Source organism: Panthera onca, chromosome A1, assembly GCF_046562875.1.
Source record: "Panthera onca isolate mPanOnc1 chromosome A1, mPanOnc1 haplotype 2, whole genome shotgun sequence".
Taxonomy (NCBI): domain Eukaryota; kingdom Metazoa; phylum Chordata; class Mammalia; order Carnivora; family Felidae; genus Panthera; species Panthera onca.
In genome coordinates, this window is record NC_138339.1 from 121,966,949 (window position 1) to 122,255,306 (window position 288,358).

The 288,358-nt window shown below is 42.4% G+C and overlaps 12 protein-coding genes, 1 long non-coding RNA gene and 2 pseudogenes across 40 annotated transcripts; 3 read left to right on the plus strand and 12 right to left on the minus strand.

The window, feature by feature from the left end:
- Window positions 1-1,592: 1,592 nt before the first annotated feature.
- LOC132675880 (protocadherin gamma-C4) lies at window positions 1,593-177,810 on the minus strand. Of its 25 annotated transcripts, none has more exons than XM_078450230.2 (5): window positions 177,675-177,810; window positions 173,885-173,970; window positions 17,598-17,656; window positions 9,166-9,254; window positions 1,593-3,639 (listed from the first exon to the last, which is right to left on the minus strand). In XM_078450230.2, exons 1-5 carry the CDS (start codon window positions 177,685-177,687, stop codon window positions 3,413-3,415), a joined length of 474 nt encoding a protein of 157 aa, XP_078306356.1. In that variant the 5' UTR covers window positions 177,688-177,810; the 3' UTR covers window positions 1,593-3,412. The 25 variants fall into 25 exon arrangements, with proteins under 25 accessions (XP_078306356.1, XP_078306343.1, XP_078306346.1 ...); XM_078450217.2 differs by lacking the exon at window positions 177,675-177,810 and adding an exon at window positions 164,549-171,029; XM_078450220.2 differs by lacking the exons at window positions 173,885-173,970; window positions 177,675-177,810 and adding an exon at window positions 157,164-159,660.
- LOC144615850 (protocadherin gamma-A12 pseudogene) lies at window positions 64,990-67,540 on the minus strand (annotated as a pseudogene).
- On the minus strand, window positions 91,575-95,624 carry LOC132677372 (protocadherin gamma-A9 pseudogene; annotated as a pseudogene).
- LOC144616955 (uncharacterized) lies at window positions 148,707-166,856 on the plus strand. Of its 3 annotated transcripts, XR_013556907.1 has the most exons (6): window positions 152,695-152,779; window positions 153,804-154,115; window positions 154,321-154,428; window positions 157,234-157,508; window positions 164,619-164,893; window positions 166,618-166,856. It is a non-coding gene; the product is annotated as an uncharacterized LOC144616955 (long non-coding RNA). The 3 variants fall into 3 exon arrangements; XR_014135299.1 differs by lacking the exons at window positions 152,695-152,779; window positions 153,804-154,115 and adding an exon at window positions 148,707-148,803; XR_013556906.1 differs by lacking the exon at window positions 153,804-154,115 and having other exon boundaries at window positions 152,696-152,779.
- A 200-nt stretch (window positions 177,811-178,010) lies between the features above and the next one.
- Window positions 178,011-180,345, plus strand: TAF7 (TATA-box binding protein associated factor 7). Its single transcript, XM_060635917.3, has one exon. It carries the CDS (start codon window positions 178,761-178,763, stop codon window positions 179,808-179,810), a length of 1,050 nt encoding a protein of 349 aa, XP_060491900.1. The 5' UTR covers window positions 178,011-178,760; the 3' UTR covers window positions 179,811-180,345.
- An 8,145-nt stretch (window positions 180,346-188,490) lies between these two features.
- On the plus strand, window positions 188,491-190,017 carry LOC132680187 (mitochondrial ornithine transporter 1-like). The gene has a single exon (XM_060633986.1). The coding sequence runs from the start codon at window positions 188,654-188,656 to the stop codon at window positions 189,557-189,559; it is 906 nt and encodes a 301-aa protein (XP_060489969.1). The 5' UTR covers window positions 188,491-188,653; the 3' UTR covers window positions 189,560-190,017.
- An 11,905-nt stretch (window positions 190,018-201,922) lies between these two features.
- LOC132675096 (protocadherin beta-15-like) lies at window positions 201,923-227,695 on the minus strand. The gene is given in 3 exon segments (XM_078450281.2): window positions 201,923-202,495; window positions 225,227-225,361; window positions 225,363-227,695. Coding segments are annotated over 2 exon segments (2,388 nt in total). The 5' UTR covers window positions 227,618-227,695; the 3' UTR covers window positions 201,923-202,495; window positions 225,227-225,228.
- Window positions 216,558-223,799, minus strand: LOC132677536 (protocadherin beta-15). Its single transcript, XM_060629343.2, has one exon. It carries the CDS (start codon window positions 222,252-222,254, stop codon window positions 219,855-219,857), a length of 2,400 nt encoding a protein of 799 aa, XP_060485326.2. The 5' UTR covers window positions 222,255-223,799; the 3' UTR covers window positions 216,558-219,854.
- A 3,306-nt stretch (window positions 227,696-231,001) lies between the features above and the next one.
- Window positions 231,002-234,172, minus strand: LOC132676465 (protocadherin beta-18-like). Its single transcript, XM_060628539.2, has one exon. The coding sequence runs from the start codon at window positions 233,944-233,946 to the stop codon at window positions 231,559-231,561; it is 2,388 nt and encodes a 795-aa protein (XP_060484522.2). The 5' UTR covers window positions 233,947-234,172; the 3' UTR covers window positions 231,002-231,558.
- Window positions 234,173-241,375: 7,203 nt separating this feature from the next.
- Window positions 241,376-245,273, minus strand: LOC132676535 (protocadherin beta-14). Its single transcript, XM_060628594.2, has one exon. It carries the CDS (start codon window positions 244,337-244,339, stop codon window positions 241,943-241,945), a length of 2,397 nt encoding a protein of 798 aa, XP_060484577.2. The 5' UTR covers window positions 244,340-245,273; the 3' UTR covers window positions 241,376-241,942.
- Window positions 245,274-251,643: 6,370 nt separating this feature from the next.
- Window positions 251,644-254,763, minus strand: LOC132676842 (protocadherin beta-11). Its single transcript, XM_078450295.2, has one exon. It carries the CDS (start codon window positions 254,378-254,380, stop codon window positions 251,987-251,989), a length of 2,394 nt encoding a protein of 797 aa, XP_078306421.2. The 5' UTR covers window positions 254,381-254,763; the 3' UTR covers window positions 251,644-251,986.
- A 76-nt stretch (window positions 254,764-254,839) lies between these two features.
- Window positions 254,840-263,541, minus strand: LOC132674282 (protocadherin beta-10-like). Of its 2 annotated transcripts, XM_078450289.1 has the most exons (2): window positions 260,840-263,541; window positions 254,840-254,979 (listed from the first exon to the last, which is right to left on the minus strand). In XM_078450289.1, exons 1-2 carry the CDS (start codon window positions 263,252-263,254, stop codon window positions 254,956-254,958), a joined length of 2,439 nt encoding a protein of 812 aa, XP_078306415.1. In that variant the 5' UTR covers window positions 263,255-263,541; the 3' UTR covers window positions 254,840-254,955. The 2 variants fall into 2 exon arrangements, with proteins under 2 accessions (XP_078306415.1, XP_060482934.2); XM_060626951.2 differs by lacking the exon at window positions 254,840-254,979 and having other exon boundaries at window positions 260,051-263,541.
- A 1,883-nt stretch (window positions 263,542-265,424) lies between these two features.
- PCDHB16 (protocadherin beta 16) lies at window positions 265,425-268,103 on the minus strand. The gene has a single exon (XM_078450308.1). The coding sequence runs from the start codon at window positions 267,851-267,853 to the stop codon at window positions 265,466-265,468; it is 2,388 nt and encodes a 795-aa protein (XP_078306434.1). The 5' UTR covers window positions 267,854-268,103; the 3' UTR covers window positions 265,425-265,465.
- A 4,959-nt stretch (window positions 268,104-273,062) lies between these two features.
- LOC132677557 (protocadherin beta-8-like) lies at window positions 273,063-275,922 on the minus strand. Its single transcript, XM_078450296.1, has one exon. The coding sequence runs from the start codon at window positions 275,583-275,585 to the stop codon at window positions 273,189-273,191; it is 2,397 nt and encodes a 798-aa protein (XP_078306422.1). The 5' UTR covers window positions 275,586-275,922; the 3' UTR covers window positions 273,063-273,188.
- Window positions 275,923-276,317: 395 nt separating this feature from the next.
- Window positions 276,318-281,146, minus strand: PCDHB7 (protocadherin beta 7). Its single transcript, XM_060627843.2, has one exon. The coding sequence runs from the start codon at window positions 280,999-281,001 to the stop codon at window positions 278,614-278,616; it is 2,388 nt and encodes a 795-aa protein (XP_060483826.2). The 5' UTR covers window positions 281,002-281,146; the 3' UTR covers window positions 276,318-278,613.
- Between the last annotated feature and the right edge of the window lie 7,212 nt (window positions 281,147-288,358).

A 288,358-nucleotide genomic window follows, 5' to 3' on the forward strand; every position in this document is an offset into this window, starting at 1 on the left:
CAGAGGTCATGCTCCAGGTGACTTGCAGCTCAGAGCCATACTTGAGCACGCTGTAACCTACACAAAGGAACCTTACAAGCTATGAACAGACCCAGAATAGACAATGAGGGGCTTGAAGAGGACCACAAACCCATTCTGGCAGGCTCTAGAACTAGAAATAAAAGCCTTTTAAATAGCCCTGGAGCCTGGGCCAGCTGCCTCCCGGGTATGGCTGGGGATGTGGGTGTAGGTTGCCTGCCTCCTCCCTCCCTCCCCCCCCCCCCCCCCCCCAGAAGCCACGCGTTTCTGTTTCAGAGCTTTACAGGCGCACATACCAATTAGGGGACCAACCACAGCTGCTCACACACACTGCCAATCTACTGCCGTGCCTGGAATAGAACCCAGGCAGCCAGCACCCCGCCCTCTGCAACCCAGCTCTCAGAAACAAAACCCCAATTCCATCTCAGAAACCGTCCACACCACCCTTCCTCCCACACAAGAAGGTCGCCTCCAGATGCTTAGTTGGAAGGCTTGGTTTCCGTGACAACCGACTTCAGGAGCTGGCAAAACACATGACCCGGCTCTGGGAGGATGCGCATAGGAAGCCCACAGACTGCCTCCTTCCACCCTGCAGTTAGGCATGCCTTCCCGGATCCGCCAGATAACCCCACTGGGTCTGTGTTTGTCCTTCCTCTGCACCCTGTCTTCTCTCCTCTGTACTTCCTGCAGAGGACAACCTCCAATTCCCACTGTGTTCCAAGGAGGCGGACTGAGGAAGAGGGGAGGGGAGGAGGGGTGAGAAGTGAATGGAAAAGCAAGGAGAGAGGGAGAAGAGGAACAAGGGAAGATAGTCTGGGTCTACCGACAATCTATCCTGTATACCCACTCTTCAATCCCCTTGACACAGGGCACCCCACACCATCCCCAGCAACAAAGTGATGAACCTTCTACTTTCCTTGGCTTTGCCACAGAGAGTGGGAAGGTGACTTCCAGATGGGTGAACCAAGGCCCAGGCTATATGTAGCCTGCCCTCTTGCACGGTGTTCCCAAAGCCACTAGGCAGCCAGGGTGGAGGGGAGTGGTCAAAGGAGAATCCACCCTCCTAGGAAGGAGCCCACAAAGGCACTGTGGGGTGTTAATTTTAGCAGGGAAGAGGGGGAAACTAAGGAAATGTCCACCACCCGATTTCCAGCTCTGTAGCCGTTGCCAACACAGTCCTCCCCCGCTCTGGAGTCTCCTCTTCTGCCGGGAGACTGGTGCTTAGAACCTTAAGGGAGAGAGAGCCACAAGCATACAATTGCACGCTCAACTGCACAGCGCCACGCAGCACTCAGAGATCCCCCTCCTCAACAGACCCATAAAACGATTACACACAACGGTATACCGATCCACAAGCGCAATTACAGTCGATTGTATACTGTTACATATGCACAACAGTATTGCAAGCACACACAGCCACATTTGACTGTCACACACACACTCAAGGGCAGCGACACAAAACCAAGATGCAAATACAATAGCCTCGCGATCCCGCCTTTCTTCCAGCATACACCTCTTAGCACTTCATCCACAAATGCTAGGAGCCTCCATCTCTTACACAGAACCGTTCAACCTTTCAGAAGAAACCTTTTAATTTTTTTTTTCAAAGAAAAAAAGCCATATAAATATTAGAGTATAAAACTTGCGTGAGACACAGGAAGGGGAGTGGGTGGGGAGCTACATGACTATGCGAAGAGAAGCACTTATAGGAGTCAGTACAGGGGACGGGGTCGCCGCAGCTCATGGACACAGCACAAAACACAGCACGGGCCGCTGCAGGTGGATTCAACGACAGATGGCTGCGCGGAGCCCTCCGCCCACCCGCCATCACGGAAAAGCACACCGCACTACACTATTGGCTATTCTACACCAGCCGAAAGAGGGAGGGGGCTCTACACTACTGTAAGGGTTGGGGTGGGGTTCTTGCGCAGCCCCACTGGAGGTACGGGCCTGGGGGAGGGGGTGGGCAGAAGGGGATGGGCAGAGAAAGGTCTATGCACAAGGAGGCACTGGGGGACTTTAACCAGGCTCTGGCCACTAGAGAGCAGACGGGGGGGGGGGGGGGGGGGGGGGGGGAGGGGGGGGGGCTGGGCATTGGCCTTCACGGAGAAGAAATGGCACCTGGCAAGATGAAGGAAGAGAGGCTGGAGGAGTGCAGGGGCCCTGTGGAGAAGCCCGGATCCTAGGCTAAGACTTTCTGTCCACCTGGTCCCTGCTGTAGCTCCACGCCTCCCCAACCCAGGGACCAAGAACCACCTAGCTGGCCCTGCCTCACTGCTAGGGCCACACTGATTCTTCTACCTGTGGCACCTCTGGAGTACCCAGCACCCACAGAGGGCCCTCTGACCTCTCCAGGGGACCTGGTCCCAAACGTCCTCAGACCTTCCTTTGACTATAATGCCAGTTTAAATCCATTGGTGCTAATAGCTCAGCCCAAAGCTCACTGCCTGAGGTGAGTGAGCAAGCCTTGAATGTGGTAAACAAGAGTCCAGCCTGGTACTTGGTTTATGGCTGGAATTGGGGATCTGGCCAGTACCCTGGGGACACAGAGCCTTCTGCAAGATCCTGATAACTGGCAAGTCAAGCTTTGTCCATCCCCTATATCCACACCCTTCCCTTCTTTATCTTACCACCCCATACTGTCTTGGAACATGCAATGAAGTCTCTTGTTTGGAGAGGGGGAAGTCACGGCATGCAGCGGGAACATCAAACAATGAAAAACAGAACAAAAGACTGGTCCCAAGGGCGCTGGGAAGAGGCACGGTAGCAAAGTGCCCTCCCTAAATCCAGCAAGCGTCAGTACCATGGCAATGGTGACCATGTCTGCCAAAACTTGAGCTTGGTCTTGGGCTCTGGAAGGAGATGAAGGGACGGGCACCAAACCATGCTTTGGGGGCAGTCTGAGAACTGGAGAGGCCAAGAGGTTATGACGCCCTTCCAACTCTTCAGAACTACGAGCCTTTTTAGGTCACCAGGTACCTCAACACCCCAACCACCTTATTCAAGAAAGAGGAGCTGCTGAGGGGGTGGGGTGACAGGAGCGAGGCAGGGAATTGTGGATGGGCCTGATTGAATTTGGAAGATGGCAAAGTTCAGCTGTAACTAAAGGGGGTGTGATAAATGGTGTCTACACTAACCCCACTACCCCCATGGGCACAGCAATTAACTGGATGGGGGTTCCCAGCAGAACTCCCTTTTGCATATTCAATCCCTTGGGGGCAGAGAGGGGGGTGTTGACTGGGCACTTGTTTCTGTTTCTCAAAGGGAGCATGGCCTGGACCCCTACCAGTATCTGGGGGTGAGCCCTGAAAATATGAGGCCTGGGTACAGATACGGAGAGGCTGGGCTGGTTGGGGAGGGAAGCTGCCCCGTGGCTCTTGGCCTGGCCTCCACGTTACTTCTTCTCTTTTTTGCCTGACTTCTTCTTGTTGCCATTGCCACCGGTGGGGGCCTTGCCATCTCGCTTGGCAGCTGCGTTGGTCAGTGTGGCGTTACTGCCGGGGATGTAGACGTTCTGGCGGTAGTCCGGCACGTGCTGCAGGGTAAACTGGGGCCCGTAGCGGGCACTCAGGCCCATGGTGCCAGCGCCCCCTCCCAGGGTGGAGCCCCCATCAGCAGCTTCTGCAAGAGAGAGAGGAAGGTGAAGAGCTAAACTCTGGGTCCCTCTTTTATAGCACAACCAGTTAATGGGCAGAGCGCCCAGCCCTGACCACAATGAGCCCTGGGAATATCATCTCTATCAAAGGGGGATAAACACCTTTTGATAAATACCCTCTAATACCCTCTAACAAAGAGGCAGAGGTAAGTGGCTCTGGAGTGAGACCAGCTGGGTTTGATTCCTAGCTCTTTTACCTACTAACCAATTGGGGGCAATCCCTATGTCTCCTGATCTATGAAAAGGTAAAAATAACAACTACCTCTTCTGGTTTGGGTGAAGACTAACCAAGATTATGTAGGGCCTGAAACATGCTGTTATTTTTCAGGGCATAAATAAAAGCTCTCCAGTCCTTGCCCTAACCCTTCTCACGGGAGCCTCTCTGGTCTCCACACTAGACTGTGGTCTCCTGGGGGGCTCCAACTAGGGCCTGTGTGTCCTCCTATCCTTCACCAGCCGGTGCCCACAGAGTGGGGGCACTCAGCAGTTCTGTTGTTAGCAGGGGGTCAGGGGGCTTTGCAGGTATTCATTTCATAACAGCGACAGGAGTTGACTAGTGTCAACTATTCTGTGCCAAGTACTCTGCTAGATACTGCACGTGCATGATGGCTTTCACCTCAATGAGACAACCCAGTGAGGTATGGTATTTATCCTTACTTTATATATGAGGAAAGCAAGGCTCAGAGAAGGTAAAAGACTAACTCAAAGCCACACCAGCCATCACAGGTTAAAGCAGGGGTGGCTAAGTGTATCTCAACATATACTGTAGAGAGAGTCACCACTACCACCATCAAGTTGGATCTTATCACTCTGAGGATAAAGGAGGAGGACAGAAGACAAAATGAGCCATGTTCTAGGAGGCTAAAAAGATGATTCCGGGACCAGATATCTATTATTTCTCTTTTGGATTTCAAATTTTTATTTAAATTCTTGTTAGTTAACATATATGGTTAACATTAGTTTCAGGTGTAGAATTTAGGGATTCATCACTGACCTGTAACACCCAGTGGTCATCACAAGTATCCTCCTTAATACCCATCACCCACTTGGCCCATTCTCTGCGACCAGGTATCTTAGGTACAAGGTTGACAGAGGTTCACAGTATCAGAGCTATGGAACATCAGACAACACCCCAAGCCCAACTTCCTACTGTATACAAGAAAAAACGGGGTCTAGAGAAGTATTCTGGCTCTAGCTTAGCATCACCCTGAGAGCTTGTTAGAAATGGAGACTTGGAATCTGCATTTTAACAAGATTTCCAAGTGATTTTTAGGCACACTGAAGGTAGAAAAGCACAGGATCACTTATCCCATTGGGTTTTTGTGAGGCTCAAATGAGACAGTGCTTCATGAGTCCACAGGCACTTGGTAAGGGCTCACTCAGTGTTGGGTGCAGCGCTCACATCATCACCACCATACTGTGTGTGTTGTTACTTCTACTCTACATGCTCCCTGGGTGCAGCAAGGAAAACCAGGAATTTCCCGGACTCAGCCTGAGTTCACAAGGGCTCCTGCTGGAGTCCTCTGGCAGTGGGAGGGTTAAAGCCCCTGGAATTCCCAGCCAAGCCCCAGCCCAGCTGACAAGAGTTCTCCTCCCAGCCTCCCTTTACTCTACGCTAGACCCTGGGAGTGGGTAGAGAGGGTGACTAAAGCCGGAGAGGCTGACTAATCCTGGGACACTAACCAGGGATTGAGAAATAGACAGGAACTATTTTAAAAACCAGCCCAAGAGGGGGAAGGGCACAGGAGAAGGGAACAGAGAGAAAAGCCTTGGGTCTTTCTGCCTCCTCACTCCAATGCTCGGGTTTCTACAATCTCCATTTCAAGTCCCAAATCCCGGGATTTGAGGGCTTTGGGGTGTGTGTGAAAGGCTGGGTGGGAGGGAGCAGCTGCCCACTTCCTTCTCTCTTTCCCCAGACTGCTCCCCTCCCCCAGCCCTTTCATTCCATTGACTTTTTCAACGTTTTCCCTAATTAACTCCAGGATGGAGCCAAGCTTACCCTCCCCTTCAGCATACCCTCTTCCAGCCTGGGAATGAAGGGGTGGGGGAAGGGGCCTAGATTCTGCTTCAAAGAGCTAGGATTCCAGAGTGATTTAGGGGCTAAACGGGAGACTTCAGAGGCGCCAGAGAGGGAGAGAGAGGGGGACACACACATACATACACATATACACATAACACACACACACACGCATGCACACGCATGTGCGTGCACGCAGAAATGGGGAGAACCAGGGAGAAGGGAGGTAGAAACAGAAGGGCACAAAGGGCTTGACTTGGTAACTGGAGGCAAAGCCCACCCACATCCCACTGGCATCCCAGATCTCTAAGGAGCACCCCAAGGAGGTGGAAATGACAAAGCCAGTTCTTGCCACCTCCCACCAGAAGCACAGGCCTGATGCTGGCCCAGGCTCTGTGGGGGACTTTGAGGTTGGGCTGGACCAGGAGAGAGAAGATGTGCAAATCCAGGGCATAACAGAAAAAGGCTGACACTAGAGTTCCTTCTGTTTAGCGCTGTCACTAAGAAAGCTGGGTGACCCTGGCAGAGGCCCTGCACAACTCAGGCCTCCATTTCCCCATCTGTAGGTCTGAGGGTGGAGATGGTGGATTGCAGCCTCTGACCTTCTGTAGAATCAATTCTTCATCGGTGCCTCCTTCTACCTCCCCCCAGCACACAGTGAGCAGGGACCAAGATCTTTTCCATTCTATAGAGAAACATTCTTTAAAAAGCAGCCAGAAAGGGGTGACTGGCTGGCTCAGTCAATAGAGCATGAAACTCTTGAACTCAGGGTTATGAGTCCGAGACCCACGTTGGGTGTAGAGATTACTTAAAAATAAAATCTGGAGCACCTGATGGTGGCTCAGCTGAACTCTTAATTTCACCTTAGGTCAAGATCTCACGGTTTGTGGAATAAAGCCCCATGTGGGGCTCTGTGCTGACAGTGTGGAGCCTGCTGGAGATTCTCTCTCTCTCCCTCTTTCTCTCTCTCTCTGCCTCTCCCCTACTCATGCTCTCTCTCAAAATAAATAAATATTTAATAAACAAAAATAATAAAAATTAAAAATTAAATCTTAGGAAAAAAAAAAAGGCATTAAGAAAGAACCTAGGCAAACTCTGGCCTAAAGGGTAAAGGTCACTGGCCTCCTCTCCAGCTCCTGGCCTCACAGCCTCCCTTCCCACCCCAGCTCAGGGCTGAGACAGCACCTCCAGACAGGGAGGCCTGGTCAAGCTAATCCAGAGTCAGTTGAACCGCAAATCAGAACCTCCTTGAGAGCACACTTCCCCCCAAGTGTTTATTTAAAGTGCCTCCCAAGTGTACTTACTTTCCTTCTTACTTACTTCCCCTCAGCAGCCCCTTAGCCAGGCTGGGCTGGACTCCAGGAACCTCTCTGGCTTCAGGGCAGAGAAGCGGGTGTGAAAGTGGGAGTAGAGCCTGACCCTGCCACTTCAACCCTCTGGATCATTCCCCAAGGCCCTAGCCTACACTCAGGTCAGATGCTGTGTGGACCAGAGGGGTGGAGCCCTGACAAGGGAGGGGACCCTGGGGGGTTTTAGGCCATAAATACTGATTCCATTTCTGTTTCTTAAATCTGGATTTAGGCCAAAAGCCTCCTTCCTTCATGTAATGCTAAAACCCACAACAGTTAAATATACCTGTCTGCCTACTTCCCTCAAGAACCTGACTTGGTATCTCCTAGAGCCACCCACCTGCCTCTTTCATACTCAGTATCTGGCCCCTCCAGAAGTACAATCCCCTGCCCACCCCAGACCTGGGCCAGTTCTGTCCCGGAAGGCTTGCTGCCCTGGTCACTTTCCCCTTCCTCTCCCCCTTCACGTGAACTACCACAGGCCTGGCTTCACTTAACCTCACAGACATCTGGGAGAGGCATGCCAAATTTAACAAATAAAATGCAGAATACTCCCAATTAAATCTGAACTTCAGATAAACAATGAGCAGGTTTTTTTCTTTTTTAATATAGTATGTCCCAATACTCATGTTTGGGACCTACTTATGCTAAAATATTATTTGTTGTTCACGTGAAGTTAAAATTAACCAAGCTTCCTGTGTTTTATCTGGCACCTCTAGTCTGGGAGAATAAAGCAAGACAGTAAGAGGAGTTTAGCCTCTACACCTATTCAGCTAAAAGGGAAACGTAGGCTGCATCTAAAGGCAGACATGGTCACTGCAAAAGCAAACGCGTGAACTTGAGAGTCAGACTGGGTTAGAATCCCCAATCTGCATCTCAAAATGGGGACCTTGGAGCAAGGGATTTCTCAGTTTTCTCATCTGTCAGATGTAAGTAATCACAGACCTGCTTTGCAGAGCTGGTTAAGAGGATGAATTGATGTGAGGCCTAGCATGCACCCAGGACAGAACATAGGTATGATTTGAAAGTTATTGTTCTGATTTTACCGGGTTCTGTCCCAGCCCTCCACACGTGCTACAGGCCAGACAGAGGATTTCACTGCACTAAGTAAGCCCAGGGTCTAACGCCCTGACAGCCTTCATAGGAAGCCCAAGATGTGCTGCTCCTAAAACTAGTCCTTATGAACAGGCATTATTCTCAATCTGCCTTTTATGGGTCAAACAAGATAAGAGGTAATCAATTTTGGCCACTACCTATTGTGCCTTACTCTGTCATCCCCATGCTAAGGCCTTGCATTGGGCCCTCATAACACCAGCAAGATCTGTTCTAGTTCTCATGTGATAGTCACTGAAAGTGAAGCCCAGAGGGGCTTCCTTGAGGACTCATGGCTAAGTGTGGGTGCTGAGATTTGAGTCCAGGTTGGTCTGCCTCCAAAGCTTGTGCTCTTAAGTACTAACATCATTCTGTTTTTCTGTTTGCCCTACTCAGGACCCTTCTGACTGTTCAGGGACAAAAACCATTGGCTGAATCTCTGTTGCATGTGAAGTTCTGTTAGCCTTCTAGGAAAATCAAAATCCTGCTCTGGAGGTGGGGCAACAACAAAGGGAAGGGGTCTCACATATCCAAATGTGTTCTCTGTGCTGGGAGTATCCACGCCCACAACCATGGAGGGAAGGGCCTGTACGTCACAGGTCCAGTACTTTGTGCTTTGTGTTATCATCTCATTTAATCCTCACAACAACGCTTTGGGGCCACTGTCTCCATTTTCTTGGCTTAAGAAGCTGATACTTGTCAAGATTAAGCAAAATGATCAAATTCACAAAGATAATAAATGACAGAAGTAGGATCCGACCCATGCGGTCCCCTTCTGGAGCTGGACTCTTAACGTCACTCCCTCTATTCCCTCAATAAATCTTTCCTTTCTCACTCTTTTCTAGGCATCCCAGGAAGTCTGAACCTGTTTCTCAACCTGGGTTTTTGTCCAGGAATTATGAGTCCTCTCAGGGACTCCGAGAAAGATCCAGAGAAACCATGCAGGTTGATAGCCAGCCTTAAGGCAGATGGCTGTGGGATTCCCCCCAGAACCCCAGGTCCCCCATCCCCACACACACAGTGGCACAACTTACCACTGGCAGAGGCCAAGATCATGGCTTGAAGCATCTCTGTGTCAAACTGGTTGTTGGGCCAAGTGCCGGTTTCATCGCCATTTTGGGAGCTGAGGAGAGAGTGGGATGGTGAATACAGTCTCCCAGGCCAGCCTAGTTCACGCCTCTCCCGTCCTCTCCTAGAGCTCCCAGATCTAGTAACCTATATCTCCATCCCATGCCCAAAGATGGCCTGTAGGATTATAACATGTAATGTTTGCAAATACTTTGAAAAAAAATCCCTTTGCCTAGCATACTTGCTTGCCTTGCACCATCTATAGAAATCAAACCTTTTCTGAGGCACTTCCCTAATTCCTCAAGCTCCCTCTCACAGCAAATCTGGTGTTCCCTAGACTGCCAGTTCCCAACTTCTACCTTGCTAAGATGAATAAAATTTGTCAGAGGTATTCCTAAGCAACTCCCCCCAGCGCAGCCCAGGTGCCTCCCCCAGGCAGCTCAGGTCGCATGGCTCCTGCTGCTATACCTGTCTACACCGTCTGTAGAAGATGGTGTCTGCGCCCCTCCTGCTGAAGTACCTAATTAAAACCTTTGGACACTCTAAGCATTGAGAAAAACACGAAGTGATTGATGATTGTTAAAAACACTAACTTATAAATGACCTGAAGAAATTCCAGCTCAACTCAGATTTTTCCCACAGTGAGTATTTCCATGTTTTTTGGAATTCTGAAATATCATATTATTTCTGTTTTTGAGGGAAGGAAGAGCCACCCTGACACACACACCATTAGGTGACCCTTGGCACCACCTGGAACACCAAAGTTCATCAATAAGTATTTCTTGCTTGAATGAATGGGGGGGAAAACACACGAAGAGAGTGAGGTTACCATAGGGAAGGATCTGGCACCAGGGTAAGGGCTGCAGGGCAGGCCTTGGAAGCATGAGAGGGACACAGAGCAAGAGCATGATCGTGTTGGTGTATTCTGTCATGGTGGGTGAGCACAGCCAAGAAATGCTTTACAATTTTTCCAAGTTCTGTCCCTGCTTACGGTTTCCCCTGATCTGGGATTCTCCATCCTCAGGTAGGTGGACTTAGTCTAAGGCTTGGCCAGAGTGCAGCTGCTCTATGTGTCCTCTATACCCTCACATCAGACAGGGTTGAAGGGAAAGTAGGAGCCTCATTTCTCTCTCAGAGTGACAACAGTTGGAATTCTGTGTCCATTTATTCAACCAACATTTACTGACCAATTACTGTGTGCCAGACAATGGGCAAGATACTGGGGTTATAGTTGTGAACGTGACTGACATAGTCTCTGTGATGCTCATGGTCTATATACTGAGAGGCTGACATTAAATAATCACACAATTATTTAATGGTAACTGTGACAAGTGCCATGGGGGCAAAGAGCAGGGTGTATAAGGGAGTCTTGATTTAGTAAGGGCTAGGGAGCTCAATCAGTCCAAGCTTCCCTGAGGAAAAGGGAAATTAGAAGACAGGGAATTCACATCTGAATAAATTTCCAGGTAATCTGTAAGACAATTCCATATAAACAAAGGTAGGAGGAATGACAGAAAATCACCACCTTGTAACCACCAATCACTGGTGAATATTAAAATATTAAAACTGAAAGGTTGCTGCACAGTCTCAAATATCACACACAGAGTACTTATTAATCACAAATATTTTAAAATATATTTGTAATGGAGAGATCTGAAGATACCACTTTAACTAAGTGAACAAAGTGAGTATCCCTGATAGCTGAACAAAATGACATGTAATGATTCCTGACGTAATGCTGTGGGAGGTGTACAATGTCACCCAGTCAGTATTCCTACCAAAATCGTTGTTAACCTGATTTCACTGTGAGAAAATGATAAGCAAATCCAGATCATGGGACATTTTATTTATTTATTTGTAAGTGTTTATTTTTGAGACAGAGGGAGAGAGGGACAGATAGATAGAGGAGGACAGAGGATTCAAAGTGGGTTTGGTGCTGACACCATGAGTTCATGACCTAAGTTGAAGTCAGATGCTCAACCAACTGAGCTACCCAGGAGCCCCAGATTGTGGGACATTTTAAAAGACAACTGGCTTGGACTCTAAAAAATGTCCATGTCATTAAAACAGACAGACAAAAAAAGTAAGGAGACTGTTCTACATTAAAGGAGACGAAAGCAATAGGGCAAGCAAAGGTAATTCATGCTCCTTGATTGAATCCCAAATTGAAAAAAAAAAAAAAAAAAAAAAAAAAAAAAAAAAAAAAAACATCAGGGGTGCCTGACTGGCTCAGTTGGTAGACCATGCAACTCTTGATATTAGGATCATGAGTTCAAGCCCCACATTGGGTATAGAGCTTGCTTTAAAAAAAAAAAAATACCAAACAAATTAAAAGGACATTTGGAGAACATTTATGAAAATCTGCCAGTGGACTACATGTTATTACACTACTGTTAAATTTCCCAAACGTGATCATTCTTGTATGGTTTGTATGAGAATGTTACTGTTATTAGGAGGTGTATACTAAAGTTTTTCAAATACTACAACGTCTGCAACTCTCAAATATTCAGAAAAAAAAGTGTAGTATGTGTGTGGAAAGAGAGAGAGAGAGAGAAAAAAAATGCAAAATACAAACAACTGATTAATCTAGGTAAAAACAGTATGTCTGAGTTCATCACACTATTTCGACAAGTGAACTTTTTGACAAGCTTGAAACATCTCAAAGTAAAATGTTGAGAAGTAAAATGAAGTATCTAGGAGAAAGTATTGTGTTGTGGGAGAGAGCTTTCCAGGCAGAGTGAGGAACGTGCCCCAAGCCTCTGAGGCTGGGAAATGCTTGGCCAGTTCAGTGGACTAAGGGCAGCCAGTGTGACTATCCCAAGGGGAGATGGTGTCAGGGGCTGAGGTTGTAAAATGGACACTAAAAACTTTGGTCTCATCCTAAGAGCTCTGAGAAGTCACTGAGGTGTTTAAAGGGAGGGGGGTGTCATGATGGGATTTAAGAATTTAAAGACTGCTTTTGCTCCTGGGAGAGGACTAAGGGTGAAGGGTCCCTCTAGGAGGACAGGAGCCCAGTGCTGCGGCCTCAGCCACCTCTGTCTCCGTGGGAATCCAGGGGTCTTTACTTGCAGTCCTGCTGTCACTGGACGTGCTGGAAGGCAGAGGCCTCAGGCAGATGGGCTCATGCCTAGAGGAGAAGCCTAACTGGGATAGAGTGGGGAGAACAGTTGTCATGGAGGGGAAGCAGAGAGAAGGGCTCCAGGGGAGACAAGAGGGTCAGATACCTGGTTAGGGGGATGCCCAGTGGAGACTGGGGAGTGGTGCTGAGGGAACAGAGGTGAGTGGAGGGGTAGGCCTGGAACCATAATGGGCTGGGCTATAAGGAGGATTCTTGGGCAATGGTTGAAGGCTGGAGGCTAAATGGATGGGCAGGTTGCCAGATCTTTGACTTCTTTCTGAACAATTTGCTGAGAGCTTCCTATTCTCTGGAAGAGAATATATTTATGTTCTTCCTATATATATATATATATATATATGTGTGTGTGTGTGTGTGTGTGTGTGTGTGTGTGTGTGTGTGTATGTGTGTGTGTGTATATATAGCCAAATTAAGCCTCAGAACCACCTGCAGGTCAGTGTTATTATGATTATCCCTATTTTTCAGTAGATGAATCCAGGGCTCAGAGAGGTTAAGAGACTCCCAAATTCTCACAGCCAATAACTGGCAGAGCTATGGCCTGAAAGAGGCCTAATGTGAATCTGAAGCCTATGTTCTTATACATGACACCACACTGGACTTCAGCAGAGAGGCAGCAATGGGGATAGGAGACTCTTCCAGGATTTAGGAGATGTTGAACAATAAAAGTAGAGGGGACTGACTATCTCTAATTCACCATTTTCCAAGCATCCACTATGTGTCAGTGACTATGGTAAACCCTGAGATATAAAAGCTGATAGAGTTTTGCCGTAAGGAGTTTGTATTCTGGTGCACTGGATGGGTGTGTGAGGGAACATCCCAGAAGATGGGCTATGGAAAAATGCTCCCTGCAGCATGATCAAAAAAAAAAAGAAAAGTCTGGGAAAGTCACCTCTAACAACAGCCTGGATTTAACTATGTTAAAATATAAACACGTCTGAATTTTTTTAAGGTAGTAAAAGCCTGTCAGCCTTTTAAAATATACATTATATGTCCATATAAGGGGCTGTTACGCAACAATTAACTTTGAATTTGTTTTTTGTTTTTTTTTTACTGACATGGGAAAATTGTGGTATACTGCAAAGAGAACAGATACAGGTGGATCTTCTGTTCCAGCTCTCTCTCTGCCCTGCCCCAACTCACACTCATGCTCTCTCAAAATAAACAAACATTAAGAAAATAATATAATAAGGGGCGCCTGGGTGGCGCAGTCGGTTAAGCATCCGACTTCAGCCAGGTCACGATCTCGCGGTCCGTGAGTTCGAGCCCCGCGTCAGGCTCTGGGCTGATGGCTCAGAGCCTGGAGCCTGTTTCCGATTCTGTGTCTCCCTCTCTCTCTGCCCCTCCCCCGTTCATGCTCTGTCTCTCTCTGTCCCAAAAATAAATAAACGTTGAAAAAAAAAAATTTAAAAAAAAAGAAAATAATATAATAAAATACACATGTGAAAATATTAAAGAGCTTAAGAGATTTGAAACACTCAAATACAAAATGTGGGTCTTAATTTGGATAAGCATGCAAATGAATTACCAGAGAGAGACATATAACGGGAAGTGTCAATACAGACTAGATATTTGATGATACTAGTTTATTAATATTATATTACTTAGTATTAATATATTATTAGTTTATTGATATTATTGTTAATGCTTCTGTATGTAAAAGAATTGTCTGTTTAAGACCGTGAAGAGTCAGATGACATTATATGATGGCTGAGATTTGTTTCACAGTAATTCACGGGGGTAACAGGGTGGAGACTGAAGTGAAACAACGTAGGGCATTAGGTGAAGCTGAACAGTGGGATCATAGAGGTTCATTATACCGTTCTACTTTTGTACAAATTTGAAAATTTCATATTCAAAAAATTTTAATGGGGGTTTCTCTGGGTTGTGAAATTCGAGTCCTTTTTCTTTTAAAAATTTTTCTCTATTTCCCATGCTTCTACAATGAACATGTATTATTTTATAAGCAAAAAAAAAAACCAAAACTCAAAACTAAGTTGCTATTTGTCTGCTGAATGGCTGCCTCAACTGAGGGAGAGCAGGGATAGTGTTTCTCAGAGGAGGGGGATGGAAGGGTAGTGTGGAGCCATCAAAGGAGAACAGAGTGGAGACCAGGACAAGCTAAATGGAGACTCTCACTGTGCAGAGACTGGGAACAGCTGCAGGGTGGAGCCTGTGTTACTGTGTGAGAAGGGACAAGTGGCTTGCTGGGTTCGGAGCTTGAGATAACAGCTGTTGAGATAAGAAGCCAAAAAGATGACTTGAGATGGGACAGTGGCTGGGAGGAGGAGCACCTGGCAGGCAGGGACTTCAGAACATGTCTTTCCCCCTTTTGTCTGGGCAATGTGACCCAGTGCTGACTTGAACTTGAACTAGGTTCATCTCAACACTAACCCTGCTGTGCATGGTGTGCCAGTAGCCAAGATGGTGCAGTGGAGGGGAGTGGAGCAGAGAAGCAGTGGAGGGCTGGAGCCAGAGTTAGACTGGATAAATCTCCTTTCTTCATCCTTCCACTCAGATTTACTCATCATAACAACAGCAAAGACAAAGTACCCTGTCAGTCTGTTGATCTTGAGAGGCCTAACCACAAGGCCTGTGTGGAGGCTCTTCCCTCTCTGCTTGAGCTGGTTAATTTGAAACCCTTCAGATTTCAGCACAATCTCCTTTCCTCCTAGAGGTCCCCTTGCTCCCTTACCAGGGCAAATCCCTACTGTAGGCCCTCACCACCAGGTAGTGCACTTTATAGCACTTACAATAGCTGTGATCTTACATTTACTTTGGTATTTAGTTAATATTTGCTTTACTCAACACATGGTAAGCTCCTTATGGGCAGGGAGCAGGCCTATTTTGTCATCTCCTACCTCTAAAACACCACCTGGCCTACAGTAGGTGCTTACTAACTATGGAATAAATGAAGGAGAAAAGGTATAGTTGTTGGATTGGGCCCTTAATGTTTATTTCACCTGGGCCATTTTGGAACTACATCAGAAATGTCTGTCCATCCCCCTCAACTTAACTAAGGAAGGGAACCTTCCCTTACATCTCCCCAAGAGCTCCTATATTTCAGGCCACCAAGTCTTTCATTTGATGACAAAGGACTTGAGGCAGGGGTACGGTGCTCAACCCAGAGGGGACAACAGAAGCAATCTGTGGGACTTCTAGGTTCAGCACTGAATTCTGCTTCAGGGCCAGTATACAGTCTGCAGCAGAGGTGGGTAAAGGGGACACAATTTGCCCAGTACCTCTCATCACCTCAGCTCAAATGTCACTTCTTCTTGGAGGCTTTCTCTACCCTTCCCCCCACGATTACACTCATATGACCCTCTTTTTCTGAGAACTTGCTATGATTTCTAACTAGACATTTTTTATTGCAATTTGTTGTCTCACCTGCTAGCCTGGAAGTCTATGAGCTCAAAGATCATGTCTGCTTGTTCATTCTTACAGGACAGTGTTTAGAACATGGCCTGGTTCATAGTAGATGCCCAATAAGTAGGTGATGCGTGAATGAATACATGAATAAACATATGAATGACCTAATGGATAAGCTATACAGAAAGGCTGGCAAGGCCACTGGAGAAAAAGGAGACAGATGGGGTCAAGGGAGGGGCAAAGACAGTCCAAACCAACGGTTTTTCTGCCTTCTGAAGGCCTTCTAGGAAGCATCTTGAGTTCCTCATACATGTGCAGGACTGCACATGCCAAGGAGGTGGAGTCTCTACCTCCCTGGCATGTGCTGAGGTCTCCTGGATTCTTGTGGCAGTGAACGCTCACCAACTCTAACATTTGGGAAAATGTGGGCAGCAAGTGCCTGACCATCAAGGAGGCAGAGGAAGGTGACCTAAGCTCTGCCCTCTCTCTCTCCTGGGTTCCTTGGACTCCTCTAGGCTCCTGACTTCTAACAGGGAGAACTGGCCCAAAGCCCACCCCACTTCCCTCAGACCAACTAAAGATCTTTCTGCTTTTTCCTTCCCCACCACCCGCAGGAGGTTCCTGTCTCAGCAGGAATTCATACTCAACTGAAATGAACAGCTGGGACAGCCTGGATAGAGGAGTATGTGGTGGTGAGCACTGATCAAAGACTCTGTATGTGAGGGACAGGGACAGGGAGAGAGTTGTGGGCGGGAGGTGAGGGGATGTGTGTGCTGGCTTGCCCACAAGTACAAAAAAATGAGAGACAGAGACAAAGAGTAGGAGACAGGATAAAAGGGAAACAGAGAGAAACAAAGAGTAACAGGAAGAGATTCAGCAATGCAGACACAGACTACACACTTAGAAATACAGAAACAGACACACACAAAGACAAGGAAAAAGACATAGGCTGAGAACAAAGAGGAAAGCAGAAATAGCAAGAGGTTGAGAAACCAAGAGACTAGAGACAGAGGAACATAAGGACACTAGGAAAGAGGAAAAGAAAAGAGTTCAAGGAAAGAGAGTGGGAGGCAGAAACAGACAGAAAAGAAACAGAGACTGAGACTAAGGAAGAGTCATATTTATTCATTAATTCCACATTTATTGAGCACCCAAGATGGCAGGTGCAGTGCAAGGCACAGATCAGGGCAAGTAGACACAAACGGCAGGGACCAAGATGCAGCAATAAAGACAGAAACTAAGAGACAGAAAGAGAGTGAGAGGCAAAGACCACAAACTGAGATAAGAGACTGAGGGAAGGCCAAAGCAGTAAGAAAGAGTGGCAGAGAAAAGGCCTGCAGGTAGGGAGGGCAGGACCAGTTTCAGGACCTAGGCAGCCTGGAGTGGGGCGGGAGGAGGGAGACCTGTCCCAGGAGCTCCCTCCTCAGCTCAGCCTCCAGCAGTGCAGTCTCCACTTCCAACAGCTGACCCACCTCCCCCACCTCTCCTGGGCTCTTCCCCGTGGACTCTGAAGGAGGTTCTGACTGCCAACTGTGCCTCCCCCATCTCCTGTCCCCTGGTTCTCTGCCTGAACCCCAGCCCAATCTGGAACAGGGGGACTTAGGAATTAGATGGGTTCCACCCAGAGACCACCTCAGGACCAGGAGATAGGAAAAGATTCACCTGGTGAGAAGGGAGGGGCTGAGGTGTGAAATGAGCTTTCAAAATAGTCAGAGTAGAAGCCTTTTCCTTCTGGGCTCTGTGTACCAGCCCCCAATACACCAAAGCCTCCCTGAAATCCGGAACTGAGGGAAGAAGCCATTTGTAGCAAATGCTGAGCCCTCCCCCACCTCCTCCCACGTCATCACTGAGAAAATGCCGCAGAGAAGAGGGTGGGCTGGAGAAGCAGTCACCTACCCGCTGGTGCCAGGTCTCTGGGCCTGAGAGAATCGCCAGTCCGTGTTGGGCGGGGCTTGCTGTGGAGAAAACAGAGGGAAAGGGGCTGAGTACTCACAAAAAGAATGTCACCACAGTCTGGGGATGGGCAAGGAAGGAAAGAGGGGAATGGACACAGAGAAAGAGGAGGGAGGGAAAGACTAATCTCCAAAGACAAACCGAACCCCAGGTCTCAGAGGTCTGAGGCAGAGAGAAAATAACACCCATCTGTACATAGTGAGCAAACCCAGATTCCTCTGCTGAAGAAATAGCCCATTCCTCCCTGCCCACAGACTCAGAAATTCGGAGCTGAGATTCAAGGGCTGAAAGTGTCTCCTGTGGAACCAGAGGGAGGGGTGCAGAAAAGGCCCTCAAAGGTGGCAGAGGAGATTTTAGATGAGAATTTCACCAGCCTCTAGAAAGAATTTATTTAGCTCCTCAGCTGGGAACAAAAGCATCCTTGCAGCAAGATGGCTGCTGCTCCGGGTAACCCTTTTTGCGCCAGGTTGTGCTGTAATATATTCAGAGGGACACCTCCTCCAGGCCTTTGGCTCTCAAGAATCCCTTCCCACAGCTAAACACATTATTAACTTGGGAGTCATGCCAGACTGATCCTTTGCAGGGCATCCAAGCCCCAAGACACCCCTCACCCCCAGAACTCTGCCAGACAATGGCTGTGACTAAGGAGGAGAGAACAAGGCTGCTCTGTCTGGGACAGAGAAAACTGCTGGGATGGAGCCCAGCAGAGACCTAGCTCCCACAGCCTCCAAAGCCTCTAAGGAGAGCCAGCTAAGTCTCCAGGGCTCCTAAGGGGCTGATCTGTAGCCATGTCCCACCTGGGTGAAGGTGTGGGACTTTGGCCGGCCACTTCACTCCTGAGTCCCTTCCACCCTTTCGAGAGGGTGTATTATCCCATCACACATGGAGCACTCCTAGAGCCATCTCCTTACCCCTTCTGGGCTGTGCTGATAAGAGACTCTCACTCTCACTTCCAGAAGCAGAGGAGAAGTGTGAGCATCTCTGATTACACGGGGGAGAAGACAGACCCAAGTCTGTCAAGTATCTCACTCTAAGGCCCACAGGTGTCAGTGATATGAGCAGAACCCAGAAAGTTAGCATCCCAGGTACAACACAAGTCACCAGCACCAGTCCAGATCACCAGCCTGGGGAAAGGCAATGGGATGCCTACTCATCAGCCACTGTATTCTTAGACACAGGACAATCTATGTATGATCCATGCAAGAACCATGAATCATGCAAGAACCATGACAGACTGGAGGAGAGTCGCTGGGCAAAACTCACAACTTACACAAAGATGGCGGGTCCAAAGTGTGTTCAGTGAGGGCTACTCAGGAACAAGGAGCCCCAGAAGACTTTTCTCTAACATATAAAGCCCTAAAAGGGAAAGAATCCCATCTATGCCCCATCCAAGCAGATGCAAACTGCCCTCCCATCTTCCAGCTTTGTGAAAACACAAATTCTGGAATTAGACCCAAGTTAGATCTTTCTCTACCACTTACCCAGTGAACCTGCATGTCACTTGACCTCTGTGAAATTCAGTTACAAGGTGGGGAAGCTAGTATCTACCCAACAAAATTCTTGGGAAGAACAAGTGAAGAACATGGTACTCCAAGGAGGTAGTGCAGGAAGGCTCTTTCAATCAGCTATCACATGGGGGTATTGTTTCAAACTCTAATTCTGATTCATCAAGTGCAGGATGGGGCATGAGTATATTTTGAATAAAAGCTCCTGAGTTTGTGGAAACTTGTGCCTTTTTACTATCATAGTTTCCCCCCACTGATGAGGGCACCCCAGCATCTGGCAGAGGCTGTGGCTTTCCCTCAGCTGAAGGAAAGATTGACAGAGTCTCACATACTTTGGTCACCCCCAAAGCCCTGACCCTAGATCACAGGAACCACATCAAGGTCACGACGGAGCCAAAAGTCTATCTCTGAGTGTCCAGGGTCCAGGTGCTTCATGTCCCCACTTCCTGTGATAGGACAGGCAGTGACTGTCACTGAGGTCCCAGGCTGCCTATCCTACCCTTGGCCCACAGGGTAGCTCAGCCAGACCCAGAGGTTTCTGGGCTGGAGGCACACCGCTGCCCTCTGCTTGGAGCCCCAATACTATGGGGTGGCCCACACCAGAGTTAAAAACTCTTGCCCAGAGGTGACCTGATCTAGTCCCAGGTAGAAGCAGGAAAAAGTTCCTGGGTCCTTGCAGGCCCTGGGAAACTGTGCCATGGGATCCTCACCAGGGTGTGATCAGTCAGCAGTGAGCACCACTGAGGCCAGCAGCCAGGTGGTTGGGAAGCTATGAGGAGCCCAGGAACAGCCAGTGCATGTGAACTTGGCAGCAAGCGCTGGCAGTAAAAGGTGGTGTGTGCGTGTGTGTGTGTGTGTGTCTGTGAGCATGCAGATGAGATGAGACGAGTCTGTTGCTGCGTGCGGCCAGTGGGTGTGTTCTGCAAGGAGGACACGCATGAAGCCTGGATGTACAATGATCCTGTCTACAGGTGCATTTGTTTGACAGAGGAATAAGGAAGGTTTACATTAACAGTGAAGTCACAGATAAGGGACTGGAAGAGGAAACTTAAAGACTGGCACAGCAAGCTGGCTGGCTTGGGAGTCAAGGAGGCTGGATGCAGGCATAGATCCATGACTGCCTCCACCAAGGACCACCCTCTGCTCCCCAACCCTAGCCATAAAGACTGCTGGGCCCCAGCCTTTTCTGAGTGAGGGCAGCAGGGACTGGTCTTACTTCCCCTCACCTATAATCACCACCACCTCCTGGTACTCAGAGTCCTATCCCCACATTGGCATTCCACACAATCAGTCCAAATGGTCCCAACAATCAGGTGGAGTGCAGGCAACACTGAGCTCCATCCTCCACTCCCACACCCCCACCCCCTCCCGAGAGGAATGGACATAAATTCAAAGTCCCTTTTGTGGATGGGCTGCTTCTCCATTGCAGCCCACAAAGGGTGTCCTGGTCAGTGTTGAGCCCCTCACCTGGCTCCTCTCCCGCAGTGTATTAGAGCGGGACCGGAAGGCATCAGGCTCCAGCACCAGCGCTGAGGGCTGCTGGACACTGAGGGGCCTTAGAAAAGTGAAGTCACTGCCATCCGAGGCTGGTGAAAAGCACGTCCTGTAGCAGTGGCTCTGTGAGTCTGTGGGCCGCAGTGTCACCTCCATGTACTTGAGTGTGCCGTCTGAGCTCACCTGCAGGTTGGGACTGGACTGCTTATAGAAGTCCCGAGAGGGCGAGTCCTGGTGCCTGCAGCACTGGCCCCCACCCCCATCCTCATCTGTGTGCCCCCGAAGGCATTTAGCTGACAGAAAGGTGAAGGTGACTAAGGATAAGAGACTGATGGCTGCAAGAGCCACAATGAGGTAAAGGGTAAGGTCTGAACGCTCAGGAGGGAGTGTGAGGAAATCGTTGGATTTGGGCATTTCCTCAGGGTCCTCATCCTCCAGAACCAGCAACACTGTGGCTGTAGAGGAGAGAGAAGGGTCACCATTGTCCCTCACCAGGACCACAACCTGCTGGGTGTTAGAGTCATCCTCCCGTAAGGCCCGGGCTGTGCGCACCTCCCCAGTATGTGCAGACACCAGGAACAGTCCTGGAGCTGTAGACTGTGGCAACAGTGAATAGGAGAGCCATGCATTGTGGCCAGCATCAGCATCCACAGCTGTCACTTTGGTGACCAAGGAGCCAGGAGGAGCAGAGCGAGGAAGACGTTGGGGGACTGAGAGTTCCCAGCCGGGTCTTGGGTGCAGCACCGCTGGTGCATTATCATTCTGATCCAGGACAAACACATGCAGAGATGTGTTCGAGTGCAATGGGGGAGAGCCAGAGTCTCGCACACCCACCACGATGTGCATCATTTGCAACAATTCGTAGTCAAAGGTGCGCTGGGCAAAGACCCGCCCATCCTCAGGGTTGACATATACAAAGGAGGAAGCTGGGGCTCCCTGAATCTGATTCCCTACAATGGAGTAGGTGAGATGGGCATTATCCCCAGTGTCTGGGTCTGAGGCAGCCACAGTGCAAAGAAGGGAACCTGGAGGCCGGTTTTCAGGGATGTAAGCAGTATAGAGCTGTTGAGAAAAGTAGGGTGCATTATCATTAACATCTGAAATGTTGAGCCGGATGGTGAGATGTGCATGCAGGGGAGGTGAGCCTGCATCACTAGCAAGTAGCTCAATGACATAGTGGGATGTGGTCTCCCGGTCCAAAGGCTGGCTGGTTAGCAGTGAGTAGTGGTTCTCAGAAGGCTTAATCTGAAATGGCAGGTCCAGGGAGATATCAAGGCTCACTTCACCATTTCTCCCCGAGTCTCGGTCCCGCACATTAAACAAGCCCACTACTGTGCCCACTGGTGTGCTCTCCAGGATAGGGTTGACCAGAGAGGCTAGCAGTACCTCTGGGGCGTTGTCATTGGCATCTTCTACATCCACTTGAATCATGCAGTGGCCTTCCATAGCTGGCTGTCCCTGGTCACGGGCTCTTGCGTGAATTTCATAGAAACTTGACTCCTCAAAGTCTATGGGACCCAACACGTGGATTGCTCCACTGCTAGGGTCTAGGCCAAAGATGTTACGCACCACTTCTGATGTATGGTCTCCAAAAGAATAGTCTAGTTGGCCATTGGTGCCCTCGTCCGGATCAGTGGCGTTGAGGCGGAGCAGCAGTGTACCCATGGGTGCATTTTCTGGGAGCCCCACACGTAGAACTGAGGAATGGAAAGTTGGAGCATTATCATTAATGTCCAGTACAATGACAGAGATAAGGGTCGTCCCTGAGCGGGCTGGGATACCCCCATCCACAGCAGTGAGCACCAGCTGATGTCTTGCCTGGGCTTCACGGTCCAGCTGTTGCTCCAGCACCAGCTCTGGGAATAGCTTCCCATCTTTTAGGGTCTTCACATTCAGAAAGAAATGGCTGCTCGGGCTTAGAGTGTAGAAGCTCACAGTATTGGTGCCCACGTCCGGATCCTGGGCACTATCCAGTGGGAATCGGGCCCCAAGCGCAGCTGATTCTGAGATGCGTATCTCTCGCTCAGAGGTGGCAAAGCCAGGAGAGTTGTCATTGAGATCCAGGATCTCTACCTCTACGCGGATTAGTTCCAGGGGGTGTTCAGTCACCACCTGTATTGGCAGCAGGCAGCTTGCACTGGCTCCACATAGGCTCTCTCGGTCAATCTTTTGATTCACTGCCAGAGCACCACTCATCAAGCTCAGGGAAAAAAAGTGTCCATTCTCCTCAGACCCCAACCGCAGTCGGCGGCTCAACAGATCTGTCACCTTTAAGCCTAGATCCTGAGCAACATTCCCCACCAGCGTCCCCGGCTCAGACTCCTCCACCACTGAGTAACGAAGCTGCCCGGACACCCAGCCCCAGCAGCACAACGACAACATGCACAGCACTTGCCATTTCCCAGCGAGCTGTGGGGGTGTCTTGGGCCCCATGACCCAGAGGTCCCTTCCTGGACACTGACTCTGTGCTGTCCTGTCTCCAAGGCAGACCCAGGTCTTGGAATGTAGCAGCTGAAATCTCTTATGTCTCCTTCCAGCCTCTTAAAAACTGCTCCGAGGTATGTCTGCCTGCAGCAGTTCTTCTTAGTCACCAAATGGCGGGGGTGGGTGGGGGGGAGGGGAACTGAATCTGAGTGGAGCTGGGGAACAGGAGGAGGAGAGGTGGGCAGGAAGAGCAGATCCCCCACCTCTGCTCTGAGTCTGATTGGCCAAAAAGTCTGTCTGCTCTCAACCAATTATGAAGTCCCCTCAGTCCTGGAAACCTCAGGAACAGGCAAATCTGTGTCAATGAAGCCTCCTACCTCCCCACTCATTTCATGCTGCAGGTTGATTCAGCCCCCTTGGCAGCAAAGTTTGACAGCTCAGATGGTTCTCAACAGGGAAGACAAAGTGGTACAAAACTTCTCAGTGTTCTGTCCCAGCAACTTCCCTCAGGACTTTAGAAGTTTCCACTACTTTGTTAAACCAACAAAATTTTGTCCTTCCAGGGGAGGCAAAGCCCATGTGAACCCCCCCCCCCCCACGCCATTCTGCCAAACATGGCTGAGGTGAGAGAAACCATTTGTTAGGATCCTGTAAAGCCTTGCTCTGACTCTCCATCAATGCTTTGAGGAATCTCAATGTCAGCTGATGGTTACAGGATTCAGCTTTTGTGAGATCCCCGACTTGAGCTATGGAATGAGCATAACAGCTTTTAGTAGGGGGAACATTCCTGGAACTGATCCAGGTCACCCAGGAGAGTGAGTAGAAACCAGGCGTGGTCTCTAGAATTTATGGTTGCACCAATTCAAAAGTCTACTTAAAGACTTCCAGAGTGGCTGCCTCTGAGTTCCTCAGCTGTAAACCAGTTTTCTGACATGAAGTGATTTTACTCACATGTTGCTTTCCCCCCCAAAGAAGTAATGCTCCCCTGCCCCCAATTCTTTTGCATCTAGCTCAAATCTCAGTGGGAACCTGAATGGGATTCCTGAAGACTTGGACTAAAAGATCTCTGCTTGCATCCTGATGCCTCCCTACTTCCCCTTCAGCTCTCCCCTCTTTGTGCTCTCTGCTGTTTCAAGCAGCGAGTTCTCTCTATAGTGGGTTAGGAGGTACTTAATATTGTGGGGCAAATACAGCAGTCACCCTAGATTCATTGGGAAATGGTAACCTAGAGTTAAGGTAGTCCAGAACCTGCCCCCCTCATTCAGGAAGAGAAAGCAACCTCTTGGGTTTAGGTGACTGCCTGATACATCCTACCCCTGTACAGGATAGCCTTCTATGCTCCCACATTCTGGCACCACGCTTCCACAATACCCTGGCTCTTGATCATTACCTTCATTTCTTACCTTCAGGTACATAATCCACCTCAAGTACTAATCTGTGACAACTTCCTGGTTATTCACAAAATACTTCTAAAGCACACCATCTACCACATAATTACCACTCACTATGGGCTCTTGCAGAGAGACCAACAGTCCCAGGGACATGACCCAGCCATGTGCTTGGATCAGAATAACTCTCAAGCACTGGCTGAGCCTGCAAAGGTCTCACCTCTAGCCCATACAGAAGATCAGAGGGTGGGCAGCTTGGGCGAACAGGCTCCCCTGCCATAGGTGCACTGGGTGACTTCACCATCATGAAGCTATCGCTCCGAGTGGGTGCAGAAGCCAAGGGTGTACAGCCATGAGAGTGGCTGCCCACATCAACAAACTTGATAGGATCATCTGACCCTAGCTGGATTCGCAGGATCCCATTGGAAGGAGGAAGCCCCTCCCTCCTTCGAGATCGGGTGAGACAGGCACAGGTGCCAGCAGGAAAGCAGGTCACTCCACAGGCAGCCCCACGCAAACACTTAGACAGTAGTGCAACGAATGAGCCAAAGGAGACAAAGCAAATTGCCACTAGTGATACAGCCAAATAGAGGGTCAGGCGGGATTCTCCTTCCCTTGGAGCTGAAGATTCTCGAAGATCAGGGACAACTGGATGAGTATCTTCCTCCAAGGACACCAGCAGAGTAACAGAGGTAGAGAGTGGTGGACTACCACTATCCTTTACTACAATGACCAGCTTCTGTGGTGGGAGATCAGCTGGGATGGGAACTGCCGTCCGAACCTCCCCAGCATAGCGAGAGACAGCAAACAGGCTGGGGTCTGGGGCCTCCAGGAGCTGATAGGAAACCCAAGCATTGTAACCTGAATCCAAGTCCACAGCAGTCACCTTTGTGACTAGATGGCCAGCACCAACTGATGGAGGCAGAGCTTGCGGACATAAAGAACCAGGCCGGGCCCTAGGACGCAGCACAGCTGGGGCATTGTCATTGAGGTCCAGCACAAACAGACGAACTGTCACAGTGCTACTAAGAGGTGGGTTGCCCCGATCCCGGGCCTGCACCTCAAATTGCAATGTCTGTGTTTGTTCATAGTCAAAGGATCGAGTAGCATGAACAGCTCCTGTTTGGGGGTTCAGAGAGATGAAAGAAGAAGCTGACACATCTCGATTTCTGGGCTCCAGGAGAGAGTAGGAGATGAGTGCATTCAAGCCAGAGTCTGGATCAGAGGCTGCAAGGGAACAAAGCAGGTCCCCTGGGCGATTGTTCTCAGGAACAAACACCTCATGTGACCTCTGGAAGAAAGAGGGTGGGTTATCATTCACATCTGAAATATTGAGGAAAATACTCCTCTGGGTACTCAGGGGAGGATTCCCAGCATCGGAAGCAGTGACCATGATGTCATAGCTGGATTTGGCCTCTCGGTCCAAGGGCCCAGAAGTCACCAAGGAGAACTGGTTCCTGAAGGCAGACTTGAGGGCAAATGGCAAGTGGTCAGGAATACGGAGGCTCACGTCTCCATTTGACCCTGAGTCAGGGTCCTGTACACTGATGAGTGCCACTACAGTGCCAGGTTCTGCGCTTTCTGGAAGAGTCCCAAGCTCTGAGGTCACTGTGATGTGGGGGGCATTGTCATTTACATCTAGGAGATCCACCCGAAGGCTGCAATGTTGCTCCATGGCTGGAGAACCCCCATCACGAGCCCGAATATCAAATTCATAGTAATTCTCACTCTCAAAGTCTAGGGGCCCCTGAAGGGTAAGCTTTCCAGTAGTAGGGTGAAGGCTAAAGAGGTTTCTCACACGATCAGGGGTGTGACCACTGAAAGAAAAGGTGACGTTACCACTGGGACCCAGGTCTGGGTCAGAGGCATTGAGCTGGATGAGTAGCATGCCGGCAGGAGCACTCTCCAACACACTAATCCTGTAGCTGGATTGCTGGAAGGCTGGGGCGTTGTCATTCACGTCCAGCACTGATACCCGGAGCTCTGCAGTGCCAGATCTCGGGGGGTTCCCTCCATCCACAGCAGTCAGCACCAGGCGGTAGTCTGATTGCTTCTCTCGATCCAAAGGCTTCTCCAGGAGCAGCTCTGGGACCAGGCTGCCGTCGCTGCGCTTCTTGACATCCAGTGCAAAGTGTTCATTGGAGCTTAGTCTATAGCTGCTGATAGAATTGCTCCCCACATCTGCATCCTGAGCCTTTTCCAAGGGGAAACGCTGTCCTGGAGGAGCTGCCTCCCCAATTTCCAAGTCTAGCTGCTGCCGAGGAAATCGGGGGGCGTGATCATTCACATCCACAATCTCTACCTCCGCTCGGTACATTTCCAAAGGCCCTTCAGTTACAAACTCCAGGGGCACGATGCAGCTGGCACTGAGTCCACACAGTGCCTCTCGATCAATTGGATTCTTGATGAGCAGGGCTCCACTGTCCAAATCCACACGGAAGTGTCTTTGGTTCACCTCTCCAGCAACCTGCAGCCTACGAGCTGACAGAGTCTCTGTATCCAGCAAGAAATCTTGGGCGACATTCCCTACAAAAGTCCCTTCTTGTGACTCCTCTGGGACCGGGTAGCGGATCTGCCCACAAACGTAACCCAGGTGGCAAATGAGGAACAAAAGGGTGGCCCCCCAGCAGATTTCTACCCAGCTTCCCACCTTGCGGAGCATTGCTGCTTCCCGTTAGTCCTCTACCTGGTCCTGGGAAGCAGAAGAAGCCGACCCGCCCCAAACGACAACAGCAGCTGGAGACACCTATCTCTCTTCGTGGCGCCAGCTCTGGTGCGGCTGGGCCGGCACCGCAAGGGTTACAGGCCGTTTTTGCTGGTGGCGGGGTAGATTTGTCTGCCTTCCACCACCCGATTGGCAGACAGCAGCTCCTAGGTTCAGCCAATAGGCTGAGCAGAGAACATCCCAATAGCAGCAGGGTTAATGCGTCGCAGCATTGGAGGACAAAAAAAAAAAAAAAAAAAAAAAAAAAAACCAAAAAACAAAACAAAAGAAAAAACCTATCTTTTTGCCTTCCTCCCACTCAACAGCATTTCCTTCTATAGGTTTATTACCTCTAATGAGAGGCAAACAACATGTATGTATGTTCTTTTTTTTCCCCCAAACACACCAACTTTCCCCGCCCCTTTTCGGCGGGGAAAACAGACAGCCAAAGCCCTAGCAACCTGCAGCCCATAGAGGAGTAGCCATTTGAGACTGGTCACTTTGTTCAAGCCAGCGTTGTCATCCACCAATATTTGAAATGGGTAGTTTATGCCTCAGTCTGATTGTATTGGAGCAACAGCAAATTAGAAGCAGTGCCATATATTCAAAACTCTGCCCTTCTGCAGATTATTCAGAAACATATCCATCTCTTTGCAGACAAGACTTACACATTAATGTAACCAATTAAATTTATGCAGTGCACGTTTCTTTTGGAACAGGAGGTGTAGCAGACACAAAATCTCTTATTCAGGCACTAGCTAGTGATACACTGAATTACCATTCATTGATTTCCAGGACAGTATAGAAGGAGATGAAGCAAGGTGGAGGGAGTCAGGAGAGGGAGATGTTCCAAATCAGTAAAGAATCAGTGTGTATGGGAGGCGCTAAGGACTAGATCTCATTGCTTGGCAGAATGCTAACGTTCACAGATTTAATAGCTTCCTTGAATGACTGAGATCAGCCACTAATAGCACTGTGCCCACAAATCCCCTTTATTTGACACCATGGTATGCTTGATTTGTTGTTAATTACCAACAGAGACAGTTTCAAAAGAGCAAGCTTTTTACTTGGCCCCTGGGGGCCTCCTGGAGCTGGAGACTTTATCTCACTCTTCTTCAACCCTGATCTAGACCCTCCCAGGAGCCAGGCTACCACCTTAAACATACACACACAAACACACAGTTGAGAAACACAGATCATCTCACACTGTAGTTACCTGCAAACTATAATCTGAGTGACAAACACACCAGAGCACAAAGAGAAAAAGTCCAGCCTGATCTCAACATAAGATTTCTTAACTCATCCGCAGCCTCACCTAGGTTCCCACTGGGTGTGAAAACCGGGAGCAAAACCCAGGGTTCTAATCCCTCTCCAGATTTTTCCAAACCCTTAAGCCTCAAGAATATCCTTTTGACTATCCTCTTGAGGCCAACAACCTACATTCCGGTCTCAAAGAGAGGGATCTGAATATGTGTGTGTTTTAACCAAAAAACAGCAAACTCTCCTCTCATAGGAATGGTGGAAGTATAAATCAGTCTGACCTACCAGGTATTTTGGGCAGGATTCACTATCACAGTGAATGATACCACCATCAACCCAGTACCTCCATCAGAACAGGGGAGGGACAGGCAGAGCCATCCTTGACTCATTTCTCTCCCTGACTCCCTCAATCATGTCAATTAAAAAGTCCTGATGATTATACTATAGTCAACACCTTCCACCTATACTGCCACTGTGGTGGTTCAAGCATTTATCAATCTTCTCCTCAGATATTTTAACAGGCTTCTAACTGTTCTCTTTGTCTCCAGTAGCAATATCCCCAATCTATTTTACTTATGGGTGCCAGGATAATCTCTCTTGAGGACATCATACATAGGGGTTTAAAGTTCTGCAGTGACTATCATGAATACAGAATGAAGCCTAAAAGTAACTCAAGATCTAACTCCTGCCTACTTGCTTCACTTTATCTCTTGCCAAGACTGTTAAACAAACATACTTTAAGGTTCAGCAATAATTAAGTATCATTATCCATATGCATGAAATTTCCTGCAAAGGCCCTTCCTGCCTCCCTTTTCCCTTTACTATTTAATAAACTACTACTTACTGAGAAACTTAACAGAAGACCATGGGGGAGAGGAAGGGGAAAAAAAAAGAGGTTAGAGAGGGAGGGAGCCAAAACATAAGAGTCTCTTAAAAACTGAAAACAAACTGAGGGTTGATGAGGGATGGGAGGGAGGGGAGGGTGGGTGATGGACATTGAGGAGGGCACCTGTTGGGATGAGCACCGGGTGTTGTATGGAAACCAATTTGACAAATTTCGTATTTAAAAAAAAAAAAAGAGATTTACCTTTAAAAAAATTTAAAAAAATAAACTACTACTTAACTTTTACTTCTCAGCTCAATAATCACCACCTCTATAAAATCTTCCTGATTTCCTCAGGCTGGCTTATGGGTTTCTTTCCCTTTGCTCTGGTTGCTTCTTGTATTATGCAGATCTTCACCGTCATTTTTTTTTTTGCATGTGTTTCCCATGGTACTACTCTATATGCCATAATGACAGGAAATGTGTCTTTTCGTCTTTTACAGTGTCTGCATATAGGGATACTCACTAAGTGGTGAATTACTGATATTATCATTTATTAGTCCAAGAAATACTTACTGAATACTTATACTTCACAAGAATATTTTATATTCAGCATGCTTTATATGCACTGCTTTTAACTTACACAACAATTTTGAAAGATGTCATCTGTATTTTATAGGTGAGGAAACTGGGGTTCAGAGAGGTTAAGAGATGTGCGTGAAGCTAAACAACTAATACATGCAGTACTAGAACTCCCCCCACTCCCACACCTGGTTTGTCTGAGAAAAAAGACTCTCTTTCTATAATATCTTTTTTTTAAAGCCATTTGTTTTAAATTTCTTTTATTTATTTTTTTTGAGAGAGAGAGGGAGTAGGGGGGAGGCAGAGAGAGAGGAAAAGAGAGTGCCCCAAACAGGCTCAACACTGACAGTCCGGAGCCCAACTCAGGGCTCTGATCCCACAACCCTGGGATCATGACCTGACCCTAAACCAGGAGTCTGATACTTAACTGATTTTGCCAACCAGGCACCCCTCTATAACATCTTAAATGATTTTTCTACTAGTTTTTAATCTGTATGATCATAAACTAGCCCTTTCCTGATACCTTTCATATTTAAGAACTAGACCTCTTATAGGTCTCCATATTTGCAAGTTCACACCAAAAGAGGCACACGGTCAATTACTAGCACTGGAATATCATAAAGCCTTAATCCCATATCCCTGACTTGATCTTTTTATGCCAGGTTTGTGATTCTCCCATTCTACAGTTTAAAAACAGCTTTAATGAGATACAGTTCACATACTATACAATTCATCCATTTAAAATGCATAATTCAGGGTGCCTGGGTGGCTCAGTAGGTTAAGCATTGGACTTCGGCCAGATCATGATCTCACGGTTCTGTGCTGACAGCCTGGAGCCTGGAGCCTGGAGCCTGGAGCCTGGAGCCTGCCTTGGATTCTGTATCTCCCTCTCTTTCTGCCTGCCCCTCCCTCCCTCTCTCCCAAAAATAATAAACATTAAAAAATAAAATGCACAATTTAATGCTTTTAGTATACGTGAATATGCTAAAAGGATACAACCATCACCACAATCTAATTATAGAATCTTTTTGTCACTCCCCAGAGAGGTTCCATACCCACTGTCCAGCTTTTTTTTTTTTTTTTAACGCTTCTTTTTGAGAGAGAGACACAGACCGTGGCGGGGCCGGGGGGGGGGGGGGGGGTGGCGCAGAGAGAGAGGGAGACAGAGAATCCAAAGCAGGCTCCTGGCTCTGAACTGTCAGAACAGAGTCCGACACGAGGCTCAAACCCACGAACTGCAAGATCATGACCTGAGTGGAAGTCAGATGCTTAACTGACTAAGCCACCCAGGTGCCCCATGTGCTAGTGGTTTAGGAAGATTGTCTCTTTAGATGACTGAAGGATCCTCTTATGTCTTCCCTATGTTGCTCTTCTAGAGCTATTCTACATAATACATATGTATTTTATTTATTTGAGTATACTTGACACACAATGTTAATTTCAGGTGTACAACAAAGTAATTCAATGAGTTTATAGAGCTATTTTATGTAATATCTTAAGGTTGAGAAATGACAGGATTTTCTAAGTTCAGCCTGGCCCAATAAGCCTGGTTCTTTGAATGCCAGAATAACACTTTGCTTCATAAATATGTTAACTGACAGACTGGTACATTCTAGGGCAGAAGTTTTCAAACTTGTCTGCACATTAGAATCACTTGGGGACCTTCAAAAAATACTGAGCCCTGTGTCCCAAGAGATTGTGCTTTAATTGGTCTGGGATGTGGCCTGGGCTTCAGAATTTTTAAGGGGTCCCCAGGTAATTCTAGTGTGCAACCAAGTTTGAGAACACTGTTCTAAGGAAAATACCAGTTGATTCCCAGTCTGACTTCCAGTCTGACAGCTGCTTCTCTCTGGCTTTCATCTTTTCTTAGTCTTCCCATTTATGCCTCTACTTTGTCATTTCTGGCCGTCTCCAGATTTTATTTCAAGGTGTGCTTAAGATTTTGGATGGGTAAAGAATAAAAATAATAATAGTAATAGATAAGATTTTTTTTAACACTTATACCAGGTTCTGAGATTACCTTAGCCAAGAACTCATAGCTGATAAGTGGTGAAGCCCTATTTGTCTAACTGCCAAATCCAAGGGTTAATAACAATAATACACTTATTAGTAATAAAATAAGTGACTCTCCCACAACCGGAAGTGTGTATAGGTTTCACTAAAGACACAGGCTTTACAGTTACCTGCACACCAGCCTGAATAAATGAAAGCTTTACCTTTCTCAAGATACAAATTTACCTACATTTTATACTGTGTATATACTTAAAAAAATAATGCTGGAAGGATGGGGAATAATGCTAGGGTACAAAAGAACTTTCAATTTGTACTATATGTTCTTTTGGACTGTCTAGATTTACTTTCAAAATAAATGATTACTTTTACTTTTATAATTAATGGTGATTATGTCTTTAGATTTGGGGATTATTGTTAGCTTTAATTTTTTTAGTACTTTTCTCTATTTCCCAAGTTTTTTATATTACACATGCATTACCATTATAACATAAAAATATTTTGTAGGTAATGTACACGTTATTTCCAGCAGTGTACTTGAAATAAAAGTTAAAGGATGCCTAGAATTTTATTTATTTTTTAAATGTTTATTTATTTTTGAGAGAGAGACAGAGTGTGAATGGGGGAGGGGCAAAGAGAGAGGGACACAGAATCCAAAGCAGGCTCCAGGCTCTGAGCTGTCAGCACAGAGCCTGATGTGGGGCTTTAATCCACAAACCTCAAGATCATAACCTGAGCCAAAGCTGGAGCTTAACCGAATGAGCCACCCAGGCACCCTGAATTTTATTTAATTGAAAATCACCTGAGAATGAGGTACAGGATCTGCATGCATAGGCAAAGGAAAATTATCAGCGGACCATTAGTTTTAATGCAGATGTTGCAATCAAAACAAAGACAGACAAATGAGGTGGTTGTTGTATTCCTAGCATCTGCCACTTGTTAGAGGTATCTAGCAGCTCAGCTTGCTGTCATTGCAAATGACACCAAACTAAGCTCTGAGGGCTGAGATCTTGGGTTATAATTTAATGGCCTCTTAGCAAGATTGGTTAGTTGTGACGCCAAGTGAGTGCTGAAGGTGTGAATTGGGGCCACACAGGAGTTAGTTAATTCTACACCATGTGGGACCACAAACCACACTCTAGCCACGCCATCCCCTTCACAAACGCATGATGTTTGATCTACACAGGGCAAGGTGAAAAAGTAGATGCATCATTAGGAAAACATCTTCATCACTAAAACAACAGCTCCATCCCTTTCTGAACATGGTCCAGGCATCAAAAAGCATTAATATCATTCTGGGATGCTAACCCTTACCTGTCCTGGAGGGGAGCTCTCTGCACCCAACACTTGCCTATAGAACACTGGATCACAGCTCCGCAGTGTGTTCTGGCGGCTGGCCAGTGGGCTGGCAGCACCAGGTTTCTTCAACAGTGGGTCGCTGCGGCGTGAATCGGTGGTGAGGTACACCTGATGGTAAAGGTGCGGTGGCATCAGACCTCCCCGCACAGCGTCTGCATGCAGAGAGGACCCTGGTGTTCGGTACAGGGAGCTCACAGGTGCTCTGTACAGATCCCTCGACTGTTTCCACTTGTAAACTTTGAATATGATCACTCCCAATACTGTGACTGCAAACCCCACAGAAACCAGGATTAGAGAGAGGAGTAGATAAAAGGTGAGATTTTTATTCTGCTCCCGAGGGGCAGAGCCAGAGGGGAATTCAGCCCGGGCTTCAGGAGATTCCTCGGTTACTGACACAGTCAGGGTTGCCGTGGTGGACAGTGATGGCTCCCCATTGTCTTTGATCAAGACCATAAGAGTCTGCCTGGGCACATCTGTGTCCTGAACTGGGCGGGAAGTGCTGACTTGACCCGTGTGAAGCCCCACAGCAAAAAGGCTCTGGTTGGAAGCTCCCAAGAGGCTGTAGGAGAGCCAGGCATTGTGCCCAGCATCCGGGTCCCAGCCTACCACCCGAGTGACCACATAGCCAGCAGCGGTACCTCTGGGCAGCATCTCCATTGAGCTCCGGCCAGGCCGGGGGTATAAGACCTGGGGGGCATTGTCATTGCGATCAGTGACAAATATGTTCACACTAATGTTGGTGGTCAGGACTGGAGTGCCCCCATCGCTGACATGAACTGTTATTTCAAATTCTCGCCGATCTTCATAGTCCAGGGGCACTACAGATGACACGATGCCAGTGTCACGATTTATCGTGAAATAGTGGCCCACTAGCCCAGTTTCAGCTTCTTGTTCCAAGAGAAAGAAGGAAAGGCGAGCATTCTGCGGGGCATCAGGGTCCCAGACACTTAGATTTAGTATTGGAACCCCGGGGATGTTATTTTCCTCAACATAAACATCATAGGAGAACTGGGAAGACTGTGGAGGGTTGTCATTGATGTCAGACACTCGTACCTGCACGATTGTAAGGGCTGAGAGGGAAGGAGTTCCAGCATCTCGAGCAGTGATGCTGAGGTTGTATTCTGGGACAGTCTCACGATCCAGGGCTGCGCTGGTTTTCAAAGTAAAGTAATTCTTGAGGGAAGAAGTAAGGCTAAAGGGGAGACCTGGTGGCACCTCGCAAGACACCAATCCATTCTCCCCAGCATCCAGATCAATCACACTGAGCAAAGCAATGACAGTTCCAAGAGGGGCATCCTCGGGAACTGGGCTGTACACAGAGGTGACTGTAATCTCTGGGGCATTGTCATTCACGTCCACAACCTCTACCAAAACTTTGCAATGTGCTCCTTCGGGATTGGCACCTTTGTCTTTGGCCTGTATGTAAATCTCGTGGAGTTTTGTGTCTTCAAAGTCGAGGCGACCTCTGATTGTCAGCACCCCACTTACAAGGTCTAAGGAGAATAGGTCTCGCACACCGGCGCGGTTGTGGCTGCCAAAAGAGTAAATGATTTCACCATTGGGGCCTTCATCCAGATCAGTTGCATGAACTCGCACCACGACAGTACCCGGCGGCGCATCCTCCAGGACTCGCGCACGGTACAAAGACTGATTGAAGGCGGGTGCATTGTCATTCGCGTCCAGCACGGTGATGCGAATGGGAAGGGTAGCGGAGCGAGCCGGGGTTCCTCCATCCAAAGCCGTCAGCACCACCTGGAGACTTGGCTCTCGCTCCCAATCAAGGGCGCGCTCCAGCACCAACTCCGCGTACTTGGTGCCGTCCTCTCGCGTCTGAACGCGAAGCGCAAAGTACTCATTTAGGCTCAGCTCATAGGTTTGTAAAGAGTTGCTTCCTACATCGGGATCATGCGCGCTCTCCAGCGGAAAGCGCGTGCCTGGCGCCACGGCCTCGCTAATCTCCAATTTCATTTCCCGGGTAGGGAATGTGGGATTGTTGTCATTGATATCCTGGATCACCACTTCCGCCCTTAACAGCTCTAGTGGGGTCTCCACCACCAGCTCCAGAGTTACAGTGCAGGAGGGCACTGTCCCACAAAGCTCCTCCCGATCCAGGCGGTCGTTCACAAACATCTCTCCAGTCTCCCGATTCACCTCAAAGAATCTTCGGCTAGCTCCAGACAACACCCGTAGCCTGCGTGCTGACAGGCTGCTGAGATCCAAACCAAGGTCCGTGACCACGTTGCCCACCACAAAACCTTTCTCTCTTTCCTCCAGAATCTCATAGCGAACGACGGCAGAAGCCTTGTGCAAGGCACCAAGCAGAAACAAAACTCCCACTACTCTCCCGATGCTTACCAGTCCGCTCCTCCAGGCCTCTGGGACCATCTCACTCAAAGGCAGTTCCTCTTAGCGGAGTCCAGATCTTTCCGGCTTTTTCGCTGAGAAACTTTCAGCGGGTTAGCGCTTGAGCGCTAGGCACGGAGTCGGACATGGCTTTCTCGATGCCGTTGATTTGCTCACCGGCTGTTCAGTCTCTGCCTCATCCCGGGGCACCGAGAGGGGACGGGCCAGGGCCAGATCTCCAGCGTCTTCATTGGCCGACAGCGGCACGCAGAGTCCCAGCCAATAACTGCACGAAGAATGCGCTAGCGCCGGGCTCTCTGAGCGGGACAAACGCTACCGCCAGGAACTTCACTTTCCTTTTGCTTCTTTCCTGAGTTTAGGGCCAAAGCGCCTTGGCAGTTATCTGTACATCGGCAACCTACCCTGGCCTGAAAAGCCAACTGCAGAGCCATGAAGATGGCTGTTTTGTAGGTTTTCAAACCAAACCAAGGCCTATTACACATTTTTTTAAACCGCTGTCTGTAATCGCAAGAAGAGAGGGTCAAACAAACCCAGAATGACACAACACCGTCTGGAAAAACACAAATATGGTTTGTTAGAGGGCCGCGTAGAGCCTATCCAGTTGGACTCTATATGTAAAGGAGCATTTATCATTTCTGTGGAAATGTTAATAATTTCAGCGTTCTCTCTTACCAAATGAGACTGTACAATTCTCTGTTTCTCAGTAAAGAAAATCAATAGGAACCACTATCTGGTTTAACAGTTTTATGTAATTCAAAATTTAGATTTTTTTTAAAACTGGATGTTGTTTAGTTCTCATTTCTTAAGAACCAGGGAGCAATGTGACAACTCCCTACCCCATCTTTCCTAACAAACATAATGTCAATCATAAAGCATAATTTCAAATGCTTCCTTTTACATGGTCAATCCACTTCCCAAGATCTTGTATTAATATGCCACAAAGAGAAGTTGCATTGCTAAAGAAGGATAATACCCATTCCCCCCTCAAAAAGAAAAAAATCTAGGCCTGTTTATCACCTGGGACCTTTATAAAATGACTAAGATATAGCAGCAACGCTCCATAAACTCTTTAGAGAAATACACAGCCTTTAACCCAAAAAATAAAGAGCCTTGAAGAGTTTTCTACATTTAGGATTAAAACTCATGAAACAAACCAAATAGCACTTATTAGGATAATGAATAAGAGAGTCAGGTATGAAATAAGTCAGAGCTAACACATCCTTGGGCAAGAAACTACCCTAAAAGTGTTTCTGAGTTCCCATCCTATTAAATGAATATGGCAGGTAAAATGTCTGGCATAGAGTAAGCCCAAATTACTGATCCAAATTACCCCATTAAATACGAGATGCCAAGTTTTAGAGCCTCATACTGTTTCTGTATACTTGTCTTGGACATCACTTTGAGTGCATATAGACCTTTCTGAAGTGTAACTGAACCCTGAAAGGGATAGGCAGACATATTAGATAGGTAGATAAGAAGTATACAGTATAGAGGGTATTTACTGAAGAGATAAAAACCATATTTGACCTGATTCTCCATGTCCTCAAAACTTTCTCTCTTAAAACCCTTAGTTTTAGGGGCGCCTGGGTGGCTTGGTCGGGTAAGCATCCAATAAGCATCCGACTTCAGCTCAGGTCATGGTCTCACGGTCCGTGAGTTCGAGCCCCACGTCGGGCTCTGTGCTGACAGCTCAGAGCCTGGAGCCTGTTTCGGATTCTGTGTCTCCCTCTCTCTGACCCTCCCCTGTTCATGCTCTCTCTCTTTCTCAAAAATAAATAAACATTAAAAAAAATTAAAAAAAAAAAACCCTTAGTTTTAAATAGTTTGACAACAGACCAGACCACTAATAAGGTTGACAGGCATTCAAAGACAGAATATATTCCATAGAATATATTTAGAAGACAGAATATGGCCTAGTCACTTGCTACTCAAGTATAAGCCAAGAACCAATGGCATAGGCATCACCTAGGAGCTTGTTAGAAATGCGGAAACGCAGAAATTCTCTAGCTTGACTAAATTATAATTTAACAAAATACCTGTGTGATTTGAATGTGCCTTAGGGTTTGAGAAACACTGATTTGCAGTTTCTTCAGAGATAGACTGATTTACCAATCATTTTTCTCATTCACAATCACTTAATTACAACATGGCTTTTGAAAACTGGTTTTTAAAAGTTGAAATGGTTTTCCCATTTATAATAAGGCCCATAGTTAATTCTTAAGATTTCTTCAGAAGCCAGCAGAATCCTCTTGGATCCATGCTCCACAGTGGCCAAAAGATCTTCTTACAATTTTAATTAGATGATACAATTATCCAGCTGAAAACTCCTCAGTAGCATCTCACTACTCTTGAAATAAAATTCCAAATCCTTTGCACAGTATCCAAATTCTCATGCCTTCTCCTTCTCTAAATACTCCATTATATAATATAGTCATCAGCCAAGCTTTTTTGTGCCCCAAGGCTTTTAGAAAGACTATTCCTCTCTTAGGAAAGCTGCTTACCCTTCCCTCCCTTTGCTTCGCTAGTTTCTACGACTCTTTCAGGACTCACTTTAAATGTTATTTCACGATAGAGGTCTTCCATTAGACCCCAGTTAAAACCAGGATTCTTTGTTATGTGCTCTAAGAGCACCTTATATTTCCTTTGTTGAGTCTAGCACAATTTAATATTTTAGAATTATGTTTTGTTTAAGTATAATGTCTGCTTCTTCCACTACAGAAGAAGCTGTAGGAGGTCAGAGACTATGCCTGTTTTGATGATCATTTATATCCCTGGCACCTAGCACAGTAGGCACTTAAATGCTTCCCCCTCCGCCCCCCCCCCGCTTTATTAAAGTATAATTGATGAATATAATTGCATAAGTTTAAGGTGTAAACATGATAATTTACTATGTTGTGAAATAATTAGCACAATATAGTTAACATATCCATTACCCCAGTTTGTTACCATTGTACATGTGTGTGTCCACATATGTGGTGAGAATGATTAAGATATCCTCTGTCAGCAAATTTCAAGAATATACTACAGTACTGTTAACTAGAGTCACCTTTCTGTATACTAGAGTCCTAGAACATATTCATCTTTAAGTGAAAGTTTGTACCTTTTGACCAAATCTCTCTACATTTAATGCTTATTAATATAGCAATCTTCGGGGCACCTGGGTGGCTCAGTCGGTTAAGCGTCCGACTCCAGCTCAGGTCATGATCTCATGTTCCGTGAGTTCAAGCCCCGTGTTGGGCTCTGTGCTGACAGCTCAGAGCCTGGAGCCTGCTTCAGATTCTGTGTCTCCCTCTCCCTCTGACCCTCCCCCATTCATGCTCTGTCTCTCTCTGTCTCAAAAATAAACATTAAAAAATATATATAGCAATCTTCATGCCAATGGCCTACTAATCATGAAATACACCAAGGATTATATATGGTCAATTATATGCATCCACTTTCCCTAGAAGTAAGCATTTTTGGAAGATACAGTCACTCTTTCAAGCTACCAATGGGTCTAATGAAACTATTTGGTAACCTAATGACTTGAATAACTTGCTAAAGAGCCAAATAAGGTGTGGTAATACAACTCACGCAAGAAAAAAAAAAAAAAAACACACAGGATGCCTTGCTGTGCCACCTATATTAAGGGGGAAATGAAAGCACCAGTGTTAAAGGGTCAACACAATTTTCCAGTCTCTTTCCTCTTTCCTTTCTGTCCTATAATTTCAAGAGAGCCTCTGATCAGTGAGATACAACAAAAATAATTTTAAAATAGAAAGTGATTATGTTATAGTTGTCAAGAGTGAAGCCTTAGTTAGTGTCAAAAAGACTTGAGTTCCAATACTGGATATTACACTTAGTAACTATATAACCATGAAGCTCTTATTTTTCACTTCTCTTTCAGTTTGTTTATCTGTAAAATGGGAATAATAACAGCACTCCTTGACATTACCACAGGCATCTCAATCTGTTAATATTTTAACAGCTTTATATTTACCATAGCGTTCATCTAGACATCTAGATCATCTAGACAATGATTTTCAGTAATTTATAGTTATGCAACCAACATCACAATCCAGTTTTAGTATATTCCCATCACCCCCAAAGGCCCTAATCCTGTCTGCTATCAATTCTTGCTCCTACTCCCAGCCTCAGGCAACCACTGACTCAAAAATTCCCAAGTCAGGGCACCTGGGTGTGTAGAGCATGCAATTCTTGATCTCGGAGGTGTGAGCTTCAGCCCATGTTGGGTGCAGAGATTACTTGAAAATAAGATCTTTAAAAAAAAAATTCCCAAGTCATTCTTAACATCTTTTTCTACATTCCCACATTAATTACCAGTACATGCCAATGTTTACTACCTCCAAAATGTATTCTGAATCTATTAAATTACTTTCCCTTTCTACTGCCACTACCTGAGTCAAATACCTTAAATATCATTATGATTGGCTACTTAATTTTTAAGGCCAATGAAAAATGAAAATGGGAGCTTCCTTATTTAAAACTTAAGAATGGCAAGATGGTAAGAGTAGAGAATTAGCCCAAATGCAGGGCCCTCCTAAAAAGGGGACCCATGTGATCGCACAGATTACACACTCATGAAACTGCCCTTGCCTGGCACAGAGGAAGGTCTCCATAAATATGTCCTAATATCATTTTTAAATACTGGGTAACTACCTAATATTATTCATTCTCAGAGGATCAGTAATATCAGAAAATCTTGCTCATGAAACTGCTAAAAAATGTATTACCCCCTTAAAATTCTAAATATCTAGTAATCTTTCAATTTAATGTAATTTGACTATTTGAAGAACATTCTGAGGTCAAAGGTCAAAAGTCAAATTAAGGGAGCATGTGAAGAGAACTGGTATAAAAACAGATAACCGATAGGTTAATCAAACATGTATCATAATTTAGACAGGTGGGTGATTCAAGGATTTGGTGAATAAGCTGAAGAGTTTAGCCTTAATATTTATCTCAAGTTTATGTGAAAAAATATTCTGCATACTTTGATTTGAAAAAGATCTATAAATCTTAAGTTTTATAAAACCTCCATTCTATCTCCCCTCAGACAAGAAGAAATTATCTTGCCAAAGTATTTTAAAACTACAATGATAATCAGTGATTTTTGAGATCAAAAGTTTAAGAAAAAAAGATTTACCTCTTTTCCCATTTGAGTGCTATTCTCTTCTAGTCTTGATTGCATTAGTACTCTTATTGTTTAATAGATCATAAACTCAAATGTGCCAGGAAACTACCCGCAAAAATTATCAATAGCCCACTTGAAAATCTTCCAAGACGCCTAAATTCTCCTTAGAGAGAATCTGTTCAATTTTTCCCCAGCACACTATTACATTTTTACCTAAATTATTATCAGTTCTCACCAAATGGGTAGCCTTGTGTGATTGAGCTGTTTTTTTTTCTAAATGAAGTAATTTGCTTCAAAATATATTAACTTTGAGTGCGAAAGAAGTGTGGCTTTCTGATCTTTAAGCCTTCTATCAATACAGAAGTTTAGTATACAATAAAGATACTATCTCAAAATACTGAGACAAAGATGAAGGTTTTTTTAAAAACACTTATTTTTGAAAGAGAGAGAGAATGTGAGCAGGGAAGGGACAGAGTAGGAGACACAGAATCCAAAGCAGGTTCCAGTCTCCGAGCTGTCAGCACAGAGCCCAATGCTAGGCTCAAACTCACGAACGGTGAGATCATGACACGAGCTGAAGTCAGATGCCCAATGGATTAAGCCACCCAGGCGCCCCAAAGATGAAGGTGTTTAATAAACAGTACTGAGACAACTGGACAGCCGTTTGAAAAAAAAATAAAAATTAGATCCATTACTCAGCACACACAAGAATAAAACCCATACAGATCAGGAATCTAAATGTAAAAACCAAAAAATCATACGAGTATTAGAAGAAAATGGATGAATTTTCTATAACCTCAGTGTGGGGCAAGGGTTTCTAACTATGACTCAAAACCTAAATGCAATATAAGAAAAGACTAATTACTTTCATTACATAAAAATAAAAAGGAAAAAAGACTGCAATGCAAAAAATACCCTAGACAAACTGAAAGGCAAATTACATACTGGGAAAAAATATTTGTAACTTATATCTTGGGCAAAAGATTAATATCTCTAAATATATAAATAACTTTAAAATTTTAGGACAAGACACTAAAAAATCATACAGAAAAATGAACATAAGACACGAACAATTTTTAAAAGAGATAAACAGGCTCTTAAACATGTAAAAAGGGGCATGTGGGTGGCTCAGTGGGTTGGGCATCCGACTCTTGGTTTCAAGTCAGGTCATGATCTCACAGTTCATGAGTTTGAGCCCTGCGTCAGGCTCTGTGCTGACAGTGTGAAGTCTGCTTGGGATTCTCTGTCTCCCTCTCTCTCTGCCCCTCCCTCTCAAAACCCACTCCCCCTCTCCCTCTCTCAAAAATAAATAAAACTTTTGTAAAAATGTGAAAAGATCCTTAAATTCAATCAGAATGAAAGAAACTCTAATCAAAACTACTCTGAGATTTTTTAAATGATCAGATTGGCAAAAATTAAAAATCTTGATGACATATTCTGTTGTGGAGGTTGTGGGAAAATAAGCATTCTCATCTACTGGTAGGAAAGCAAAAGAGTACAACCTATATGGAGGAAAACAGTTATATCTAACAAACCTACATATGCATTTACCCTATGGCCCAGTAATCACACTTTTAGGAATTTACCCTGAATATACACTTCAAAAATTCTTAAAATACATATGCACCAGATTATTCATTACAGCATTATTTTTAAATAATTTGTAAATGCAAAAAGATTAGAAACTACCTAAATTGCATACTAGAGATTGGTTGAACATACTATGATATGTACACATATAATGGAGTTTTAGAAAACTATAAAAAATGACCTCTATACATTCATATAGAATGATTTACAGGATATACCATGTTAGTACAAAAACCAAAGTGAAAATTTTTGTTTCTGATCATGTGAAACTAGCCATATCATTATAAACAACTTAAACACTGATGAAAATATGTGGAAAAATGCTTTCAGACATTGGCTTAAAAGGAGTGGAAGACTAAGAGAAAGGAAACAAATAAGTTGAGTCCTAGGATCTCTCATGTTTTTCCTGGAGGCAATTTTCAGACCATGGGGCAAAAAAGGGGAAATCCAAGAATAATATAGTTATCTTGCTGAGTTGAGGAATAAAAATTAGCATTTAGGAAGACTGAGGAAGCTAAAAACTGTGGAACAGAGAACGGAGCTATGTAAAGAACTCCAGAAGTCCAGATAAGGATCCGGTGAGTCTTTGGATGAACTATAATCTGAGCGTGTACAGAATGACAATTATCCTGAAGCTGAGCAAAGAACAAGAGACCTATTAGCTGAAATTTTTCTGGAGCTCACATAGGGATGGGAAATATTTGGATTCCATTCATCCAGAATATAAAAATCTTGACAACCCTCCAAAAAAGATCGCGACTTAGTAGTAGGGCTAATTAGCCCAATGCAAAGGTTTCTATAAATCTTTTCTAACAAAATTTTAAAACAAGCCTTGGAAAGATCAACCAGATCTGCAAATAACTTAACTGCCTTCCAAAAAACAAATTTCAATACTTTTTTCAAGTAGCATTTTATTTTTTTAAGTTTGTTTCTTTATTTATTTTGAGAGAGAAGAGAGTGCGCATAAGTGCACAAGCAGGGGAGGGATAGAGAAAGAGGAAGAGAGAGTATCCCAAGCAGGCTCCATGCTGTCATCGTGGATTCCAACTCAGGGCTTGACCGCATGAACCATAAGATCATGATTTGAGCTAAAACCAAGAGTTGGATGCTTAACCAACTGAGTCACCCAGGCACACCACATTTCAATACTTTTTAAAGAAAAACAACAAAACACAAACACTCAACAATGTAACATTTACAAAGTCTGCCATCCAATAAAAACATTACTAGGTATGCAAACAATCAGCAAATTGTGACTTAAAACCAGGAAGAAAATCATCACTAGAAATGACAAAAGTAATTAAATTAGCAGACAATGAATTTAAAAAGCTACTGTAAATGGTCTCAAGGATTTAAAGGAAAACATGAAGCTACTGAGAAAAATGGAGAGAAATGAAAAAATGAAATGAAATTTCTGGAAGTGAAAAATACTGTATATGAAAACTTTACTAGATTGGATTAACAGCAGCCTAGACATAAAGAAGATCAATGAACTTGGAAACATGGCAAAACAAACTGAAAATACTGAAAAAATAGAAACACAGCTTCAGCAACCTGTGGGAAAATGTCAATTGGTCTAACACAAGTAAAATTGAAGTTTCATAATTGTGTATGTGTGTGTAATAATATTTGAATACAGCCCAAAACTTTCTAAATTTAAAGAAAACTATACATTGACAGACTCAAGAAGCTCAATGAGTCCCAAGAAGGATAAAACACCAAGAAAAATACACTAAGGTCATCATTATCAAATTTCTGAAAATCATAAATAAAAAGAAAAATTTAGAAGCAGCCAGTGGGGGAAAAAAACAGTAAAAACAAAGCAACAAAAATGACTGTAGACTTCTTATTAGAAACTAAAACAAAGAAAACTGTCAGTCTAGAATTCTATATCCAGCAAAAGTATCTTTCAAAAATGAAGGTGAAAGAAAGATCTTTTTCAGATAAACAACAAACAAGAAAATATGTAACCAGAAGATTTATTCTGAAAGTTACAAGAAACATTAAAAAAAGTTCTTCAGTCGGAAGGAAACTGACACCTGATGGAAATTTGGACTACGTAAAAAAAATAAGTGACACAAAGATAAAAATGTACATTACATATGAAAAACTTTTCTTCTCACTTTCTCGTTTCTTTAAAAAATAATTGATTATAGGGGCTCCTGGGTGGCTCAGTCAGTTAAACGTCCAACTCTTGATTTTGGCTCAGGTCATGACCTCACAGTTCATGAGTTCAAGCCCCACACTGGGCTCTGTGTTGACACTGCAAAGTCTGCTTGGGATTCTCTCTCTCTGCCTCTCTCTCTGCCCTTTCCACATGTTTTCTCTCTCTCAAAATAAATAAATAAACTTTAAAAAATTGATTATTTAGAAGGCAGGGGTAACCCAAACTTGTAGGAAAGGCTCGGGGAATCTAGGACACCTAGCAGCCAAAATGAAGGTAAAGATGCTGAGCCTGAACCCGGAAAACTATGTCCACAAAACCAAGCCAGACTTACGAAGAATTCCAAGAAACTGTGATCCTACCTTATGTCCTTTTGAGATCCCGTGAGAAAATGTATGGAATTAAACTGGAATTAAACTGAAAATCAGTAACAGAAAGCAGGAAAATCTCCAAACACTTGGAAATAAAACAACACAGTTCTAAGTAATCCATGGGTCAACAAGTCATGAAGGAAATTTAACAATATACTGAACTGAACAAAAATGAAAATACGCTTATCAAAATTTGTGGGATACAACTAAAGCAGTTCTGACAGGGAAATGTATAGCACTAAAGATAAAAGTTTTCAAAACAATAAACTATGTTCCTACCTCAAGAAACTAGAAAAAAGGAGCAAAATAAAAAATTTTTGCAAAATTTTTGCTTTGCAAAAGCAAGCAGAAGCAAAGAAATTTTAATAAATACAAGGCCATATATCAATGAAATTGAACTCCTAGATATACACCTAGGAGAAATTAAAAGATATATTCATACAAATACTTGCAGCAAATGTTCATCGTTTTTCATAATAGTCAAAAACTGGAAGAAAATCAAATGTCTATCAATGGACACCTATATAAACAAAATATGGTGTAGCCATACAACAAAATACTATTCAACAGTAAAAGCAATTAAGGGCTGATACATGCTACATGGATGAATGTCAGCAACACTGTGCCAAGTGAAAGAAGCCAACATAAAAACTACATATTGTCTATATTTATGTGAAATTTCTACAAAAGAAAAAAACTATAGAGACTGAAAACTGGCCAATGGTTGCCTGGGGCTGCGGATGGAAACTGACTGTAAACAGACACCAAGGAAATCTTTGGGATGAAGAAAATGTTTTAAAACTGGATAGTGGGGATGGTTGCACAACTGAATAAATTTATTAAAACTTGTCTAACTCTACCTGAAAATGGGTTAAGTTCATTATACATAAATTATACCTCAATTTAATTATTTAAAAAGATATATATAAATCAGTAAAACTAAAAAGAAAAATAGAAAAAAATCAGTGTCACTAAAAGCTAGTGCTTTGAAAACTAATAAAATTAGTAAATCAATAAACTGACAAACTCTAACAATATGGACAATCCTATATCTACAGTGAAACAGAGTATCACTACAGACCCCACAGACATTAAAAGGAATATAAGGGAATATTATGAACAACTGTATGCATGTAAAAGGAATATAAGGCAATATTATGAACTGTATGCATGTAAATGCAACAACTTATTTTTCATTTATCTATTTATTTATTTATGAAAGAGGCAGAGAGAGGCAGAGAGAGACAGAATATCCCTGGCAGGATTCATGCTCATGCAGCCTGACATAGGGCTCGATCCCACAACCCTGGGATCACAATCTGAACCAAAATCAAGAGTCAGATGCTTAACTGACTGAGCCACTCAGACACTCCTAAACTCAACAATTTAAATAAAATGGACCAATTGCTACAAACAAAATGCTAAAAACAAAAGTCACTAGAATACTCACCCAATATGAAATGGATAATCTAAATAGTCCTATAGCTAGCAGACAAATTGAATACACAGTTTAAAAATTCCCCAAAAGAAATCTCCAGGTCCAGATGGTTTCACTGGAGAATTCTTTCAAATTTTTAAAGAAAAGCTAACACCAATTCTACACAATCTATTTCAGAAAATAGAAGAGGAGAAGACCCTTTCTAATTCATTTTATGAAGCCAATTTTGCTGCTGTCAAAGCTAGACAAAGGCAGCACACAAAAAAACTACAAATCAATATCCCACATAAATATAAATACAAAATCCTGAAGAAAATATTACTAAATGGAATTCAGCAACATGTAAAAAGAAGTATATACCATAACCAAGTGGAGCTTATTCCAGGGATGCAAGACTATTCACTATTTGAAAAATAATTAATATTATTCACCCTATCAACAAGCTAAAGAAGAAAAATTATGCAATCATATACAATGGTACAGAAAAAGGATGAAAAAAATTCAACATCTATTCATTATTTTTTTAAAAACTCAGAAAACTAGGAACAGAGATCTTCCTCAGCTTAATAGAAAGAATCCACACAAACCTACAGTAAACATGATACTTAAGAGTGAAAGATTAAATTCCCCCCCTTATATCAAGAACAAAGCAAAGATGCCTACTCTCACTATTATTAATTTTTTTTTTACATTTATTTATTTCTGAGAGACAGAGCACAAGCAGAGGAGGGGCAGAGAGAGGAGACACAGAATCTGAAGCAGGCTCCAGGCTCTGAGCAAGCATTCAGCACAGAGCCCAATGCAGGGCTCAAACCCACAAACTGTGAGATCATGACCTGAGCCGAAGTCTGACACTTAACCAACTGAGCCACCCAGGCGCCCCTCACTATTCTTAGTCAATATAATACTAGAAGTTCCATCCAGTTGCAGTAAGGCAAGAAAATACAAAGAAAAGACATACAGATTAAAAGGAAGAAATAATAATATCCCTATTGCAGATGACACATTGTATACAAAGAAAATCCCAAAGAATCTATTATTAAAAAACTCCCAGAACTACTAAGTGACTTCAGTAAGGTCATAGGATACAAGGTCAACATATCAAAATCTACTTCTAAATACTATGATTGAACGTGTAGAAACTGAAATTAAAAATTCAATACATGGGAATGCAAGCTGGTGCAGCCACTCTGGAAAACAGTATGGAGGTTCCTCAAAAAACTAAAAATAGAACTACCCTACAACCCAGCAATTGCACTATTAGGCATTTATCCATGGGATACAGCTGTTCTGTTTCAAAGGGACACATACACCCCCATGTTTATAACAGCACTATCAACAATAGCCGAAGTATGGAAAGAGCCCAAATGTCCATCGATAGATGAATGGATAAAGAAAACGTGGTACATATATATACAAAGGACTATTGCTCGGCAATCAAAGAGAATGAAATCTTGCCATTTGCAACTACATGAATGGAACTGGAGGGTATTATGCTAAGTGAAATTAGTCAGAGAAAGACATAAATCATATGACTTCATTCATATGAGGACTTTAAGAGACAAAACAGATGAACCTAAGGGAAGGGAAACAAAAATAATATAAAAACAGGGAGGGGGACAAAACAGAAGAGACTCATAAATATGGAGAACTGAGGGTTACTGGAGGGGTTGTGGGAGTGGGGATGGGCTAAATGGGCAAGGGGCACTAAGGAACCTGAAATCATTGTTGCACTATATGCTAACTAATTTGGATGTAAATTTTTAAAAAATAAAAAATAAAATTAAAAAAAACTCAATACAATTTCCAATTATTCAAAAAACGAAATTCTTAGGTATAACTAACAAAATATGCATAGAACTTACAGAATGAAACTTTAAAAATGCTGATGAAAGAAATAAAAGAATATTTAACCTAATGGGGAGACCAACCTAATATTCATGGTTCAGAAGACTCAACATACTAAAGATATCAACTCCTCCCTACCTCCACTTTGATCTCTAGGTTTAACACAATTCCTCAAAATATGAACTAGATGTTTTTTGTACTACTGACGAGTTTATTCTAAAATAAACATATAGTGGCGCCTGGGTGGCTCAGTCAGTTAAGCGTCTGACTCTTGATTTTGGCTCAGGTCATGATCTCACAGTTCGTGAGTTCAAGGCCCATGCTGGGCTCTGCACTGATGGTGCAGAGCCTGCTTGAGATTCTCTTCCTCTCTCTCTCTCTCTCTCTCTTCCCCTCCCCTGATCGCACTCTCTCGCTCTTTCTCTCAAAATAAACATTAAAAAAATTACAAAAATAATAAAATGAACATATACAGGGGTGCCGGGGTGGCTCAATCAGTTAAGTGTCTGACTCTTAATATTGGTTCAGTCATGATCCCAGGGTTGTAAAATCAAGCCCCATGTCAGGCTCTACACTGAGCATGGAGCCTGCCTGAGATTCTCTATCTCTCTTTCTCTCTCTCTTTCTCTACCCCACTACCCTCTAAAAATTAAAAAAAAAAAAAAAAAAAAAAAAACACTTTTAGTTAAAAAAAAAATACATAATGAGATAGTAAAGCATACCCACTAGAATGGCTAAAATTAAAAGGTTTAACAGGAAGCATTGGTGAGAACATGGAGTAAGTAGAGCTGTCATACAATGCCGATGAGAATGTAAAGTACGACCTCTTTGAAAAATAGTTTTGTAGCTTCTTATAAAGCTAAATATAGATTTCCCATGTTGTATCATCCAGCAATTGTACTTTTAGGCATTTACCTGAGAAACTAAAAATATGCCCACAAAAATTTTTACATAAATGTTCACATCATCTTAATTAAGAATAACATCAGGGGTGCCTGGCTGGCTCAATCAGTTAACCATCGGACTTCGGCTCCTGTCATGGTCTTACGGTATGCGCGTTTGAGCTTCGCACTGGGCTCTATGCTGATGGCTCAGAGCCTGGAGCTTACTTCATATTCTTTGTCTCTCTCTGTCTTGCCCCTCCTATGCTCATGCTCTATCTCTCTCTCAAAGATAAATTAACATAATTTTTTTTTTTAAAGAATAACACCAAACTGGGAACTCAAATGTCCATTAACAGGTGACTGTATAAACAAATTGTGATGTATCTATACAATGCATTATCAATCAGCAATTAAAAAAACAAGCTAATGAACACACAACAGTGTGAAGGAATTTCAAAAACATGTAGAAAAAAAAGCAGACACAAAAAAGTACATGTTGTAGGATTCTGTTTAGAAGAAATTCTGGAAGAGACAAAACTAATTTATGGTGACAGGAAGCAGATCAGTGGTTGCCTAGATCCAGTGATGTGGGTAAACAATTGTGAAGGGGCATGAGAAAGCTTTTGGAGGTTATAGAAGTATTGTATAATTTGACTGTATAAATGGTTACACAGGTGTAAACATCTGTTAAAATTCAATGAGCTGTATAATTTTTAAAGGTACATTTTATATATAAATTACACCACAGTAAATACAAATTACGCCACAGTAAAACTGATTAAAAATTGTTTTAGGGGCACCTGGGTAGCTCAGTTGGTTAAGCGTCTGACTCTCGGCATCAGCTCAGGTTATATGATCTCACTGGTTTGTGGGTTTAAACCCAGCATTGGTCTCCATGTTGACAGTGTAGGACCTGCTGGGGATTCTCTCTCTCTGCCCCTCCCCTGCTCATGTGCTGTCTCAAAATAAAATAAACTTAAAAAATTGTTTTAAGACAAAATGTGAAAAAGTATATATAGGCATTCCTTACTTTGCAGTTGTGCAGGACTGTAAAAAATAACCACTCAAACTGACACTGCAAAGTAATCTTAACAATCAATAGAGGAAATTAGAATTGTTCCGTGACCTTTAAAAAAGTTTTTGAAAACATTAAAAACTCCTACAGGGAAGTAAAAAAAGAGTGAAACTAATATTTATTTAATACATTATAATCTGAGACATTAAGAACAGCTGAGAATTACAGGGTTGGCTTTTTCTCATCCTATAATTTATAATACAGAGTAAACATCTTTTCTATGCCTTGGAAAATTGTCAAGCTTTTTCGTAAGTTTGGATCAACTTTCAGTATTTTATGTATCCTTGGAGCTTTCAAGGTCATGAAATATCTCCAAGAGTTCCTCTAATGTGAAGTTTTTTTTTTGCTGGTGTCATTTTTTTCTGGACATTTTCATCCTTTTTGTCACAACCACTTTCCTGACTTATGCCAGTAAGTTCACATTCACAAAGCTCCTTAGGCTATATGTCTAGAGACTCTTGAAGGTAGGAGTGTCGACATTTCCAGTGTCAGCTATTTATTCTATAATTCCATTTTCTAAGATTTTATTTTTTTTAAGTTTATTTATTTTGAGAGAGAGAGAGAGAAAGAGAGGGAGAGCACATGCAAATGGGGAAGGGGTAGAGAGAGAGGAGAGAGAGAATCACAAGTAAATTCCATGCTGTCAGCAAGGGGCCCAATGTGGGGCTCTATCCCATAAACCATGAGATCTTGACCCATGCAGAAATCAAACGTTGGATGCTCAACAGACTGAGCCACCCAGGTGCTCCTTAAAGATCTTAAGTAATCTGTACACCCAACATAGGGCTTGAACTTACAACCCCAAAATCAAGAGTCACATGTTTTAATGACCAAGCCAGCCAGAAGCCCCTATAATTCCATTTTTATTCAATTTGAATTTCACTGACTGCATTATCACTTTCGTTTATTTGCTGCACTTTAATTTAGGTGGTCAACTCCCTCTACACATTTTTGTAAAATGTCATGTGGGTTTATCTCTGGGAGACAAGAAGGCAACATAACTACATGCTTTGCTGTCTGTGCATAAACTAAATAACAGTAACCAATCTCTGACAGACTGAAAGCTGCTAGGTGATTGGTTACATATCATGGTGCATATCTGTCATATGCAAAGCAGTCTGTGGACTAAAGGGCTAACAGTGACATTATTGCTTTAAGCAATTACTCAGAGAAAATGCCATGGTAACTGAAATTTGAACTGTTTATATAAGACTGGTATTATTTAAACCATATGTATGTATGTGTATAAACACACACACATATGAGAATGATAAAGAGAATGAAAAAAAAGAATAAAGGAAATGTAGCAAAATATAAATTAACAATAGCTAAGTCTGGATAAAGGGTATATAGTTCTTTGTGCAATTCTTGAAACCCTTTTGTAAATTTGAAATTATTTCAAAATAGTTAAAAAGAAAACTTGCTGTGAAGGCATCTATCAAAATTACAAACCTATTTACTCTTTGACCCAGCAATTCCACTTCTGGGAATTCATCCCACATATATACTGCACATGCACAAAATAATGTCAGTACAAGACTATTCACTGCAGTTATTTGTAATATTCAGAGACTGAAAACATCCCAAGAATGAATTTATCTATCAGGAGACTGATAAATAGCACAGTGGAATACCAAGCATCTGTTTAAAAGAAAAACTTTCCTTATGTATTAATATGGAAAGACTTTTAAAGGATACATTGTAGAGTAACGAAATCAAGAACAGTGTGTTATCTGTTTTGTAAGAAAAGTGGGGAAAATATATATCCAGATTTGCCCCTATCTGTATAAAGAAATGCTTAAAAGAGACCTAAGAAACTAATAAAATGTATGTGGGCAGGAGGAAACAGGGGCAGAAGAGTAGGACAGGAATGGGAATAAGACAATATATACCTAATATGCAACCATTTCATTTTTGAACGATGTAACTGTGTTTCTCATCACAAAATAAGATAAAATTACTAAGATTGAGGTAGATGGCAGAACTATAAGGACTCAAATGAAAAGCTGCCCCTGAAATATTATTAGTTGGGAAAAAGCAAGATGCAGAACAGTATACTTACTATAAAAAGATCCCTGTTGTGCAAAAAAGCACACACATTTACATATACCAAAAAAATGCTTGGAAGTATACATAATCAGATATTAACACTACTGGCCTCTTAGAGGTGAGTCTGGAGATAATTGTGGGTGGGCAGAATCTGATGTTTTATTTTTTTATCTCTCTAATTTTTTAAAAAAATTTAATTAAAAAAAATTTTTTAATGTTTATTTATTTTTGAGAGAGGGGGAGACAGCAGGCAGGGAAGAGGCAGAGAGAGAGTGAGACAGAGATTCCCAAGCAGGCTCTGTGCTGTCAGTGCAGAGTCTGATGCGGGGCTCGAACTCACGAAGAGTTCTCACGTGAGATCATGACCTGAGCTGAAACCAACAGTCAGACACTTAAGTGACTGAGTCTCCCAGGTGCCCCAAGATTTTATTTTTTAAATAATCTCTATACTCAATGTAGGGATCAAACTTAAACACTGAGGTCAAGAGTCGCATCCTCTACCATCTGAGCCAGCCAGGTACCCCTTTTATATCTTTTTAAATTGGAGTATTGTTTATATACAGTGAAAAACCAAGGATCTTGAGTTCAATGAGTTTGGGCAAATGTATACAACCATATAATTTACCACTCTATCAAAATAGGGAAAAAAAATTTAAATTTTTAAAAATGTTTATTTTTGATAGGGAGACCAAGTGCGAACGGGGGAGGGGCAGAGAGAGAGGGAGACACAGAATCTGAAGCAGGCTCCAGGCTCTAAGCTGTCAGCACAGAGCCAGACACGGGGCTCAAACTCACAAACTGTGAGATCATGACCTGAGCTGAAGGTGGATGCTTAACCAACTGAGCCACCCAGGAGCCCTGAAAAAATATTTTAAATTTATTTATTTATTTTGAGAGTGAGAGCATAAGGGGGGGAGGCAGAGGAGGGAGAGGGAGGGAGACAGTTAGAGAGAGGGAGGAAGGGAATCCCAAGCAGGCTCCACACTGTCAGCAGAGCCCCAACGCAGGGCTTGAACTCACGAACTGTGAGATCATGCCCTGAGCTAAAATCAAGAGTCAGAAGCTTAACCCAATGAGCCACCTAGGTGCCCCAAAGTATGAAAAATATTTATCCCTTTATGGGGAGAAGTTCTACCATCATTAACACTGCCAGTTGCAACTTAAAATGCTTAACTACCATTAATTTATTCAGGAAATATTCATTTAGAGCTTAATAATGTCAAGGACTGTTCCAGGCCTTAAAAATATACCATGAAGGGGTGCCTGGCTGGCTCAGTCAGTTGAGAGTCGACTTCGGCCCAGGTCATGATCTCCTGGCTCGGCTGGTGGGTTCAAATGCCTCTTTGCTGACATCTCAGAGCTTGGAGCCGGCTTCAGAGTCTGTGTCTCCCTCTCTCTCTGCCCTTTCCTGCTCATGCTGTGCCTCTCTTTCTCAAAACTAAATAAACATTAAAAAATTTTTAATATATACCATGGAAAAGAAATAACCCCTTGTTATGAAGGAGCTCGTATTCTTGTTAGGGAGAAAAAGTGAACACATTGAGGAAGAAGCAAATACATGCCAGATGAAAGTCACAAAACAAAAATTAGTATCTTTTTAACATGGTTACTAAGAATTCTAAAGGATGTTTAAGTTTGTGTGGGTGTATCTTCCAAGTGTACTTGTAATATTAAAATTCAACAATTTTATTATTGTTGCTACACATCTCTTATCCCAAATATTCCTTATTTGAAATTTTACTGTTTGTAACCCAATAATATATGGTGAAAAAATACTAGCCTTAAACACATGCATGAAAAATATACAATCAAGTGAAAGAAAATTAAGCAACAACAATTTAAAACATCCTGGTAAATTATAATCCAAACAATTCTAGAGGCAGAAAAGAATTGGGCAGAGCTAATGTGAAAAGTAGAGTGAGCATGAATTAAACAAAGAGGTTCTCTGGGTGCTGGATGTCTTTAACAGTGAAAAAGAGATCAGGAAGGAAAATAAAGAACAGGGGTAGCACTGTAATGAACCCAAAAACATACCAGCGTAGAGCTACCAGGAAGCTTATCAAGCTCAGCCTGGTGAGGATCTATCCATGTGAATGGACTATCACAATGGAAGGAACCAAAATAAAATAATGGTTACTATATGTCCAACCACCTTCTTAATATCTGGACGTGGATGTTTCACAGAATCTTAAACAACATGTTTACAACTCAAATCCTAATTTCTCTGTGATCTACCCTTCTCTAGTCTTCCACAACTCACTAAATGGTACCTTTGTCCATCCAGTTCCTTAATTCACAAATATGGCAATGATTCTTAATCCCCCCTTTCTTTCAATCACTGTTTTTCTTCAATTAACAATATTTAACTGTAAATTTACCAGCCAGGCAATGATCTTTCCAGACACTAAAGAATATAAAAGAGAAAACAGTCCCTACCTTATGGAGCTTACATTCCACCATTCCACTATTCTCTTCTTGAATCTATTTCCTAAGTATATCTCCAATCCATCCATTTATTTCTATAGCCACTGCCTTCCCTTTAATCCAATCCAGCACCATTTTTTATCAGAAACACTGCCATGGTCTCCCATCTATTTTCCCTACTTCCATTTACAACCCTCATAAATCAGTCTGCCACACAACAGCCAGAGAAATATTTTAAAAATTCAAATCATATCTTGTCACCTGTTTAAAACTTTTCAAAAGCTCCTATGTACAAAAGTACTTAGAATAAAATCCAGAGTCTTTAATATGGCTTACAGGACTCTGCCTGTACCTCATTTTTAGCTTCCTTAGCCTTTTTCACTTGCTCATCTTTTTGGAAGGACCTTTACACACACTATTTCCTCTGCCACACAATTTCTTCTTTCATCTCCTCGTCACCTAGCTAACTTCTACTCATCTTTCACATCTCACACTAAATTTATCACTTCCTGAAAGAAGCCCTCCCTGACCCTCAGGCTAGGGTAGCGCCCCCCCCCCCCCCATTATAACCTCTCTTAGCATCCTTGTTTTTCTCCTTGGTAGCATTTATCAGACTTATAAAAGACCGTATCTTAGAAAGAGACCCATTAAGTCAGGAGTCATAGCTGCCTTATTCACTGGTGCATCTTTGGCACCTAGGACAATGGCTTGCATATACCAGGCAGTTAATAAATATTTGTCGTATAAATGAATTAATGATCCAACCACCGCTAGACTTGGGGCAGACACTAGTGTTTACTCTCTTTTGGGATAGGCTCTTCCAATCTATATATTTCAGAGAATGGATGCCTGAATTTATGTAGATGTGGTTTAGACTTAAACTATATACTTTTACATTATATTCTCACACAGTATTAGAATAGAGTACCTTGCACTTCTTGTGTTTCAAAACCAGGTGCAGTATACAAAAATAAACAGCAACAATCAGAAAATGAAATTAAAATATACTTTACAGTAACATCCCAAACTATAAAATATGTAGGAATAATTTAATGAAAGATTACATAAGACCTCTACACTAAAAACTATAAAACACTGCTAAAAGAAGTTAAAGAAGATCTAGATACATGGAAATATAGTACCACTCTCATAGGTTAGAAGTCTCATTATTGTTAAGATGACCCCTCTCCCAAAAGATTTATAGATTTAGTGCACTCCCATTCAAAACCCTTGCAGGCTTTTTCCCTCTATACTGAGAAGATGACTTTTATTTGGAAAGAGAAAAAGATTATGAATAGTCAGAACAATGCTGGAAAAAAAACAAGGAAAAAAAAATGGGAGGATTCACCAACCTGACTTCAAGACTCACTATGAAGCGACAATAATCAAGACAGTGTGGTTGTGGCAAAAAGATCGACAAACAGATCCATGGCACATGATGGGAAGTATAGAAACAGACCAACTTATATCAAATGATTTTCAACAAGGGTGCCAAAGTAATTCAATAGGAAATGGAACATCCTTTCAACAAAAGAACAAAAGAAAAAAGAAAAAAGTCAAGAACCTTGACTCCTACCTCAATGAATTCCTACCACATATCACATGCAAAAATCAATGTAAAATAAGATAGGGGGATCCTGAGTGTCTCAGTCAGACTTAGGCTCAGGTCATGATCTCCTGGTTCGAGAGTTGGAGCCCTACATCAGGCTCTTTGCTGTCAGGACACAGCCCACCTCAGATCCTCTATTTACCTCTCTGTGCCCCATCCCCCTCAAAAATAAACATTAAAAATAAACTAAAATAAAATAAGGTAAAGGAAAGAGTCAACATGTATTAAATAAGTGCCCTTTGCTCACCAGGAATGCCTCTGGTGCCTCCCCTAACACACTGCTAGAGAAAACACTACACAAGATAAAGTGATATGCCAGTGGCACATATTTGTTGAGATTCTTGCCTTTTCTTGGTTTCCAAGCTTTAGCAAACTCTTCAGGTGAGCAACAGAAACCAGGTTGAATATGCCAAATTATGTGATTATATGAATTCCTTTTAGAGATCACCAGGGAGGTAATAAAGTTAACATAGTTTGGACAAACAATAGAATCCACACCAGTAAGGAATCCTACCATGACTAACCAGACACACTTTTATGTATCTTCTTACTAATATTCTATTTCTCTTGACTTGCCAGTAATTCACTCTTTCAACTTTCTTATTACCCAATTTATCTAAATACACTTTCCAAGGTTAAGATTTCTTTTTCCTTTTTTTGTTACATTTTAGACTGCAATCTTCCAAACCACTGACAGTGATATATAAAAGGGAATTTTAATTGTAAATGTTATTCCATAATTTTTCAAGTGTTTGTAAAATGTAAGTTGAGTGAAATGTTATGCTAACATTATTTGGATCCACCTGATTACAACGAACAACCCCTATCCAGCATTCTGTGCTACCTCAAATTCACTTTAAGTATCCATACCAGCCACAAGGGGGTAGGGAGATATTTGCTGTTGGATCCCAGCAAAGGATCTGAGGTGCAGACTTGGGCAATGAAGGTGCCAGGAGGGCTGTTTTGGGCCACATGGACCACTAGGTGGCCTGGTGGAAAACTGGCCTGCTGTTGATGTCACCAATGTGTAGGGGGTGGTCTTTCGGCTGGAAGAGAGAGGTAAGAGGTAACATTGTACCCTAGGGTCAGCTCCTAGTCCAGGGCCCCATCTGTTGCAAGCATGTAGTAATTACTGATAAAAGACAGAACTAGTGATAGATTCAATTCTGAATCTATACCAGAAATGTGACCTCCCTATTTTCTCCCAAATCTGGATCATGTGGGTTTTTTTGTTTTAAAGTTTTTTTTTAATTTATTTAAGTACTCTCCACAGCCCATGTCAGACTTGAACTCATGAGTCACATGCTCTTCTGACTAAGCCAGCCAGGTACCCCTGGATCCTGTGTTTTATACAAAGTGATTACTGTCAAAGGTAGGGAATCTTCAGAAATCATTGTGGAAATAAAAGTAAGTATCAGCTCTGGGACTGTCATTATCACCAAAAATTTTGATCTCAACTACACCAGGCAACCAGTCCTCCCCATCGCTGTTCCTTGCTTCCAAAACCATGGAACATTTTTAAATCTCATCACAGCCCAATGAACTTAAAGTTTTCATGTCAACACAACTGTGATCAAGATGAAACTGGATACAGTTACTCTGGGCTGCCAAGATATATACCTGATCTCCACTTTACTGCTCTCATATGGATCAGCAGCCCTCATCCTCACCAATGGAAGTGGCTCAGGCAGCATGTTTTCTCAAAGGATGACCCCGTATACATTCTGGCTGAAAATGAGTAGGGAGATACAGTTGCATCAACCACCAGGGTGGAGATCTAAGCAGTGCTGCTTTGGGGCTGTCTTTGACATCTAAGGCTGTCAGGACTAAGCCATGTGAGTTTTGCTTTTCCTAGTCTATTGGCTTCTCTAACGCAGGTTCAACCTATTTGTTTCCACTGTTGATCTCTTTTACTTCAAAGACAAATACAGTCCTGCTGCTAAGGTGGCAAAATTGCTTCCAACATCAGTGTCTTCTGTAGGTTCTATTACAAATCTTGCCCCAAACTGGGTCAACTCAGACATTTAACTCAGTAACACTCCTGCTGAACTTTGCATCTTGACTATCTAATGTAGAAAACATTTAAAGGATTTTCAACTACCATTTCTAAACATTTGACACAAACCATGGCATATGGGCATATCTGTTTCAGGTCCATCCTGTTACAATTAAGTGTCCGCTTTCTTAACTCAGAGTGAAGTATTCTTTTACCACATTAATCCACCACTTCTGAACAACCAAGTCCTGGACACATAGTCCTATATCCTTGGAAGGGTCCAATGAATAAAGTCTCCCAGCAGAAACCTTACAGATCTCCCTGTTAACCTCTATTTCCACACTGACTCACAGCAACACTCTAAGTCTCTGCCTTAGGACTGCAGCCTGAAGTAATCAGAGTTCAATGATCTGAAGAGTTGAGAAAGATGTTTCTCACTGGAATTTGTAGACTGAAAAGCAGCAGTACAGCCTTATTCATGCAATTAAATATTCCTGGGAATTCATATTCTCACTGACTCCAGCATATGAGCTCAAAGTGGTGACTTGTTTTTTTTTTTAATTTTTTTAATATTTATTTATTCTTGAGACAGAGACAGAGTGTGAACAAGGGAGGGGCAGAGAGAGAGGCAGACACAGAATCCAAAACAGGCTCCAGGCTCTGAGCCGTCAGCACAGAGCCTGACATGGGGCTCAAACCCACAAACTGTGAGATCATGACCTGATCCAAAGTCGGACACTTAACCGACTGAGCCACCCAGGCGCCCCATGACTTGTTTTTATAGCTCTTCATGCTTAAGTTATTTTTTAGGTTGTCTCTTTTTAAAAAAAATTTTTTTTTTGTGGGGCACCTGGGTGGCTCAGTCAGTTAAGAGTCTGATTCTTGATTTCAGCTCAGGTCATGATCTCACAGTTTGTGAGATGGAGCCCCAGGGTCGGGCTCTGCGCTGACAGCACAGAGCCTACTTGGGATTTTCTCTCTCCCCTTCCCCTGTTTGCACTCTCTCTCTTTCTCTGAAATAAATTAATAAACTTAGAAAATTAAATAAGTTTACTTTAATTTTTTTTGTATGGAAGTCTCAGGATGAACAACTGGCTGGATCTTCAGCTGCAAATATGCAGAAAGCATCTAAGAAGTTTCACAATATTGAAAGCTTATGTACAGAGGCAACTATTTAAAAATGCTGACACATCTCCAGTTCCTTAGCTTTGCATAGATAGGTCAGAGAGTTGGCTCTTATTAGGAGTTTGATATAGAGGAAAGGCACATGTAAAATAAGTGGTTTGTGCTATGATTTTTCCCCAAGAGACTACTTTCTAATCAGTGAACTGAAGGCTTTTACTGAATATTTAGAAGGGGTACAAACCATTGTGTGGAATGCTTCAGAGACTTAAAGATGGACTAAGAAATTATACTTGTCCTTCTATGGCTTCTCTAAGAGAAATTGTGGAGATATTGATTTCTTTTACATACAAATTATTGAGTCTATGGTTCATCTGATAACAATTTCTTCACATTTTTTTCTGAACCACAACTCTTCCCATTTGGTATCAAGTAAACTCATACTCTAGCAAAGATATTTTCAGGGCGCCTGGGTGGCTCAGTCAGTTAAGCGTCTGACTCTTGATTTCAGCTCAGGTCATGATCTCACAGTTTGTGGGTCTGAGCCCTGAGCCCAGGCTCTGTACTGACAGCATGGATCATGCTTAGGATTCATTTTTTCTTTCTTTCTTTCTTTCTTTCTTTCTTTCTTTCTTTCTTTCTTTCTTTCTCTCTCTCTCTCTCTCTCTCTCTCTCCCCCCCGCCCCCCACCCCCGCTTATGTTCTCTGTCTCTCTCTTTCTGAAAATACATAAACATTAAAAATTTTTCAATTACATTTCATAAGCTATCTTTTCCTGTCACATTTTAAGAATCCTAAACAGTGTGTTCTTTTATTGATAGCTTTTCATTAGATATGGTTTCCTAAAAATGAACTCTAAGTGTAACTCTAGAGAGTAGTAAACCTGTTTGATCAACATCTCTTTGATCAACAACCCTTCACAGGTGTTTGCTTTAAAATTTTTTGAAGTAGCTTTATTGAGGTATAACTGATATACAAAGAACTACACATATTTCATGTGGAGGTGTTTTTTTTTTAACTTGGTATATGGCACAAGGAAAAAATATAATTTTCATCAGAACTGTTCATGATCACAGCTATACTCTGTCACGTGTAACTAAGAAAACTGTGATAAAGCCCATTTATCATTAGCCTTCTAACTCAGTTTAAAATGATGTATGGGGGGGGGGGGGTGCCTGGGTGGCTCAGTCGGTTAAGCGTCCGACTTCAGCTCAGGTCATGATCTCGTGGTCCGTGAGTTCAAGCCCCGCGTCGGGCTCTGTGCTGACCGCTCAGAGCCTGGAGCCTGTTTCGGATTCTGTGTCTCCCTCTCTCTCTGACCCTCCCCCGTTCATGCTCTGTCTCTCTCTGTCTCAAAAATAAATAAACGTTTAAAAAAAAAAAAAAAAGACTGCAGAGATTAAATCTCCAGAAAAAAAATAAAAAAATAAAATGATCTATGGGTTGCATAGTCTCAACAAGATGTACAGTCTCACCAAGAATCCTAGCCTATTTCTGCTTCAAACAGCATAAAATCTCTTCTAGAATGGATGTGGAGGAAGAATATCTGTTGGCAGATTACATTTCCACTTCAGGTGGTATGAAATAGTGGAGCTGCAACTTTTAAGTTATAGCTGAACACTTTAACTTATTAGATTAAATGAATGCAAACCCACCTTCCTTAACACACAGGAAGAAAACAAAGTCTTTCACATAATTTCATTACTGGAACAAGCACAAAAGAAGCATCCAAACCTACTGCCTAGTTTCTCTAAAAAATATCAACAAATATCCTAATTATCAATCCTAAATTATCAACAAATATTCTAAAGCTAAGACTGACATTTTATATTAAATGTGTTATGTTAGCTTAAACTCTCATGTTGCCAAAACCAAATGACTCTAACTTTCAGGTTTTGATGATACTTTTTCCAGTTAAATCATCCTAACAATCCTAATGAAGTAAAAAGTGCCTTTAAAGGAGAAATTTCATAGGACCCTTGGTTAGGTTTCACTATGGTTCAGAAAGAGAAAAATTAACACTCCTACAACTGTCCCATCCAAAACAATGGTTCCCGATCTTTTATGACCCCAAACAGGGGTTTCTCAATCAAGAATGTGCCTAGGGAGATCCTTTGCCCATTCTGTCATGTGAGGTCACAGCCAAAAGCCTGTGATCTAGAAGGAAGCCCTCACCTGACCATCCTGGCACCCTTATCTCAGAATTCCGGCCTTCAAAACAGTCAGCAATACATTTCTGTTTATAAGCTATTCATCATCTAATCCCCGTTGGTGAAGGGGATCAATTGGTATAAACCAGTTATAAAGTAAGTCATAGGGATGTAATACACAACATTGGGAAGTCAGTAATACTGTAATAACTTTGTGTAGTGACAGACAGTAACTACACCTATGGTGAATGTAACATACAGCATAGAGAATTGTCAATAATATTGTAATAACTCTGTATAGTGACAATAACTAGACATATCAAGGTGATCATTTCATAAAATATAAAAATGCTGAATCACTGTCATACACCTGAAACTAATACAATATTGCATGTCAATTATAATTCAGTTTTTTAAAAAATTTACAAACGAATACACCTAAGCACTTAAGCTTTTTAAATTAGCTTTCATAAAAATTCTAGAATAGTTTTACTTCCATTCACATGTCATCCCATTGTACCACCCATAGAAGCACACAAATCATTACTTTTCACAAAATGTCAAGTAAGCTAATATTGAAAGCTTGACTCCTTTTTATATCAACAATGTAAAAATATGGCCACCATTAATTACCTATTATAAACAAGATGGTTTATATGTTATCACTACTCCTCACCACAATCTTTCAAATTATACATTATCTCTATTTTGCTGAAGCTGCTAGAGATTTAAAAAACTTGTTAAAGGTCACAAATTTAGGAATTACCTCATTGCAAAGCTGCTACTTTTCTATATTATATCTTAGAATACTGATAGCAAGTAATCCCCAGAGCACACACATTTGTCCATTCATTCACTTAACAACTAATTAATGGAGCCTATTTAGCTCAACTGAAAGCATTAGTTAAGATCATTGCTATATGAGATACAGCCTAAAGGTCATGATTGTTCATTGTCCCAACTTGTAATCATTTGTCTCTAAATCAGGTTGAGTGAACAGAAGTCAGCATAACTGGACTATAGCAGTTTAGTTTCCCAAATAATTTCTGTTGTGTGTTATGTCTTTCATTTTGAATTGACCACCATATGAAAACCAGCCTTGTGATAAACATTTTGATAGCTTTTACAAAACAGGACGTTACACTGCCCTCTAATCCTGACGATATCATTTAGAAAGTTCTACTCATTTTCACCTGGAACTTAAAATACAAAATTTACATTTTTAGATCAGCTCAAAAACTTCCTTTAAAAAAAATCAGACAGAACCATACAATTTTTCCTTTTTTTGACTTGGTTGTCACAAAATATAAAGTGACATGTGAATTTCATTACCAGTAACACGTCTCACTTTAGGGCCATTTGATTACCTTTCTTTCTCAAAAGACTTCTAACTTCTTCTGTAAGTCCAGATATTAACTACTGTATCTTTGGAAGGAGACAGACAACAACAACAAAAAATAAGGATGCTAGGATTCCCTACTCCTGTATGGAATTCACTAAAAAATCCAGGCTTTTCACAGATTCCAGCAATGTTTTCCTAAGAATACTATACATTAGTGTTCAATTTAGGTTCAACATTATACTAGAAGCATAAGGTTCTCAAGAAACACTTAGAATCTGAGCACTATCCCAAAATTTTTTCCGTGTGTGAAAGTTACAGGAAACTTATATAAAAGAGATTACTACATATTCACCACATTACCAAAAAAGCACTCAAAACACAATTTGTTAGCTGCGTGTTCCACAAAGTCATCATTAAGATCAGCAGTACGGGTAAACTAAAGAAATACCTCACCTGGAAACACATACAGACACTGCCATCCCAAAATCTCTAATAAGTCTAAAAAATAAACAATCTCTTCAGTTTTTCTTCATGACAACACTTACACTGTTTGCATATTTCTTTTTCATTTTTTTAAGATTTTATTTTTAAGTAATTGCTATACTCAACATGGGGCTCAAACTCACAACCTCAAGATCAAGAGTCACATGATCTACCAACTAAGCCAGCCAGTTGCCCCTGTTTGCATATTTCACTGAGAAAGTTTTAAGCATGTAGGAAATAAACTTGGTGTATTTGTAAGTTCAAGACTTGTATGAAACCATGTAATGACTTAAGACCTGAGAGGGGCGCCTGGGTGGCTCAGTTGGTTAAGCTTTCGACTTCGGCTCAGGTCATGATCTCACGGTCCGTGAATTCGAGCCCCGCATCGGGCTCTGTGCTGACACCTCAGAGCCTGGAGCCTGCTTCGGATTCTGTGTCTCCCTCTCTCTGACCCTCCCCTGTTCATGCTCTGTCTCTCCCTGTCTCAAAAATAAATAAAAACGTTAAAAAAAATTAAAAAAAAAAAGACCTGAGAAAGTACAAATGTATGCATTACTAATGACCAGAATTACTTCACGTTAAAAGAAATTAAATGCACTTCATTAATTCATTAGCAATTTCATATGTAGTTAGAAGCCCCTCTACCCATAAAAGTTTATTAAAATTTTCATTTATGCTTTTTATAAATTACAGTGAATTTCTCTACAAGAATGTGTGTGTAAGTAGGCTCTTCGCCAGCAGAGAGCCCAACATAGGGCCTGAACTCAGGACCCTGAGATCAAGACCTGAGCTGATTATCAAGAAACCAACACTTAACCCACTGAGCCACCCAGGTGCTCCAAGAATTTGTGTTTTTAACGGATAAACTAACATCAGCTGTTCAACATAAAAATGTTATGTAGGGGCACCTGGGTGGCTCAGTCAGTTGGCCCCGGACTTTTGCTCAGGTCATAATCTAGCAGTTTCTGAGTTCCAGGCCCCATCTGGCTTGCTGCTGTCAGCACAGAGCCCACTTCAGATCCTCTGTCCCCCCGTTCTCTGCCCCTCCCCTGTTTGCATGCTCTCAAAAATTAACATTTTAAAAAATGTTGCACGGCCAATGGTAAATAAAAAGACCAATTAAAAGCAGGCATATCTTGTTAATTAGAAAAATTACACAGGATACTAACAAAGTACTAGAGTGGTTATAATATTATAATATACAAACACTATCACAAATAAGGCGTGAGAGAAGTCGTGATGGGAGCCCTGAGAGAAGACCTCCAGGTTGGTCATTGGTGTCTGCCACGCGTATACAAATTTTTTAGTGTGTGCTTTATCAATGCTGAATATATACTGAATAAACATTCATTAATGAATAGTTATCTTTAGAAAATGCCAACTACCTAACAGCAGAAGACGGTCGTTTCTCCCACTGCACTCCCGGCTCAGGCGCGTGTCTGCATCATCAGGCTGTGGGGAGATCACGTGATTCCCGCGAGAGTCCGCGGGGAGGGAAACCTCGTGGAATATGTCTGCGGGAAAGCGCGCACCCTGTCCACGCCCACAAAGCGCGAGGCGGACACGCCCACCAGCCCGCCTCTTAAAGCCTGGAGCAGACTCGAGGCGTGCCAGCGCCTCAGACTGAGCGCCAGCCGCACGATAACAATGACGTGGAAGACGCAGGAGGTTGCGGCTACAGCCACCACCAAGTACAGCGTGTGGTCTGAAGAGTCAGGGTCAGCTGGAGGCTGGACATTGCCCAGATCAGCCAGAAGTCTAGGATGCTGTCGGCGAAGGCCACGGTGAGCTTGATGGTGGCCGAGAGAGGGGGCTGGCGGTGATCCTGCACCACCACCACCAGGCTCTGCTTGAGCGAATCGCTGTCCAGCACGGCCGGTACAGTGAGCACCTCGCCCGTGTGCAGCCCCACCGCGAAGAGCCCTGGCTCGCTAGCCTTGAGCAGACTGTAGAACAGCCAGGCGTTCTGACCAGAGTGGTTGTCCACCGCCACCACCTTGGTCACCAAGGTGCCGGGCTCTGTGGATCATGGTGCCAGCTCCACGCCTGTGGAAACGTCAGTGGAGAGGGTGGGGTACAGGACTTCTGTCACGTTGTCATTCTGGTCCACCACGAACAGGCTCAGAGACACATTGATGCTGAGTGGAGGATCGCCGCTGTCACGCGCCATCACTTGTAGCTGCATGTCTTGGAACTGTTCATAGGCGAAGGAACGCAGTGCATACAGAACGCCAGTGTTGGAGTTGATGGAAATGTAGGATAGCGGTGGTCCAGGGAGGGTGTTGTTGGCTAGGAAGTAAGTGACCTGGGCGTTCTCTCCATAGTCGGGGTGGTAGGCCTTTTTTTTTTTTTTTTTTTTTTTTTTTTTTACCTTGTCATGTATTTCTTTTTTTTCCAATATATGAAATTTATTGTCAAATTGGTTTCCATACAACACCCAGTGTTCATCCCAAAAGGTGCCCTCCTCAATACCCATCACCCACCCTCTCCTCCCTCCCTTCCCCCATCAACCCTCAGTTTGTTCTCAGTTTTTAAGAGTCTCTTATGCTTTGGCTCTCTCCCACTCTAACCTCGTTTTTTTTTTTTTTCCCCTTCCCCTCCCCCATGGGCTTCTGTTAAGTTTCTCAGGATCCACATAAGAGTGAAACCATATGGTATCTGTTTTTCTCTGTATGGCTTATTTCACTTAGCATAACACTCTCCAGTTCCATCCACGTGGCTACAAAGGGCCATATTTCCTTCTTTCTCATTGCTACGTAGTACTCCATTGTGTATATAAACCACAATTTCTTTATCCATTTATCAGTTGATGGACATTTAGGCTCTTCCCATAATTTGGCTATTGTTGAGAGTGCTGCTATAAACATTGGGGTACAAGTGCCCCTATGCATCAGTACTCCTGTATCCCTTGGGTAAATTCCTAGCAGTGCTACTGCTGGGTCATAGGGTAGGTCTGTTTTTAATTTTTTGAGGAACCTTATGGAGGCTCTTCTAGGGTTGTTCTCTGCAATATAGGTAGAGTAGAAAGCGTCGGAGAAGGCGGGTGGGTTGTCTTTGGTGTCTGCTACTTTCAGTGAGACGTGAGTTTCTGTGGACAGGGGAGGACTTCCTCTGTCACTGGGGATCACCGTGATGTATCTAGGAACCTGTTCTCAGTCTAGGAGTATGTCTGTCACTAATGTATAGTAATTTCCACAAGACTTTTATAATTTAAATGGCACATACTCTCGGATGAAACAGGTCACTTGTCCACTTTCCCCAGAGTCTTGATCATTTACATTTAAAAGGACAATTAATGTCCCTCTGGGAGAGTTTTCCAGAATGGAGCTGGAGAGAGAGAGAGGTGACCACTATTTCAGGGGTGTTATCATTTACATCCAATATTGTGATCAGGACTTTGGCTCCTGCAGAATATCCTGTTTTATCCATTGCTTGCCTTTCCATCTCATAGAATCTCGATTCCTCATGGTTCAGGTCCTCTATTGTTGAAATTGTCCCTAAATTAGCATCTAGTTTGAAAACCGGGGCCGCATTGTAGTCTACATAACAGAAGGAATGTCACTTCCGCATTGGCTCCTTGGTCAGAGTCCGCGGCCCTTACCAGAAGCAGCTTAGTGCCCACCACTATATTCTCTGGAACGCTCACGCGGTACTCGGACTGAGCAAATATTGGTGCGTTGCCATTCACATCAGCTGCCATCACACGAATTCGCTCAGTGCCTTTGCTCACTGGGTCACCCCCCCCATTGGAGGCTGTGAGAACCAGGTGATGAACAGCCTTCTGCTCCCGGTCCAAGGTGCACTCCAAAACCAGTTCTGGATACTTGTTACTATCCACTCCGTTTTGCACGTCCAGGCAGAAGTGAGTATTACTACTACTGAGTCCGTAGCTCTGAAGAGAGTTCTTACCGATATCCGGATCCCAAGCGTGGGGAAGCGGCAACTGCAACCCAGTGGGCTGCATTTTCACTCATTTTTATTTCTAATTCATCTTCCCGGAAATAGGGGGCATTATCCTTAATGTCTCTCACTTCTATCACTACCTCGTATATTTTTTACTTGATCTTCCAACAGAATCTCCAGATTTAATTGACACTTGAAGACCCCTGTCTATCCTGTCTGCAGAGATAAGGCTGCCGCTTCAGGGGTTTAGAGCGAAAAGCTAAGTCCTACCTCTGGAGACTATACGGACTCCGTGCTCCTCTAGCTCCCAGGGCTCCAACCCCAGGTCCTTGACGATGTTGCCCACCCTAGAGCCTTTCTCCAGCTCCTCAGGAACTGAATAGTGAATTTGGGTTCATCTGGTTTCCCACAGAATCCCCAGGAGAACTCCCAGCAAGACAACCCCTTTGCAGTCGCCTAGGAATCATTGTCACTTTCCTCCAAGATTATTTTCACTTCTTCCCGTGACTACTGAAGTAAGGTCCGGCTTTTCCAGTCTTCAGAATCCAACAGTTTCTTCACAATCCTGAGATGGTTAGCTTCTATCTGTGTTTTGTGCTTCAGGCCCCTCCTGGGCAAGCAGGAGGCAAGCAGGAACTCTGTTGTTCTTTTCCTGATTAGTGAACAGCGGTGCTCAGAGCCCTAACCAATTACTGTACGATCTTGAGGATTTTTGGTTTTTGTACCTTAAATAGCTCCACCTACTGTTCTTCAAATAGGCATGGAAACTACAGTGTTCCTTTTAATAGAAACTTCAGTGAACTTATTTTTATTTCCGAGCTTATTTTTATTTCTCCAAAATTTTTCATACAGAGTCACTTTCTTGAGATTATTTTCTGTAGCTGTAGGTGTATTCTGTCTTTTTCAATGAGCTTTTAAATGAATCTGAAGTTTCTATACAAAGTAATTTTAACCTTATAATTTTAGTGCACCTAATTTGATATCACCACCCCAAAAAGACACCTATTATGTGACATCTCCCTAGGAAATTACTGTTTTCAGATATCCTTTAATAGAATAAACTTTCTCACTTGCTGTGATAGGTGGCTTTTTTTTTTTTTTTACAGATTCTCAAAGTTACCTATATAGAACTATTGTTGTTCTATAGGTTGTTAACATCTAATATTTAAAAATCAAAATTTCACAACATGGAAACCTAAAAATAAGAAATGGAATTGTATACATTATCAGAAGCACACTGACAAGAAGTCAACTGAGTAAGACACATTAACATTTTTAGGACAAAATGGAAGCATTTCAACTTGCATTTACGGGAAATGAGGGTAGTACTTCACAACTTACTAATACATTATATTACAAAATAGTGTTTGAGAAAATTAGCAATCCAAAGAATATTACAAACTTACCTTTTTCTGAGTAACCCAATTCCAATTACTGAAAATGTAATACATTCAAAAGCCCACCAAAATAAAAGAAAAATTCTCGCTACTCTGCTTTCATGAATGTAAACATTTAGATTTTGATGAAAAGCATGTTTGGCAGGCATACCACAATGTATCTTTAAAACTGGGAGGAAATCTGCAGGTAGTTCTGAGAAAAGATTGAGAAGAAAATTAGCCTATCCAGAGGGATTTAAAAAATCTCTAGCAAACATACCTGAATATTGTCAAATCATTACTCTGTCCTTTAAAAAAAAAAAAACAAACAACCTTGTGCATTTTCCTCTCACTTTGTAGCTATAAAGAAGAAGCCTTATATATTCAAGATATCAATGTTCTGAGAAAGGTAAACACCCACAGGAAGAAAACATTTATGTTTCAGCTACAAATATTTCTGTGGCAACAACATCATAATACCCACTTCTCACAGTAAAAGAGATTTGTGGTGAGGGGGGAGGTGGAGGAGGTAAAGACTATCTCAGGTGAAATTGTCAACATACTTCAAAATACTTGAAGGCTAATAATGAAGTTACGGGTCCACACAGAAAGGAACAGAAAATATTGAGTGGGCAAACGAAGTGATAGAACACAGGATTTAAGATTTTTTTTGCCAAAATATTGTTTTAAAATTAAAAACCAAACCTATGTATTAAAACTCACATGGGCAGAAGCAGCAGCAGCGTTAGAGCTTAATTTGTTATTCTCCTCAGTGACACTTATTACCAAAGAAGCTTCATTAGAGAGATCTCCTCGGGGACCCATTTCTGACGTCATAGTTAGAAAATTAAGCCGTGTTTTCTGAGAATCGGAGGCAATGTACGTATTGTAGGAATAAGGCAAAGTTCCAGGATTATAGGTGGGAGAAACTCCTGGTCCAATCTTATGACAGAAACCAGGTTGAATGCAGTTCCAGGCAGTTGGGGTGATGGAGCATCGCACGCGCAGGGCCACCGCCAGAATCACCGCAAGGAGGAAGAGCACCGAGATCAAGGCCAAAGCCACCACCAGGTAAAACTGCAGCTCGGCCTGGGGGTCAGAGGGCTCCGGGCGGTCGCTGACGTCCGGCAGTACTTCTCGCAGGCTGTCGGCGAAAACCAGGTGCAGCGTGGCGGTGGCAGAGAGGGGCGGCTGTCCCCCGTCCCGCACGGCGACCAGCAGGCGCTGGCGGGCCGCGTCCCTGTCGCCCAAAGCACGCGCAGTGCGCACCTCGCCCGTGCGCAGCCCCAGGCTGAAGAGTCCGGGCTCGCTGGCCTGCAGCACGTGGTACGACAGCCACGCATTGTGTCCCGAGTCGGCGTCCACCGCCACCACCTTGGTGACCAGGTAGCCGGGCTGCGCGGCGCGCGGCACCGTGTCGAAGAGCGCCGAGCCGTCGGGCCCCAGCGCCGGGTACAGCACCCTAGGCGCGTTGTCGTTGCGGTCGCCCACCAACACGCGCAGGCTCACGTTGGCGCTGAGCGCGGGCGAGCCCTGGTCGCGGGCCTGCACCGTCAGCTCGAAGGCGCGCAGCTGCTCGTGGTCGAAGGCGCGCTGCGCGAACACCACGCCGCTCTGCGCGCTCACGGACACGTAGGACGCCAGCGCCCGCGGCTCCAGGTCGCTGGCCACGATGGAGTAGGAGACGTGGCCGTTGGGTCCCAGGTCGGGGTCGGAGGCGCTGACTTGGGCGATGGAGGCTCCTGGAGGGTTGTTCTCGGCAATGTGGACCATATAGAACGCCTGTTCGAAAATGGGCGCATTGTCGTTGACATCTGCGATGTGCACAGTGATGCTTGAGCTAGAGAAAAGAGGAGGCTTTCCCCTGTCAGTAGCTGTGATGGTGACATTGTACACAGGGGTCTTCTCCCGGTCCAGGGTCCCATCTGTTACAAGTTTGTAGTAATTATTGGCAGAAGATTCAATTCTAAAAGGAACTTTTTCTTTTATGAGGCATGTGACCTCTCCATTTTCTCCCGAATCTTTGTCATGTGTTTTGAACAGAGCAATCACCATCCCCTGTTCTGTGTCCTCAGTTATGGAACTTGACACCGAAGTGAAAATGACCTCTGGGGCATTGTCATTCTCATCTAAAATTTCTATTATAATTTTACATTCAGTGGCCATGCCTCCACCATCCTTGGCTTCTATACTCATGGTATAACTACTACTGTTTTCAAAGTCTATAGGACCTTTGGATTTAATTTCTCCACTTTGATGGTCAAGCATAAACATATTTCCAATATCTCTTACTGTTTTGAAGGAGTAGGTGATCTCTGCATTGATGCCCTCATCCTGGTCGATGGCTGTCACCTTTAGCACAGAGGTGCCTGAGGGCAAGTTCTCTGGAAGGTTAACTTTGTACACATCCTGACTGAACACTGGGGGGTTATCATTGGCATCGGTGACCTCAATCTTGATTTGAACGGTGCCACTTCGGACTGGGTCACCTCCATCCACTGCAGTCAGGACCAGAAGATGGGAGCTCTGGTGTTCCCGGTCCAGCGGCTTCTCCAATATTAATTCTGGGGCATTCTTGCCTTGGGTCTTATCCTTCACCATCAGAGAGAAATACTCATTATAGCTGAGTTGGTAATTCTGGAGAGAGTTAGGTCCTACATCTGCATCTATAGCAGATTCCAAACCAAATCGAGTTCCAAGAATTGCAAGTTCATTGATTTTTAAAACAATGCTATTTTGGGGGAAATAAGGTGGATTGTCATTTATATCTTCTATCCTCACAGATATGTGAAAAACATTTAGAGGATTATCTGCCACAATCTCTAAGGGCAGGACACACAGAGGGTTTGGGGGACAGAGCAACTCCCTATCTATTCTGTCACTCACAAGTATGTTGCCATTCTCTGTGTTCACGGTAAAGTATTGTTTCTCTGCACTAACTCTGAAGTTGCGGGTCAATAAATCCTGTACATGCAGCCCCAGGTCTCCAGCAAGGTTCCCTACCACTGAGCCCCTGGCCATTTCTTCCGGAATAGAGTAGCGGATCTGCTCAGAGAGCCCCCCACAGAACAAAGACAGCAGGAAGGGAAAGAGTACTTGCCGCTGCCGGGTATAGCTCCTCTGCTTCGCCCTAGTTCCCATCCTTTTCTGCGCTGCCACAGCCTCTGATGTTAAGAGAAGATGCTTTACGAATTGTGTTTAAAATAGTTACTGCCAATACGTAGAAAACTCAATGTCCTCAGTTTCAAGGCATCCCAATCTGTATTCCAAAATCATTTGCTGAGCAGAGAGTCTATGTGTGGGCTTCATCTCCTTTCAGACTTGCTTCCGTGACTGCGCAGAAAATCACTTAGGTAGATCGTGGACTCCTGCTCTTGCAGCGCATTGGCCAACAGCGGCGCTCAGAGTCTACTTAGAAAATTGCAGTCCAAAGCCTTGCAAACAATGGGATTTGCTATTCCATCAGATTTGTTGGACTCAGGTATACAGAACAAGGCAATATATGAGTTTTGGATGTGTCTCTTTTCCAGTGTTTACTACCAAATAAGATTCATTAGAGATTTGATTCTATAGAAGAGCCATTAACCGAGTATGAGAAAAGTTTATCTTCTAATCAGAGGCAATGCACATACTGGAAGAACAAAGCCAAGTCTTCTCTCCAGATTTAGAACATAGACCACATGGTAAAACAGCCTCACCAAGGGATATGGGGAAATTTTTGCAGCCATGAACTACCCCCCAGTATTATTTTCAATCTGATGTGCAGATAATTTTCCTCCTAATTTTTCCAGAGGAAACTGGAGGAGAGCTCAAATCTATATAGGACATACTCAGGATGAGGTTGACCAAAGATATATAGTTTTCCTTGCTCCTTATAAAAGAGATTTTTGAAAAGGATTATCAAGTGTTTTACACTTTCACCATAACAATATAAAAGTATACCCTAGTAGGTACCATAGGAATTTAATGACATGCAAAACGTGAGAGTGTTTTATTTTTATCCTTCTATTTAACTGGATCACATATTGTACCTTAATAGAAGTTTATCACTACCTCTGAATCAAAATAACCAACTTCTTAATCTCAAGTTTCAAAGGTAAACTTTCCTTTTGTTCTCCAAGATTTTGGTTGCCAGCTCCTAACTATTCAGACTATATATATATATATATATATATATATATATATATATATATGGAACATATATATATATGGAACAACCTCCCTCTCCCACAAAATAACTCATGTCCTTTTATTCGTCTGCTTTCAATTCAAGTAAAATGCCTCAAGTCTGTTTTCTTTTTTAACTTTATTTATTTTTGAGAGAGAGAGAGCACCCACATGTGAGTGGGGGAGGGTCAGAGAGCGAGAAGGAGAGAGAGAGAATCTCAAGAAGTCTCCTTGCTGTCGTGGGGTTCGATCCTATGGACCATGAGATCGTGACCTGAGCTGAAACCAAGAGTGAGATGCTCCAATTGGGCCACCCAGGGCACTCCAAATCTGTTTTCTCAGTTTGGAATTCCACAGGCATAAATTTTATCCCTACATGCTTGAAACACTCTAAAATTTTTCTTGACATCAAGAATATCAAGGATCTGTTGCAGGATATCCCTTTCCTACAGTTGAAATTCTTTTTGCCAAAATATTAGAAACTCAATTATAGTTAAATATATTAAGGTCGATTCCTAAATGAGAAAAGAAAACTTGAAAGGGAACATGAATATGTTAATAACCTGGGCCAAACATCTATAAGTGGTATGAGAGTGCTGAGCTGAATTGAGTATGGAGATGATTCCTGTGTTCAAGTATCTTCAGTAAGTCTCCTTTCCTCACTTGACTTTCCTATGCAGTGTTTCAGATAACACATATGTCATTAAGTAACTACCAGGGTTTCAATAACAAGTTGGTTCTGAATATAGGGATTGAATACACTTATATATATTACAAAATGAGTTTTCAAAGGAAATAAAAAAGGAATCCATGACTCATAGGCATATAGAAAACAAACAACAACAAAAAGGAAACACCAAATAGGAATACCAGATAAATCAGTCTCATAAAGTCCAAATATTCACAAACTATTTCACATTAGTATATCTGAAAAATGTAAGCAAGTTTAGCCAATTTGAAAATAACTTTTTGAGAAGCACTGGATCAAAATTATTTCTGCAGGTGAATTTACTACATTAAGAAATCTTGAGGGGCGCCTGGGTGGCGCAGTCGGTTAAGCGTCCGACTTCAGCCAGGTCACGATCTCGCGGTCCGTGAGTTCGAGCCCCGCGTCAGGCTCTGGGCTGATGGCTCGGAGCCTGGAGCCTGTTTCCGATTCTGTGTCTCCCTCTCTCTGCCCCTCCCCCGTTCATGCTCTGTCTCTCTCTGTCCCAAAAAGAAATAAAATAAATAAATAAATAAATAAAAAAAAAAACGTTAAAGAAATCTTGAACACACACACACACACACACACACACTAAAGTACAAGTAAAAGAATAAAAGAAAATAATACCAGTTCAACAATTCAACTATTTCTTCAGAACAATCAAATGACTTCACGGTAGAAACAGAAAATATGTGTAGAACTTAAGAAAAAAGGTGTACTCTACATTTCCTCTCCCAAAAGAATCTAGTAGTAAAAAGGCAATCAGTGTATCTGTTTTGGTAATATAAATAAATTACACAAAGTTGAAATAATCAACATAATTGAAACATATTACCACTCATCAAAACTCAAAATAGAATTTTCATGCTCAGAGCCAAACTTACATGTGTAAACACTTACATGTAAATGTTGCATATATGCATATATAGATAAGGAAAAGAGCTACAGAGTGTGTGCCATTGAATCAACATGATCAAATTTGAACATTAGAAATAAAGCAAATAGTGGTAGAATTTAATTATAAATAAATGGAGGCAATGTGAAATTGTAATAGGCAAACAAAAAAATTGTGAATCATTAATTTGAATCCTAACCAGTTCATTGATAGCCACAAACACTGATGATAGAAAAATATTACTAAAATTTAACTTATTATAAAGCAAGCTATGATAGCTGAACTAGACATTTAGGATCAAAAGAAAATATGCCAGAGGGGTGGAAAAACCTTTTCTGAAAAATGATGGTAATTTGTTGAAAGATAAAATAGAGGAACTCATATGTATTGCTCTAAACATGTATGAACTGAATATATCCCCCCACCAGAAATATTTTTTTAAGCCACTTAAAAGACTTGCACAGAGATAGCAACAACTGGGAGGTAGGTAATAAATCTCACCTGATTATTCTTGGAGTCAAATTTGCCTAAACCAGCAGCTGAATCTTCAGCTATCAAGAGTGCCTCGCTTTTCTCACAGCTGTCGTGACTAATAAGCATGTCCGCATAGTTGGGCTGAGGGAAGATCACGTGACTCCTCCGAGAGTCCGCCGTGAGGGAGACCTCTTGGGAATAGGTCTGCAGGAAAGCTTGCACCCCGTCCACGCCCACAAAGTGCGAGGTAGGCATGCCAACCAAACCGCCTCCTGAAGCCTGGAGCAGACGTGTCGCGTGCCAGTGCCTCAGTCTGAGCGCCAGCAGCACAATCACAAACGCAAGGAAGACGCAGGAGACAACTGCCACCGCCACCACTAGGTAGAGTGTGAGGCCAGAATCGTGGGGATTGGCAGAAGACTCGAAGCTGCTTAGGTCAGCCAGGACATCTGGGATACTGTCAGCCACGGCCACGGTGAGCGTGACGGTGGCCGAGAGAGGGGGCTGGCCATGGTCCTGCACCACCACCACCAGGCTCTGCTTGAGCGCATCTCTGTCCAGCAGGGCCCGTGCAGTGCGCACCTCGCCCGTGTGCAGCCCCACCGCGAAGAGCCCTGGCTCGCTGGCCTTGAGCAGGTGGTAGGACAGCCAGGCATTCTGGCCAGAGTCTCTGTCCACCGCCACTACCTTGGTCACCAGGTAGCCAGGCTCAGCTGACCTGGGCGCCAGCTCCACACCAGTGGAACCATCGGTTGGGAGGGTGGGGTGCAGGATCTCTGGCACATTGTCATTCTGGTCCAGCACGAATATGCTCACAGAAACATTGCTGCTGAGTGGCGGGTTCCCACCGTCCAGTGCTGTCACCCACACTTGCAGGTCACGGAACTGTTCATAGTCAAAAGAGCGCAGTGCATATAGGGTGCCGGTGTCTGAGTTGATGGAGACATAGGAGGATAAAGGTGCTCCCTGCAGGGTATCCTCCACTAGGGAATAAGTGACCCGGGAGTTCTCATTGCTGTCCAGGTCAAGTGCCATCACTGAGAAGAAGGAAGCTCCTCTGGGGTTGTTTTCAGGAATGTAGACGGAGTAAGATGAGTCAGCAAAAGTGGGTGGGTTATCATTGTCATCTGCTACATTCAGTGAAATGTGAGTTTCTGTAGACAAGGGTGGATGTCCCTGATCTGTGGCTATCAAGGTTATATTATAGCTGTGGACCTGCTCCCTGTCCAGCACTCTGTTTGTTATCAATTTGTAATAATTTCCATAAGTCTTTTCTAATTTAAAAGGCAGACTGTTAGGAACGAAACATGAGACTTGACCATTTTCTCCAGAGTCTTGATCTTGCACATTTAGAAGAGCAATAACTGTACCTGGAGGAGAATTTTCCAGCACTGAATTAGTAGAAGATGTGATAGTTATTTCTGGAGCATTATCATTCACATCCACAACTGTGATCAATATCTTAGCAGTGGTCGAGAGACCTCCACCATCTTGGCCTTGAATTTCCATCTCATAAAATCTAGATTTCTCAAAATCCAGAGACCCTCGTATTAAAACTTCTCCAGTTTGAGAATCCAACTGGAATATTTCAGAAGCTTTGCTTTCCATATTCCGGAATGAAAACACCACTTCCCCATTGATTCCCTCATCTGGATCAGTTGCATTTACCATGAGAACCCGAGTTCCAGAGCTGAGGTTTTCAGGAATACTCACTTGATATACAGACTGTGTAAACTTTGGTATATGGTCATTTACATCGAGGACCACTACACGAATGGCAACAGCACCCTGTTGGATGGGATCTCCTCCATCGAAAGCTGTGAGGAGGAGATGGTGAGCAGCTTCCTTTTCCCGGTCCAAACTCCCCTCCAGCACTAGTTCAGGATTCTTGGCCCCATCCATCCCGCCTCGCATTTGCAAGGAAAAGTAACTATTAGGATTGAGCTGGTAGCGCTGGAGAGAGTTCATTCCTACATCTGGATCCCTAGCGTTAGGAAGGGGAAATCTCGATCCTGGAGTTGCGTGCTCACTGACTTTTATCTCTATTTCTGCCTCCTGGAAGCTGGGGGCGTTATCATTAACATCCATTATTTCCACCTCCACTCCGTAAATCTTCAGGGTATCTTCCACAAGTATCTCTATATTTAAAAAACAGGAGGACAGTGTCTCACAGAGCTCCTCCCGGTCTAACCTACCTGCAGTGATCAAGCTGCCACTTCGCGGATTCAGAGCGAAAAGCTGCATCCTGCCTCTGGAGATGATGCGGACTCGGCGTTCCGCCAGCTCCCAGGGTTCCAGCCCCAGATCCTTGGAAATATTGCCCACGAAGAAGCCTTTATCTGTCTCTTCGGGCACCGAGTATTGGATGTGCCCTGCCCCAGACTCCTGTAGCGTCCTCAGGAAAGTGTATAGTAGGATCAGCCCGCTGCGGTCCAGAAACAGTAGCCGATTCCCCATGGCAGTAAGCTGAGCTTATATTCCCTGGATTCTTGGGCTGTTTTGTTCTGAATCAGCTTATCTATCTACCAAGTTCCAGGCTGACTGCATCCAGAATATATTAGAGAGAGAACTACTTTAAGTTTCCAGCATCAGGATCTGTGAGTATCCATGTTACTCTGCTTTGTGTTGTAGAGATGGCGGAGGGAGGGAAGGCAGCTTGCAGCTTCCCATTCCCTGATTGGTGAAGAGCGGCGCCTAGAGCCAAATCTTATTATTGCAATGAGTAAGAAAAGCCCAACTTAATGTGTCTGTTCCAGAAGTTATTACACACCTCTTCAAGAATTACACATATTTGTAAAACTGAAAACTGCACAAAACAAAGGGTTGTATAATGTGATGTTGAAGGTTTATCAAGAGCATTTAATAAAAGGAATCATTATTAAAAGGGATTGTTTAATTTAAAAAAATGTTTTCAAATACTATAGGAACTGAACAACTGCAGGTTAGACTTGCTTTCTATTGATTTTTACCAACTGAAGGGAACTGTATTTATGGATGTGGAACTAGCTCGGTTCCAAAAAAATCATCAGAGCGCATGACTAAAATTCTTACCAATATTTCTTTATTGAGTAAAAGATGAAACATTTGAGAAAATTTGGATGACATTAGGCTGTCATTTTAAAAATTACCATGATATAAAAAAATAGAATTGTGTTCCATATCCTTAAATAAGAAATATTCTCTTTCATGAAAAATTTGCTTGAGATTTCTATATATTCTACCTTAAATTGCATAGTAGAATGACTGCAGCACCGTAAACTTTAGTCTAAACAGTGATACCAATAGGTTTGACCTAGATTTATTTTAGGAATTATATCAAGAGATTGAATCTAGAATCATTACTTGTATTTATTTATTTTTAAAAAATTTTTAATGTTTATTCATTTTTGAGAGACAGAGACAGAGCACAAGCAGGTGCAGGGCATAGAGAGAGGGAAACACAGAATCAGAAGCAGGCTCTAGGCTCTGAGCTGTCAGCACAGAGCCCAATGCAGGGCTTTATTCCAACTCATGAACTGTGAGATCATGACCTGAGCGGAAGTCAGATGCTTAACTGACTGAGCCACCCAGGCACCCCTATTAATTTATTTTTAAGTAAGCTCTACACCCAAAGTGGGGTTTGAAATCACAACTCTGAGATCAAGAGTCACATGCTCTACCAACTGAGCCAGCCAGGCACCCCTTAATCTAGAATCTTTAAACAACAATGCTCCATTGGAATACATTGGCATTAGAATATAAAAAGCATTATTTTAAATACTTACCTGTTTTAAAGTCTTCTTATCTGCTTCAACACTAGGAGTTAAAATGCTAGTCATTAGTCCCGAAGGGCTATCTTTGTTGAGAATATCTTGTGTGGTTGGAAAATGATCAACAGATGTGAGAAAATTAAATTCCGGATTAGTTTGATCCCCAGGCACACAAAAATTATAGGCATAGGGTAATGTTCCTTCACTGTAGTTGGCGGTAATCTCGGGTCCAGACTTGGAACACCGAAGAGACCCAAAGCAGCTCTCTGGGGCGTGGCTGGAAGAGCTTCGCAGGCGCAGGGCCACCGCCAGAATCACCGCAAGGAGGAAGAGCACCGAGATCAAGGCCAAAGCCACCACCAGGTAAAACTGCAGCTCGGCCTGGGGGTCAGAGGGCTCCGGGCGGTCGCTGACATCCGGCAGTACTTCTCGCAGGCTGTCGGCGAAAACCAGGTGCAGCGTGGCGGTGGCAGAGAGGGGCGGCTGTCCCCCGTCCCGCACGGCGACCAGCAGGCGCTGGCGGGCCGCGTCCCTGTCGCCCAAAGCACGCGCAGTGCGCACCTCGCCCGTGCGCAGCCCCAGGCTGAAGAGTCCGGGCTCGCTGGCCTGCAGCACGTGGTACGACAGCCACGCATTGTGTCCCGAGTCGGCGTCCACCGCCACCACCTTGGTGACCAGGTAGCCGGGCTGCGCGGCGCGCGGCACCGTGTCGAAGAGCGCCGAGCCGTCGGGCCCCAGCGCCGGGTACAGCACCCTAGGCGCGTTGTCGTTGCGGTCGCCCACCAACACGCGCAGGCTCACGTTGGCGCTGAGCGCGGGCGAGCCCTGGTCGCGGGCCTGCACCGTCAGCTCGAAGGCGCGCAGCTGCTCGTGGTCGAAGGCGCGCTGCGCGAACACCACGCCGCTCTGCGCGCTCACGGACACGTAGGACGCCAGCGCCCGCGGCTCCAGGTCGCTGGCCACGATGGAGTAGGAGACGTGGCCGTTGGGTCCCAGGTCGGGGTCGGAGGCGCTGACTTGGGCGATGGAGGCTCCTGGAGGGTTATTCTCAGCCACGTGGACCACATAGGAGGCCTGGTGGAAAATCGGTGTGTTGTCATTGACATCGGTGATGTGCAAGGTGATGGTAGTGCTGGAGGAGAGGGGCGGAATGCCCCTGTCAGTGGCTGTGATGGTGACGTTGTATTCTGGAGTCTGCTCTCGGTCTAGGGGTCCATCTGTTACCAGCTTGTAGTAATTATTAGATGAAGAATGAATCTTAAATGGAATATCTCTACTTAAGTTACAAATGACTTCTCCGTTTTCCCCAGAATCCTGGTCCTGTGTTTTGAAGAGAACAACAACCATTCCTGGATGGGAATCCTCCAAAATTTGATCAGAGAGAGAAGTAATGATTATTTCAGGGATGTTGTCGTTTTCATCTAGAACTTCTATGATTACTTTACACTGGGTAGAGAGGGATCCTCGGTCCTTAGCTTCTACATCCATGGTATATCTTTCTACTTCTTCGAAATCCAAGGGTTGCTGAGTTATAATGTTTCCTGTGGCAGAATCCAGAGAGAACACATGCTGGGCTTTATTAGCCATACCAAGGAATGAGTAGGTGATCTCCGCGTTGAAGCCTTCGTCTTGGTCAGTGGCACTCACCTGCACCACTGAGGTGCCTGGGGGTACACCTTCACTAAGACTGACCCTATACACATCCTGACTGAACACTGGGGGGTTATCATTGGCATCCACCACCAGGATTCGGATCTGAGCTGTGCTGCTTCGTGGTGGATTTCCATTGTCAAATGCTGTCAGCACCAGATGATGAGAGCTTTGTGTTTCCCGGTCCAGGGTCTTCTTCAGTACTATTTCTGGATATTTGCCACCATCGGGATTTTCTTTCACCACCAAGGAGAAGTACTCATTAGGGCTTAGCTGGTATTTGCTCAGTGAATTCGTACTAATATCAGGATCTTTTGCAGACTCAAGAATTGTTCCCATCCCTGGAGTGACAGATTCACTGATTTCTAAGTTTATTTCATCTTTATGGAACTGAGGGGCATGGTCATTAATATCCTCAACAACCACAATGATATGAAAGATATTTAAAGGATTTTCCACCACGGCTTCCAACTGCAACTCACATCTTCTTCTCTCTTTGCATATCTGCTCCCGGTCTATTCGGTCCTTCACTAGTAAGTCCCCGCTCTCTGCGTCTACGTTGAAAAGCAGCTTCTCCGTGCTGACTCGCAGCTTCCTAGCTGACACGTCCAGGACACTGAGCCCGAGATCCTTGGCGAGGTTCCCCACCACCGAGCCCTTGGCCAGTTCCTCGGGAATCGAGTAGCGGATCGGCTCGCAGAGCGCGGGGTAGAACAAAGGTAGCAGGAAGGGAAACAGTACCTGCCGCCTGCCGGCCGGGCGCCTCTGAACGCAGCTCCCTCCCATTGCGCGCTCTAGTTCTCGCTGGGTCCCAGTCTTTCTAGCTAGAAAAAGTGCCCGCTATCGCACTGGTAGCATTTGGCCCAGAACATACAGAGCCTCCAGTCTTGGGGCTGGGAATCTGTGTGTGCTGGGGAGAGTCTGCGCGGCCAGAAGCCCCTGTGTGTATGGGGTTCCTTCACTCTGTGTTGTTGACTGCGCAGGAACACCCAGGCTGGAGGCTGAAGAATCCCGGGCGACAGCACTTGCCCTGTACTGGCCGACAGCGGCGCCCAGAGGCTTTGTGTGGAACCGCAATCTAGTTTTTCTCTTTCAGGAAATCTTGTTAAAATGTAAGATGATAACAGCTAATATCCTAAATCTTATTTCTCAATGTTTTCATTCTCATCATGAAACGTGTTTCATATGGTAAAAATTATAATATGTTGTATATGTTAAAAATTTACATAGACTTTGAATAAGTAAAGTACTTCTTTCAAAATTCAAAAAAGCACAAAAGAATATAGAATGTAAAGTAGCTCTTCCATCCCATGGCCCATTGCTATTCAGTTCTTGCATCCAGAGGTAATCACTGTTGTTCCTTTTAAAAGTAATTATCCACAAAGGTAAGTACTGAAAATAAGCAAAAATCTTTTTGTCTTCAATCGTAGCTTACATTTAGCTAGAAAGTATTAGTCCATCTCCCATATTTAGAAATTAGAAGGCTGTCATTGCCATAGTCATTACATTCATCTAGGGTGTTCTGTGCTGTTTTCAAATAATAATTAACATGATTTGGTCACAATAATTACCACGCCGAAAGAGTAGTTTTTTAAAAACCCTGTATTTTTCAGAACAGAATTATTTAGATATAGATGCGTAATAATTTTGACTCCCAAAGATAGATTTAAAATTACTTTCAATGATTTAAGTTAATAACTATGACCCTAAAGGATGTGCTCTCTTTCCATAGACCTATTGTTGAACAAATGTTGGATGACAATGAGAAAAATCATAGTCTCATAAATATTTTGAGACACATTAGGATATTCTTGGACTGTATGCTACCATATTAGTTTGGAAGAATACTAGTAATAAGTTAAAAGTAAGATATCAAACCAAATACATCGCCATCTTCACTAAAGTAAATGGCCACATCAGTAACTCTACTTACTAATTGTTTAGAATACTTCTGTGTACTTCTCTGCTTATATTCAGATCTCCCACAGAAATGACATTTCTTTCTTGACCTAGTTTATTTTGATTCTTAACATCAGAATTTTCATAAATCCAGGTGGATCTTCTTTCTTCTATGTTACAAAGCCACTGAAATACCCTTGGAACTCATCTTTTGCTTCTGTTCTTAGGAACATGTACAAATGTTTTTTCTTATTTGGAGAATTTAACAAAAAATGCTGGCAGCATAACCCAAAATTTCCTTACTTTAACCTTCTATACGTTCTTTAGCATCCCTAGTGAGCAAGGAAAATCAAATTAAAATGCTGTCTTCCACATAACAGTATGAAATCAGAATCACAAGCAAAAAGGATGCTACACTGTTACAGGGTGCCTAGGTAGCTCAGTCCGTTAAGCATCTGACTTTTGATTTTGGCTCAGATCATGATCTTTCAGTTCGTGGGCCTGAGCCCCATGTGTTCTGTGTTGGGCTCTGCACTGACAGCTTGGAGCCTGCTTGGGATTCTCTCTACCTTTCTCTCTGCCCCTCCAATGCATGCGCTTTCTCTCAAAATAAATAAACTTTAAAAAAAGGATGCTAATGTATTGTTACCAATTATGATTACACTTGGAAAATTTTAAGCACACATTGTTAACAATTGTTAGTAGAGTATTAATGAAAAACTTAAATCCTTCTAGGAAGTATATTCAACTGTAATTGTCACCGCAAGGTATATTTTGAAAAATAAAACCACAAAGGTGTATTGCTTTTCTTGTTGGGAAAAACAACACTGAGGAGCCTGTTCACTGTTTCCAATGAAGTTAATGGATTTGTCTCTGATATTCACCTATTTTACCAGACCTGCCTTCAAAACAAGAGCTAAGGTTGCCTAAGAGGCTAAGATTTTAGCATGTGGCCAAGAGAAGTGTACATAAATTGACAGACACTTATGGAGGAACTCTCAGGAACTGTCAGTACTGTACTCAACAAAACTATAAAGTAGAATGCTCTGCAAAATCGTAACAGCCTTGTGACCATAGGCCTTCATTGGAATTACGTGAATATTTACCAGAAAATAAAAACATATCAGTCTTAATAACCATCAGATTCTACTCTTCAATGTTTTAGCAAGAAACAAATATCATTGAAATGGAGGGAACAGTGAAAAAAATAAAGACCAAAATTTTCTATCATTATGCCAAACCTAAAAGTAAAACCAATTATAATTCTTAAAAGAAAAAGAGTAAAACCAGAACTCACTGGAACCAAAGGGGTATCTTCTACAGGTAACTTCAAATCATCTAACAAAGACAAAGGATCCTTTTTCTCAAAGCTCTCATGGCTAATGAGCATGTCGGCGTAGTTGGGCTCGGGGAAGATCACGTGACTCTTCCGTGAGTCTGCTGTGAGGGAGACCTCATGGGAATACGTCTGCAGGAAAGCCCGCACCCCTTCCACGCCCACAAAGTGGGAGGTGGGCACACCCACTAGCCCGCCTCCTGAAGCTTGGAGCTGGCGCGATGTGTGCCAGCGCCTCAACCTGAGAGCCAGTAGCATGATGACAAAAGCGAGGAAGATGCAGGAAACTATGGCTACCGCCACTACCAGGTATAGCGTTAGACCTGAAGCTTCGGAGTCACGTGGAACTTCCAGACTGCCCAGGTCAGCCAGGACACCTGGGATGCTGTCAGCAATGGCCACAGTGAGTGTGACGGTGGCTGAGAGAGGGGGCTGGCCATGGTCCTGCACCGCCACGACCAGGATCTGCTTGAGCGCATCTCTGTCCAGCAGGGCCCGTGCTGTGCGCACCTCGCCTGTGTGCAGCCCCACTGCGAAGAGCCCTGGTTCGCTGGCCTTGAGCAGGCGATAGGACAGTCGGGCATTCTGACCTGAGTCTTTGTCCACTGCCACCACCTTAGTGACCAAATAGCCGGACTCTGCAGAACGGGGTGCCAGCTCCATTCCAGTGGAAGTGTCAGTGGGTAGGGTGGGGTACAGGATCTCTGGTGCATTGTCATTCTGGTCCAGCACAAATATGCTCACAGAAACATTGCTGCTGAGAGGTGGGTCCCCACTGTCAGTGGCAATCACCTGAATCTGTAGATCATGAAATTGCTCATAGTCGTAAGTTCGCAACGCATAAAGGACTCCTGTGTCAGAGTTTATGGAGATGTAGGAGGATAGAGGTGCTTCCTGGAAAGTGTCTTCAGCTAGGGAGTAAATAACCTGAGCATTCTCTTTGCTGTCTGGGTCTAGTGCAGTCACAGACAAGATGGAGGCACCTCTGGGGTTGTTCTCCGGGATATAGGTGAAGTAGGAGATGTGGGAAAAAGTGGGTGGGTTGTCATTAATATCTGCCACTTGCACAGTGAAGTGAGTTTCTGTTAATAGGGGTGGATTTCCTCCATCTGTGGCTGTCACTGTGATATTGTAAGAGGATACCTGTTCCCTGTCAAGGGTTCTGTGTGTCACCAGTCTATAATAACCGTCAATGGATTTCTCTAACTTAAATGGTAGATTGCCTGATATGGAACAGGTGACCTGTCCATTCTGCCCAGAGTCTGGATCATGCACATTTAAAAGGGCTATAATAGTTCCCGGAGGTGAGTCTTCCATCAGGGGACTAAACAGAGATGTGATGGTCACCTCTGGATTGTTGTCATTTACATCTTCTACTGTAATCAATACTTTTGCCATTGCAAGATATGCTCCTCCATCTTCTGCTTGTATTTCTAATTCATAGAAATCTGTTTCTTCGTAGTCTAGATTTTCTGATAATTTTATTTCCCCAGTATTTTTGTTTAGTTGGAATTTCAACAATTTGTCAGGAACAAATTTTCGGAATGAATATGTGACTTCTCCATTGGCTCCTTCATCCCTGTCTGTGGCAGTGACTGTAAGCAGCTGTGTGCCCACAGGCAAGTTCTCCAGAACACTCACTCGGTATTCTGGCAAGGTAAAGACCGGTGCATTGTCATTTGTATCAAAGACGATCACACTGATGAGAACTGTACCAGATAGGAGAGGGTCACCCCCGTCGGAGGCAGTGAGGACCAGGTGGTGTAGTGCCTCTTCCTCACGATCCAGGGCATGCTTCAGTACCAGCTCCGGGTATTTGACACCACTGGCATGACTCTGAACTGCTAATGAGAAGTACTTATTGGAGCTGAGCTGGTAGCTCTGGAGGGAGTTCACACCCACGTCTGGATCAACAGCTTCCAGGAGAGGAAAACGCATTCCTGGAGCGACATTTTCATTAATTTTTACCTCTACATTTTCTGCTTGGAATTTTGGGGCATTATCGTTGACATCAGTTATTTCTATTTCTATCCCAAAAAGTTCCACCCTATCTTCCACAAGAATGTTAAAATTCACCAGACACCGTGCGCTCTGACCACAGAGCTCCTCCCGGTCTATCCTGCCTGCAGTGACCAAACTGCCGCTTCTCGGGTTCAGAGCGAAAAGCTGCGTCCTACCTCTGGAGACGATGCGGACTCCAGGCTCAGCCAGCTCCCAGGGCTCCAGCCCCAGGTCCTTGGAGATGTTGCCGACGAAAGAGCCTTTCTCTAACTCCTCAGGAACGGAGTAGCGGATCTGCCGGGCTTCAGCCTCCCATGACAAACCGAGGAAAAGACAGAACAAAACCAGCGCTTTGCGGTTGGAGTGGTTCCTTTTAGCAGCCATTGTTGTCTAGTCAAGGAATTCTCGCCAAGTAATCACTGGCCACGTTGTGTGTTTTAACGATTCCTTTTTCTTTGTCTGGCTGCTGGGAGCCTCTGTAGACTATGCACCTCAAATTCTGGAGTGAGTTTCACTGCAACCCTGGAGCCGGTTTGTAGGAACTGAGGAGCTTTGCGTAGTCGGAGCCCTGAGAATCCGGATTGAGCACTGGCTGCGTTTCTCTGGGAGAACAGCGGCGCTCAGAGTCCTGAGAAGTTACTGCACCCACTATGTGTGCAATGGAAAACACGGTACTCTTTGTTGGATCTTTCATTTTATTTTACAATACTTCTTTGGCTTCTCAACTGATATCTCTTAAGTCAACTACTACTTGTAGATTGGTTATTGGGTAGGATAAATGGAAAGTGCTATAAAATATCAAATGAGAATAACTGGTCAAATATACATATTTGTAACACTTTCTGAGTAGAAACATACTCATTTCTAGATATATTCACTTATAATTTTTATTTTAGCTTTAACTAATTGGCCAGTTAATTAAATTTGTTGATGATTAATATTGTGTAAAAATTTTTCAAAATATTCTTTTCTAAAATAGTTTTATTGAGCCTCCATGAACTGTTTTGAAAACATGTGTTTTTTTTTATTGTAGGCATATATAATTAGAAGTTAATTTGACCTATTTAAATTAAGTAACCACAAACTAAAAGGAGTATAACATGTCTGTCTGGTAATGGGAAGAAAAATATAAGAATTTCAAGCTACAATTTTTAAAAACAAAATAATGATGTAGGGGTTTTTTTTAAATAAGTATTTACTCAAATGATCTGTTTTCATCAGAGCACTGATGCCCATAAAAACAATCTCTTCTGGCACTTTGTATGGAAGCCCAAAGTGAAGTGGTTCAGACATCTTCAATTCTACCTGCCCATCAACCCAGCAGAAGTTCTCTCCCCAAAGGTGAGGAGTTTAGAGGTTCACATTTTTTATACGGAGAACAGGTTGTTCACGACCATTTATGTCACTATGCCTCCAAAGTGTGGAACTTTTCAAAGATTTTATATTTTGTCTTCAAAGACTTTATATCAGACAATTAGAGACAGAGACTGAGTGCAAAAGGCAGTGACAGTTCATTTGCTTTCTTGGAAATTCATTCTTTTTCAATGTAGAGGAAAAAAGATTAGGAAAGAGTACAATTTGAGCTCCAAGAAAAGATAAATAAACATAAGAAGAAAGCCAGAAGAACCAAATGCTGAAGAGAAAAAATCCTCTAGGGTAGTTATTATTAAGTTCTGGGGAGCATAGAAACCTTGGCAATGGAAAACAAGTTTGACTCATCTCCCAAAGAAAATACATATTTCTATAACTTTGCATAGAATTTCAGAAACTTTTCGATTTGTTCACCATCTCCCCTCAAATGCTTAGTTATTTTAATTATTAGAATAAATGAAGATACCTAAATATAGCCAGGATATTATTTACAATAAATGTTTCTTTGAAACAAGCACCTGCTTGAATATTTAATGAGTGGCTTAATATTATTATACTCAAAATATGTAAGTAGAATATGGAAAATTCATCTTAAATCTTAACAAACTTGAGTAATTACTTATTAATTTATTCAGTAAGAAGCCACCGCCTGTTTTGCTAATCTGAACTTGACTAGATATCGCCAATTTAGTGACATTATTGCTGAATTATAGAGCACTTACAAACCAAGTAACTCTTGAAAAATATAATCTGCAAAAAGTAAATACTGAGACAAGGTGATTAGTTATGGATTTTCCAAATATGACTCATATTAAAAAATACAATAGTATGCCTCAAGTAAGAGAAAACAATAGAATGTTTCAGAAGACACAAAAGTGTAACTCACCGGTGTGAGCATCTCAGGATGTGCAGTCAAATCATGCCCACCCTGAAGTGGAATTAAGGCCCCAGACGAATCACCGCAAACTATGTCTTGAGTGGAATGCAAGAGCTCATTACATTTTAGGAAGTTAAACTCTGCCTTTCCAGTTTGGGCAACGCACAAATTGTAGGAATAAGGCAAAGTCCCCTCACTGTAGTTAGGAGGAACCACAGGTCCAGACTTGACACAAAGACCAGGCTGAAAGCAGCCCCAGGCAGCAGGGCTGGGGGAGCGGCGCAGGCGCAGGGCCACCGCCAGAATCACCGCAAGGAGGAAGAGCACCGAGATCAAGGCCAAAGCCACCACCAGGTAAAACTGCAGCTCGGCCTGGGGGTCAGAGGGCTCCGGGCGGTCGCTGACATCCGGCAGTACTTCTTGCAGGCTGTCGGCGAAAACCAGGTGCAGCGTGGCGGTGGCAGAGAGGGGCGGCTGTCCCCCGTCCCGCACGGCGACCAGCAGGCGCTGGCGGGCCGCGTCCCTGTCGCCCAAAGCACGCGCAGTGCGCACCTCGCCCGTGCGCAGCCCCAGGCTGAAGAGTCCGGGCTCGCTGGCCTGCAGCACGTGGTACGACAGCCACGCATTGTGTCCCGAGTCGGCGTCCACCGCCACCACCTTGGTGACCAGGTAGCCGGGCTGCGCGGCGCGCGGCACCGTGTCGAAGAGCGCCGAGCCGTCGGGCCCCAGCGCCGGGTACAGCACCCTAGGCGCGTTGTCGTTGCGGTCGCCCACCAACACGCGCAGGCTCACGTTGGCGCTGAGCGCGGGCGAGCCCTGGTCGCGGGCCTGCACCGTCAGCTCGAAGGCGCGCAGCTGCTCGTGGTCGAAGGCGCGCTGCGCGAACACCACGCCGCTCTGCGCGCTCACGGACACGTAGGACGCCAGCGCCCGCGGCTCCAGGTCGCTGGCCACGATGGAGTAGGAGACGTGGCCGTTGGGTCCCAGGTCGGGGTCGGAGGCGCTGACTTGGGCGATGGAGGCTCCTGGAGGGTTATTCTCAGCCACGTGGACCACATAGGAGGCCTGGTGGAAAATCGGTGTGTTGTCATTGACATCGGTGATGTGCAAGGTGATGGTAGTGCTGGAGGAGAGGGGCGGAATGCCCCTGTCAGTGGCTGTGATGGTGACGTTGTATTCTGGAGTCTGCTCTCGGTCTAGGGGTCCATCTGTCACCAGCTTGTAGTAATTATTAGAAGAGGAGTAAATCTTGAAAGGAATATCCTTTTCTATGTTACATGTGACTTCTCCATTTCCCCCGAAATCCTTGTCCCATGTTTTGAAGAGAACAACAACCATTCCTGGAAGAGAATCCTCCAAAATTTCATCAGAGAGAGAGGTGATGATTATTTCTGGTCTGTTGTCGTTTTCATCTAGGATTTCAATGATTACTTTACATTGGGTAGAGAGTCCACCTCCATCCCTTGCTTCCACTTTCATGGTATATCTTTCTATATCCTCAAAATCCAATGACTGGTTATTCTTAATCATACCTGTTTTCTCATTCAGCAAGAACATGTACCTTGTACTCTGAGCAGTGCTCCTGAAGTAGTAGTTCACTTCTGCATTGACCCCCTCATCCTTGTCAGTGGCTGTCACCTGCAACAGGGAGGATCCAGGGGGCAGATTTTCACTAACACTGATTCTGTATTCATCTTTGCTGAACACCGGAAAGTTATCATTAGCATCCCTGACAGAGATTTCTATTCGAGTGGTGGCACTTCTTGGTGGGTTCCCCCCATCCAAGGCAGTCAATATCAAGTGATGAGAATGCTGCTCTTCCCTGTCTAGGAGTTTTTCCAAAGTTAACTCTGGATATTTACCACCATCAGAATTAACTCTAACCATTAATGAGAAATAAGGGTTAGGATTTATCTGATAATCTTTAACTGAGTTCATGTTTATATCGGGGTCAGTGGCAGGGTCAAGGGATATTCGTGCACCTTCTGATACAGATTCAAAAATTTCTAAAAGTATTTCCTTTTTATCGAATTGAGGGGCATGGTCATTAATATCCTCAACAACCACAATGATATGAAAGATATTTAAAGGATTTTCCACCACGGCTTCCAACTGCAACTCACATCTTCTTCTCTCTTTGCATATCTGCTCCCGGTCTATTCGGTCCTTCACTAGTAAGTCCCCGCTCTCTGCGTCTACGTTGAAAAGCAGCTTCTCCGTGCTGACTCGCAGCTTCCTAGCTGACACGTCCAGGACACTGAGCCCGAGATCCTTGGCGAGGTTCCCCACCACCGAGCCCTTGGCCAGTTCCTCGGGAATCGAGTAGCGGATCGGCTCGCAGAGCGCGGGGTAGAACAAAGGTAGCAGGAAGGGAAACAGTACCTGCCGCCTGCCGGCCGGGCGCCTCTGAACGCAGCTCCCTCCCATTGCGCGCTCTAGTTCTCGCTGGGTCCCAGTCTTTCCGGAAAGTCAAAGAAACTGCAATCCACGGCGTCACTGGAAAAGCATTCCTCCCATGACAAGCTGGCCTGGGAATCCGTAAATGTTGGGCAAAGTCTGCGCCTCCAGGAGACTCAGTTGTATGAGCAGATTTTCTTCTGTGTTGGTGACTGCCCAGGAAATCCCAGGCTGGAGACAGAAATCCCAGGCGACTGCGCTTGCCCTGTACTGGCCGACAGCGGCGCCCAGAGGCCCCGTGTGGAACCGCAGGCATTTTCCTCTTGAATCCAATTGTTCTCTACAATCTCTATAATATATATATTCCTCTTGGAAATTCCTATACATATTTATATATATGCCCTGTACTCTGTGAAGTGCTCCTGAGGTAGTTGTTTACTTCTGCATTGACCCCCTCGTCCTCCTGAGTGGCTGTCAACTGCAACACGGAGGACGGGGGCCAATTACATACAGATAGAAACATACGATATTTATTTCTCTATATATAGAATATGTATATATTGCTTCTTGAAAATGAACTTATATAATAGCCCCTAATTTTAGTATTATATTATTACAGACTATATGCTTAGTGTTTTAAAGAAATTTATTATAGAAAAATTTCAAACTTCTACAAAGTAGCGAGTATTATTATTGAATCTTCATATACTCATCACCCAATGACAATAACGATCAACACAAGGCCATCTTCATTTAATATAATTTGTACACCCTCATTATTTTGAAGCAAATCCAAGATACTTTAACTCTTCTTTTAAGATGAAACATTAAGATTAATAAGGATTTTATATTTAAGCCTATATTGTTATATAAAATGTTACCAATACAAAAGTCTATCTAGTTTAAGAAAACTAGAATTCAGCATTTTCCACACTGCCCATTCACCCAGTGAGCTTTGTGTTCTGTTTTAAAGGCAAGTGATATTAATGGTAGAGAATAGTAGTTACTGACCTACAAGCCTTCATCACTGTTATGTTTTTTCCCAAGTTAACACATACTTAATATTTGTAAATACTAAGTACCAATGGTTAGTCGCGAGGACAGAAACTTCAAGTGACAGTTTTCCTATTTCATAGTTAAAAATATGATCCTGAAGCATGCTTTAATTTTTTCCTACTAAATTAGGAGTAAGGAGTATTTGAAATCAGTATAACATCTGTATGTCATAATGGCTGTCCAGATGTTACCCCTATTAGCCAGCACTTTTCAAATAGAATTTTTGAGTCAACTTCATAGTTTATTTTTAAAGTCTCCTAGAAAGTCATTTATTACTCGGAATGGCACTATGTTTAAAATAAAATGAAATAGGGGCATCTGGGTGGCTCAGTCAGTCATGTTTGATTTCAGCTCAGGTCATGATCTCGCGGTTTAAGAGTTTCAGCCCCACATCAGGCTCTCTGCTCTCTGTGCGGAGCCTGCTTGGGTTCTTCTGTCCCCTCTCTGCCCCTCCCCCACTCATTGCCCCCCTCCTCAAAAAACAAACTTGAAAAAATATTATTCCTTTCCTATAACTAAAAGCTAGTAAAATATTCTTAGAACCTCTTCCAGCAGTTCCTGAGAATATTTTCCTAAGTTGTCTTCCTTATCCAGGTTTATTTCTAGCCTCAAGGTTGGAGAATTGAGCCATAAATAACAGACAGTTGAATAATTTTTATTTCCCTTGTTTTGTCCTCAACAGTGTTCATTCTCAGAAACCCCTCTAAGTGAATTGTGATTCTTCCTCAGAAGTGATCTTTAGATTCAAACAACCTCTACAAACATGTGATCTGGAAAACATAACCTCAAAGGCGGGTTGTCCTATAATAGAAACAGAAAAGCAGAAGCAGAAAAATCTGGGCTCTCAGTTTCTTCAAGAAGAATGCATGTGTTTTCTCATTAATTTACCTTCACATAGTGTCACCTGTATTTATGTTTCAGAGGTATGTAAGAAGTTCAAAGATAAGTAGGAAGTTCACTATGTGGCCACTGAAGATAGCAACAATAATACATTTCAGGAATGGAAAACCACCTCTAAGAGTTAGTAGTGAACTGATAATCAACCAAGGAATCCCACCCCAATAGCCCATATCAATGGCTCAATAATGAGAGAAGCCCCATGAAAAAGATATCCATTGACCCTAGGTTAATTTAGGTTAATTATGAGAAACTCGTATCAGTGATATAACCAGTAAATGCCTCCTATAGATGTTAGAACAAAACAAGGCCCAGTAAAACCTGGATGGTGAGAAATATGTTAAAGAGGATGTATCATACCTTAAGTGGAAACCTTAAAGAGAAAACCAAATCATAAGAGAAAATAAAGGAAAAAGTTGAACTCACTGGAGCCAAAGAAGTATTTTCTTTTAAAAAAAATTTTTTTAAATGTTTATTTCTGAGAAGAGAGAGAGAGCGCACAAGTGGAGGAGGGGCAGAGGGAGAGGGAGACACATCTGAGCAGGCTCCAGGCTCTGAGCTGTCAGCACAGAGCCCGACACAGGGCTCAAACTTGTGAACTGTGGGATCATGACCTGAGCGGAAGTTTGATGCTTAAGTAACTGAGCCACCCAGGCGCCCCCAAAGAGGTATTTTCTATAGGAAACCTGGAATCATCTGAAGCACACAAATGGTCATTTTTCCTAGAGCCCTCCTGGCTGATCAGCATATTGTCATACTTGGGCTGGGGAAAGATCATGTGACTCTCTCAGGAGCCTGCCCTGTGTGAGGCTTCCCGGAATAGGTCTGCAGGAAAGCCCACACCTATCCACGCCCACAAAGAAGTAGGCACAGCCAATCCAAGCCCTGCAGCCTGCAGCAGATTTGAGATGTGCCAATGCCACAACCTGAGCACACAATGACAAAGGTGAGGAAGATGCAGGACACTGCAGCCACTGTCACCACCAAGTATAATGTGAGGTCTGAGATCTCTGGGTAGGTGAGGACCTCCAGACTGTTGAGGTCAGCCAGGCCACCTGGGATGCTGTGGGCCAAGGCTGCAGTGAGGGTGAAAGTGGACGAGAGAGGGGGCTGGCCTTGGTCCTGGACCACCACCACCAGGCTCTGCTTGAGCCAGTCTCTGTGCAGCAGGGCCCATGCAGTGCACACCTTTCCTGTGTGGAGTCCTACCATGAAGAGCCCTGGCTCACTGGCCTTGAACAGGTGGTAGGCCTGGTGTTCTGACCCAAGTCTCTGTCTATAGCCACCTTGGTCACCAGGTAGCCAGGTTCTGTGGAGCAGGGTACCAGTTCCATGATGGTGGAACATGTCAGTGGGGAGAGTAGGGTACAGGATTTCTGGTGCATTGTCCTTCTGGTCCAGCACAAACAAGTTCAGTGACATGTTGCTGGTGAGTAGGGGGTTCCCACTGTCACTTGCCTTCACTTGCATTTGAGATCACAAAACTGCTCATGTTGAAGGGATGCAGTGTGTAGATGAGCCAGTGTGTCGGAACTGGTAGAGACATAGGACGACCCTTGGATAGTGTCCTCAGCCAAGGAGTGAATAACCTGGGTATTCTTGTCACTGTTGGAATCATGGGCTGTCACTGAGAAGATGAAGGTTCTTCTATGGCTGTTCTTAAGGAGATAGACTGTGTAGAAGTTTTCAGGGAAGGAAGGTGTACTGTCATTGACAATGATCACATGCAGGATGATGTAAATTTCTGTCTGTTGTGGTCACTGTGATGTTATATTCAGAAGTTTCTTCTCTGTCAAGAATTCATAGTTTCAACAATCTACAATAATCTATTGACTCTTCTAATTGAAAAGGTAAATAATGGAGTGCCTGGGTGGCTCAGCCGGTTGAGTGTCTGACTCGTGATTTCAGCTTTATGATACCAGGGTCATGGGATCAAGCCTTGTGCTGGTGTCTGTACTGAGCATGGAGCCTGCTTGGGATTCTCTCTCTCCCTCTGCCCCTCCGCCACTCACACTTTTGTGCTCTCTCAGAGGAAGGAGGAGGAGGAGGAGGAGGAAGAGTAAAGAAAAAGAAAAAAAAGAAAAGAAAAGGTAAATTATGAGATGCGTAACAGACAACTTGACCATTCTTCCCGGAGTCTCGGTCATGCACATTCAAAAAGGCAATTACTGTTCCAGGAAGAGTATTTTCTAAGACTGGACTAAACAGAGATGTAATGATCACTTCTGGCCTATTGTCATTTACATCTTCCACTGAAATGAGCACTTTGGTCCTCCCTAAAAGTGCCCCCACATCTTCAGCTTGTATTTCCATTTCATAAAATGCACATTCTTCATAATCTAGACTCCCTGCTGTTGATATTTCACCGGTATTTTCATTAAGATGGAATAGCGGAGATTGCTTTTCACTAATTTTCCAAAATCTATAGGCCACTTCTCCATTGGCTCCCTCATCTGGGTCGCTAGCGCTCACAGTAAGCAGCAGGGTGCCCGGGGCCACGTTCTCTGGGACTTTCACTCGGTAAATCGGTTGAGTAAAAACCGGGGCATTGTCGTTTGTATCCAGCACTGTCACGTGGATGTGCACTGTGCTGGAGCGACGCGGGTCACCGCCATCAGAGGCGATGAGGAGGAGATGGTGAGCAGCCTCTTCCTCTCGGTCCAGGGCCTGCTCCAGCACCAGCTCTGGGTGTAGAGTTCCGTCATCTCCAGTCTGCACTTCCAGAGAGAAGTAGTGATTGGGGCTGAGCTGGTAGCTCTGTAAGGAATTCATGCCCACATCCGGGTCAACAGCCTCTGGGAGTGGGTAATGTGTTCCAGGTGCAGCGATTTCATTAACTTTTACTTCCAGATTTTCGACCTGGAATTTTGGATTATTATCATTGATATCAGTGATTTCTATTTCTATCCCAAAAAGTTTTCCTCTGCCCTCAACCAGGATATTGATATTTACTAGACACTGTGTACTCTGAGCACAGAGTTCCTCCTAGTCTATCCTGCCTGCAGTGACCAAGACAAGCCACTTTGCAGGTTCAGAGCGAAAAACTGAGTCCTACTTCTGGAGACAATGCAGACTCCACGGTCCGCCAGCCCCAGATCCTTGGAGATATTTCCCCAGGATATAGCCTTCTTCTGTCTCTTCAGGTGCCGAGTAGTGGGTCTGGCTGGCCCTGGTCTCCCATAGCCTCCATGGGCACAGCAGAACCAGTCCTTTGCAGTGCGGGCAATTCAGTGGAGTGGCTGTTGTTGCTTCACTATGGATATTGTTTTTCAGAATGCTTTCTGTGCAAACTGACTCCTTAGGTTCTTTAACCTCCTGCAAATTATGATGATCTTTTTCCTAAGGAGAAACCAGAGTGCCCCAAGAAGATGAGTTTTGTGGCAGCTTTTGCTGAGGTTTGTGGGCTCTGTGGGACTCTGTGTAGTTGCAGATCTGAACAGCTGGATGGAGAACTGATTGAACTTTTCTTAAAGTTGGTGAACAGTGGCACTCGGAGTCCTAACCTGTCACTACATGCACTGAGATAAGTAATGCTTGATTATAGATAACCGAGAAAGACAATACTCTTCTAACTATGTAGACTTGTCTCACTGTTTCTTGCATTCTCATTTCAAAAGCAATTACCATTTTGGAATGTTAGTTGCAAATGAAGTGGAATGGAACTTCTATTAAATGTATTGTTAAACTGCCATTTTTTCTTAACAACAAATTAACTTATTCTTGGTAGAATTTTGCTTTCTTTCTAGATATGTAAATTATTCTAACTTCAGTTTTATAATGTTTCAAAAATTTTCTGTATGTCATTATTTTCTACAGTAACCACAATGTGCAATCCTCTTTGGAAATAGACTTCTTCTTCTTAGTTTTATATATACATGGATTATTCACTTTGAAGTTATTTTATAAGATTAATTTATTCAGATAATGAATTTGCTGGAGTAAGTTTTCCTTAAAATTTCATTCACAAAAATAATTTTAGTAAGGCAACAGTAATAGCTTCTCTCACCTACTACTGCTAAATTTTGAAAGGATCGGTTTTTTAAAGTTACATATTTGTGAATGTTAAACTTTTACGCTGGTTTAATTTTTTGTACTCTTCTATGTGAATACATAATGCATACACAGGTTATGGCATTTGGAAAATTCAAATAAACATATATTGAAAACCAAGTTTCCACTTCAATACTTCCATAAAGAAAATATGCAGTTCAAAGTAGTCTTAAACTTCTTATTGTAAAGGTCAATTAAATCTGTAATAATTAGAGAAAAAGAACACAAGATGTAGAACCAATTATTACCACCAAAAAGCAAAAAGTGCCATTATGAGAAATTCTTACAGGGGCACCTGGGTGGCTCAGTCAGCTGAGCATTCAACTCTTGATTTCATTCAAGTCATGATATTACAATTCATGGGATTGAGCCCCAAGTTGGGCTCTGCACTGACATCAGGTAGCCTGCTTGGGATTCTCTCTCTTTCCCTTTCTCTCTGCCCTTCTCCACCTCAATAAATAAATAAACTTAAAAAAAAAAAAGAAATTCTTTCAGGGGCACATGACTGGTTCCATCAGTTGAGCATGTGACTTTTTTTTTTTTTAAGTTTCCTTATTTATTTTGAAAGAGAGCACAAGCAGGGGAGGGGTGGAGAGAGAAGGAGAGAGAATCATAAGCAGGCTCTACACTGTCGCACAGAACCTGACACGGGGCTTGACCCCACGAACCTTGAGATCATGATCTGAGCTGAAATACAGAGTCAGATGCTTAACTGACTGAGCCACCCAGGCGCCCCAAGCATGGGACTCTTGATCTCAGCCTCGTGAGTTCAAGCCCCATGTTGACCTAGAGCTTACATTAAAAAAAAAAAAACTCTTTCAGCAATTTGTAAAGAAATCATTTACTGAAGCAGTTACTAGGGGAGACCAAGAAAAAGACTGATATTTAAGAAATGGCAACTTTGCGCATAAAATTAGTAATTTTTGCCATAAGAGTGGAAAATTTGGGATTCTCTTTCCTCTAATCACTAATGTTTAGAGCTCCAAATAATAAGACAAATCCAGTGACTCACCCCCTCCTCCTGGCCTCAAGTGATAGAGGCAACAGCATTTCCTTTTCTTTTGTCAAGTGTCTTTTTCTTAAATTAACTATAAGCGTAGAGGAGGATTTTGCAATCAAGAAAACTTAGAGGAACACAGATAATGAACTGGACCTTCTAATGAGTTTACTGAGTCTTTCTCTATGCCCTCCACCCACACTATTTTCCTTACAGTTTTAGGGCATTCACAGAGTCATGACTAGGTAGATACAAAGAACCAGACATGAGGAATAAACATAAAAAAGATAAAACTGTACTAGTGAAATCAGCAAAGGAGATAGCTAGTAGTAGTTTCTTTGCTTTAAAAGATGAGGTAAATGAATGCCTATTTTAAATTTAATGTTTACTTACATGTAACAAAATTTCAAATATTTTAGGGGTCCCTGGATGGCTCAGTTGGTTAAGCATCCAACTTCGGCCCAGGCTAGATTCCTGAGTTCGAGCCCCACATCAGGTTCTGTCTGTGCTGACAGCTCAGACCCTAGATACTCCTTCGAATTCTGTCTCCCTCGCTCTCTGCCCCTCCCCCACTCACATTCTGTCTCTCTCTCAAAAATGAATAAACATTAAAAAAAAATTCTAAAGGGGCACCTGGGTGGCTCAGTCCTTGAGCATCTGACTTCATCTCAGGTCATGATCTCACGGTTGATGATTTTGAGCCCTGTGTCAGCTCTGTGCTGACAGCTCAGAGCCTGGAGCCTGCTTTGGATTCTATGCTTCCCTCTCTCTCTGCTCCTCCCCCGCTTGTGCTCTGTCTCTCTGTCTAATGAATAAATATAACCATTAAAAAAATTTAAAAATTTTTTAATTCAAATATTTTAAATAAATGAGGCAATCAGTGGGTAAGTTTCATTACCTTTGAAAAAAGCAATAAGAAATTGATATAATACTTCTGCTGTGAAGTAAGAAGCACACTCTCCCTACTTTGTAAATCTGAACTTGGTGCAATAACTCTATTATATATCATAGAACTACTCCCAAATCACCACTCTCTTTAAAAAATGTTAGTACAGCTCTCTGATGAGCTGTAATACCCTTAAGACAACTCACTAACCTTAGAACCATAATATATTTTCATAGAAGTATGAAAAACTGGATAAATGATGAAAAGGAGTAGACACTTAAACAGAACTCACCGCCATTTGAGTTTCAGGATGGGAAGTCGACTCACTGGAATTACAAAGCGGAAATAAGGCCCCAGATGAATCACTGCAAAGTAGTATATCTTGTCCTGAACTCAACTGCTCATTACATTTTAGAAAATTAAACTCTGTCTTTCCAGTCTGGGCAACGCACAAATTGTAGGAATAAGGCAAAGTCCCCTCACTGTAGTTAGGAGGAACCACAGGTCCAGACTTGACACAAAGACCAGGCTGAAAGCAGCCCCAGGCAGCAGGGCTGGGGGAGCGGCGCAGGCGCAGGGCCACCGCCAGAATCACCGCAAGGAGGAAGAGCACCGAGATCAAGGCCAAAGCCACCACCAGGTAAAACTGCAGCTCGGCCTGGGGGTCAGAGGGCTCCGGGCGGTCGCTGACATCCGGCAGTACTTCTTGCAGGCTGTCGGCGAAAACCAGGTGCAGCGTGGCGGTGGCAGAGAGGGGCGGCTGTCCCCCGTCCCGCACGGCGACCAGCAGGCGCTGGCGGGCCGCGTCCCTGTCGCCCAAAGCACGCGCAGTGCGCACCTCGCCCGTGCGCAGCCCCAGGCTGAAGAGTCCGGGCTCGCTGGCCTGCAGCACGTGGTACGACAGCCACGCATTGTGTCCCGAGTCGGCGTCCACCGCCACCACCTTGGTGACCAGGTAGCCGGGCTGCGCGGCGCGCGGCACCGTGTCGAAGAGCGCCGAGCCGTCGGGCCCCAGCGCCGGGTACAGCACCCTAGGCGCGTTGTCGTTGCGGTCGCCCACCAACACGCGCAGGCTCACGTTGGCGCTGAGCGCGGGCGAGCCCTGGTCGCGGGCCTGCACCGTCAGCTCGAAGGCGCGCAGCTGCTCGTGGTCGAAGGCGCGCTGCGCGAACACCACGCCGCTCTGCGCGCTCACGGACACGTAGGACGCCAGCGCCCGCGGCTCCAGGTCGCTGGCCACGATGGAGTAGGAGACGTGGCCGTTGGGTCCCAGGTCGGGGTCGGAGGCGCTGACTTGGGCGATGGAGGCTCCAGGAGGGTTGTTCTCCATCACGTGAACCATGTAGGAGGCCTGGAGGAAAACCGGAGCGTTGTCGTTGATATCAGTGATGATCAAAGTGACACTTTTGCTAGCTGAGAGGGGCGGCTTTCCCCTGTCGGTGGCTGTGATGGTGACATTGTACTCTGGGGTCTGTTCTCGGTCCAGAGTCCCATCTATTACCAATTTATATGAATTTTTTGATGAAGAGATTATCTGAAAAGGAACTTCATCCTCTAATCGACAATTAACCTCCCCATTCTCCCCGGAATCTTGATCGTATATTTTGATCAAAGCAATTAGCGTTCCTGGCGCTGCGTTTTCCAGAATCATTTCGACTAGAGAATGGAATGTAATTTCTGGGCTGTTGTCATTTTCATCTTGAATATTAATTTCAACTGTACATTGTGCAGCCAGTCCTCCACCATCCCTCGCTTCCACCACTATAGAATATTCCTTGATTTCTTCGAAATCCAGCATTCTTAGAGTTGTAATTTCCCCGCTCTTTGAATTCAGACTGAAGACTTGCCCAGTCCTGTAGAAAGAATAAGTGATTTCCGAGTTGATGCCTTCATCTTGGTCAGTGGCTGATACTTGCAGCACTGTGGTGCCTGGGGGCACGTTTTCTGGAAGGCTTACTCTGTACATGTCCTGGTTGAATACAGGGGGGTTATCATTGGCATCAGTGACCTGGATACGGAGCTCAGTGGTGCCGCTTAGTGGGGGATCTCCGCCATCCATGGCAGTCAGAACTAAACGATGGTAACTCTGTTGTTCCCGGTCTAAACGTTTCTCCAACGCCAATTCTGGGTATTTACTACCATCTTGTTTCTCTTTATTTATCAATGAGAAACTAGGGCTAAGGGAGAGTTTATAAATCCGCAGAGAGTTTAAGCCAATATCGGCATCTTCCGCTGCTTCTAATATAAACCGTGTGCCTGGCACCGTAGACTCACTTATTTGCAGGTCAAAAGAACTTTGCGTGAATTTTGGTGTGTGGTCATTAATATCTTCGATGTCCACACTCACGTGATAAAAGTTCAACGGATTTTCAGCAACAGCCTCAAATTCCAGAGCACAGGCTGGCTTCTTCCCACAAATCTGCTCCCGGTCTAGCCTGCCGCTCACAAGTAGCTCCCCGCTCTTGGCGCTCACAGTGAAGTAAGGTTTTTCCGAACTGATGCGCAGTTGTCGACTCGGTAACTCATGGACGCTGAGTCCCAAATCCTTGGCGAGGTTCCCCACCACCGAGCCCTCGGGCATTTCTTCGGGAATCCGATAGCGGATCTGCTCTGAGAGCGCCGGGCAGAACAAAGACAGCAGGAAGGGAAAGAGCACTGGCCGCCTCTCAGCCCAGCCCCTTTCCCCAGCGCCGCTCCCCATCCCTTTTGCTCCCCTCAGGTTGCTCACCGGCCTGGAGACGCCGGATTACAAATAATCTCTGTGCTGCAGATGTCCGGAGCTCCGAACAGGCTATATTTCCAGCGTGAGGGCCGGGGTTCCCTCTTTTCCAGAGGAGGAAGTTGTGTAAAGGCTCGAGCTAGAGAGCCTGATACAGGGAAAGTGCGCTGCGGCTGCGCGAGAAGATCGCCAGTGCCCAAGCTCTGCACTTTGGCCAACAGCGGCGCCCACAGTCCCCACTGGGAAACTGCAGCCCCTGCTGCTTCAGTTTAACCAGCTGCAATAATCACAATCCAGAGCCTAACTGAACAAGCCACGTTTTAATGTTAATATATTTAATATCTTAAATTATAAAGCCTTCTTTAATATATATTTTCTCTTGTTTCCAAATTATTAGAAATGTGATGAGTTTTTATATTAACCGACATATCTGGTCCACCCATTTCACCCTACTACAAACATACATTGAACTCTTGCCCTGCACTTAGTAGTGCCCTTGTCAGTGATGATATAACAATGCAACAATGAATAAGACACAGGTCTTGACCTTAGAAATTTTATCATATACTGTATTCACAAATTCATTTCTGTTTATTAGGTATGATATGTGAAACAATCTTAATCTTCTTTCATGATTCCTAAATGTTTCCCCCAACATCTCTACATTATAAATGTTATTTAATATCATATGTATTAGAGAATACCAATAGTGTTGAAAACTATTCTGTAAAGCTTTGCAGTTTCATACCAATCCTCAAGCATCTCCTTCTGATAATATCAACACTCTCTTCAAAAAATTTCTTTTTACTCGTTTGACTACCTAAGGAAGCATTCATTTTTAAAAAACCTGTCCCTATGATGTAGCCAAGGGATGATTTACTCTACCTCCTTCTTCACATCTCAAAATTACTTGGCTTATGTCATACCCAACATCATACATAAATTCATTCTTAAAAGTCACTAGGGAAATGTTTTATTCTTCAATAAAAAGTCATAAAGGGATACTTCAGCAGACCACATGACTTTCTGATCTATGTATCTATGTAATACTGAAGCAATGACTTTGGAATTGAGCTTCTGGTAAGTTTATTTGCATAAATTTCCTGGATAAATGTCATTTGTTCCAATTATTTTATTCCATTTATTGAAATTTTTGAACAATCAGTGAATCTTTTGAACAAGAGTAAGGATTTTATTTTCTATCAGGGCAAGTTTCAAAACACTTAAAAATTGCAAAATGTCAATAATACAGTTGTTCCCTCAAATGACTGTGCACCCAAACACTACAGAAAATACGAAGTTAACTCCCACCCACAGGATGTGCAAAATGGGAGGGAACACTACACAATCCTTCAGACATGCCCTTTTTATAACTAACAAATGATTTATTGTGTTTTCCACTCTCATGTGATGACAAATCAATGGTAAGCACTGTTAAAATGCTATAACAAGGAATACAGAAGACATAAAATCTAGATGGAATCATTTTTAGTTGAATTGATGAGCTTGTTTAGAATCTGTTTACATGAAACTACTTTTTTTTTAAACTACATTCTCAAACTCTCTCACCAAGAGAACATTTCACATGGCTGTCCAATCAAAACAGCTCATTGGAACTTAGTGAAAACATGTTCTTCTTTATGCTACAAAATGACATTTTATTTAAAGTATGATTTTGTTGTTTTTATTGGGGGGGGGGGTTGATGGACATTTCAGGCTTTAGATTCTACGTCTTCTTTAGTATGAGCTCTTGGAGACCAATGACACATAAAGGAACCAGTCTCACCTACCACCAAAATCCATCCTTTCAAATGTATTTATGTTTTCAAATATAATAAGTATTAAAATTTTGAAGGGTACTGATGCAAGCACAAGGCTTATAAAAGAGGTTTAAAATGAAGAAATCCTCAAAGACCTAAAAAACTTCAAGACCTTCAAGATCCAAATCCTAAACAGATTTCTAAAATTATGAAATGTATTTTACTTTTACCAAGCTAATACAAGGATTTAAAAGTCTCAGTTATATATCCCCTATTTATACAACAAACTTACTATATGTGGTTGGGTAACTACTTCTTAAGTGAATGAGTGATAAGTGATAATTATAGTAACATACAAAGGATTTTATTTTTTTTTAATTTTAAAGTAATCTCTACATGTAAAGTGGGGCTCCAACTCACTACCCTAAGATCAAGAGTCACGTGCTTTGCCAGTTGAGCCAGCCAGGTGCCCCATATATGGAAGATGTTAAAAGGTTGAGAATCAATGTTTAAACAATCTTGTCCGAGCCTTTGGAGAGCAAATGAAACCAACTATGATGATTAGAGCTCAATTTTATAGTATCACCACTAAAACAAACCAAAAACTTTGTGGTACACTTTTCAAAATATTTTGAACTGTCTCCGCAATGTATGCCCGAAAACATAAATTTATAAAAAATATAATTTCCCTGAGAATTAAAACGTACACAAAACTGAACTCACCTGAATAGAAGCAGCTTCATCTTTACATTCATGAAAATCTACGGATGTTAATAAGGGATCATTTTTCTCACAACTCTCCAGACTGATAAGTGTGTCCACGTAGTTGGGATGGGGGAAAATCTCGTGATTCGCCTGCGGGTCCGCAGTGAGGGAGACCTCGTGGGAATACTTCTCCAGGAAAGCCTGCACCCTGTCCACGCCCACAAAGTGCGAGGCGGGCACGCCCACCAGCCCGCCTCCTGAAGCCTGAAGCAGGCGCTTCGAATGCCAGCGCCTCAGCCTGAGAGCCAGCATGACGATCACAAAAGCAAGGAAGACACAGGAGACTGCGGCCACTGCCACCACCAGGTACAGCGTGAGGTCAGAATCGTCTGAGTTAGCAGAGGTCCTGATGCTACCCAGGTCGGCCAGGACGGCTGGAATGCTGTCGGCCACCACCACCGTGAGCGTGACGGTGGCCGAGAGAGGGGGCTGGCCATGGTCCTGCACTGCCACCACCAGGCTCTGCTTGAGCGCATCTCTGTCCTGCAGGGCCCGTGCTGTGCGCACCTCGCCCGTGTGCAGCCCCACCGTGAAAAGTCCTGGCTCACTGGCCTTGAGCAGGCGGTAGGACAGCCAGGCATTCTGGCCAGAGTCTCTATCCACCGCCACCACCTTGGTCACCAGGTAGCCGGGCTCTGCGGATCGGGGCGCCAGCTCCACACCTGTGGAACCGTCCGTAGGGAGGGTGGGGTACAGGATCTCTGGCACGTTGTCATTCTGGTCCAACACAAATATGCTCACAGACACGTTGCTGCTGAGTGGAGGGTCTCCGCTGTCTCTGGCAGTCACCAGTAGCTGCAAGTCTCGTAAGTGCTCATAGTCGAAGGAGCACAGTGCATATAGGATGCCTGTGTCTGAGTTGATGGAGACATAGGAGGAGACAGGTGACCCCATGATGATGTCCTCAGTCACAGAGTAAGTGACCTGGGCATTGTTGCCACTGTCAGGGTCGTGGGCCATCACAGTGAAGATGGAGGCACCTCTGGGGTTGTTCTCTGGGATATACGCTGAGTAGGAGGCATGAGGGAAAGTGGGTGGATTGTCATTGGTATCTGCCACATACAGGGTGATATGAATTTCAGTAGATAGAGGAGGGGTTCCTAGATCTGAGGCCGTCACTGTGATGTTGTACATAGGGATCTTTTCTCGGTCCAGATAGTTACATGTCACCAATCTATAATAATTATCTATTGATTTTTCTAATTGAAAAGGTAGATTATGAGGTGCGTAACAGACAACTTGACCATTCTTCCCGGAGTCTCGGTCATGCACATTCAAAAAGGCAATTACTGTTCCAGGAAGAGTATTTTCTAAGACTGGACTAAACAGAGATGTAATGATCACTTCTGGCCTATTGTCATTTACATCTTCCACTGAAATGAGCACTTTGGTCCTCCCTAAAAGTGCCCCCACATCTTCAGCTTGTATTTCCATTTCATAAAATGCACATTCTTCATAATCTAGACTCCCTGCTGTTGATATTTCACCGGTATTTTCATTAAGATGGAATAGCGGAGATTGCTTTTCACTAATTTTCCAAAATCTATAGGCCACTTCTCCATTGGCTCCCTCATCTGGGTCGCTAGCGCTCACAGTAAGCAGCAGGGTGCCCGGGGCCACGTTCTCTGGGACTTTCACTCGGTAAATCGGTTGAGTAAAAACCGGGGCATTGTCGTTTGTATCCAGCACTGTCACGTGGATGTGCACTGTGCTGGAGCGACGCGGGTCACCGCCATCAGAGGCGATGAGGAGGAGATGGTGAGCAGCCTCTTCCTCTCGGTCCAGGGCCTGCTCCAGCACCAGCTCTGGGTGTAGAGTTCCGTCATCTCCAGTCTGCACTTCCAGAGAGAAGTAGTGATTGGGGCTGAGCTGGTAGCTCTGTAAGGAATTCATGCCCACATCCGGGTCAACAGCCTCTGGGAGTGGGTAATGTGTTCCAGGTGCAGCGATTTCATTAACTTTTACTTCCAGATTTTCGACCTGGAATTTTGGATTATTATCATTGATATCAGTGATTTCTATTTCTATCCCAAAAAGTTTTCCTCTGCCCTCAACCAGGATATTGATATTTACTAGACACTGTGTGCTCTGAGTGCAGATCTCCTCCCGGTCTATCCTGCCCGCGGTGATCAAGCTACCAGTTCTCCAATCCAGAGCAAAGAGCTGTGTCCTACCTCTAGAGACGATGCGGACTCCGTGCTTCACCAGCTCTTGTGATTCCAGATTCAGGTCCTTTGAGATATTACCCACAAAGGATCCTTTGTCGCTCTCTTCTGGCACCGAATAGTGGATCTGTCCTCTCCCGATTTCCCAGAGCGTGCCCAACAGAGTGTACAGCAGGACCAGCTTGCCGCGTCTCTGGTAATTCTTTGGAGCAGCCATTGTTCTTTCACTACTGAATCCACTCAGAATCTTCACTGGGCATATGCGTCTTGTTTACCTTTTTGCTGCAGCTATGGAGATCATCTTATATAAAGCTGGAGTGTCTCAGATTTAGGAACGGAATTTCGCTGCAGCTTTGCAGTTGGTCTGTGGGAACTGTGAGTCTTTGCAAGATGGGAGCTTTTATTAACAGGATGGCGTTTGGTTAAATTTATCTCCAAGTAGGTGAACAGCGGCGCTTAGAGTCCTAAGCAGTTACTGCACCCACTTAGATAAGTAATAGTGTATGCCAGGTTATTGAGAGAAAAAAAATTATTCTTGCCTTTTATAGTTTATTTTTAATGTGTTTAACTTGTCTCTGAATTCATATTTTAAAAGTAATTGCCAAGAAGCATTGGATGAAGTAGGGTTAAAGTTTTATAAAGTATTATTAAGTGATATCAAAAGATTTATGGGTTAGTCTCACATTACTCACATTTCTGGAATACATTTACTCTTAAAATGTAAACAATTAAAATTTTATTTTGTGCTATTCCCTCAGCTATACTGTAAATCTATTATCAAATGAGTAGGGATTCCAGTTGTCACTGGAAATTCATTCATTTTTAGAATAAAGTAGACCTATTGGAGATGACTGACTCAGAAGGTGTTTTATTTCATGTAAACTAATTAATCATTATAGTAAGCTCTCAGTTGCTTTTTAGATATTCTTTGCAAATGCCATTTTAATTACATATTGATAATGTTTTCAAATTAACATTGTGAAATTTAACAGGATAAATGCTTTTACTTTCAAGTGTCATCATCGAAGACTATATTGTTTTGTTATTTTACATATTTATTTAGTTAGTTATTGCATTATTTATTTTTAAGTAATCTCTACACCCAACATGGAGCTTGAACTCACAACCCTGAGATCAAGAATCGCATGCTGTACCTACCAACCCAGCCAGGCAACCTGTTTAGCTACTTTATTTAAATTATGTATTTTTTCTATTTGAATAGAAAATGTTTAAAAAATATCAACGAATACACAACAAAAAGCCAATCTCCAGCCTATTCTTCCACAAATGAGAGATGATTATATTTTAGTGCAGACTTAATTATTCTTATGAAAGACAAATATTCCAAAGTTAATGTTACCCTAATTAGTATTTTGATTCAGAGAACCACAAAAAGAAACACGTAATTATCACTAAACAGTCAGAAAGTGTCAATACAGAAAAAAAAACTATGTCTCTTTTCTTCAGCAGTTTGTTAAGTGGCTACTAACTGAAGCGGTTGCTAACAGAAATCTACAAATGTATTATTTAATATTACACTTGTATGCACATCAGAGTGGCAATTTTGTCTAAAATTTGAAGAACTGAAGACTATTTTTCTCCTAGAGATAATAGAATGACTAGAAGACCTCTAGCTATATTAGCTTAGGGCTGCAAAAAAGACAGTTCAAAATGATACAGGAGTGTGTGTGTGGAAAACCTGTGCTGCAAGTAAAAGAAAATGCTTTTTATCTTCTGGTGAGCATAATGATCTAACTGCTAAGTAAAATGCTTTTACACACACACAGTTCATTGCACACAATTGCAATGTGTCTATCTACATAACAATCCATGTTAAGATACCTTATTCCAGAAGGTTTTGAAACAAAGGGGAGTAAATACAAGAAACAACACAACAGTTAAATCAGTTAAGAAAAATGTCTAATTTTAGCTTAACTTTTTTTGTTAAAGGTTTATTTAAATACCTGTCCACTTTTACATTTACACAATGTCCAAGTTAAAAAATTAATATATTAGGTAAGAAGAAGAAAACTTAGAAAAAAGTCCCATTAGCTTTTAGGAGATAGGCTATAAAACATCGTCTCTTTCCCTTTGTTGATAAAACCACACTCTCACTGCTTTGTAGATCTGAGCCTGGTAAGACACCCCTAAAAGACACATAACTGCTCCTATTTCAACTTTCCTTGAAGAATAGTATGACAGCTTTTTTACTTTTTAAAGAAACGTTTAGATCTACAAATTGTATCTTTTCCTATGAATATAAAGAATTGGATAGATTGTAAGAAGCAGGTTATGCTTAAAAGAAACTCACCAGATGGGAGGTTGATTCACTGGATTTGCAAAGTGGAAATAAGGCCCCGGATGAATCACCACAAAGTATGTCTTGCTCTGAACTCAATTGCTCATTGCACTTTAGAAAATTAAACTCTGTCTTTCCAGTATGCGCAACGCACAAATTGTAGGAATAAGGCAAAGTCCCTTCACTGTAGTTGGGAGGAATCACAGGTCCTGATTTTTCACAGAGACTGTACTGAAAGCAGCCACAGGTGGTGGGGCTGGAGGAGCGACGAAGGTGCAAGGCTATGGCCAGAGTCACTGCCGTGAGGAAAAGCACTGAGATCAAGGCCAAAGCCACCACCAGGTAAAACTGCAACTCGGCCTGGGGGTCAGAGGGCTCCGGGCGGTCGCTGACATCCGGCAGTACTTCTTGCAGGCTGTCGGCGAAAACCAGGTGCAGCGTGGCGGTGGCAGAGAGGGGCGGCTGTCCCCCGTCCCGCACGGCGACCAGCAGGCGCTGGCGGGCCGCGTCCCTGTCGCCCAAAGCACGCGCAGTGCGCACCTCGCCCGTGCGCAGCCCCAGGCTGAAGAGTCCGGGCTCGCTGGCCTGCAGCACGTGGTACGACAGCCACGCATTGTGTCCCGAGTCGGCGTCCACCGCCACCACCTTGGTGACCAGGTAGCCGGGCTGCGCGGCGCGCGGCACCGTGTCGAAGAGCGCCGAGCCGTCGGGCCCCAGCGCCGGGTACAGCACCCTAGGCGCGTTGTCGTTGCGGTCGCCCACCAACACGCGCAGGCTCACGTTGGCGCTGAGCGCGGGCGAGCCCTGGTCGCGGGCCTGCACCGTCAGCTCGAAGGCGCGCAGCTGCTCGTGGTCGAAGGCGCGCTGCGCGAACACCACGCCGCTCTGCGCGCTCACGGACACGTAGGACGCCAGCGCCCGCGGCTCCAGGTCGCTGGCCACGATGGAGTAGGAGACGTGGCCGTTGGGTCCCAGGTCGGGGTCGGAGGCGCTGACTTGGGCGATAGAGGCTCCAGGAGGATTGTTCTCAACCACGTGGACCACGTAAGAAGGCTGTGGGAAAACTGGGGCGTTGTCATTGACATCGCCAACGTGCAGGGTGACGCTGGAGCTTGAGGAAAGGGGCGGTTTTCCCCTGTCGGTGGCTGTGATAGTAATATTGTACTCAGGAGTCTGCTCACGGTCTAGAACTCCATCTGTCACTAATTTATAGGTGTTTATAGAAGAAGAGAGTATTTTAAACGGAACATCACCTTCTAATTTACAAGTAACTTCTCCGTTGTATCCAGAATCCTTGTCACGGATTTTAATCAAAGCAATGTGTGTTCCCAGCTTGGTGTCCTCCATAATAAGATCCGGTAGAGACTGGATTACCACTTCTGGGAAATTGTCATTTATGTCCTGGACCTCTATCTCGACGGTACATTGGGCAATCATTCCTCCACCATCCCTTGCTTCCAAAACTATGGAATATTCTTTGACTTCCTCAAAATCTAACATATTTAGAATAGTAATTTCCCCCGTATTAGAATTCAGGTCAAACTGGGTGATCTGGCCTGCTTCAGTGAAAGAGAAGGTGATCTGGGCATTGACACCTTCATCCTGATCGGTGGCCATCACTCGAAGCACAGTGGTGCCAGGAAGCACATTTTCCGGAAGGCCCACCCTGTATAGTTCTTGGCTGAACACTGGAGGGTTATCATTAGCATCAGTCACTAGGACCTGTATCTGGGCAGTACTACTTAGGGATGGATTCCCGCCGTCCAACGCAGTCAAGGTCAACTGGTAGGATTTCTGCTCTTCCCGGTCTAAAGGCATCTTTAGTACCAACTCAGGGTATTTACTACCATCTTGTTTCTCTTTATTCACGAGTGAGAAATGATCATTCGGATTGAGCTGGTAATTCCGTAATGAGTTGGTACCAATATCTGCATCATGGGCAGATCCTAAAATAAATCGTGCCCCAGGGTTTGTGGACTCACTTATTTGCAGCTCAAAGGAAGTTTGCGTGAATTTTGGGGTGTGGTCATTAATATCTTCGATGTCCACACTCACGTGATAAAAGTTCAACGGATTTTCAGCAACAGCCTCAAATTCCAGAGCACAGGCTGGCTTCTTCCCACAAATCTGCTCCCGGTCTAGCCTGCCGCTCACAAGTAGCTCCCCGCTCTTGGCGCTCACAGTGAAGTAAGGTTTTTCCGAACTGATGCGCAGTTGTCGACTCGGTAACTCATGGACGCTGAGTCCCAAATCCTTGGCGAGGTTCCCCACCACCGAGCCCTCGGGCATTTCTTCGGGAATCCGATAGCGGATCTGCTCTGAGAGCGCCGGGCAGAACAAAGACAGCAGGAAGGGAAAGAGCACTGGCCGCCTCTCAGCCCAGCCCCTTTCCCCAGCGCCGCTCCCCATCCCTTTTGCTCCCCTCAGGTTGCTCACCGGCCTGGAGACGCCGGATTACAAATAATCTCTGTGCTGCAGATGTCCGGAGCTCCGAACAGGCTATATTTCCAGCGTGAGGGCCGGGGTTCCCTCTTTTCCAGAGGAGGAAGTTGTGTAAAGGCTCGAGCTAGAGAGCCTGATACAGGGAAAGTGCGCTGCGGCTGCGCGAGAAGATCGCCAGTGCCCAAGCTCTGCACTTTGGCCAACAGCGGCGCCCACAGTCCGCACTGGGAAACTGCAGCCCCTGCTGCTTCAGTTTAACCAGCTGCAATAATCACAATCCAGCGCCTAACTGAACAAATTATTTTTATATGTTCATATATTTAATGACGATTAATTTGCACTATTAACTATATAGTTATCCCAAATTTCCAGGGTTTAGGGTAATCAACATGTTGACATGCATCTCAAATCCGCACTGTAATAGAAAGATTACTATAACACATCCTTGGCCTAAATGATCTCAGAATACAGTAATTTTGAATAGTAATATGAGTAAAGTTTTATCCTTCTTTCCTTATTCCTGTTTTTCCTGATTTCATTAGTTTTTGGGTACCTCCATGCTGATTCATTTCAATTTTTCAGAAAGCATCAATAATGCTGAAATTGTCTTTAAAAGGGCACAATTTATATTTACCTCTAAACCCTCTTTTCTTTAAAAATAGTTTCAGCAATTTCTTTATAGTAGTATCATATGACCTACATGTCACCCATTTAAGAAAATGACAGCTGGAAAAACATTAGCCTATTCCTCCTTTGCATTGCACAATTATTTTCCTGGTTATAAAATATAACATCAACGTTGAAAGTTAGCAGGGAAATATATTTTGACTTGCAACACAAGGTCACTAACCGTGGTCTACTGCAGTGAGGTTCTGGCTCCCACTTCTGTGCTTAAATTGAACATCACATGATGAGCTCAGTTGATAAAATAATCCCTAGGATATTCAATTGCAGTAGCATACTGAGTTTAGGTTACTTTCCTTTCTTGAAAAATATTTTTAAGTATCTAATGAATTTGGGGATATTCTTTTTCAAAATACCTGATAATCATATTTCTGCCTCACCAAGTATCAGTTATTGTCTTCTCAAGTTGATTGTACATCTGAACACTGCAAAATATATGAAACATACTTCCACACTATTGCACAGCCCAATTTATGCAAAATACCACCAAACACAATACTATGCTAGAAAAAAGTCCTTTTATTTAACACCCAAAAGGTTACTATACCCAGGAAGAGTTAGCCTATCCCCCTCCTTCCTATTGAAGAATTATTTTCCTGGTTACAAAATGTAATATCAATCTTCAAAGTTACAAAGGGAATAATATTTTGCATAGTTCCTAGTAAACAAGTAGGTCCAAGTAAACAAAATTACTTGTCATCAACCCCTTCTAGTTGCTAATCAACTGATGTACTGAGCTTTAGTAAAATGTTATATAATGAATATAAATGTAGTTAACCCCAGATTGGGTTATTTCTAACTGAATTTTTTTTAGCAGATCCAATAAGTTGAATCAACTTCTGGTCTTGAGTATACAAAATTGTTGTTTCATAAAACAAGCACCCCCAATCTCCCACTAGGAGAGCCCATAAACACACTTCACATGGCTGTACTGCTAACACAATACAACGAAATTTTGTCTTAAAACATATATCTGCTTATTTCACAAGTGTAACTTGAAATGACATTTTATTTGATGTCATATTTTATTGGTTTCAGGCAATAACCTTTAGTGTGGCATTAGATCCCTATCTCTCATTGATATAGGTCTTAGTGAAGCTTGACACACACATTCCATTCTTTAGGCATCAGTCTAACCTTCTACCAGGATATAACTGTAATAGATGATTATGCTTTAAAATGTCAGGAAGCAAAATAACACCTCACACTTGTCAGAATGGCTAAAATCAAAAACACAAGGAATGACAAATGTTGGTGAGGATGTGGAGAAAAAGTAACCCTCCTGGATTGTTGGTGGGAATGCAAACTGGTGCAGCCACTGTGGAAAACAGGTTGGAGGTTCCTCAAAAAGTTAAAAATATAACTAAGATATTATCCAGTAATGGTGCCACTGGATATTTACCCTCAAGATACAAAAATACAGGGGTACCTGTGTGGCTCAGTTGGCTGACCAGCAGACTCTTGATTTTGGCTCAGGTCATGATCTCACGGTTCATGGGATCGAGCCCATGTCGGGCTCTGTGCTCACAACACAAAGCCTGCTTGGGATTCTCTCCCTCTTCTTTCCCCCACCCCCCCCCCCCACACACACTCTCTCAAAATAAATATTTTTTTAAAAGATACAAAACCACTAATCCAAAGGTATGCACATACCCCAATATTTACAGCAGCATTATTTAAACTAGCTAAACTATGGAAATAGTCCAAGTATCCATTGATGAATGGATAAAGAAAGTTTGATATATATACACATATACACATACATACATATCCATACACACACACACACACACACACACACACACACACACACTGGAATATTATTCAGCCACAAAAAGAATGAAATCTTGTCATTTGCGATGACATGGATGGAGCTCAAGAGTATAATGCTAAGTGAAATAAGTCTGTCAGAGAAAGACAAATACCATATGATTTCACTCATATGGGAATTTAAGAAATGAAACAAATAAGCAAGGGGAAAGTGAGAGACAGAGAGAAGCCAAGAAACCGATTCTTAATTATTGAGAATAAACTGGTGGTTATCAGAGGGGAGGTGGGTGAGGGGAATGGGTGAAACAGGTGATAGGTTAAGTAGTGCATTTGTCATGATAACCACTGGGTGATGTACAGAATTGCTGAATCACTATATCGTACACCTGAAACTAATATAACACTGTATATTAACTATACTGGAGTTAAAATTTTTAAATATGTCAGGAAGCAACTGAGATTTTCAAAGTCATAAAGTTGAGGTATATGGAGGCAGAAGATCTTCAAGAACCTTTCCTAGATCTAATCTAAAGAGAATCCTGACAAGGTGTATGAGCTGTATTTTCCTCTTGCTAACCCAGTGCAATGAAAAAGATGTAACAATTTATTCTCATTTATAAAACACATGAATTGAGAACACTGAAGGGAAAATACATGGAAGGTATAAAAATGTGACAGTCCACTTATTCACAGTCTTGTATAGGCTTTCACTAAGGAAATGACACCAAAACCTATGTCAATAAGTGTTCTATGTTAAATAAATCGGTTAACTTGCTTTTGCCTCTTACATTTTTAAAACATTTGTTTCACAATACAGTAAAGAAAATTACACAAAATATAATTCCTCAAGGATGTAAAGATAAATGTATTAGTGAACTCACCTGAATATTTTCTGCTTCGTCCTTACATCCATGAAAATCTATAGATGTTAATGAGGGATCTTTTTTCTCACAGCTCTCCAGACTGAGGAGCATGTCTGCATAGTTGGGCTGGGGGAAGATCACGTGACTCTCCCTGGAGTCAGCGGTGAGGGAGACCTCGTGGGAATACGTCTGCAGGAAAGCCCGCACCCCATCCACGCCCACAAAGCGCGAGGCGGGCACGCCAGCCAATCCAACCCCCGCAGCCTGGAGCAGACGCGATGAGCGCCAGCGCCTCAGTCTGAGAGCCAGCAGCACGATCACAAAAGCGAGGAAGACACAGGAGACTGTGGCCACCGCCACCACCAGGTACAGCGTGAGACCTGAGGCATCAGGGTCAGCTGGGGGCTCGAGACTGCCCAGATCGGCCAGGACGTCTGGAATGCTGTCGGCCACCGCCACCGTGAGCGTGACGGTGGCCGAGAGAGGGGGTTGGCCGTGGTCTTGCACTGCCACCACTAGGCTCTGCTTGAGCGCATCTCTGTCCTGCAGGGCCCGCACTGTGCGCACCTCGCCCGTGTGCAGCCCCACCGCGAAAAGCCCTGGCTCGCTGGCCTTGAGCAGGCGGTAGGACAACCAGGCGTTCTGGCCAGAGTCTCTATCCACCGCCACCACCTTGGTTACCAGGTAGCCGGGCTCTGCCGATCGGGGTGCCAGCTCCACGCCTGTGGAACCGTCGGTGGGGAGGGCGGGGTACAGGATCTCTGGTGTGTTGTCATTCTGGTCAAGAATGAATATACTCAAGGACACGTTGCTGCTAAGCGGTGGGTCTCCGCTGTCCTGCGCAGTCACTCTCAGTTGCAGGTCACGGAATTGCTCATAGTCGAAGGAATGCAAGGCATACAGGACACCGGTGTCAGAGTTGATGGACACATAGGAGGATAGGGGTGCCCCCCGGAGCGTGTCTTCAGACAGGGAGTAAGTGACTTGGGCATTCTCATGGCTGTCTGGGTCATGTGCAGTCACAGAGAAGATGGAGGCACCTCTGGGGTTGTTTTCAGGGATGTAGACAGAATAGGAGGAGTGGGGGAAGGCAGGTGGGTTGTCGTTGGTATCTGCCACATTCACTGAGATGTGAGTTTCCATGGACAAGGGTGGGGTTCCACCATCTGTGGCTTTCAGTGTGATGTTATACACAGGGAGTTTTTCCCGGTCTAGGATTTTCGCTGTCACCAACCTATAATAATTGTCTATTGATCTTTCTAATTTAAAAGGCAGATTTTCTGAAATAGTGCAGGTCACCTCACCATTCTTGCCGGAATCTCGATCTTGAAGGTAGAAAAGAGCAATTACTGTTCCAGGAGGAGTGTCTTCAGGGATTGAGTTGCTTACAGATGTTAGAGTCACTTCTGGGGCATTGTCATTCACGTCTAAAATTGTGATAATTACTTTAGCCCTTGTCATGCTACCAGGACCGTCCTGAGCCTGAACTTCCATTTCATAGTAGCTGGACTCTTCATAATCTAGGCCTTCTGAAGTTGATAATTCTCCTGTATGAGGGTTCAGTTGGAATATCTGTAGAATTTTTTGAGTTATTTTCCGGAAAGAATATGTCACTTCCCCATTGACTCCCTCATCCAGATCGACAGCGTGTACTGTGAGCAATCTTGTGCCCACTGGTACGTTCTCAGGCACAGTTACTTGGTACTGAGGCAAAGAGAAGACTGGCACATGATCATTCACATCCACCACAGTTACCTGGATGCGGGCGGTTTCCGATCGGGGTGGGTCACCGCCGTCAGAGGCTGTAAGGAGTAGGTGGTGAACAGCCTCTTCCTCTCTATCCAGCACCCTTTCCAGCACTAATTCTGGATATTTAGCTCCATCATCTCCAGTCTGCACAACCAGGGAGAAGTGACGATTGGGACTGAGCTGGTAGCTCTGGAGGGAGTTCGTGCCCACATCTGGATCCCTAGCCTCATTTAAGGGAAACCGCACCCCAGGAGCTGTGTTCTCCGTTATTTTTACAGTCATTTCTTCTGTCAAGAATCTAGGAGAATTGTCATTAACATCTATTATTTCCACTTCTATAGGGTAAAGACTCATTTTATCCATCAGGATGTTAAAGTTCACCAGGCACCGTGCACTCTGAGCGCAGAGCTCCTCCCGGTCTATTCTGCCTGCAGTGACCAAGCTGCCGCTTCGCGGATTCAGAGCGAAAAGCTGTGTCCTACCTCTGGAGACGATGCGGATTCCGTGCTCTGCCAGTTCCCGGGGCTCCAGGCCCAGATCCTTAGCGATATTACCCACAAAAGACCCTGTGTCTGTTTCCTCCGGCAAAGAGTAGAAAATATGTCCTGCCCAAGCTTCTCTCCGGGTCCCCAGGAGGATGGAGAGCAGGATGAATCCTCTGTAGTCTCGACCCCTCTTCACAGTCGCCATTGTTGTCCTGCTGATCTTGTTAGACACTGGACTATCTCCTTTTGCGCTTATGGATGCCAGTGTGTCAGCGTGGAATCCTTTGTATTCATAAGAGAAGCCCGGAATTTAGTATAATAGAGACCTGAGTTTGATGCAGCTTGGAAGAGAATTTGTCTCAACCTGATGTTTCTTTGTACTGTAAAATCTCGGTGGCTCTGGCAGATCTTATTGCACCACTTTCCCCGTGGTTGGTGAACAGCGGCGCTCAGAGTCCTTACTAAGTTACTGCACCATATTGAAGCAAGATAACTGATTTTTCAGAAAGTTGTTTTATCCTTCAAAAATCTTCCATTTATATGTCTTCGATCTACATATCTAACTTAAAAATACATTCCAGTTAAATGAAATAATGCAACAATGCTTATGATGGATGCTTATTAATTCCAGATAATTACATTTTTTTTTCTCTTTTGCATTGCAACTTTGAAATGATGTTGGGTGCTACCTCAGACTTCACTGAACATGGAGTAAAAGTAGTGTTTTCAGGTAAAAAAAAGTACAACATATTTTGAAAAGGTGTGTGTATGTATACATAAGAAAGATGTTATGTAGAAATCGTTTTCATCACTATAATAAATTTAAGTTAATTCATTAATATTGAACACATACTATGTTCTAGACACTACCACATAAGACTCAGTCAAAATTTTCTTTAAGATACAGACAGGTCATTTAATAAAGTTTTTGATTGGAAGGAACCTTAGAGATGATTTAGTCCAATACCTTCATTTTAATGATTTTAAAAATAAGAGGAAATTACCTTGTCCTTGATTATATATATAATAGTATACGTTGGAATACAAATATCATCACTTCCAGTGTTTTGAGAAGAAAAAAGAAAACCATTTGCCTTGGCTGATGCTTTATGCTCAAAAAGTGCCATTAGAGATGAGGTGAGAACCCAAGCAGTAACAGTCAGCTATAGACGAAATTTTGTACAGAAGGCAGGAATTTGCAGAGATTCTACTAGCTGTGGAGTGTTAAAGTGGATGTTGAGTGCTTCTCTTCATTATGCAATTCAAATAATCTTCCTACTCTAGATGATTATTCTAGAATAATTGAAAAAAGATAGGCCTCCAGATAGCCTTTGAGCATACAAACAGAACTGTCCTGAGAAGATCATTAGAGGTACCAATTTTTCCACTGATGTTAAGTAAAACTGAATTGTTGATGGCTCAGTTCTTCTCAGCTTATAGAAATAAAGTTCCTTCCACAGAGTTGCAAGAGAAAAGAGAGTTACCTGTTCTGAAATGAAGACCTGGCAAGAAATAACCCTACTTCATGGGGCGCCTGGATGGCTCAGTTGGAAGAGCATGCAATTCTTGATTTTCAGATTGTGAGTTCAGGCCCCATGTTAGGTTTAGAGATTACTTATATAAATAAACTTTTTAAAAAAGAAATAACCTTGCTTTGTAAATTATTTTAAGCCATAGGGGAGTAGATAGCAGCACCAGGGAGAGAAATCAAAAGTAGCACTGAAAATGCTTAACTTAGTTGCTGGAGATTTCCTAACTACGTAATCTATTTCTGCTTTCTGATGGCACTGGTCCAAAATATAGGCAATGCTTTGAATGAAATGCTGTTTTAATCTATCAAAATAATTTACAGCCATGTTTGTTTTCACCAAGTAGAGAGAATAACTTTTTGTTCAAAGGAGCCAATATGAGTATTACAGATTAGTTCCATAAATAGGAGTTAAATACTATTTGTTTAGTAGTAATTTTGAACTTCTTGTTGACGTAAGCAAAGTCGTTAAAGATCATGAGTACTTGCAGACATTTTTAAACAAAACTTTTATGTCTGAATAGTATGGCTGCCAATGTGATCTTTTTTGTACCTAATACTTCAAAAATCACAGTGTCATCTCACATTTCTTTCTTATTCTATTATTTTTAAAAAGTCTCAGTTAACTTATTACTTCTGGATACCTTATTTGGAACTAAATAAGTAAGATCTAGATGAATAAGATTATGAACATACTCTGAACATAAAGCATACGTTAGGGAATAACTGGCTTTATATCTCTAGTAAACAATTTTTCTAAGTTACTCTACAACATAAATTTAAATATTAAAGATCTCTACTAGACCAATGAGTTATGTTAAATATAACATAGGCTTACCATATAAAACTGAAATAAGTTTATAGTTTTAAAGGAAGTATGTTATTATTGATTGAGTTATTAGGAAGAATGGACCTTCATCTGTTTACTTGCATAAGACATTCTATGGAAAAAATTGTATGGAAAGTCTAATTGACTTCCTAGGCATCGAGTTATTCATCGTCTCTCCTTTCTTTATGGAACTTTTTTTCTATTGAGAAAACATTGTTTGGAGTTCTGTTTAGATTTACATTCCCAGGCAAACATGTAGGTATTTTCCATTTCTCTCTGAGATTTTTACTTCTTCCCATTGACAACTGTCACCTCAACAGAAGTTTCATCAGATGGGTGGTTTTCAAAGATGATAAACTAGCCCAATAATTTGGTAGGTTTTCTTCCTGATGCTTCAAAATTCAGTACTTAAAATTTCAGACTGCCTATCTTATTAATATGATCTGTATTGTATGTAGGTCTGAGAACCTCAGTTAGTCAGAATTTAGCAAATTCCATGACTGCTAGGATTTAACACTTGGTCAGTCCACATGAATGAGTATTATTGAGAGTAGAATCTGATAGTTTTTCTCAATAAAATATTTTATTTATTTAAATGAAATGGTCATAGGTAATTCAGGTAAGAGAAGGAAATAATGAAATAAACCATCCTACTATCCCATTAGTGAGTGAACAGATAAGACGAATAAAATAAACCAGCCTACTATCCATAAAACCCAGTTAAGTGAACTTTGCTTACAACAATGCAGGTTTAAGATGTAATTTATTTATTTTTATTTTTTCAAGATGTAGCTTAAATCATCCAGAATTAGTGCTATAAAAAACATTTACACTCTCAGATCATATCAAACAAATCTTAATACTTGTATGAGATAATCTGACTCCCATGACCAATACCCAAGATTCAAGTTGTTTAAAATTATTTACTATTAAATTCCTAATAAAACCATCAAATAATTATATCACAAATGTCCAAGAAAATCATATTTGAAAATGTGTATGTCTGGAATCTCTTAGTCATATACATTTGGAATCTTGAAATAAATAATTCTAAAATAATCTCTGAGATGTAAATACCACAATACTGATTTGGGGAAACATAGAATACATTTAGCATCTAATTTAAAGGCATCAACTCCACATTATATTAAAATTTTTTTTACATTTATTTATTTTTGAGAAACAGAGAGAGATAGAGCACAGTGGGGGAGGGGCAGAGATAGAAGGAGACACAGAATCCGAAGCAGGCTCCAGGCTCCGAGCTGTCAGCACAGAGCCCGATGAGATTCAGGGCTTGAACTCACAAACTGCGAGATCATGACCTAAGCCGAAGTCAGATGCTTAACCGACTGAGCCACCCAGGTGCCCCAATATTATCTTAGAGATGATTGGGGCACCTGGGTGTTTCACTTGGTTAAGCATCCGACTTCAGCTTAGGTCATGATCTCACAGTTGGTGGGCTTAAGGACCACATCGGGTTCTGCGCTGATAACTCAGAGCCTGGAGCCTGCTTCAGATTCTGTGTTTCCCTTGCTCTCTCCCCCTCACCCCTTGTGCACACACACTCTCTCTCTCTGAAAAAGAAATAAACATTAAAAAAAAAGACTGACAATTTCCGGTTACAAAGGAAGGTTCTCATTTATTTTCAACATATCTTTTCAATTATTTATGTTAAATGTGAACCCCCAATTTAGAAGCATAAGTGGCCAATCTATTGCATTATCAGATCATAGAATCCTCCAGCTCAGGATTGGAAAAGACCTTGACTATTATGTATGTCAACAACTCGTCCAATTATATTATCCCCTGTATTCTATTAATTCCAGGGCCAACAGCTTACTTTTGAAAGGAGCTAATAATAGAACCTCTTACCTCCTAGGCAATCCATTTTCCATTAGAACAACTTCAACAACTCAAAACCTTGCTTTTTTCTACTCATCAAACCACAGTTTCATTCACACCTTCGGGCCATGATGAATGAGACTAATTCTTCTAATGACAACTCTCCTTTCCTTAAATATTTGGATAGAGTTTCTATATGACAGAAACCTTATTTTATGTGGGTTAAATATGCTAAATTATTTAAATTCTTATTTGAACACTATCAATCCTTCATTCTCCCATTCAATATTCAGTTCTCTAATTTTTAGAGATACATCCTTGTAAGTGGACACTAATAAGCATAGTTAGAAATTCATTTCGGGGGTGCATGGGTGGCTCATTTGATTAAGCATCTGGCTTCTTCTGGGATCATGATCTTCTGTTTCGTGAGTTCCAGCCCTGCATCAGGCTCTCTGCTGTCAGCACAGAGCCTGCTTCGGATCTTCTGTCTCCCTCTCTCTCTGCCCCTCCACTGCTTGTGCACAATAGTGCACTCTCTCTCCTCTCTCTCTCAAAAATAAACATTAAAAATTATTTTAAAAATTCATTTGCACTCTTAAGTACTATCAAGCACACAGATTGCAGAAGACATTATAGTAGGCATACAGCATCAGATGCTTACATTTGTTAACATGTTAACAATCACAATTATAATACTGGTGATGTCAACAAATACTTGTTCACTATACTACTTTATAGTTGAAAAAAACTTTAATTATTTTGTTATATTTTCTCAGAATTTGTGTGAAGTAAAGAAGACAAGTCTTTTTAATTTAAATTTTACTTTAAAAACTATAGATATTGTGACTGGCCCGAGATGAATAACAAATAGTTCCAGGAATGTTATTCAGGCTAACACCAAAGATCGGGTCTTCTCTGCTACAGAGATCAATTACTTTTATCTTTCATAAAAATAATTTTTGATTCCTAAGTAGTAAAGGGGGAAAATATCTCTCACAAATCTCTATTATTTTAGAAAGCACGTGCTATTAATTAAAATCGGGGGAAACTGAGACCGTGATCTTAACAGAGGCTGCAATTCAGTTTTTTTTTACATTAGAAAAAGAATCTCATGGGGCACCTGACTGGCTCAATTGATTGAGGGTCTCTGGATTTCACTCTGAATTTCAGCTCAGGTCATGATCCCAGGGTGGTGGGAGGGATCCCCACTTCAGGCTCTGCCAACATGGGATATTTCTCTCTCTCTCTCTCTCTCTCTCTCTCTCTCTCTCTCTCTGCCCCTCCCCTGCTCAAACACTTTCTCTCTCAAAATAAATTAAAAACATTTTGAAAAGTAAAAGAATCTCACAAATGTCACAAGGCAGGAACACACACACACACACACACACACACACACACACACACTCTCTCTCTCTCTCTCTCTCTCTCTCTCTAACAAAAGAAATGAACGAAACCCAAGGCAGAAAGAGCTTGCCAGCAGAAAGGTAAAGAAAATCTGCATCATACATTAAGATTTTTTTCATGAAATTAGACGAAACTAAGATTTAATAGAGTTCAACTGATATTTTAAAAATTCTCAAAATTGACGCACTGCAAAGACTAAGAAAACTAAGCACTGATCAAAGAAAATTTTAAACGTTCTTGTTCAAATAAAACCAATAAAAGGAATAACCTCACCTGAACAAGGGAGTCTTCCTCTTTACAAAAACCTGAATCTTCCTGAATCAAAAGAGGCTCGCTTTTCCCACAGCTTTCTCCGCTGATAAGCGTGTCGGCATAGTTGGGCTGGGGGAAGATCACGTGACTCTCCCTGGAGTCCGCCCTGACCGAAACCTCCCGGGAGTAGGTCTGCAGAAAAGCGCGCACTCCGTCCACGCCCACAAAGCGCGAGGCGGGCACGCCAGCCAATCCAACCCCCGTAGCCTGGAGTAGACGGGACGAATGCCAGCGCCTCAGCCTGAGTCCCAGCAGCACGATCACAAAGGCAAGGAAGACGCAGGAGACTGCGGCCACCGCCACCACCAGGTACAGCGTGAGATCCGAATCATCAGGGTCGGCCGAGGGCCTGATGCTGCCCAGGTCAGTCAGGACGTCTGGAATGCTGTCGGCCACCGCCACCGTGAGCGTGACGGTGGCCGAGAGAGGGGGTTGGCCGTGGTCTTGCACTGCCACCACTAGGCTCTGCTTGAGCGCATCTCTGTCCTGCAGGGCCCGCGCTGTGCGCACCTCGCCCGTGTGCAGCCCCACCGCGAAAAGCCCTGGCTCGCTGGCCTTGAGCAGGCGGTAGGACAACCAGGCGTTCTGGCCAGAGTCTCTATCCACCGCCACCACCTTGGTTACCAGGTAGCCGGGCTCTGCCGATCGGGGTGCCAGCTCCACGCCTGTGGAACCGTCGGTGGGGAGGGCGGGGTACAGGATCTCTGGTGTGTTGTCATTCTGGTCAAGAATGAATATACTCAAGGACACGTTGCTGCTAAGCGGTGGGTCTCCGCTGTCCTGCGCAGTCACTCTCAGTTGCAGGTCACGGAATTGCTCATAGTCGAAGGAATGCAAGGCATACAGGACACCGGTGTCAGAGTTGATGGACACATAGGAGGATAGGGGTGCCCCCCGGAGCGTGTCTTCAGACAGGGAGTAAGTGACTTGGGCATTCTCATGGCTGTCCGGGTCATGTGCAGTCACAGAGAAGATGGAGGCACCTCTGGGGTTGTTTTCAGGGATGTAGACAGAATAGGAGGAGTGGGGGAAGGCAGGTGGGTTGTCGTTGGTATCTGCCACATTTAGGTAAATAAGTGTTTCTGTAGACAGAGGTGGAATTCCTTTGTCTGTGACTGTTACAGTGATGTTGTACAAGGATACCTGTTCTCGATCTAGTACTGTATTGGTCACTAATCGATAATAATTGTCTACTGATTTTTCCAGTTCAAATGGCATACTTCTTGAGATGGAGCATGTTACCAGGCCATTCAGTCCAGAGTCTCTATCATATACTTGAAAAAGAGCGATTACTGTTCCTGGAGGCATACTTTCAGCAACTGATCTGCTTCCAGATGTAACTACCACTTCTGGTACATTATCATTTACATCTAAGATAGTTATTAAGACTTTTGCTCTGTCAAGTAGACCTGGCCTATCTCTGGCTTCAACATCCAGTTCATAAAAGCTTGAATCCTCATAGTCTAAATTTGCAGAGATGGAGATTTCTCCAGTGAAAACATTCAAGCAGAAAATCTTGGAGATCTTTTCTGTTACCCTCAGGAAGGAATACATTACTTCCGCGTGGACTCCTTCATCCTGGTCAGTAGCATTTACCGACAACACTGGTGTGCCTACTGGCAGGTTTTCAGGAACACTTACACGATAGACAGGCTGAGTAAATACTGGAGCGTTGTCATTCACATCTAGGACAGTTACCAGAATTCGAGCAGTGCCTGAGCGGACAGGTTCACCGCCATCCACAGCAGTAAGGATGAGGTGGTGAACGGCATCTCCCTCCCGATCCAGGGCATGCTCAAGCACCAGCTCCGGGTATTTGGGCCTATCACCTTCACTCTGCACGTCCACTGAGAAGTGACTATTCTTGCTGAGTTTGAAGCCTTGAAGAGAGTTCATTCCCACATCCAGGTCATAGACTTCCATTAGTGGAAAACGAGAGGATGGGGGTGCATTTTCCAGAATTTTCACTTCTAATTCTTCCCTAAAGAATCGGGGTGTGTTGTCATTAATGTCCAGTATTTCCACTTCTATGGGATAAAGATTCAGTTTATCCTCAATGAGGATGTTAAAACTCACCAGACACTGCGCGGTCTGGGCACAGAGCTCCTCCCGGTCTATTCTGTCTGCGGTGACCAAGTTGCCGCTTCGCAGGTTCAGAGAAAAGAGCTGCATCCTATCTCTGGAGACGATGCGGACTCCACGCTCCCCCAGCTCCTGGAGCTCTAGCCCCAGATCGTCAGCGATGTTTCCTACGAAGGAACCTTTGTCCAGCTCTTCAGGAATGGAATAACGGATCTGCCTGGCCCCGAGCCCCCCCAGAATCCCCAGCAGAATAACGAGTACCACTAATCCGCTCTGGTGCCGGCGCTTTTGCAGAGCTGCCATGACCGGCTCCTTAAGGACTTCCTGGGGATTGTGAGTAGAGGGAGCAGGTTCACAATCACTTTTTTGTGCTTCTCTGAATTAGAAGCCAAGGTCCGTAAACAAGTAGAGGTCAGATGCGAAGCGTTTTAGATTAGAATTTCTGCGCAGCTGGAGAGCTATGGTGTCTGGTCTGCTTTGTGCTGGAGGATATTACTTCAGTTGTCATTACTTTCCTTGCCGGGATTAGTGAACAGCGACGCTTAGAGTCCTAACTTAATACTGCACCGTTTTTGTGAAACCATCATGCAAAGAATCTTATTTCTGCTAAATCTGCTTAGATGTCACTCATATTTCCCTCCCCAAGAAGAATAAAAGTGCATATTTTGAATAGTTTTATATATTCCCGGGAATTTACTACTCATTTTTTGGGGGGCCATGAGCTCTTACGGCCTTGGAGAAAAGAAATAAGATTATGCTTTTCTGTAAATTTGAATTCTATTCCACCATCATTTATATTTGTTCCATTGTCATTTTTTTAATGTTTCACATTTTTATTTAAATTCTAGTTAGTTAAGATATAGTGTAATACTAGTTTCAGGATAGATTTTAGTGATTCACCACTTACATGTAACACCCAGGGCTCATCACAAGTGCCGTCCTTAATATCTAGCACCCATTTAGCCCATCCCCCCCCCACTTCCCCTCCAGCAACCCTCAGTTTCTTCTCTATAGTTAAGAGTCTCTTTTATTTGTCCCATTTTCAATAAGGGCACTAACAACTACACATTTGGAACCAATTCACCTACTGCCAGTTACAAGTATTGCCACGTTTAGATGTCATCTATTTTATTAACACATAGATTAATAAATGCTCTAGCATAAGCAATATTTCTGTATAATTTTAAAATCATGAAAAGGGGGGCAGTTGGCTAGCTCAATCAGAGTAGCCTGTGACTCTTGATATCCAAGTCATGAATTTGAGCCCCATGTTGGGTGTAGGGATTACTTAAATGAATAAAAAAAACTGTAAAAATAAAATAAAAACATAAAAAGGAAGTGAAAATATATTGTCTACAATGAGAAAACTTGTATTAATATATTATATACAAAACATAGTTTAGGACTGACTGCATTGAAACTAAGTAAACCACTTAAGTGCCTACATTTGTGTTTAATTATATAAGGTTTCCCAATGACAGGGTGATGCTAATATATCAAAAATGTTTCATGATATGTAATTTTAGATTTAACAAAAATGTCAAGACATCACAAGGCCACTTTATATGAAAGACTGCAACACAGATAAATGAACAAAAAAATTCTAACACCCCTCACACACAAACGATGCCCAGAAAAATCAATAAAACACAATAAAATCAGGGTATAGTTAGCCTGTATACTTTTTATCTATAACCTAATTATACTTATAGAAATAAAAGATTTTGATGTAACTCACCTGTTGCAAATTGACTGAATTAGAAGTCGTTTTGCGATTATCATTATTGGCACTTTCAAACCAAGAGGCTTCATTACATAGAAGATCTTGTGATGGACCATTTTCAGGCTTTATACTGAGAAATTTAAACTCAGTCTCTGAGGAATGTGAGGCAGCACATAGATTGTAAGAATAAGGCAAAGTCCCTTCGCTAAAGTTGGGAATAACCCCAGATCCAGTCTTGGAGCAGACATCAGTCTTAAAGCAGCTCCAGGAGGAAGGGCGGGAGGAGCGTTGCAGGCTCAGCGCAACCGCTAGAATCACTGCTAGGAGAAACAGCACTGAGATCAAGGCCAAGGCCACCACCAGGTAAAACTGCAGCTCAGCCTGGGGGTCAGAGGGCTCCGGGCGGTCGCTGACTTCCGGCAGCGCCTCTTGTAGGCTGTCTGCGAAAACCAGGAGCAGCGTGACAGTTGCGGAAAGGGGCGGCTGTCCTCCATCCCGCACCGCAACCAGCAGGCGCTGGCGGGCCGCGTCCCTGTCGCCCAAAGCACGCGCAGTGCGCACCTCGCCCGTGCGCAGCCCCAGGCTGAAGAGTCCAGGCTCGCTGGCCTGCAGCACGTGGTACGACAGCCACGCATTGTGTCCCGAGTCGGCGTCCACCGCCACCACCTTGGTGACCAGGTAGCCGGGCTGCGCGGCGCGCGGCACCGTGTCGAAGAGCGCCGAGCCGTCGGGCCCCAGCGCCGGGTACAGCACCCTAGGCGCGTTGTCGTTGCGGTCGCCCACCAACACGCGCAGGCTCACGTTGGCCCTGAGCGCGGGCGAGCCCTGGTCGCGGGCCTGCACCGTCAGCTCGAAGGCGCGCAGCTGCTCGTGGTCGAAGGCGCGCTGCGCGAACACCACGCCGCTCTGCGCGCTCACGGACACGTAGGACGCCAGCGCCCGCGGCTCCAGGTCGCTGGCCACGATGGAGTAGGAGACGTGGCCGTTGGGTCCCAGGTCGGGGTCGGAAGCGCTGACTTGGAAAATAGAAGCTCCGGGCGGGTTGTTTTCTGCCACGTGGACCACGTAAGAGCCCTGGTGGAAAACAGGAGCATTGTCATTGACATCAGCAATGTTCAAGATGACACTTCTGTTGGAGGAGAGGGCTGGCCTTCCCCTGTCGGTGACTGTGATGGTAATATTGTATTCCGGAGTCTGCTCTCGATCTAGGGCTCCATCTGTGACCAACTTGTATGTGTTTTTTGTATCTTGAACTATTTTAAATGGGAACTTTCCTTTTAGTTGGCAGAAAACTTCCCCATTAAATCCAGAATCGAGGTCATAGGTTTTGATCAGGGCAACAACAGTCCCCAACTCAGCATCTTCTAGAATATGTTTAGATTCAGAATCCAGGGTTATCTCTGGTGTATTGTCGTTTTCATCCAAAATATCTATTTGTACTTTACAGTGTGCTGTGTGATGTCCACCATCCTTTGCTTCCACCCCAATTGTGTAGCTCGCTCTCTCTTCAAAGTCCAGTCCTCCGCCAGTGGTGAGTTCCCCTGTTGTACTGTCCAGTTTGAACAGCTGTCTCACTGCCCTACCAATGTTGATGAAAGTGTAGGTGATCACAGCATTGACCCCTTCATCCAAGTCAGTGGCCATCACTCTTAGTACAGAGGAGCCCACAGGCAGGTTCTCTGGAACACTGACCCTGTAAATGTCCTGGGTGAACACTGGTGCATTATCATTTGCATCTGCCACAATCACCATGATCTGGGTAGTGCAGCTTCTGGCTGGGTCACCCCCATCCACAGCCGTGAGGACCAGGTGGTGGCGTGACTGCTCTTCCCTGTCCAGGGGAGTCTTCACTACCAGTTCTGGGTACCTACTGCCATCTGGGTTCTCCTTCTGGATCAAAGAGAAGTGTGGGTTGGGACTGAGATAGTACTGCTGCAGGGAATTGACACCTACATCTGAATCTTGCGCGGGTTCCAGGGCAAAGGAGGCTCCAGTTACGGCCAGTTCACTGATTTCCAATTCAGTGATATTTTGGCTAAAGGTTGGTGGATTGTCATTGACATCCTGAATTACCACACTTACATGAAAGAAGTTCAAAGGCTTTTCGGCCACCAATTCGAATTCTTGAACACATGTCGACTTCTCACCACAAATCTGCTCTCGGTCTATACGGTCACTAACAAGTAAGTCCCCATTCTCGGTACTCACTGTAAACAGTTTCTTCTGTGCACTAACACGCAGGTTTCGAGCAGGCAAATCTCCAACGCCAACCCCCAGATCCTTGGCGAGGTTTCCCACAAGCGAGCCCCTGGCCAGCTCCTCCGGAATAGTATAGAGGATTTGCTCCGAGATCACCGGGCAGAACAAAGACAGCAAAGAGAGAAACAGCATTTGTCTCCGCCCAGCCGGGCCCTTCAATCCCAAGTGATCGTTCATCCCGCTTTCAGCGCCTTTGCCTTTCTGACTCTGAAGAGCTATGGTCGCTAAATCATCCCAAGAATTCTCCGAGCAGGAGCAACTCCTTGATTTGTCTTGGCAGGCGGGTTCTAACAAATATCTTAGCGTCACAGAGCCAGAGGCAGAGTGTCCAATTCTCGCGGTTCCGCGGTGGGCTGGCGATTCCTTTGCGCCAGAAGCTGATACTTCGCTCAGTACTAGCCAACAGCGGCACCCCGCGTCTGGGCTGCAGAACTGCAGTAGTGGTTACTACATCAGCTCCAAGTAAGGAGTGGGTTAGAAGAAAATTCTACTGTGTCCTGATACAGATGCTCATTTTTCTCATTTTACAAGGATTTTAACATTTTAAATATTCACTATATCTTTGGTCTGGCTGTGATTTTATTTGAACCTGAGCTTTATCCATCTAAATCAAGTCATTTTTACTCCTCAAAGAGCAGAGGTAACTTGCTGAAGACATTGGCATCGTAGTGCTTTTCATTTCCATTTTCATAAAATGGCTATAATAACATCTTCCTTGTGTTACTTAGTAAAATTGAAGACCAAAGCAAATAATATGTAGAAAATGACACAAATGAAAGTAGTGGTGGTGCAGCAGAAAGTGTAATATGAAAATTCTTGAAATATCAGCTTGATATGTATTGTTACTACTCCACTCTATTTTCTTTTTTTCTAACTTAAAAATGTTACAAATATCAGAGCTTTTAGTTTTATCTTGTGTTTCACTTCCTTCTATATTATCATTGTCACCTTACCCCCCCAAATAATTGATATGTAAGCAAAGAGACTGATTATTCTTATAAAACAGGAGTATGGTAAGAAGCAAGAAGAAATTCCTTGTTAGTTTCCAAGTGTCTACTTTCAAATGACTAGGATTCAAAAACTATTCCTCTGATTTTATTTTTCCACACTACTTTACCATTGTCTCTAATGGTACTGTTTCTTCTCAAGTAACTTAGCAATGGTGAGTTATTCGAATTTGGGGAGTGAAGTATGAGTCCTTATAATCACATATTCTAAAGAAAGTAATCTATGTCGTCCACTTTTTTTGGTCCCAACGTTACTATAAGATCATCCCAACCCTTTGTTACTGACATTCTTGCCTTTAAATAAGCATGTCAATTTTATGTTTCTGATAGGTCTTACAGGTTTAATTCCATTTCCAAACTAGAAATCTTCATAAAGAAACTTTTTTAACCTACACAATACGTTGTCACTCTAAAACTTAGCGGATGTATAGCAATGCTGAACTCATAGTGGAATAGCATTAGACATCTTAAACTGTTCATTGTATTCAGGATTCTAGACAGAAACTCATGGACATCTCTACTTCATACAAACATAAAAAACAGATTCGAGACTTTGCTCCAAAACATGACTGAACAATATGGTGTGAACACTTAAATTAGTATAGGACAGTTATCTTTTCAGAGCACATGTGAAACTAAAGATTCAAATATTTCAAAGAATATGGAGTATACACAGTATATACACTCAGAGTGTTGGACCAAGCATTTCATTATATAAAGTCTATTGAAGTTTATAGAGGTTTACTCAGGACACATATCCAAAGTCTATAACATCTTCATTAAAATATAATGAAAAGAAAAAATAATATTTATTATAAAATATAATGAAAAAATGAGTTTTCTTGTAAGAGTGAATGGTATCAGTCTCCATCCTCCATCATATGGATTCTTGTTACTCTTTGGATGTATTCGCTGTTCAGTGAATCTGCACATTTTACACTGTTACCAGAATTGTCCAGATAAAAATTAATTAGATGCCCTTCAAATAAATATTTAAAAAATAAAAATTAAGTAGTCATAGGTTCCCACATGTAACAATAAACCATTTGTTTGGTCAGGTAATGTAGCCTACTATCCCATTTGTAATATTTTATTGCCATTTCCCCTATTTATTCATACTTTGCAGCTGACAAAGTACAGTATTTGAAAAATTTAAAGAGAAGCATCTGAAAATCATCTTCATTAAATCAGATATCAAAAATGAAAAGGGTAGTTCTTTTTAAAAAAATTTTTGTTTAATGTTTATTCATTTTTGAGAGAGACTGAGATAGAGTGGATGGGACAGAGACAGTGAGAGGGAAACACAGAATCTGAAGCAGGTTTCAGGCTCTGAGCTGTCAGCACAGAGCCAGATGTGCGGCTTGAACTCATGAACTGGGAGATCATGACCTGAGCTGAAGTTGGAAGCTTAATCAACTGAGCCACCCAGGTGCCCCAAAAGGGTAGTTCTTCTTAAGCAACACACACTCATGAATTTTAATACCCAATGAAATACCCATATTTCATTAAGAAGGATTATTAATTTAAGATGAGCCTGTGAATTTCAAAATTTTAAACAATTTTTATGTTGAATTGATTTTCCAAGTACAAATCTTAGAGTCTGGGGTGCCTGGGTGGCTCAGTCGGTTAAGTGTCTGACTCTTGATTTTGGCTCAGGTCATGATCTCACAGTCATGAGATCAAGCCCAGCATGTCTGGCTCCATGCTGGGCATGAAGCCTGCTTAATATTCTCTCCTCCTCTCCCTCTACCCTTCCCCTGCTCATGCTCTCTCTCTCGCTCGCTCAAAAAATAATAAATAATTTTAAAAACCACAAATCTTAGAGTCTAGTAATAAAGCAGAATTGTACTGACACTTGAATAAATGCAAACATTCAAGTAGATATTGATTCTAAAAAGTGAAGAGGTTAGCTGTAACCACATGATTCCAGGTGTAATGGCATATTAATGGTGTATTTAATGAATGTAGCAAAATATAATTCTTTGGAGATTTTAAACTGCATCAGAAAATAAAGTTCTAAGGCTCTTTCTCACTGATTTTTTCTCTCAACAAATACACATGTCCAGTAATTACATAGATTAACCCAAAGTTTCCAGACTTGAGAACACCACAGACTATAAATTTAATGTTTTTTATTTTTTTCATGTAGTTTACTATATTCCTCCACTGATTTATGAAAATACTGTAAATTATTTCCTTATACAAACAGTATACTAAAACTTCAATGCTGTACACTATTCTTCCAAAACATATTCACCATTGGTGTTTACACTAATGTTCAAAAGAGAACATTACATGTAACAATTTGGACTAATCAAACAACTCTTCTATTAACATAATAACAATTCTGGGGCAGCTGGGTGGCTTAGTTGGTTCAGTATTTGACTCTTGACTTTGTCTCTGGTCATGGTCTCATAGTTTGTGAGTTAGAGCCCTGCATCGGGCTCTGCACTGAAAGCATGGAGCCTGCTTGGGATTCTCTCTATCCCTCTCCTCTGCACCTCCCCTCCTCTCAAAATAAATAAACATTAAAAAAACATAACAGTTGTATAAGAAAGTCTTTGGGTAAAGCGATCATGTTTCATTTATTTTAAGACTATGGATATCAGCTAGATTGTCTAGAAATTTCATGTATTGAAAAAAAAGACATTAAACCCAAAATATAATTTGAAAACAAATGAAGAGAGCATCATCAAATTAAATCAAGTCAATCTCTAAATAAAACATACACTGATTATTTGTATAATTAACCAACTTTGAATATGGCAGACAAATGATTGAGGAAACAAATGAAAAAAATGCTACAAGCAATGATACCGGAAAAAAAAAAAAACCCTCACCTGTACAACTCCTAGCTCTTCGTTTACATTTATCTTCTCAGATATCAGAGGAGGCTCGCTTTTCCCACAGCTCTCCTGACTGATGAGTGTGTCTGCATAGTTGGGCTGGGGGAAGATCATGTGACTATTCCGGGAGTCTGCTGTGAGGGAGACCTCATGGGAATAAGTCTGCAGGAAAGCTCGCACCCCGTCCACACCCACAAAATGCGAGGTGGGCATGCCAGCCAACCTGCTTCCTGATGCCTGGAGCTGACTTGAAGAGTGCCAGCGTCTCAGCCTGAGTGCCAGTAGCACGATGACAAAGGCGAGGAAGACACAGGAGACTATAGCCACTGCCACCACAAGGTACAGTGTGAGACTGGAGTCGTCAGCATAGGATGAGGGCTTGAGGCTGTCCAGGTCAGCCAGGACATCTGGGATACTGTCAGCTACAGCCACAGTGAGTGTGACAGTAACTGAAAGAGGGGGCTGGCCATGATCCTGGACCACCACCACTAAGCTCTGCTTGAGCGCGTCTCTGTCCAGCAGGGCCCGTGCAGTGTGCACCTCACCCGTGTGTAGCCCCACCGTGAAAAGTCCTGGCTCGCTGACCTTGAGCAGATGGTAGGACAGCCAGGCATTCTGGCCAGAGTCTCTGTCCACCGCCACCACCTTGGTCACTAGGTATCCGGGCTCTGCGGATCGGGGAGCCAGCTCCACACCAGTGGAGCCATCAGTGGGAATGCTGGGGTACAGGATTTCAGGGGCATTGTCATTCTGATCCAGCACAAACAGGCTCAGTGACATGTTGCTACTAAGTGGAGGGTCTCCACTGTCACTGGCCATTACCCACAGCTGCAGATCTTTAACTTGTTCATAGTCAAAAGAGCCCAGAGCATACAGGATGCCTGTATTGGAGTTGATGAAGACATAGGTAGACAGAGACATTCCTTGAAACATATCCTCAGCCAGAGAGTAAGTGATCTTGGCGTTGTTGCCACTGTCGGGGTCGTGTGCAGTCACAGATAAAATTGAGATGCCTCTGGGATTGTTTTCCAGGATGTAGGTGGAGTATGAGGTGTGAGGGAAGACAGGAGGGTTGTCATTGATGTCTGCCACATTCAGGGAGATGTGGCTTTCTGTAGACAGGGGTGGGTTTCCACTGTCAATGACAGTTATTGTGATGTTATAATCTGAGATCTCTTCTCTGTCCAGGGCTTTCGTTGTCAATAAGTGATAATAATTATCAACTGACTTTTCCAATTTAAAGGGCAAGTTCCTGGGGATAGAACACACAATCTCACCATTCTCTCCAGAATCACCATCATGTACACTAAACAGTGCAATTACAGTTCCAGGAGGACAGTCTTCAGAGACGGAACTAGCAAGGGATGTGAGGATCACTTCTGGGACATTGTCATTCACATCCTGTACTGTCACCAATACCTTAGCACTGGCAAGAAGAGCACCTCCATCCTGAGCTACCACTTCCATGAGGTAGAATCTGGATTCTTCATAATCCAGTGATTGCAGAGTTGAGATTTCACCCAGGCTGGAATCAAGTTGGAAAGTCTCTGAAATCTTATCTTCTTCATTGCGAAAAGAGTATGTTAATTCCCCGTTTACTCCCTCATCTGGATCCGTGGCGGTTAGTGTAAGCAGCCGAGAGCCTACAGGTATGTTCTCTGGAACAGTCACTCTGTACTCAGATTGAGTGAAGAGAGGTGCATTATCATTTGCGTCGAGAACCACCACGTGTATGTGCATACTACTAGAGAGTATGGGGTCTCCACCATCTAAAGCTGTGAGAAGAAGGTCGTGGACAGCTACTTTCTCGCGGTCCAAGGGCCGTTCCAGTACCAGCTCCGGATATTTTTGTCCATCAGTTCCGCTTTTCTGCTCCAGAGAGAAGTGCATATTGGGGCTGAGCTTATAACTCTGGAGAGAGTTCATACTCACATCCGCGTCTCGAGCGAAAGGAAGCGCTAACCGAGTTCCCGTAGCCGCATTTTCATTAACTTTTACTTTTACTTCCTCATCCCGGAAACGTGGAAAGTTATCATTAATATCTATTATTTCTATTTCTACTCCATAAATTTTCATGTTATTCTCAAGCAAGATGTTAAAACTCACCACACACCGTGCGCTCTGAGCACAGAGCTCCTCCCGGTCTATCCTGCCTGCGGTGACCAAACTGCCGCTTCGCGGGTTCAGAGAAAAGAGCCGCGTCCTACCTCTGGAGACGATGCGGACGCCACGCTCCGCCAGCTCCCGGGGCTCCAGACCCAGGTCCTTGGCGATGCTGCCCACGAAGGAGCCTTTGTCCAGCTCCTCCAGCACCGAGTAGCGGATCGGCCCGGCTCCAGCTCTCCATAACGTCTCCAGGAGCAGGAGGAGCAGGAGCGGCTCTATGCAGCCCCAACCCCTCAGTGTATCCGCCATTTCCTTCTCTCCGACCAGTTTCCTTAGTCCTAATTCCAGCCTGATGTATCCTTATTTCTTTCAAGTCAAAGGAAACACATTACTTGACAGAAACGCGAGGCTTTTCCCCAAATTTCTCTGGTCTGTGTTTGTTTAGGGCGGAAGGAGCAGAGTCAGGTCGCCGTCAGCGGGCAGCTTTTCCACTTTGGTGAACAGCGACGCTCAGAGTCCTAACCAGTTACTACACCAATTCTGTTTTTATTTCATAAATGTTTAATTATATCTTATTTCTAATAATTTTGCTGTATTATTGCTTAATACATTTTGAATTATTATTTTGAAGAATTATTGCTTAACCTATTGACAAGTGACATTACTCATATTTAAGATTTAATTCTGAAATATCAAAGGACTTCCACAAACCTTGAGATCAATATAATTATTACATTTTTATTTCTTTAGAAGTTTTATTTAACGTGCCATTGAGTCTATGTCCTTTATTTACCTCTTACCTAAACTGAGTCCATTAAATTAGGACATTAGAATTCTTAATTTTGTAGGCTTTAAAATTTCATCTTTTTATTAGGATATATTTATGAAAACATACCTACTATGGATAAGAATGTCCAGGAAACAAACCTAGCTCTCATCGCACCATTGCATAAAGGCCTACTGATTCAAGCAAATTGTATTAGATGTTGTAAACAGAAAATAAAGGGTCCATTTTGCTACTTGAGGTCTTTAAGAAAGTTCCCAGACTTTCACAATAAGAGTTTGGCAGCTCCACTATATCAGACTAAGAGTCTGAGTTGGGTTAACTACACATTATTTATATTTCCCTATTATCATGTCTAAATTGGAGTTATGGCATTTTACACTGACAGACTCTTGGGGAAGTCAGTGTAGTGACTGAAGAAAAGGGCTTTCATTCATCACCTAGGCAGAAAAGCATGTCCAGATCCTTAGTGAGCAGGCAGGTGCCCTTTCTATGCTGAGACGGATATTAAATGCTATCACCTTTACATGGTAGCAGGAAAAAAAGCCTCACGATTGAAAACAAAGGGACATTTCAGAGAGTCCACTGAGAAAAGCAATTTTTTCCCTAATGACACCTCCATGGGAAAAGAAACAACACGAAGAGATTTTATATCTATAATTAGAAAATTCAAAAAAGAAAGTTTTAGGTAAACAGTGTGAGTATAATTTGCAAAATTTTTCTCATTGTACAATTTTTCACAAAAGCAATTTGTTATATGCATGAGAGAGAACGATTTCTCCCACTTATTAAATACATTCTTTTTTAAAGTTTATTTATTTATGAGAGAGGTAGAGCATGAGTAGGGAAATGCAGAGAAAGAGAGAATCCCAAGAAGGCTCCACACTGACAGGGCTCAATCTCATGAATCATGAGATCATGACCTGAGCCAAAATCAAGAGTCAGACACTGACTGACTGAGCCACCCAGGCACCCCCATAAACACACTCTTAATAACAGATACTACAGGCCTCAAATGTTGCTTATCCTTTATTTTTTTATTTTTTTTTTATTTTTGGGACAGAGAGAGACAGAGCATGAACGGGGGAGGGGCAGACAGAGAGGGAGACACAGAATCGGAAACAGGCTCCAGGCTCCGAGCCATCAGCCCAGAGCCTGACGTGGGGCTCGAACTCACGGACCGCGAGATCGTGACCTGGCTGAAGTCGGACGCTTAACCGACTGCGCCACCCAGGCGCCCCTGCTTATCCTTTAAAAACAGATCTGAGATCTCAAGACATTAAGCTTGAAAAGATACTTAGAAGGGAGGTCTACAATTCAGTCCTACCCATGCCCTGCTGTTGACAAGCCATGACACTGGGTAAAATTTTCTTTTTGGTTCCCAGTTTTCCCAAACGAGGAACATGGAAAGCTCTCTTTACTCTGAAGTGCTATAATTCTAAGAGGAAGTAAAACTAAAATCTGAGTAATAAAGATCTGTAGGGTAAAAGGAATAGCTTAAGATCCCAGTAGTAATGAAATTTCAGAGGAAAGTAATATAAAGATGAAGCAGAAACTATTTCGTGTAGTAAAGGCTTGTAATTATGGACAAATAAATCTCACACATCAGAGAGAAAACCTATGTTAAAAATTTGTTTAGATAAGATTAAGATAACTAAGGCAGAAAACTGCCTAAATTGAACCCACAAGACAAAATATGAAATAGTGATTTCTACGCCAGTAAGGTGATTTGTTAACAAACATTGAAACCCAAAGTGAAAACTAGCGAAGTAAATTAAAACTCACCTTTAGAATAGTATCTGATGCAAATGGGACCCCAGCGCCTTCATGATTTGTATTTGGTAACCAACCGGCATCTTCACAGAGGAGATCCTGAGAGGGAGTCACTTCCGGGGTGACATTAAGAAAATTAAACTCTGTCTTAGCTAACTGTGAAGCAACGCACAGATTGTAGGAATAAGGCAAAGTCCCCTCACTGTAATCGGGGAGAACCCCAGGTCCAGATTTGGAACGGAGGCCTGACTGAAAGCAGCCCCAGGCAGCAGGGCTGGGGGAGCGGCGCAGGCGCAGAGCCACCGCCAGAATCACCGCAAGGAGGAAGAGCACCGAGACCAAGGCCAAAGCCACCACCAGGTAAAACTGCAGCTCGGCCTGGGGGTCAGAGGGCTCCGGGCGGTCGCTGACATCCGGCAGTACTTCTCGCAGGCTGTCGGCGAAAACCAGGTGCAGCGTGGCGGTGGCAGAGAGGGGCGGCTGTCCCCCGTCCCGCACGGCGACCAGCAGGCGCTGGCGGGCCGCGTCCCTGTCGCCCAAAGCACGCGCAGTGCGCACCTCGCCCGTGCGCAGCCCCAGGCTGAAGAGTCCGGGCTCGCTGGCCTGCAGCACGTGGTACGACAGCCACGCATTGTGTCCCGAGTCGGCGTCCACCGCCACCACCTTGGTGACCAGGTAGCCGGGCTGCGCGGCGCGCGGCACCGTGTCGAAGAGCGCCGAGCCGTCGGGCCCCAGCGCCGGGTACAGCACCCTAGGCGCGTTGTCGTTGCGGTCGCCCACCAACACGCGCAGGCTCACGTTGGCGCTGAGCGCGGGCGAGCCCTGGTCGCGGGCCTGCACCGTCAGCTCGAAGGCGCGCAGCTGCTCGTGGTCGAAGGCGCGCTGCGCGAACACCACGCCGCTCTGCGCGCTCACGGACACGTAGGACGCCAGCGCCCGCGGCTCCAGGTCGCTGGCCACGATGGAGTAGGAGACGCGGCCGTTGGGCCCTAGGTCGGGGTCGGAGGCTCTGACTTGGGCGATGGAGGCTCCTGGAGGGTTGTTCTCGGCAATGTGAACCAAATAGAAAACCTGTTCGAAAACTGGCGCGTTGTCGTTGACATCTGCGATGTGCAGAGTGATGTTTATACTAGAGGAGAGGGGCGGCTTACCTCTGTCGGTGGCCATTATAGTGATGTTATATTCTGGATTCTCCTCCCGGTCCAGGGGCCCGTCTGTCACTAGCTTGTAATAGTTCTTGGAGTAAGATTTCAATATAAACGCGGCCTTTCCCAAGATGCGGCAGTAAACTTCTCCATTTTCTCCAGAGTCTCTATCTCTTGTTTTTATCAAGGCGATCACAGTTCCTGGTGGTGAATCTTCTGGTAGTGGAGTAAATACCGAAGTAATAACCATTTCAGGTGCACAATCATTCTCATCGAGAATTTCAACTTGGATACTGCAATAGGCTGCTAGATCTCCATGATCTTTTGCTTCTACACTGAGAGTGTAACTATTAGCAATTTCAAAATCAAAATTATCCTTTGTTGTGATTTCACCTGTTCTTTTATCTAAGTTAAAAAACTGTTCCACTAGTTCATCCACATGATGAAAGGAGTAGGTGATTTCTGCGTTGACGCCCTCATCCTGATCAGTGGCCGTTACTTGAAGCACGGAGAAGCCCAGAGGTACACCTTCCTGCAGGCTGACCTTGTACACGTCCTGGATGAAAACTGGGGCATTATCGTTGGCATCGGTCACTTGGATTTGGATCTGAGCGGTGCCGCTTTGGGGTGGGTCTCCACCATCCACAGCTGTTAGAACCAATTGATGGAGATTCTGTTCTTCTCTGTCTAGTGAATGTTTCAGAACCAACTCAGGATATTTACGTCCATCTGGAGCCTGTTTCTCTATGAGATCAAAGTGTTCATTGTCATTAAGATGGTATCTTTGCAGTGAATTTGGGCCAGCATCTGAATCCAGGGCCGGGTCTAGTGGAAATGTTTTACCTGGCTTAGTGGATTCTCCAATTTTTAAATCAATATTATTCTGTTTGAATAGCGGGGTATTGTCATTTATATCCTGTACTATTACTGCTACATGGAAAATATTTAGTGGGTTTTCAGCGACAGTATCGAAATCCAGAATACACAGAGGCTTCTTTCCGCATATCTGCTCTCGGTCTATTCTGTCACTCACAAGTAAGTCCCCACTCTCAGGGTTTACAGTGAAATATTCTTTCTCCGCACTAACCCGCAGCTTCCGGGCTGGCAAATCCCGGACACTGAGCCCCAGATCCTTGGCGAGGTTTCCTACCACCGAGTTTTTGGCCAGCTCTTCGGGAATTGAATAGCGGATTTGATCTGGAAGAGCCCCGCGGAACAAAGACAGCAGGAAGGGCAACAATACCTGCCGCCACCGCGCTGGGCTGCTCCTTTCTGCGCTCGGCCTCGGCCTCATCCTGTCTCCCTTCACGGTGGCTCTGCTTTTTGGATGGGAGGAGAATTAAGCCCTCTGTGGATGGCAAAATCCCGGGTAGGGTCGCTTTTCCTGCTTTTGTTTTCTGTATCCGAATCAGTACCGGTGTCCTCTATGTGGCTGGTTTGAGCAGGAAGTTACCCTCTAAGAGACTCCCAAATGCTTTTTCTCTCACTTTTTTGACCTACAGCGACACCCAGAGGTTTTCCCGTGGAAATGCACCAAATGCTTATAAACGTTTTGCGAACCTTTCTTTTTTGAATCTACAGTTGTTTTTAAATAGATATATATTCATGTAGCTCCAAAATTGAAGAGGTACATAACGCATATTCTCTCCCTGTCTTGTTTCAATAACACATTTATCCCGAGAGAAATAAGTATTACGTTTTTGTGTGTATCATTCCAGAGATGTTTTGTGTAGTGCAGCAAATTTTTATAAATGTTCTCCCGCACGTTAATACATAAATGTAAGTATACAATATACCATATTCTGCATCTTTCTTTTTTCATTCATTGTATCTTGAAATCATTTCATATAAGTACATAGCTTTCCAATTTATTTCTTACAGTTATGTAGTAATCCATCATATGGTTGTACAATAATTTACTTAATCAGAAATATTTTCTAAAAGAAACCCAGTGCCCAAACAAAAATATTTTTTTCTGTGTGATATTAGGGTGTTAATTATCTACTGCTCTCCTAGGCATTTAAAATATGTATCACTCTGATTCTGGAATGTATTCCTAATGCCAACCTCCAAAAATGCTTGACAGTTTCAGGCCAATTGGTATTTCCAAATTTTCTTTTAAGCTTCAGTATTTTAAATAATCTCAGACAAATAATCTCTCCTCAGATAAGCTTCAATATTTTACATAATCTCCCCTCAGAATCTTGCTCAATATTATTTCCTCTCTCCTTTCCCCATGCCAGACAATTGTATCACATGACATTCTGTTTATTCTATGTATTGCAACACAGTTTCCCATGAAGGCAAAAGCATTTAGAAACTAAATGCAGGGTGCTTGTGTGGCTCAGTCCAAAAAGCATGTGACTCTTGATCTTGGGGTCATGAGTTTGAGCCCCATGTTGGGTGTAGAGATTACTTAAACTAAAAAGAAAATTGTTTTAGGGGAGCCTGGGTGGCTCGGTCGGTTAGGCGTCCGACTTCAGCTCAGGTCATGATCTCACAGACCGTGAGTTCAAGCCCCGCGTCAGGCTCTGGGCTGATGGCTCAGAGCCTGGAGCCTGCTTCCGATTCCGTGTCTCCCTCTCTGTCTGCCCCTCCCCCGTTCATGCTCTGTCTCTCTCTGTCTCAAAAATAAAAAAACGTAAAAAAAAAAAAAAAAGAAAATTGTTTTAAATAAGTAAATTCTTTTTTAAAAACTAAAATGCCCTTTCTTCAATTGAATTGAGGCATAGTTCACAGTTTACTGCTACAGTTCCCAGCTATGAAAGAGCACTAATTTGTGTTGCCCTACACACTCTTGAATTCTTAATTATCTCATGGAACTAAATAAAGGCACATTTAACAAAAGTGTTGCATATCCCTTGAACACAAAATATTTCCCCCATATCAGATCATCCCAGAGCCATCTCAGAGCTACCTGAGAGCAATTTTCAGGAACAGGGATGAGGCCTACTTACTAAGTAGCATAAATCATATCAGTTCAGAATCTAAGTTACCCAATCTCCACAAGTGACTCTCATGATGAAAAAGGAGAGATTTTGAAAGGTATGTTTTCCTTAGAAATTGAAAAGGGTCTCATTGTGATGCCATAATAGGAAATTTATAAATTATTAAAATTATTCCTTCAACCTACTTAAAGATGAGTGAACTAAAATGTGCAATATTTTTCGTAATCCCAGAAGTGAGCCAAAGGAATCACACATAGTCACTACTGGTGTATCTCACAAACTGCAATAACAAAATATTTGAAATATACCAATCCTAATGAGAGCTATCCTTGTTAAAATTAGATCTAAAAGCTAATATTTTGGGGAAGGGGAAAAAATAGTTACAAACAGAGAGGGAAGGAGGCACACCATAAGAGACTCTTAAATACAGAGAATAAACTGAGGGTTGATGGGGGGGTGAGGGAGAGGGGAAAATGGGTGATGGGCATTGAGAAGGGCACTTGTTGGGATGAGCACTGGGTGTTGTACATAAGCGGTGAATCATGGAAATCTACCCCAAAAACCAAGAGCACTCTGTACACACTGTATGTTAGCTAATTTGATAATAAATTATATTAAATAAATAAATAAAGGTTAATATTTTCTCCAATATTTATAAATTGCCACTGTTTGTTTAATTATAATGGAAAATACCCTTTCAAGGAAAAACAAACTTCAAGCAAAGTGTAAAAAAGAGGACAGTTAAAAATACTCAGTCTTCTATTAAAGAGAGATGGTTAGAGATATATAGTTAAGAAATTGTTGTTGAAACTACATGAAGACTAAAAATGATAAATAATAAACAGCTTTTAGGAGTACTAACTGCTATTGATTATTCTTGAGGAATCATCTGCTCCTCCCCTTTAAAGTAATAGAATACTAAAAAAAAAATGCCTTTACTTCATCAATTACCTACCTTATACAGTTGGAGACACTTATATAGCTCTTTGCCTATGTTTTGGTGTGGCAAGATTGACTCACCTGATGAGAACCAGGGTCTCCTTTTGTTTCAAGTAAATCCTGAGTTATGAGAAGAGGCTCGCTTTTCCCACAGCTCTCCTGGCTGAGGAGCGTGTCGGCATAGTTGGGCTGGGGGAAGATCACATGACTCTCCCTGGAGTCTGCCCTGAGGGAGACCTCCTGGGAATAGGTCTGCAGGAAAGCTCGCACCCCATCCATGCCCACAAAGTGCGAGGCTGGCACTCCAGCCAATCCGACCCCCGCAGCCTGGAGCTGACGCGAAGTGTGCCAGCGCCTCAGCCTGAGCGCCAGCAGAACAATGACAAAGGCAAGGAAGACACAGGAAACTGTGGCCACCGCCACCACCAGGTACAGCGTGAGGCTAGAGTCATCAGCATAGGCTGAGGGCTTGAGGCTGCTCAGGTCAGCCAGGACTTCTGGAATGCTTTCAGCCACCGCCACTGTGAGTGTGACAGTGGCTGAGAGAGGGGGTTGGCCGTGGTCCTGCACCGCCACCACCAGACTCTGCTTGAGCGCATCTCTGTCCAGCAGGGCCCGTGCAGTGCGCACCTCGCCCGTGTGCAGCCCCACCGTGAAGAGCCCTGGCTCGCTGGCCTTGAGTAGACGGTAGGACAGCCAGGCGTTCTGGCCAGAGTCTCTGTCCACTGCCACCACCTTGGTCACCAGGTAGCCAGGCTCTGCTGATCGGGGTGCCAGCTCCACGCCTATGGAACCGTCAGTGGGGAGAGCAGGGTACAGGATTTCAGGGGAATTGTCGTTCTGATCCAGAACAAAAATACTCAAGGACACATTGCTGCTGAGTGGAGGGTCCCCACTGTCGCTGGCTGTCACTAGTAGTTGCAGGTCTCTAACCTGCTCATAGTCAAAGGAGCACAATGCATACAGGACACCAGTATCAGAGTTGATGGAAACATAGAAGGAGAGAGGCATCCCGTGCAGTGTGTCCTCAGCTAAGGAGTAAGTTACTCTGGCATTCTCAATGCTGTCAGGGTCCTGGGCAGACATGGATAAAATGGAAGCTCCTCTAGGGTTGTTTTCAGGAATGTAGGCAGAGTAGGAAGCATGAGGGAAAGTAGGTGGGTTGTCGTTGATGTCTGCCACATGCAATGAGATGTGAGTTTCTGTAGACAGTGGTGGAGTTCCATGATCAGTGGAAGTTACTGTGATGTTATATTCTGAGACTTCTTCCCTATCCAGTGTTCTTTGTGTCGACAGACGATGATAATTTCCATAGGTCTTTTCAAGTGTGAATGGCAGATTATCCAGAATAGAACATGTGACAAGGCCATTCTCTCCTGAATCACTGTCATGCACATTGAAAAGTGCAATTACTGTACCTGGGGAAGAAGTTTCTTGGATAGAGCTGGTGAGAGATGTAACTGTGACTTCTGGAGCATTGTCATTTACATCCAGAACTGTCACCAGAACTTTACTTCTGGCTCGGAGACCAGGTCCATCATGGGCTTCTACATCTATATCATAGAATCCAGAGTCTTCATAATCTAGATCCCCCACTATTGTTATGTCCCCAGTCAAAGAATTCAACTGGAATAGTTGGGACATTTTATCACTCACTTTGCGGAAAGAATATGTTACTTCTCCATTGGCTCCTTCATCTGGATCAGTGGCCTTTACAGTGAGTAGCCAGTAGCCCACTGGCACATTCTCCGGAACATTCACGTGGTACTCTGGCTGAGTAAATACAGGAGCATTGTCGTTGGTATCCATAAGAGTTACATGAATCTTGACAGTGCCAGAGCGAACCAGGTCGCCTCCATCAAAGGCGGTGAGGAGGAGGTGGTGAACCGCCTCTTCTTCTCTATCTAGGGCAAGCTCCAGCACCAGCTCAGGGTACTTAATGCCATCCACTCCACTTTGCACGTCTAGGGAGAAGTGAACATTTGAACTGAGCTGGTAACCCTGCAGGGAGTTGACCCCTACATCTGGATCAAAAGCTTCAGGAAGAGGAAATCTTGTCCCAGGATTTTCATTTTCAGCGACTTTTATTTCCCTTTGCTCTATCCCAAAGTTGGGTGCGTTATCATTAACATCGATTATTTCCACTTCTACTCCAAAAATCTTCACTTTGTCCTCCAGAAGAATCTCCAGGCTTACTACACACTTTGGAGATCTCTCACAGAGCTCTTCCCGGTCTATCTTACCCGCGGTGACCAAGCTGCCACTTCGAGGGTTCAGAGCAAAGAGATGCGTCCTACCTCTGGAGATGATGCGGACTCCCCGCTCTGACAGTTCCCGGGGCTCCAGTCCCAGGTCCTTGGCGATGTTGCCCACATAAGAGCCTTTGTCCAGCTCCTCAGGCACCGAGTATCGTATCTGTTCCGCCTGTATTTCCCACAGAGCCCCCAGGAGAATGCAGATCCTGACCAGCCGGCTGCAGTCTGGCCGATAAGGAGGAGCCGCCATTGCAGCCCCGCTGCGGAATAGCTTGCACTTGGGTGCTCCCTTAGTGGAGGTCAGAGGAGCCCCAGAATCTTCAGGGTCCAAGATTATGTGCTTTCACCGTTGGATGATGGAGTTCTGGGGTCCAGTCTGAAGCTTCCCAAAGCCACAGGGCTAGTGCTTTGTGATGCAGAAATCTTGTGGTTTGGATTAAATTCCTTGGTCTTTTTCCCCTGACTGGTGAACAGCGACACTCAGAGTCCTAACCTGTTACTGCAATCTATTCTTGGTAAAGAAAAGATGTTTATACCATTTCTTTTCCATAATTTATTTCTCCCCAAAAGAATAAAATTCAAGCTCCCGTTATTTTATTTGTAATAAAAATCCAGGCATGACCCAAATGTTACTGTACAATAAGCCCTCTAAAGTAATTTGTTTTTAAAGAAAATATGGTGATTTTTTCTAACAATTTTTTCTCTTCTAAGTTTTTCCATTATTTATTTTCATAGCCCATTTTCAGTACAGTGCATTGTGTGAGTGACACATTTATCCTTTACAGGAACAAGGATTAACTTGAAGAATGAAAGAATAGGTGAAAAAACAGTGTCAGGTCAGGGAAGCTGGAGGTCTGAGCTCTAGTCCCTTCCTATCCAGAAACAAGTTCCCTCACATGAGTTGACCCTTTAAAATATGGGCAACTTTTCAATTCTCTTGTAAAAAACATCTACTGTTCAAGAGCTAGTCTTACCCCTGAGCAAATGGGGTTGGCAAATATGATAATAGGTTTGGGAAGGTAATTGGTTTATTAATTTTGTATAAAGAAAATTTTACACCACAGCTATGTTTGTGACTATCATGTTCACAGTCTGTCCTCAAATTTTAGAACAGCACCTTTCATAGAGTAGATACTCAGGTTTTCATTGTTTAATGAGTGCATCACTAATATAAATGCAAAGCCCTAAAACAATTGGTAAATAACTCTGATATTAAAAATAAATAATAAAGATAAAAAAGACAGAAAAGTTAAACTGAAGTTTTATATGTAAACAGCAGACAATATTCAGTACCACATAAAGACACATCCAGAAAGTATTATTTTACTATTATCTATGTTTACTTTAAGTTTTATTTTAGAAATAACCACTAAAAGGAAAGTTTTCATATATATATGTGTGTGTGTGTGTTATCATTGCATGTTTCAGAGTTTTCTTACACATGAATACTTTGAGTAACTTACTAATCATAGAAAACTTAATATAAAGCAGCAAGTAGCCAGTTCTTTAGATTATTCCTCACATAATAATTACCTTCTAGAAGTTACTTACGAATTCTATCAGACAAGAAAGTCTATTGTTTATTCACAGTATTAAAGTCATCAAAATTTGGAGAGCATACTAAAGGTAATTTTCACAATCCTCAAAGAACTCACAAATTGTTGGGGATTAAGAGGTAAAATGAGGTGTTTCGAAAAACTTTGACTCACTTCTCAGAAACCTATACTAAAAGAATTATGAAAGAGGCTTTATACACAAAAAGGCTCATTACATTCCTCATCATAACAGCAACAAAGTAGAGGGTATAAAAATAAGTTATTACATAATGGTTAAGAAGGTTATTTTTCAATATATTTTTTAAAGTTTATTTTTGAGAGAGACATAGCAAGCAAAGGAAGGGCAGAGAGAGGGAGAGAGAATCCTAAGCAGGCTCCACACTACCACTACAGAGCACAACACAGGGCTCAAATTCACGAACTGTGAGATCATGACCTGAGCCAAAATCATGAGTTGGATGCTTAACTGACTGAGCCACCCAGGTGCCCCAAGATAGTTATTTTTTAAAAGATTTTATTTTTAAGGAATCTCTACACCCAGCATGGGGCTTGAACCCACAAACCCTAGATGGAGAGTCATAGGTTCTACTGACTGAGCAAGACAGGTGCCCCCCAAAATTATTTTTGAATGAGACTACGGAGTGGGAATAAAATTCACTGGAAACTAGTGATCCAAATCACTGTTTGCCACATGTGAGAAGGCAAAGAAGTGCTAAGAAACTTAACTCTTGGAAGGTTCTATTAAAAATACACATTGCAACAAAAAGATGAAAAAACTATAATAGATTTGATGGACTTTAACTTAAGCAGGAAGGACTGTCAGTACATTTATGTAGAATAAAGTTTGAAAAAAACAGTATCACACATCAACTAAGAAAGGACAATACTCTTACTAAAGGTGGTAACATCCCAGAATGAGCTCTCCTTACCAATATTTTTTGATCATACAAAATTGCCAACAGTACAGATTGAGAAATATTAATTATGTAACTGCCAAGATTACTGGGCAATTAAGGAACCAATCTCCGCCCATCCAATAAACCTCTTCTACCACTACCATCACTAGGAAAATGAAAAACAATAAACAAAATAATTATGCACAATTGAGAATAAAAGCATGTTTGCAGAAACTCACGTGAGAGGCAAAAGACGAGTCATAAGCGATTTGGGGGTCTTCACTGCGGGCACATACATCCATACAAGGATCTTCACAAAGAAGATCCTGAGGCGGAGTCATTTCTGGTTTCAGGTTGGAAAAATTAAACTCTGTTTTGGCTGATTGTGAGGCAACGCACAGATCGTAGGAATAAGGCAAAGTCCCCTCACTGTAATTGGGGAGAACCCCAGGTCCAGATTTGGAACGGAGGCCTGACTGAAAGCAGCCCCAGGCAGCAGGGCTGGGGGAGCCGCGCAGGCGCAGGGCCACCGCCAGAATCACCGCAAGGAGGAAGAGCACCGAGACCAAGGCCAAAGCCACCACCAGGTAAAACTGCAGCTCGGCCTGGGGGTCAGAGGGCTCCGGGCGGTCGCTGACATCCGGCAGTACTTCTCGCAGGCTGTCGGCGAAAACCAGGTGCAGCGTGGCGGTGGCAGAGAGGGGCGGCTGTCCCCCGTCCCGCACGGCGACCAGCAGGCGCTGGCGGGCCGCGTCCCTGTCGCCCAAAGCACGCGCAGTGCGCACCTCGCCCGTGCGCAGCCCCAGGCTGAAGAGTCCGGGCTCGCTGGCCTGCAGCACGTGGTACGACAGCCACGCATTGTGTCCCGAGTCGGCGTCCACCGCCACCACCTTGGTGACCAGGTAGCCGGGCTGCGCGGCGCGCGGCACCGTGTCGAAGAGCGCCGAGCCGTCGGGCCCCAGCGCCGGGTACAGCACCCTAGGCGCGTTGTCGTTGCGGTCGCCCACCAACACGCGCAGGCTCACGTTGGCGCTGAGCGCGGGCGAGCCCTGGTCGCGGGCCTGCACCGTCAGCTCGAAGGCGCGCAGCTGCTCGTGGTCGAAGGCGCGCTGCGCGAACACCACGCCGCTCTGCGCGCTCACGGACACGTAGGACGCCAGCGCCCGCGGCTCCAGGTCGCTGGCCACGATGGAGTAGGAGACGCGGCCGTTGGGTCCCAGGTCGGGGTCGGAGGCGCTGACTTGGGCGATGGAGACTCCTGGAGGGTTGTTCTCCATCACGCGGACCACATAGGAGGCCTGGTGGAAAACCGGCGCGTTGTCGTTGACATCGCTGATATGCAGGGTGACGCCTGTACTGGAGGATAGGGATGGCTTGCCCTTGTCAGTGGCTGTGATGGTGACATTGTACTCTGCCATCTGCTCCCTATCTAAGGCATTGTCAATCACCAACTTGTAATAATTCTTGGAGGTGGATTCTAATTTGAAGGGAACTTCTTCCTGAATATAGCACCTCACCAGTCCATTTTCCCCAGAGTCTCGGTCTCTCACTTTAAAGAGAGCTATTATGGTTCCAATGTCTGAGTCCTCGGGAATCTGGTTAGAAAAGGACATCAACGTGACCTCTGGGGCATTGTCATTCTCATCAACAATTTCAATCTGAACATTACAGTGAGCGGTGTGTACCCCTCCATCCTTGGCCTCTACACTCAACATATATCTACTTGTCTCTTCAAAGTCCAATGTACCATTGGTTGTAATGTCACCAGTATTTGGGTTGAGATTGAAGAGAAGGCTGGTACTTGTTGGGGCATTGAGGAAGGCATAGGTAATCTCTGCATTAACGCCCTGGTCCTGGTCGGTGGCCATCACTTGCAACACAGAAGTCCCCCAGGGCACATTTTCTTGGATGTTAACTCTGTATGTGTCCTGGCTGAACAATGGAGCATTATCATTGGCATCGGTGACCTGAATCTGGATCTGGGTGGTTCCACTTAACGGAGGGTCTCCACCATCTATGGCAGTCAGGATTAACTGGTAGGAACTCTGCTGTTCTCTGTCCAGAGGTTTTTCCAGCAGTAATTCTGGGTATTTACTCCCATCAGGACTTCCCTTCGTTGTCAGGGAGAAATGTTCATTGGGGTTGATAGTGTATATCTTCAGGGAGTTACTTTCTACATCTGCATCTTGTGCAGAATCCAGAGGGAATTTTACACCTGGTAAGGCTGACTCGCAGATCTCCAAGTCAATGCCTTTTGCAATGAAACGTGGTGCATTGTCGTTAATATCTTGGATTGTAACAATCACATGGAAAACATTCATGGGATTTTCAGCGACCATTTCAAATTCTAGTGCACACTCGGATTTCCTCCCACAAATTTCCTCTCGATCTATCCTACCGTTCACTAACAAATCCCCACTCTCTGCACTCACACTGAAGAAATTCTCTGCACTAACCCGCAGTTTTCGAGCTGGCAACTCCTGGACACTGAGCTTCAAGTCCTTGGCGACGTTCCCCACTCGCAAGCCTTTAGCCAGCTCCTCCGGAATTGTGTACTGGATGTGCTGGGAGATAGTCCCCCACAACAAAGACAGCAGGAAGAGAAACAGTACCTGAATTTTCATCCATTTGGCTTTTCTGGAGCTTCTTTGCATTTTTTGAACTCTCTGGGAAGCTTCTTTTCAGGATGTCTCTGGGATGTTTAAAAAAAATCAGTGACAGCACCTAGACTTTTGTGATTTGAGAGTAGGACTTGTTTGTCAGGAACTGGTGGGTGCACTGGCGCTGCCTCCGCGTTCTGATGTGCGCAAGACAAAGCAGGAAAACACTGCCCTACTTTCACGCAGAACGGAGAACCCCTTTCTTCCCTTCGGTCAACAGCGGCGCTCGGAGGTTGTCTGGGAGAATTGCATATTGTGGAGCCATTTACTCTCAAAGGGTAAGCTCTTTATGTATGTTGTCTTTTTATTTGGTGTAAAAAAACCAAATACTCATTTTTCTCCTCTAAATTGGATATTTTCTATCTTTATTATTTCATAAGTGTTGCCATAATTTTACATTCTTTTTTGTATTAAAAAATTTCACATGGCATACAACCATTTTTTTTTTTCAGTTTTGGGGGCAAAAATATCTTTAATGATTCCACTGTATTTACAAACACTGGCATGACTAGTATGGATGTAACCAAAAAATTACTGGCTTTTTACCCACATTTGAGCGGATACTATGATCCTTACATTTTTGTAAAATGCATAACCTCCCTTATTTTAACTCTCTCCATAAATACGTTATCAACTCAGTAATATTTTTCAAAGATACAGTCTTTGCAAAAAAAGAGTGAATCAAGACCCTAGACTTATTTTAATATATTGCTCAATTTTTTAAAACATAGGTAATCTTCCCATTAAGTACAGCACAGCACAGCCTAATATTTTAAAGTGACTAATTTAGTACACCTGCTTTTATAGAGCTGAATCTTGTGAAAAATTTATTTTACTTATTTTTATGCAATCAGTGCTTTTTACTATATTAATGTATATATAACCTCCATAATCCCAATACTCAGCTCCAGCTGATTTATACCATTTATACCATTGAATTTATACCAATGAATTTGACTTGATCACTAGTAAATATTGGAGAGGCATTGAGAATCCTTAGACACTTCATTTTGGAACTTAGCCTTTGATCTTTGAACTCATATTGGGTAACTAAAGCAAATACCTTTATTTCAAATGCACTGCCAAATTATATACCAATGTAGTGATTTATTCCACTGCTTTGCACCCACCATACTCATATTACACCCCAGTCAAAACAGATGATTATCTATTTTCCGAAGATGTTATTTTCATTTTTTTCTCTACCTCATGACTTTATATTTTCTGTTCCTTTTGCCATAAATCCTCCACCTTTCTGTTGTAATGAATTCTTGCCCATCCTTTTAAATGTAGTTTTTGGTGGGGGCACCTGGATGGCTCAGTCGGTTGAGCATCTGACTTCGGCTCAGGTCATGATCTCAGACTTCGGCTCAGGTCATGATCTCACGACTCGGCTCGTGAGTTCGAGCCCGCATTGGGCTCTACGCTGACAGCTTAGAGCCTGAAGCCTCCTTCTGATACTGTGTCTGCCTTTCTCTCTGCCCTCCCCCTCTTGGGTTCTGTGTCTCTCTCTCTCAAAAATAAATAACTTCTAAAAAAAATTTTTTTTTTAATTTTTTTTTAATGTTTATTTATTTTTGACAGAGACAGAGAGAGACAGAGCATGAGCAGGGGAGGGGCAGAGAGAGAGGGAGACACAGAATCCGAAGCAGGCTCCAGGCTCTGAGCTGTCAGCACAGAGCCCGATGCGGGGCTCAAACTCACGGACCGCGAGATCATGACCTGAGCTGAAGTCGGACGCTCAACCGACTGAGCCACCCAGGCGCCCCTTCTAAAAAAAAATTTTTAAGTCCTGTATGGTGAAAATGGAATATCTGAGATTTTTCATTATCAATACAAGTAGATAGAAATTGTACTGCCTTTGTACTATCTGTACACTTTCACAATATTTAGATAAATGTTATTTATCTAATATTTAGGCTTTGTTTTATATAGGATTCTTAGAAAATTCTCTTTGAGTATCTAGAGTTCCCGTGGCACTATCCATTTAATAATTTTTCTCTTTATGAGGAAAGTGATACTAGTATTATAAAGATTTTTCCTTAAAGAAGGTATTTTGAAGATTATGGGCCTTTTTTCCTGTACTGTATTGCACGTTTGAGTGAAAATATACCTTTCTCTGCTCTCAGTTATTTTGCTCATGCCCCACGTCTCACACTCTTGAATATATCTCTTTCTAATATATTGAGGGAGATATTGGTTCCTTTATTTGAATTCTAATGAAATATATTTGGTCTCATTTTGTTTGACTCTCTGAGGTGATTTCATGGGTGAATATAATTTCATAAATATCAAAATAGGCCAACAATTTCTGGCTCAAAAGACTTGTAGGACTCCTATTCCATTGTTGGAGTGGCTAGTCCGGAAATCTCCTGCTGAGGCTGAGACATATATCCTTGCATTTTTAAAAAATCCTTCTCAAAGGACAAGACATGCCACTCCAAGACTCATAATGATTTAGGCAATTGACCTTCCCACCTTCAAGCAAAAGGCTGAAATCAGTATGAGTGCACACAATCACCCACACATACTTTCGGTATACATAGTAAGGACTACAGGACAGGTAAAACCATTTGACCAATCTGTACATTTTTTTACCCAACAATTTTTATGTCATTGAGATGAAGAGTTTGGCCTGGCTTGGTAGGAGCTGAGCATCATTTTATTGGAGACTAAAATACCTAGTATTCATATTTTTTACTTGTATCAGTCAGGATAAGCTAAGTAGTTGGAGTGACAAACTTCAAATCACAGGCAGTTAAGATGAAGAAGGTCTATTTATCACAGGTATACACATCAATGTAGGACAACCACAGGGCTCTTTCTTGGTGTAGTTATTCAAGCAGTAAGGTAGAAGGAAGAGTCACAATTTCAAAAAATAACTTAGAGATCTGGAAATTCTTGCAATGCCATCGGGAGCTTTCCCCAGGGAGAAGCACATATTACCTTCATTTACAATATATTGGCCAGAACTAGTTACCTAGACCCATTCGGTCATAACCAAGTCAGGAAGATCCGCTCTACCAACCGCCCAAAAGAAGAGAGGAACTAATTATTTAAACAACAGAACTAATGACTACCATGTTGCTTTATTTTCAAATAAATGTATATTAAATCTTTATAAAATCACACTGGCATAACTGCTCTTTTTAATATTCCAATAAAGAAATAAACCTACCTCGAGTAGGTTGGGGTCTCCTTTCGTTTCCAGTAAATCTTGAGATACCAGGAAAGACTCGCTTTTCCCACAGCTTTCTCCGCTGAGGAGCGTGTCGGCATAGTTGGGCTGGGGGAAGATCACGTGACTCTCCCGGGAGTCCGCCCTGAGGGAGACCTCCTGGGAATAGGTCTGCAGGAAAGTGCGCACCCCATCCACGCCCACAAAGTGCGTGGCGGGCACGCCAGCCAATCCAACCCCCGCAGCCTGGAGCAGACGGGACGAGTGCCAGCGCCTCAGCCTGAGTCCCAGCAGCACGATCACAAAGGCCAGAAAGATGCAGGAGACTGCAGCCACCGCCACCACCAGGTACAGTGTGAGGTCAGAATCGTCTGGGTCGGCGGCGGTCCTGATGCTGCCCAGATCGGCCAGGACATCTGGGATGTTGTCAGCTACGGCCACGGTGAGCGTAACGGTGGCCGAGAGAGGGGGCTGGCCGTGGTCTTGCACCGCCACCACTAGGCTTTGCTTGAGCGCATCTCTGTCCATTAGGGCCCGTGCAGTGCGCACCTCGCCCGTGTGCAGCCCCACCGTGAAGAGCCCTGGCTCGCTGGCCTTGAGTAGACGGTAGGACAGCCAGGCGTTCTGGCCAGAGTCTCTGTCCACCGCCACCACCTTGGTCACCAGGTATCCGGGCTCTGCTGATCTGGGCGCCAGCTCCACGCCTGTGGAACCATCAGTGGGGAGAGCGGGATACAGGATTTCTGGAGCATTGTCGTTCTGGTCCAGCACGAATATGCTCAGTGACACATTGCTGCTGAGGGGTGGGTCCCCACTGTCACTGGCTGTCACCAATAGCTGCAGGTCTCTAACCTGCTCGTAGTCAAAGGAACGGAGAGCATACAGGACACCGGTGTCGGAATTGATGGAGACATAAGTGGATAGAGGCGCCCCCTGGATGGTATCCTCAGTCAGTGCGAAAGTGATGTGGGCGTTCTGGATGCTGTCGGGATCCTGGGCGGTCACACAGAAGATGGAAGCTCCCCTGGGGTTGTTTTCAGGAATGTAGGCCGAATAGGAGGCCTGACTGAAAGCAGGTGGGTTGTCATTGATGTCTGCAACATGCAGAGTGATATGAATGTTCGTGGACAGTGGGGGGCTTCCTCCATCTGTGGCTCTGAGAGTGATGTTATATTCAGACACCTGTTCACGATCCAGAGATCTGGCTGTCACTAAGCGGTAATACTGGTCTATTGATTTTTCTAAATTAAATGGCACATTTCCCAGGACAAAAACTGTGACTTGTCCATTTTGCCCAGAATCTCGGTCATGCACATTGATAAGGGCAATTTCTCTTCCAGCAGTAGCCTCTTCTGGGACTGATTCAGTGAGAGAAGTGATTGTTACTTCTGGGGCATTGTCATTCACATCCAGAACTGTGACTAAAATCTTAGCTCTTGAAAGGAGACCAGGTCCATCTTGTGCTTCAATTTTAATTTCATAGAACATAGCATCCTCATAATCTAGACTTTTTAATATTGATATATCTCCAGTCACTGAATTGAGATAAAAAATCTCAGCGACTTTCCCAGGCATTTTATCTAGAATATAGGACACTTGAGCATTGAATCCTTCATCAGGGTCAGTGGCATTCACTGTGAGCAGTGTGGTACCCACTGGCAAGTTCTCTTGAATACTTAATTGATACTCAGATTGAGTAAATACTGGTGGGTTGTCATTTGCATCCAAAACTATCACTTGGATGTACAAGTTGCCAGAGTGGACAGGATTCCCACCATCAGAAGCAATGAGGACAAGCTGATGAACTTTCTTTTGTTCACGGTCCAGAGCCCTCTCCAACACCAGCTCTGGGTACTTGGTCCCATCAGAGACATGCTTCACAGTCAGAGAAAAGTAGTCATTGGGGCGGAGATGGTAGTTCTGAAGGGAGTTCATGCCCACATCTGGGTCAAATGCAGTCTTAAGTGGAAATCGAGTTCCAGGAGCCACTAGTTCGCCAATTTTTATTTCCAATTTCTCTGCTAGAAAATCAGGAGCATTATCATTAATGTCTTTAATTTCTATTTCTACTTCAAAAATTTTCAATTTGTCTTCTACAAGGACGTTAAATTTTACAAGACACAGCGCGCTCTGAGCGCAGAGCTCCTCCCGGTCTATCCTGCTTGCGGTGACCAAGCTGCCGCTTTGCAGGTTCAGAGCAAAGAGCTGCGTCCTACCTCTAGAGATGATGCGGACTCCACGCTCCGCCAGCTCCCAGGGCTCCAATCCCAGGTTCTTGGAGATGTTGCCCACAAAGGAACCTTTGTCCAGTTCCTCTTGCACAGAGTAGTGGATCTGCCCGGATCCAGTCTTGCATAGTGTCCACAGAAGCACAAACAGCAGGGCCAATCCTCTGCAGTGTCTGAATCTCAGGTATTTAGTCATTTCTTCTTTGGTGAATTATTTTCTGTGAATTCCGTTCCAACTACCCACGATGGACTCAAATTTTATTTGTTTTCAAGGAACTAAGCCTTTTATGGTCCTATTTTATGGGTCACAGAGCTGGTTGACTGACAGGATGAGCTTTGTAGCAGCTCGGATCTTCTGGAGTCTGATTGACTGGTTCTTTGCTTTTTAGGAACAAGGAAATGGTGGACAAGCTCGCCAGCCCCGTTTTCCTCCTTGAGTGGTCAGCAGCGACACTCAGAGGCCTAATGGTTTACTGCACCCTTTCAGATAAACCCAAGTTAGTGATTTTTAAGTTTCCCAACACCCGAAATCTTCTGTATCAGAGATAATGGGATTGGTGTCTATTTCACACAGTTCAATTGTTATATGTTAAAGTATGATATATGTTAAAGTATGTTCCTTAGGAAGCCATGCTCTAACCTTAAGACCACTAATATTGCTTCAAACATGCTGGAGTTACTGTTTTGAAATGTTTAAAGTTTAAAAACCACACAGAAATATCAGCTATATTTATAGGTTATACTCATTAAAGTTTGTCCTTGATAGCTTGACATCTTAGTTTCAATATCTGTAATTGAACCCATTCATTAAACATAATTGGGTGTTAGACAATATGTGAGGATTCAAGGTAAATGATATGAACATAACAACTTCCTCCCCAAAGCTAGGTAGATATAAAATCAAACAAGGAATTCCAGTGCACTGAGATAATTACCATAATGGAAGAAACCAAAGGTAATGGGAGGGCTTCCAAGCTGGCCCTGGAGGTTAACAAAGGCTTTCCCAAGAAACATGAGAAAAGTGGATCAGGGAAAAGGCCTGGATATGAGAGACAACAGTATGGCAATTTCTAGATGTGAGAGAGAAATCACACAACTTCAGAGTACTGGAAGTAGTTCACTTTGTCTAAATCTAGAGTAAAGGTGGTTTTTAAACACCAAAACTGAAACTAGTAGAGATAAACTTTTGTTTTATGTTCCAGAAACCTTTTCTCTGTATTTGTTTTCCTCTCCAAACACAGAAATAGAAATATATTTGTCATTTCAATTATGCAGTGTTATAAACTTATCCATAAGGCATTTATTCTTGTGAAAAGATACTATACACACTAAAAGAAACTTTGTCTTTAATTTTCCTCAGTTTAAACTTTATTACTTAGAAGTAAAGACTGGGGCGCCTGGGTGGCGCAGTCGGTTAAGCGTCCGACTTCAGCCAGGTCACGATCTCGCGGTCTGTGAGTTCGAGCCCCGCGTCAGGCTCTGGGCTGATGGCTCGGAGCCTGGAGCCTGTTTCCGATTCTGTGTCTCCCTCTCTCTCTGCCCCTCCCCTGTTCATGCTCTGTCTCTCTCTGTCCCAAAAATAAATAAAAAACGTTGAAAAAAAAATTTAAAAAAAATAAAAAAAGAAGTAAAGATGTTATGATGTATTATTCCACAGTGAGTTCCAGTTTTAGCTCATAGAGAATTATGTAATAGTAATAAACACAAGAGACTGCATTGACTGAGATCAACTCTCCTCAAATGCCCTAAAATATAATAAAAAATCACAGCACCTTGAAAGATGATAATACCATTAAATACAATACTCAGTATATGATTGCTTCCAAATCACAATTTAAAGTGATCCCAGTTACATAGAATATTAGTGTATTTTTTTGTCCTTCATTATTAAAAACATAACTGAAACACTAAAAGCCAACATAGAAAGAGGAATGAGGAAGGAAGACAGTGGTTGTGAGGGAGACTGAAGTTAGGTGAGGGATTGGAAATATTTTTAACAGTTGTTCTGAGAAGGAATCTTTGAGAAGAGAGATGTATAAGAAGGATCTTTAAGGGCTATTATTTGATATAGCCTCTGAATCCCTTGAGGACATATTATTTTTAAAGATAAAAAGTAAATATGGTTTCCAGATATGAGAAAATAAAAATATCAAAGAGAAATGTGTTTACTATTGCACTACCCATTTATTATAGAGCAAACAAGAATTCAATCACTTCATCAACCAACACAGAGCTACTTTAAATACTTTTTTTTAAACATACATTCATTTTTGAGAGACAGAGGGTGAGTTGGGGAGGGGCAGAGAGAGAGGGAGACACAGAATCTGAAGCAGGTTCCAGGCTTTGAGCTGTCAGCACAGAGCCCATTGCAGGGCTCGAACCTATGAACTGTGAGATCATGGCCTGAGCCAAAGTCAGACACTTAACTGACTGAGCTACCCAGGCGCCCAAACACAGAGCTACTTTAAAAGTCAGTGGTATTTTTAATTACGTGGAGATACCATGACATACTTTCCTAAGACACAATGAACATATATATTTCTAAATTTCCATATTTTAAATAGGGAAGGTCATATGAATCAAATAAAGTGAAGAACCTCACTGTCAAACTGAAGGAAAAATATTACAACTGAGTGAAGGCATTAGACAACTAAAGTGTTTCATTATTCATAGGTTAAAATATAAAACGAAACCCTTGAATTTTAAAGCACTTGAGTAAACATAAAATTCAGACTTCCTTTTTTTTTTTTTTTTAAATAAACTCTACCACCGTATGGAGCTCAAACTCCCCACCCCAAGATCAAGAGTAGCATGCTTCGCTGACTGAGCCAGCCAGCCACCCCTCAATCTTCATATTTTTAATAGAGAAAGAATTATTGATCCAGGTAGACAAGAAGATTTGCCCAGGGAGGAGAAAGAAAGTATGGGAAACCAGATACACCATTTCCTAATGCAATGCTCTTTGATAAACTAAATATAATATTCACCCAATACTAACTCCTGATTTAAATTCATGATACAATGATTCTAGCCTCCTCTTCCCCCGTACAAGGTGTAAACACTTAGAACTACTGAGAAATAATTCACCAGGACTCATGTCCTTAAAAGGTATATAGTCACAAGTAAATATGCAAAACAGAAAACATGTGGTAAACAATGGAGGCAGCGGAGTAAATAAACATATCTATTTATTTTAGCAATACCTCATAAGTATACCGTAAAGGGAGTTTACCTGGGATGTTTCTTCTCCCTTGTCTTCAAGTAAAGACTGAGGTGATGATAGAAAATCCTTTTTCTCACAGCTCTCCTGTCTGAGAAGCATGTCGGCATAGTTGGGCTGGGGGAAGATCACGTGACTCTCCCCGGAGTCCGCGGTGAGGGAGACCTCGTGGGAATAGGTCTGCAGGAAAGCCCGCACCCCGTCCACGCCCACAAAGTGAGAGGCGGGCACGCCCACCAGCCCGCCTCCTGAAGCCTGGAGCAGACGGGATGAGTGCCAGCGCCTCAGCCTGAGTCCCAGCAGCACGATCACAAAGGCGAGGAAGACGCAGGAGACTGCGGCCACCGCCACTACCAGGTACAGTGTGAGGTCAGAATCATTTGGGTCGGCGGGGGTCCTGGTGCTGCCCAGATCGGCCAGGACATCTGGGATGTTGTCAGCTACGGCCACGGTGAGCGTGACGGTGGCCGAGAGAGGGGGCTGGCCATGGTCCTGCACCACCACCACCAGGCTCTGCTTGAGCGCATCTCTGTCCAGCAGGGCCCGTGCAGTGCGCACCTCGCCCGTGTGCAGCCCCACCGTAAAAAGCCCTGGCTCGCTGGCCTTGAGCAGACGGTAGGACAGCCAGGCGTTCTGGCCAGAGTCTCTGTCCACCGCCACCACCTTGGTCACCAGGTATCCGGGCTCTGCGGATCGGGGAGCCAGCTCCACGCCTGTGGAACCATCGGTGGGGAGGGCGGGGTACAGGATTTCTGGTGCGTTGTCATTCTGGTCCAGCACGAATATGCTCAGTGACACGTTGCTGCTGAGGGGTGGGTTCCCATTGTCCCATGCAGTCAACCTCAGGTGCAAATCCTGGAACTGCTCATAGTCAAAGGAGCGCAATGCATACAGGATGCCAGTGTCAGAGTTGATGGAGATGTAAGAGGACAGGGGTGCATCCTGAAGAGTGTCTTCAGTCAAAGAGTAAGTTATATGGGCATTATCGTCACTGTCAGGGTCATGGGCCACCACAGAAATGATGGAAGCACCCCTGGGATTGTTTTCAGGAATGTAGGCAGAGTAGGACATGTGAGGGAAGGTTGGTGGGTTGTCATTAATGTCTGCCACCTGCAGTGTAATGTAAGCATCCGTGGACAGAGATGGTTTCCCTCCATCTTTAGCAGTCACAGTGACGTTGTAAGAGGAAAACTGTTCCCTGTCAAGGGGTCTGGTTGTAACCAGTCGGTGGTAACTGTCCACTGATCTTTCTAACTTGAAAGGAAGGTTCTCTGGGAGTGAACATGTGATAAATGCATTCTGCCCAGAGTCTCTGTCATGTACATTAAAAAGTGCAATTATGGTTCCTGGAGGAGAGCCTTCAGGAATTGAACTGGTAGAAGATGTCATGTAAAATTCTGGGGCATTGTCATTCACATCCAGAACAGTCACAATAACCTTTGTTCTGGTCAGAAGGCCCGGACCATCCTGAGCTTCAATATCAATTTCATGGACTTGGGCATCTTCATAATCTAGACTCTTTATGATTGTTATATCTCCAGATGTCGACTCAAGCTCAAATATCTCTGAGGTTTCTCCAGGATTTTTCTCTTTAAAATATGCGACTTGGGCATTGTATCCCTCATCTGTGTCAGTGGCGGTGACTGTGAGTATCCGGGTACCTATGGGCATACTCTCAGGAACACTTACACGGTACTCAGGCTGTGTAAATATAGGTGCATTGTCGTTCACATCCAGGACAGTCACGTGGATGCGGGAGGTGCCAGATCGGACCGGGCTGCCCCCATCCAAAGCCACAAGGACGAGGTGGTGAACAGCCTTCTCTTCGCGGTCCAGGGCGAGCTCCAGCACCAGCTCAGGGTACTTGTTCCCATCCACTCCGCTTCGCACAACCAGGGAAAAGTGGTCATTTGGGTTCAGTTCGTACTTCTGAAGGGTGTTTTCTCCTACGTCTGCATCGTGCGCACTCTTTAGAGGAATTCGGAATCCTGGGGTAGTGGTTTCACTGATTTTTAGCTCTAGTTCATCTACTCCAAAGCGAGGGGCATTATCGTTAATATCTGTTATTTCCACTTCTACTGAATAAATATTAAATTTGTCTTCCAGGAGTATGTTAAAATTCACCAGGCACTGCGCGCTCTGAGCACAGAGCGCCTCTCGGTCTATCCTGCCTGCGGTAACCAAACTGCCGCTTCGCGGGTTCAGAGCAAAGAGCTGCGTCCTACCTCTGGAGACGATGCGGACTCCACGCTCTGCCAGTGTCAGGGGCTCCAGCCCCAGGTCCTTGGCGATGTCGCCCACGAAGGAGCCTTTGTCAATCTCTTCTGGCACAGAATAGTGCATCTGTCCAGCTCCGGCCTCCCACAAAACCACCAAAAGAAAATACAGCCGATCAAGCCTTCCGCGTTGTAATAACTTTTGCAGAGCCTCCATTTCTTCTGCTGCAATCTTTTCTCCCAGGCAACTTCCAGCATCCAGTTTTATTCCTCTGTATTCCTCAGGGTCTGTGGGGATCAGCATTCACAGGACCCAGGTCACTGTAGAGAGAAATTTGGGCTGCTGCATTTTTTTTTTTTTTTCCGCCCGGAAGCTTGGGGGCCAAATACCCAGTCCTTTTGTTGTGGGAGCCGGAATGTTGGACTGGATGTGTTGCAGCCTTTTACTTCTTAGGTGGTCAACAGCGACGCTCAGAGGCCTAAGTAATTTCTGCACCCTCTTAGGCAAACCCAAGTTATTTCTTGCTTGTTAGCTTTGTGACTTTCAAGTTGCTTTGAAGAATCTTAGAGTTTTACCATACCTTAGAAGTAGCTCTTTCAAGTCAGGAATCTTTTTCTCAGGATTAATAAGAATGTGTAAACAAATGTGACCTTGATAGTAGTTGGTAGGAAAGTATGCCTAGTGAACACTAAAGGCATTAATCAAGGCTGCCACTGCCCTTGCTCCAAATATCTTCAACTTATTTTATATTCAAAGACAATAAGATCAAATTTAGAACATTAGCTAATTTATCTTCTAAGGCTATACATTTTGGATTTCTGTGCTTCATGGCTTAGGATTTAACTTCAACATCTGTATTTTAAAAATTATCAGACACTACTGTATACCTGACACCAATGCCTGACTGATGCTGGAGAAAGAAATGGTGAACGTGATGAACACAGTTCTTGTTCTCAGGGAGCTTACAGGATAGGAGAGGACACAGGAAAGTAAACAGAGTATTTCAATACAATATGCTAACTGAGACAAAGGTGGGGACCACTAGGCAATGAGAAGGTGGGTCAGTACTTTTCCAAGACATTATTGAAGATGACTCCTAAAGGGTAGGGATGGGTCAAGAAGAGGCTGGAGTGGTGTTCTAGAACCTCAGTACCAATGCTTGGAGGTGAGAGCCAGAATGGAACATTAAGGAAATTGAAGGAGGTTTGTTCTTTGTTCTTCTTGTTCAAGATTGTTTTGGTTATTTGAAGTTTCTTGCTACTTTGTATGAATTTTAGAATGGGCTTTTTTCTATTTCCGCAAAACAAGTCATTGGGATTTTGATAGGGATTGCATTGAATCTGTAGATTGCTTGGGTGGTTCTGTAAGTTTTTGATAGGTATTCTTCAAGTTAAGGATATTTTCTTCAATTCCTAGTTTTCTAAGATTTTAATCACATGCTGAATATTCTCAAGAGCATTATTATGTCTCTATTTAAATGAATGTATGGCTTTTTATCTTTAATCTCTTAATATGGAGTTTTGCATTATTAGATTTTCTTATATTGGAATATCCTTGCATTCCTGAAATAAACCCTAAGTCATAAGCTATAAACAAAGCTTTTAAATATATAGTAGGTAGGGTTTGATAATATCTTAATTAAGATTTTGAATCAAGGTTCTTTTTAAAAAATATATTTTTAAAGTAATCTCTATACCCAATGTGGGGTTCAAAATCAAGACATCAAAATCAAGATTCACATGCTCTTCCAACTGAGCCAGTCAGGTGCTTCTAAATCAACATTCTTAAGTGAGATTGCCCACTTCTGTACCACTTCAGTCTGTTTGCCTTTGGGTTTCTTCCGTGTTGAACTTTTACCATTTTTACTTTTTTTTTTTTTTTTTTTTTTTTGAGACAGAGCTGGGGAGAGGGACAGAGGGGAAGGGAGAGAGGGAGGGAGGGAGGGAGGGAGGGAAGAGAGAGAGAGAGAGAGAGAGAGAGAGAGAGAGAGAGAGAGAGAGAGAGAATCCCAAACAGGCTCCACACTCAGGGCAGAGCCCAACACAGGGCTGGATCCTATGACCTTGGGATCATGACCAGAGCTGAAATCAAGAGTTGGATGCTCAACCAACTGAGCCACCCAGGTGCCCCCAATTTTACTTTTACCCATTCCTCTGAGAATGGAAAAAATTGCAAACAATTGATATCAACTCACCTTGTTTTCTAGTAGGGCCTCCACTTTTTCTTAGATTTTTAAAAATATTTTCATCAACATTGTTTTGATGATTTCAAGTCTCATTAAATAATTGTTCAACATCCCTTATTGTAGCTCTGTAAAGATTATCTGTTCTTTGTCTTTGACAATATCTGGTTTTACTCTGTATATTATTTCCCACTCATTCTTCTTGCTTTTTATCAAGTTGTTTTATTTTTTCCCCAGTTTCTCTTGCTTTTCTTTATCCTTTTCCAAGACTTTGTTTTTAATCAGAATTTGGGGTTTTCTTTTAAAATCTTTAAAAAGAATTTTAGCCATGACATCTGCCTACTGTATATTAGTCCCACCATTGGACTTGACAGAATTTTAATTTCTTCCCACCAGTTTCAGTATGACTTTTACTGTCTGCTTCTATTGTTAAAAAAAAAATTAATGTTTGTTTATTTTTTTTGAGAGACAGAACACAAGCAGTGGAGGGGCAGAGAAAGAGGGAAACACAGAATCCTAAGCAGGCTCCAGGCTCTGAGCTGTCTGCACAGAGCCTGACAAAGCAGGGCTCAAACTCATGAGCTGTGAGATCATGACCTGAGCTGAAGTTGTATGCTCAACCGACTGAGTCACCCAGGCGCCCCTCTATTGCTTTTTCATTAGAATTCTTCCTTGTTTGCGTATCAATAATTTATACTCTTACCTTGGTTATTTTTCCTATTATTTTCTTTAAGTTTATGCTGATATAATGTGGGGGTTTTTTTGCCTTGTTTCTTGAGTGGCTTGCTAAATTCACTTATTTTAAATAATTTGTTTTGTTTAACTTTTAGTTATTGTATTTGTCAATAAATTTACCCCTAAATACTCTTTTAGCTGTATTCCACAATTTTAAATAATATTTTACTTTTTGTTCCTTTCTACAGTAGTTCTTATTTCCATTGTGATTTTCTTAAATCCAAGAGTAATATAGGAGTATAGATTTAAATGTCCAAACTTTTTTTGTTTCCTTTTACTATTTTTAAGTGTTTGCTTTGTAATTTTTCCAGTTTTATTGAGGTATAATAAATAAAATTGTAAGATACACATAGAAGCAAAATTTTTCATTAATAGGAGCTGAGAAAATCCAGAATTGAAATAACTTATATTATTAATAGAAAGTATACTCCAAACAGATAATAAAAATAAAAATCAACACTTAGACATACAACAAGAATCAGAGAAAATTTTTTAAAGCCTTCAGAGAGAAAATGGAGAGACCTTAAAAATGACAATTTGTTGAAAGTATCTCATTAGCAACAATAACTCTAGAAGACAATATGTTTCAACATTTTGGTTTGTACATTTATTTTAAGTGGAAGAGTATTTTATTTTACTTTATTTTTGAAAGAGAGCATGAGCAGGGGAGGGGCAGAGAGAGAGGGGGACAGAGGATTCCTGTCAGTTCTGTGCTGACATCAGCAAGCCCCCAAGCCCCGATGCGGGGCTCTAACTGAACAACCATGAGATCATGACCTGAGCTGAAGTGAGACACTCAATTGACTAAGCCACCCAGGTGCCCCAGAAGAGTTTTTTTTTAATTGGTTTTTTTCTTCTACTTTCTCTCCCATTTTCCCTCCCTCCTGGGTTCAGGGATTTGTCTCAAATGGTTTTGAAATTATTCTATCCCAGGTCCCAGGACATAAGTAGGTCTTTTAGTGGTGTGCAGCTGTAATACTATGAATATTACAACTCAAGTCTAAGAAATTTAGTGTTCATTTTCTGAAGCCAGCATCTGGATCTACCTCTCTCCCTTGGTCTGCAGGTTGCAAAAAGTTGTCACCACAGGAATTGGCAGGCAGCCAATTTGAACTAGCTCAGGGGCTGAACTGCTTATTTTAGATTCAAGTAGTATGTGTGGATCAGGTCCCTTGTTTAGCCCAAAGCACATTGTTCCAGTTACAGTGCTGGAACAACCTGTTGATCTTCAATGTCTGCATCTAAGCCAAGCCTAGAATTTCCACAGCTTTAGCCTGGCTCACCACTTTCTTTTCCATCTTTGGTCCATTAATATATTTATCTTTTATTTGTGCCTTACCATGCTTTGGCTTTCTTCTTTTTATATTTGGTATATCTCTTTAATTTACTGGAGCAGAGTAAGTATATCAAAGCATGGACTTACTCATCTATGATACATTTCCTGTGAAGAGTTAACACACACATTAAAATGAAATATATTCTTAGTTTGTGTCAGTTGTTTCCATTATGGGCATAATATACAAGATAGGAGGCTCTGAAACTATTTCTCAAGTTGCACAGTAAATTTTCCATCGTGCACTTTATTACCTCATTTCATAAGTTACTTAAACATCTAGTGTACTCTTCAGCATGCATAAAATATCTAAAAATAACAGACTATGCAAAGGGCTAAGATATTCAACAAAAATTTACAACTTACATAGATTTGTATAATTTAATCCTAACACAGATAAAAATATTACTTTAGACAATCTTTACCTCTTCAAACATCTCCAAATAAAATAGCACTTTGACAGACAACATCTATATTAAATTTAGGGACAAATTAGTATTTGTAACTGAGAAAAATTTGAAAACACTATTAGTCACATAAATATTGATGGATCTTTTATAGTTAAACCCTATCCTTGCCAGGTAAGAGAATGGTAAACTCAGAAAAATAAGATTATTTGGCCAGAGGAAAGCAAGAAAATATTAAAAGTCAGATCTTCCTGTTTCTGATGCAGTGCTCTTTCCACAACCAACATAGCATCTCACACAATACTCATCTCAATCACCTACATTAGAGTTAATTTACAGTTTCCTTTTCAATGAAATAGCAATTATAATTATACCTGGATATAAACACACAATGATAATTTCCCAGAATTTGTAAACAGAAATCTACAAAGCTATGTGGGAAATAGAACTGTTAGTAGTAAAAAGTGAAAGGTAAGTAAACTCTGTAATCATTTTTACCTAGATAAATTTACAAAACGTTTACCTGAGAAAATGCTTCCTTTTTGCCTTCAAGTAAATCCTGAGTTATCAGCAGAGGCTCGCTTTTCCCACAGCTTTCCTGGCTGAGGAGCGTGTCGGCATAGTTGGGCTGGGGGAAGATCACGTGACTCTCCCGGGCGTCCGCCCTGAGGGAGACCTCCTGGGAATAGGTCTGCAGGAAAGCCCCCACCCCGTCCACGCCCACAAAGTGCGAGGCTGGCACGCCAGCCAATCCAACCCCCGCAGCCTGAAGCAAACGGGACGAGTGCCAGCGCCTCAGCCTGAGTCCCAGCAGCACGATCACAAAGGCCAGAAAGATGCAGGAGACTACAGCCACCGCCACCACCAGGTACAGCGTGAGGCCTGAAGAGTCAGGGTCCGCTGAGGGCTCGAGACTGCCCAGGTCTGCCAGGACAGCTGGGATGTTGTCAGCTACGGCCACGGTGAGCGTGACGGTGGCCGAGAGAGGGGGTTGGCCGTGGTCTTGCACAGCCACCACCAGGCTCTGCTTGAGCGCATCTCTGTCCAGCAGGGCCCGTGCAGTGCGCACCTCGCCCGTGTGCAGCCCCACCGTGAAGAGCCCTGGCTCGCTGGCCTTGAGTAGACGGTAGGACAGCCAGGCGTTCTGGCCAGAGTCTCTGTCCACTGCCACCACCTTGGTCACCAGGTATCCGGGCTCTGCGGATCTGGGCGCCAGCTCCACGCCTGTGGAACCGTCGGTGGGGAGCGCTGGGTACAGGATTTCTGGTGTATTGTCGTTCTGGTCCAGCACAAACAGGCTCAGCGACACATTGCTGCTGAGTCGGGGATCCCCATTGTCATACGCCATCACTCTCAGATGAAGGTCCCGGAACTCTTCATAATCGAAGGATCGCAGGGCATATAAAATGCCAGTGTCTGAGTTGATGGAAATGTAGGAGGATAGAGGCGCCCCCTGAATGGTGTCCTCTGCCAAGGAGTAAGTGACTAGTGCATTCTCATTGGTGTCAGCATCCTGAGCTGTCAAGGAGAAGATGGAGGCACCTCTGGGATTGTTTTCCGGAATGAAGACAGAGTAGGAATCCTGGGGAAAACAAGGGGGGTTGTCGTTGATATCTGTCACTTTCAGTGAAATGTGGGTTTCCGTAGATAGAGTTGGAATTCCCTTATCTGTTGCTGTTACTGTGATGTTGTACCTGGAGGTAAGTTCTCTGTCCAGTGTTCTTTCTGTCACTAAATGGTAATAATTATCATCTAACTTTTCTAATTTAAAGGGTAGATTTTCAGGAATGGAACATGTAGTGTCACCATTGTCTCCAGAGTCTTGGTCATGCACACTGATAAGAGCAATGATAGTTCCAGGAGGAAAGTTTTCTGGGACTGCAGTGGTGACAGATGTCATGGTTACCTCTGGGGCATTATCATTTATGTCCAGAACTTTGACTAGCACCTTAGCTCTGGCCATGAGGCCTGCACCATCCTGAGCTTGAATTTCCATTGGATAAATTTTGTATTCTTCAAAATCCAGGGATTCTTTATTTGATATTTCTCCTGTATCAGAATCCAATTGAAATATCTGGGCTATTTTCTGGTCTATATTGTGAAATGAGTATGTTACTTCCCCATTGGCTCCTTCATCTGGGTCAGTAGCTTTTACCGTAAGCAGCCGAGTGCCCGGTGGCACATTTTCCGGGACACTCATGTGGTACTGTGCTTGAGTAAATGCTGGAGGGTTGTCATTTGCATCTACCACCTGAACATGAATGCGGAGGGTTCCTGAACGGACTGGGTTGCCCCCATCAGAGGCGGTGAGGACGAGGTGGTGCACAGCTTCTTCTTCCCTATCCAGGGGACTCTGTAGCACCATCTCTGGGTATCGGGATCCATCAGATCCCTGCTGAACATCCAGGGAGAAATGAGGGTTGGAGCTTAGCTGGTAGTTCTGCAGTGAATTCATACCAACATCAAGGTCTTGCCCAAAAGGCAGAGGGATCCTGGTACCTGGAGTAGTTATTTCATTCATTTTAAATTCTACTTCCTCTAACTGAAATTGGGGAGTGTTGTCATTAATATCAATTATTTCCACTTCAACAGGGTAAAGCTTCATTTTATCCTCTACCAAGATGTTAAAACTCACCAGACACCTCACACTCTGAGCACAGAGCTCCTCCCGGTCTATCCTGCCCGCTGTGACCAAGCTGCCACTTCGATGATTCAGAGCAAAAAGCTGCGTCCTACCTCTGGAGATGATGCGAACTCTGTGCTCCGTGAGCTCCTGAGGTTGTAACCCCAGGTCTTTGGCGATGTTGCCCACAAAGAATGCTTTGTCTGTCTCTTCTGGCACCATGTATTGGATCTTCCCGGCCCAAGCTTCCAACAACAGCCCCAGAAAAAGGCACAGCAGGAACAGTTCACTGCAGCTGGGCTGCTTCCCCCGAATCACCATTGCTCTCTCCTTTCGTAGTTTTCTCCCAGTCTGGTACCAACAGTATTGTTTCTCTGTTCTTCTAAGCCCAAATTAACTGAATTTTCAGGAGATTTCAGAGCGGAAAGTGGTCCAGAAGTAGGGTCAAGGAAGCTTCAGGGAGGTTGTTTTCAATCTGGCGGTGATGGAGGTTCTAAGAAGCTTTTTATTTTTTTTCCCTTTGGGAATGTGTGAGTGTGTGCGCGCGCGCGCATGCTGCCTCTCTCTCTCAGACTGGTGAACAGCGGCGCCCAGAGTCCTCACCAGTTACTACACTCCTAGGTAATACTTAAACATTCCCTTCTCATTAACCTGACCTATCTTTCCTTAAGTCTTAGTTTATTGTCAAGGAAATAGTTAAGCATTTTACAAAATATGTATGAGAATTAGAAAGTAGTATTTTTATTTAATCACATCTAACTGTTGCTAAATTGCAATATACAGTAGAATCCCCCTATTTCCAAGCTATCTGCTTTCTATGTGTTATTCATGTAATATCACAGTGACAAAATCATACCTCCAATATGCTACTACAGCTTGACCATTTGACAGTTTCTCAGGCCACACAGAAGAGCAATTGCCTTTTGACTGGAGGATGAAAAAAACTGGAGGATAAGTAAACTTTTAATTTTTTTCTTTTAATGTTTATTTATTTTTGAGAGAGAGATAGAGCAGGGGAGGAACAGAGAGAGAGAGATGGGGGAACAGAGGATCCAAAGCGGGCTCTGCACTGACAGCAGCTTGCACAACTGCTAGCCCAATGTGGGGCTCAAACTCAGGAACCTTGAGATCACAACCTGAGCCAAAGATGGTCCCTCAGCTGACTAAGCCACCCAGTTGCCCCAAGGCATAAATAAACTTTTAGGATGTAAGCTAGACATTTAAAAATTGGACTGTCCCATTTCATTTCCACTGTGCTTTCAATATCAGAAACCTTAGAATTTCAAAGAACGTGTTTTATCCCTAACCTTATTTTTCCACTTTTCTGAAGTGTTTGTATTATGTAGATTTTAAAAGATCTTTAATTCACTCAAAGGTAATGTATTTTGAATAAAATAACACTGGGCTCTTAGAATTTACTGGAAAATGTCATATGAGTATCTAATTTAAGACTTCAAATTTAAGAGACATAAGAGGTAGTGATATTCTTCTTCAAAACTGAAAAGGACATGGCCACATCTTTATTTTTAGACAGGCCATTAAAATAATATGCATTCTCCTAAAATCACACTTAATATTCCCCCAAGAGAAGCTGGTTTTCTTAAAGAGCAAGATTTTTAAACTAGATTGCCTTCCTTCTTTTACTCATTGCAAAATTAGTAAAAGGTTACTAATTAAAATGTCTGAGGCTCCGAGTGATTTACCCAAAAGTTAGGGAAGAATGTTTTCTGCATTCTAGAGGTTAACATTTCAGGAACAAATTTGGCCAGATACTGGCAGTCCACCCATGAACACGACTGAGAAGGGCCCAGAAAATAAGGAAATAAAGGAAACAAAGGCCACAAGAGCAGTTCTTAGAAAGAGAATATCTATTCCTGTGTAACCAAATCTATAGTTTCTCAGCTTCTCAAAACAAGTATATGGAACCCAAAGGCTTAAAGATTCAGCAAACCTCCTTCAATATTTCAAGGAAAGGACTTTTTAGCAGAAAATATAAGTTTTTAGAATATACACTAATAGAAACAAACTTTTCACCAAAGGGACTGTCTGAGCTAGTGAAAGAAATTAAAATACACACAGAAACTAGAACGTGAACTTGCAGAGCTTCTCCTTATTTAACAACAACAAAAAAACCAATCAGGGTTGATTTATAACAGGATATTACAAAATAAAAGTGTTAAAACTCACAGGTAAACATTTGAATCCAATGTATATTTAAGGTTGCACTGCAGGCACCACAGAGACTATGCAGTTAAAAGATGTATCTTGGGTTTACTTCAAGAAATTAAGACTTTCCAATATCTGAAGCCACACAAAGATTGTAGAATTAGGGCAAATCTCACTTGAAGTAGAAGCATCTCCAAATCTAGGCTTGGACCAGAGACCAGACTGAAAGTAGGGCTGGAGGAGCCCCACAGAAACAGGGTGAAGGCCAGAGTCACTGTGAGGAGAAGAACACAGATATCAAGGACAAGGCCACAGGCAGGTAAAATTGTAGCTCTGCCTGCCTGGCACCTGGTGCCAGGCCATTGCTGAGTTCTGGCAGCAACTTCTGCAAAGACCAGGTGCAGCATGATGACTGTTGGTATTGTATGCAGTGACCAGCAACCCCTGTAGAGCAACATCTCTGTTGCTCACAGTGCCATGGTGCTAATCTCACTCTTGTGCCTCCCTAGGTTGAAGAGTCATATTAGCTGGTCTGAAGCATATGATAGACAGTCAGGCAAAGCTCTCCAGCTGGTCACTTTCGTGACCAGGTAGCCAGCTGCACTGAGCATGGTGCCACATCAAAGAGGGCATGACTTCTGGCTGCAGCTCCTGCCACAGCACTGCCTGTGTATTTTTGCCATCACAAGGAGCCTGCAGTGAACATCATCATGCTCTGCACCTACTGACGCATTGGATGACAGTGCACACAGTGCCAGGTTGCTGGCCAGGAAGAAATAGGTGCACAGGGCCCCACATCTGGGTAAGAAGCATTAAAGTGTGAGATGGAGACTTATAGCAGGTGTTCCCATTCTCCTGGACTGCAGAAAGAGGTCTGCTGGAAAACAAGCATTTTTTGTTGATGGTGGTGATATGCAGGGTGATGCTTATGCTGGAGGAGAGGGACAGCTTGTCCTTGGTGGCTCTGGTGGTGACAGTGTATTTCATGGTCTGCTTCCAGTTTAGAATTCCATCTGTCTGTAGCTTACAAAGAATTGCATAGTAATTCTTAGAAGTAAATTGTTTGACTGTGTGTTTACTACTTTCTGTATCTTTCATCTCTCCATTGTTTTGGCTTGGGCAACCACAGTTCTTGCCTTTAATAGGACTAGACACCCAGCTGAAAGTCACCTGCACAGCACTGTAGTTCTCAACCTCCATTTCAATCAGGATCTTGAAAGGGGCCCTTAAACTGCCTCCAATCTTCTCTTCTACTCCATGATGCATCTGTTGCACTCCAAAAATCAAAGATGGTACTGTCACTTTTAGATGGTAGATATGCTATATGAGACTGTAGTAAGTGTAGGGGATCTCGACCTTACAGTGTCATCCAGGTCAGTAGAGTCCCCCTGAAGAATGCAGAGCATGTGGTGGAGGGCAGGTTCTCCTGTAGGCAGATTCTGCTGTACTTCTTGTGGCTCAGTATGGCAGCACTGGCATTAGCATCCAACTCCCTCATCTTGCCACGAGCTGTTCCTACCCCTCCCTACCACTAACTGGTGGCAGTTCTGCTCCTCTGGTCCATTCCTGCCCTAGTCATCTCTTTTACTTGTGGGGACTGGGGAAATGGCTACTGAAACTAATGTGATAAATCCATAGAGAATTACTTGTAGCATCCAAACATATTGGGGTTTAAGAATGAACTATGCTCATTTTAAGATGTTTTCCACAATTTCCAAAACAAAATGTATTAAAAACCATAAATTATTTATATCCAGGATGAATAAATTTATATGAAAAGCATTCATGGGGTTTCCAGTGAGGGTTTCAGATTCAAGGGCCTAAAGACTTCCTTTAACATTATCTGATAGATCTAGTCTGTCATTCTCCAGTTCTTCCCTGCTCCTTTCTCTGGCAGGAAAGAGGCTTCCCGGCACTCACCCATAGTTCTGGTCACATCTTTGCCCAGATTCCCCACTTTTAAACCACTGGCCTTTTCTTCTAGAATCTCGCAGCACATCTGATGCATACTTCAATAGGCTGAACAAAGACAACAGTAAGGGAAACTGCTTACTGCGCACGGTGTGCCTTTCCTGTGGGGGACTTCTTTCTTATCTCTTCTCGATGCTGCTTCTCAGATCCTAATACATCTTGCCATGGTTGCTCCCGGATTACAAAGGTACAATGGAGAGAAAAGGCAGCGCCTCATTCCGGGTCATTAAACATCCTGATGTTCCTGACGCAGAAATTTAGAAAAGATGGTGGAAGAGAAGGCGTAAGAAGTCCACTCCAGATATATTCCACAAATGTCGGCGGGGATCGCTGGGTCAGAATGCCAATGGATTGCTTTGTTTCACTCTAGCTACGGACTGGCAGACAGCGGCACCCAGAGGCCTGGTACGATATCTACCTCGTGTTATTTCTCAAAGTCAGGAGACTGTACTTGCTTTATTTCCAGGACTTATTTTAGGCAGAGGCTGCGAGTCATTATTTCTTTTTGACAAAGTATAAGAAATTAGCCTTTCTGAAAAATTTAAACCAAATGCTTTAATTTATTAAAATTCAAATCGACTTAAAAGAATTCCTACACAATTTTCCCTCTTGACATTTCCTTTTGAAGATGATATACCACTGAAGCTTCTTTTCCTTAAAAAATTTTTGCTCAAGAAATTAGCCATTATAAAAATAATTTTTCATCACAAAAGTCATTCTCACTGTAAATTCTACAATATAACAAGTTTTTTTATTATACAAAAGTAGAAAATACTGATAAAAATTTTAAATCACCAGTAATTATGTGATTATTATATTTGATGACTGTCCACACTTTGTAAATACATATATACTTTTTTCTTTTTTATTGTGGTAATATACACATAAAATTTAACATCTTAACCATTTTTAAGTACACAGTTCAGTGGTATTAAATACATTCATAATCTTATACAACCATTACTACCATCTATCTCCAGAACACTTTTCAACTTTTAAAACTGAAACCCATACCCATTACCTATTAACTCTTCATTCTCCCCTCTCTCCAGCCCCTGGAAAACATCATCTATTTTCTATGATTTTGGCTACTCTAAATAACTCATATAAGTGGAATCAACTAGTATTTATCTATTTATGACTGGCTTATTTTACACCGAATAATATCCTCAAAGTTCATCTGTGTTGTAGCATATGTAAAAATTTCCTTCCTCTTTTTTTAAAGTTTATTTATTTATTTTGAGAGAGAGAGAAAGAGGGAGGAAGAGAAGGAAGGGTTGAGAGAGAGACAGAAGGATAATCACAAGTGGGCTCTCTGCTGTAAGCAATCTCACGAACCACGAGATCATGACCTGAGCTAAAATCAAGAGTCAGACCCTTAATTGACTGAGCCACCCAAGCACCCCCAAATTTGCTTCCTTTTTAAGGCTGAATAACATTACATTGTATGTACAGACCACATTTTACTTATTCATTCATCTGTTGATGGCAACTTGGGTTGCTCCTAAGTTTTAGCTACTATTAATTATGTTGCTATAAACATGGGTGTACAAATGTCCCTTTTTAAATGTTGTATTTATTTTTGAGAGAGAGAACATGAACAGAGGAGGGGCGGGGGGAGGGGGACAGAGGATCCAAAGCAGGCTCTTGGCTGACAGCAGCAAGCCTGATGTGGGGCTCGAACTCATGAACCATGAGATCATGACCTGAGCCGAGGTCAGATGCTCAACCAACTGAGCCATGCAGGCACCCCTACAAATGTCTCTTTGAGACCCTGCTCTCAATTCTTTTGGGTACATGCCCAGAAGTGGAAGTGCTGGATCATAAGGTAATTCTACTTTTAATTTTTTTAAATGTTTATTTATTTTGAGAGAGAGAGAGTGAATGTATGAGGAGAGGAGGAGCAGAGACAGACAGAGACAGAGAATCTCAAGCAGGCTCCACATTGCTAGTACAGAGCCCAATGAGGGGCTTGAACTCACAAACCGTGAGATCGTGACCTGAGCCAAAATCAAGAGTCAGATGCTTAACTGACTGAGCCATGCAGGTGCCCCTATTTTTAATTTTTTGAGGAAATGCCACACTGTTTTCCACAGTGGCTATACCATTTTAGATTCCTACCAGCAATGCACAAAGGTTTCAAATATTTCACATCCCTACTAACATTTGTTATTTTGTTTTTCTGATCGTAGCCATCCTAATGGGTGTAAGGTGGTATCTCATTGTCTTGATTTGCATTCCCCTAACAATCAGTGATGTTGGGCATCTTTTCATGTGCTTATTGTCCACTTGAATCTTTGTTGGAATTAAATATATATTATTATAACCCCTCAAATAATCAGCTCTTTCATGGATATTACTGGTGGCCTCTATAAACCGGTATTTGTGTTCCCTCAAAATTCATATGTTGAAACCTAATCCCAAGTATAATGGTATTTGGAGGTAGGGCTTTGGAGAGGTGATTAGGTCATGAGGGTGAAGTCCTCACCAGACATCAATCAAATCTGCTGGCACTTTTATCTCAGATTTCTCAGCCCCCAGAACTTATAAATAAATTTCTGTTGTTTACAAGCCACTCAGTTTATGGTATTTTGTTAAAGTAGTACATATGGACTAAGTTGTCTATGCCCTTTGCTCTCTTCTAACATTTCCTTTTTTAGTTTAGAGGCCCACCCTCTGAAACAGGAAGCTAAACCTATTCATAGATACTGATAGATCTAAACCAATAATGGTAAACCTCATTCCCCTTGTCAGTGTTAGTTAGGAATACAGACTTAATAAGCTTACTCAACCATGGTACTATTTTGAGCCATGGAACTATTGTGGGGAAGAGGGCTGGTCTGCATATGGTAGGATATTTAGCAGCATCCCTGGCCTCTACACAATAGATGCCAGTAGACCCCACCCCCACAGTTATGACAATCAAAAATGTTTCCAGACATTACCAAATGTCACCTCCTCCCCATCATACTGAAAATCACAGGCTCAGGGTATTCCCCAGGTGACTATTATTGAGCCAGGGATAGGTAAATGGTCTAAACTGGTCCAATCACATTGAAAGACAAACTTTGGTTGGAGGAAGCCACTCTCTGAACTTACCGTGGACAAGGAAGGAAGCTCCCTGGTTACTGCTGGCAGAATTCTTATGACCAGAGACTTAAGAAGTTTACAAGATAAGGACAAAGCTGAAAGAATAACAGAAAAAATATAAATAATCATTCTCCAAAATTAGGAAGAGAAAAACAATTTGTGCCAGGTCATGATTCTATCATGCCTAGAGGGAGCCATACTTTCAAGAATGGCACTGGCACTGTCCAAAACAGTAACCATCAGCTACATGTGGCCATTGAGCATCTGAAATATGGCCAGTCCAAATTGAGATGTGCCGTCAGTGTAAAATACGTACCAGGTTTTGAAGATTTAGTACAAAGTAAGAATGTAAAATATATCATTAATAACTATTACATTGATTATGATCATTTGAATTAAGTTAAATCAAATTATTGAAATTAATTTCACATATTTCTTTTTGCCACTTTACTCTGGTCACTAGATAATTTAATATCACATAAGTGGCTTTCATCTGTGGCTCACATTATATTTCTATTGGACAGAGCTGCTCTAGAACACCTGGTTTTTAAGATAACAGATTTTCTAATTATTTAAGGGGAAAAAAGTTAGAGAGGAAGGGAGCCAAACCATAAGAGACTCTTAAAAACTGAGAATAAACTGAGGGTTGATGGGGTGTGAGAGGGAGGAGAAAGTGGGTGATGGGTATTGAGGAGGGCACCTGTTGGGATGAGCACTGGGTGTTGTATGGAAACCAATCTGACAATAAATTTCATATTAAAAAAATAATAAATCAGTGTAAATTAGGTTGGCCTTTTTTTTCTATAGAAAACGTCCTACTTGATACAGGAGACTGCTACATTTTAGTTAAACTTTTTTTTTAAGATTTCATTTTTTTAAGTTTTATTTAAGTAATCTCTACATCCAATGTGGTGCTCAAACTCACAACCCTGAGATCAAGAGTTGGATGCTCCTCTGAATGAACCAGCCAGGAGTCCCTTTAGGATTTTATTTTTATTTATTTTAATTTTTTATTTTTTTTTCAACGTTTTTTTTTTTTTTTTTTTTTGGGACAGAGAGAGACAGAGCATGAATGGGGGAGGGGCAGAGAGAGAGGGAGACACAGAATCGGAAACAGGCTCCAGGCTCCGAGCCATCAGCCCAGAGCCTGACGCGGGGCTCGAACTCACGGGCCGCGAGATCGTGACCTGGCTGAAGTCGGACGCTTAACCGACTGCGCCACCCAGGCGCCCCTTAATTTTTTATTTTTTAAAAAATGTTTTATTTATTTTTGAGACAGAGAGACACAGAGAATGAGCAGGGGAGGGGCAGAGAGAGAGTGAGACACAGAATCTGAAGCAGGCTCCAGGCTCCAAGCTGTCAGCACAGAGCCCAATGCGGGGCTTGAACTCACAAACCGCGAGATCTTGACCTGAGCCGAAGTCGGACGCTTAACCGACTGAGCCGCCCAGACGCCCCTAGGATTTTATTTTTAAGTAATTTTCCCACTCAAAGTGGGGCTCAAACTCACAACCCCAAGATCAAGGGTCGCATGCTCTACCGACTTAACCAGCCAGGCATCCCTATAAACTTGTTTTTTACTGTTTATAAAATGATACACCAGTATAGAAGTATACTTTCCTGAGGTGTCTGAAATTTCCTTACGCTGTAATTTGTGATCTCCAAAATATAAGCAGGGCTTATTTTATCACTCATAATTTTTTAACCTCCACAGTATAAGCAACTTAAAAGTTTATTAAAAGTTTACTAAAGGGAATTTTCAGGGGTGCCTGGGTAGCTTAGTCAGTTAAGTGTCTGACTTCAGCTCAGGTCATGATCTAATGGTTCATGAGTTGGAGCCCTGTGTCAGGCTCTGTGCTGAAAGCTCAGAGCCTGGAGCTTGCTTGGGATTCTGTGTCTCCCTCTCTCTCTGACCTCCCCCACTCATGCTTTGTCTCTCTCTGTCTCTCAAAAATAAATAAAAAACATTTAGAAATTTTTAAAGGGAATTTTCAAGCATACAGCATTAGCCTGATTGTGATACTACTTTTATTAAAGGAAGGAGGCATTTAACTGGGGAATTTATTGCTCTTCCCAAATCTTTGGTTTCCTAGTATCACAGATATTCCATGGAACAACCACAGAAGTATAATTCGTTCATCAATTTAGAGTGTTCCTGTATGTCTAATGGACTTGATTTTTTTTTAAACCTATATTTATCAATAGACATTAGGGTAATGTGTGATGAGGTAGAGCCCTTGGTTTTAGGATCAATGTAATTTTCCCCCCAAAAAACAGCATTTATAAAATGTGTTAAACTCAAAAGCAGAAAATATGTTCCAGGACTGAAGGAGGTAGATACCTGAGGGGAAACTTCAGTCAATCCTTTTAATTTTCTTCAACAACATTCCATATAAAGATTTACTAACTAAAATAGATAATAATTTTGGAAAATCAGAATTACATAGAATTTATCTTAAGTTACTTTCTGTGACAAAGGTATTTGAGCATCATAAAACTCAGGCAATTAAAATGCAAAGTAATATTTGGATTATTTACATGTATAGACATGTCCTTACATATTATATGGTTAAATAAAGTACCATGCAGAGGCTAGCAAAATAAACTCATAGCTACAAATGAAGTAAAACCAAGTATAATTAAGGGATAATCACATTGAAAAAAAGTTCACCATCGAAAAAAGGAAACAGATGATCCTGAAATTATAGTTATATCAGTGAACATTCTTCAACACATCATAGAACCAACAGAACTAATGTAGTTATCTGAAAGAACCTAATTTCTACTTCAAATTTAACAAAAAGTCCAAATTGGTGCCAGGCCGTTTTAATTTCCTCTCATGATTAGGTATCAGAGTCTACCTAAACCAAAGAAGACACATTCACACACACTTTTAGCAAAACTCTCCACTCATAATTGGCACTGTCCTTGACTAGAGAGAAATGTATGTAACATGGCTCTATCTCATTTTAAGGTGACATAGAATATATTTTCCCTCACAAATTATTATGGGAATTAGACTATATTTATGCTATTTCTAGATGGGTCAGTTGTTTCATTCAATTAGCAAATTTTTGGGGGTGTCTCCCATGTTTTCGTACTAGGCACTGGGACACGATGACTATGGGAGACTGAAAACTCTGGATTATCACAGAGCTTCCAATCTGGGGTGAAAGAGACAATAAGTGCCTAAACAAATAAAGCGAATTTTGAGAGTGTTAATCACATTTTAAGTGAGTTTTTAAATTTAGATATAGCTGTTCATATTTTAGAGGACAGAGATTAAATTTAATGACCTTGATACTTTACCTGATCCTATTAAAAAATAAATGGAAATGAATAGGAGCAAGTGGAAACTCTTAGATATTTAGGCCTAAATATTACAAAAAAAGCAAATGAATACCTCACTACGCAAAGAAGAGACTAGTAGAAAAGCTTCAAAATAGTGGACGTGGAATGAAAAAAATCCTAATTAAATTTCAATTTTATTCTTCTATAGTTAGACCACTTGTCAGACAACTGTGTCCTAAACGATTATGTGCCCCCATACACTTATTTCTGTTTACGTTTATATCTACATCAAACATATTAGAAAGAGTAATCACCCATGTTCCCTTGGAGTCCTTCAAAACACAGTCCCTAAATCGTGAGTCCCCTTCGGGCATTTTCATAATCAACAAAATATATACTTAGAATTATATAGTGGTCAGCTTCTCCTTCTCACTCCACTGATTTGGGTACTTTACAATCCTCTGTATGGTTAATTATAATTTCTTGTATCTGCTTCAGATTGGTATACCGTGTGGAAGCATCCGAGAGGTTCCAGACAGATGCAAAGACGCTTTCCGCACGGACGCCCTATCTCCGGTAATCACTCAGCAGTCTAGGAGCTATCCGGCCCCACGGCGACCGGTAAAAGTTCTGGCTTAGCGGAGCGGGAAAGGGGGACATAAGGGTCTAACGTCTTTCTAGCAAGCTTTGCCTCTAAATATTTTCAAAGCAATAGCTCTCTATGAAATATTATCGCGTTCATCGCGTTAAGTCAAATTCTCACGAGAGGACAAGTCGCCGGATGGCGTAATTGCACTACTACGCCTGCGCAAGCTAGGGCAACCCGCACTTCCGCTTGAGTCGTGCTGTCACTCACAGCCGCTTCTCCCGCCCGGCGGGATGACGTAGTGCTTTCTTTTTCGCTCGGTCTGCCACCCCGGACCGAGACCTGCTGAGCTGCGCAGCTATCGCTTCAGGCTCTGCGAGTTGCGGCTCTCGGCGAGATTTCGCGCTGCCTGCCCTCCGCCATTCCGTTGCTAATCGGTAGCGGATCACTTTCCTAAGAGCCGGAAAAAACAGAGGATTAAAGAGACTGAATAAGACTCTCGGCGCCCGGCCGTCTTGCTCTGAGTGGCTTCCTCTTCCGTTAGCTCCTGTCCGGAGAAGCTAGGTTTATAATCGTCACTGGATTGTAAGTACCCAAGGCGAAGAGAGCTCACCGCGCCCCGGTTTTTGAATATCTTTGTTCCGTGAGAGTGTGGATTGGGAGTGTCTGCTGGGCCTTACTTACTGTGTCGAAAATCATTCCGCAGAAGCCGCCATTTGCTTTCCTGCTAGCTAGCTCCCTCTGCATTGTCCGGCAGCGGCATCTGGAGGCTGAAACTTGCATTGCAGCTAATAGATTAAAACGCACCTAACTGGTTTTTAGTCACGACAAATTCATATAGACTTGGGCCTTGATTCAACATTAAGACAAAATAGACGCTTAGCTCCTGTTCTGCTTAAAACTCTTTGTACTTAAGATTTCAGCTCATAACAAACTGGTCGTTCTAACTGTTGGAACTTTTTAGTGCAACAAGTGATTGTCAGAAAAGTGAATCTCAAAGAAGTAAAGATGAGTAAGAGCAAAGATGATGCTCCTCACGAACTAGAGAGCCAGTTTATATTACGGCTACCTCCAGAATATGCCTCTACTGTGAGGCGGGCAGTACAGTCTGGTCATGTCAACCTGAAGGACAGACTGACAATTGAGTTACACCCTGATGGACGTCATGGAATCGTCAGAGTGGACCGGGTCCCATTGGCCTCAAAATTGGTAGATCTTCCGTGTGTTATGGAAAGTCTGAAAACCATTGATAAGAAAACTTTTTACAAGACAGCTGATATATGTCAGATGCTTGTCTCCACAGTGGATGGTGATCTCTATCCTCCTGTGGAAGAGCCAGTTGCTGCTACTGATCCCAAAGCAAGCAAGAAAAAGGATAAGGACAAAGAGAAAAAGTTTATATGGAACCATGGAATTACTCTGCCTCTTAAAAATGTCAGAAAGAGAAGGTTCCGGAAGACAGCAAAGAAGAAGTATATTGAATCTCCAGATGTGGAGAAAGAAGTGAAGCGGTTGCTGAGTACAGATGCTGAAGCTGTGAGTACTCGTTGGGAAATAATTGCTGAAGATGAAACAAAAGAAACAGAAAATCAGGGCCTTGATATTTCTTCTCCAGGAATGTCTGGTCACAGGCAGGGCCATGACTCATTAGAACACGATGAGCTTCGGGAGATATTCAATGACCTCAGCAGCAGCAGTGAAGATGAAGATGAGACCCAGCATCAAGATGAAGAAGATATAAACATCATTGACACTGAGGAAGATTTGGAAAGACAGCTACAGGACAAGTTGAATGAATCAGATGAACAGCACCAAGAAAATGAGGGAACCAATCAGCTGGTCATGGGAATTCAGAAACAGATTGATAATATGAAAGGCAAACTCCAAGAGACCCAGGATAGGGCAAAACGACAGGAGGATCTCATTATGAAAGTCGAAAACCTGGCTCTCAAGAACAGATTTCAGGCTGTGCTGGATGAACTCAAACAAAAGGAAGACCGAGAAAAGGAGCAGCTCAGCTCTTTGCAAGAAGAGCTAGAATCACTCCTAGAGAAGTGAGAAGAGTTCTAATACTTAATTTCATTCCTTAGATGGCTCACCATTGAAAGAATAATCTTGGCTTCATCACCTGGACTAGATGTAACTTTATAGTAGTTCCCATTTCCCCCACTGTCTGTTGCTGAATTTGTCTTACAGACAAATATAAATGTGAATTGCTATCTTGTTTGTCATAACCACTTTGTTAGGTGTTTATTCTTTAGGAAGTAGGAATGTGTACACAGATAAATGATTGTAGGAAAATTGTAGGATTAGTGGAATGAACAGTTCAACCTTAGTAATCACACCTTGACTGCAGGACTTTGCTGCTGTTTCTCATTTGCCAGAAGTGGCTGTTGCTTCTCTCTGATGCCATCTGAGAGCAGTAAGATCTAGAGTCTAGTCTGCAGGCAGTGAAACTAGTTTGCATATATTTTCCCATGCAGTGGTAGCTATTTTCCCAGCTGCTGAAAGCATTTGTCCCCATGTAGAGTTGCAAATCATTTCATAAAGTTGTTTTAACAGTAAATAAAAGTAACTAATTTTCACCTCATAATGTGTCTTGCTCTTTTAGGGGTAGTGGAAATCAGATCCTCTTTTGAGGTGGTTTCTTGGTGGGGTTTAATGACTGATTTGATTCTGGTTTGTAGGGAAAAGAAACAGTTATGTGTTGGGTTTTAAGAAATCACAGCAGGGTCTGGGGCGCCTGGGTGGCTCAGTTGGTTAAGCGTCCAACTTCGGCTCAGGTCACGATCTCGTGGTCCATGAGTTCGAGCCCCGCGTCGGGCTCTGGGCTGACCGCTCAGAGCCTGGAGCCTGTTTCGGATTCTGTGTCTCCCTCTCTCTCTGACCCTCCCCCGTTCATGATCTGGCTCTCTCTGTCTCAAAAATAAATGTTAAAAAAAAAAAAGAAAAGAAATCACAGCAGGGTCAAAGAAATTGGGAAATGCCATCTTTGCCTTATGTTAAGTTTCCAACCCACCTGTTTCATTTGGAGGTTACAAACACAAGGTATAGAACCTTTCCTAAACTAGCCTAACTTTTGTTAGCATACAACTTACTATTTTTATCTTTAACAGTTACTATAGTTTTATTTATAAAACTTAGTATTTTTATCTTTTTTTTTTTTAAGCACTACACTCGGTTAAAATAGTAGAAACAAAGCAAAGGCTATCATATCGAGTACTTTTCACTGAATCAACATTGGTTTGAATTGATTGCATTTGTAAATATTTTCAACTTTAATCCTGCAGTCATTTAATAGTATTCTCAGAACAGAGGTGATGTGTCCATGTTAGTTAATCAAAATTGTTCATAAAGGAAGTCATCACTATAGTATTTCAAAATTTCTTAAACATAATTTTCATATTCTTAAATTTTACATGTTCTTAAGATTCTAATCTAATGCCTTACATTTAAGCTATTTCTGAAAACTGACAAAATTTGCAAAATGCACTATTGCATGCAATTCATTTCTGACAGGTTGGGATTAAAGGTTCGTTTGAAAATTGGCCTCATGAAGCAAACATTTAAAGCCCATTTTAATTTTGTATTTGACAGGAAACATCCGTAGTGAAATGTTAAAACTGTGCAGACTTCTCAAGTCTAAAATCCTACATGCTGATGGTGGAAATCTCACAATACTAATTTTCTCTTTCACGTTATCTGATTGTTTTCTACCAAAATGTCCTAATTTTTAAGATTTTAGTACAGAATACAGAGGTTTAAGGCTTCTCCCAAGTATCAGACTTTGGATTATTTCTTGATGTTTGCAAATAAGAAGAAGCAGGTTTTCTTAATACATTAGGATGGTAGGTAGAGGGGTATCTGGGTGGCTCAGTCGGTTAAGCATCCAACTTTGGCTCGGGTCATGATCTCCCAGTTTGTGAGTTCGAGCCCCGCATTGGGCTCTGTGCTGATGACTCAGAGCCTGGAGCCTGCTTCAGATTCTGTGTTTCCCTCTCTCTCTTCCTCCCCCAGTCACACTGTCTGTCTCTCTCAAAAATAAACATTTAAAAAAATTTTTTTAAAAAGAAAAAGGATGGTAGGTAGATAATAAATGCTGTTTTATTTTTTATTTATTTTATTTTTTTTTTTATTTATTTTTGGGACAGAGAGAGACAGAGCATGAATGGGGGAGGGGCAGAGAGAGAGGGAGACACAGAATCGGAAACAGGCTCCAGGCTCCGAGCCATCAGCCCAGAGCCTGACGCGGGGCTCGAACTCACGGACCGCGAGATCGTGACCTGGCTGAAGTCGGACGCTTAACCGACTGCGCCACCCAGGCGCCCCAAGAGCTTCAGATTTAGTATATTCAGCTGTATACCAGAAATACTTGTATCTCTCAGGCAACTCAACTCCAAATGTCCCCAAATGGAACTCCTTTCCTCCTTTTCCTTGAAAACTTGCTCTTTCATGTTTTATGACTAAGTGAAAATAAAGAGCACAATCACCCAACCCAGTTACTGAAGCTAGAAGCTTAAGCCATAACTTTTGACTACTCACCCTCTGACTACTGAGTCTACTTATAAAAAAGCTCTTCAATCACTACTTCATCTCTACCGGCAGTGTTCTAGTTCAAGTCATTTTCATCTCTTGCCAAACAAATGGCACTGGCTTCCTAATTGGTTGTGTGTTTATAAACTTTTTTTCTCACCAATTTAGGTTTTTGAGTTGGCCACCAAAGTGATCTTCCTAAGCTATATTTGATCATATCATTCCCATGCTTAAAACTCTTCAAAGGTATACCACTGCTTTCAGGACTAATTTTATATTTTTTTAAAAAACACAAGATTATGAGTATTCCAATTACCTTTTCAGCCTCGTGTCACCACATCTTCCCACTTATTTTTAGCCCATATCTAGAAGACTCTTTATTTGGCCAAATCCCACATATCTCCATTCTCAACCTTAACGTCACCAACTCCAACAAGTCCTTCTTTATCTCCATCTAGAGCAGCTCTACTATGGCTTTGCTTCTACTCTTTACCTTTTATTCAACAAATACTTATTGTTCTATACCATACCAAATACTGGATATGATGTACTCAACTACACATTTAGTGTCTGTTATAATCTCATGCACTCTCCAGTAGTCTGCTGGGATAAATACTCAGTTATGCATTTACCATTCTAAAGTGTAAACTACCTATGGCTCATCCCCCACTAGGCTGTAAACTCACTGACAGTAGGCACTTGGGCTTGTTAGTCACTGTAAACTTACTAAAGGATAGTAAAGAGATCAAAATCTCAAGATCAAGAGATGCAGTGCCTGGGTTTATATGCTAGCTCAGTGACCTACTAGTTGTGTGCTGTTGGGCAAATAATCTGTTTTTTTCAGTGTTCTCATCATTAAAATGAAGGTGATAATATTATGTACCTCATAGAGCTGTTGAGTTGTTGGTTGTTGGCTATTGAGTTGATACATATAAAGGACTTAGAACAACGCCTGGAATATAGTAAAATTAACAATAAAAGCAAACTATTATTGCCTATGTACTAATGTCTGAACATAACAGGGATTAAATAATTTTGAATTAAAAATGATAAAAGTGATAGACAAGTATAAAGAAACAGCTATTTTAAGTGGCTGATTTCAAATTAAAGAATCTACAGAGACACCTGGGTGGCTCAGTCGGTTAAGTGCCCAACTCTTGATTTAGGCTCAGGTCATGATCTCACAGTTGGTGAGATGGAGTACCGTGCTGAGCTCTGTGCTGACAGTCCAGAGCCTGCTTGGGATTCTCTCTCTCCCTCTTTCTTTCCCTCCCCCACTCATGGTCTCTCTCTCTCTCTCTCTCTCTCTCTCTCTCTCTCTCTTTCTCTCTCTCTCTCAAAATAAATAAACATTAACCTCCCCCTCCAAAAAAACACAAACAAAAAAAAGGAAACTAATTACAACAGAAACAAAGTTTGCTTCAAATAATCTGCAGCATAAACAAAGGGACTCTGCTAACTACTATAACTTGGGTTTTTACTTGATTTATTTATAGCTTGGCTTTCTATTCATATTGAGAACTCTATAATGAGTTACAGAGTTATAAGTTATAGAGTTAAGAGTTACCCTCTTATGTAAAAAGAAAAGCTTAACTGAAAAAGAGTGGGATTCATTTCTCTTAAAGTAAGTACTGAGTTACCAAAAGGACTCACTATTCTCACAGTTCCTTTGGCTAATGAGTACAGTTTTCTTTTTTTTTGTTGTTTGGTTTTTTTTCAATATATGAAGTTTATTGTCAAATTGGTTTCCAATGAGTACAGTTTTCAATATTAAATAATACAGAGATTTTTACAAAAAATATAAGATAAAGTCCCTTTCAACCAACTTTCTAGAGTAAACTGTTAACATTTTGAGCTGTATCATTCCAGGTCTTTATTTAGTGTACAACTAAATGTATATTTAGTTTGGTAAAGGAAAAAAAGTATGATTTTGTTACAGATACCACTATAAAATTTATGACTCAAAAATATATAAATATCCTTCCTTATCAGCACATATAGATTTACTGCTTCAGTTCATGATAAAGATTTTTTAAAAAACATTTTATCCACTCCCCTATTGCTGGCCACTTAGGTTGTTCCACAACAATTTTTTTATTATACCAAATGCTGCAATAAACATTCATGTCAGTATGGCTTCCAATTTTCATTATATCTACAGACTAGGTAAAAGGGATCTTTATATTCAGTTTTTAGTTACATAAATCCTGACATTTTCAATTTGGAGATGAAATTTTTATTTAAGATGAAAATTTGGACAAATTGTGACAATTTGTGCCTCTGAATGACTTAAACTCTGGTTCTTATCTTTTATACACGCTATGTGAAAATACACACTAGGAAGACTGCTCACTACACAGCCATCCTGGACTTTTTTTTCTTTACTTCAAATGCCAACCACTTTCTCACCACAGAGCTATATTTAGCATGTACAGTTCTCTTTTCCTGAAACTGTCTCCAGATATTCTCATGTTTATCTTTTTGTCATTCAGGCCTTGGCTCACACCCCACTTTCTCTGGTATTCCTATCTGGCCCAATTGCTAGGGAGCATGTGATTTAGGTATTCATCTTGTCAAAGGTAGTGGTCTTCAGTGAAAAGCTGGAAATTCTTTGCCATTATTTTCTGGCATGTATGCTTGGGAGGGCATGCTTACAATTAGAACAGAAGTATCATCATTGTGGTTAGTAAGAAAAAAATGGTTTCACTTGCTTAAGACTGCCTATTATGCTGGTCAGTGATACAATATATTCTGGCATCTGTTGTCTCCAAATCCATATACTTAGTTAAATATATATCATGGAACTTGATCTCTGTCTCTGCTATTTATGCAACTATGTCTGGCAATTCAATGAAGGTATAGACCATTTCCCTATTAATGCCCTTGTGCTCCCTAGCCTTGATCACTAATTTGGCTTCTCCAAAACATATGTATGAACTTAACACAAAAGCAGTTGATGATTTATTGCAGTTTTCTATGTATCTTGTGTTTGTAAAAACTCAGCATGTTTTTTAAAAAATAAACAATGAACCAGATGTAATTAATTGACACTCCATGGTCATTAAGATATTAAAAGCATTTCTAGATAACTTGATAGGGCTTCTACAATAAATATTAAAATATGCTTTTTATTTCTTTCTCCTTGACTTTCTTGAGGGTAATATCAAAACATAACAAAAAATCCCTCAGGGTGCCTGGCTGGCTCAGTCACTAAAGCATGTGACCCTTGATCTTCGAGTGGTGAGTTCCAGCCCCACTTGGGGGTAGAGTTTATTTTAAGAAAAAAAAAGTAAAATAAATTTTTAAAAATCCTTCAAATATGACATGAAGAATTTAAAATTCCTTTTCCAATGTAAAACGGCACAGTGTTCTCACATAGCTCTTTTCTTTGTCAAAAATTTGCCAAGGGACACCTGGATGGCTGAGCCAGGTAAGCCTCCAACCCTTGATTTTGGCTCAGGTCATGATCTCATGGTGTGTGAGATCAAGTCCCACATTGGGCTGTGTGCTCATATCAGGGAGCCTGCTTCGGATTCTCTCTCTCTCTCCCTCTGCCCCTACCCCCTCTCAAAATAAATAAATAAACATTAGGAAAAAAGTTTGCCCAGATAACAAGAACCCCTAAAGTCAAAAAAAGAGATGAGACAACAGTGAATGAGGAATGTCAATCTGTTTTCAGAAGTCCAAAGCAGAGGAAAGAATGATAAATTCAGAGATCAGAGAAAGTTACATGCTAAATGTCTGCAAGGCAGTATACCAAAGAGAGACAAACCCAACTGACAGAACCTGCAAGAGGCTCAATATTTGCAGGCAGAAGTTTCCAAGGAAGGGGGAAAGGCATGAGGCTGGACATGGGGGATTCATTAAAGTATATCCAGAGCTATTGGATGTCCAGGATCCCTATCCCTTCCTAGAATGACTTCCTTCCCCATCCCACAGATGAAAAGTGTACTTTCTAGGTAAATTGAACCAAAGGAGGCTCAAACTCAGAGAAAGCAGGCACAGATAAAGGGTTGTACAGCATCAAACAAAATTAGGTGAAAATCTATGTACTTTACTGCAGTAATGTTACCCCCTTACTCCATTCTTGGTCTCATTAAATCCATTTCCAAGGCATACATCTCCACACACACACACACACACACACACACACACACACACACACAAACACACACATAGTCAAGATTCAAAGATTATTCTCTAAAGAAACCATGTGATCCAGAGAAAAGAGGTCAGATACTGACATTTGGGCCTTCCCCAAAGAAAAGGCCAGGTCACTATCTACTTCAATGAAGTCTACCTGCTGACAAGCTATCCATGCACCATTTGCTTTTCAGTGCCTCACCAGTATGTATGTATGTATTCATTTATTTTTGTTTAATTAATTTATTTTTAATTTACATCCAAGTTAGTTAACAGATAGTGCAACAATGATTTCAGGAGTAGATTCCTTAATGCTCCTTAACCAGTTAGCCCATTCCCCGCCCCCCACAACCCCTCCACAAACCTGTTTGTTCTCTGTATTTAAGAGTCCCCCTGGGGCGCCTGGGTGGCTCAGTTACCATCAACTTCGGCTCAGGTCATGACTTCAGCTCCGGTCATGATCTCATGGTTCATGAGTTCGAGCCCCTAGACGGGCTCTATGCTGTCAGCTGGGAGCCTGAAGCCTGCTTCAGATTCTGTCTCCCTCTCTCTCTGCCCTTCCCCACTCGCACTCTCTCACTCTCTCTCAAAAATAAATAAAACATTAAAAAAATTTTAAAGAATCCCTTATGTTTTGTCCCCTCTCTGTTTTTATATTATTTTTGCTTCCTTTCCCTTATGTTCATCTGTTTTGTATCTTAAATTTGTCATATGAATGAAATAATATATGTCTTTCTATGACTAATTTCGCTTAGCATAATACCCTCTAGTTCCATCCACGTAGTTGCAAATGGACTTTTATTTTTTATTTCAATGCCTCACTTATTTTTAAAAAATTTTTATATTTATTTATTTTTTGAGAGAGAAAGAGGGAGCAAGCAGGAACGGGGCAGAGAGAGGGAGACAGAGGATCTGAAGCAGGCTCTGTGCTGACAGCAGAGAGCCCCAAAAGGGCCTCAAATTGTGAGATTATGACCTGAGCAGAAGTCTGACGCTTAACAGACTGAGCCACTAGGCGCCCCAGTACCTCATCTGATTAACTGATAGCCAAAGATAATCGGACAAGGAAAGGTTTCCGAAGGTAGAATCATTTCAGCGTACTTCCTGCCCCTTCCGTTTTATTTTTACCCCCAAAATAAAACACCAACTAGGCCTTGGAATGAAAACCTTAAGAGAATTAATTCTAACAACGGGATTACGAGCATCTATCCGGAAGGTAAAGGTGTGTCCTAAAAAGCTGCATCCTCAAGCTTATGTCCAAAACCGCACCTTGCCTTGGAAGCCAGTCCTGTTGGCATTTGTATCCCGAACGTCCGCTGCTGTGCTCTAGAGAGCGCTGGAACCACACAGCTCTTTTCTATCAACTTTCTTAGCAACACATAAATACCTGTTTTCCAAGCCAATTGTAAAAACGCTGTATCCTACCTCCGAAAATGATGAGGACTCTGGGCCACCGGTTTCCAGGACTTCAGCCCCAGATCCTGAGCGATGTTGCCATAAAAATAGCCATTCTCCAGCCGGCACTGCGGAGCGGATCTGCTCGCGTTAGGCTTCCTCTCCCACCGTCACCGGGGCGTCCCCAGTCGAGGGAAGACCAGGACCCAGAGAGGTGCGGCGGCGCCTCACCCTGCGGCAGAGCCGCCATTCCAGTTTTCTGATCAAAAGCAGCCACCGACTGTCATGTAAAAAACCCCAAGTAGTTTATCTTCTCTGTTTGAAACCTCTGTGTCTTTAGATTTGACCCTTTGACTCCAGGCTCGACCAACAGGAGCATATCCCCTTTTATTTTGCCTAGTAAGAAATGTGGGGAGTAGGTGGGAACCTAGCCGAAGGGGAAAGCACTAACATCGGCGCCTATTGTCTCTGGCCTTAAATGAAAGAATTTATAAAGTAGCTTTCAATCTCTGTGTTACAATTCATTAAAAGTGTGTACCGAGACCTCGTCCCCGGCGGGCGGGTGCGGGGAGGGCCGGGCGGATGGGGGCGGGGCGGGGATGGGGGTGGGGCGGGCGCTGCGGGCAGCAGGGCACGCTGGAGGGTCTCGCGCACGCCGGCAAGCCGGGGGTTATTTCTGTGCGCGGGAGCGCGTCCCGAGGCTTCTCTTGGGGTTAAGCGGCTTCTCCCCAGGAGGAGGGAGAGTGGAGAATGGGCGTCTGGGTGTGGGACGCCTGCCCTGAGCTCCAGAGAGTTGCTTCCCACGGAGACCAGCGGAAGAGTGGGCGAACATGAAGTCCAATCCTGCCATCCAAGCCACCATCGACCTCACAGCGGGCGCCATAGGGGGCACAGCATGTGTCCTGACTGGGCAGCCTTTCGACACAGTGAAAGTGAAGATGCAGACGTTCCCCGGCCTGTACAAGAGCTTCACCGACTGCTGCCTGAAGACGTACTCCCAAGTGGGTTTCCGCGGCTTCTACAAGGGGACTGGCCCAGCGCTGATTGCCTACGTCGCCGAGAACTCTGTCCTCTTCATGTGCTATGGCTTCTGCCAACAGCTTGTGAAGAAAGTAGTTGGATTGGACAAACAGGAGAAGCTGAGTGAACTGCAGACCGCAACTGCGGGGTCCTTCGCCTCCGTGTTTGCTGCGCTGGCCCTGTGCCCCACTGAGCTTGTGAAGTGCCGGCTACAGACCATGTACGAAATGGAAATGTCAGGGAAAATAACAAAAAGCCAGAACACAGTCTGGTCCGTCGTGAAGAGTATCCTTAGAAAGGATGGCTTCTTGGGCTTCTACCAAGGACTTTCGAGCACTCTACTTCAAGAAGTACCGGGCTATTTCTTCTTCTTTGGTGGCTATGAACTGAGTCGATCATTTTTTGCCTCAGGGAGATCAAAAGACGAACTAGGCCCTGTCCCTTTGATGCTAAGTGGTGGAATTGCTGGAATTTGCCTTTGGCTTGTCATATACCCAGTGGATTGTATCAAATCCAGAATTCAGGTTCTTTCCATGTCTGGAAAACAGGCTGGATTTATGGGAACTCTTGTAAGTATTGTGGAAAATGAAGGAATAGCAGCCTTATATTCTGGAATGAAAGCTACTATGATTCGAGCATTCCCTGCCAATGGATCACTATTTTTAGCTTATGAATATAGCAGGAGGATGATGATGAGCCAGTTTGAAGCATATTGAAGTGTCTTGGTGAACTGGATCTAAGTAAATGCCTTAGAGGACTATAGTTTATCTCTGGTTTCATGGAGTACTGGACCAATGTGGAATTATTTTTTACTTCATGGGAATTTTGTTTTTGTCTTCCCTTTTTCTACCCTAAACTTTATGGAAGATCTTCTATTTTACATCATATAATTTCTACCCATAATTGTATTAAAATAGAAGATGACTGCTCTTGTGTTTGGTGGGATATACAGAGTGAGCTGGTGGTCTGTGAACCTGTTCTGAATGCTAAATCTAGTTATATCATGGCTGTTGCATAAACCTGTACATGTACATGCAGTTTAGTTGGTTATCTGTTGTGAGTAAAACAGTTTGGTCCCATGTTTAATGTCATATCAGCAGAAAGAGGTAACCATGTTTCATGAAGATGATCATAAATGATAGCTTAACCCATTCTGCTTAACATGTTCTCTATACTAGGCAATTAAAGTTTTTAAAAAGTTTTTGTGTGGTGCTTGAAACCCCAAATACCCACCTAGATTTTTAAGAGGACAACATACTTGCATACTGATGTGGCTTCCACATTGTTGAGTACAATTTCAGAGTAAGCATCCTGCAATTTCTCTATTCTTAAAATAGTGGCATTCACTTTCAAAGTGGGATCATATTCGGCACTCTTAGTTAGGTGTAGCCTACAGCATCAGGACTTGGGGAAGTAGTGCAGCCTTCATCTGTACCAACTTTCCCTCTTTTTCCCTCCCAAAGAGCTTCCCCTCTGCTGGGCTTTAGATTGAGGGACGGATTAATGGAATGGGGCTATTGAAGCACTTTGGACCATTCATTGTCCTCTCTGCCTCCAACAGTCAGAAACCCTTCCAGGGAACATAGAGCACCAAAGCCAAGGGATCCTTTGCTCATTGTTTGGCGAGCAAGTAGATGAAGTTCTCTCCTCACAGGAAAAACCAAACAGAACTTAATACTTGCACTCCACAGTAAATAATGCTAGGGCTGACCCATCCTGAAATCTCCCTCAGGATCTATAACTCCTTGTCATTCTTTTACAATGTTGGAACCTTCTAAATTTGATATTGGCCATCAGGGAAATTTATTGATGACTGTATATGGGGTGTAACTTAAAGCAATGAAACATGAGAAAAGCAATTTATTAAACTATATCATATGTATGTGTAAAGCACTGATAAAAGAAAAACCCAGAAAACAAAAAAACAAAACATACTTCATCTGATCCACACAGACTTGTAGATGAGCAACTGTTCTTTGGCCATATGGTATAGGAGGTCATTCTTGTTACAACCAAAGTAAGCCTCATTATTCCTTGCTGCTCAAAGACAAGCAGAATTTCTGTCAATAAAAACTGTTTTTAAACAGCCTGGAAAGCTGAAAGCAAGCCAGCTACTAGTCTTAGTAGTAGTCCACACCATGCGTATCTATCACCATTGGAAATTTTGTGTGGAATCTCCAGTTCCCCTTAGCTTTTTGCTATCTGTGAAGCTTCTATAGTAACTCTAGGCATAGTCCCAGAAACAAGAGGGTCAGAGAAATGAGATGTTGGCAAATGGGGATTGCGGCAGACGTTTGGGGAGGGAAAACTCAGTGTTGGGCTTGGTGTGCTGGAGAGCAATGGTTGGTCTTTCATTTGCTTTTTCTTTAAAAGAAAACCACTTTTCTACTTAAAAAAATTTTTTAATGTGTATTTTTTTTATTTAAAAAATTTTTTTAACGTTTATTTATTTTTGAGACAGAGAGAGACAGAACATGAACAGGGGAGGGGCAGAGAGAGAGGGAGACACAGAATCTGAAACGGGCTCCAGGCTCTGAGCTGTCAGCACAGAGCCCGACGCGGGACTCGAACTCACGGACCATGAGATCATGACCTGAGCTGGAGTTGGACGCTTAACCCACTGAGCCACCCAGGTGCCCCTTTAATGTTTATTTTTGAGAGAGACAGAGTGTGAGAGGGGGAGGAGCAGAAAGACAGAGGGACATAAGAATCTGAAGCAGGCTCCAGTCTCTGAGCTGTCAGCACAGAGCCCGACGAGGGGCTTGAACTCACGGATCATGAGATCATGACCTGAACTGAAGTTGGATACTTAACCGACCGAGCCATCCTGGTGCCCCAAACCATTTTTCTACTTTACTTTTGAGTTACTTATACATTTATGTTCTTTTTTTTTTTATAGTGATAATGATAGGTCTTTAATAGCTGTCCTTTCAAGTCTTCAATTGTTTTTTTTTTCTTTTTTCTTTTAATTTTCTTTTTTATTTTTTAAATTTACATCCAAATTAGTTAGCATATAGTGTAACGACGATTTCAGGAGTAGATTCCTTAGTGCCCCTTACCCATTTAGCCCATCCCCCCTCCCACAACCCCTCCAGGAATCCTCAGTTTGTTCTCCATATTTATGAGTCTCTTCTGTTTTGTCCCCCTCCCTGTTTTTATATTATTTTTGTTTCCCTTCCCTTAGGTTCATCTGTTTTGTCTCTTAAAGTCCTCATATGAGTGAAGTAATATGGTTTTTGTCTTTCTCTGACTAATTTCACTTAGCATAATACCCTTCGGCTCCATCCATGTAGTTGCAAATGGCAAGATTTCATTCCTTTTGATGGCCGAGTAATACTCCATTGCATATATATACCACATCTTCTTTATCCATTCATCCATCGATGGACGTTTGGGCTCTTTCCATACTTTGGCTATTGTTGATAGTGCTGCTATAAACATGGGGGTGCATGTCTCCCTTCAAAACAGCACACCTGTATCCCGTGGATAAATGCCTAGTAGTGCAATTGCTGGGTCATTAGGGTAGTTCTGTTTTTAGTTTTTTGAGGAACCTGCATGCTGTTTTCCAGAATGGCTGGACAAGCTTGCATTCCCACATTTATGTTCTACATTTCATACTTAAATGGTCAGTAGCTTAGTGGAACTTCATCCAAACAGACCTGGATTAAGGAAGAAGAGAGAGCAGAACTGGCTTCCAGCAGGAAGTGAATGTCTTCAGAGTCCACAGGCCCCCTGCCCAGCACTTGTGAGCTTGTCTCACTCCTGTTGTTGGCATACCTTTCTACATGTTGTCTATCAAAGGTTTAACAATATCTTCAAAAGAAATAGTTTTCAAAAGAAATAGGTGATGATCTTACAGTGCCTGAGTTCAAGCCCCATGTTGAGCTCTGTGCTGACAGTGCAGAGCCTTCTTGGGATTCTCTATCTCCCTTTCTGTCCCAACCCTCAAAATAAATAAACTTATTTTTTACATTTTATTTATTTTTGATAGAGAGAGAGCACAAGTGAGGGAGGGGCAGTGAGAGTTGGAGACACAGAATCCGAAGCAGGCTCCAGGCTCCCAGCTGTCAGCACAGAGCCAGTCACGGGGCTTGAACTCACAAACCATGAGATCATGACCTGAGCTGAAGTTGGTCGCTTAACTGACTGAGCCACTCAGGTGCCCCAAAATAAGTAAATTTTAAAAAAATAGTTTGGGGCAGCTAAGGAAGATCAAATTCTAAGTCAGGAGAATTTTTTTCCACTCAATTTGCTTAACTTATGATTTGATATTTGGGTACAATTTGTATAATTTTAGATCTGTACTCCAGACAAAGATAAGGTAACTTGAGATAATGTGTTTAGAGAAATTTGGAGTTTTATATTATTAAATTATTTATCTAATTAAAAATATTTAATTCACATCATTTATAATGTACCATATTTACCTCTGGGTATTCAGACATTAATGTATTTGGTTTCTATCCTCAAGGATCTGATGGTTTAGATGTTTGTTTTACAGTTAGAAGAATGATATTCTAGAATAAAATTTAAAAAAAAAATTTTTTTTAGTGTTTATTTGAGAGAGAGAGAGAGAGAGAGAGAGAGAGAACGTGAGCAGGGGAGGGGCAGAGAGAGAGGGAGGCACAGAATCCAAAGCAGGCTGCAGGTTCTGAACTGCCAGCACAGAGCCCAATGCGGGGCTCGAGCCCATGAGCCATGAGATCATGACCTGAGCTAAAGTTGGATGCTTAACTGACAGAGCCACCCAGGCGCCCTTAGAATAAAATTTTATATGAAAAAGTAGAATCTAGGGGTTCCTGTGTAGCTCAGTGGGTTAAGCATCTGACTTCAGCTCAGGTCGTGATCTTGCAATTCTTGAGTTGGAGCCCTGTATCAGGCTGTCTGCTGTCAGTGCAGAGCCCACTTCAAATCCTCTGTCCCCCTCTCTGTCCCTCCCTTGCTCATGCTCTCTTTCTCTCTCAAAAATAAATAAACATTAAAAAAGGTAGAATCCAAATTGTATGTGTGTGTAAAATGAGTGATGGGATCTCTGAATTTGAGGAGCTGCCTCTTACCCTTAGTTGTGTTTTGTTTTTGTATTGTTGGGTTTTTTGTATTCCTTAAATTGGTGCATGGTATTTCTTTTTCTCCATAGTTTTATTGAGATTTAATTGACAGATAACATTGTGTAAGTTAAGGTTTACAATGTGATGATTTGACATATGTATATCTTGTGAAATGATTACCACAATTAGGTTTGTTAACACATGCATCACCTCACAGTTACCATTTATTTGTGTGTGTAGTGAGACGGTTATTTATCTCTAAGATGTAAATTGTCAAATCCGTTGTTCTGATGCCTAGTCTTATTTTAAACTTCACTTTGACATAACGTAATTTAATCCTCATCTTTGAAAAATCTTTTCTGATATTTATTATACCTTTTGGTATACTGTCAGAGCCAGATGGTCTGCATCTTGCAATGCTACAGTGATGTTGTAGCTAGAAATTCATTCTTTGTCTAGCTTTCATGGGATACCAAGCTGTAGCAATTGTTCAGTATATGTGATACCTCAGAAGGACCATATCTGGCAATGGAGCATCAAAGCTGATATTTTGTTTGAACAAGAAAATTGTTCAAAAAATTTTTCTTGTTCAAACAAGAAAATATCTCCAAGTTGCTGAATTTGAAAAAAAATTGGTTCTTTTTTTTTTTGGCCCAGGGTTCTAAAGACGAGTGATGATACTTCTAGGAAGTAGTTGTGTACATAAAATACTCACAGGAGATTTTTGCTCAAATTCAGAAAGTACCCTCTATCTGGAGTCTGCATTTCCAACTTGAGCACCATTGAAAGCCTGTAACTCTCTAGTCTCTCTGGTCTGTCCAGATTCATGTGGAATGGCCCAGAAGTCTTTGCTGAGAACGTTTTTAGAAAGTTGATTATTTCAGTGTTGGAACTATTATCCAAGTCTGTGGCCTGCTTCATGTGCTGCACCATCCACAGTGTTCTCAGCTCCCTCCTGATGCCAACAATTACTCTTTGTCAATGTTGTTTAAGAGGTAGATTAGCATCTTCCTGTGTCCTGACCTTTTTCAGGTTGATGGTGGTCAAGTGATGACTGGTTCACTGCATCAGGTTTAATGGCAAAACAGTACAAAACATTTGGTATTACTGGCTTTGAATCTGTATCTTGAGGTGAAAAACTCCACAGTGGGTAAACAGTTTTATAGAAATAGATGTCTGTTAACAATCCTGCACATTCAGGGGGTGGGAGGATTTCCCCAGAAAAGGTATTATGTCTGCCAAGGGGAAGCCAGATTGTTGTCTTTTTTTTTTAAGTTTATTTATTTATTTTGAGAGACAGCACAAGTGGGGGAGGACCAGAGGGAGAATCTCAAGCAGACTTCACACTGCCAGCATGTAGCCTGATGTGGGGCTCAAATCCACAAACTGTAAGATCATGACCTGAGCCAAAATCAAGAGTTGGGTGCTCAACCAAGTCATCCAGGCACCCCAGATGGTTGTCTTTATAATGAGTAGTTCTACTCCAGCCTAAAGTCGTTTCATTAGGTTCTCATCAGCCACCTGGACTCTTGGCAGGCCTTAACTAGGGCAACCTTCCGTGTACCTTCTTTTCTGTTAAAAGACAAATGGCTCTTTGGCGCATTCAGAGGAAAGGCTTCTTTCTGCCTTTGGAGAAACGGCTTACTCTTCTCTAGGCAGCACTCTGGGTTCCCAATCTAGTTCTTGGAGATGTTGCCCACAAAAAGGCTTCCTTGTGTCCTTGACACCAGACATAAGAATATTCTCAGACTCAGGTGCCCATTGGGTCATCAAGAAGCTGCACAGCAGAGTTAGTCTTCAGCTCTTAATGTGGAGACTACCATGGTGCTATTCCTGTCTTCTGTAATACAGGAAGGCCCCTGGGTTTCTGGGCTTTGTGTCCTTGAGGGAAGGGTTGGTTGAAGTTAAATATTTTAGCGAGAATACTTCATTGTTAATTCCATGTGCTTATGTTCTATCACATATGCAGTATTTTTTTTAAATCTAGTTAGAACTCAAGTTCACAGAATTGATTATAATAAACTGTCATCATTAGTCCATATATGACCTACATTATTTATCTACTTATACATCCAATATCATCTATCTATTTCTCTGTCTAGTTATAAATCTAAATAGTAATGGGAATTTATAAACATAGCACCTCCCCCAAATGCTAGGGACTTGGTAATAATCTACATCTAACCATATACATGGTCCCTCATACCTGTCCCCACCTTCACCAAATGAAGATAATCATCATCCCGAATTCTATGTACATCATTCTTTGCTCTTTTGAATATGCTTTTAGTGTATTATATATTACTCCCCTGTATAGATTTTTCATTTAGTTGTTTTAAACTTTATAGTAAAGGTAAAAATACCGTATGTAATACTTTGCTACTTATTTTTCCACTTAATATTTATTCTTAAAATCCAATAATGTTGTGTTACTGTAATTCATTTATTTTGGCTACTGTAAAACATTCCATTTTGTGAGTCTACCATCATTTACTCATTAGTTGGTGGGCATATGGATTGTTTCCTGATATTTTCTCTTGTGCACACAGCTAATATAAATATTCTTATACCTCTTTTTTTTATTTAAAAAAATTTTTTACGTTTATTTATTTTTGATAGAGAGAGACAGAGCACAAGTGGGAGAGGGGCAGAGAGAGAAGGAAACACAGAATTGGAAGCAGGCTCCAAGCTCTGAGCTGTCAGCCACAGAGCCCGATGCGGGGCTCGAACCCCCAAACCACGAGATCATGACCTGAGCCAAAGTCAGACACTCATCTGACTGAGCCACCCAGGCGCCCCTCTCATATATACCTCTTGATGTAAATGTTCAAGAGTTTCTCTTGGATATATAACTGGGAATAGAAATTATAGAACTCTCAGGCATTTATTTAGGAGTAATTATGCAATTTAGTAGATAATGCCTGGCTTGTACCTTATCGTATCTTTTATTTTTATTGAGGTTTAGTTGACATGTAACATGTTAGTTTCAGAGGTACAACATAATGATTCAATATTTGTATGTATTATGGAATGAAATGAAATGATCCCCACAATAAGTCTAGTTATCATCCAACCACCACACATAGTTATATTTTTCTTGAGATGAAAAATGTTAAGATCTGGTCTCTTAGAAACTTTTAAATGTACAATACAGTAGTATCAACTATAGTCACCATGCTGTACATTACATTCTCAGGACTTGTCCTTTTTACATCTTTAAGATGTCTGTTGGTGAGTCCAAGTCCTTGATTTTAATACAAATTTATTAATCTTTTATTCCAGGGCCAGTATCTTTTTAAACAATTTTTTTAACATTTATTTATTATTGAGAGACAGAGAGACACAGAGCGTGAGCAGGGGAGGGGTAGACAGAGGGGGAAACACAGAATCTGAAGCAGGCTCCAGGCTCTGTCAGCACAGAGCCTGACACGGGGCCACTGTAAGGTCTGTTTACCCTGAGAAGAGGAACTGTCCATCTCCCTCTAGAAATGCCAAGTGGAACAGCCCAGATGAAGCTACTTACACACTTCACATGCAAACTGTGTGGGATTGGCTTTATGATGACGGTGATACTCGCCCACTGAATATGCCCATCACCTAGATCATTGTAAATGCTGTATTTAGGGCAGGCCCTTTCACATGGGCATCCCATATTACCTTATTGTTGCAAAACCAAAAAACAGTTTGGGATGCCTAATTGAATTTTCTGTCTCAGCTTCTCCCTAAGAGTCTTCTACATGCTAATAAAAACATTAAATTAAATAACAAGAGATTGGGGAGAGGCCAGGGGAGAGACAAAGTACTCTTCCCAAAAAAGGTGGAAATTTTTAAATGGTTATTAAGGAATAGATGAATAGAATGAATGTTTATAGGAACAAAATAAAGAGGAAACAAAAAGGAGGGAGCCATAGGACTTGTCCTAGCAGGGTGGAAATCTTTAGATGACTACTTAAAAATGGGGTAAGTAAAATGGACACTGATTGCATTAAACAAAGGTTTTAATACAGCACTACCTAAGGTTGGGCAGGCCAAAGGGACCTCCTCGTTGGCCTCCCAACATTAAAGGACCCCCAAACAAGTCTAACTCTCTTTACCCCTGTTTGAAGACATGTAAAAAGTCAGAAGGTAGAGATTACAATGAGAAACTTAACCAGAAATCCCTTGGGGACATTGCTTAGGCAGATTAATCAAGATAAAGACTGACAAAAGAGCCAGCATCCCATGACTTGGCCTCTCACAGGGGACCCAAAGCCTTTTGCACAAGAGTGGTTAAAATGGTCAGGGGGTGAAGAAGAGAAGTTTCCAGGACTCCTTGATATGGAAGTCCCACATAATATGGTACCAAAGCCCACTGGTGAAGCCATGATTTGGGCTACAATTAGGTTGAGATTACCTAAAACCTTAATGGTTGGTCGGATTATGAAAGACAGAATGTTTAAGCAAGTATTATGTAAAGATGTTGTGTTGGGGCACCTGGGTGACTCAGTCAGCTAAGTGTCTGACTTCAGCTCAGGTCATGATTTCATGGCTTGTGAGTTTGAGCCCCACATTGGGCTCTGGGCTGACAGCTGAGAGCCTAGAGCCTGCTTCGAATTCTGTGTCTCCCTCTCTCTCTCTTCCCCTTCCCTGCTCGCTCTCTGTCTCTCTGTCTCTCTCTCTCCATCAAAAATAAACGTTAGGGGCGCCTGGGTGGCGCAGTTGGTTAAGCGTCCGACTTCAGCCAGGTCACGATCTCGCGGTCCGTGAGTTCGAGCCTCGCGTCAGGCTCTGGGCTGATGGCTCGGAGCCTGGAGCCTGTTTCCGATTCTGTGTCTCCCTCTCTCTCTGCCCCTTCCCCGTTCATGCTCTGTCTCTCTCTGTCCCAAAAATAAATAAAAAACGTTGAAAAAAAAAATAAACGTTAAAAAATTAAAAAAAAAAAGAGGTTGTGTCAACTTTACTGAATATTTTATATGGGAATGGATGTTCTATATGGCTGAGGAACTCTTCCTCTACCTAGTATAGTAAAATCAAAACCTGTGGATAATATCCCAATAGAGGCTACAGTGAGGAACATATGAGTTGATAGAATTATGGTAAAATTTTGTAGAATTGGTATCTTTGAACAAGCTATACATGAAGAGGTTGTGTCTTTTTTACCTGATTGTACTTGGGCTACAGACATTGTATCTGACTGGGGAACATTTCTCCTACTTAGTATTATAAAACAGAAGACATGTAAATCAGCTCTCTTCAAGTAAGGCTAATTGGACATGTTAAATGAGAACTAGTAAGATTGCCTGAGCCACACAGTGTGGAATGGAAGCTAGAGTACTAGTAGGGACAAATTCTCTCTGTCGATAGCCCTATGTGGAAGGAACCTCATCTGGGACTTAAGACAAAAGCCTGTGAGTGCTTCCCAGTAATGACTATGGTGACTTTGGACAAGAGAATTTCCATTTGACAGGTATTTGCTACCTTGCTATCAGATGTTAACCAAAGCTATCCTGATTACTGCAGGACATAGGAGGTTCTTGAAACCTGAAATACCCATAACGTCTAGAGTGATATTGAAAAACACTCTAATGAAGACCTCAATGCCCAGACAAGTTCTATAATAAAATGGAAGTGATTTACTTAGGATCATGCTGCCTGGGGAGTACAGGAGATATTTACAAGTAGGAGCCTCTTTTCCCCTAGGACTGACTCTGGAATTTCATAAGGACTTTCTGCATTCTACTATCACACGGCAGTGCTCTATAAAGAGCACTTGACTAACCAACAAAAAGTTGCTTGGTTTATGGATGACAGTTCCAAGGTGAATGGACAAATATCCTGTTTGAAAGGCTAATACCCTGATAAGGTGGTCACCTGAGTCCATGAAATAAGTGGATATTAGGGCAATGTAGAGAAGGGATGAATCTAGACATATTCCTCTTGCACCCACTGAGACACAAAATGCCAGTAAAGACTGTTCTGACTGTCCACAAAAGACACAGAGACTACAGGTGGCTATATGGCAGATTCCCTGGTGGGAAATCCTTGAACATAACTGGCAAGTCAAGCTGATACTGGTAGCTCCAGGGGGCTACAAATGGGTGCTGACAGGAATAGATATGGACAATGGACTAGGCTTGGCTTACCTGGTGGTAGATGCAAATGCTCAGAGTGTTATGAAAGAACCAGAACAGAAAATACTGCACCAATTTAGACAACTGACCATCATTTCTTCAAACCAAAGAAAAAAATTGGTTGTCTAAAATAGGGGCAGATAAAAGCAGGAAGATCTGGCTTACATGCCTTCACAGGTGTGTCTAAAGGACTGTCCCTACTGGCTACATTTCTCTTGTTTTTCTGATGGCTCTGGGGAAGAGGGAGTAGGGGAGGTGTTGCCATACTTCTGTCCCCGTATCACCTCAACTATTTTTTCCCTGCTTGATACAGTAGTCATAGGACCAGGTCTGCAACTACAAGGTCTGGAATCAGGGATAATTCCTAAGCAAGAAACTATAACTACGTTTTTAACCTTTATGTCAGAATTCCTAAGGGCCTGCTCAGCCAGGATGTACCTTCACCCCGTCTGGAAAAATTGGGGTTAACAGTGAATGCAGCTATATTGCTGGTGGTATATATAGCCCCCTCATTCTGCAGCTCTGCAACCTTATTCTATGTGAATAGGAGTGGACTCAAAGGGAAGTGTTGCTAGACTAGTATTGCTGCCTGCAATCTAGACCAGCACAGTGGCCAAATTTAATGTCCCTTCCAAGCATGGAAAATTTTGAAAATAAATGCAGAGAACAAACAATAATATCTATGACTAAAGGAATGGATAAATGGGTTATGTAATGAAGGAAATACAGTACTACACGAACACCTTGAAAGAAGCTCAGAGCAAGAGATTATATACAGACTTTCTTGTTATCAACCTTCTAATCTTTCTACTCCATGACGTATAGGCCAAATCATCAGCCACTGCTCATGAATAAATGACGTTATGAGTTGAATTATGTCTTTCCTGAGACGTTCTAACCCCTGGTACCTCAAAATACAAAGGCAACAAAGTTAAAATGCGGTCATTAGGATGGACTCCAATCCAATATGGCTGATGCCCTTATAAAAAGGGGAACTTTGGACACAGACACAAATGGAGTGAAGACTGTGTAAAGATACAAAGGGAGAAGAATTCCACCTACAAGTCCAGGAAAGGGACCCAAAACAGATTCTTCCCCCTGAGGCTTCACAAGGAACCAACCTTGCTAACATTTTAATTTCAGACCTCCAGCTTCCAAAACCACAAGATGATAAAATGTCCATTATTTAAGCCATCCAGTTTGTGGTACTTTGGTATGGCAGCCCTAGAAAACTAATACAAATGCAAATCTATACCTCTAGGGGCACCTGGGTGGCTCATTCCATTAGGCATCCAACTCTTAACTTTGGCACAGGTCATGATCTCACAGTTTGTGAGTTTGAGCCCCACATCAGGCTCTGCACTGACAGTGTGTGAAGACTGCTTGTGATTCTGTCTCCCTCTCTCTGTGCCCCTCACACATTTGCTATCTCTCTCTCAAAATAAATAAAAATAAACTATTAAAAATTCTATAACTCTAGCCATCTTTCTTTCCAGGAAAAGTGAACAATTTCTCTGTGCCCCTCACACATTTGCTATCTCTGTCTCAAAATAAATAAAAATAAACTATTAAAAATTCTATAACTCTAGCCATCTTTCTTTCCAGGAAAAGTGAACAATCCGTTGTATCAGTTGAAGTTCTCTCCCATGAGGGGGAGTTCACTCCCTTTCTGGGCCAGTCCTACAGGATGCAATTCTCTAGAGGTCTTATTCTGGCTTCTGCCAGATTTCTGTGTGGAAATATTTCTAGGTTAGGCTCAAATTTCCCATCTTCAGTAATTTGATCACAGGGCACTCCCACTGAGACCAGAGATGGAGGGTGAAAGAGAGGGGGTAATGCAGGAGCAATGGTGCATTGCCAGTCTGAACTATCCACTAATGAAACATATGAAACATTTACATTCTCTAGAACTTGTCATGTATGATCTTGTATTATTCCACTTGAAGATGGAATGCTGATACACAGGAAACCAATTTTATGGTTTGATGAATCCGGTAGTATCTAGTAGTCAGGGGTTCAGTCTCTACCACAGTCTAGTAACAAACCAGAAGCTGTGTTACTAAGTTGGGATCTCTAGGAAGCTGACAATGAGATAGAGTTTGAGTGTAGGGTGTCTGCTGAGAGTTCTTTGGGATTTATACCTGTGGAATTGAGGTGATGGAGGCAGGATTCAGCAGACAGTGAAGTAGGGAGTTCTGGAGCTAAAATGGCCCATTAGAGGTGTTTTGTGTTAGTCTGAAATAACCAGGTCTTCATATTTCCACCTTGATCAGTGGCTTGATGTGGCTTACCCTGGGATGGGTGTGACAGCTGAAGGATGCCCACTGATAGCGCTCCTGCCACTCCCAGACACAAGTCCTTCTCTGAAGGGGAATCTTAGTGGTGCATCTCCATGTCTTTACAGTCCACCTGCTGTGCCAGTCAGATCCTCTTCATACATATATTCAGAAGACAGCTCTTTCATGGTTCTGATGGTCCTCTTCCTGGAGGGAAACTTAAAGAGAAAGTTTAATGGGATGACCTACAGCCCCTGCTACTGAACCTGGTTTCAGGGTTAAAACAGACAATCATTTCCTCACTTCTCTACTGTCCACTTTAGGTTTCTTCCAACCCTCCACTAGCATCCCTGCTGATCTCACCAGCTTACCTGGTGGTGTAATCCAGACGTTCATCCCTGAGAGATCTGAGCCATGGTCACCATGCCCTTCTCAATCTGGGATTGTTGCATATGTCCAATTACCAAAGTAAATGGCCAAAGGTGTACTAGAAGGCATCTAAGTGGGTCCATGGGGTGCCAAACATATTTTTCCTTGCCCCCCAGTATGTAATAGCAGCCCTATTTCCTCCTGATGATAAGAGTCAAGTTGGTCACTTCTCTTCTTGTCTGCTGGACCCTGGTCACATAGAATCCAAAAGATTGAGGCTACTGCTTCAGCTTACATTATATTGGGAATCTTGCTTTGTTTCCTGGTGGAAAATTTTCCCTTTAGGGACAAGGGCTTCTAACCATGCAGAGCCCAGAGTTCAGAAAAGGGAAGCACAAATTCCCTAAATTGTTTGTTAGGAGCAATGGTAACTGAGGCCATTCCTGCCATATAAAGGGTTTAGTGTTGGTCTCAACTGCTGGAAGGTTAGACATTTGGCTGTGTATGGAAGCAGCTAGATCAGCCTTGGTAAGTGAGGCACAGACACTTGCATCGTTGCCAATGTGTCCTCTTTGTTCATGTGCTCATCGTGCCAGTGGTATTCTGGCTGATGAAAAAAGCTTTCTAAAGTTCAGAGGGTATATGGGGTGCCTGGGTGGCTCAGTCAGTTGAGTGTCTCATTTTGGTTCAGGTCATGATCTCCCGGTTTGTGGGTTCAAGAGCCACGTCAGGCCCGGTGCTGACAGCTCAGAACCTGGAGCCTGCTTTGGATTCTCTATCTCCCCCTCTGTCTCTGCCCCTCCCCCACTCATGCTCTGTCTGTCTCTCTCTAAAAATAAACATTACAATTTTTTTTTTAATTTTTAAAGTTCAATGGATATATAATTTTGTCTATTTCAATGTTTAGTGACTCTTCTTGGTGGGATGCCCTCTGGTGGCCATTAACTTAGCACATAGAGGTTTTCACACTTTATGATCACTCTCACATGTCCATCAACATGCTTCTAACCCAGAGCTCCTTATACTCAATCTTCCAACTTTTCAGACGTGCAAGATTTTGTCCTCTAACACCTTTATTCAATGAAAAGGAAGCAGAGCTCTTTGTAAGGATAGTGTAATACATACTGGATCACCAATAAAAAAAAGAATAATTTTGTGACCTCTTGCTATTACCAGAAAGCAAGAAGGATGCTTTCAAAATAATGGGTTGGGTCAAAACCCAGAGAGGCCAGTTTAAGGAGTTTCCGGCTGGCCAAGTTGTGATTAATTAGTAAAAAAGAACCAATGATGTATACTTGATTAGAACAAATTAAGTCCATAAATCCATGAGTATATAAGGATACCGAAAAAAAATGTTCATTTTCTCTTCAAATAATTCGTAGTACATTAAGTTCAATTTTTAGTTTGTTCACTGATCCTTTTGCTAATATATATGTCTATACAAGATGTCTTACAATATATATGTCTATACACGATGTCTTACAAATACGTATGTTTGCTTGCCAATTGCCAATTTCTACCAAACAGTCTGGTTCGATTTTGATTGGGATTGCATCTCTATAGAGGTCAACTTCGTAGTAATGCACATCTTAACAATTCTGAGTCCTCCAACCAGTGAACATGGCATATTTCTCCATTTATTTAAATCTTCTCAACTCTTCTTTGCAATATTTTATAATTTTCAGTGTCGAAACTTTGCACATCTTTGGTTAAATCTATTCCTATTTATTTTCTAATGTTATAGCAAATGGTAGTTTTTAACTTTTATTTTCCATTTGTTGCAGTTATATAGAAATGTAACTGATTTTCTGGGGCACCTGGGTGGCTCAGTCTGTTAAGCGGCCGACTTCGGCTCAGGCCATGATCTCGCGGTCCTTGAGTTTGAGCCCTGCGTCGGGCTCTGTGCTGACAGCTCAGAGCCTGGAGCCTGTTTCAGATTCTGTGTCCCCCTCTCTCTGACCCTCCCCCGTTCATGCTCTGTCTCTGTCTCAAAAATAAATAAACGTTAAAAAAATTTTTTTAAAAAGAAATATAACTGATTTTCTATAGTATAGAAATCAACCTTATATCCTCACCCTTGCTCAGCCTACTACTCATTAGTCCCTGTAGTTTAACAATTATTTCATCTGTAAATAAACACTAATATTTTAAGTATCTGTGTCTTTTATGTATTTTGAAAAAATGTGTATTTTGAGGTGGGGGTGGGGCATAGAGAAAGGGAGAAAGAGAATCCTGTCAGCGCAGAGCAAGCTCCCGGGCTTAAGCTCACAACCAGGAGATCATGACCTGAGTTGAAATCAAGAATCAGATGCTTAACTGACTGAACCATCCAGGCACCTCAGTCTTTTATTTATTTTTCCTGTATTTTTTTAAATTTTTTTAATGTTCATTTATTTTTAACACAGAGAGAGACAGAGCATGAACAGGGGAGGGGCAGAGAGAGAGGGAGACACAGAATCTGAAGCAGGCTCCAGGCTCTGAGCCATCAGCCCAGAGCCCGACGCGGGGCTTGAACTCACGGACCACGAGATCGTGACCTGAGCTGAAGTTGGACGCTTAACCGACTGAGCCACCCAGGCGCCCCTATTTTTCCTGTATTTTTAAATTGACTAGATCCTCCATTATAATGTTGAACAGAAGCAGTGAGAACTTACTGGCCTTGTCTCTAATATAATGGGGAAGTACTCATTATTTCACCATTAAGTATGATGTTAGTTGTAGGATTTTTGTAGATATTCTTTACCACAGTGAAGATGTTCCCATCCTCTACAGTGTTGAAAATTTCACAAAGTGCACTTTAAATTTTTCAAAGACTTTGTATGCATTTATTGAGATGATCGCATAAATGTTCTCCTTTATGTTGCTAATACGATGAGTTACATTAATCAATTAATTTAACACATACTGTGTTTATCATTTAGGATTTTATTAGTTTTGAGTAATGTAAAATTCTCACAACATGACCCACAAATCAGCAAGGTGCTTTTTTCTCTCCTGGAAGAGTCCACAAATAGTCAGTACAGGCATAGTGTAACCACTTAATACAAAAGGGGAACAAAGTTACTAATTTGTTTATGTTTATTTTTGAACTATGTGCTCACTACAGAAAATACACCTTTTACAATGTAGAGAAAAGGCAATCAGAATATTGGAAAAGTTTCAAATCATGATATCCTGAAAGGGCAGTAAGAGTAAGCAGGTTTGAGTGCATATGGAAATTCAAACAGCTGTGCATTTCTATCCATCAAAGTAGGTCTATGAAGAATAAGCTCATGGAGATGTTTGTGGAATCTACCACCTCTGAAGGAACTGAGGTTAAGTGCTTAATGATCGGCTCAGGGCTGATGTTCAACAAAGCCAATAGTCAGGAAGTCAACCTTGAAGTTTGAAACTTCTGAATGGTTCTGCATCTGTCAATCTGCTACTTCCACACCCTTTTGAGATTAATAGCTTCTTCATTTTGCATTCCAAATCTCATGCATGTTCCTCTTGTCCACTTTTAACCTAAAACCATATAGGATTCTGGAAAATGTGGTTCTAAGCATCATATAACACAATCCAGCACAATCATTATCCTTAGCTTTCATTCTCATGGTTGAAAGGGCTCCCCAACTTGAAGTGTTGTGTCCAACTTGGAAGAGCAAAACACAGAAGGTGAAATTACCAAGTCTAATGAAACCATCCTTTTTGATAACTTGGCAGTTTTTACTTATATCAACTACCCATTGACCAAAACAATTAGTTATGTACTACATTAGCTACAAAAATGCTGTAGATCTCTCAACAGTAAGAATCAATTATTTGTCCCAACAAGTACCAAAGTCAATAGCACAATGACCACATGCATTGCATATAGTGGTAATTAGAAACAATAACAAAAATAATTTCAAATACACTTACATACTGAAAATACTTAAGTTCAAAGAGACTTCACAATAGAAATGATATAATACATTTTAGTGAATCATAATGCAAATAACATATCAGAAGTTGTATGATATAGCTACAAGGGTATTGGGAACAACAATTTTCATACCATAAAGGTTTATATTAGAAAATAAAAAGTAGGAATTATGAGCTAAAAAATATGAGAAATTATGAGCTTATGAGTCACTTCAAAGATGAGACACTGTTAAAGAAATTCCATACTTACAACATTTTAAAGATTTCTCCTCCAGTATGAATTTCCTTACACATAATAAAAGATGAGAGTCATTGGAAGGTTTTCCAAAATTGACGACATTCATTGCATTTCTCTCCAACGTGACTTTTCACATGCCTTTGAAGCATGAAGGTAAACTAAAGAATTTTCCACATTTTTTACAGTCTTGTATCACAGTATGAGTTCTCACTAGCTCACTAAGCAATGAGAAAAACTTCAAAGCTTTTCCACATTCTTTACATTTATATAGTTCCTCTTCTGTGTATATGTTCTCAAATATGTACTGAAGTGTTCAGAAATATACTTTTCCATATTTCTTACACTTATATGCTCTCTCTCCAATGTGAATTTTCACAAGGCTTTGAAGGAATTGAATACAAGGTAAGACTTTCCCACATTCCAAACATTAACATGGTTTCTCTCTAGTATGAGTTCTCATTACCGAACAGATGCAAAGGCAGTAGATACTACATTTCATATATTCACAGTGTTTCTCTTCCAATGTGTAATATCATATATACAGTAAATCATATACAATTATAAGGCATCTCTCCAGTGCTCATGGTTATTAAAAGGAGAGGGAAAACTAGTCTTTCCCACATTTCTTCCATGTATAGAGTTCCTTTTTGATAGGTTTTCTCACCTGTTGAGTAAGCTTTGAGGAGTAAGTGAAGGTTTTCCTATATTCCTTACATTCATAAGGATTCCCCTCAATGTCAATCTTACATGTACAGTAAGGAATGTGGAAGAAATAAAGATTTACTCATAATCTTCTATAGTCAAAGTCATATCTTCAATATGAGTTCTCACATGTGCCTCTAGGTTGAAGGACAACTGAATATTTTCCCACATTTTTCACACTCATAGTATTTGTCTTCATTGAGAAAGCATTCTTCTAAGAGATGAAAAAAATGGAAGACTTTTTCACATTATATGAAATAAAGCTTATTTCCACCATGAGTTTTACATGTACAACAATGGATGAAGAATGAATAATGGTTTTCCTACATTTTGTGTATTCTTTTCCAAGAAGAATTTTCACATCATGAGCCCTACACTACAAAGAATAGCTGACAGGCTCTCTATATTCCTTAAACTGATAGAGTTTGTGCCAGTGTGTGATCCCATGTGTGTTTTAACAATGAATGATTAGTTAATGCTTTCTCACATCCACTGAATTCATAGCATTTCTCTTCAGTATGAGTTCTTTTTGTGCACACTTAAAGTTGGAATCTGGCTGAAGGCTTTCTCACACTGATTATTTTTATTAGATTTCTCTCTAGTATGGAGTATCTTCTACATATTGCATATTAAAATATTTTTCAAATATTTCCCAATTTGATTATATTCAGTTTGTTTACCATATGAATTCTTTTTTTTTAATTTTTTTTAACATTTTTATTTATTTATTTAAAAAATTTTTTTTATGTTTATTTATTTTTGAGACAGAGAGAGACAGAACATGAATGGGGGAGGGGCAGAGAGAGAGGGAGACACAGAATCGGAAGCAGGCTCCAGGCTCTGAGCCATCAGCCCAGAGCCTGACGCGGGGGCTCGAACTCACGAACCGCGAGATCGTGACCTGAGCCGAAGTCGGACGCTTAACCAAGCCACCCAGGCGCCCCAACATTTTTATTTATTTTTGAGACAGAGAGAGAGCATGAACAGGGGAGGGTCAGAGAGAGAGGGAGACACAGAATCTGAAACAGGCTCCAGGCTCTGAGCTGTCAGCACCGAGCCCAATGCGGGGCTTGAACTCACAGACCGCAAGATCATGACCTGAGCTGAAGTCGGACGCTTAACCGACTGAGCCACCCAGGCGCCCCTTTTTTTCTTTTTTTTTATTTACCATATGAATTCTTAATTATCTCTCCTATGTCTTGTACTGATCTTCTCTGCCATGACAAAAAAAGATGAGGATCACCTAATAGAAAGTTTTTCACATTATTGGTGAAGTGAAATAATAAAAACTTAAGGTCGACTGTGTTAAGGAAAGGCTGTGTATTCATATCCTGAGATACCCCAAAAACGTTACAGGTAAAAAGTTAATTTAGGATATAAGATGGAATACAAAAAAATACACAATTAAGCAAAACAAACAAACCAACAAAATCCAAACCCAGTAAACAAGAAACAAAGGAATGAAAATAGATGGTACAAAAAACTGCAGTAGGGGTGCCTGTCTGGCTCGGTTGGTAGAGCATGCAACTCTTGATCTATGGGTTGTGGGTTTGGGCCCAACATTGGTTGTAGAGATTACTTAAAAAATAAAATCTTAAACCACCACAACCCTAGAGAAAACAAGCAACAACTTCTTTGACCTCAGCCACAGCAATTTCTTGCTTGACATGTCTCCAAAGGCAAGGGAATTAAAGGCAAAAGTGAACTATTGGGACCTCATCAAGGTAAAAAGCTTCTGCACAGCGAAGGAAATAATCAACAAAACTAAAAGGCAATCAACGGAATGGGAAAAGATATTTGCAAATGACATATCAGATAAAGGGTTAGTATCCAAAATCTATCAAGAACTTACCAAAGCCAACACCTGAAAAACAAATATTCCAGTGAAGAAATGGGCAAAAGACATAGACACTTCTCCAAAGAAGACGACATCCAGACGGCCAACAGACACATGAAAAGATGCTCAATATCACTCATCATCAGGGAAATGCAAATCAAAACCACACTGAGATACTACATCCCACCGGTCAGAGTGGCTAAAATTATTAACTCAGGAAACAACAGATGCTGGAGAGGATGTGGAGAAACGGGAAACCTCTTGCACTGTTGGTGGGAATGTAAACTGATGCAGCTGCTGTGGAAAATGGTGTGGAGGTTCCTCAAAAAATTAAAAATACAACTACCCTACGACTCAGCAATAGCACTACTAGGAATTTATCCTAAGGATACAGGAGTGCTGATGCATAGGAGCACATGTACCCCAATGTTTATAGCAGTGGTTTCAACAGTAGCCAAATTATGGAAAAAGCCTAAATGTCCATCAACTAATGAATGAATAAAGAAGATATGGTTTACGTATACAATGGACTACTACTTAGCAAAGAGAAGGAATGAAATCCTGTCATTTGCAGCAACGTGGATGGAACTGGAGGGTATTATGCTAAGTGAAATCAATCAGTCAGAGAAAGACAGGTACCATATGTTTTCACTCATATGTGAAACTTGAAAAACATAACAGAAGACCACGGGGGTAGGGTAGGGGAAAAATAATTACAAACATAGAGGGAGGGAGGCAAACTGTAAGAGACTCTTAAATACAGAGAACAAACAGTGTTGGGGGAGAGGGGAAAATGGGTGATGAGCATTGAGGAGGGCCCTTGTTGGGATGAGCACTGTGTGTTTGTATGTAAGCGATTAATCATGGTAATCTACCCCCAAAACCAAGAGCACACAGTATACACTGTATGTTAGCCAACTTAGCAATAACTTATATTAGAAACAAAAAATATTAAAAAAATTGCAATAGACACAATAATATAAATAATTACATTAAATATAAATGGAACCAACTCTACAATTAAGAGACAAAAATGATAAAACTGGATTAAAAAAAGCAAGATCCAATTCTGTGTTTACATATGATGTATTTAAAATATTAAGACGGCAATCAGCAAAACTAAAAGGCAATGGACAGAATGGGAGAAGATATTTGCAAACGACCTATCAGATAAAGGGTTAGTATCGAAAATCTATAAAGAACTTATCAAACTCAACAGCCCCAAAACAAATAATCCAGTGAAGACATGGGCAAAAGACATGAATAGACACTTCTCCAAAAAAGACATCTAGATGGCCAACTGACACATGAAAAAATGCTCAACATCACTCATCATAAGGGAAATACAAATAAAAACCACAATGAAATACCACCTCACACCTGTCAGAATGGCTGAAATTAACAACTCAGGCAACAGATGTTGGAGAGGATGTAGAGAAAGAGGATCTTTTTTGCACTGCTGGTGGGAATGAAATTGGTGCAGCCACTCTGGAAAACAGTATGGAGGTTCCTCAAAAAATTAAAAATAGAACTACTCTACAGCCCAGCAATTGCACTACTAGGTATTTATCCAAGGGATACAGGTGTGCTGTTTCGAAGGGACACATGCACCCCAAAGTTTATAGCAGCACTATCAACAATAGCCAAAGCATGGAAAGAGCCCAAATGTCCACCGATGAATGAATGGATAAAGAAGATGTGGTATACACACACACACACACACACACACACACACACACACACACACAATGGGAGTATTACCCGGCAATCAAAAAGAATAAAATCTTGCCATCTGCAACTACATCAGTCAGAGAAAAGCAAATATCATATGACTTCACTCATATGAGGACTTTAAGAGACAAAACAGATGAACCTAAGGGAAGGTAAGCAAAAATAATATAAAAACAGGGAGGGGGACAAAACATAAGAGACTCTTAAATATGGAGAACAGAGAGTTATGGAGGGGTTGAGGGAGAGGGGATAGGCTAAATGGATAAGGGGCACTGATAAATCTACTCCTGAAATCATTGTTGCACTATATGGTAACTAATTTGGAAATTTCAAACTAAATTTTAACCAAATTTTAAAAATAAATAAATAAAATTAAAAAAGAAAATAAAAAGGATGAGAAAGTAAAAGGAGGGAAAAGATATATCATATGAACTCTAAGCATAAGAAATATAGGGTGATTATAGTAATATCAGATTAACAGTATTACCAGACACTAAACGGGATGATTCATACTAGTGTCAGTTCATCAAGAAGATAAAATAATCCGGGGCACCTGGGTGGCTTAGTCGGTTAAGCATCTGACTTTGGCTCAGGTCATGATCTTTTGGTTCATGAGTTCAAGCCCAGTATTGGGCTCTGTGCTGACAGCTCAGTGCCTGGAGCCTGCTTCGGATTGTGCCTGTCTCCTTCTCCCTCTGCCCCTCCTCTGTGCGCTGTCTCTGTCTCTCTCTCAAAAATAAACATTAAAACATTTTTTTAATTAAAAACAAATTTAAAAAAAGATAAAATAATCCTTGTGCATATCTAATAACAGAGCTTCAAAATGTATGAATTTTTACAAAGTGCTACACCAGAAGGGAGAAATAAATAATGATTGTGAATTTGTCTAAGAATTTAACATTTTATCTCAATAATTGACAGAAAAACATGTAGGAGAAATGGTAAGAATAAAGAAAAATCAAACAACATTATCAAGCAACTTGGTTTAATTGATATAGCATACTAAATACACCTTTAAGTACACATGGGAAACTCACCAAGATAACCCATATATTGGATAACAACAAAACCCAATAAATTTCAAAGGATCAAAATCATACTGAGGATGTTTCCAGACCAAAGCAATTATTTTCACTATGAAAAATGTTATCTCTGGATATTTGGACATGAAGCAACATACTTCCAGTTAACCAATAGTTTAAATAAGAAATCAACAGGGAAGTTACAGACGAATTCAAACTGAATGTATCAAAATTCATGAAATGTAGGGGTGCCTGGGTGGCTCAGTTGGTCGAGCATCTGACTCTTGGTTTTGGCTCCAGTCATGATCTCACAGTTTCAAAAGTTCGAGCCCCCTGCCTGGCTCTGCACTGGCGGGTTCTCTTTCCTTCTCACTCTGTCCCTCCCCTGCTCGTGCTGTCTCTGTCTCTCTCAAAAGAATTAAAATTTAAAAAATTCATGAAACGTAGCTTCAATAATGCATGGAAAGAAATGTATAGGTTTTATTTATATATTTTAATATATATATATATATATATATATATATATATATGTATTAAAAGAAGTTTAGCATCAATTATCTAAATCTTCAGAGAAACTAGGGGAATAAAACTAAACCCGAAGTAAGTATAGAGAAAGAAATAAAAACCTAATAGTGGAAGTCAATGAAATAAAAAACAGAAATAGGAAAATAAGAATAAGATTGGTTTTTTAAAAAGATTAATAAAATTGATACTGATAAACCAATACTGATAAAGACAAAAGGAGAGATAATGTATTTTACCAATACCCAGAATGAAAAAGGCGCATCATTACAGATTCTAAATATATTGAACAGATGATATAGGAGTATTAGCAATAACTTCATGTCAATAAATTTAACATCTGATAAAATAGATAAATTGTTTTAAAAAACACAGGTTACCAACTGACACAAGAGAAAACAGAAAGGGAGAATTGCAGCCTATCTATTTAAGCAATTGATTTTACAATTCAAAAGACATGTGTCTTTTGTGGTAAATTCTATCAGACACATAAAGAAGAACTAGTATCTTACACAAACTCTTTCATAAAAGAGAGGAGGAGGAAACAATTGCCAAATCATTTTATGAGACCAATATGACCCTGAAACTAAACCTGGTAAGAGTATAACATGAAAAAAATAGGTCAATATTACTCATGAACATAAATGCAAAATTCTCAACAACATAGTAGCAGATCGAATCTACCTAACAGATAGAATATTTTTCACACAGCTGCATGCCACTTGGAAGAAAACTGTAAACAATTTGCCTGGCCAGTCATAGCCATAGGTGTGCTTTTCTCTTCTCAGTCTGTAGGACTCCAGTTCATTGGATCTCCTTGGGTATATTTGTATTCTTCTATCCTTGCTGCAGCTACCCCATAATCAGAATGGAGAGGCAACTGATTCAGATTTCAGTGCTCAGATTCTAGCTATGACTATAACACAAGTACTGCAACGGCCACTTGAACTTGCAAGTTGGAAACAACCAATAGGACCTGGACCAGGCTAAGTCAAGTGTCTCAGAAACAAAATTAATGTCACCCAAAAATGTAGTACTAAAGATAGATACTATTTAATGCAATATTCTAAAAAAAAATAAAACTTAATGAACAAAATCAATGATGGACAAAATATCAGAATAGTAAACAAAGAAAGGATATAACCACACACTTGCACAAATGTGGTCTCATCCTAATCCCATCCCTGTCACATTCTGATGTCAACTTTATTGTTTCCTGAACTCAATAGGGGAAAAAATTACCATACCTACTGTACAGTTCTCTCTCCTGGGCTGTTCCTTCAAGGACAAGAGGGCTATCAAACATCTAGATATAATAATGCTGGAACTGTTAAAATTACAAAATAAAGCTCCTTTAGTTTGCAAATATGATCTCTTCTAGAATACGTTATCAATGCCAAGTTTATTACATGCATTTATGCATTAAAGGAAAAATCTCTTTAAAAGTGGAAAAGCTATGTAAAAGCAATGTTACTCTAGTAGTTACATGTGCATGCAGGGCATCTCTACCATCTACTAAAGCTACTTCCCCCCGTCCCCCGCCAAACGCCCATATACAAACATACATAGACACACAAACACTTAGTGCAGCCCTGGAGTTCTAAAACTGGGCCAGGCATTACCAGTCATGTGTCATGAAAGATTTTTATTGCTTTTTCATGACTCTGCTGATAAATTGGAAGCAATGCTCTTTTTGAGGCATTCCAGATGAATCCAAGAAAGACATAAGTATTTATCCTTGGGAGATGGCTTTAAATTCTATACTAATAAAATATTTGTGAAGTAACCTAAGAAAGGAGTAGTGAATACTCACACATGGGGGTCTCTGAGCCTGTTACAAAACACACATCTCTGTGTTTTGAAAAGGTTGTTAGGAATTTCTGATCTTTCTACCAAGCATATTTTACCAAGATATTTAGATTGATGATCTGCTTATGAAGATTTTCAGGACACATGCCTCGGTAATTTATTTTACTAAGTAAACTTTTTGGTCCTGCTGCTTCCCTGCCTGAGAAGGAAACCAGTTCTGGATTATTCCATAAATATCATAGTCATTTTGTCAGGGCACCACTCCCACAGGTTTTAAAGTATAGCTTATCAGCTCACCTTCTCATTCTCTTCTTTAGAACTTAACCTTGGCATTGCTACTAGCCAAAAATATTCCTTTGAAAGTTCAGTTTTTATGTATGTCTGTATTAGCCAAATTGGAAAATGACTAAATGAAGCTATAAAGTCAGCTACATTATCTCTGAGTATTCATCTCATGGCTGCAAACTGGCTGCTTCAACTCAAGGCTTACTCACCAGTACATACACTGGTTATGAAAAAGGAACATGGGCAAAAGACCTAGGAACATGGGCAAAAGACCTAAGAACATGCCACCTCAGACTAACCCTCTGAGAAATATTTGCCTTAATTATACCAAAATTGAAAGCTTTTTCACCGTAAAAAAAGCATCAGCAAAATAAAAAGGCAACCTACTAAATGGGAGATGATAATTGCAAATGACATATCCAATAATCAAAATATGTAAAGAACTTCTACAACTCAACACCAAAAAGCAAATAATCCAATTTAATGGGCAGAGGACCTCACATCTTTTTTCAAAGACATACAGATATCCAATACATACATGAAAAGATGCTTGACATCACCAATAATGAAGGAAATGCAAATCAAACAAAATAAGACATCAACCTACACCTGTCAGAATGGCTGGTATCAAAAAGACAAGAAATAGCAAGTGTTGGCAAGGATGTGGAGAAAAAGGAACTCCCCTGAACCGATGGTAGGAATGTAAATTGGTGCAACCACTGTGGAAAACAGTATGGTGTTTCCTCAAAAAACTAAAAATAGAAATACCATACAAGGCAGTAATACACATTGGTTATTTAACCAAAGAAAACAAAAACACTAATTCAAAAATATATATGTACCTTTATGTATAATGCAGCTTTATTTACAACAGCCAAGGTATGGAAGCAACTTAAGAGTCCATCAACAGATGAATGGATAAAGATGATGTGATGTGCATGTATATATATATATACATACACACACACACACACACACACCAGAATATTATTCAGCCCTTAAGAAGAACAAGATCTCACCATTTTCACCTTTATGTATAATGCAGCTTTATTTACAACAGCCAAGGTATGGAAGCAACTTAAGAGTCCATCAACAGATGAATGGATAAAGATGATGTGATGTGCATGTATATACACACACACACACACACACACACACACAATATTATTCAGCCCTTAAGAAGAACAAGATCTCACCATTTTCAACAACATGGACCTAAGTGTATTATGCAAAGTGACACATGTCAGACAGACAAATACCATATGATTTCACTTACATGTGGAATCTAAAAAAAAAAAAAAAAAAAACCTGAACAAACCAAAAACAGAAACAAAAACAGACCCACAAACACAAAGAACAAACTGGCGTTTGCCAGAGAGGAGGGAAGTGGTGATGTGTACAAAAGGTGAAGAAGAGTGAGAGACACAGGCTTCCAGTTATGGAATGTATAATTCATGGGGATGAAAGGTAGGGCATAGGGAATACAGTCAATGGCATTGTAATAGTGTTGTAAGATGGTACCTACACTTGTGATGAGTAAAGCATATTATACGGGGTTGTTAAATTACTGAATTATACACCTGAAACTAATTTAACATTGTGTATCAACTATACTTCAATTTAAAAAAGGAAAAGAAAAAAGCTTTAAAAAAAAGAAAAATTTCCCTTAGGCAAAATTCCCCAAATGCACTTTCAAATCATTAACAACAGCTGAATACTATATTCCTACCTGCAAGGGATCATGGGAACATGAATATTTTGGCCTAGAAGAGGGGAAGGCAAAGAAAAATGGGTTCAGAAATGGCTTTTTAGTAGTCACTTCTCTCTGTTTCCTATTGTTGCTGTAACAAATTACAAAATAATTGTGACTTAAAAACTCAAGTTTAATATTTTACAGTTCTAGAAGACAGAAGTCTAAAATGGGTCTCACTGGGCTATATTTAAGGTAGGGCTGCATCCCTTTCTGTAGGCTCTAAGGGAGAATTTATTTTTGCCTTATCTAGCTTCTAGTGCCTCCCTGAATTCCTTCACTGGAGGGTCCCTTCCATCTTCAAACTCACCAAAGGCTGGCCGAGTCTTTCCTAAAACATCTCTCTGATAATGACTCCTATTAAGGGCTCTTGTGATTGCATTGGATTCACCTGGATTGTCTAGGGTAATCTAGTTTAAGGTCAGCTGATTATCAACTTTAATTCTATCAGCAATTTTAATTCCTCTTTGCCACTTAACTTGATACTCATGGTTCCAGAGATTACTTTGTGGGGCCATTATCCTTCTTACCACACTCCATTCTCTGCCCCCCCCAAAGATCCACATTCATTCCACATTAAAAAAATATATTCAAGGTCCCCAAAGATCTCATCTCATTATAGTATCAACTCAGTCCATAATTTCATCTAAATCTCATCAACTCAAAAGTTCCAAATTTCACCAGTGACATCATCTAAATTAGGTATGGTTGAGACTCTAATTACCTATCCTGAGCATAATTCCTCTCCATCTGTGGACCAGTAAAACTAATTATCTGTTCTTCAAACTGTATAATGACAAGAGGGCATAGGTAACAATAGTTATTCCAGTTCAAAAAACAGAAAATGAAAGCAGTCATATGTTCCAAGAAATGTAGAAATCCATGTAGGAAAACTCTATTTGCTTTCAAGGCCTGGGTTTGGAGCTCCACCCTCCAGGCTCCAGCTCTGTCTTAAGAGTCATCTTTTGCATGAGAGGGTTGTACATGTTTTAGCTAAGTAGTTTTTTCAGTCGTTTCTTGCTTATATAATTGTGAAGTACAACAGGTTTCTTTTCTATCATTCTCTCTGTGCCTTCCAACTTATGCTGGTAATATTTCTGCCGGTATAACATTCTCAAGAACCTTTTGAGTCCCTTGTGTATGTCACAGGGATTCTCTCTCCTATACAAAGGGCTGCTTCAGAGTTCTTTCCTGGGTAATCTCATCTCTATTCCTGACTTCGGCTGAGATGTTTGGGATTTCCATGAAACACATGCCTAATCTCTTTAAAGAACCTGCTGCATGACTGAATACTCTTACCTATTAATTCTTCCAAAGCACTATCAAAAGGTTGTCCTGTGACACCCTTGGCTTTCTCTCTAAAGCATGCTTTCCTAATAGTGACTTTCCTTTTTGAGCCCCTTTTGCCATTTGAATAGGCTGAGAATTTCCCACATGACCAAGTTCTAGTTCCTTTTTGCTTAACAGTTCTTCCCTCCATCTGTCTCATTACTCTCATATTTTATTATAAGCATCAAGAAGAAATGAGGTTGCACCTCCAACTCCTTGACTGGAAATCTCCTCAGTTAAATAACCAAGCTGATTATTTACAAGTCCTTCTTCGGTAAAACTGCAGGACACAACTCAGCCTAGTTTTCTGCTACTATATAACAAGGATTCTCTTTACTTTCCAATATCACCTTCTTCACCTCATTTCTTTCTGAGCCCTCATTATCAGTGACTTTAACACCCATATTTCTACCAGCATTCTCTTTACAAGGATTTAGATATTCCGTAAGGCAACATATGTTTTCTCCACCATGCTCATTTCCTCCTGAGACTTTGATAGAATTGATAACATCCATATTTCTACTAACAGTCTGTCCAAAACAATCTAGACTTTTTCCATCATGCTTTTCAAAATTCTTCCAGCCTCTGCCTTCCTTCCAGTTCCAAAACAACTTTCATGATTTTAGTTATTTGTTACAACAGCATTCCACTCCCAGGTAACAAAACCTGTGGCATTCAGTGTTCAACTGCAGAAACAGAACCATTAGGAGATACAAAATGAAAGATTTGTTGCAAGGAAGTGACTTACTCAATTGTGAGAGCTGGCTAGGCGAGTCCATTATCTGTAGGGCAGGCAATTACAGGGCTGGCTGAAACTCTGGAGCACAAGCTGAAGCCACTGCCCACAGACAGAATTTCTTCCGCATCTCAGGGAAAACTCAGATGTGTTCTTAAAGCCTTTTGACTTATTAAATCACTCCTATACAGAACATCTGGGATATTCTCCCTATTTTAAGGTTAGCTAATTAGCAACCTTAATTCCATCTGAACCTAATTCATCTTCACAGTATAGCATAACATCGTCACAGGTTCCAGGAATTAGGATGCAGATGTCTTTAGGGGGCCATTATTCTGCCTACGCACACTATTTTATAGCATTTCCAAAATTAAGAGGCTCCTGGAGGTTGAGATAAATTTTCTTTGGCTAACTAATAGTAATATACAATGTATTTTCTTTCATATCCCTTAACAATAAGCACAATGTCATCATCCAAAGGCAAGTAGATACTGGCATATTGTGCCATCAAAAGCTCCACTAGGCCTAGAATCTGGAACTCATTTGAGAATTACTCTGCAATCCCAGGGGACAACTGTAAGCAATGTATTACTCGATACTAGAATCTTTAGAGTACCTAGGAAGTCCTCAACACAGTCAATCTGGGTATCAGCAAATCTGCCCAGGACTCTTAACAAGATTGTAATTTAAGTTACATGTAAGTGACAACCCATAAGTCTTTTCAACATTAATTAATATGAGAAATAAATCATAATAAAGATACACTTTCATGAGGTGACATATATATTTCAGAGTGAAAATCTAATGATTACAAGTGTGATTTTTAAAAAAATAGCATGAAAATATATACATTGATGCCTATTAGTAAAAGAAAAATCCAAACAGAACTCAGAAGAAACTAGACATTAGTATATACAAACTGATTTCACCCAAAACTCACAAGGGGTTATACAAACGTTGTAGCTGTGTTACTAATAGAAACTAAAAGGATTCCAGTAATTTAAAAATGAAGTATGTTAAAAGGAATCAGACATTCTTATGTAATATCATATAGTCAGTAAAATATTTTCAAAATGAGAATTGTTTATTCTAAGAGGTTAATTTTCATATTATCCTTTAGGAATGAGTATGAAAATTTTAATCAGAAATGTGAATTTCCTGATATAAAATTTTTGCTGATTATACAATAATTGTAAAAATAATCATAAGACAACCAAGCCAACAAAGCAAAGTAAATTTACTATGGAAAATAGGGGGGGGAGTAGAATTAAAATTACTACTGGATTAAAAAATAAACAGAAAGGTGAAGGAGACAAAGCTAATGTAAAAGCAAACAGGAAACTTTCAGATACCTAAACTATTCTGGAACGTTGGATTTCCCTCTGACTTCCTCCCAAGGTCCTGGTTTAGAATACTGGGGAAGAAGGGCTTCAAGAACTTGAACTCATTGGTCCCCGAGTCTCCCGTCAGACACACCTCATACTGGTAGCTCTGGGACAGCGTCCCCGCGCCGCTGACGTCCACCAAGTGGCCCGGAAAGTGGCCCTCGGGCCCCGAGCAGCGACCCGCAGACGCCGCCCGGCTCCGCCTGCACAGCCGCACCGCCACGAACACCAGCACCGAGAACAGGAAGAGCGACGACACGGACGCCAAGGCCACGACCAAGTAGACGGTGAGCGGGTCGGCCCGCGCCTCGGCCGCCGCCACCTCCGGGAGCGGCAGGTAGGGCTGCGAGAAGCCGTCCACCAGCAGCACGTGCAGCGTGACGCTGGCCGAGCGCGGCGGCTCGCCATTGTCCTTGACCAGCACCACCAGCCTGTGCTTGACGGCGTCGCGCTCGCTCAGCAGCCGGGCCGTGCGCACCTCGCCGTTGTGCGCCCACACGCCGAACAGCCCGGGCTCCGTGGCCTTGAGCAGCTGGTACGACAGCCAGGCGTTCTGGCCCGAGTCGCCGTCCACCGCCACCACCTTGGTCACCAGGTAGCCCGCCTCGGCCGCCCTGGGCACCAGCTCGGTGCAGGGCGCAGAGCCGTTCTGCGGCGGGTACAGCACGAAGGGCGCGTTGTCGTTGTCGTCCAGCACCAGCACGCGCACCCGCGCCTGGCTGCTGAGCGCGGGCGAGCCGCGGTCGGCCGCGCGCACGCCGAACTCGAACGCCTGCAGCGCCTCGTAATCCAGGGACCTGAGCGCGAACAGCTGCCCGTTGTCCGCGTTGATGGACACCAGGGAGGCCAGGGGCAGCTGCGGGTCCGCGGGCGGCAGCAGCGAGTAGGTGACCTGGGCGTTGGCGCCCGAGTCCCTGTCCGTGGCGCTCACGCTGCCGATGTGCAGGGCGGGGCTGTTGTTCTCGCGGACGCGCAGGGTGTAGGTGGTTTGGCTGAAGGCGGGGGCGTTGTCGTTGACGTCGGAGACCGTCACGGTTATGTTGTGCTGCGTTTTCAGTCTGGGGGTCCCCAAGTCGGTGACTGTGATGGTGATGTTGTACTCGGGTCTTGTCTCTCTGTCTAACGCCCCATTTGTTACCAGGGTGTAGAAATTCTCTTCTGATGGCTTCAGGACGAAGGGAAGATCATCCTGGATGGAACAAGTCATCCTTCCGTTGTCCCCCGAGTCTCGGTCTCGAATTCTAAACAAGGCCACTTCTGTCTCTGGAGAATTTTCAGGAATGGGGCTGGTGAGTGATGAAATCGTTAGTTCTGGGAAGTTATCGTTAACATCCACCACCTCAATGGAGACAGAACATCTTCCAGAAAGCCCCCCACCATCAGTCGCATCTATTTCCAGCTCATATGAAGATATTGTCTCAAAATCTAATTTTTTAAGTAGGCGAACTTCTCCTGAAAGGTTGTTTAGCTCAAAAGTTGCGCTTATTTCTTGGGAACTATAAAAATAGGAGTATGATATTTCCCCATTTGTCCCAGTGTCTAAATCTCTAGCAGAGACCTTGACTACTAGCGTACCTACAGGGCTGTTCTCTGGAACTTGCACCTGGTAGAGTGTCTGTGCAAACTCAGGGGCATTGTCATTGACGTCTAAGACGAAGATGCGAACCTGGGCGGTGCCAGACCGGGGTGGAGAGCCGCCATCCAGCGCTGTGAGGGTTAAGCTGAGTTCGGACTGCTTTTCGCGATCCAGCTCTTTGTCTAGTACCAGCTCTGGGTATTTCCTGCCATCCCCCCGGGTGCGGGTAGAAATATGGAAATGAGGGTTGGAACTGATACTGTAATTTTGGATGTTGTTGTTGCCCACGTCCAAGTCCTGGGCTTTTTTCAGTGGAAACGCGGTTCCAGGAGGGCTAGTCTCTGAGATTTTCAGAGTCATTTCTCTTTCAGGAAACTCAGGAGAATGATCATTTATGTCTCTCACCAGTAGTTCAGCTCGAAATACTCCCAGTGGTTTTTTCAGTAACACTTGGAAATGCATTACACATGGATCTGTGGGGCCGCACATCTCCTCCCGATCCAGTTTCTCATGCAGTATCAATTCCCCGGTATGCAGATCAAGCTGCAAGCGGGGTTCGTTATCCTCAGAGACCACCCGGGCTCCCCGCGCGGCTAGCTCCCCAACTCCCAGCCCCAGGTCCTTGGCCAGATTGGCCACAAACGAACCACTCTCTGTTTCCTCCATCACGGAATAGCGTCGGGATTTCCAGCCTGCCAGAGCCACTCCCAACATGAGAAAGAGAATCAGGACTTGCCTTTGTTTAGGAAAACACTCTTTTCCGACCTCCATCTTTAATTCCATAAATGCTTTCCAGAAACGGGGCTCAGCTCTACCTTAGGGACGGTGATAGATCTCTTAGTCGGTAACCTGTCCAGAAATGATGGTGAGTAGTAAGACTTACAGTCCGGAACTCTGCTTACAGGTTTTTGTCTTCGGCTATAGATCTAAGGTAGAGTTCGTAGCAGTTCCTGGGCTTTTTTTTTTTTTTTTTTTTTTTTTTTACGCCTTAGCCTGCAGCGCCACCATGCGTTGTCTTCGAAAAGAACTGCTACAATTTATTCCCTCTGTATGATATCTAGCCAGCTATTAGGAGTTTGGAAATGGTTTGGAAATGATGTAATCAGAAAACCATGCAATTATAATTATTCATTCCTTCATTTAAAAAAAGTGTTATTGATATCTATGTACTAAGTTCTGAAACAGATCAGCAAAGAACCTAAACATGGTCCTTACTTTTTAAAACCTGTAGTATGGGTGAGGTGCTCTGAAAGATGAGAAGTGAAAGAAGACAATAGTGGTATGTCATCTTATAAAAATAACAGCATATGCTTACGTGATTTCTTAAAATTCCCTCAGCAAAAAGGAAAGGGTTAATTCTTCTGGATTTTCTTTCAAATTCTAGGCAGTGTATGTGACAGAATTGTGGTTCCCATTGGTTGAATCATATCAAAGAAAAAACTACCAGTTAGTTCCAGTTTATGATGCCATTTCAACATAAGGTCAGAGAATTATGATTTTATGAAACTTTCAAACTATGGGAAAATGCATATAAGTCCTATAACTCTTACCCTGCTTTTTCTCCTTAGTATTGACCACCATCTGATATAGCATATACATACATAATTAGTTTTTTCTTTTCTGTGTCATTTTTGTGCTTGAGAACTTTGTTTTGTTGACTTCCACATCCCCCAGCATCTATAAGAGTCCCTGACACATGGTGGATACTCAACAAATATTTGTTGAATAGATCAATCAATAAATCACAATTAATTTTAAAATTCTCATAGATGGATTCTCCTCCTAATGTAGAAGACCCCCTTTTTTTCTGGGACCCTAGTTCATTATATGAGCTGGATAAACAAGACCCCATATTCCCAAGTAGCCATTTTCTATGTTCTTTTGAATAGTAATTTGCAATAATTCAGAGTGATCTAAATGTATTTCATCAAATGGCAAAACACTCTGGCTTCCACTATGCAATGGAATAGATTCTAAAATACAAACATAACAACCAGGTTATAAAGATTCTACAAAAAAGTTATACATCTCTTTTAGAACACATTTCACATTGTCAATGTTATTTCACCCTAATGCTATTATGACACTGATTATATGCAAAAACTCCTACGTAGAATTTTCATAAGACATTCCAAAAACAGTAAAATTTGAAAATAGCCACCAATTCTTCTCAAAATCATACATTTTAACAAAAGCTTGTGCTTATCCCTTACTAATATTCCACAAACTTTTGATCCCAAATATTACATTAATATAAAAACCCTAAGTTAAAAATTTCCAATTAATAGTAAAGTTCAACCCATGAAAGAATATCTAAACATGCTTTTGACAAGGGAAAAATCCACTTAGCTATCATAATTAAAAGGAGATTTATTAAAAGAGCACATATTTGTTTCCAAAAACCCAAGGGAGAAAGCAGACTTGGGAGAGATTGGTTAATCTGTAAAGTTGCTTTTTAGGCATCTCCTTTCTTCTTTTCCCTAAGTGGATTGACTTTCTGTGTTTCTTTCCATTTATTTAGCCAACATGATATCACATTCTTGTTAAGTTCTTAACAGAAAAACTATTTTAAAACATTTTTTTAGGGGCGCCTGGGTGGCTCAGTCGGTTAAGCGACCGACTTCAGCTCAGGTCCTGATCTCACAGCTTGTGAGGTCAAGCCCCGCATAGGGCTCTGTGCTGACAGCTCAGAGCCTGGAGCCTGCTTCAGTTTCTGTGCCTCCCTCTCTCTCTGCCCCTCCCCTGCTCAAGCTCTGTCTTTCTCTGTCTCAAAAATAAATAAACAAAAATAAATAAATAAAACATTTTTTTAGCGTTTACTTATTCTTGAGAGAGAGACAGAGACAGAGCATGAGTGGGGGAGGGTCAGAGAGAGGAGACACAGAATCCGAAGCAGGATCCAGGCTCCAGGCTGTCAGCACAGAGACTGATGAGGGGCTCTGAGCCACCCAGGTGCCCAACAGAAAAACTATTTTAGATCTGATTTCTAAAGCCATTTTTTAAACAAAAGAGTCAGATTTGCTCAGCTTGGATTAGCGATATCTACCATCTTGTCTGATTGTCTGAAGTCACAAGGGGAAATGAGTGAAATAAATGTAGCTGAAATGTAGAATAAATGTCACTTCAACTGAAGAGAGAAGTTTACCGAACATGATGGGGTGGGCTAGACAAAAAGGATCTATCATTTAAGTATCTTGAAATAATCTAATAATCTTTTAATAATACTCATATATATGATATATTGAAGGTTGTTATAGAAGAAAAGCCCTTAAATATGGGAGAAATTGTAGCCTTTCTATTTAATACTACCGTGAAACAAAAATATGCATTTTTTGCAGAACTTTTTTCCACTTAAAAATTTAAGATAGGTAAGCTTAATATCAGATTAAACATAGGCTTCATTATGTTAATGAATGATACCTCCTAAGTAACCACAACATCAAAAATTTAGAGCTTCCATATAACAACCAAATAGAGGATGGAGCTGGAGTCATCTTCAAATCAACAGTGCTCGATAATGAAAAGTTGATAAACTGAACCACATGTTCATGATTTTTCAGTAAAGCAATAAATTTGAAATTTCTTTGTTTCCATCAAAATAGAAATAAAAAAAAAACAGAGTAAATATGAGGATATGCTTAAAGAATATTTCTAATCCCTTTAATAGGAATGTGGAATCAGTAAAACACCCAAGAAACACATTCTATATGGACCAAAGCAGTAATGGAGACCTATCATATTTAGAAAGAACTAACCTTCATCCAAATTCGTAATTGAATCCAAAATTTACAAAATGTGTGTTTTCCTCCACATCATTCACAGACTTCTGTTGAGCAATGGAGACAACAGATTTCAAAAACTTAAATTCCTTGGTCCCAGATCCTCTCCTGACACACCTCGTACTGGTAGCTCTGGGACAGCGTCCCCGCGCCGCTGACGTCCACCAAGTGGCCCGGAAAGTGGCCCTCGGGCCCCGAGCAGCGACCCGCAGACGCCGCCCGGCTCCGCCTGCACAGCCGCACCGCCACGAACACCAGCACCGAGAACAGGAAGAGCGACGACACGGACGCCAAGGCCACGACCAAGTAGACGGTGAGCGGGTCTGCCCGCGCCTCGGCCGCCGCCACCTCCGGGAGCGGCAGGTAGGGCTGCGAGAAGCCGTCCACCAGCAGCACGTGCAGCGTGACGCTGGCCGAGCGCGGCGGCTCGCCATTGTCCTTGACCAGCACCACCAGCCTGTGCTTGACGGCGTCGCGCTCGCTCAGCAGCCGGGCCGTGCGCACCTCGCCGTTGTGCGCCCACACGCCGAACAGCCCGGGCTCCGTGGCCTTGAGCAGCTGGTACGACAGCCAGGCGTTCTGGCCCGAGTCGCCGTCCACCGCCACCACCTTGGTCACCAGGTAGCCCGCCTCGGCCGCCCTGGGCACCAGCTCGGTGCAGGGCGCAGAGCCGTTCTGCGGCGGGTACAGCACGAAGGGCGCGTTGTCGTTGTCGTCCAGCACCAGCACGCGCACCCGCGCCTGGCTGCTGAGCGCGGGCGAGCCGCGGTCGGCCGCGCGCACGCCGAACCCGAACGCCTGCAGCGCCTCGTAATCCAGGGACCTGAGCGCGAACAGCTGCCCGTTGTCCGCGTTGATGGACACCAGGGAGGCCAGGGGCAGCTGCGGGTCCGCGGGCGGCAGCAGCGAGTAGGTGACCTGGGCGTTGGCGCCCGAGTCCCTGTCCGTGGCGCTCACGCTGCCGATGTGCAGGGCGGGGCTGTTGTTCTCGCGGACGCGCAGGGTGTAGGTGGTTTGGCTGAAGGCGGGGGCGTTGTCGTTGACGTCGGAGACCGTCACGGTTATGTTGTGCTGCGTTTTCAGCCTGGGGGTCCCCAAGTCGGTGACGGTGATGGTGATGTTGTACTCAGATCTTGTCTCTCTGTCTAGCACTCCTTCTGTTACTAACTTGTAGAAATTTTCAACAGAATGTTTCAGAGTGAACGGAACATCTTCCTGGATGGAACAAACCATCCTCCCATTTTCCCCAGAGTCTGGGTCTTGAATACTGAAAAGAGCTATCGTGGTCTCAGGGGAATTTTCAGGGATGGAACTTATAAGGGAAACCACCGTCATTTCTGGGGTGTTGTCATTTATATCCACCACCTCTATTATGACAGTGCATTTTCCCGAAAGACCTGCCCCATCAGAAGCCTTAATATCTAGCTCATATGACTTAATTTTTTCAAAATCTAATTTCCTAATTATTTTAATTTCTCCTGTGAGTTCATTTAGTGCAAATGTCCTAGTAATCTCTTCATCGCCATAGAAAAATGAATAGACTACTTCACCGTTTATTCCTGTGTCTAAATCTCTAGCTGAAACAGTGACAATAAGAGATCCCAGGGGACTGTTTTCCAGGATCTGCACACGATAGAGTGGCTGCACAAACTCAGGAGCATTGTCATTGATGTCCAAAACATGAATGAGGACCAGGGTAGTCCCAGTTTTGGGAGGAGTTCCACCATCTACTGCCATGAGAATTAATCTAAACTCGGGCTGCTGTTCTCGATCTAGGGCTTTGTCCAGAACCAGTTCCGGGTATTTTCTGCCTTCACCGCTGTTGCGGGTGAGCACGTGGAAATGGGAGTTGGGATAAATGGTGTAGTTTTGAACATTATTGACACCTACATCCAAATCTTGCGCATTTTTCAGGGGAAACACAGCCCCTGGAAGAGTATTTTCCATGATTTTTAAAATCATTTCTGCCTCTGGGAACACAGGGGAATTGTCATTTATGTCAGTGACCAAAAGCTTATACCTATATACCTCCAAAGGTTCTTCCAGTAACACTTGAAATTGCAGTACACAAGGTTCAGTGGAGCCACACAATTCTTCCCGATCCAGTTTCTCATTTACTTGTAAATCTCCAGTCTGAAGGTTCAGCTGAAAATGCTTTTTGTCATTGTTAAAAATGATCCGAGCCCTCCGCCGAGAGAGCTCTCTTGCCCCTAGCCCTATATCCTTTGCTAGATTGGCCACAAAAGAACCACTCTCTGTTTCTTCTGTAATAAAATAATCTTCCCGCTCCGCGCAAGTGTGAGCCAGCAAAACAAAGAGAAGAAGAACTTGCCTTAGTCTAGGAAAACGCTCCTCTTCAGCCTCCATTTCTCCAACGCCAAAAGCCTTTAGAATCTGGGTACTTACTGGGTCTTTAGGCAAACTGCTCTGCAAGTCGATCCCTGCCGCAAGGTTAATTCTCTTCTCTTAGATCTGCGTATAATTGCAGGGACAGTAACCATCCGCCTGTCTGGTATTCCCAGCCTTGGCTTACAGCGCCACCATGTGTTGTACTTAAACCTAGTTTGCTGACGATGCTACAAAACGTATAACACTCATTTTATTTACATGCACACACAAAAACATACCACAGATTACACATGGGATGGTTTATAAATAAAATGATAACTTGTATTCTCCTGTGAAGTTATAAATGTGGAAATGGTGACAAGCACGTTAGGAAAGGATGTTGGCAAGAACAAAGCCAACTGTATTTGTTCAACAAACACTTATTTCATGTTATACGTCAAATATTGTACTAGGTGTTGGAAATACAAATACCTTCTCTGACCTCATGGACTTGTCTATTATATTGTATAATCTGTGCTCTGGGGAAAAATTAAGTAGAAAACGGTGTTGCTATCAGTCTATTCCTAAACAAAGAATATACACAAACTCACTGCCACTACAGTAGGTGAAGAGATTCATTCACATGTTTCAGGAGTATAAACTTAAGTGATAGACCAGCTAGAATTGGTTTACTATGCAAATTCAATAGACAGTTTAAGGGGTGGGGCACCTGGGTGGTTCAGCGGGTTAAGCATCAGACTCTTGATTTCTGCTCAGGTCATGATCTCAGGGATGGTGGGATCCAGCCCTGCATAAGGCATGCTGACAGCGTGGAGCCTGCATGGGATTCTCTGTCTCTCTGCCCCTAACCTGCACTTGCTCTCTCTCTCAAAATAAAGAAATAAACTTAAAATTTAAGAAATAAAATTTAAGGGGCGCCTGGGTGGCGCAGTCGGTTAAGCGTCCGACTTCAGCCAGGTCACGATCTCGCGGTCCGTGAGTTCGAGCCCCGCGTCGGGCTCTGGGCTGATGGCTCGGAGCCTGGAGCCTGTTTCCGATTCTGTGTCTCCCTCTCTCTCTGCCCCTTCCCCGTTCATGCTCTGTCTCTCTCTGTCCCAAAAATAAATAAAAAACGTTGAAAAAAAAAAAAAATTAAAAAAAAAAAATTCTAAAAAAAAAAAAAAAAAAAAAAAAAAAAAAGAAATAAAATTTAAAAAAAAGAAAGTTTAGGAGTGCCTGGGCAGCTCAATAGGTGAAGTGTTGGGACTTTGGCTCAGGTCATGATCTCAGGGTTCATGAGTTCCAGCCCCACATTGGGCTCTCCACTGTCAACATGGGGCCACTTAGGATCCTCTGTCCCCAGATCACTCTGTTCCTCCCCACACTCTCTTTCGTTCAAAAATAAATAAACATTAAAAAAGTTGAAGGGGAAAAAAAAAAAAGTTGAAGGGGTTATGGATGACTTATGTGTAAATTTTGTCTAAGGAGAATGTGTCTGTACCTATGTGAGCATACTGTATTGATTTGTTCCATTGTACAAAACAATTTGTGAAGATATCTACATTTATTCCTAAAATCAAGACACATGTTGAAGCAGAGATTCACTGAGATCTTGAAAAATAGCATGGTGAAGATCATAAAAATAAAGGGCTGAAGTTAAACCAATAAATAAAGTGCAGAAGAAAATAAGATGGATTCATCTGAAAGAGCAGGTAAAACTTATATCAAATAAGGAAGATCACAACTCATTTTTAGCAAGCAGCTCACATGTCTCTGAATAGCTTGGGATCCTGGCACCCTAGCATGACTTCAGAGTCTTAGCAATGGGAAAAACATCTTGTGGTAGGGGATCTGTGTCTCCCCAGTTGCATCAAACTTTAGCCAAAATTTTAATAACTTTTAAATAGATACTATCATGAAATCTGGTACACTAATATGTAGCTAACTGGGAAAACAGCATGGGCCAAGTGTAAAAACTGTCTTGCATATTAGTTTAATTCTATTAAGGTACAAATCACTCAAACTGACATTCTATTTTATAATGTTTTCCTCTACACAGCAAAACAAATTTGATTATGTAAATCTAAAATGTGAGAACATGCTGGTAACAATAAAAATCTGATAATTTTCCTCATAGAAAGATGTTGGTCATGCATCAAACTCTTTATTATGGAATCAAAAGTCCATGAAAATGTGCCCTTAATGTCCATGCACTTTAAAAAATATTAATAGGTAGATGCTGGTACCTGTATCAGTAAATTAATGGATCAAAATTAGTTTTTAATTCCCATTTGTCATCTCTCAGATAAATTTTCACATTATTTTCTCTTCTGAGAAGAACATTTTAAGCCCATATACTTGGTAGAAAGCTTGAAATTTTTTTCATGAAAGTTCTAGTAATAGACTAGAATCAATCAAATTACTACTAATGAAATCATGAATTACCCCATATTATTTATAAATGGGATTATTTATAGATCCTGAAGATTTTACATTAAATGATAAAATAATTCTGTTCACATTGAACTTAGTTATTTTTAAAAGAGATGCTAAGGAAGGTTTGATGTATAGATATCCAAACAATAACAAATTCAATGTTACTTTTTAAAACTAATCCTGAAGCACATTTAAACAAAGGAGGGATACCTGTTAACAAAATATTCCATAAAACATTTTATAACATCTTTAAGTTGAAAGATCTTATAAATTATTTACAAAATTAAGTTTTGTAACAAAACTCTCTAGTACAGATTAGTTATCTCTAAGCTTGTACATTTTTATCCCATTCATTGATTAAGGTAATATTAAAAACCTGCAGTAAAAGACCAGAGTTTATGGTAGTCTAATTGAATACTCAAAATTGCATGTATCATTCCAAAAGAGTTTGGTTTCAACAAATGCCTTCTCCCCAAGATGCGTTAAATAAAGGAGTTTTATTATTAGGGAACTGGAGTTTCACTGCAAATGTGAAGGACAATTAGACATTAGGGACTTAGGAACACTGGAATCAGGAACTAACATGCCTAGAATCAAATGGCTTAGTCTCTTCTGTTTCTTAGGCTTCTGCCTCCACCAGTCCCTTATTCCTTCTCATTTTCCTTCCAGTCCTCCTTTCTTTCTTCCCTCTCTACATGCCACTCTGTCCTGCCAGCTTACACAAGTATAACATGGCTACCTCAGCCCATACTTAATATTTATTTCCTAGTTACAAGCAATCAAGAAAAAAATAGATGAACTACATCATAAGTAGAAATTTAGAGGCTTGGAGAATGTGACTATGTCTACTTTAATCAGGAGTCTATTACTAGGCTAATCAAAAATGGCCAAGAGAGGTAAAGAAAAGTATAATAAACATCTCAACAGTGATTACCTCCCTTGGGAAGTCCCAGGAAGTTCTCAGACAAGAAGTGTGGGCTGGATATGTATCTTAATCCAAACAAGATTAAAATTTATTTTAATACATCTTCCAGTAATATATACAGTTCCAAAGTGTTTACAAAGAAAAATACCTAAATGCAGAAAAATTACTCAAATATTTGGTTGGAAAGATTGGCAAAATTGATTATGGTTTTTTAAAAAATCTAAATAAGATAACATCTCAGAAACCATGCATGGTTTTTATTTATATCATGCACTTTCCTCTATCAAACATATAAAAACAGTTTCAGTGAGAGGATCTACAGCTTAGACACCCAGAGAATATGACTGAACCCAGTGTACCATTAAGCTTGAAGGGAAAATGCTGTATATTTGAATAAATTACTTGAGGTTGCATTTTGGAAGAAAGTCTAAGCAAATCCTAGCTCCCTTAGTTTTTCCACAGTTAATATTTAAAAAGTAGATAGCAGAAAATTCATCAAAACTTCTGGAAACTCTTAAGTAAAATGAAGTTACCCAAAACAAAGAATTTTACATTACAATGAACATATTTTACAAAGAAATAGCACTCACTCTAAAAGTTCTGCAGAGTAATCAAATCCCTAAATGAACTCAAAGCCATTCAGAAAGGTGTGGCTTTCCTCCATTTTACCTTCTGGGGGAGAGACGTTGGGGATAGCGGGTTTAAGGAACTTGAATTCACTGGTCCCCGATCCTCCCCGAAGACACACCTCGTACTGGTAGCTCTGCGACAGCGTCCCCGCGCCGCTGACGTCCACCAGGTGGCCCGGAAAGTGGCCCTCGGGCCCCGAGCAGCGACCCGCAGACGCCGCCCGGCTCCGCCTGCACAGCCGCACCGCCACGAACACCAGCACCGAGAACAGGAAGAGCGACGACACGGACGCCAAGGCCACGACCAAGTAGACGGTGAGTGGGTCTGCCCGCGCCTCGGCCGCCGCCACCTCCGGGAGCGGCAGGTAGGGCTGCGAGAAGCCGTCCACCAGCAGCACGTGCAGCGTGACGCTGGCCGAGCGCGGCGGCTCGCCATTGTCCTTGACCAGCACCACCAGCCTGTGCTTGACGGCGTCGCGCTCGCTCAGCAGCCGGGCCGTGCGCACCTCGCCGTTGTGCGCCCACACGCCGAACAGCCCGGGCTCCGTGGCCTTGAGCAGCTGGTACGACAGCCAGGCGTTCTGGCCCGAGTCGCCGTCCACCGCCACCACCTTGGTCACCAGGTAGCCCGCCTCGGCCGCCCTGGGCACCAGCTCGGTACAGGGCGCAGAGCCGTTCTGCGGCGGGTACAGCACGAAGGGCGCGTTGTCGTTGTCGTCCAGCACCAGCACGCGCACCCGCGCCTGGCTGCTGAGCGCGGGCGAGCCGCGGTCGGCCGCGCGCACGCCGAACTCGAACGCCTGCAGCGCCTCGTAATCCAGGGACCTGAGCGCGAACAGCTGCCCGTTGTCCGCGTTGATGGACACCAGGGAGGCCAGGGGCAGCTGCGGGTCCGCGGGCGGCAGCAGCGAGTAGGTGACCTGGGCGTTGGCGCCCGAGTCCCTGTCCGTGGCGCTCACGCTGCCGATGTGCAGGGCGGGGCTGTTGTTCTCGCGGACGCGCAGGGTGTAGGTGGTTTGGCTGAAGGCGGGGGCGTTGTCGTTGACGTCGGAGACCGTCACGGTTATGTTGTGCTGCGTTTTCAGCCTGGGGGTCCCCAAGTCGGTGACGGTGATGGTGATGTTGTACTCGGCCTGGCTTTCTCTGTCCAGTGGGAGTCCTGCTACCAGAGTGTAGAAATTCTTGAAGGTAGGCTTCAGGAGAAAGGGGAGATCGTCCTGAATTGAGCACACCATCCTCCCGTTGTCCCCAGAATCTTGATCTCTTACACTGAAAATAGCGACCACCATCTCAGGCGACGAATTTTCTGGTATGGGGCTGGTAAGAGATGTCATGACTATTTCTGGTGGGTTGTCATTCACATCCACAACCTGAACTAAAACTGCTGATTTTCCCGAAAGGCTACCACCATCTGTTGCCTGAATATTTATTGTAAATGACTGAATTAATTCAAAATCCAGAAGCGCTTTTAAGCGGATTTCACCAGAAATTGGATGGATTTCAAATGTTTTCCGTATGTCTCTGGAGACATGGGAAAATGAGTATGATAGTTCTCCATATATTCCCGCATCCAAATCCGTAGCAGACACCCTAACGACCAAGGAGTCCAGAGGGCTGTTTTCTGGTACCTGAACCTCATAGACAGACCTCTCAAACTCTGGAGCATTGTCATTGATATCGAAGACCAAAATACGAACAAGTGTAGTTCCAGACCTGGACGGGGACCCACCATCCAAAGCTGTTACAATTAATGTAAACTCAGATTCCTTTTCTCGATCCAGAGATTGGTCCAGGAACAGCTCTGGGTATTTTCTTCCATCATCACTGTCTTGTAATTTAAGATGGAAATAAGGATTGGGGCTTAATGTGTAGTTTTGGACACCATTCTTTCCTACATCCAAGTCCTGGGCACTGTCCATTGGAAATGAGGCTCCTGGAGCAGTACCTTCTGAGATTTTCAGAAGTATATGTTTGTCTAGGAATGCAGGGGTATGATCATTTATGTCATTGACCCAAAGCTCAGCCCGAAAAAACTGTAAAGGATTTTCAAATAATACCTGGAAATGCAATATACATGGTTCTGTGAGATGGCAAAGTGCCTCCCGGTCCAGTTGTTCATTTAAGAGCAAGTTGCCAGTCTGCTGATCCAACTGTAAATATGGTTTATAGTCATCAAAGATGACTCTTGCCCCCCGTGCAACCAAGTCTTCAACACCCAAACCTGTATATTTCACAACATTGGCTATAAAGGAGCCAATTTCCATTTCCTCTGATACAGAATAGCGCCAGGGCTCTGAACACACCAAAGACCCTCCCAGGAAAACAAAGAAAAGCAGCACTTGCCTTATCTGCTGAGGGCACCTCTCTCCTGACTCCATGGCTCCTTAGACAAACGTCTTTCTGCAGAAATGTTTCAACTCAGTCGCAAACAGCTCCTAAATTGCTCCTCTCATCTATCAGCCTGGACCACTGGTAATCTGTGGACTTGTAATCCTGCCACGAAGGTGTTGTTGGTTCCTTAGCTTTCTCTTGAAATCCTCTTTTCCCCCTTCCTGCTTCTCCTGTGCTCTCAGTTCCACTGACTAATGGAGACCAGAGCATTTGATGATACAGAAAAGTCCCCATCTTATCCTGCAGCGCCACCACGCGACTGCAGATTCTCAGGTTTTAAACAGTCAAGTAAGTGTGAGACAAATTATTAATTTATCTTCTGTATTGATTAATTTAAATTACACTTTCTCCTATATTCTTATTTTCTGAGTTGCATTCTTTGTGATATGCGATGCTATTACTATTCAGTCTTTAACAGAATAAACCACAATCTGTTAAGAGCTGGGTGAATACAAAAATCGTATGTAAGATATAGCCCCCAATTCAAGTAAGTTATGATCTCTCTTTGAAGACAATATATAAAATAACTACAAATAGTTAAGTGAATTCATGTAATTGATTTTGTAAGCAGAATGTTCCCAGGAAAATTGGAAAGGAAAGGGGAACCAGAGGCTTTAGTCTTCTTTAGCTATCAGCAAAGTCTCTTAGAAAAGACAATAAGATCATGCATTTGTAACTGAACCTGATATATGCAAATAGTTGCTTTGGGGAGGCTGGGCATTTCAGGTTCGGTAAATGGTACTATTTACTTAGGGATACTCTGTAGGAGACTTACCTGTCAGCAGTAGAAAGTAAATGCTCAACAGTAGTTAATAAAGTAAGATACGTCGAGTTTCTGACATTAAAAAGTTGAACAAACTAGATCCAGGTTTAGTTGTGGAAAATAAACCTATTTTGTAGACCCAGACCTTCCAAAGGCATAATTATAAATATTTTACTCATCCATTCATTACTTTGTCGAGCAAATATTTATTGAGCATATAACTTGTGCTAGGAATAGTAGTGAGTATTAGCGATACAGTGGTAAGCAGACAGACATAGTTCCTGTCCTGAAAGATGGAGGCAGAAAAGTGATTACACATTTAAAAATAGAACATAATGAATACCATGATAGCAAAAGTTCATATGCTATTGTTAACAACATAGATAAGGGTCATCTGACCAGAATTTGGAAATACAGGAAACACTTTCCTGGAACAAAAATTGGGGGTTAAGTAAAATTTCCAGACAATTTCAAAAAACACTTGTACAAATCTGAGATGACAGAACTGTTTTGGAATAACTAAAATAGGATCAATATGGCTGAGCCATAGATCAAGAGGAAAGAAATGAGAACTGAGACTGGAGAGATAAGCAAATATTTTGTAAGCCCAGCCAAGGCATTTGGACTCTACATCAGTGGAAATGCAATGTTTTAAAGGCTTTTAAATATAAAAGGAGATGATATTAACCTCAACTAGAAATGCAATAATAAGATTGTATTAAAAAGATGACAAGGGACGCCTGGATGGCTCAGTCGGTTAAGCATCCAACTTGGGCTCAGGTAATGATCCCATGGTTCCGGAGTTTGAGCCCAGTGCAGAGCCTGCTTCGGATCTTCTGTCTCCCTCTCTGTCTGCCCCCTCCCTCTCTCAAAAATAAGCATTTTAAAAAATGATAACTTTACAGGATGTGTGACAGATTTAAACATGGAGGAGGTCTGATAAGAAAAAGTGAAGTAAATGTACCTTTTTTCAGGTTTAGGGAATGGAGTGAATGTTGGTGCTATTAACTGACAGAAAAAAACAGGAAGAGGAGAAGAAAGGAACAGGTATAGAGTTGGAGGTAATGTTTGGGTTTGAGGAAGGAAAAATTTTAATTTAAAACATGTTGAGTTTGAATTATCCATAGAGCATCCCATATAAATAGTTCTATAAATGATCTTACATTATATAAATAAAGTTGAGAAGAGACGTTTGAGGGGCAGAAGCTAATTTGGGGTTTATTGGTATAAATAGTGATTGCAGCCCTTAAAGAATGTAAGCTGTACATTAGGAGTGTGCTTGATTTTGTGATTTCAGAGATGATGTAGCTCTGAGAGACTACCATCTCCAGAAAGTGACCATGATCTTAGGTGACTAAGACTAGACTAGAAGTGAATGTCACCAGAAAGGAAGAAGGCTAGAAGAGAGGTCAGACTCCTGGACTTGAAATTGTGGCAAGGAATGGACAGAGGAAAACTGTAAGAAGTTATATTTGAGAAATCAAATGTCTTTACGCCACCTCTCTCCTATGATCTTGTTTAATTTTTTAGTTTATTTATTTTGAGAGAGAGAGAGAGTTCAAGCAGGAGAGGGGCAGAGAAAGAGTTAGAGATAGAATCCCAGGCAGGCTCCAGGACAGTGTGCGGAGTCCAGAGTCTAACTAGGGGCTTGAGGGTGGGTCTTGAATCCACTAGCCAGGATATCATGACCTGACCTGAAATCAGTAGTCCCTTGGCCAACCGACTGAGCCACCCAGGTGCCCCCCCCATCTTGTTTAATTTAAACCCAAACTGATCTCTCTCATTTGATTCTCTCATTTGATGACTCTTATGTGCAAAGACTGTTAAGGCAGGAAGATTTGCTAATCTCTTTCAGCATATTGAAGATATCTTACTTTAAGTTTTCAGTGCCACAGTTTAGAGATTGTCAACATGGAACATAGCTGTCTGTCTAACTGTCATGTATTTAAAGATTACATGTCTTTTCCCTATGCGTTTTCATTTTTATATATTTTTTTAATTTATGCAATCTCTCTATTATATATATATATATATATATATATATATATATATATATTTTTTTTTTTTTTTTTTTTTTTTTTTTTACGTGGGCTCCACACCCAATTTGGGGCTTGAATTCACAACCCTAAGATTAAGAGTCATGTGCTCCACCAATGAACCAGCCAGACATCCCTACAATATTTTTCAAATATTGCTTCTGATCCTATCTTAAACCTTTTTAGTTTGTCCTATGTTTCTAACCATATCCTCCATATTTTTCATCTTCTGAACTGAGCTATATGCTAGATAAATTATATTCTGACCTATCTTTCACTTCTCAAATTATTCATCTGGTAATATCTACTTTCCTAATAAACCTTTTATTCAGTTTTGATTGAATTTAAATTTTGGTTATATATTTCAGATCTAGGATTTCTATTTGGTTCTTTAATAATCTGTCACATTTCTTATTCCCTATACATCTTCAAGTATAACCTTTAAGTGTTCAGTATATTATTAGATTATGTCTGCTAATCAAAATGTTTGAGGTATACTTCTGTTTTTTTTCTGCTGGCTCTCACTCATGGTGTCATGTTTCCTTGTGTATGCAGTTATCTTTGTTCAAGTTAAGAATGGAAAACTTATGTATATGAATGTTTTTAGCCTTAGGATGAGCTTTCTTATATAGAAGGTCTGCTTTTGGTTCCATCAGGATCTGGAAGCACTACTTGTCAACAACCACTAACAAGTTCAGAGCTGAATTTCCACAGAAGGACTTGCCCATTTCCAGTTTACTTTCATCTCAAAGGTATATCTCTTAGGGATCCATTTTTATTAATGCAGAGCTCTTCTATAAACTTCTCACTTTGTTATGCTTTGATTTCCTCCCTTATTATATAAACCATCAAAATAGGGGTTCACACTTTCCAGGATTCTATAGATTCCAGGGAAAAGGTAGTTTTTAGGTTCATTTATCTCCTTGGATTACCCTTAGACATTAATTGTGACCTGATAATATATTAGTGTCTTATTAGCTAATTTTTTTCAGTGGAAGCATTGGTCTACATAATCTATACCATCCTTATGAAAAATAAGTCTCAAGGATATTATTATGTCTCAAAGTTATAACTCTTAGCTTCCTAGAGTATGGGCAATTGACCTCAGGAAGATAAATAATATGCATTTTTTACCAACTTCAACTAATCAATACTAAATCAACTCTATAATGCTGCAGTCAATTAAAACAATCTCTTGGAAGACACAATCTCTGTCATTGACATTGGTATATCTTCCACTTCTGTGTCCCTTATTCTGCTTTAAACACATCTTCTTTCCTGCATTTCTTATTTCTCTCCCTCCAATATGCTTATTTATATATTTATAAATATATAAGAAATTATGTATTACATAGATACGTATGGCACTGTGCCATAAATTTCAGTATCTTTCTTCCTTTCAAAATATCTTGGGGGGGGGGTGCCTCGGTGGCTCAGTCAGTTAAGCGTCTGACTCTTGATTTTGGCACAGGTCATGATCTCATGGTTCATGAGATAAGCCCCACGTCAAGGCCTGCATTGGCAACTCAGAACCTGCTTGGGATTCTCTCTCTGCCCCTCCCTGACTCATGCTGCCTCTGTTTCTCTCAAAATAAATAAATAAAAATAAACTTTAAAGTATTTGGGATTTAGGGGTGCCTGGGTGGCTCATTCGGTTAAGCGTCCAACTTCAGCTCAGGTCATGATCTCGCAGTTCGTGGGTTCGAGCCCTGCATCAGGCTCTGTGCTGACAACTCAGAGCCTGGAAGCCTGTTTCAGATTCTGTGTTTCCCTCTCTCTCTGCCCCTCTCCCGCTCACGCTCTGTCTCTCTCTCTCTCAAAAATAAACACTAAAAAAAACTAATAAAATAAAAAATAAAATATCCTTCAGAAACCTTTTCCACATTTCATTTATCAGTTGTTTCACTGATGGATATGTAGGATTGACTCCTATTCTTGGGATTGATTCCCAAGATGAACATTCTTATATATATCATTTGTGAAGCCGTGAAAGAAATTTTCTGGCTTATACCTCTTAAACTTACAACATTGTGTGTCAACTATACTTCAATGAAAAATGAAAGAATTTTCTGTCTTATTTACCCGAAGTAGAATTCCTGAATCAGAGGGTATATTCATTCTAAATTTCATTAAGTCCTATGAAAATCTCTCAAAGTGGGCTGTACATGTGATTTCCTGTTGTTCCACTTGATATTATGCAAATTTCTCATTTTTATGCATGCAATGGGTGTAAACTAGTGTCTTATTGTAGTATGTTTTTTCACCAACTAATGAGGTCAAGCATCATTTCAAGTTCTTTTCAGACTTAGGTTTCCCTTTTTAAAATTTCTTTTCCCTTTATCCTTTAAAAAATCTTATTGTCTCTCGACTTTTTGATTTTTGCTTATCTGCAACAATTATTTGAATAATCTGAATATTAATCCTTCTCAGGTAAACTGCTGCAAGTAGCTTCTACCTGTCTTTTATCTTGCCTATGCTGTCCTCTAGTTCTGAGATAGAAATATTTGTCAACTTTCATCTTTATTTTGTACTTTTAAAGCCTTGTTTAAGAAATTCAAACTAATAGTATGGTCATAAATATATTTTTACTTAGATTTATTACATTTTCTCAATTAAAATACTTTAAATTCACCTCTTAGATCCATATAAAGTTTATTCTTATATGGCATGAGATCAGGATTTTCTTTATATAGTGACCCAATTTTCCCAATAGCATTTTCTAAGTAATATGACTTGCTCCTACCTCCTAGTGATTTTAACACCTCCCCTATTACAACCAAGTTCTCTTAATCAAACTCAACATGGCCAAAAATAAATAATCCAGTTAAGAATTAGCAGAAGACATGAACAGGCATTTCTCCAAATAAGACATACAAATAGCTAAGACACATGAAAAGATGGTCAACATGACTCATCATCAGGGAAATACAAGCCAAAACTGCAATGAGATACTACCTCCCATCTGTCAGAATGGCTAAAATTAACAACTCAGGAAACAATAGAAGTTGGCAAGGATGGAGAGAAAAGGGAACCCTCTTATAATGTTGGTGGGAACATGACCTGGTACAGCTACTCTAGAAAATAGTGTGAGGGTTCCTCCGAAAATTAAAGATAGAACTACCCTATAACTCAGAAATTGCACTGCTAGGTATTTATCCAAAGGATACAAAACTACTGATCCAAAGGAGCACATATACCCCAATGTTTATAGCAGCACTATGAACAATAGCCAAATTATGGAAAGAGCCCAAATGTCCATTGACTTATGAATGGATAAAGAAGATGTGCAATATTACACAACTATCAAAAGAATAAAATCTTGCCATTTGCAAAGATGTGGATGGAGCTAGAGTGTATTATGCTAAGCAAAGTAAGTCAGTCACAGAAAGACAAATACTATGATTTCACTCACATGTGGAATTTAAGAAACAAAAACTGATGAACATAGGGGAAGGGAAGGAAAAATAAAATAAGACAAAAACAGAGAGGGAGGCAAACCATAAAAGACTCTTAAATATAGAGAACAAACTGACGAAGGTTGCTGGAGGGGAGGTGGGTGAGGATAAGGGCTAAATGGGCAATGGGCATTAAGGAGGCCACTTGTTGGGATGAGTATTGGGTAACAACATGTAAGTGATGAATCACTAAATTCTACTCCTGAAACCAATACTACAGTATATGTTAACTAACCTGAATTTAAATAAAAAATCTTGGAATTAAAAAAAAGAGACCAAGTTCTCATATAAAAGGATCTGACCCTGGATTCTATTCTCTTCTACTCTATCTGGTAGTCTACAAATTTGTTCCCACATTATTCAAATAGGTTATTCTCTTCTTATCTATTCTTATTAGTGTGTAAGAAGCATAAGATTTACTTCTTATGAGTCTGAGGGATTAAGAGGGCCCAAACATTGTTTTTCAAGATTTTACTGTTTAAATATCTATTTATATGAAATTCTCACAACTAGTAAATACCTATTGCAACACAAAATAAGTAAAAATTCAATGAAGGAAAGAAAAAATTCCTAAGGAAATTGGTATTTGTTTCACCCATTTCACAATGTCAAATTCCATTTTATTAGACCATCTAGTCTATAATATCTAATTTTAAGAGAGAAACTACAAAAATGTAAGGTACACTAGCTCTATATCCACATTGCATTATAGCTATGAAAATCTCTACCTATAATCTTCCATTAAACTGACTATATTAGAGACATAATCTGTAATACCATGAGATATCTATAAACCATAAATACAGACACATTCCTTCTTTGTGGATATCTGAGAGAGACCACAAAGTATTAAAGATTTTTTTATATTTACTCTTACAAATCAATAGAAAAGCGAACCTCATTCATTTAACAGTTTGAATTTTCATTTCAATTTCTTAAGAAGTTTCTATCTGTACTCTTCTGAAGGAGAGTTATTATCATACCCAGAATGATACCATGACCTACATTCTAGTTAAATCATAAACTATAAAAAATAAATTTAAACTAGCAAACACGGTATTTAAGAAAACAAAACAGTGACATCAAGGCCCACAGCATTATAAGGCTCCTTCCCCACAACAGCTTAACAAGAACAACAAAGGAAACTTACTTAAGAAGTCAATAATTTTCAGTGTGGTCACTTTTATTTTGTCATAAAGTGAATTCTTGAAAAACACTAAAAAAGCAAGCAAATAAGGTATCCTAGGTACTGAATATGGAGGAGTATCATTTTTTAAACTTTATGATGAAACTCTGCAAAGTGAATAGTGCAATAAAATCCAATATGCCTCCACCCAGATCCAACAGCACTTTTTATTTTTTCTTTATGATTTAATGTAATGTCTAGTAGTCAATCACATATATAGGGGCATTCACTCTTAATACATCAGTTTGTACCTCCAAATAATTAGTAACATTATCTTGCAAAATAACACCATTACCAAAACAAAAAATTCTAATAACTCTGTTAATATAACATTTATGACCAAATAAGTGTAAAAAAACAGAAAACACAGATTATATTTCCATTTCATTATGACCACTAATAAAGATTTTCAAAGCAACTATAAGGAGAGCGCAAGAAGTGATAGTGCATGCAACTATAATACAGCCTAATATTCATTATAGACTGGCAAAAAGTATCCACAGATTGTCAAGAATAACAAAAGATTCAAAGTTTAAAGTAATTTTATTGAATGTTGAATCCAAAGCTATTCCTAAAGTTCTCATTTCCCCCTATATTCCTGCCAGTGTCAGGGACTGGAAGGCTGGGGATAATCGGCTTCAGAAATTTAAACTCATTGGTCCCCGAGTCTCCCGTCAGACACACCTCATACTGGTAGCTCTGCGACAAGGTCCCCGTGCCGCTGATGTCCACCAGGTGGCCCGGAAAGTGGCCCTCGGGCCCCGAGCAGCGACCCGCAGACGCCGCCCGGCTCCGCCTGCACAGCCGCACCGCCACGAACACCAGCACCGAGAACAGGAAGAGCGACGACACGGACGCCAAGGCCACGACCAAGTAGACGGTGAGCGGGTCTGCCCGCGCCTCGGCCGCCGCCACCTCCGGGAGCGGCAGGTAGGGCTGCGAGAAGCCGTCCACCAGCAGCACGTGCAGCGTGACGCTGGCCGAGCGCGGCGGCTCGCCATTGTCCTTGACCAGCACCACCAGCCTGTGCTTGACGGCGTCGCGCTCGCTCAGCAGCCGGGCCGTGCGCACCTCGCCGTTGTGCGCCCACACGCCGAACAGCCCGGGCTCCGTGGCCTTGAGCAGCTGGTACGACAGCCAGGCGTTCTGGCCCGAGTCGCCGTCCACCGCCACCACCTTGGTCACCAGGTAGCCCGCCTCGGCCGCCCTGGGCACCAGCTCGGTGCAGGGCGCAGAGCCGTTCTGCGGCGGGTACAGCACGAAGGGCGCGTTGTCGTTGTCGTCCAGCACCAGCACGCGCACCCGCGCCTGGCTGCTGAGCGCGGGCGAGCCGCGGTCGGCCGCGCGCACGCCGAACTCGAACGCCTGCAGCGCCTCGTAATCCAGGGACCTGAGCGCGAACAGCTGCCCGTTGTCCGCGTTGATGGACACCAGGGAGGCCAGGGGCAGCTGCGGGTCCGCGGGCGGCAGCAGCGAGTAGGTGACCTGGGCGTTGGCGCCCGAGTCCCTGTCCGTGGCGCTCACGCTGCCGATGTGCAGGGCGGGGCTGTTGTTCTCGCGGACGCGCAGGGTGTAGGTGGTTTGGCTGAAGGCGGGGGCGTTGTCGTTGACGTCGGAGACCGTCACGGTTATGTTGTGCTGCGTTTTCAGCCTGGGGGTCCCCAAGTCGGTGACGGTGATGGTGATGTTGTACTCAGATCTTGTCTCTCTGTCCAGTGCTTTTTCCGAAACTAGAGTGAAAAAGTTCTTGAAGGTTGGTTTCAGAAAAAAAGGCAGCTCGTCTTGAATAGAGCAAACCATCCTCCCATTATCCCCAGCGTCTTGGTCTCGGACGCTGAAAAGAGCAACCAGAGTCTCTGAGGCGTTCTCTGGAATTGTCTTTGTAAATGATGAAATGGTCACTTCTGGTGGATTATCATTTATATCTACTACTTTAACCAGAAGACTGCATTCTTCTGAAAGACCCCCACCATCTGTTGCCTGAATATTTATAGTGTAGAACTGTATTACTTCAAAATCCAGGCATGATCTCAAATGAACCTCCCCAGATATTGGATTAATTTCAAATGTTTTACGAATATCTTCTGATGCATGCAAAAATGTGTATGATATTTTCCCATAATTTCCTGAATCCATATCCTTAGCAGAAATGGTGATAATCCAGGAGCCAGCAGGTGTGTCCTCCAGGACATGTACTTCATAGAGCCTCTGAGCAAACTCAGGGGCATTGTCATTGATGTCCAAGACCTTGATGAGAACCAAAGTTGTTCCAGTCCTGGGTGGAGATCCACCATCCAGTGCTATGAGTGTTAATGTGAGCTCAGGCTCCTCCTCATGATCTAATGCTCTGTCCAGGACCAGTTCTGGGTATATCTTTCCATCACTACTGTCTCGAATTTTAATGTAGAAATGAGAATTAGGGCTAAGTGTGTAGTTTTGGAGACTGTTGGTTCCTACATCCAAATCTTGGGCACTCTCCATTAGGAATGTGGTTCCACTGCTGGTACTTTCTGATATTTTAAGAAGTATTTCCTTGTCCAGAAACATAGGGGAGTGATCATTTATGTCTTTGACATGCAGCTCACCCCGAAAAAACTCTAAAGGATTTTCCAATACCATCTGAAAATGTAGCACACACGGCTCGGTGAAGCCACAGAGCTCTTCTCGGTCCAGTTTCTCATTTAGGAGCAAATCCCCCGTCAATAAATCAAGTTGTAAGTGCTTTTCATTATCATCAGACACTACCCGGGCCTCGCGTGAGGACAGCTCCTCCACCCCAAGCCCTAGATCCCTTGCAAGATTTGCCACAAAAGAACCAACTTCTGTTTCCTCTGCCACTGAATATCGCACCGATTCAGGACCCGCCTGAGATAATCCCAGCAAAACAAAGAGAATCAGGACTTGCCTTTTCTGCAGAGCGAGCACCCCTTTGATCTCCATGGCTCCTTCCAGCAACCTCTTTTGTAGAAAAATTTAAGTTCAGCCCTAATTTTGGAAGCTGAAGCTGAATTTTAAAAAATAAGACCCCCCCCCCCGGAGAGTATATAATCCTCCAGCAGCTTTAGTAGATGAAGCTCCTTTACTCCCTCTCTTCTCAGTGGCTTGGATGTTCTCTGTTCCCTGAATAATGGAGCCCACAGTGTAGTCCATGCACTGATTTCATCTTATCCTACAGCGCCACCATGTGTTTCCATGAATTTTTTAAAAAAATTTTGTTTTCTTTGAACAAATAATTCATGAATACCTCTGGAGTATTTTAAAGCAAATCCCAGACATCATATATCTTTACCTCTAAATACTTCACCAAGTGTCTCTAATAGATAAAGGCTTTAAAATATAAATACAATACCACTATTAAAACCAGCAAATTTAGCAATAATTCCTTGATATACTTTATACTCAGTCTGTGTTTGGTATTCCTCATTTTTCTCCAAAATGTTTTTTACTGTTGGTTTGTTTGAATCACGATCCAAACAAAGTCTATCCAGGGCATTTAATTAGTGCTGTTTTGAATGCTGACAAGAAGACTCTATTAAAATGTCTTGAACTGAAGGGAGGTTGGGAAGAAAGATGTCCTGAATTGAAGAAATAATATTTTATTTAGGCCATTTCTTGAGAATTTCAAATATATTATCTCCTTTGCTCTTGTAAATACTTTTGAATTCAGTTAACTATAGTTAGTAATGTCATTACCTTTTTCTCACATATTTTAAAAATATACATGTGGGGGCACCTGGGCCCACACAGTTAAGCCTCCAGCTCTTGATTTCAGCTCAGGTGATGATCTCACAGTTCGCAGGATCCAGCCCCCACATCGGGCTCTGCACTGACAGTGTAGAGCCTTCTCAGGATTCTTCCTCTCCCTCTCTCTCTGCCCCTCCCCTGCCTGTGCTCTGTTTCTCTTTCTCAAAATAAATAAATAAACATTTTTAAAAATTTAATTTACATGTAAGAATGGGCATAAATAAAATAGATTTAGTCCTTGTCTTTATGGAGTTCACTGGCTGAAAATTTGGCAGACACATTATTAAAATATTTCACAATGTATTCATAGGTAAAGAGTAATACAGAAATACCTAGAAGGGCCATCTTGTACCTAGGAGGCAGCATAGCATATGAACATGGATTCTGGAACCAAAATATTTACATTTGAATCCTACTTCTACCATTCAATATCTTCAGTCTTAGACAAGTAATGTACCTCTGTTTCCTTACCTATAAAATAGGGGTGATAGTGGTATTTACCTCCTAGGATTATTATAGTAGGAATCAAATGAATTAATATTTACAAAATTGCTAGTAAGTGCTAGTTAAGTACCTACTAAAAAATAAAATCTAGCCCAGATTTTTGAACATCAGTGAAAGCTTTCCTAAGGTAGTAAACTATAAGTTGTGATCTGAAGGAGCTAGCCAGGAGAAGGAGTGTTTCCAGCAGACCTTTTGAAGAACAGAAAGAAGTTAAATATGCCTTGAACTTTAAACCATAGAAGGGGATAATTTAAAAATGAGACTGGGGGGAGCACTGGGTGTTGTATGTAAGCGATGAATCATGGGAATCTACCCCCCAACCCCCGCAAACCAAGAGCACACTGTATATACACTGTTTGTTAGCCAACTTGATAATAAATTATATTTAAAATATAAAGGAAACTGATACTAAATGTTTTTGTTCCCCCAAATTCACATGTTTAAACCTAATCCCCAGTATGATGTTATTTGGAGAGGTAAGGCCATTGGGAGGTGATTTGGTCATTAGGTTGGAGCTCTCATGAGTGGGATTAGTGACCGTATAAAAGAGATCCTAGAGAGCTCCCTTGTGAAGACACAGCAAGAAGAGAACCACTAGGAAGTGGACTCACCAGACAGAATCTGCTTACACCCTGACCTTGGACTTCCCAGCATCCATAACTGTGAGAAATAAATGTTTGTTGTTTAAAAAAAAAGGGAGACTGGCAGGGGTGGGGGGAGTGGGGTGAGGACACAAGTTATTATATAGGATATAGCATGAATTTAAAATTTTATCCTATGGAAAATTATAACACAATGTAGAGTTTTAAACATTTGATTAACATGATTGCATCTGCATTTTTGAAAAATCAGTTTGAAGGAAGTATAGAGAATCAATTTCAGGAGGAATGACTGGAATCAGAGACACCAGTTAGGAGATGGTGGCAGCCTGTTTAAGAGTAATGCTGGTGTGGATGGAGAGAAGAAGGATGCTTAGAAAGATACTTAGGATCTGGTCACTGATACGTTGCATGTGGAGAAAAAAAAGGAAAGAATCAAGGATGATTAACACACTTCTGGACTTGGCAACTGGATGGTTAGTTGTGTCATTCCCTAAGACAGAGAACATTGAAGAACAAAAAAGACTGAAGTGGAAAAAGCTGAAGTCAATTTTGTACGTGCTGATACTAACATGAATGCCTTGGAAGATATGTGTAAGTGTTCGCACATGCATGTCCCTATGTGGAGCTGTATGTAATTATATATAGAATATAAACTGGGGTAGATATGGACTTTGGGTTTCACCAGCATGTATATGGTGATTGAAACCATGAGAATTCTAAGATAATCAAGCAAAAGTATGTCAGGTAACAACAGAAGAGGCAAAAGTCTGAAAAAAACACCTTCATTAGAAGAGAGAGGAAATAAAGTATCTTTTAAAAGACAAAGACAGCTCAGAGTCGAGAATCATGAAACCAAAAGCAAATAGCATTTCAAGGATATGAGGAAGATCAATGGTAGCAAATGCTTCAGTAAACTCAAGAAAAATGAATGTTGAAATGGTTCCTTGTATTAAGAAGATGGTCATTGTGGAGGATTCTAATAGATGTCTGCCAAAACCTGTTCCCTGTACCCAGGCACATTGGCTATTCATAGTTGCCAGTCCCAGTCTCCCTTGTAGTTAGGCATGGCCAATTGAATTAAGTTCTCACTAACATTGTGAATAGAATTTTTGTTTGCCACTCCTAGGTCTAGAATAGAAGACATCTAGATGTGTTTCCTCCCTCCCAGCCAGCTAGAACCTAGATGTGGCAGTGACTCAGCTACAGTCATGCAGATTATGACATTGCAGTAGGAAATGTAGGAGCAATTACTTGGAACAAAGGACTGTAATGAGCAAAGCTGCCTCGTATACCTAGTCATTTACACTTGAACTGTTTTAAGGATATACACACTTTTACAAGCCACTATGTAATTGTACTGCTTTGTTCAGCAATATAACCTTATCTAACTTGTACAGAAATCTTCAACCACTTTTACAGTAGCTGTTTAGAATGGTCACAATGAAAATCAGATTGCACTTGGTTGAAAAGAGAGAAGGATAAGGAAGTAAAGATGACAATCCTTTCAAATTTAGCTCCAAAGAAAAAAATTGATAGTCTCTGGAGGAGTCTTGAGACTCAGTAGGGTTTTTTTTTAAACCTAGGGAAATTTGAACTTATTTAAAATGCTGATTTGTAGTATTCAATAGAGAGGGAGAAAAGAGAAGACTTAATCAAAGTGAAGCCCCTAGAAGGTGGTTAAAGATAGGATCCAGAAAACAAATGAAGGGATTAGACTTGGGTAGAAGGTCATTATAAGTACCGATGCTATCCAGTGTGTAGGTTTGGGGCCAGAAATTTAAGAGAATTCCTATCTGATAGATTCTATTTTCTTGGTAAGGTATTAAGCAAGTTATCTGCTGAAAGGGGTGGGTAAGTAAGTAGTAGAGTGAGAAATTTAAAGTAAGATAACTAGGTTTGAAGTAGTTGTTATGAAGAATAGAAGAGAAAACTGATTAGGAAAATATAAAATGATTTCTTGGTCTTGAAAGCCCAATTAAGTAGATGTGATAAAATTAGTGTGATAGTAGTGATAATTCTCTAACTTTCCACTTAGAGAGTGCAGCATCCCTGACATGACAGAAGAGGAAGGAGACAATTATATTCATCTGGAGTGGATTTTCATCAGGTGATTTTTGTGAAGGAAAATTGAACAAGGGAATAGAGAATATGGGCATGAGGATGATTAGAAGTGGTAGACCAGGGAATCAGCTGAACAGGAGAGAAATTAGAACATGAAGGGAGTTAATATATAGTAAAAGCATCGTGGAATAAAGATTCTAATAAGGTAAAGACAAGATGTGACAGGAATAGCAGAATGAGAGGGTTAAAGACATAGTGGATTATATTCTCAGAGAGATATCTGAAATTTTTATTTCATATAAAGAACCAAGTTGGGGTGGTAGAAAAGTACAGCACATGGCCAGGGCATAAGGATTGAGCCAGAGGAGAGGTGAATATCTAGGGATTGAAAAGCCATGTTGTTAGATTAACCAGTGGACCTGGGAGTGGTAGCAGGACTTGAAGTAGAAAGGAGATGAGCAGAACAAAGTGTTTGTAAGCTAAAATGTCTTTATGTCCTTTCTCATAGTGAATTCCAATGTAAATTTTTACTTGATTTTTATTGGTAACAATTTTCAGGGAAATCATCTCTGGGAGGCTGGGCCATCTCTCACATTTCCGTTTTGTAAGTGACCTTTTCCCCAGTGGACAATGTATAGTCCTTTGATATAAAATTGGCTGATCCAGTTTGAATTCTATGCATTGGCTTAAATTTAACTATAAATGAGTTATTTGATGCATAAGAACAAAATTTGTTTTTAGTTATACCTTTGAAGAGAATTGGTTGGTTGCTTTTATCTGGGCATCTGAGCTCCTGAAGGCCTGGCCACTCTCCATTAGAGTCAGGAAACACATAGTTCTTTTTATAAATACACAAGTCCCAAGTCCTCCTGTTCAGATTTCTGGAAAAACTTGAAGCAAGAAAACCTAGTCTTTTTTTCTGCTCTTGCAACACATTAGATTTTCTGCCTGAGCTATTTGAAATTTTTTAATATACATTTATTTTTGAGAGAAAGAATGAGACAGAGCATGAGCAGAGGAGGGGCAGAGAGAGGAGACAAAGAATCTGAAGCAGGCTCCAGGCTCTGAACAAGCATTCGGCACAGAGTCTGATGTGGGGCTCAAACCCATGAACTGTGAGATCATGACCTGAGCCTAAGTCAGACACTTAACCGACTGAGCCACCCAAGCGACCCGTGCCTGAGCTATTTGAACTGCACTTTCCCCCTCCCATATTATAGATGACAGAAGGCCCATCTAACTTGGGACACAGGCTGCTAGAACCACTCTCACCACTGCTATTAATAGCATTATTGACATATCACTTACATACCAGAGAGTTTTCCCATTTAAAGTGTACAGTGCAATGGTTTTTAGTATATTTCCAGAGTTGTACAATTATCACCACAGTCTAATCTCAGAACACCATGCCCTAAAAAGAAACCTGTTACCCTTTAGCCACTCTCCATCCTATACCCTCCCTCCAGCTGTAGGCAACCACTAATCTGCTTTCTGTCCCTATAGATTTGCCTGTTCATAACATATCATACGAATGGGATCATACAATATAGGATATTTTTAAAGTTTATTTATTTATGAGAGAAGGCACAATTTGGGGAGAGGAAGAGAGAGAAGGAGAGAGAATCCCAAGCAGGTTCCATGTTGTCAGCACAGAGCCCAATGTGGGGTTCAAAAACAATGGGATCACGACTTGAGCTAAAGTCAGACACTTAACCAACTGAGCCACCCAGGTACCCCAAGAGAGGAGGTAATCTTAATACTTGACTTTGATTTATAAATTTTTTATGAATCTTTGTTCTCTACGTAAAGCAGCTTTCATTTAGGGGAGGAAAGAACTTGCTCCTAGTTCCTCTTCTAAAAATAGGAAATTAGAATTTAATTAGCCTGCAGAAGAAACTTCTGTTCCCTCCATTTGTCTTGAATTCAAAGCATTATGAATCAGTTTATGCAGTTCAGAAGAACCGGTAGTGAAATTGTAGCTTTCGGAAAGTGTGAACATTATTTTGGATATGCTAGAGCAAGAGATTCTGCTTCCCGACATTAACTAATACCTAGCCCTGCTAATTGAGAAGATAAAGTTTTTAAATTTATTAAAGAGGCAGTTTCTGGCACTGATTCTAGAGGTACTAGAGGTAACAGAACAATCATTTTCCTCACCCTCACCCATTTCATCCTTCCTGTGCCTACTCTCTCTCTCACACACTTCCTTTCCTCGATAGCCTCACTGATTTTGTTTCTCTACACTTTCTTTCCACAATGTATAGACTTTGGGCTTATTGATGAGATTCACTGGCAAACTCTTGCCCCAACAATGAAAGCTTTCTCTTCTGTAATGTAGTCACATTACTAAAGCCAAGAGTGGTTTGTTGGTGCCTGTGCTGCATTAGACAAAACTTTCTCTTACAATGTGTTCAGAAAAAAAATGTTTTGAATTAGAAACTTAAAGGATTATCGTTTGATACTTCTCAATGCTCCCCAAATACTTACATATATCTCTGAGAAAAGTGGTTTTCACAATTTGGATTACAGTCCATTATTAGTAGGGTCATGAAATCACTTTAGTGGATCATAACCATGCTTGAAAATTAATGAGAATGGAATAATATGGGCAATTTCAGACTTCATAAAACATCTAATAATTATTTACAAAACATTTCTTTCTATTATGTTTGTATATTACATAATATATACAACATAACTTTTCTGTTGGCTCTCATTTTACGTTTAGAAATTAGTACCCAGGAGCACTGGCTGGCTCAGTCGGTAAAGTGTGCAACTCTTGATCTTGAGTCATGAGTTCAAGCCCCACGTTAGGTATAGAGAGGACTTAGAAATGAATTAAAAAAAAAGAAATTGGTGCCCTGTGTGTGTGTGTGTGTGTGTGTGTGATTCTGGGAGGATACAGAAAGCAAAAATTATAAATATTAGCATACAGTCCACTTTATGCTATACAAATAATTATTCAGATGGATTCAAGTGGATTGTATCATAGCTTTGTAATATCAACAAGAAATCTGGAAAATTATAACTTCATATTCCAAGACTCTCTGGGTAGCCACAATATTGATATGCTTTCACAATCACTCTCCAGGATGCATGAAGAAAAGATGCTAAAAATTTGGCTCTGGCCCTTTCTAACAAGGTGATTACACTTACAATACTATTAAGGACATGATTTTTCAGGTGTATTTTAAACAGCAATAAACATTTTTAAATGTTAATATAAATGCAGTGAATTTAAGGAAACAAAAATTACATTTCTGAATAGTAACCATTACTACACCGCAAGAAAAAAATGCAAGAAAGAATGAAGAAATACTTGCACACTTGAAATACTCTGAAAATGGTCTGCTTTATTTTACCATAAGCATAATTGTGGGTGAAAGTTCAAAATTCAACTGGAGAGAGGGTCATGGACAAAAAGGGATTTGGTGTTATAACTTAAGGACGCAAACTCATTACACATTAAGACGCCTTGGATTACAAAATAAATTACCATCTCATTACAATCACAAAGATAAACATTCTCTTAAAAGTAAAAATGGGTAGAATTTGTGACAGTATAAATGTACACTGAATACAATTTAAAATACACACAAATTAGGGGAAATAGCATTGATTTGGAAGGGGCAACAAAAAAGTGTCATATATGGAATATAAAAGCTACTTATTGTCACTATATATTGAACCCAAAGCTATTGCCAAAGGTAGGATTTTCTTCCGTTTCTTTCCCAGAGCACTGGGGTGGGAGGTTCGGGATAATCGGCTTCAAGAACTTGAACTCACTAGTCGCCGAGCCTCCCCGAAGACACACCTCATATTGGTAGCTCTGCGACAGCGTCCCCGCGCCGCTGACGTCCACCAGGTGGCCCGGAAAGTGGCCCTCGGGCCCCGAGCAGCGACCCGCAGACGCCGCCCGGCTCCGCCTGCACAGCCGCACCGCCACGAACACCAGCACCGAGAACAGGAAGAGCGACGACACGGACGCCAAGGCCACGACCAAGTAGACGGTGAGCGGGTCTGCCCGCGCCTCGGCCGCCGCCACCTCCGGGAGCGGCAGGTAGGGCTGCGAGAAGCCGTCCACCAGCAGCACGTGCAGCGTGACGCTGGCCGAGCGCGGCGGCTCGCCATTGTCCTTGACCAGCACCACCAGCCTGTGCTTGACGGCGTCGCGCTCGCTCAGCAGCCGGGCCGTGCGCACCTCGCCGTTGTGCGCCCACACGCCGAACAGCCCGGGCTCCGTGGCCTTGAGCAGCTGGTACGACAGCCAGGCGTTCTGGCCCGAGTCGCCGTCCACCGCCACCACCTTGGTCACCAGGTAGCCCGCCTCGGCCGCCCTGGGCACCAGCTCGGTGCAGGGCGCAGAGCCGTTCTGCGGCGGGTACAGCACGAAGGGCGCGTTGTCGTTGTCGTCCAGCACCAGCACGCGCACCCGCGCCTGGCTGCTGAGCGCGGGCGAGCCGCGGTCGGCCGCGCGCACGCCGAACTCGAACGCCTGCAGCGCCTCGTAATCCAGGGACCTGAGCGCGAACAGCTGCCCGTTGTCCGCGTTGATGGACACCAGGGAGGCCAGGGGCAGCTGCGGGTCCGCGGGCGGCAGCAGCGAGTAGGTGACCTGGGCGTTGGCGCCCGAGTCCCTGTCCGTGGCGCTCACGCTGCCGATGTGCAGGGCGGGGCTGTTGTTCTCGCGGACGCGCAGGGTGTAGGTGGTTTGGCTGAAGGCGGGGGCGTTGTCGTTGACGTCGGAGACCGTCACGGTTATGTTGTGCTGCGTTTTCAGCCTGGGGGTCCCCAAGTCGGTGACGGTGATGGTGATGTTGTACTCGGCCTGGCTCTCTCTATCCAGCATTTTCTCCGTTTCCAAAGTGTAATAATTCTCAACTGAAGATTTTAGCATGAAAGGGAGGTCTTCTGGGATAGAACAAATCATCCTCCCATTGTCCCCAGAGTCTCTGTCTCGGATGCTAAAAACCATAACCACAGTCTCAGGCGAATTTTCTGGGATTGGACTGGTAATTGACGATATGGCTATTTCAGGAGCATTGTCATTCACATCCATCACCTGAATTCTGACTGTTGATTTTCCAAAGAGACCTCCCCCATCTGTAGCTTGAATGATTACTGAATATGATTCAATTGTTTCAAAATCCATGGATGCTGTTAAACTGACTTCTCCAGACTTTTGATTAATTTCAAATGTCTTGCGAATATCTTCTGAGGCATGGGAAAAAGAATATGATATTTCTCCATTTTTTCCCGAGTCGAAATCCCAAGCTGAGACGGTGACAATGAGTGAGCCTAATATGCTATTCTCTGGAATCTTCACCTCATAAAATGGTTGCTCAAACTCGGGGGAGTTGTCATTAATGTCCACAACCACCACCCTGACAGTTGCAGTCCCAGACCTAGGTGGAGACCCACCATCCAGAGCAGTAAGGATGAAACTGAGCTCCGACTGCTCTTCATAATCCAGTGCCTTGTCCAGAACCAACTCTGGGTATTTCCTATTGTCCGGATTGACTCGCATTTTAATGTGGAAATGAGAGTTGGGGCTTATTATGTAGTTGTTTAGAGCATTGATTCCTACATCTAAATCCTTCGCACTTTCTAGTAAGAACACAGCACCAACAGGACTATTCTCTGGGATTTCTAGGAGCATTTCTTTTTCTAAGAATATGGGAGAGTGGTCATTTATGTCCGTGACCTGGAGCTCAATGCGTAAAAACTGCAAAGGGTTTTTCATTAATACCTGGAAATGCAGCACACAAGGCTCAGTGGAGCCACAGAGTTCCTCCCGGTCTAGCGATTCGCTTAAGAGCAAATCCCCTGTGTTTTTGTCCAGCTGCAAACGGTTTTTGTTATCATTAGAGACCACCTGAGCCCCCCTTGAGAACAGCTCACCCACTTCTACTCCCAGGTCCTTTGCCAAGTTGCCTACAAAGCTCCCACTCTGCATTTCCTCTGCCACAGAAAAGCGCCCAGACTCGGAACCCGCCTGAGATATTCCTAGCAAAACAAAGAGAAGCAGGACTTGCCTTATCTGCAGAGTGTCTGCTCTTCCGTTCTCCATAGCTCCTTTCCTGAAAGCTTCCTGCAGAATCGCTTCAGCTACCCTTCGCAGTTCTGGGAAATGTGCCTCTGATAATGTCCGTCGAATCTTCGGAGGCCTAAGGATTTTAACCCCTTTGAATAGCTTGTAGTTCGCCCTTTGAAGGTGTGTTCTTTTTGTCTTCCCAACGCTCTGTGCGCACTGGGTAACAGGGCCCAGAACATCATCCAATTCAGTTTCTTTTCCCCCGGCGCGATGTTATCCTGCAGCGCCACCATGCGTCTCCACAGATTTTCAGTTAGATGAAAGCTACCTAAATTCCACTAATATAAATGTCCCTTTAGAAACAAATGTTGTTTTACTCATTGTGTTTAGTGATTAAAAATATATTCTATCTTCCATAAGAATTGTTTTATACTCTTTACAGTTTCTGATGTTGTTAGTATTGTTTTAAAAACAAGATGTGATTCCTGGCCCCAGAAGTTTGTAATATTTCTGAGAAGACTGAAAACCTGAAAGAAGATTGCATCATTACTTGGCCTTCTTTTGGTTGTAATGCAAAGGGAAAGTATACATGAGTCACTTTGAGAGTCTTCTCAGAGGATATGAAATTGGATAAACTGTAAGATGGAACACAAATAGATAGTTATTATAGTACAAGAAGGCATCTCTGTAGATTTCCTTAGCAGTGAACTGTGAACTGGGAGAAAATGAACTAAAATATTGGGGTGGAACGCATTATGTAAAGTCATAATTTAGTTCCAGCTTCTCATAATTTACCAAAGTATTTAATAAGTACACAAACATGCTAGTTTTGTTTAAAGCAGGCTTACTCCTAAAGCCACCTTCCCTTAGGTTCACAAGATTTATTCCAGCTACAACTATGGTCACCTGCTTTCATTTTCCGCCCCACAAGAGATTCCCATTCCCAGTCATAGAGCAAAACTTAGTTTTACTCTGATTAGACTAATTAAGATCCTATACCTGCTATTGAAGCAATCATTATTTCACGAGGCAGAGAATTATAACGTGGAGATTTTAGTCTCAGAATCTGAAGACCCATCTTTGGCCTTGCTTTAACTGTCTGGGACCACCTCGGAAGCTTTGGGTAGCCTGAGTCCTAGCCAAAGTGAAAGGTTGCTACATAAGGAGGGAAATTGTTTGGAATAGATGCTATACATTCAGTGATCTCAAAAATGCTCTCAAAAATGGATTAAGGAGGGATCTAAAAAATTTGCATCTAAAAATGTTAAGTTCAAATTACATTTAAAAAATGTAAGATAGATACGTTATTGAAAAATTGACCACTACAAGGGTAGAAATAGAAAAGTAGGTGGGTTGACTACTCTTAGTTATTCTCCCTCCTTTAAAAATACTCACTAGGGGGCTCCTGGGTGGCTCAGTCAGTTGAGCATCCTATTTCTGTGAGTTTGAGCCTCGAATCTCTGCTGTTGGTGCAGAGCCTGCTTCAGATCGTGTCCCCCCCCCCCGCCCTTTCCCCAATTGTACTCTCTTTCAAAAATAAACATAAAACCCATAAAATACTAACTAAAATGACAAAAAAAGAGCAAAAGTGGTATGAACACATAAAGACTAAGAATGCACAAGTGAACACCCAAAATTTTGATGACAGAAAGCCGAAAGAAGAGCAATTGAGTTAGCAGTTCTAAGAAACATGTAAAGTGCCTGCATTGGAAATGTTCATACAAAGTAGTGGGTTTGTCCTACAGTATTCCATTTATGTACAAGATTTAGAGGAACCATGTGTAAGAAAGCTGAAGTCAGTTAAGAACTAAAAAGGAAAGTTGGATAGTCCAAGTATCTCAGAGGCAGAGAAATTAAATGGGATGACCCCTACTTTAGGAGACCTTAGGCAAAGCTGAGTAAAAGTTGAAGCATGAAACTAAAAATAGGGAGGTGAAGCAAAACTTTGCATCCTGAATGATGAAATTTCCAGATCACCCTTATCATGCAATACTCTCCAATTGTAGCACACAGGGTATATACCTGATCTCCTCTCTAACTTTCCTTCACACAGCAGATATTGTAGAATTCTAACCTGGAGAATATTAAAAGCTTAAAGATTTACACATAATGGGGTGCCTAGCTGGCTCAGTCAGTGAAGCATACAACTCTTGGTCTCTGGGTTGTGAGTTCAAGTCCTGCATGAGATGTGGAGATTACTTAAAAATTTAAAAAATCTTATAAAAAACCATTTACACATACTAATATTCGGAAGGGTCTCCCAAAATAATAGTCTTATCCTAGCATGGTTACATTAGAGTGAAGTCCTACCATCAACAGGCCTCACGCACTCACAAAGAGCTGACAGGATGGTATCTCTTCGTCCTTCCATCCAAACTTCCTTCCTTCCTTCCTTCCTTCCTTCTTTCCTTCCTTCCTTCCTTCCTTCCTTCCTTCCTTCCTTCCTTCCTCTGTCTCTGTCTGTCTCTGTCTCTCTTTCTCTCTTTCACTGATGCTGGGATGGGCTCATTCCCACAACTCTGAGATCATGACCTAAGCCGAAATTGAGAGTCAGAGGCTAAACCATCTGAGTGACACAGGAGCCCCTCTCATCACTCTTAAATATGAGAGCATCATCCTTCTTTAAAGTTTATTTATTTATTTTGAGATAGAAAGAGCACAAATGGGGTAGCGACAAAGAGAGAGGGGAGAAAGACAATCCCAAGCAGGTTCCACACTGTCAGCACAGAGCCTGATGGGGGGCTTGAACTCATGAACCATGTGAGATCATGACCTGAGCCAAAATCAAGAAGAGTTCGATGATTAACGTACTGAGCCACTCAGGCGCCCCTGAGAATATCATTCTTAATAATGAAGAGATAGCCCAGGACCACAAGAAATTTGAAGAAATACCTATGACATGACATAGCAAGGTCAAACCACCATCTCCAAAAACAAAAAATAAAACAAGAGGAAATAGACATAATAGAGAAAACAGAAGAAAGTCTTTAAAAATGTCTAATATCCCCAGAGCAGTAAAATCTCATAAGAGCTAACACTTACTGAAAATTTGCTCTGTCATATCCATTGTTCTAAGTGACACATATGCTTTTATTCATTTAATATTAACAGTAACTTCATGAAGTATGTGTTCTTACTATAAGATTGAGAATAGATTATGGCTTCAGTCCCCCTTACTAACTATATAACCTTGGATAAGTTCTTAACTTCCCTGTAACTCACTCTCATTTTAATAATGGATGTAACGGTTTCTACTGCATAATGCATTTTGTGTATAATGTATTTTAAAAGAATAAATTAATTATAGATGAGAGAAGATAATACATTTACATATCTACAAAAGGATCCTATGCAAAACACTCAGAGAACCAAAAGAGCTATTAAAAATAGTTAGCCAAAAAGAAAAACTTAAATATAAAGGTTGGATTATAAAATAAATTGTCCAAAAAAGTAGAGCAACAGACAGAGAAAATAAGGAAAATATTTAGTGTCTTAGAGTATCAATCTAGAAGATCCAATATTTAACTAATGAAATTCTGGATAAAGTGAGAATGTAGAAAATTCAAGGGAGAACTTATTATCAAAAGCATAACAAGAAAATTTCTCAGAACTGGAAGTGAGAGTTTAAATGTTAATAGAGTACACCCCTGTGACCAAATAGATAAATAAGTGATAATAGAGTATTTTCAGAATATGAAGAAAAAGTTTCCAATTCTTCCAGAATGAAAAATTAGGGGTGACATTAAAAGAGATCAGAATTAGAAGGCACTCAGTATTCTGAACAGGGACTCTAATTGCAATCAGTAAAAAGAACACTGCTTTCAAAATGTGAGGGAAAATTATTTTCAACTTAGAATTTTACACCCGAAGTATCACTCAAAAGAAAAACAAGAGTGCTTTACTAAGCAAATTTTCAAAAACTTTCACCTCCTCTGAATCATTTTTATGAAACTAGTGAGAGATGTGTGTTAGTTAAGTAAGGAATACGCTAATAAAAAAGAATATATTGGATCTTGTAAAAGGGGACCAACACAAGAAAGTAATAAAGGAAAAAGTTCTAGGGTGACAGCCATTAGAACAACCAATGTTGGAAAAAATTAACAAAACTAAAAGGCAACCTAAGTGATGGGAGAAGATATTTGCAAATGACATATCTGATAAAGGGTTAGTATCCAAAATATATGAAGAACTTATACAACTCAACCCCCCAAAAAAAACAGTTTAAAAAGGGGCAGAAGACTGAATAGACATTTTTCCAAAGAAGACATTCAGATGGACAACAAACACCTGAAAAGCTCACCATCATTCATCATTGGGGAAACATAAATCAAAACTACTGTGAATTATCACCTCATACCAGTCAGAATGGCTAAAATTAACAAGACAAACAACAGGTGTTGGTGAAGACACAGGGAAAAGAGAACCATCTTGCACTGTTGGTGGTAATGTACACTGGTGCAGACACTCTAGAAAACAGTGTGGCAGTTTCTAAAAAAGTTAAAAATAGAACCACCTTATGATCCAGCAATTGCACTACTGGGTATTTATCCAATGAATACACAAATACTAATTTGAAGGGATACATGCACTCTCATATTTATGGCAGCATTATCAACAATAGCTAAATTATGGAAAGAGCCCAAGTGTCCACTGACTGATGAATGGATAAAGTAAGATGTATGTGTGTATGTATATATGGAACGGAATATTACTCAGCCATAAAAAGAGTGGAATCTTGTCACTTGCAACCACATGGATGGAGCTAAAGAGTATTACGCTAAGCAAAATAAGTCAGAGAAAGACAAATACCATATGATTTCACTTGTATGTGGAATTTAAGAAAACAAACGATCATAGGAGAAAAAAACCAAAAAACAAACTCTTAACTATAGAGAACAAACCAATGGTTACCAGAGGGGAGATGGGTGGGGGATGGGTAAAATAAGTGATGAGGATTAAGAAGGGCACTTGTAGCAATGAGCACTGGGTGTTGGATGGAAACACTGAATCACTAAATTTTACATCTGAAACTAATATTTACTCTGTATGTTAACTAACCAGAATTTAAATAAAAACTAAAAATAAAAAAAAAGAACAACCAGTGTTAATGAATCAGAGATACAAAAGGTTCTGGGTGAAAGATCTAAAATAAATTGATAGGTATCTGGCATTTTTTAGTATTTAAGAGAATTATTGTTATTGAAATGAGAGTTAATGTGAAAAATCAATAATAGTAAATAGAAAATGATGCAAGTAAAAACAAGGATCAAATCTAGGAATTAAGTTTTTCAAGAAAAGAAATGTAATCATTACACTAATGTGTATTTTGAAGTAATTTTTGCAATATACATAAAAACTACTAGTTTAACCTAAAAAAATGACAGCTCTATTGGGAGAACAGGAGAAAGGGCACATGCAATGTTGTATGTGTATTAGTTGGAAAGTAAGGAAGTGAAATCATCTTTTGTCATATGAAGGAGTGATTAAAGTATAAAACTGTTAAGATATAGTGGCATAAACATATTACTTCAAAAGATGATCAATTCTAGAGAGACTACTCCATAAGAGGGGCCAGACATTGAAGAATTTATTGTTTTTCTTTGTGACTTTTAGTTCATCGTGATTTAAAAATTTCATAACTAAAATATATTTATAAAACGAAATGAAAAGTGAGTACCTTTCCAACAGTCCACAAATATTCTTCACAAATTTTCAAAATGCTTTTATTTATTTTCATGCAGGTTATTACATTTTTTTGCCATTAAGAGACACGACCTATTTTTTAACATATGTCAGCAAAAGTGAACACCAGAAAATAGTAAGAGTAGTGTATTTGAAGGAAATGGAATAATAATATGACTACAAGATATTACTGTAGTCCCATATCACTCACAAAATGATCTCTCTCATTTTCTCACGAGCAGAGTAAGAGAGAAATATCTTTAAAACGCTAGATGACATGATTTTTTTTCACATGATGAAACAGAATGTTAGAGAAGATCAGAAGTGGAGGGATGTCTGCTGACATGAAGGAAGTACAAGGTGATGAGGACAGAGATTAGTCTATGAAATATACTAAAAGGAAAAGACAAATTTCGATTTTCTAGGTAAGAATAACTACATCCTTGTACATTTTGAAATGATTAAACCTTAAACTATTATTTACAAATGAGTGCTAATTAAAGCGACCTATTGATTAAATGCAAAAAAGGATGAAATGACATTGTAAATCATAGATATATAGTACTTAAAATTAGGCTTAAAATTGTACAATAACTAGGGATTTTAAAACTAAACTGATATTGATATGATTGTACACCACTTAAAAGTGCGTGAAAATATGAAAAAGAATTTTTACTGTAAGTTAAATCCAAAGCTATTTCGAAAGGTGGGATTTTCTTCGCTTTGCCCCCCAGAGTCCTGTGCCTGGATATTGGGGATAATGGGCTTGAGGAACTTGAACTCACTGGTCCCCGAGCCTCCCCGAAGACACACCTCGTACTGGTAGCTCTGCGACAGCGTCCCCGCGCCGCTGACGTCCACCAGGTGGCCCGGAAAGTGGCCCTCGGGCCCTGAGCAGCGACCCGCAGACGCCGCCCGGCTCCGCCTGCACAGCCGCACCGCCACGAACACCAGCACCGAGAACAGGAAGAGCGACGACACGGACGCCAAGGCCACGACCAAGTAGACGGTGAGCGGGTCGGCCCGCGCCTCGGCCGCCGCCACCTCCGGGAGCGGCAGGTAGGGCTGCGAGAAGCCGTCCACCAGCAGCACGTGCAGCGTGACGCTGGCCGAGCGCGGCGGCTCGCCATTGTCCTTGACCAGCACCACCAGCCTGTGCTTGACGGCGTCGCGCTCGCTCAGCAGCCGGGCCGTGCGCACCTCGCCGTTGTGCGCCCACACGCCGAACAGCCCGGGCTCCGTGGCCTTGAGCAGCTGGTACGACAGCCAGGCGTTCTGGCCCGAGTCGCCGTCCACCGCCACCACCTTGGTCACCAGGTAGCCCGCCTCGGCCGCCCTGGGCACCAGCTCGGTGCAGGGCGCAGAGCCGTTCTGCAGCGGGTACAGCACGAAGGGCGCGTTGTCGTTGTCGTCCAGCACCAGCACGCGCACCCGCGCCTGGCTGCTGAGCGCGGGCGAGCCGCGGTCGGCCGCGCGCACGCCGAACTCGAACGCCTGCAGCGCCTCGTAATCCAGGGACCTGAGCGCGAACAGCTGCCCGTTGTCCGCGTTGATGGACACCAGGGAGGCCAGGGGCAGCTGCGGGTCCGCGGGCGGCAGCAGCGAGTAGGTGACCTGGGCGTTGGCGCCCGAGTCCCTGTCCGTGGCGCTCACGCTGCCGATGTGCAGGGCGGGGCTGTTGTTCTCGCGGACGCGCAGGGTGTAGGTGGTTTGGCTGAAGGCGGGGGCGTTGTCGTTGACGTCGGAGACCGTCACGGTTATGTTGTGCTGCGTTTTCAGCCTGGGGGTCCCCAAGTCGGTGACGGTGATGGTGATGTTGTACTGGGCTTGACTTTCCCTGTCCAGCCCTCCTTCTGTCATGAGGATGTAAAAATTTTCCACAGAGGGTTTCAGAAGGAATGGCAGATTATCTTGAATGTAGCAGTGCATTTTTCCATTTTCTCCAGAGTCTCTGTCTTTAATTCTAAAAACAGCCAGTACCGTCTCAGGAGAGTTCTCAGCGACATGGTTGGAAAGTGATGACATGATCAGTTCAGGGGGATTGTCATTGATATCTAATACTTCCACCAAAACGGTACATGTTGCAGCAAGACCCCCTCCATCCATTGCCTGTATATTTATTTTGTAAGACTTTACTAGCTCATAATCAAGCAACACTATGAGGACAATTTCTCCAGAAAAAGGATTGATTTGAAAGGTTTCTCGAATATCTTCAGAAGCATCAAAAAATGAATAGGATAGGTCTGCATTGACTCCAGAATCTATATCTCCTGCAGAGACTTTTGCAATAAGAGACCCTACTGGGCTGTTTTCTGGGGCCTGGGTCTCATACATTGTCTGAGAAAACTGGGGAGCATTATCATTGATGTCCAGGATCACAATTCGTATTGTGGTGGTCCCAGACCTGGGTGGAGACCCACCATCCAGTGCCGTGAGTGTTAAACTGAGTTCGTGCTGCTTCTCCCGGTCCAGTGCCTTATCCAATACTAGTTCTGGATATATCATGCCTTCATCACTGTCACTAATTTTAATATGGAAAAAAGGGTTCGGGTTGATAATGTAGCTTTGTATACCGTTAAGTCCTCCATCTGAATCCTCTGCTCTTTCTAGTCGAAATGCTGTCCCTTCAGCTGTATTTTCTAATATTTTTAAGACCGTCTCTTTGTCCCGAAACATTGGTGAATGATCATTTATGTCCCTGACCCTCAGCTCAGCCCGGTAAATCTGAAAGGGGTTATCCATTAAAATTTGGAAATACAGCAAACAGGGCTCTGTGAGGCCACACAGCTTTTCCCGGTCCAGTTTCTCATTTGTGAGCAAATCTCCAGAATGAGGATCCAGGAGCAAGTGTTGTTTGTTATCAGAGACCACCCGGGCTCCCCTTGAAACCAATTCCTGGTCCCCTAGCCCCAGATCCTTTGCCAGATTAACCACAAATGATCCTCTCTCTGTTTCCTCTGTCACAGAATATTGTCCAAACCCAGAACCTGCTAAGGATACTCCCCCAAACATAAAGAGAAATAGGACTTGCCTTTGTCTTGGGCAGCACAACATTCCAGCCTCCATTGCTTTTTCAGAACACGGTCTTTTGTCAATGTTGGTCACAATCACAGCTCCCAGCATACAGAACCAGCAGTTGCAACCCCCAGACCTATGCCATTTGTAGCAGGAGTCTGGGTTTTTTTCCTTTTCCAATCTTGGGCCAGTACAGGTTTTCTCCCAGCTCATCTGCCTTGATCCTTTTTGTTAATGCCTTCCGCAGCATTCTCAGTTCATGGTCGATTTTTTTTTTTTTTTTTTTTGTCTCTTTAGCCTGCAGCGCCACCGCGTGGCCTCCAACAGACTCAAATGGCTCTACCCAATTTGTGTGTGTATTTACAATTTTTTTCTTTAGTGGCTCATTTAAGTATTTCATTTTTCTTTTCTTTTGTTTGGTAGAAAGTAATGTTGAGATAGAGTACTGCTCACATTGTTGAGATTTTTCACTGATTCATGGGAAAAGTTAAAAATTCAAAACTTGGGGGCGCCTGGGTGGCTCCGACGGTTAAGCGTCTGACTTCAGCTCAGGTCATGATCTCACAGTTCGTGGGTTTGAGCCCCGCATCAGGCTCTGTGCTGACAGCTCAGAGCCTGGAGCCTGTTTCATATTCTGTGTCTCCTCTCTCTCTCTGACCCACCCCTGTTCATGCTCTGTGTCTCTCTGTCTCAAAAATCAATAAACATTTAAAAAAAAAAATTCAAAACTTGGAAAATGTTTCTAGCAGTTAACTCTGTCCACCTCATTGTGCTACATTTAGTTCTGTAGTAGGCCTTTCACTCCTGAAACTACTCCCATGCAATGTCATGAACCAAAGTGGAAAACAGTGGTGACCTCTGGGACCAAAATAACAGATTTTACTTTTCCAAAAACATTGACCAAACTGAAAAAAGAAACTTGTTTCACACATTCTTCAACAATTTCCTTAAAATCTAATCATATTGCCTAAATATAATCATCCAGAGGGAAGGGTTTAGGCTTTCCCTCCTCTGTGCTCCCATAGAAACTTGTATAATTGCTCTGTACATATTACTGCTTCCTGTTTCATGCCAATTTGTCCCTTATTCAAGTCAACCTGTCCCTATGTAAGGATGGAAGGATGCCTTAATCATCTTAAATTCACAAATCAGACACTCAATTCTTGCTATATTACGGAATGGATAAATAAGCTCTACTTACTAGGATATGAAACGACCTTCTGTGCCTTAAATCCATACCATTTGAAAATTGTATTCTTTCACTTAAACTCATTCTTATCAACTTGTTTCTTTTTTTCATATGTCTTTGTTTTTCTTATATTAGCTTTAAAATTACTTACAAAATTAAAGAAGGGACTGGTCTTTATTTTAAAGTCCCTCTTAATTAAAATCTGGTGGGATCTAATTTCTCTGTACCAAATAAAAGGGAGGGAAAGAATAGACCAGCATAATGCCTATCCAAACACTACCTACAGTAAGAAAAGCATGATAACATCTACCTCATAGAAAATTTTATTCAAAGGCCTAATATCCAGAAATAACTCTGTTTTTCCTCTAATAAGCAAGTGATACAGATTAAACTGAAGGACATTGTAGAGGGAAAGGGCTAGATACTGCCAAAAACTCTAACTGCTAAACGAAGAATCTATACCATATAAACTTCTGACGATTTCTACAGTTCTTTTCCAACTGAATGGGACTGCTTTGTTAGCCATTAAAAACTTAACAGGAATCTCTGGTTTTTTTCATACAGGATTTAAAACAAATGATTAAATATTTCTACATGATGCTATAAAACACCTAAACATTGTTTTTGTCTCCAAACTTACATACACATACACACACTCAGTATCTTACGGAGGTGTTTCTTCTTATTTTACGTAAGATTTATTAGGGATTTATTTATCTTATCACACAATGTAAATACTTTAAAGATGCAAATACCAATAACGGGAAAACAACTTTAAAAAAGTAATAGTTTTAAAAATCTCTATAATAAAAATTGAGGTCGATAAACCAACAAAAATACCAGTTTTAAAAGGGAAGAGAAGAACTACCAAATAGGAAATGCGTAGATCACATGCACATTATTTTCATAACTGAAGAAGCTCCGGAAAGAAAACTAAAATGAAAATTGTGAGTACAAAGCCAATAAAGACACTTATTCATAAAGTAGTAGAAAATGTTAATGGTATCATCTTTGAAAGTAGAGCTTATTTCACTTACTGGGATTCTACTGAAAAATTCACTGGACTAAAATATGAGGGTAAAGAAACCTGTGAAGACAGGTATAAAATTGGAAATTGAGGATGAACCAAATAGAGAAAATTAAACAACACCTTATTTGTGGTGGCAGGCATAAACAATTTAGTCAAGAAAAAAATTAGAAGTTAATGTCTTTATTAAATAGGTTCCTAGCAATAATTAAATCCCAAAATTATTCTGGAAGGGGGGATTTTCTTCCACTTCCTTCCCTGTGCTCTGAAACTGCAGATTAGGGATAATGGGCTTGAGGAATTTGAACTCACTGGTCCCCGAACCTCCCCGAAGACACACCTCATACTGGTAGCTCTGCGACAGCGTCCCCGCGCCGCTGACGTCCACCAGGTGGCCCGGAAAGTGGCCCTCGGGCCCCGAGCAGCGACCCGCAGACGCCGCCCGGCTCCGCCTGCACAGCCGCACCGCCACGAACACCAGCACCGAGAACAGGAAGAGCGACGACACGGACGCCAAGGCCACGACCAAGTAGACGGTGAGCGGGTCTGCCCGCGCCTCGGCCGCCGCCACCTCCGGGAGCGGCAGGTAGGGCTGCGAGAAGCCGTCCACCAGCAGCACGTGCAGCGTGACGCTGGCCGAGCGCGGCGGCTCGCCATTGTCCTTGACCAGCACCACCAGCCTGTGCTTGACGGCGTCGCGCTCGCTCAGCAGCCGGGCCGTGCGCACCTCGCCGTTGTGCGCCCACACGCCGAACAGCCCGGGCTCCGTGGCCTTGAGCAGCTGGTACGACAGCCAGGCGTTCTGGCCCGAGTCGCCGTCCACCGCCACCACCTTGGTCACCAGGTAGCCCGCCTCGGCCGCCCTGGGCACCAGCTCGGTGCAGGGCGCAGAGCCGTTCTGCGGCGGGTACAGCACGAAGGGCGCGTTGTCGTTGTCGTCCAGCACCAGCACGCGCACCCGCGCCTGGCTGCTGAGCGCGGGCGAGCCGCGGTCGGCCGCGCGCACGCCGAACTCGAACGCCTGCAGCGCCTCGTAATCCAGGGACCTGAGCGCGAACAGCTGCCCGTTGTCCGCGTTGATGGACACCAGGGAGGCCAGGGGCAGCTGCGGGTCCGCGGGCGGCAGCAGCGAGTAGGTGACCTGGGCGTTGGCGCCCGAGTCCCTGTCCGTGGCGCTCACGCTGCCGATGTGCAGGGCGGGGCTGTTGTTCTCGCGGACGCGCAGGGTGTAGGTGGTTTGACTGAAGGCGGGGGCGTTGTCGTTGACGTCGGAGACCGTCACGGTTATGTTGTGCTGCGTTTTCAGCCTGGGGGTCCCCAAGTCAGTGACGGTGATAGTGATGTTGTATTGGGCTCTTTCTTCTCTGTCTAGTGCTCTCTTGGTTACCAAGGTGTAAAAGTTCTTGACTGAAGGTTTTAGAAGAAAAGGAAGGTCATCCTGGATGGAGGAAACAGTCTTCCCGTTATCCCCAGAGTCAGGATCTGAAACACTGAAAACAGCAACTACAATCTCAGGTGAGTTCTCCAGGATAGGGCTGGTGAGTGCAGACATGGTCACTTCTGGGGGATTATCATTTACATCCACCACCTGTAGGAGAAGAGTGCATTTTCCTGAAAGGCCTCCCCCATCTGTGGCCTTGATGTCCACCTCATAAGATTGAACTGTTTCAAAATCTACTTGTTTTCTCAGTTGAATTTCTCCTGTTACAGGATTCACCTCCAAAGTTTTGCTAATATCTTCTGAAGGCTGAAAGAGCGTGTAGGCTATTTTTCCATGTACTCCGCTGTCTAAATCTCTGGCAGAGACAGTGACAACCAAGGAGCCTACGTGGCTGTTCTCAGGAATTTGCACCTTGTAGATGGGCTGCTCAAACTCAGGGGCGTTATCGTTGCTGTCCACCACTTCAATGCGCACCTGAGCGGTCCCATACCGAGGTGGAGAGCCGCCATCCAGCGCCGTTAGGGTTAAAACGATTTCAGGCTCCTCCTCCCTGTCCAGCTCTTCTTCCAACACCAGCTCAGGGTATATTCTGCCGTCACTGAGTTTGCGGGTTAGAACCCGGAAATGGGAGTTGGGGCTGATTTTATAGTTTTGAACATTGTTGCTTCCTACATCCAAGTCCAGAGCATTACTCAGAGGGAATGCAATTCCTAGAGGACTGTTTTCAGGTATTCTTAGAATCATTTCTCTTTCGGTGAACACAGGAGAATTGTCATTTATGTCTTTCACCCTCAGTTCAGCCTGAAATATCTCTAAGGGCTTTTCCATTAACAGTTGGAAATATAACAAGCAAGGGTCAGCTGGACCACATAGCTCCTCTCGATCTAGTTTCTCGTTTATGACCAAATCCCCAGTCTGAACCTTGAGCTGCAAATGCTCTTTGTTCCCCTGAAAAATGATCCGAGCCCTGCGGTTGTACATCTCTGTCAATCCCAACCCCAGGTCTTGTCCTAGATTTGCCACAAAGGAGCCTTTCTCCATTTCTTCCACTACTGAATAGGGACCTAACTCGGCACCCACCCCAAACATGCTCAGCAAAACAAAGAAAACTAGGACTTGCCTTTGTCTCAGATAGCACATCCAGCCAATCTCCATTGCTCTTTCATGAAAATTTGGTTTACAGGAGCTTTGTGTATGTCCAGGATCCTGGTAGCCTGGTCCTGCAGTCCAGATATCAAAACTATGCCACTAAATATAGTTTTAAAGAGATTTCAGATTCACGTTTGCTGTGGCCAAGAAAAACGTACTTTAGCTTCCAGGCAATGTGAAATTGTTTGGCTGGATACTGGAGCTGCATAGGCAATTCTGTTTTTCATCATTTAACCTGCAGCGCCACCATGTGTTCTCACTGAGTCTTATATTTTCCACAAAATACTCCTAAATGTACCGAATAAGTTGTGTAAAATGTGTTCTGTAATATAAAACAATGAGCTCTATTTTCATGTGATGTGTGTGTGTTCAGATAGAGCTCTGTGTTGTTGCACAGGAGGAGTACAAAGATCAAACTGTCACTTATGTTACTGTTAAAACCTGTTGAGAGTTAATGATTAAATAAAATAATTAACATTTAAGCTGAAAACAATGTACATTTAGGAGCAAAATGTTTTTGAATTACCATGGGAACAGTTTCACAAGTAGATCATTTTCATGGTACACATTACAGAATTACAAATGAATGGACACTGCAAAATTGCAATTAGTGACAGTTCTAAAGATATTATTTAACCAATGTGTTATTAAATTGCATACTTCCTCGTCTTTACAACACCGAAGACTGAGAGCTGTTTTTGCAATTTTCAAGTTATTGAAAAATTATTTCCCAAATACATAGATCTCAATATTAGGCCTGCCATGCTTTTGGATTCTTTTAAAATATATATATAACAAGAATAATTTGTTATATTTAAAAAGGTTTAATGACATATAACTCACATACCACACAGTTCACTCATTTAAAGTGTACAATTCAGTGAATTATAGTATATTCACAGAGTAGTACATCCATCACCATAGTCAATTTTAGAACATTTTCATCACCCCTCAAAATCCATACCCTTTAGCAACAACCCTAATCCCCTATCCCTCCCGTGCTGAGCCCTAATCAATAACTAATTTACTTTCTATCTCTATAGATTCCCCTATTCTGGACTTTCATATGAATAGAATAATTTAATATGTGGAGTTTTGTGACTGGCTTCTTTCACTGAGCATGTTTTCGAGGTTCAAGTTGTAGCATGTATCAGTACTTCATTCCTTTTTATGGATAAATAATATTCCATTGTATAGATATATATCACATTTTGATTATCCATTCGTCTGTTGATAGACATTTGGTTTGTTTCCACCTTTTCACTATTCAGAGTCCTGCTGCTGCAAACATTCATATACAAGAGTTCATGTGGACATAAACTTTCATTTCTCTGGCAGAATTGCCAGGTCATAAGGTAGCTCTATATTTTCCAAGGTGGCTGCACCATTTTACATTCCCACCAGCTTTGTATCAGCATTCCAGTTTTCCCACATCCTTCCAACACTGGTTATCTGACTTTTTGATTCTACCCACTCTAGTGGGTATGAAGTTGTATCACATAATTTTAATTTGCATTTCTCTGATGACTAATGATGTTGGACATCTTTTCATGTGCTTATTGTCCATTTGCATATCTTCCTTAGAAAACCATCTATTCAGATCTTTGTCCATTTTAAACTGGATTATTTATCTTTTCATAATTGAGTTGCAAGCGTTCTTTGTATATCCTAGATACAAGTCCCTTTCAGATTTGTATTTATTTGTTCAGGCTTTCCATTTCTATAATTTGAATTGAATTGCAGTAAGCTTCATATCTTTATCAATTCAGTGTTTTTCTTAGTAATTCTTAGAAGTTTGTTAAATACCTTGTCTGGGATTAAAGCATCTAATCAATGAGGCCTAAATTCCTGTTATAAAGACCTTTATGTGCTTTCCATTGGCTACCAGTGGTATTGCTAGACTGGATGATTTTCTTCCAAGCAGCCAATCTGTGGTAGATAGAATAATGGCTACCCACCCAAAGACATCCTAATTCCCCAAATCTGTAAATATGTATCTTACATGGCAAAAGGTTTATAGATGTAATTAAATTGAAGATCTTATGAAGGGAATATTATCCTGGATTATCTGGGTGGGAAAACTTTTGTTGGGACTGGTCAAAAGGAGATGTGATTATGGAATAATCTGTTTAAGAGATATAGTATTTGGTTTTGACAATGGATGAAAGGTGACATGAGTCAAGTAATGTAGGCAGAATCTAGAAGTTGGAAAAGACAAAGAAACAGATTCTCCTCTAGAGCCCAGAAAGACATGCACTCCTGCCAACACTTTGATTTATCCCAGTGATACCTATACCAGACATGAGACCTAAAAAGCTATAAGGTAATACATTTTTTTGTTTTAAGCAACTTTGTGGTAATTTTTTATAGCAACAATGGAAAAAAAATACGTTACACAAGTATGGATATTCATGCACCTCACAGCTGAGTCAACAACAATTTATCACTCTACAAGAATAGTTTCCCACAGCAATTGCTGGAAGATGTCTGATTCAGCTCCAGTAAGCCATCCTTTCAGAATAAAGTCATTTATGACTCTCTATATTTTTTGCAGCATAATTTTTTTGTGGAGTTGCCAAAGATGTGGTTAATTTTAACAGAACATAGCTGGAGCCTATCAGTTTTGTTCCTACTAAATTTCCAGAATCTCTAAATTATTCAGTGAAAAAAATTCTTCCACATCATTGCCTATACTTCTCTGAAATTAGTTATTTCATTTAAAATTAATGCTAGAATATGAGGAGCACCTGGGTGGCTCAGTTGGTTAAGCATCTGACTTCAGCTCAGGTCATGATCTTGCAATCATGAGTTCAAGCCCCCCATCTGGCTCTCTGCTGTCAGCACAGAGCCTGTTTCCCATCCTCTGTCTCCCTCTCTCCCTCTCTCTCTCTCCCTCTGCCCCTCTCCCATGCTCATTCTCCCTCTCTCAAAATAAAAAAATAAGCTTTAAAAAATAAAATTAATACTAGAATATCAATTGCTTTCAAATAATAGTGTGCTAAAATAAATACAGTGTATTTAATCTGCATAAGGGACTTAGAAAAAAATGTAAATAATAAAGTGAATTTCAACTTTCTAAGGAAAATAAAAATTTTATATTAGGACTGACAGAAAACAGACTGAAGGGCTAAGTACAAGAAACTCAAGAAACATAACCATAAGGTAACTTTATTCCTTATTCAGGGCATTCATTACTGCAATAATGAATGTGATATGTTGAGACGGTACAGGAAAATGATCAGGCTGTATTACTCCCAATGAAGATTAACTGTGGTGTCTCACCCAGATAGTAGGTCAGTGCTTCTATAAGAACTTTGGATCTACTGGTCCAGAGCAGTATTTTAGTCTATAGTAAAGAAACAAGTACAAACTGTAGACTAAAAGCTACATTTCTACATAAGGTTCAGTTTATGGAATAGATGGATTTCACTTTCCTTAGTTAGGAAGACAATGCTACCAGTTAATGCCTGCCATTATAACACATGGATTAAGAACTGGAGTATTCAGTTAAAACAGACAGATATTCAAATTTCTCCTTTTATTACTTTATAATTGCTAGCAAGTTACTAACCTTTCTAAGCTTCAGTTTTCTCATATGTGACTTAGAAAGTTAAAGTTCACTTTATTACATACATTTTTTCTAAGTCCCTTATTCAGACCTTAGAGTTTGGCAGAGGACTAAAAAGATAATGAATGTAAAGCATTCTAGTCTACTATTTTTTTTTCCATACCCTACTTTGAACTAAATTAGAAATCATGAATAAGAGCTTTAAAAGATCAATTATATCAAACTATACACTTAAGATCTGTGCATTTTACTGTCTTACATAACATTTTAGTTTAAAAAAATCTTACTGTTAAAGCCTTAGGATTCGATTCCACTGGAGGTAGCACAAAAACTAAAATGATGGTGGCTGAAATGAGATAGAAGTTCTTTTATCTCTCAAGTAAAAAAAGAAATTCAGAAGTAGGCACTCCAGGGGTGATATGATGACTCCATAGTTACAAGGGACCCTCATTTCTTTTAAGTTTATTCTACACTGACTGTCTTTGTACATTATTTCCATTCTAAGTGTTGTTCTATGGTCCAACATGGCTAATTATGTTTCAGCTATTACTTACACATTCCAAGCCATAAAAAGCAGTTAGAGAAGAACAAAAAGGTACCTCTCCCTTTAAATAGCCTTCTTGGAAATCTCCTACAACATCTGTATATACATTCCATTGGCAATAACCTAGTGAAATGCTCCATTCCAGCTGCCAAGGAGGGAAAAAGTATTTTTTTTCACTAAATTTGCTAATGCTCTACATGTAATTTGTGGTCTGTCACTAAGGAAGAAAAAAATAAATGGATATTTGCTGGCCACTGCATTTTCTGTCATCCATGCTCAATGTTTCTCAAATAGAAAAAGTCCATTTCACTACTATGCTATCTTATGTCACTGGGTGAACACAATGTAGCTATTTTTTCTCCAGTTAACAGCAATGAAACTTAATAGAAAACAATTAAAATAATTACATTAAAATTAACACTACTATATGAATGAAAGGAAGCACAGTTAGTATAACATTTAAGAGAAAACAATATCAGAGTTAAGAGCTATGAGAGCAGCTTCCCTGACTGCGCAGAGTCTGCTTGGGATTCTCTCTTTTCTGCCCTCTCTCTGCCCCTCCTTCGCATGCATGTGTGCACACATCCTCTAAGTAAATTAAAAAAGAGCTATGAGAGCAGAATAAAGCAAGAGCCAGATTCTCACTGTACCAGTTATTTCCTTCTCCACCAGGCATACTTCATGTGTTAGTGTATTACTGCTTTTATTTATCTAATGATTTAAAACAAGAAAAGGGAATACAATTGATTGTATAAAATTAACTTTCCACTGTTTTTTCCTAATCCATTTCTTTTTTCAAGCTCTATTTAAAAAATGTTTATTCCTTTTTGAGGGGGAGGGGCAGAAAGAGAAGGAGACAGAGGATCCGAATAGGGCTCCTACAGCATCCAGCCCTATTCTGGGCTCCAACTCTGGAGCAGTGAGATCATGACCTGAGGGGAAGTTGGGATGCTCACCCGGGCTACCCAGGTGCCCCATCCTAATCCATTCCTAAACTATTCCACAGCAACAATTTGTACAACTAATGACCTTACCAATATTTTGAGGGCAAAATTTAAGACCAGTCATCTCATAGTGATGAAAAAAAGACTATTCTTTATAACAAAGGGGTAATATAAAGTATTTTGCAGGCAAATTTAGTGTGATTTAAAAAGTCTTAACGGGTGGCCAGGAAAGCTATATCTTGAACTTACCAATTTTAAATATCTGGAATATGAAAAACAATACAATCACTGAATACTAAAACCAAAGTCATTCCTAAAGTTGGCGTTTTCTTCTATTTCTGGCCCAGGGGAGTGGCCCTGGAAATTGGGCACATTTGGCTTGAGGAACTTGAACTCACTGGTCCCCGAACCTCCCCGAAGATACACCTCGTACTGGTAGCTCTGGGACAGCGTCCCCGCGCCGCTGACGTCCACCAGGTGGCCCGGAAAGTGGCCCTCGGGCCCCGAGCAGCGACCCGCAGACGCCGCCCGGCTCCGCCTGCACAGCCGCACCGCCACGAACACCAGCACCGAGAATAGGAAGAGCGACGACACGGACGCCAAGGCCACGACCAAGTAGACGGTGAGCGGGTCTGCCCGCGCCTCGGCCGCCGCCACCTCCGGGAGCGGCAGGTAGGGCTGCGAGAAGCCGTCCACCAGCAGCACGTGCAGCGTGACGCTGGCCGAGCGCGGCGGCTCGCCATTGTCCTTGACCAGCACCACCAGCCTGTGCTTGACGGCGTCGCGCTCGCTCAGCAGCCGGGCCGTGCGCACCTCGCCGTTGTGCGCCCACACGCCGAACAGCCCGGGCTCCGTGGCCTTGAGCAGCTGGTACGACAGCCAGGCGTTCTGGCCCGAGTCGCCGTCCACCGCCACCACCTTGGTCACCAGGTAGCCCGCCTCGGCCGCCCTGGGCACCAGCTCGGTGCAGGGCGCAGAGCCGTTCTGCGGCGGGTACAGCACGAAGGGCGCGTTGTCGTTGTCGTCCAGCACCAGCACGCGCACCCGCGCCTGGCTGCTGAGCGCGGGCGAGCCGCGGTCGGCCGCGCGCACGCCGAACTCGAACGCCTGCAGCGCCTCGTAATCCAGGGACCTGAGCGCGAACAGCTGCCCGTTGTCCGCGTTGATGGACACCAGGGAGGCCAGGGGCAGCTGCGGGTCCGCGGGCGGCAGCAGCGAGTAGGTGACCTGGGCGTTGGCGCCCGAGTCCCTGTCCGTGGCGCTCACGCTGCCGATGTGCAGGGCGGGGCTGTTGTTCTCGCGGACGCGCAGGGTGTAGGTGGTTTGGCTGAAGGCGGGGGCGTTGTCGTTGACGTCGGAGACCGTCACGGTTATGTTGTGCTGCGTTTTCAGCCTGGGGGTCCCCAAGTCGGTGACGGTGATGGTGATGTTGTACTCGGCCTGGCTCTCTCTGTCCAGGGGTCTCTCTGTTACCAGGGTGTAAAAATTTTCTAAGGAAGATTTCAGGAGAAAGGGTAGATCGTCCTGAATTGTGCAATTTATTTTCCCATTTTCTTCCGAATCAAGGTCTGAAACACTGAGAACTGCAACCATAGCCTCAGGCGAGTTCTCAGGTATGTGTCTAGTAAATGCAGACATGGTGATTTCTGGGGCATTGTCGTTCACATCCAAGACTTGAGTCAGGACGGTGCATTTTCCAGAAAAGCTGCCAGAATCTCTGGCCTCAATATTGACTTCATAGATCTGTATTCTTTCAAAATCAAGTTGTTTTTTAAGTCGAATTTCTCCTGTCATGGAATTGATTTCAAAGGTTTTGCAAATCTCTTCAGAAGCCTGGAAAAGTGAATAGGAAATCTCTCCGTTGACTCCTATGTCTGCATCCGTAGCAGAGACTGTGACAATCAGGAAGCCTATTGGACTGTCCTCAGGAATTTTCACCCTATAGAGAGACTGCTCAAATTCAGGGGCGTTATCATTGATGTCCACGACTTCAATGTTGATCTGAGCGATGCCAGACCTGGGTGGAGAGCCGCCATCCTGAGCTGTAAGGGTTAACCTGAGCTCAGGTTCCTGCTCTCGATCTAGCGCTTTATCCAGCACCAACTCAGGATATCTGCTGCCATCACTGCTCTTGCGGGTGAGGACGCGAAAATAAGAGTTGGGACTGATTATATAGGTCTCAATATTATTTCGGCCTACGTCCACATCCTGAGCGTTCTTCAGTGGAAATGTAGTTCCAGGTGGACTGCTCTCTGATATTTTTAGCAACATATCTCTGTCTACGAATACTGGGGAATGGTCATTTATGTCTATTACTTGTAGCTCAGCTTGAAAAAACTGTAAGGGATTTTCTAGCAACACCTGGAAACGCAGCACACAGGGGTCTGTGTGACCGCACAATACCTCCCGGTCCAGTTTCTCATTTAGCAACAAATCTCCAGTCTCCTGATCCAGCTTCAAATGTAGTTTGTTTCCTTTGGAAATAACCCTTGCCCCACGCTTGGAGAGTTCCCTCTGACCCAGACCTAGATCCTTTGCTAAATTGGTTACAAAGGAGCTCCCCTCGGTTTCCTCCACCACAGAATAGCGCCTAGGTTCTATACCCGCCTGAGATAAGCCCAAGAGGACAAAGAATAAAACGACTTGCCTTTGTCTGCAAATGAACTTCCCACTGGCCTCCATTGTTGTTGTCTGGTAAAGCCTCCCTCCAGGGTGGTTCTGCTGAACTGTAACGACTTCAGTATCCGAGACTGTGGCTCTGTCACAGGATACCTCAGAAATATTCCAGTGAGTGGTCCTTATCAAAGGACACAGTCCTCCTCCAGTGGCATCCAAGCTTCCCGTGGGCTTCCAGGTTCTGTTGCTTAGTTTTTTTGCCTGTTAATGGTGCTGCAGCTGCGGTGCTGGTCTGTACCGTCTTATCCTGCAGCGCCACCAGGCGTCCTCAAAGGATCTTACATTTTTTGGGATGAAAAATGATGCAGTATTCCCAACTCTTGCCTGTATGTACTGTACTGAGTCTTACCTTTACTATCCCTGGACTTTACGGTGCAGACAACTGTCTGAGAGCCAAAAAAGAGAAATAACACTAGTAAGGACTTTCTACTTTCAATAACGCTAAGTGAATTTGGAGCAAAAAGAAAATATTTATGTAACAGCCTGGCTAAGAAGAAAACATATACAATTAAAATATACAACTGGAGGGGTGCCTGAGTGGCTCATTGGTTGAGCGTCTGACTTCAAGTCATGATCTTGTGGTTTGTGAGTTAGAGCCCCACTTTCGGCTCACTGCTGTCAGCACAGAGCCTGCTTCAGATGCTCTGCCCCCACCTCTCTCTGCCCCTATCCTGCTTGTGCTCCCTCTCAAAATTAAACTCATATATATATAGTATATAGTATATGTATTATGTATATATATACACACACACACATACATATACATACACACACACAATTGGAGTCATATAGAAAACTTTCAGAGTTACATATTTTTATTGCCAAGAACTATGGAAACTGCTAGCTATGAAACTTGGACAAATTATTTAACCTCTCCCAGTTTTCTCACCTGTAGGGTGGAGATAGTAATAGTGTATACCTCATAGGGCCGCCTTGAGTTTCCTCACTTTACAGATGAAGATACTGAGACAGAGAGAGATTAACTTTACACACACACACACACACACACACACACACACACACACACAGCATGTAATTTGATGCCATCAGTTAGCAGAGTTTACATGAGTCCATTGCTGTGACTTGAAAACACCCAAGATTCATGTGGTAGAAGAATGCATGAGCAGGATTACTCAGAAATTATCATCTCAAATGATGAAACAAGGAAAGGCTGGAGAGTTTATCTAAGAGAGATATAATCTGTAACTGCAGTGGTGATTCCACATCTCAGATGGATGTCCTAATTTCATTAACTTCCCTTCTTACAGTGTCAATTGTAAAAACTTTTTATTATGAAAAATTTCAAACCCCATAAGGAAGAACTGTATGATGAATCTCCAGGTACTCATCACTAGCTTCAACAGTTCTCAATATTTTGCCATTATTGCTCACTCTATCTGCCCATCATTTTCCAATCCCAAACTAAGTTTTCACCCATAAATACTTCATTATAGATCTCCAACTTTTAATACTTAAAAAAATAAAACAACTATAATGCCATCCCCACACCTAAGAAGTTAGGTTAGCATTATTTAATATCCACTTAGATTCAAATTTCTCTAATTCTTTCAGTTGTTATGGTTGTTTGAATCAAGACCCACCAAGCATTATATTTGCTTGGTATGTGTCTTAATTTCTTTCATTGTGTACAATTCCCTCCTCCCTTTTTCCATTTCATTGATTTGTTGGAAAAAGGGTAATTTTACCCTGACACCATGAAAACAATTTAGGATTTTACTGCCATGAGGGGTTTTTCTTTTGCCCTTAGACTATATCCATTAGTAATTCATAGTAGCAGTACTATTTTAAGAGCTACCAGCACTTAGCATATAATACATTCAGAATACAGCTATGTAGAAATTATCTGAATAGTTGTTAAAGAAAAAGCAGTGGCAGATTATTATAGCAAGCAAAACTTCTCATTAACTTTCCAGAATCTCTAAGCAATTTAATGACAATTTGTTTCTTTAATATGACATATTTAAAACTATTCTTTTTCTTATATTTCCCTGATTCATCACTGCAATATATTGAATAGGAAGTTTTAAAAATTAACTTTAAAATTAAGGAAGGAAAATGTGTTTTAAAAGTAGGTAGGGACCACTGTAGAAAAGTTATTGCAATGTGAGGAAAAATAAACTAATGAAGCAATCAAACTGATGTATTATTTCTATTCAGGGTCATTAAGTTTTCTGTGACATGAAGGTCATATGTCAGATAACAAGGAGAAAGCACAAATGGATCCTTCAATATTTTTTAACTTAAGCTTTGGTCAGATCACAGCTCTAATAATAATAGTTGAATAATTGATCCAGAAAAGCTGGCTTATTGGTATGTGAGAACATATAACCACAGACCACTACACACATTATTATTTCCAAACGTAGAAAACACTCAACAGGAATACTAACCTGAGAAGATTTCTTCTCCTTAATTAGGAGAAACTTGCCAGGTGATATCTAATGACAGAAAGCAGTATAGCATCATAGCAAGATCCCAGAGTCAGACAGATCTAGGAGAGATGCTCAGCTCTACCATTTATTAGTTGCTGACCCTAGTGAACTCGCTGGGCCTCTATGAATATCTATTTGCTCATTTCTAAAACACCTTACAGATTTACTTCTAATGTTAAAAGTGTTAAAATTGTGTATGATGCATAGTAAGCGTTTTTTAAAAAGCTTTAAAAGATACTATCTATACTTCTAAAACTAAGAGTAGGTATACTACAACACTCCAACTCAGAAAATAAGAGTAGCAAAATTTTAAAGACAAAACCAACTTAAAACATCATAAACAAGATTAATCATGTAATAGGCTGCAAAAAATGCACAATTGTTTGAGATAAAATATAACACATATACATTACATGCTTTGTGGAAGTTTCCTAGGGCTAAAGCTGGATCCGTTTCTCTGTAAAGAAATTTACCCTGACTTTAAATAATATTAAAGCACTCCTCTACAGGTAACTCAGGACGAATTTCATAATAGAAAAATATTTACAGACACAATATGGACATTTATGTTCCATCCCTTATCAGAAACCCAAATCATTCTGAAATGAGGGATATTCTTCCACTTCCCTTCTTGTACTTTGAAACTGCAGATTAGGGATAATGGGCTTGAGGAACTTGAACTCACTGGTCCCCGAACCTCCCCGAAGACACACCTCATACTGGTAGCTCTGGGACAGCGTCCCCGCGCCGCTGACGTCCACCAGGTGGCCCGGAAAGTGGCCCTCGGGCCCCGAGCAGCGACCCGCAGACGCCGCCCGGCTCCGCCTGCACAGCCGCACCGCCACGAACACCAGCACCGAGAACAGGAAGAGCGACGACAGGGACGCCAAGGCCACGACCAAGTAGACGGTGAGCGGGTCGGCCCGCGCCTCGGCCGCCGCCACCTCCGGGAGCGGCAGGTAGGGCTGCGAGAAGCCGTCCACCAGCAGCACGTGCAGCGTGACGCTGGCCGAGCGCGGCGGCTCGCCATTGTCCTTGACCAGCACCACCAGCCTGTGCTTGACGGCGTCGCGCTCGCTCAGCAGCCGGCCCGTGCGCACCTCGCCGTTGTGCGCCCACACGCCGAACAGCCCGGGCTCCGTGGCCTTGAGCAGCTGGTACGACAGCCAGGCGTTCTGGCCCGAGTCGCCGTCCACCGCCACCACCTTGGTCACCAGGTAGCCCGCCTCGGCCGCCCTGGGCACCAGCTCGGTGCAGGGCGCAGAGCCGTTCTGCGGCGGGTACAGCACGAAGGGCGCGTTGTCGTTGTCGTCCAGCACCAGCACGCGCACCCGCGCCTGGCTGCTGAGCGCGGGCGAGCCGCGGTCGGCCGCGCGCACGCCGAACTCGAACGCCTGCAGCGCCTCGTAATCCAGGGACCTGAGCGCGAACAGCTGCCCGTTGTCCGCGTTGATGGACACCAGGGAGGCCAGGGGCAGCTGCGGGTCCGCGGGCGGCAGCAGCGAGTAGGTGACCTGGGCGTTGGCGCCCGAGTCCCTGTCCGTGGCGCTCACGCTGCCGATGTGCAGGGCGGGGCTGTTGTTCTCGCGGACGCGCAGGGTGTAGGTGGTTTGGCTGAAGGCGGGGGCGTTGTCGTTGACGTCGGAGACCGTCACGGTTATGTTGTGCTGCGTTTTCAGCCTGGGGGTCCCTAAGTCGGTGACGGTGATGGTGATGTTGTACTCGGCCTGGCTCTCTCTGTCCAGGGGTCTCTCTGTTACCAGGGTGTAGAAATTCTGTACTGAAGGCTTCAGGACGAAGGGAAGATGGTCTTGGATGGAGCACACCATCTTTGCATTGTTCCCTGAATCTCTGTCTCTAATCCTAAAAACAGCTACTACTGTCTCAGGTGAGTTTTCTGCAATTGGGCTAGTAAGTGATGACATAAGCAGTTCCGGTGGATTATCATTTATATCTGTTACATGGACCACCACTGTACATTTTCCAGAAAGCCCTCCACCATCTTTGGCCTGAATAGTTAATGTATAAGTTTGTATTGCCTCGTAGTTCAATTCGGCTTTAAGATAAAGCTTGCCAGATGTTGAATTGATTCGAAATGTTTTGAGAATTACTTCAGTGGCATAAAAAAATGCATAGACTATTTCTCCATTAGTTCCGGTATCTAAATCTCTAGCTGACACAGCGACAACCAGGGAGCCAACAGGGCTGTCTTCAGGCACCTGCACCTTGTAGAGGGACTGTACAAATTCAGGGATGTTGTCATTTATGTCCAAAACCAGGATGCGTATGAGGGCAGTCCCGGATCTGGGCGGAGACCCGCCATCCAAGGCTGTGAGGGTTAAATTGAGCTCAGAAACCTTTTCACGATCCAGCACTGCATCCAGGACCAATTCAGGATAAACATTCCCCTCCCCACTATCACGGACATTAATATGGAAATAGGCATTGGAGCTGATCGTGTAGTTTCTCAGGTTGTTGATTCCAACATCTGAATCCTGTGCACTTTCTAGGAGAAATGTTGCCCCTGGAGTGGTACTTTCTAATATTTTCAAGGTAGTCTCTCTATCTAGAAATACTGGAGAATGATCGTTGATGTCTCTGACCCATAGTTCAGCACGGAAAATCTGAAAAGGCTTTTCAAGTAACAACTGGAAAGGTAGCACACACGGCTCTCTGGGCCCACACAGTTCCTCTCGGTCTAATTTCTCATTTAGAAGTAAATCACCAGTAAGCGGCTTGAATAGTAAAAATCGTATGTTCTCATCTGAAATGACTCTAGATCCCCGAGCTGACAGTTCCCCCACCCCCAACCCCAGATCATTTGCTAGGTTGGCCAGAAAGGTCTCTCTCTCCGTTTCCTCCGCCACAAAATACCGAAGCGGTTCTGTGCCAGCCCAAGACATTCCCAGAAATACACAAAGAAAAAACACTTGCCTTTTCTGCACTTCAGGCATCACTCTGGCCTCCATTCTTCGTTTAAACAATCTTTCGAAACCACGTTCACTCGGCCTCAAGCAGTTCTCAGAAATGGCAGAAACCGAATCCTTAGAAATGAGTTGGTATGTTTGTGGGGAGGGGTCCTACTTTTCCCCAACTCCAACACCACGGTTTCCTTTCTTCTACTTTTGTCTGGCCAGCTTTCCTCTGAAAACTGGAGTCTGTAACATCCTTTGTGCGAATATTTCCCCCTCTTTTTAAGCCTGCAGCGCCACCTTGCGTTTTGTGGATGTTATTCCCACTTTCAAGAATAGAACAAAAAGATGGCGGATTAAAGGAACTGCAACAGGAGTAGCTTCCCCGCGCCCCCCCCCCCGCGCCCCCCCCCCCCCCCCCCGGCCAAGTGTCTTTGCGGTTTTATTACCATTTACCTTAAATGGTCACAGTAATGTTAGTAAGGGCCTACATTGTTTACCCCTCTGATAGTCTGAATTCGTAGAAAAGTAAATTTGTTGTTTTCCTTAATCTGGGAACAGGATATTCAACTCTGGCTTCCCACCAGAAGTAAATCTTAAACCTTTCTCCAATTTTTTAATGGATTGGGGGTTTGGTGGCTTTGCTGGTGGTAAATCTATGACTATCTTTTCCATTTCACTTTTGGTTATCTATCTGTCCAGGTTTTGTTTGGTTTTAAAGTAATTTGTATTTAATTTTAAAAACTAGTCATTTTATCTGGATTTGCAAAATTCATTGTATTTTTTATCTTTGGTTATAGCCTTGTTCTTATTAGTAATGTTTAATTTTTTATCTCCTTTTTATTCTTGGGGAGACTTGTAAGATCTCTATTTTGCTGATCTTTTAAAATGCGGTTCTTTTTTCAAAATATGTGACCCTTGGTTCAAAATCAAATAGTACTAAGTGGTTTAGAATAAAATCTTTGTCCGCCTTTGTTTCCTTACTTTCCTAGATCCCTTCCCAATAGGCAGTCATTTTAAACTCCTTTAGTTTTCTCTTCTGCCTTATTCTGTATTCTGCTGTATTTTTATTAATTTTAGGCATTACCAATTGACTCCTTATTATATTGGATTAGGTTTAGCTCTTGTACACTCAAGGCCCTTTCATGCCTCCTTTAGTTGTAGTACTATTTCAAACATGGTTGTGTACTAATTATATTTTCTTTTTCACTGTTTTCTTGAAGTTAATAATTGCCTTGCTTTTTCATTTACTTGATTTTCTTTATTATTTATCACGTGTTCTTCCCATACTTCCAATTGCCTCTCAGTAGAATTTCCACATGGTCATTCCCATATCTCCCGAGATACCAATTTTCTTTAAATTGAGTGTTTGTTTTCTACATCTGCTGCATTGCTATCATCCTGGAACTTTCCTTTGCTGTCATTCTTGGAGTTCTCTTTGTCTTTTATTCTCGTTGGATTTCCTATTTTAGGATTTTATTTCTTCCTCTTTTTTTTTGGTTTACTCCATGCTTTAATAGATTCATCCTATAATAGTTTCATCTGAAAAGATGTCAGGGGACTTGATGATGATATCCTCCAAAATGCCTGTCTCTTGAGTTACACAGCTCCAAATTGGACTAGTTTGCACTTGAGACACAGTTGTCATCCTGGGATTATCCTTGAACATCATTTGAAGATTCATTTCATTTCTTTTTTTCAATATTCTCTTCTCTTTTTATTCTGACTTCCTCTCTTGGATTACTCTATCATTTTAATAGATATATTCCAGTAGTCTCCAGAGAAGAATGTATGAGAGTTACATTTTGTTGTGACCTTGAGGGTATTAAAATATCTTTAGTCTGCCCTCAAACTTGATTGGAAATTTGATGATAGAGTTTGAGGTTGGAAATATTTTTCTTCAGAATTTTAAAATATTTTGTTAGTGAGCTCCCTAAAATCAATGTGCTTGCTAAGAAGTCTAAAGGAAATCTTATTTTATAGTTTCTATATAACCTGTATTTTTACTTCTTGGAGTATTTCATCATTGTGCTATTTTCAAATTAAACACTGATGTGTCTTGGTTTGGGTTTAAGTTCATGCATTGACAATTGGTAAGCGCTTTCTACTAGGGAACTAATTTTCTACAGCTTTTAGAAATTTTCTGGAATTATTTCATGGGTAATGTTATTTTTTTCTCTCTCTCTCTCTCCTCTCTCTGTCTCTCTCAATTACTACAAATAAGATGTTGGACCTCTGGTATGATCTCTAATTTCCTTATTTTTTTCTCACCTTTTTGCCATTTTAAAATACTTTTGTAATATCTCCTGGAATACTTTCTCAACCTTACCTTCAAGCTCTTCTATTGAGATTTTCATTTATTATGTTCATATTTTACAAGAGCTCTGTTTTTAAGGAATTTTTCTTTTTTTTAATTTTTTTTAACGTTTATTTATTTTTGAGACAGAGAGAGACAGAGCATGAACAGGGGTGGGGCAGAGAGAGAGGGAGACACAGAATGGGAAGCAGGCTCCAGGCTCTGAGCCATCAGCCCAGAGCCCGAGGCGGGGCTCGAACTCACGGACCACGAGACCTGACCTGAGCTGAAGTCGGAGGCTTAACCGACTGAGCCACCCAGGCGCCCCTTAAGGAATTTTTCAAGAGAGTCCTCTTTTTGTGCTTATTTCATAGATGCAACAACTTATCTGATCATATTAATTTTAGGGTTTTTTTTCAAGTTTTCATCTCTGAAATCTTTATTTTGTCCAATTTACCTTTTTTCCTCTTTGCCTGGTTTTTGTTTCAGTTTTTCTTTTTAGAAGCTTTCTTCAGGGGTATCATTCAGGTGTCTGTTCTTAACTTAGTTTGGTAGCCTAAGGAGTTCAGTGCTAGCTCTAAGCATGTTGGCAGGGCTTGTCCATTTTGATGTGTGCTCTAAGGTGAACTGGAAGCACTTGTGGTTGGGGAAACCCTAGTGTCAGTCGGAATAGGTCTTTGCCACTTGGACTGGTTAGATTCTTCAACTCTATAAAATCTCCTACTCAAAAGGAAAAGGTATAAGTTGAAAAGGTAAAGGACTGATGGAGGAAGACGAGTGGATATCTGCATCACTCAGAATATGATAGGTAATGCTTCAATATCAAACAACCCTTCCAAATCTCAGAGGCTTAACACAATGAAGGTTGATTCATTTCTCACACTATATATCCTATACAGTTCAGCATGGAGTCCTCATGGTGCTCAGCCAGGGATCCAGGCTTCTGGAGACTCCATCTCTACCTATGCTTTCAGGATCACTGTATTGGAGAAAGTAAATGTGTTAAACCATGTGCAGTCTCTGAAAGCCTTAGCCCAGAAGTAACATATATCATTTATTCTCACATTTTATTGGCCACATGTAATTTAAAGAAGAAACACAATTAAAATTCTGCCATGTGTCTGAGAACGGAAACATCTGTAATTGGTCCCAATGACTCTCATTGCATTTTAACAATCCGTCAGCATACAATGTTTAGATGGTCATTTATTTCTACTACCCATATGACCCCTGCTCTCAACTTTGCCAGTGGAACCTCTAATATAATGACTCTCCTTTTTTGTGGTGATGAGAAATCAAAATTCTAGAATTAATGCTAGGATCAGAGAAAGAGGTTGCTCATTGACTACATTGGGGAAAAGTTATCTGCTGTAGATTTAACCACTTTTCACGCAATTTTAATGTGACCCTCCATATTTGGCATGCTATCATCATTTCCATAGTATGTAGGGCTGATGGCTCTGATGCTTCTGAAAATCCTGCAGCCTCAACAGGATTGGTTCTCAGCTTTTCACACTTCAGGATTTGGTAGTTGGTTTGTCATTCCACTAAGTCATTCATTTACTTTCCACCTACTAATATTTTTCCCTGTTGTCCTCTACCTTGTTCTTTCCATTATTATAAGTTTATATTTTTGAAAATATCTCTTTACTTTCATGTTAGTGCATATTTAGAGGAAGCCAAATTAAAGGTATATGTCCAACCCACCAATTTAACTCAAAATACCCTTGAATTTTTCAAAGAAATAGACTTATGTTTTATTGGTGAAATCTTCTGTGGTTATTCTACTTAATTAATTTACTTTTATTCCTATAATCAATTCATTTTTAAAAATTATTTTTCTTAAATCTTGAGCTGTTTTCTTTGTAAGACATGCATGTAAACCTCATAACTTTCTCTGTTCCTTCTTTGGTTATCTTAAATATCATTTTGTTAAAGAAGCTTACTATAACAGCAAGAATTATGTTCTAGGTAATTTCTATATATAAATATGTTCTCTATAATTTCAACCTGATATTATAGAAGAAACCATAACAACAATGGCTTCTCCAAAATATAATTTTATTTTCTCTTATAAAAGGATAGTGGCTTGAAATGCATTCAGTGCTATCTGGGATAGTCACTTTCCATCTTGTTGTTTTATCACCTTCAAATCATGGCCTTCACTTTACAGTTCAAGACCGCTGTCTAATATCCACCCTTTATAGCTCCATTAAGACCAATAAGTAGGAGAAAGGGAAGGCTTTGTCTTCATTTTTAAAGACTACTTCCATGAAATATTCCATGGCACTTGTAGTCATGTCTCAGTGGCCATAACTTTGGTACAAGACCACTTCCAATCACAGCAGAAGTTGGGAAATATAATTTATAGCCCACATATCCACATGAGCAACTAAAAAATGAGAGGTCTATTAGTAAAAAAAAAAAAATAAGGGGATAACATATATTTGGGTGAAATGAGTAGTCTATGTCATACCCACTCAAACCACACCTATAGTTCCCATTGCTCACTAGAAGCAGATAGGGTCAACTAACTTGCCTGTTTGGGTTGGTTATTAGAGGAGCATATGATTGCATTTCTACATATTGGTGGTGTGATTTGTAGCCAAAAGAATTTTTGTTCCACTGAAAACTTAGCCCCAAAGCAATAAATGAATTCATTTGCTGAGACAAGATTCTCTTTGAACTAATGATGCTTCCTCAGTGGGCTCTTGGCAACTGTCATCCATTCCTACTTCTTTTTATGATTTTTAAAAAATTCTGGGTCTAGATATCTTAAAATTTAATTTTAAGGACTCTGAATTATTATTCTGGATGAAAATTAGGTTTTACCAATGAGATGGCTTCAGATGATGAGCCTGAGAAGACAGGCAAAGGTCATCTACCCACTGTCAATGCTATTAATCAGCAAGGTCAGAGAGATGTGAGTGCTTGCAGCCAAGTCAGCATTTCTGTGTCGAGCCATCAGTTTCAGAAGTAATTGGAGGCCATTGTGGCAGCTAGACACTAGGTTCCCCTGAATTTTCACCAGTTTTAGAGGTGATGATGGGAGAGGACATTGTAGGAGCAACAGTTTTGATAGTAGCAGTAGCAGTGGCTTCCTGATTTCTATACTACAAAAATGGTAGTATGGCTTCAAAACCAGGAGTTAATTGCAGGCTCTCTCACTTCTGCTTGTCCAGTTCTTCTGATTCTGTAAGCATCTAATACCTTCTAGCAAATATCTGTTTTTGGTTAGATATACATAAAGTGGTTTCTATTTTTTTATTGTGCTGAATTCTGAATAATTCACCCAAAGTCACCCAAGGTCAAAGTCAAAATTGCATGCCTTCACTCAAATTATAAGGAATAGGAGCTTGTCAGAGTTTGTAAAGGAAAAGAAGTAAGGTACAAAATCATCAAGCAATTAAAGTGTTCCCTTATGCTAACACATCTTAGTTGGTTCAAAAATAGGGCAGAATAAAAAATTACAGGTACATTCCTGAGAAACTAAGGATAAAAATGTTTAATAATCTAATTATATATAATTAGTTGCATATATGTGTGTATATATATATATATATATATATATACACAGTCTGAAACTGAATCTTAGGCTCTTTCTCCCCTTATGTGTAATACAATAAATAAAATTAGCTTAAATTTCATTATTTGTGAATAAATATGGAAAGTGCTCAACATATCATACACTTTACAAGATGATAGTTGGCTCACATATTCTAAATGATAAATCATTCTTTTTTAAGTTTTATTATTTATTTATTTTGAGAGAGAGAGTGTGTGTGTGTGCGTGCACACATGAGTGGGGGAGGGGCAAAGAGAGGGAGAGAGAATCCCTAGCAGGCTCTACACTGTCAGCATACAGACTGATGCAGGGCTTGAACCCATGGGCTGTAAGATCATTGTCTCAGCCAAAATCAAGAGTCGAACACCCAACCACTGAGCCCAGGCACTTGTAAATGATAAATTGTTAGGTGAATGAAACAAATGTCAAATAGTGTAAACAGTACATGAGCATTTTATAAAAATAGGTAATTTTTTTGTTGTAGTTTATAAGTTTATAAAGCCAGATGATAAAATAACACACTAATTCATTAATTCAATAATTTATTCAACTCTCATTCGTCTATATTTACTTCAGTATGTATTTTCCTAAATGTAATAGAAAAAGAACTCTCTCCATGAGATTAAAGTTTAGTAAGGAAAGGAGATCATTTGCCTGGGCAGGGTACCCAAAGAATGAAACACCGGATTCAAAGAAAAAATAGCCTCATATATCATTGGAATGATGGCAAAACTGAATCTGCAAATTGAAACAACATTAGGCAAAACTCCTCATTTCTGAAATGGATGGTATAGATAATTCAGATGACTTTCCCATGGAAAACAATAAAGAATAATGGACAAGACTTTAAAAAAAAACTACTTTAAAAATATTGAAGAGCTAGGGGTGCTTGGGTGGCTCAGTGGGTTGAGCGGTTGAGCAATTCCCTCTTGATTTCAGCTCAAGTTATCGTCCTGGAATCAAGTCCTGCCTCCAGCTCCACACTAAGTGTGGAGCCTGCTTAAGACTCTCTCTCTCTCTCTCTCTCTCTCTCTCTCTCTCTCTCCTCTCCTGCCCCTCTCCCCACTCGCTTGCTCTCTCTCTTAAAAAAATTGAAGAGCTAAAAACACAGTAGAAAACACAATGGAAAAAAAGCCCAATTTTTGATGGAAGCTTGTAATGGAGGAGTAAACCATTTGTCAGAACAACAAAACTCATTATTCCCTCAGGGCAATTAAAAATATTTGCCCTTGGACTTTGATTTGAAGTTATTCATGACATTAAATATAAATCAAGACTCAGGGTCAACCAAATTTGCAGCATATTCTACAAAGATCCTCCCATTTTAAGAGATCCCACAGGGCTATATCCACTATATATACATATGTTGATACAATGTAAACATAAACAAATCTAAAGATGCTCCCTCACCCCAACTTCAGGAAACTATATGGAAGTGCTCCTGATGTTAAGTAGAGTAGAAAAAAAAGAAAAGATGCCTGGGAAATTATAGCTACAGACTGGTCTTCATGTGTGTTTAATTTTCAATATGCATATGTTGAGTTGTGAGAAAC

Excerpts from the sequence above, each read along its gene's own strand:
- LOC132676842 (XM_078450295.2), bottom strand. The coding sequence starts at position 254,380 with ATGGAGAACGGAAGAGCAGACACTCTGCAGATAAGGCAAGTCCTGCTT.
- LOC132676535 (XM_060628594.2), bottom strand. The coding sequence starts at position 244,339 with ATGGAGATCAAAGGGGTGCTCGCTCTGCAGAAAAGGCAAGTCCTGATT.
- TAF7 (XM_060635917.3), top strand. The coding sequence starts at position 178,761 with ATGAGTAAGAGCAAAGATGATGCTCCTCACGAACTAGAGAGCCAGTTT.
- PCDHB7 (XM_060627843.2), bottom strand. The coding sequence starts at position 281,001 with ATGGAGGCCAGAGTGATGCCTGAAGTGCAGAAAAGGCAAGTGTTTTTT.
- LOC132677557 (XM_078450296.1), bottom strand. The coding sequence starts at position 275,585 with ATGGAGGCCAGTGGGAAGTTCATTTGCAGACAAAGGCAAGTCGTTTTA.
- LOC132676465 (XM_060628539.2), bottom strand. The coding sequence starts at position 233,946 with ATGGAGTCAGGAGAGAGGTGCCCTCAGCAGATAAGGCAAGTGCTGCTT.
- LOC132680187 (XM_060633986.1), top strand. The coding sequence starts at position 188,654 with ATGAAGTCCAATCCTGCCATCCAAGCCACCATCGACCTCACAGCGGGC.
- LOC132675880 (XM_078450172.2), bottom strand. The coding sequence starts at position 23,086 with ATGGGGCCCAAGACACCCCCACAGCTCGCTGGGAAATGGCAAGTGCTG. Across the intron at positions 17,657-20,626 it reads CACTGCGGGAGAGGAGCCAG|CAAGCCCCGCCCAACACGGA; the intron begins GTGAGGGGCTCA and ends TTTTCTCCACAG. Across the intron at positions 9,255-17,597 it reads CAGAGACCTGGCACCAGCGG|CTCCCAAAATGGCGATGAAA; the intron begins GTAGGTGACTGC and ends CTCTCTCCTCAG.
- PCDHB16 (XM_078450308.1), bottom strand. The coding sequence starts at position 267,853 with ATGGAGATTGGCTGGATGTGCTATCTGAGACAAAGGCAAGTCCTAGTT.
- LOC132674282 (XM_060626951.2), bottom strand. The coding sequence starts at position 263,254 with ATGAGCTGGGAGAAAACCTGTACTGGCCCAAGATTGGAAAAGGAAAAA.
- LOC132677536 (XM_060629343.2), bottom strand. The coding sequence starts at position 222,254 with ATGGAATTAAAGATGGAGGTCGGAAAAGAGTGTTTTCCTAAACAAAGG.